The following is a 247,912-nucleotide window of genomic DNA, read 5'->3' as shown; positions in this document are numbered from 1 at the left end:
GGGCAAGCGGAGGGGCGCGCAAAGCAGCAGCAGGGGCAAGCGGAGGGCGCAAAGCAGCAGCAGGGGCAAGCGGAGGGCGCAAAGCAGCAGCAGGGGCGGGTGCGGGGCGCAAAGCAGCAGCAGGAACAGGGCGGCGGGCAGCAGTGCAAGCAGCAGCGGCGGGCAGACGGTGGCAAGCAGCAGCGGCAGGCATAGGGCAAGGAGTAGGAGAAGGCATTGTGGAAGCAGGAGTTAGTAATGTGTGTGTGTGTATGTTTGCGTGTGAGGACTTAGAGCGAGAGGCGGGGTCCTGTGCAGGACGTCTGGACGTCACCGGGCCAAGAACCACACGGATCTGTGAAGAGGAACAGAATGTGTCATAAACCAGTGCAACCAGAGCTCACATCTTAAGAGTCCAGCAAAACCAGAGCTGAGAAGAATAAAGAGTTCAATAAACACTCGGCATGGGGCCATATTCAGATTTGGTGTTGCAATTATTATGGCGAAAATAACTGTGATTAACGATTACGTCACAATAATTATTCAAGTTGCTGACAGTTAAAACAGCTTATATTTACATATTTAAACAACTGTACTTTGTTATAAATAAACTGTATAAATAACTGTATTCTTATAATGTATTAAAAGTAGTAGACTATATTATGATTAAAGTTAGGTAAATATGACTTTAAACTCCTCTTTGTTTGTTGTATAGACAACTTGTAAGACCCCCAACTAATTGGAAATCACTTAACCCAATCTAAGAACATACCTATTCCTTTTGGCACTAATCAAGAAACATCTTTAATTTAGCTCAACATATGCCTTCATTTGACATGTGGAACTTGTTACGTAAGTTATACCATTTATATTGTCACCCTGTGAAATGTAACAATGCTAAAAAGCACACGGAAATTCTCTTGAAAATTCAAGACTTGTCCGTATACTTAGTAGGATTTGGGATCTAAATTCTGGGTATGGGCAGATTTTAATGGAGCAGTACAGTGGACTGATTGCGAGGTGATGTGTCATCTTATTTTGTCAGAGTCCAAGAAAATCAGGTGCATCTTTTAAACAGAATTTTAGCCTGAACCATTTGGGAAAAGGCCTGCATGCTTAACTACAATGTTCCAATAAAAGCAGCAGGAGTCCTCCTCTAGTACCTCAATGCAGGTTTTAGTTGCTAAGGTTACTTTTCCACATGTATCGTCTCACTATAGTCACCCTATTATTAGACTCTAGTTGGAGTCAATGGTCAGTTAAGTGACCGCTGGAACCTAACTCATTCTAGGTGGAGTCATGGGGAAAAACATGACACCTGCAGCAGCTATTTAGGAGATTAGAAGCACAAAAGCCCACATTTCTTGGAATGTACCATAAACATGACCTAGACATTGATAAAGGGGCATCTGCTTAACTGATGATTGCTTTTTGAGTAACGTGATGAAAACCCATAAGGACTATGAAACAGAAAAGTGACAAACCTCAAGTTGTCCTCAGAAACGTCTCGTAGTTCGGTGTAGAAGGTTGTTAGACAAAGTCTAGGTGTAATTCTCTTGAAGTTGTGCCTCTTCTATTCAGAAATTGTCGATATAAGCTCTCAGATACAAGTTTCCGATGGCTACCAAAGTTTGCAAAGTTTGCAGTGAGCGCGCATCACTCAAAAGATGCACTTGACAACAGCAGCGCTGTAGTGCTGTGCGTGCGTGCGTGCGCGCCGCCGACCAGAACTTACGTCTGTGCAGTACTGCTTCATCTCGTCAATTACGAACTCAAAAGGTCTACTTATCAAATGTCCAGTGTTTCCAGGTTCCGAATGGGTCTGATGTAGTAAATCCACATGAAACATTTGAACTATGCACAAAGTACTAAATACACCACTAGACACTACTACTAGATAGATAAATACTAAATACGCTAGCTAGATGCTACTTTAGCAAAGCTAAGCTAATGGCGCTCTGCTCCCATTCCTCCTGTACCACTGTCACTGCGCTTGTCTCTGTGCAGAGCCGCTCTTCTGTCTGGATCATGTCAGGAGATCGCACCAATACTTCTGCCCCACTGAAAGTTTAAAACAGTAATTGAGCAGCAGAAAGAAAGTTTGGAGTGAGCGAGAAACTTGTGAGGGACTGGCAAAAGGCGGGGATGGAGAACACAGCTTCTCGGCATCCCGGAGGATGCACCGTGCAACTTTCCTGGAAGTCATTGGATAGATCGATAAAGCCTGAACTTCACTGACAACCGAAACCATCCTGTCGGGATTCAGAAAGGCTGGAATAATTCTAACTGGAACTGGTGCTGAGTCTGACGGCAGCTACACAGAAGAGGAAGCGGCGCCCCGTTTACCCATGGATCTATTAAAAATATTATTGATAGAAGAGGAGACACGTCCACGCAGCATGATTTAGTCCTGTTTTAGTGCTGGTTTAGTCCTGGTTTAGACCTGGTTTAGTCCTGTTAAATCCTGTTTTAGTCCTGGTTTAGCCCTAATTTAGCCCTGGCTTAGTGCTGGTTTAGACCTGGTTTAGCCCTGCTAAATCCTGGTTTATTCCTGGTTAAGCCCTAGTTTTGCCCTGGTTTAGTTCTGGTTTAGTCCAGATTTAGTCCTGGTTTAGATCTAGTTTAGATCTGGTTTTAGTCCTGGTTTAGTCATGGTTAAGATCTAGTTTGGACCTGGTTTATTTTCCGGCAATGAGTGGAATTACAGAAAAAAAAAAAAAAAAAAAAAAAAAAAAAGGGGGTATAGCTCAAAATGTGAAAACAGGAAAATACTGGCGTGTAATCCATTTATTTCAACAAAGTAACTGTAATCCAATTACCTCTCATTGAAACAGTAATTGTAACCAAATACAGTTACTCATAATTTGTACTCTGATTATGTAACTCCAGTACATGTAATCCGTTACTCCCCAACACTGACAATACACAAAAGCACGCCCAGGTCTCATATAAATACAGGAAGATGAACCAGAGCTACAAAAATGCAAATTATAATGTATGTGAAGAAGAGGACGCAGTTCGAATGAGCAAAATCGTTTTCTAGCCTGGCCAGCCAGACCCGTGCCTACAGCTCGTGTCTCCTGCAAAATCGTAAAGCTTTGTAAACTGTTTTCTCACGCTGTCTCGTCGTTTGCTACCTTGTGGTTTTCAAAATAAAAGCATAAAAGCAGATATGATTGAAAACATGCAAAAATCCTGGCAACAAGTGCAGTTTTTCCATTATGACTTGAAGTTGGGCTATGTGACTTTTCCCATGGAGGGTACGCCAAGTGCTTATCGCCATGGAGATGTAGTTGCTTATTGTTATTACCCAGAAAGTTTCACATTATATATTTGGCATTAAACATTTATATTGCATGTTTTTCAAGATACTTCTGACCAGCAATCTAATGAATATGAGATAGATATGTTTTTATGTGATACTATGGCACTTGTCTCCATAGAAACCAGAAAATGGCAGACCCCCCCATGAGAAAAGTTATAGAGCACCTTTAAATAACAAAGGTACTGATGTTGAATTAACAATCTATACATTTAAGCACAGTGGAAAGTGCACTGCCTGTCAAATAAATATGGTGCAATAACTTTAAATGTCAATATGTAAAAACACAGTAAATTGCTTCTACTTCTACTAAATTGTGAATTGTTCCAGTATCTTAAAGGTGCATTGTGTAACTTTTCAGCTGAGGGTTTGTGACCTGCTTGTTTCTACGGATATGTCATTGCTCTGCTTCGAATAATCCTCAAAATGACATAACACTTCTACTTTACATGTATTAAATTACAGTGGGTTTGTCTCAAATAATACAAAATACAGGTATTCTGACTGTGAGCGGGGTCGCCTCTCCACAGATCTGACCTGTAGCTTGGTCTGATTTGGTCTCCATGATGTTAGAAAGGTTTGATGTGTGCTGGGAAACATTTCAGATAAAGCAACAACATCTCCACGGAGAAAAGCGTTTGACGGACTTTCCACCAGAAAAGTTACATAGTGCACCTTTAAAGGACAGCACACTAAATGAGAGCATCTGGGCACACCTCATCCAAACAGTTTTTTATTTTATTTACCACAGTACTTAGCTAGAACAGAGATGAGTCCCTGCAGTGCTTCTCAAGGACAAATAAAAGCAATGATATTTCTGATGTAACCAGCTTCTCCAATGAGTCAACAAAAGTTAAAAAACACTAATTTCTGGGAAATCAAATATACAGGCTTCGAATTTTACAATACCACACAATACAGGACTGCACATGACAAAGCAAAGGGATATATATTTTTACACCTGATTTGAGATTTACAGGGAATTGAATGCAAAATTATTCTAATAAAGTTATAACTGATAGGATTTCTGTAAAGGTTACATTCCAAATTAAGTAACAGTAACATTTCACTTTTTTAAACATGTCTTGATATTGGCTCTTCATAAACAAACAAACAAACAGTATTCAGTATTACAGATAATTACTTTGTGGTACTGTTTTGACAAAATGCATGATACCCCTCTGCTTTAAAGATGCACTATGTAGCTTTTCTGGAACAGGCTCTGCCACCTGCTTATCTCCATGGAGATGTTTTCACTTTGCCTTGAAGTTCCACGGAATGGCATTATGTATCTTCATGGAAACAAGCAAGCAATGCCAAGTTACAGGTCCGATCTATGGAGAGGCGATCCTGCTCACTGTGAGAACGCATGTTTTTAAGGTATTTCTTTACAATGAACTCAATAAATACAAGACTAGTGTTTAAAGATCCTATACATGGAGTTGTGTTTAGTTTCATTTACACATTTGAGTTAACCTGGTTTACTACTATGTTTTTTAGTAGTTGTATTGTGTTTGTATTGTGCATTGTGTTGTTCTGCGATCAGCAGTGGAGTTAGCAATTTGGAGACCCTAGGTGAATTATAGTTTGGGGCCCTCACGATAATGCACCGTTTTTTTTGTTGTTGTTTTTTTATATATATTTATTGTTTGCTTTCACCCATTGTTCATGAAACATGCACATCTCTGTTTATTTGAATTACGGTGGACTGGAAACTTGCTTTATTAGTTCGATCGCCGACTAGATAACCATAACTGAAAGCAGTTAAATTTTTTTGATAGTACAATTACATTTTTGTTTACATCCATTACATATGATTATGATTATTTTTCTTATGGTTATTGTTTAAATGTAAACTACTCTCATTTAATGTTGAGAGAAAATCAAACTGCTCTGAGGCCTCGACCGTTAGCGGCAAAGAGGGCAGTTTTTGGGGGCTCCTCCAGGTTTGGCAGCCGCATACTTTTGCCTAATGGTAGCGCCGCTTCTGACTGCGATTGTCCTTGTCTATCCTGTGTTTGCGTACAACACTTTGGCCAGCTGTAAAGTTTTTAAAGTGTCTATATCTCCAAACCTCAAAACGCTGTGTTCCACCTTGTGATGTCACATAGTGGTCGTTTTCAACAGCTGTCTTTCACATTTATTTCAGTAGAGATTGGCAATTCCAGAACTGAAGTAATCCAAATGATTCTAGTGAAGGTGTGTGGAGTTTAAAAACACAGTGGAGCACTTCATGTATTACCACATGACATCACAAGGTGGAACAGAGTGTTTTGGGTTTTTTTTAAAGAGGAGAACACAGTATAAATATACAGGGTTTCTGTGTTTAATGTGTGAAACATGTGAGGAAACAACATTAAAACAGAGATCAGAAAAGAACGTAATAAACTGTAGATATTGGGGAAGTCAACAATTGAAATACTGTGATACTGTATCGCCAAAAGTCTCAAAATAATATCGAGAGCTGTCACAATATATCCAATTACAAGTTTCTTTGCTTAAATGTATAGTTTTATAGTAGCAGCGGCTAATAAACATAGAGAACTACATATCCCATGATTTATTTCAGTGCAAACAACATGAAGAGATATGTTTTACTTGAATTCTTGGGATTATGACGGTAATAATTCAGACTAAAATCTCGTCAAGGTATTTTAAAAGCAAAAAAAGTGTCCCATCTACAATTATATCAGCCTCTCAGTAAATATCGTACTGTGAGAAGCGTATCGTGATAATATCGTGGATTTTGTTACATTCCTAGTAGATATAGACCCTTTTCATACTGTAGAACATTCTAGGTAAAGCATTAACATCTCCATGGAAACAAGAAGGCCCCTCTGCTAGAAAAGTTACACACTGCACCTTTAAACAAACTACAAAATCAAAACAATTACATTCACACAATCCGGTCTGACACAGGAGACACATTAGACGCTTATATAACATTGTGCAGCCTATTCTACTGTATATACACAACTGAACAATGACGCAGGATTGCTTCGTCCACTACTACTTCCTCGTCTTTCCGTGGCACAAATATTTACAATAATAGACGTCTTCTTCTTCTTCTTCTTCTTGTTTGTGGCTCAACAACCTATAACGATAAAAAAAAAAAAGAAATTATAAAAAGGCATTAGCTCTGATTTGACGTTTCATGTTTGCTCGGGCTGTGTGTAGCGTACAAAAGCTCGGACGCCGCGGTGAAAGGCCCGGTGAGAGAGAGAGCAGGTGTTGAAGTACATAATGGCCCCGCGTTTTCAATGGACTCCCCGATCTGTTTTCCGATTAAGGGAATGAACCTCCCCTTTGTCCCCGGCGACCGACAATACCAATCCCGGCGACCACTTGAACGCGCCGTCACCCCTCGGCACATACGGACGCGCACTTAAGGTAGTATCCGCCGCGGTAACTTCTCACTCGCGGGCGCTCGTTAGCCGGGACCAATTTGGACGCAATTACCCGACGGTGACTTAACCTCCGCGCGTCGAAGCGGGGAGACCATCTGTTGTGTTCGCCGGCGCATTCAGGCTCACAAAAGGTGGGCTGATGCAGGTAACGTGGCTGACAATGGACGTCTATTGCAATCCTCTAATTCAAACCTTGTTCCATTTGTGTTTTCTTGCAGCGAATACCAAAGTAGCCTAAACATCAATACTGGCTCTTCTTATTTATATAAAACTTGTCAATGTAATATTTTGCGAAAAACAGCCACATCAAAATATTATTAAAAAGCGGAGAAATACAGTATGTGTGATGGCTTCGTTTTGGGCTCAAGGTCGTTAGCAAAATAAATTGTTAATACAGTCTTTAAATGGTGTTTGTATAAAGAGAAGAACATATGGGAAGCAGTGTTTGCCTGAGAAGGGTCCAGAACATTTTGAGAAATAAATTGATCTTGAATTAGGTTTCAGATGATAAGGGCTTGTGAGGAGGTTTTAGTGAATAATAAGCTAAGAATACAGTAATAGTACAGTAATTATAATTTTCAATAAGCCAAATATGTGTAAATGAAACTCCTAAAGGTGCACTGTGTACATTTGAGATGTTGTTGCTTTGTCTTGAATGTTTCACAGCCTTTCTATCTATATGGAGACCAAAGTTACCGGACCAAGTTACAGGTCAGATCTGTGGAGAGGCGACCCTGTTCACAGTCAGAATGCCTGTTCTTTTTGAGCAATAGAAACACCTGTAATTGAGTCGGTGTTAGAGAGCTGTTTAATGTCATACTGTGGGACATTCCAGACAGAGCTGTGACATCCATTGAAACAATAAAGTGATGGACTTCCAACCAGAAAATTACATGGGTAATTAGACGCTTACAAGAGTCATTTTGAGTAAAATAGGAGCTTTAAAATGGTTAAATGATAAACATTTGGATGGAACGCATTACATTACTACTGCTGTTGTGTATTTGAACATCTTGATCCCTGTGCCCTGATTTTTCATCTGTGGTTGTAACCCAGATCCAAAGTACTTGGTTGTTTTACCAAATGAAGGTCAGTGGATCATGAGAGGAGCATGACTCAGCCTGGCTCTGCTCTCTGTCTGTCTGAAGGTGCTTTCATACAATGGGACGAACCAAAGCAAAGTCTGCATCTTGGATACACATGCCTACAGTATATGTACCTCTGGGTTGGAGTGCGACTGTGGGATCATCAAAATTCCCCATTTTGAGCTCAAAAATAAAAACGTATGTTTTTTGTCACATAAAGTGAAATTGCAAGACAGATTTTAAACTCTGTATGGCTGATTACATTTTTTTGCTGATATTATCACATTGTATGTCAGTGCTGCTCTGTTTAATGCAGCTATAAATACACTTTTCTGTTCCTCTTATGGAGAAAATAAATAAATAACTTGCAAATTTTTCAAATGTATGATGTGTTTTTGGACATTAGTTACCGTACTACATTGGTTAGCCTTTGTCGTGAATTCAAACAAATGTTCATAAAGTGTTTGTCTGAAAGAATGAAAGTGGGCAGGACATTTGATTGAGTAACATGTGGCTCTAACCAATCACAATAGAGTGTACATTGTACATATTATCAAAGTTATATCATGTCATTAGAATGACAGCTAAACATGATGAAATACTGTTGTACCTGATGGTTTGAATCCTGTGAGCTGAACCACCTGTAAACACACAGATATTAGTCATGTGATTATTAAGTGCTGTTTCAGAATCTGAATGCTCTAATAATTACATTGTAATAAACTACTGAGTGTACTCACTTGATTTCCTGATGATGGTCTTATAGAGAAACTGACAAAACTCTCATTTCTGAAACTTTCTGCAAAACAACAATGGCAAATATTTATCAGTTTTTCAGGGATACAAGGCCAAAAGCAACAATGCACTGGCTCAGACAAAACCCTCATAGATGCCTAAATCAAATACAAAATACTAGTGAGAGACAGACTTTTGACTTTTTTTTTCTACATTTTGTGAATCTTTGCATACCATTTTTGATGACCAGAGATGTGGATGCAGAGCTGGGGGGACCAGAGGCCTCACTGGTTTCTGGGCTGGAGGGAATGGGGGGATAGCGCCCCCATGAGGTCACAGGTGCACGCTGAGAGGGCAAGAAGCTGCTAGGCTGGGAACAGTTCTGTAACAAGCATTGGATAACATTTCTTTACATTTTCATTTCATTTAATAAACATAGCCTCCACAAAATTGTAGTTCCACAATTTGTAACTGGCAAAATCTAAAATGAAGGGCAATGAAATCAATTAATTTTGAAATAATAATTAATAATTCAATTAGATACGTTTATGGCGGTTTTCTGAGACACAAAGACACTGCAAAATACAAGAGTGCAATTTAAAAAAACTGAAATCTATGAACAAAAACTTTGAATTGAAAATCCACAAATCTTCAACTTTATAATTTTAATGGTCAAGTTTAATGTCTATTCAACGGACATGTTGCTGCTGGCTCATTGTTCAACAGTGAAACAATCATTTCACCTTTGTTAATTTAAAGCCATAGTATGTAGCTTTTTTTTTTGCCAAAAATTACTCAAATAAAAACTGCTGAGGGTTGTGTTTATTGCACTGAAAAAAATAGTGTGTCTTGGGTTTGTGGGCTTGCATCTCCACAGACCTGACTCTTTGACCTCCTCCTGCCTGTTTCCATGGAAATGTTGTTTCTTTGGCTATAATATTTCACAGTATGCCAAAAAACGTATCCATCCCTATCAAGAATGTTCCAGAGTATGGTTTTAACTTTCTATTTCCATAGAATCATGCAGGTGACTTTCCACTTACAGGAAGTTACATATTTTCACTTTTATTTTATGTGGATTTATTTTATGTTGTGATTATATTATATCTTCTGAATAAAAAAAAGTCCTCAAAAATGCAGCATATAACATGAAACCTTTCTATGCTTCAAAATTCTGAAACCAGCATTAAAATTGCAATATTTTGAAATCCTAGCAGTCTTAATATAATATGCATTTAAAGAAAGACCTGGATGTGTACTTCGGATCCATAAATATTAACAAAGTTGCTTTTAAGGAACACATATTATGCATTCTTGTCGGTTTAATTTCACATTAACTTGTCACTGGAGCTCCCTCTGCTGTCAGCAATGGGAATAAACAATCAGAAAGTAAACAAATAAAGTCCTTATCCCCCATGAATGCTATACTAATCGAGCCATGCTTTCTTTGGGACCACAATTTGATAGAGATAGATTCCGGTGATGGCCTATAGGTGTAAAAATCGCATAGGAGAAGTCTGGATTTTTACCTATGATGCAACAAAACTGGCAAAATGCAAGCTTTTTTTTTTTTGAGTGCAGAAGATATCTTTGAATTAATAGCTTCATGAAACAAGCAAGAATGAAGCCAAATACAACACCAGGTATGCGTCTGATGAGGGGACAACAACATAACGCGATTAAAAGCTCTTAAAAGTCAATTTAGCATAATATGTGTGCTTTAAAAAAATGCTCATAGACTCACGGTGAAAGATAAGGCCTTCCTCTTTTCTTTGATCCTCTTGATGGCATTCCTCACCTAGAGCAGAAAAAGCAGTGACTGTTGTGTCCCAAATAGCACATACACACACATACACACACACACACGAACACGCACACAACCCTGACAATGGACTGAATGCTTTCTTACCTCACTGTTGTATACGGCATAGACCAGGAAAATATACAGGCCCTATGGAGAGAGACAGAGCAGAGGTACATTAGGGAACGCATAGGAACACACACAACAAAAAGCATTCATTCGTGGCTTCCATTTAGTGCACCGGGCTTTTCCTTCTTCTGCTAAATATCTCTTTATGCTGTTATCTGTGTGGCTTTCTACTCCCTCTGGCTGGGCTACGGCTCGCTTCACACCGCCGCGGTTCACTATGGCTCACCTCAGCTCCAAATTGAAAAAGTTAACTGTGGAAATATGAAATAAACTTTTGAATGCTAAATGTTGCATGTGCTTAAAGGTCCTATATTACGCAAAACTGACTCTTGTGAGATTTTAGTCATGTTATAATGTTGTTACCTCCTCAAAACATAGCTTTGTGTTTTGTTTCATTCACACATGTTTGAGTAATACTTTATTATTACTTATCAACAACTCCAAAGCTCAAAGTGCAAAGTTCCACCTTGTGATGTCATGAAGCAGTAGTTTTCAAATGAACAACTACCGTATTTTCCGCAGTATATATAGGGTACACTCAAAAGTCTCCAACCCCATCAAAAAACGACTGCACGCCCAAAATCCAGAGCTTCCTATACATGAATCCACTCGGGTGTCCCAACACGACTTCAGTAAACTACAAAGCCACACGACCTGCAGCACACTCAACCACGCACGGAGCAGACAGCGACCACGCAGCGAAGAACACCCGCAGCCACCCGCAGCCACACTCATCACGCCACGCGGACGAGGAATGGATCGAAAAAGCGAGTGCAGTGTGCCACTTCTAGACACAACTGAACAACTGAGTCACTGCGAACACGCCAACAATCCAGCGGTCCCAGACAGCACCCTCCCTACACGCCACAACTGAACAAAGCCCAGAGTCACCGTGAACGCGCCAAACAAAGTCTGACTGACCCATCGAACTGTTGTGTTTCGTTTAAAGTCCGGTGTGGTTTATTTGTGAAAAAAGTTATGACAGTGCATCTTATAATCCAGAGCGCCCAATAGTGCGGAAAATACGGTACTAGGAATGTAACAATAACCAAAATATTGTAATAGTGTATCGTCAGAAATCTCACAATAATGTCGGAGGCCATCACAATATATCAGGGTATCCCTGGGTTTGACTACCCCTGATTTAAGACTTTTTTTAAGACCTTTTTAAGACCACTTAAATGAAAATAAAGACCAACGTCGCACCCATTATGCGGGCAAAAAACACCGGGTCTTATTCTAATAATGACCAACCAACTATGGTACTATAAATAGAATCCAAGGCTACGTTTATATGATGACGGTCCTAACAGAAGATACAAAAGTGGAGTAGCGTCTTCACTTTTTATTCTGCGTTTAGACAAGCATTTTTGGGAGGAAATCTGTGTGCATATGGTGACGCAAAAGTGTGTGGAATTGGATTGGGTATGCATGCCAGGCGATGGTGATGTATGTGACGTAAACGCGTATGTGACGTGAGCAGATCTGACCAGAGTTTTGCGTCTTGGGGAGTGTAGATGGAACTGATTGTTTACTCATTGCTGCCGGTGCTAAAAACAAAGTATTGTTTGCGCATACTCCAAATTAGATGTTCATTCACGTTACGTTATTTCACGTTGTTGTTTTTTTTCCCCTCCCTCTATTTAACATTGCACTGCAGCCTGGTTGAGTAAACAGAAAAACAGGCTAATGAAATTTAAGAGCTTTGTGAAAAAAATAAGACTTGGACAACATAATTTAAGACTTTGTAATGCCTTAATTTAGGAACATGACATTTAGGCCTTTGTAAGACTTTTAAGACCTCGCAGCTACCCTGTATTTCGAAATACAAGTCTCTTTGCTTAAAATAATAGTTATCCAAATAAACTTGCCTTGCCATGGCAAAAAAATAAAAAAAGGAAACTACATAGACCATGATCCTTTGGTGATGTCAGTGCAGACTACGTGAAGAAAAAGCTTTTATTAAGTACTGTTAAATTTTAATTCTTCATATTATTACAGTACCAAAGGCTTTTAAAGGCTTTTAAAAAAGAAAAAAGTAGCATATTGACAGTTTTATAAGCCTCCACAAAATATCGCATTAAGTATCAAAACGGGGGATGCATATCATGAAAATATTGTATCGAGGGATTTTGATATTGTTACATCCCAAACAGCTACCCTTTACCTTTTGTTCAATAGAGATCAGCAATTCTAGGGCTGTAATTGTCCAAGTGATTCTAGTGAATTTGTATGGAGTTTAAAAATACAGTGGAGCACTTCCTGTATTATTACATGACATCACAAGGTACAGAGTGTTTTCTGTTTGAGAGGAGAGCTCGGCTTGAATTTACAGGTTTGTGTGTTAAACGTGTGAATGAAACAAAACACAACTCCAGGTTTTTGAAGAGAAAACAACATAGATGTGAAAATAGCATAATATGGACCCTTTAATAAGTTCAAAGATGCGACAAATTAAATGATTCAGGATCAGCTCAGAGGGTGAAAACAATAACACTAACTTCCATTTAAATGACACTGCTTTACTTCACACATGCCTACAGATTTGTCTCTTGTTTGGCACTGCAGACAGTAGAAAGCAGACAGTCCCGTTCACAGCCTCCTACCTCCAGCGGAAGAACTCCTCCAGCAGCCTTATCTGCCCTCAGCTGGACACTGGCTGTAAATCTAAATTAACTAGCAGCTCTGGGGTCACGCAGGGGCCAGCTCATTCTGATTAATTAAAGACCAAGGGGAGTGCTGAGAGGGCCACAACCACAGACGAGAACACAGTGAGGAGCTCAAGTTTCACGTTTTATGAGCAAATCATGTTCAAATGCAGTAAAAGTGTGTCAGAAGCGACCAGGTGTACTACTTTCACACAGGAGTAGTAATAGTTTTTAGATTTTACGGCACACTTAAGTAGCCAAGATGTGTAATTATTACTGCTACTGTTACTTCAAAATAGTGTAATAATACTACTCAATTTCAATACTAGATACACTTGATACACAATACTGATTCTGACACCACAGGGAAAGAAGTCCAAGATAGCCTAAATACTTCTGTTGTGTGTTTGGTAACAAAACATTTTAAGAGTAAAGTTACTTCAAATGCATACTCAAATGAAAATAAAGGTATGCCGTGTAAATAAATGAGTACTGAATTCAAAATCTTATTTAAATCACAAGCGACAAACCGGATTTTAAACTTTTCTTTATCTATGATCAAAACTGTCTTTAAAGTGACAGTTCAGAATTTTGGACATAGGGCCTTATTTCCTAGTGAGCCAGAGTGTTGGAGACGTGTGGAGAGACTTTTTAAAATATTCCATCCAGTCCTTGTATTTGCAGAGGTCGCTGGTGCTAGGCTAGTGCATGTCAGTGGCCATAATTAGCCTGCCACTAAAATCAGTCTTACCCACTCCACAAAACACCCGAAACAAATCTATTATTACACCAGACTGTCGATGTGAATGTCTGTGTTGATAGAATAATGTTTGAAATAAAACTAAACTAAACTTGCATCACCTGAATTGTTGCATGTTGAGGGACTATTTTCTCATATATCAGTCCGCCGCTGCCAACCTTTCTATCAGGAAGTACAACTCGCTGCTGTTGCTCAGACATAAATCCTTCAAATGCAAGGGTGATTTTACTTCTAAAATTATTCTATCAACGCAGACATTCACATTGACAGTCTGGGGTAATAACAGATTTGCTTCGGGTGTTTTGTGGAGTGGGTAAGACTGTTTTTAGCGGCAGGCTAACTATGGCCATTGATATGCACTAGCCTCGCCAAAGAAACAGAAAATGCACACCAAAATTCTTGTAGAGGTGCAAATGCAAGGAGCAGCAAGACAAAAGTGAAAAAATGCATAGCACATTAAGATGGCCGATGTCCAAAAGCTTTTTTTACTTTTAAAATAACGTTTTGGCAAAAAAATAAAGCCTTCATCAGATATTTTACTTCTGTGCTGTGGTCCTAATCAAGAAAAATATATGATGAATGTTTTTTTTGCCGAAACGTTATTTTAAAAATAATTAGTCAATCAAATCAAATATCGGCCATCTGAGTGTGCAATGCATTTTTCACTTGTGTACTAGCCTAGCACCAGCGACCTCTGCAAATACAAGGACTGGATGGAATATTTTTAAAAGTGTCTCCAACACTTTAGCTCACTAGAAAATGAGGCCCTACGTCCAAAATTCCGAACTGTCCCTTGAATGTAGTTCTTTAATATTATGTGACATTAAACAAAAACCTGGAAAGCATTGAGAGCGATGAAGACGTAAGCCACCACCACAGACAGGTGCACCAGGACCCCACAGAGCCAGGTGAGGCCTAGGACAGGGAGCAGGATGAGCACGGGGCGGGTCACTGCCCTGGGAATACACACAAACATGCAACATTTATGTATTGCCATAAGTAAAACAGATAAAGTTAACGCAAAACATGCACAATAGGTAGTCCTCCAGCTAAGGTAATAATAACGACGAAGCCTAGCCAAAGATCTAGAGATGGGTCCTCTGGTGATGATGATGAATTTCGCTCACAATGGATATACCTTAACCTCAGTGGACTGTCATCTAAAAATCTTAAAAGGTTTTGAATACTAAGATATGGTCAGTAGTCTTTTATATGGCTGATTATAAAAAAATAAAATAAAATTAAAAAATCTGATCTTTTCAAACCTTTCATGATCCAAGATAATATTTTATGTCAACATCATGTTTTGACATTTTCAATTGATCTGTTCTTTCATAATATAGTTGCTTTACATATGAATCGCTGAATAGCTTTGACCTGCACCTACAATGACCTCTGCTCCAAACACTTGAAAACGTTCTTCTTCTTATTATTTTTTTTTAAGATGAAGGACTGAAGGAATACGGACTTTTCAAGGTATTCCGATAATGCTCCTGTCTCTAACCCCCAGCGCACTCTCAGGTATAGATTTGATGGCGAACAACTGTGCCATTTCTTTTATTTTGGCGCTCACATTTGGAGAGATCCCGGTGCTTAGATGTCCAATGAGCTTTTCGTGGGTCAAGGCAGCCGAGGTTGTTTTTGTTCACGGGACCATTGTCGTGTAGCACCTGGGCAGAGTGATGAGTTTTAAGACTGTAGTGTATCGGCAAGGACAAAAGCTGCCTCTCAATTCACTTTCTTGCCTCTGTATTTCAGTTCAGAGTTGGTTTTCTGTTTGTCTGATCTTCTCAAATTGTCACAGAGTTTTTGAATGTCATTCTATGGTAAAGAAAAGATGAGGAAAGCACAAAATGTAGAGTGGGAGCTGATAAGAGGGTCAGATATGGTGGAGTAATATCGATTCATAGTAGAGCTGACAAAAGTATAGAAAATCTGATACAAATAGATGCTAAAACTAGTATCCCAACTAGATTTGAGCAGGTATCGATACTAAAAAGTCATTCAGAGCTGGACAGAAGTTAACTTTTCCTCTATAGCTTTATACTGATCTTGAGTTGTATCAGAACAAGTATAAGAGCACAGTAAGTAGTTACTTGTAAATCCTGCATATTTACAAGTACATGTTTTTTTTATTTCCATTATCTTGTCTTTTTATATGCATTGTCCTTTTAATAAATACAAATATAAATACATAGACTACTATACACCCATGGACCAAAATGAAGCCTACCTGGATGACTGAGGGATTGCATAGAAATAAAACATGGCAATATAAAAGAAGAGTTAGATTTAGATTACTCTAATGGACTTCTCATTGTGAGACAGCTACAGTACATTCAGAACTCTCCTGACTTGAACCGAGCACATGCATCCTGGTCTCAGAGAATAGACTTTAAAGCAGCTCTGTTTGTGTACAAGTCTCTCCATGACCTAGCATCAAAATACATCTGTGACAGGAGGTCAGGGACCAGCCTCCTGCTGGTGCCCAGAGTCGGGGCTAAACATGTGCAGTCAGTGTTTCAGTTTTATGCAGCTAAAACCTGGAACAGTCTTCCTTAACATGTGAGACAGGCCTCTACTTTGACTGTTCTTTAAATGTTTAAATTCAGGCTCATAACAGTTCTGTTTAGCTGTGCATACGACTGAAAGGGGTTTATACTGCACTTTTCACTCTTCTCTTTTAATGTTAATTTTACGATGATTATTTATGTTTTGATTTGTTTGTTTTGTAAGTTTAATGTATTTCGTATTCTGTAAAGTACTTTGATAAACTTTGAATTGGAGCCAGGCTGGCGCCACCTAGTGCCTCTGCTCAATTTCATTTCTCTCGAGAGACTAGGTCTGGAATCAAAATACAAAAACAAGCAAAAACACCGGAAGTTTGAGTTTGGGCACCAGCCAACCAGGGAAGAGAGGATTTAAAGCTGGAACAAAGAGAATGTTTGGTGAATTTTATCAAGGGAAAAGACGTTTTTGCCCTTCTTCCTACTGGATTTGGGAAAACCTTAATATACCAGTTAGCTCCGTTAGCGGCGCATTGCATACATCATGACCAAATAGCAGTGATTGGTTAAATGAAAAAAAAAAAAAAACACCTACCATCATGTGAACAAATCCTAATGCTGCAAGGTCAGATGGTTTCTACAAAGTGAAACCGGCTGATGAATCAGGCTATACGAATTGTACTACCCAAATAAACTTGCCTTGCCTTGATTTTGCTGTGTAAAGGTCATTTTAATCATCTTTAAGCTCCTAAAACTACTATAGTATATACTATACTGAGGGGAAAAATATTCATCTAAAAGAATAAGTTAAATGTTTTATAGAAAAGAAAAAAGTAAAAGTAGAAGTTCTATAAGTGAATTAGTCGATAAAAAGTTGAGAAGAAAAGACCAAAAACACAGTTTTTGGTCCAAAATGGAATACCTCTCCCTCTTTCATCAAAACCAAAAATTCCATCTAAAATGCAGGGACCACTTGTGCACAAGGAACATTTTTGAAGAGTTTAAACATTCACATCACAAAATAAAGGTGTTATCACACATTTTTATTAGTCTAATCGTAACTATTGTACAATTTATACACATTTTGGTCCAACTTAACATGGTTGGTAGGTAAGTTATGGAGTTAAATCTATGTAATATCCGCTGCCTGTGTCCATCCAGAAAGTCCAATTTAAATAAAATTATAAACCTCACAAAACACACACATTTACAGTAAGGATGTATGTTTTTTAAGGTACTTTTTGACCAATAAAAGACCTGTTTTTGATGAGTTGAATGCCCTACTGTACAGAACAATACTATCTCCATAGAGATATTACTGTAGACCACTCACCAGAAAATTCGCTTAGTGCACCTCTAAACCCAGATTATTGGATCTGTAAATGTTGAATGTTTCTTATCTATGTTATAATGTTGTTCCTCATCAAAAACATATTTGTGCTGCGTTTTTTTCATTCACACCTTGTGGTGTCAGGTGGTAATACCAGAAGCGCTCCCGTGTTTTTAAACTCCATACATCTTCACTAGAAATAGGCCTGGAATTCACAAAGTCTCCTGAACAAAAGGTAAAAGATGGAACAGAGCATTTTGAACTTTGGAGATGTAGACAGGCTAATAATACAGGGTTACTCAAACATGTGAATGAAACAAAGCGCAACTCCAAATATGTTTTTGATGAGGTAACAACATAATAACGTGACTTAAAGCTCACAAGAATCAATTTTGCATAATACAGGACCTAACAATAACTAACTAACTAACTATCTAATAATACTCCGCATAGTTCGTAGAGACATCAAGGGTTATAGTAAACTTCAGAATACTGCACTGACATCCGTAACCATGGCAACTTAAATTTAGCTCAGAATGAGAGGAAGAATTGTGTTTCAACCTTGCATGTGATTATGTGTACGTATGCAGGGAGGTTATCTTCTTTAGTACTGAGTAACAGAATGGAACATATTTAACTTGATTAGAAACCTCATTTTTACTTAGATAACAGACATAAGAGACATGTGTTGGAGGTTTGTTAGGGTGTCACAGTAGATTTCGAATGGTCTTGATGTATTTTGAAACTAGAATCCCACATGCTAATAATAAAAAAACACAACTCCAGGTATGTTTGTGATGAAGTAACAACATTATAACATGACCTAAAGCTCACAAGAGTCAATATCGCAAAATGTAGGACCTTTAAAATACGTCCTAGGATAATTTTTCGCAGAGTTACAATCGAAATCTCAAAAGTATCGGAAAATCAGGTACAAATCAAGACTAAAACTAATATTGAAACTAGATACTTACTAGATACTCAACTAGATACTCCTTTGTGAACAGTTTTAGTGTAAACAAATCTAAGACCTCATGCTAAGATAAAGAAGCACGATTATTTTGTCTCTGAAAATTACATTCTATTACTTAAAAATGGAGCATTTTTATTTTCATTGTTATATTTTTAGCTATATCGAGTGTCTGGTGAATTCCTTAATATCGAAATCGAGTTTGAACAAAGCATTTCGCCCTAATCATAACAGAAAAAGGACAAGTCAATACTCAAATCTAATACTCCTACTACTCTAATACTTTAGTCAGTTACAGCCCACAACTACAAGTACAAACAATACTAATTCATTTTATTTAAACAGTTTTGTCCTCCTATAATGTGAGAAATTGTTTTAAGGAACCAGTGTAATATCATGCTGAAACAATGGTTAAAAAAAATACTAAAATTCAAACTAAATAAAAGTGCAAAATGAAAAATAGTAAATCATTTGATGAAAATTACATTCAGAGCATCAAATTTCATATCACACATTAAAAGATAAAGATGTCTATTTGTCTGATGTTCTACGTTATAATGTTGTTTCCTCATCACAAACAGACCTGGAGTTGTGTTTTGTTTCATTCACATGTTTAACACACAAACCCTGCGTATTCAGGCTGGGTTCTTCTACTTTGTGATGTCATGGGGTGATACAGGAAATGTGTTTTTTAACTCCATGCATCTTCACAATAATCATTTGGATGATTTCAGCCGTGGAAATGTCGATCTCTACTGAACTAAAGATAAAAGGTAGCTGTTAACTTGAAAATTCCACAAAGTAACATCACAAGGTGGAAGAGAGCATTTTGAGCTTTGGAGATGTAGACAGATATATAATAAAGGGTCACTAAAACATGTGTGAATGTAACAAAACACAACTCCAAGTTCTAACATGGCTTAAAGCTTACAAAAGTTGATTTCGCATAATACAGAGCCTTTAAGTCTTTTCCATAGTGTAAAAATCAAGTTTGAAATTGTAGTATTGTAACATTTGTCTTCAACTCAAGGTCATATTTTACACATTTAAAAATCTACGTGTATAGACTTTTGTTTAGATTTGTATTACGTCTAGAATAACTTAGGCAGACCTATTATACAAATCGCCTTTTCAGAGTTTTTTTTTAACTATGGTAAAATTGTTTCCTCTCACCATTTACCCAAACAAAGTTGTATTTGGAGGGATTCAGTTTGGGAATCTTTATTCATTCAAGACCTTCAGTAATTTGTTGACACTAGTTCAGGCATCTAAAACTGGCAATACCTGTTTTAAATTTTACTGGAGAATTAATATTGTTCACTACAAAATTATTTTCATATTACAAGTACACAGTATGGTATGTAAAAAGTAAAAAAAAACCTGCTACGAACACTAGGGATGTAACGATATCCAAATCTCTCGGTACAATATTATCACGATATGCATCTCACGGCACGATATTTATTGCGAAATTTTGAAGAGGCTAATGTAATTGTAGATTATATCATTATACTGTAGAATGCTTTTTTGCTTTTAGAATACCCTGACAAGATTTTGATGTGAATTTTTAAAATCATAATCGCAAGAATTCAAATAAAAAACATATTACTTCATGTTGTCTGCACTGAAATGAATCATGGGATATGTAGTTGCCGATGTTTATTAGCTATTGGTACTATAAAAGAATGCATTTAAGCAAAGGATTTTGTAATTCGATATATTGTGACAGCTCATGGTATTATTGAGAGACTTCTGACGATACGATATGACGACATTTCGGTTACTGTTTCATCCAAATATTAAAGTTACTGAAGTAAATGTTGCGTTTTCAAGACGTCATATCGCAGATCAACTCTCGTTTTCACCTCTACCAGAATATGTCCACTGCTCTGTTGTTTCGTGTTTCATTTATTAAGTCATTTTTGATGAATATTGCCTGTGGATAACGTGGATCAATACCATAATAATCCACGGGTGTCAGATTTTATCTATATAGCAGCCACAAGCACAATAAGAAAGAACTGCACAGGTAAATGTATCAATTATGCAAGATTTCCAAAAACTAAATAACTCCAGGTATGTTTTTGATGAAGGAACAAAATCATAACAGTAAATAGCCTATATTAAATCACAAGTACACAAGTCCAAATTATGAGTATCACCAAACGTGCTACTGGTCTTCTTACTTCTTGTATGTACTTAAAACCAGGTATAATACAATAATGGTCTTTCACTTCACAGAGTGAGAGGTAAAAGTGAAATTAATTTGGCCAGAAATAATGAAAACAAAAACAGCTGTGTCCGTAGCAGGTGTGTAGCCGATAAGCCTGAGTACTCCCACAGCAAACTCCCAAATTAAACTCCTCCCCCCTCACATACTGCTGCTATTCAGCTCTTTTATTAAAGGTCCTACATTGTCCTACATTGTGTGAAATTGACTCTTGTGAGCTTTAAACCACGTTGGATGCTGTTACGTCATCAAAAATATACCTGGAGTTGTGTTTTGTTTCATTCACACATCTTTGAGTAACTGTTTATTATTAGTCTGTCTACATCTCCAAAGCTCAAAATGCTCTGTTCCACCTTGTGATGTCATGAAGCAGTAGTTTACTGATTAACAGTTTCCTGTATCACCAGATGACGTCACAAGGTGGAACAGAGTGTTTCCTGTCTGAGAAAAGAACTCAGCCTTAATATGCAAGATTTGTGAGTTATCCATGTGTGTATGAAACAAAATACAACTCCAGGTCTGTTTTAATGAGGAAGCGACATTATAACATAGATCTATAGTAGATTAATTCCATGCTGATTGTGTTGTGATAGCGCTCTGAAGGGGAGTGCTGGGAGCAAAAGGAGCATGGACTCAAAAACGCATGAAAAATGAAACTGAAACTAACAAAACATTTTAATACCATATTTTTCGGACTATAAGGTGCACCAGAGTATAAGGCGCAATATCAGTAATGTTGAATTCTCTCGTCTATTTTCACACCTACGGCGCACTGGATTATAAGGCACATTAAGCAAAACAAACGGACGACACTTGAGACTGATCCCTTAGCCCACGCGTCCACAATCCATTGGCATTGGCAGTGGCGAAGCTCACCTGGCGTTGCCTCCCTGTTTTGGTGAATGTGTATTATGAATGTGAATGTGGGTGGATAACTTAAGTAAAGTAGAGTAATAATGTGTTTAATGCAGTTTGCGCACATTTGTTTATGTTTTACAGAAATGAAACTTAAAACCACATGACTAATTTGCATAAACAATCAAACTGTGAGGCTCCTGACTACAGTAGCCGTAACGCACCGACATGCCATCAAGCTGTGTGGCTTCATAGTTTACCAAAGTCGTATTAAAACATTTTGACAGATTTTTGAGCGCGGTGTACCACATAAAATCGTTACGAGGTCAGTAAGCACAACCAGAATTAATACATAAGTGGCACCGGATTATAAGGCACACTGTTGATTTTTGAGAAAATTAAAGGATTTCAAGTGCACCTTATAGTCCGAAAAATAGGGTACACTATTTTCGGTGAATATAGCATTTTAGAATAACAATAAAAGGTAATATGTTCTCTCTAAATGTTACACATTTTCAGTTAATACCCCATAGAACTGTAATATTGCCTCTTTAATGGAAACTAAATAATAGTGCACTACTCTCACCACGTAAGGTCAAAGGTCTGCATCTTGGTCGCTGAACTCGGGCTCAACATCTTGGTCCGTCGGCGAGCGCTGGAGACCGTCACCATGACGACGCGACAGAGGACCACGGAGTTGACCTGGAGGCAAAAGACAAGGGTTTGAACAGGAGCAGAGAGTGCATTCACTATTGTACAACCTCTTAGAGTCTGGCAGCACTAAAATTCAACCACGTCTCTCCGGGCTCCTAAACCATCATGTATGTGAGTGAAGGACAGCCATTCAGAGTATAATAACAACAGAATACAATAGTGACTCAAACGCTTGTAGTGAGGGCCCATTTCATATGCAGAATAACAACCGAATAACAACCAACTTGAAAAAGCAGATTAAAGTGGCAATGATAGGTTAGACTACCCATTTTACTAAAACACAGTTAAGATCTTTAAATTAAAGATTTTGCAAAGAGATGTAGAATTTCTTTCCCAGTCTGGCCATTTTTAGGCTATTTTTTAGGTAATTTTTTAGGTCAGAGATCTTCAACAGGTGGGTTGCAGAGGTATTGCGGGGGGTGCGCTCCATCACATCTGTCTCTCTCTCGTCATCAAACCGCAAACACGTCAATGCTGTCGTTTCTTGTTTGGGTACATGTGAACAAGTTTGCACCGTTACAGCTTTACTTTTACGCACAGCAAAACTTAAGCTCTGCACGTACTACTACTCATTGGGAAGGGGTCAGGCATCTTCATTCCCAGAGTCGTGTCTTTCCTTTCACTCCTCAGATGGGAATGAGTGGAAAAGTTGCATGGCCCAAATCAAACTCTGAGGGTGCGCGTTGTGGATCATGACACCAAGTTAGGGAATTCCATAACTGTTACCCACATACACTACTGTTCAAAAGTTTGGGGTCACTTAGAAATGTCCTTATTTATTGAAAGAAAAGCACTGTTTTTTTCAATGAAGATAACTTTAAACTAATCAGAAATACACTCTATACATTGCTAATGTGGTAAATGACTATTCTAGCTGCAAATGTTTGATTTTTGGTGCAATATCTAGGTGTATAGAGGCCCATTTCCAGCAACTATCACTCCATTGTTCTTTCTAATGATACAGTGTCTTTCCTCATTGTGTCAGAAGGCTAATGGATGATTAGAAAACCCTTGTGCAGTCATGTTAGGACATCTTAAAACAGTTTAGCTGGTTAGAAAAGCTATAAAACTGACCTTCCTTTGAGCAGGTTGAGTATCTGGAGCATCACATTTGTGGGGTCAATTAAATGCTCAATATGGCCAGAAAAAGAGAACTTTCATGTGAAACATGACAGTGTATTCTTGTTCTTAAAAATGAAGGCTATTTCATGCGAGAAACTGCCAAAAAACTGAAGATTTCCTACAATGGTTTGTACTACTCCCTTCACAGAACAGCAAACAGGCTCTAACCAGAGTAAAAAGAGAAGTGGGAGGCCCCGCTGCACAACTGAGCAAGAAGATAAGTACATTAGAGTCTGTAGTTTGAGAAATAGACGCTTCACAGGTCCTCAACTGGCAGCTTCATTAAATAGTACCTGTAAAATGCCAGTGTCAACATTGACAGTGAAGAGGTGACTCCAGGATGCTGGCCTTCAGGGCAAAGTGGGAAAGATAAAGCCATATCTGAGACTGGCCAATAAAAGAAAAGATTAATATGGGCAAAAGAACAGACATTGGACAGAGGGAGATTGGAACAAAGTGTTATGGACGGATGAATTGAAGTTTGAGGTGTTTGGGTCACACAGAAGAACATTTGTGAGACGCAGAACAACTGAAAAGATGCTGAAAGAGTGTCAGACTCCATCTGTCAAGAATGGTGGGGGTAACGTGATGGTCTGGGGTTGCTTTGGTGCTGGTAAGGTGGGAGATTTGATCAGGGTAATAGGGATTTTGAATAAGGAAGGCTATCACTCCATTTTGCAATGCCATGCCAAACCCTGTGGACAGTGCTTGATTGGAGCCAATTTCATCTTACAAAAGGACAATGACCAAAACACACCTCCAAATTGTGCAAGAACTATTTAGTCGCAGTCACCAGATCTAAACCCCATTGAGCTGTTGTGGGAGCAGCTTGACCATATGGTACGCAAGAAGTGCCCATCCAGGTAATCCAAATTGTGGGAGGTGCTTCTAGAAGCGTGGGGTGAAATTTCTCCAGATTACCTCAACAAATTAACAGCTAGAATGCCAAAGGTCTGCAATGCTGTAATTGCTGCAAATGGAGAATTCTTTGACAAAAGCAAAGTTTGAAGGAAAAAAATATTATTTCAAATATAAATCATTATTTCTAACTTTGTCAATGTCTTGACTATATGTTCTATTAATTTTACAACTCCTGGTGGTAAATAAGTGTGACTTTTCATGGAAAACACAAAATTGTGTGGGTGACCCCAAACTTTTGAACGGTAGTGTATGCACAATACAAAAAAATAAATATTGCATTCTAATCATAGACTGTATAAAGGAGAAGACTGAGGAAGTGTGATGTCATCCATAGCGGTCTTCCCCAGTCAAAGGAAGCTCATGAGGCTAGCAGTTATAGGGGCGAATTTGAAGCCATGTCCATATTAGGAATAGGAATTTATTCATGGAGAAGACAGAAGAATCAAAACACCAGGATCATGTAGAGCGGGTTAATACGAACATTTTGAGACCAAAATGACAAAGCTCACTGCAGCAGTTAGAGCAGGGGTCAACCTTTTTTTCTCCAGTGAACTACCTTTACAAAACAAAAATGTCAAAGAGCTACTGATTTCACCAGTTGCAAAGAAACTGAGTAAATGTAAGAGCATGGCAAGCCTTAGATGTGGAACACTTAGATGCATATAAAATATAAACCATTATCCATTTATCAGTGCACCAAGTTAGGCATCGAAATTATACATTTACAATGGTAATTAATCAAATTTGACTTATTATCCACAATAGAAATCCTTTGGTTAGCTACTTAGAAGGGGGTGCTACAGGTTGGAGACCCCTGAGGTTGAGAGTAAAGTCAATTGGAAACAGAGTCAAAGAAGCCGATAGCGCCACCATGAGCACTTCGCATTTACAGTCTATGGTTATCCAGTCTGCCTACATCTCCAAAGCTCAAATGCTCTTTTCCACTTTGTGATTGGAAACTGCAGAGCTGAATTTAGCTGAATGATTCTAGTGATGGTGTATGGAGCTTAGACTTCCTGTATTGTCACATGACATCAGGAGCTGGAGTGTTTCTGAAGAACACAGCCTAAATATGCAGGATTTCTGAGTTAAACATGTGTGAATGAACCAAAACACAACTCCAAGTAAGTTTGTGATGAGGAAACAACATTATAACATAGATCAGAAAATAATGCAATAATGGCCCTCTAAGTACACAGCCTATTTTTAGTATCAAAATCAAGTTTGAAATGTTTGTATCATGATAACACTATAATGTAAAACTGTGTTTGTTTCTACAACTGGAGCAAAGGCATTCTACTTGTTTTTCCAGAACTTAAAACAGTGATAGGCCAATCAAATCTATATATAGTGGCCTACAACATGCCTATCTATTGACTTTAAGAGATGCAGAATTAGGACCATATGAATAAACAATGAAAGACTCTACTCTATCTTGTTTTGAAAAATAAAATGTTCCCAAATCTGTGTTCATAACAGATAAGAGTCATGTGATTGAAACTCAAACCCATTATAGTTTCTATGCATATACTATTTTGGATCTACACTATAATAGCTGTTTCCTCATCACAGGTCATCTTTTAACTTTAATATTGTACTTTATGTTTTGTGTATTTTTACTATTGTGCTATCTAATGTATACACTGGTCACCTTTGGTTGTTTTAAATGTGCTTTGTAAATACATTTGACATTGACACTGACACAAAACTCTCCATATTTAGGCTGAGGTCTTTTCTCAAACAGAAAACACTCCATCACCAACTTGTGATGTCATGTGGTATATACAGAAAGTGCTCCGTTGTTTTTTAAACTCCATACACTCCCACTAGAATCATTTGGATAATTTCAGCCCTGGAATTTCCAATCTCTACTGAACTAAAGAGACGGAGAGAGACAATTAATTAAGAATTACTCAAGCGTGTATGAAAGAAACAAAAAACAACTCTATGTCTGTATGTTTTTGATGAGGTAACATTATAACATGACTAAAAGCTCACAAGAATCCATTTAGTGTAATATAGGACCTTAAATAAACATTACAACACTTATCTGCTTTATCTTTTGAATGGTACATCATTCTCAAAATGGCCCTAACAGATGAGTATTAACTAATTGAAAACCTAGAATACAGTGGAAAAAAATAAATGTTGTTATCTCATATTACTCTGTGTCTCTACAAATGGTATCTCAAGGAGTTTCTAGAATTTTCTTTCATTGTAGTTTTGACACTTCTGCCTATCAGGGTCTAATAAGAATGGAACAATATGCAAATCTCATGGTACGATATTGTTAAGATATTAATTTCAAGATATGATTATTGCGATATTTTAGAGATGCTAACCAGATTGTGTAACGTTTTGGTTGTGGGTCCATCACCTGCTTGTTTCTATGGATATGTCTCTGCTCTGCCTGGAATGTTCCACAGTATGACATGAAACAGCTCTACTTTACATTTATTCAATTACAGGTGGTTATAGCTCAAAAATACCTAGAAAAACAGGCATTCTGACTGTGAGCGGGGTCGTCTCTTCACAGATCTGACCTGTAACTTGGTCTGGTTTGATCTCCATGAAGATAGAAAGGTTTAATGCCATACTGTGAAACATTCCAGACAAAGTAATAACATCTCCATGAAAAAATAAAAGTATTTGACGAATCCGTGTATCATTTGTTCATTAATTTTTCAATATAAAACCAAAAATAAGAAAATGAAAAAACAACTATTTTCTTCATTATTTGTCTCCAAAACCAAAATCCAAAAAATGGATAACGATTCGTTTTTTCAGTTTTTGATTCTGTGTTTAAATGAGTAATGGAAAAAACTGATAACAACTGTTTCCAGTTTCCATGACTTAAACTGAGATGCAGGACTTTTGAGCCGCATACAAACTGAACCAGGACTTAACCACGACTAAACCAAGTCTGGGACCAGACCAGAACCAAACCAGGACTAAGACCAAGACTTAGAGAGAGACCAGGACCAGAGCAGGACTATCTGGACCATCTTATCGTTTTTTTCCATTATTCATTTAAACACAAAATCGAAAACTGAAAAGACGAATCGTTATCTGTTTTTTCATTTCGGTTTTGGGGACAAATAATGAAGAAAATTGTTGTTTTTTTCTTCTTTTCTGATTTTTGGTTTTATATTGAAAACCGAATGAACGAATGATACATGGATTCTGATGGATCCTCCACCAGAAAACTTACACAATGCACCTTTAAAGAAATGCTACTTTTTCCTTTTAACCCCCTTGATGAGCTTTTGATACTATATTACTATAATATTCCACTGTCTGCATTAAAAAGGACCAAAGGATCATGGTCTATGTAGTTTAACTGTTTCTGCATTTTAACAATGAATTGAAGCAAAGAAACTTCTAATTTGATATATTGTGACATATTGAGACTTTTGACAATACAGTATCACAATATTTTGGTTATTGCTAGAGCTTTACCACCAACGTTTATACATTTCAATGCAGAAACCATTACTGAATTATCTCGTGATTTTCGGCTTGACCGTAGATTACATCTCAAATCACACAATTGTATGAAAACTAAAATTCCGATTTGCAGACTTTTGTTTAGGTGGATGAATGCAGCTATTTTTTCAGATAACCATTCAATTAACTGGACAGACTTCAGACAAAATACAGTATAACAAGAAATTAAAAATGAAGGGTCTGTCCATTTGTGAGTCTGCTCTTTCACTGGCGTTATTTTTCAGCCTGGCTTGATTAGATGTGGCTTGAATACCTGCACAAATTAGACATTGCAGTTCCTCTATTGAAAAACGTTGTCGGGGTGAAGCTCTCAGTCACCGCTGTGCCAAAACCAACGGAATAATAACCAAATTATCAGTTCAATTTAGTCTTCATATCCGTCCTTGAGAATTTTAGACGTTTTAAAAGCTAAATAACAATAACAAGCTAATACAATTCCACGTGAACAATTCCAAAGGTTACTGACGCACACACGTACCGCTAGGACAAAAACTACGGGTCCCACAAAGGCCCAAATGGTGTCGTTCTTCACATTGAGCCAGCAGTGTTCCTCTGCTTTGTACTCATCCACTGATACAGCCAGTGTGACGCCCACGATCAGAACAGGAAGGCCTGGAGAGGGAGAAAAAACGTCAGTAAAAGTAATTCTGAAACTGGGGTGTTTGACAAGTAGAGCTGGGTGATATAACAAAAAAAAAGCATTAACCCAAGATTTTTTTTTTCTTTTCAAAAAGAAGTCAACCTCTTGATTAAAAAGACCCAAGCTGACAATCAGACATGACTGAATCTCAGCTGATAAAAATGTATTAAAATGTCATTGTTTGCCTAGTCCTATAGGCTCTATTCACGTTTGCTTCACCAACCAGGAAGACGTTTGGAAACATTTGATGACAACTTCCGGCGGTCTCTGTTTGCAGTAGTAAGTCTGACAAAATATAGGAAAAACGAAAAGATGGCCCAGTTTTCTTCATCTACACATGTAGCGTTCCGTTATGTTTGGCTAATCAACAATTACAACCATACCTCAGTTTTGGCAAAAGGAGAAATTCAATTTGTCAACTGGACAAAAGTTTATTTGGTCGAACACATTTCGCAGCTCATCCAAGCTGCTTCTTCAGTTCTGGTCAGACGTTGTTGGACACTGCATTATATATGTCTGGAGTTGTAAATAGGAGATATTTGATAGATTAAAACTCTATCCTCAAACCTAAATCGAAACAAACAAACAAAAACAATAAGGGTAGCAAGGTCAGGCCCAAAGGTGTGAAAGCTCTATTATGGCCCTGAATGATTATGCTAATATGACCCCATACTCAGTGCAGCTCAGTAGGCCTAGCTAACATACAGAAACTGTAAACAAGTAGGTGTGTTAATTTCAGAGTAGTTTCAGTGAAGTTAGCTCCTCCCTTCAGGCAGATATAAGGCAGTGTCCACCAGCGTCTGACCAGAACTGAAGAAGCATCTTAGATGAGCTGTGAAATGTATTCAACTAAACTTTTGGCCAGTTGACAAATTGAATTTCACATAGCTCAGTTTTCATAATTTCCCCACTGACACACAACTCCAAGTGCACATGAGGGCACCAAATTCAAGATGATTCCAAACAGCACAAATACATATGCAGTCTTCATTTTACCACTGATCACATTTACTTCAGTGGGTTTTATCACAGGCGGTCGGTGAGCTCAGTGTCGGGAACTACACCGGAAGTCGTCATTGCATGTTTCCGAACGTTTTCCTGGTTTGTGACGTAAGCGTGCACAGAGTCTATTCATATGTTTTTAAAGATAATTCATTCACTCCATGCTCAATGATGCTAAGATATTGCTTTAGCCAGAGCTGCCCTGGGTTCGACTGACAAAAGTAAGGCAGAAGACAGAAGTATGCAAGGTTGGGGAAGTATTTCGTTTAAAGAGGGGGTATTACTTCTATAGGGTATTTGCTGCTAACACATAACATATTAAGGTCACCTTTTATTGTTTTGTTTCACTTTTCGTTTTTGATCGCTCTTGAGTTCCTGCTCCCCTTGCTCCCCCTTCAGAGCGCTATTGCCTTAGTATGAGTGTGCGCTCCACTAATGAAACTACTGCACAACGCATCGGATTTCTGAAGATGTTGTGTATTATTTTGTGTCATGCTTTTGTATACTTATGGAGAATTGTCATGGGGGAGCAAGGGTGAGGTAAACTGTGGGCTGAGCATTGGTAAGAATCGCAGCTAACCGTAAGGAGGGTTCAAATAGGGCTCGGGAGACATTGCTGAATTTCTGAAACATGCATGGGTGACATCTGAAACCTCTCCAGGCATGTTTTTGATGAGGGAACAATGTTATAACATATTAGAAAGCTCCAAAAAGTCGATTTCAGACAAAAAACACTATATGCACTAGGTCAGAGTGGGATTCAAAGCACCAGCCTTCTCATTAATGGAAGCAACTGCTGATCAATAACACAATCAGCTGCAGAAAGCAAAAATGTGCATACAAAAAAATATAAAGAGATAAAATTAACAACGTTTATTTAACTATAGACTTAAAATAAAAATGGAAATAATCAGTGCAATTGCAAGCTACCTTTTTAGACCCATTTTAATCCTGGTTTCCAACATATTCAACCTGATTAAGTAATTATTTAAACTTAATTTCGACTTAAATCTGATTTAAAAGCAGCTTGCTTCATGGACAATCATACCGTTCAGATTTAGACCCAAAGTCCTTATCTGGTTCATTAAAGATATTACATAAGACACCATAGCGCTGCAGGTGGTGTGAACAATTCAACACCAACTCCTGTTTGAAAGACATATTTATGGAACAAGGACTTCTCGGTTGTATATTTAGTCTCATTGGGGCGTATTTAGTCTGGGGACAGTTGGTGTGCCTGTCCTGGTTTGAACTGGAGCCACCTGAATACATGTATTTGTAAAGCTCGTCCCAAACAGTGCTCTATGCTTTCCTAACACGCAGAGCCCCAGCTGCAGTATGTTTTGGTAAAGGCTAAAGTGGGTTATGGTGTGAGATGTGGCGAGAAAACATCACATTGTTGCTAATATAAATAACATATAAGACATAGCTAAAGCATCAGATAGATAGATTATAAAGCGTACACCTGCAGGCAGTGTAAACTAAAACATGGTTGTGTAATAACTGGGAGAGGAAGCGCATGGTTTTGAGGTTAAGTTCATTCGCTCAAAGTTCATTTCAATTCGATAAAAAGCTGTTTGTATAACCGTCAAAGACACAATATCTGAATGATTGTCCCTGAATTGATTTTGAAACGATTAGCACTGATGTATGATCTGTATGAGGGAGTAACTAGAAGGCAGGCTTTTCATGAGAGTTTCAGTTTGCTTAAAGTTCTTATATTACACTAAATAGACTCTTTTGAGCTTTTGGCCATGTTATAATGTTGTTACCTCATCAAAAACATACCAGGAGTTGTGTTTTGTTTCATTCTCACATTTGATTAATCCTTTATAATTAGTCTGTTTACAGCTCCAAAGTTCAAAATGCTCTGTTCCAACTTGTGATGTAATTTTTAAATTTATTTATTTATTTATTTATTTGATTGGGACAGAGCATATTAATGAACAAACATAATACAACATGAATGTAAACACACCAGATTGTCACAGGGGGCCAAACAATAAAATATTGCACACCAGGGATGGGCATGATTAGTCGATTAATCGATAATTGATCATTAAGAATTTAATCGATTACGTTCATTTTAATCGACAAACCGACTGTAGGTTGCTGTGCGTAGCGTAGGGTGACCAAACGGGGTCCGTACATGTAGCTCTCTGCACTCAGAAGGAGCGAGACACAAACAGTGGGTCAGCCTGCAACGTGCCGAAGCGCAAATGCGTATTTAATGATGACTTGTACAAGAAATTCCGCGTTTTCCGTTGCGTTCGGGACAAGTGGGAGGTCATGTACACAGTGTACAAAGCAGCACATATGTTTCAGTGTCCAATGGGAAAAAGCTTTGCCAGGTGAGAGTCGCGCAATGTCAATGACGAGTCCCCACCTCCCACCCACCGTACGGCGTCCTGGTTTTGACAAACGCAAATATGGTCACACTAACCTGTATTCCACCGAGTCCTGTCACATCAGCGCACAAGAGCTGTTTTTTTTTTCTTCGCTTAGTTTATGCAAATTAGCCATGCGGTTTTAAGTTTCGATTCTGTGAGACTTGCACAAAGCTGCACTAAACATATTATAATCTCAAATGGGCTGATGTGGCTCTAGAGTGGTTACGGTTTATATGTCGTAAAGTTGAATTTATTTATACAGATTAGTAGTGCAGATAGTAATAATAATGATGATAAATTTTAATATAAAAAACTTTAATGATTAATCGATAGTTAATTCTCCCGACGATCAATTAAGAAAATTTAATCAAATGCCCATCCCTATTGCACACTCCACTCATTGCACAATTCGCATTATTGCACACTCAAAAATACTGCACAGTCCAGTCATTGCACAATTCCCATTATTTTGCAGTCAATTTGGCCACACTTTCAATACATGCAGATATGTGTCCATAGAAGATCAATTAAAAGCACAGTACAGGTATACATCAGGACATGTTCGGTTTGACAATAACCAATTTTTTATTTGAGCTTAAAAAAGACCTGTACGTAGGGCATTCTCTCAGTGTTAGTGGAAGACTGTTCCACAGATTCCCACCTTGGACAGGTACATTATAGCCAAATGTGGATGGTCTGTGGGGTATGACCAAGCCACCCCTGGTGACTGCTCACGTGGTCATTTCTGTCTTGAAGCAGTCGTTTTTGAGTTAACAGTTCCTTTTACCTTTAGTTTAGTAGAGATGGCCAATTCCAGAGCTGAAATGATCCAAATGATTCTAGTGAAGGTGCATGGAGTTTAAAAACAATGGGGAGCACATCATGTATTGCCACATGACATCATAAGGAGCAACAGAGTGTTTTCAGTTTGAGAGAAGAACTCACACTAAATATGCAGGAGTGTGAATGAAAAAAAACACAACTTTATACAACACACAATATTATAACATAGATCAGAAAATAGCGTAATATAGACCCTCTAAATCATTTGATATATTATACAAATAAACTAACTGAAGTCATGTGATCTCACCCCAGCCAATGACGTAGTACACCTTCATTCTTCTGTCCTCGCTGATGTTGACAGAGACCACTTTACTCCAGAGCAGCAGCCCCTCCACCAGCATCCACGAGAAAGAAGCCATGTAGAAGAGGTGGAGCAGGGCGGTAACCAGGAAGCATACCACCTGGACAGGACAGAAAATGGGTGTGATATCAAGAAAAACAATGCATATGATTATCCAAACAATATCCAAATCTCACGGTACGATATTATCACGATATGCATCTCACGGTATGATATTTAATGCGATATTTTGAAGAGGCTGATATAATTGTAGATGGAACTCATTTTTGCTTTTAAAATACCTTGACAAGATTTTGGTGTGAATTATTACTGTCATAATCTAAAGAATTCAAGTAAAAAACATATCTCTCCATGTTGTCAGCACTGAAATGAATCATGGGATATGTAGTTCCCTATGTTTTTAAGCTTTTGCTACTATAAAACCATGTATTTAAGCTAAGGAACCTGTGATTTGATATTGTGACAGCCCACGATATTATTGTAAGACTTTTGACGATACAATATCACGATATTTTGGTTATTGTTATGTCCCTATATACGATTTCACAGAGGTATGCATTGGGAGAAGGAGGACTAAAAGGATTAAACTGAGTCAAATATAATATAACAAAATGGAAAACTAGTGTAATCTTTGACTAAGCAACATCAATACAAAGAGGTGAGCTGGGAATGGAATGTAACAAAAAACATATGTTAAAACTGATTCTTGTTTTAGTTATATTAAAACTAAAATGTGATGTATTTTAGCAAATTAAAAGTTTTACTTTAAAGGTGCATTTTCTAGTATAGGGTCTGTCATATGACAACAAACAAACAACAAACATTGTTGCTGGATTAAAGAAGCAATCGAAATACGGAAACGTGCCCAAGGGACTATAAACCGCGATGGAGGAGCTTTTTTACTCTCACACACCTGGGATACTGTCCTGAGGAAGTCGGACTGCAGGTGGTGCTGTCTTCCTAAAGGTAGAGGCAGGATGGCAGCACCACCTGCAAAACCTATAAATTAGCTGAGTGGACACGTCACACCAAAATCACGTGACCACTCTGAGGAAGAGTGCTAGTGAGCAGGCCAGACTGTCAGGAATGAAAACAAACTCTTGGTCTGAAAAAAGATCCTAAAGACATACTTTTTAAATTATATAAAATAATCTAAATGCAGTAGTACTGTACAAATTATTACAGTCACTATGTACCATACAAAGCATGGCCATGAATAAGATGTAAAGACGGTAGCCTACAGCATCGCAAAACCAGCCCACAGCGCTGAACGAGAGATGACGTTTTCGTGGCCAAATGAAATAGCCAATTGGAGAAGAGCCATTCTAGGCAATCAGAGGTGGGGAAGGCGGTACCTTCCCCTACCATCCTACAACTCACAAATTCACTTCTAGGCAACCCAGTAACATCATGGAGAAGCACATGACACACCCACCATAAAAAAAAAAGAAAAAAAAAGTGACATAGTGTGCCTTTAACTCCTACCCCTCACCTCATTGGCTGAAGCCTTATCACTGCACATGAGCAGCAATTGTGCCACGGCCAGAGCCACGATCAGGTTTTTGTGGACGGTAGTTCGGTCGGACTTTGGGACTCTGCACAGATAAAAGCAGAAGAGCAACTCGTCATAAATAACACAGCAAGAACATGTGTAAATATAGTGAACACAAAGCTAGACATTAACATTACTGGCAGTCATGTTTAAGCTTGATATTTTACATATAGAAAAAAGACATTATGTGACTTCATGTGCGCGTTTGCTTGGATTTCTTGAATGTAAATGTATGCTACATGGATGGCTGCAACAGATAATTACTTTTAAATTATTTTGTGTCTATGTTTTCTTTTCCTCAAATACCAAAAACACCCTAAAGGCTTAATTTAGCACACTTCCAGAGCATTATGTATAAGCGCAATTAGCTTATTTTTTTAATTCTAAAATGTGTTGATTATTTTGGTTCAGTAATTTAATATGTTTTTGCTATGTTAATATCATGTTTGCTAATGTGTTAAGCCTAATTTGTTATTATTTACCTTATCACATTTTTTGTTTTTTTGGTTTAGTTCGTGGGGCACCTAGGAGGTAAAAGTGGGTGATGGACCTGTGGTTTTTGCCAGTCGGCAGGAGAGGCAGCAAGTGTACGCTTGATCGTGTATCCTTGTTGTTTACCTGCAAAACTTGAAACAAATCTTGGAAAATGCAGCTCTGGATCTGGACTTTGGGTTTGTTGTGTAAACCACATCCCCATGGTGCCCAAAGGCAATTATTTGAGTGATGTTTAGTTCTAAGTTTGCTCACCGCTTTTATTTGTTAGTTTTTGTTGGCAAATAGTCACTACACAATGGTTATTCCTGTTTTTTATTTTGACTAAAACAGGAATTTCAATGTCATGTGGTCAGCATGTTCAAACCAAATCTTACTTTTGCTGATAATACAGATTTATTCTTAATTACAAAAACATTGGACATTTATTCACTTATTTATGTTAAAATATGGTGTTTTCATTCTTAAAAGCAGAAAGCAGAATGAGCCTCACACAAAACACTCATTAGGTTTTAAAGCTGAAATCCAGTTATTTTAAACCTAAAAGACTCTAAACCCCTAAAGCCCAGCACATGGAGACAATCATGAATCTGTGGTAGTGCAGCTCAGTGAGTTAATTCTGGAGGTCCTGAGATTTCACATGAGGCATGGTCTTACATTATACTGAAAAAAACTGTATGTGTCTCCTATTAGTCTATTGATAAAGTAGTTACTTTTGTTTGTTCATCATGAATGGCAGGTCCTATATTATGCAGAATTGACTCTTGTGAGCTTTAAGCCATGTAATAATGTTACCTCATCACAAAATACTTGGAGTTCTGTTTTGTTTAATTCATACATATTTGAGTAATCCTGGATTAATAATGTATGTAGCTCCAAAGCTTAAAATGCTCTGTTCCACCTTGTGATGTCATGAAGAGGTAGTATTCAAGTTAACAACCACTTTTGCCTTTAGTTCAGTAAAGATTGACAACATTCAAACATGTGTGAAGTAAACAAAACACAGTTCCATGTTTGTGATGAAGAACATAGATAGAACATAGATCAGAAAACAGCATAATATGGACCCTTGTTACCAAATGATTAAATTTCAAATGTTAAGTTACTAAAGTGCACATTTCATTTTAAGCACAGACACTTTATTACTACTTTACTTTACTACTACTAAAGACTACTTTACAGACTTTGACAAAATATATGATAAAAGTTATGGAGAATATTAAATCTCCCTCTCCCACACAGCCTGTAAACAGTGCATGTGTGAGCTAGCCGAGTAGCCATGCTGTTCACATCTCCACAGTCTTTTTTGTACTTATTGATGCGAGCGTGGCCGGGCCTTCTAAAAGCTTTTCACCCCTGGCGCTTTGCGGAGTGCCCCCAGCAACGCTCCCAGACTCACCCCACAGCGATGAAGAGCACGAAGGTGAAGAGGAGGCCGCACAAAGACACTCCACAGCCGATGAACGTCAGCACCTCCAGGGCTCTCTGGTTCTCCGGGCTCCACTGGAAAATACACACACACAAAAAGAAAAACAGGACGTAAATAGAAATATGTGCAGGAAGGACCACAGAAAGCACAGCAAGGCTGAGAGGAGATAGATACATGAATGCAGAAAAAAGTACTAGGGAACCAGAAGCAGGTGATTATATTTTTGGATTATAAGGATACTAATCAATCAGTACTAAAACTATTATTGAAACAAGATGCTGATCTGAGCAGGATTCGATATTAAAAAGTCGCATTCACAGGACAGAAATGAACCTTTCCTGAATAGATTTAGATGATCTTGAGCTGTATCAGAACAAGTATAAGAGCACATAGACTAGTATATGTATACTAGTATACCATGGACCACTATTATTATAGTGATTATACAGATCTAGAACTGCTACTTATATATAAATGTACTATGAATTAATGTTGAAAACGTCATGCTATTATGAGTACTGAGTCTATTCCTTAGTACTGGAATTGAGTTAGAAATTTTTGTATTGTGACAACACTAATAGACCACAGTTTTGGGAATAACTTATTTTTTTACATATAAACAAAAAAGTGTGCAGTTGACAACGGTCCTATTAAATGAATAGATATAGCACTTGACAGTAAATAATGACTAGACATTAGGCCTGTATAATAGTAAAGTGGAAGATGCCATAGTGGTTTTATAACGTTTCACTATAACTGAATTGATGTTATTGTTATTATGCTATTAGTATGTGTGTATGTATGTATGTATGTATGTATGTATGTATGTATGTATGTATGTATGTATGTATGTATGTATGTATGTATTGTGCTGCCTGAACTGAATTTCCTTTGGGATAATGTTTTTGTTTAGTTTAGAAAACTTTATGTATCTCCAAAGGGCAATTCTGTTTGCCGTCACAGACTGCAGCATAAAAAAACACACACACAGGTCAGGTGCTCGTACAATTCTGGACATCAGAGCTGAGCTTTAGTGAAACATAACTGAGACATAAGCTGCAAATGTGGCACAAAGCGCAAAGGCCAGATACAGAACAGAACAACAACATCAGAGCAGTAAACAAAAGCCTATTTCACCTCTGTGTTTAGAAGCCGCATTGGCAGAGGGAATAAAGGAATTAGCAAATCTATTTGTTTTCCTGTTGGGGGCAAGGTAGCGCCTCCCAGAGGGCATCAACGAGAAGCTCTCTTTTAGAATGTCATCTGAGCAGCCAGTGATACATTTGACCTTCTGCAACACCTGCTGCTCCATAAAGAGTTGAGGTTGGGCATTTGCACACCTATTATCTTTGAGCATGTTTTTACAATGTTATTCAGGCTGTTATTGTCTTTAACTGACAAACCATAAAACCAACAGGTAAAAGAAAAGGTTAAAAGGCTCGCAATAAAAGAATGATAAAAAGTATTTCTAATCTTGATATAAAAAGATGGAGTGATAGAAACAAGGGTAGTTCCAATATCGATACTGGTGTTAGCAAAAGCTACGATACTGCACATTTTTCAAGCATCAAAGAAAACCCAAACCAGATTAAAGGCATTGAGGCTAATGCTAATGCTAATGCTAATGCTATCGCTATAGGCTTCTGTACTAATTTGGATAAATAAAAAGTATCGAAACAACCTCATTTCCATTAGAAGGATAGATAGATATATAGATAGTTTTATAACTGGTACCTGGACTTCATAAACTTGGAGGAGCAGAGCGAAGTTGGTGGTGTGGTTGCAGAAGCAGTCAGTGTAGCTGTAATGTTTGGAGACCACCTCACAGCCTTTGGTGTTCCACCAGCCTCCAGACTCAGGCCTAATGACAGACAAAGACCAGTACAAAGACAGCAAAAGATTCAAGGGAATTTATGGCTACCATAGCCACACTGCTATATAAAAACATATTAGTTTCTACTATGGACAATTCTTTTAGACTATTTCATAAATAAAGGTGATTTATATTGTGGCCCTCTATCACTCGTATGGACATTCAGATCACAACTATTCAAGGGTAGTATGCATTAGAAATTTGGCCAAGTAAAAGAAATACTTGAAAACAGGTCTGTGAGATGCATAGACTGATATAGAGCTTTCATTATGAGCAGGTTACAGAACAGTTCTATTGGGGTTTTCAGTTATTCTTGTGATACAGAGCAGAATTATGGTCAGCTGTGTGTGTGCATCCATCACATGCACATGTCTCCAGCTCACTACATGCACCATTGAGCTTTGTTTACTTTGTACTTTGCTTGATAAATATACAAAATAAAAATAAGGTGAACCAACCACAACTAAAAATTTATTTTTAAATAATGGTTTGAGGAGAAAAGAGTTTGGACTTTACTCTGGTTATAAGTGTGCTTATAATAGACTGGACATTTTTCTTATTTTTCATTATGTAATATCTTATATTGTGTAAGTTGTGCAATTGCAGAAACACAATCGCTGCCTGACATCTATGCTTTATAAATACAACTATTTCTTGCTGAAATGTAGTCCAGCATTTTCAGTCATAAATGTTACTTACGCAAGATCAAAATCCCAGAAGGCACAGACAGGATCATACACTGTGCCACTAGGACCCTTCAGAAAACACAAAGACAAACAAATACTTAAAATACTGATGAATACAACACAAAATAATAATGAAGATATATTTGTTGTTTTTGTACCTGGGTCCTGTGGTGTAGATGAAAGCGGACAGCAGTACTGACCGGCTGCTCGTCTCCCAACACTGTGGTGGATATGACCGATGACCCCAGCACTGTGCCCAGATACCTGCATGTACATCAGGTTTGTAAGGTTCATGTTTGTCTTTCATTTAGAATATTTTACATTCTTATGAGTAAATGTTGTTCATTCTCTAATCACTATATATGAAGTGTGCTGAACTGTAGTTAGGTCATTAGATACTGTGCTCAAAGACACAAGAAATAGCTTCAAATTATTCTGAGTGGGAAGTAATGCCTCACAATTTAAAGGCCCTATATATAACACAAAACTGACTGTGAGCTTTTAGCAGTGGTGGGACCAAGTCATCATTGTCCAAGTCTCAAGTAAGTTTCAAGTCTTTCACCTCAAATGCAAGTCAAGTCCCAAGTCAAATACAGGCAAGATCAAGTCGAGTCTCAAGTCACTGGCCTACGAGTCGAAGTCACGTCCAAGTCGTCTGCTTTGAGCTTCAAGTCATTTCGAGTCTTTTATACCACAGTACCAAATACAGCTTAGATTTTAGCAATTTATATAAATTGTACTTAAAAAGTCATGGTGTAATTATATAAGAGTATTTATAAGAGTTGTAGATTTTTTTTTCCTTTTTAAATGTCTTAGTGTGAATCATTATGTTCAGAACAGAAATAATTTAGATTTAAAAGTGCTTAATAACAGTTATTATTTTGTCATGTAGTTCTATGTAGTTCCCTCTGTTTTACTGCACTGTACTGTATATTACTCAATGTTACTGTAGTACATTTGAGGATACCATCTCACAGTACTTCAGTTACATCCAGAGTAAATAGAGCAGTGGGAGTGTCATGTTCCAGTTTGTTCCTGTAAAATTATAGCACCGCATTTATCAGCTGTAAAGAGAAAAGTATTTTCTAAAAACATACTTTTTTTTTTAGGAAAAGCATCAAGTCTTCTAAAGTCACAGGGCTCAAGTCTGAGTCAAGTTCTGAGTCACTGACCTTCAAGTCCAAGTCAGGTCCCAAGTCTTAATCTATTTTATCAAGTCTCAAGTCCTAAAAATAGTGACTCAAGTCTGACTCCATTCTAAGTTACGACTTGGAAGTCCCCACCTCTTGCTTTTAGTCTTTTTTATAACGCTGCTATCTCCTCAAAAACAGACCCGGAGTTGTGTTTTGTTTCATTCACACATGTTTAAACACACAAACCCTGTTCTTTTCTCAAACAGAAAACACTGTTCCACTCCATACACCTTCACTAGAATCACTGTCTCATTTCAGTCCTGGAATTGCCAATCTCTGCGGAACAAAAGTAAAAAAATAACTGTTTAACTTAATAACTACCACTTCATGACATCACAAGGTGGGATAGAGCATTTTGAGCTTTGGATATGTACACAGATTAATAATAAAGTGTTACTCAAACATGTGTGAATCAAACAAAACACAAGTCCAGGTCTGTTTTTGAGGATTATAACATTGTTAAAGCTCACAAGAGTCAACTTTATGTAATACAGGACCTTCAAATGAAACAAAAACATCAGGAGTACAACCATCACCCACCTCAACCTCTCCATCTCCTCCTCTTGATTGACATTTCTACCAGCATCTACACTCCATAGTCTTTTTGATACAATTTTAACCATCTTTATAATCTTGTCATCTAGAATTTCACACACGGCGGACTGCATTTGTTTACCGCTGACTGCCGTCGGTAACCGTGGGAACAATGGAGATGTTTTCCTCGGGAGGGAAGAGCGGACGCAGAGATCCATACCACGTATTGACCAGCGTGAGTGTTTGGAAACCTGAACATGAAAGTAAAGCATGAGTCTCTCCACATGACAGACCAATCACGCTCGCCATGGAAACACACGGGATGAGGTATTGTGTGAAAAAAATTGGCTGATCTTTACACAGAGGCCTTGGAACAGAGCTGAGGTGAGACAAAGAAGCACTCTTTGTAAAGTTTGTTATTCGCGTGTGATCAATCACTGAAGACGTCCTTTTTACATACTGAGCATATGTACTATTCAAAATGCTTAGACTTTTCTTAAACAAAAGACATTTGGTTTGTGTATTATGGATGTAACACTGAGTACATCTTTACACTTTAGAATACTGTATAGATAGTACACTATGCAACTTTTCCAGTGGGGGTCTGCTACTATGGAGAGGATAAAGGGCTGATTTATGTTATAATGTTGTTTTCTCATCAAAAACAGACCTGGAGTTTTGTTTTGTTTCATTCACATATATTTAACACAAAAAGCTTGCGTACTAGTGTCTTCTCTCAAACAGAAAACACACCATGATGTCATGTGGTAATACTGGAAGTGCTCCACTGTGATTTTAAATTCCATGCACCTTCACTAGAATCATTTGGATAATTTCAGTCCAAGAATTGTCAATATCTATGGAACAAAAGGTAAAAAGGTAGCAATTCACTTGAAAACTACGGCCACATTTTGAGCTTTGGAGCTGTAGACACACCAGGTTTAGTCAAACGTGGGAATGAAACAAAAGACAACACCATGTGCGTTTCTGATGAGGTAAAAACATTATAACATGGCTTAAAGCTCACAAGAGTCCATTTGTCTGTAATCTAGGACATGCATTCTGATATCACGGAGTTGGCCTGGTGCCTACTGCTAAATCAAATCTAACTCAAATATGCATGAATTATTGAAAATGCAATACTGAGGAAATATACATTATTATTAAGAGGGTCAAAAGCTCATAAAAATGTATTTTACATTAAATGGACACGACATAGTAGCTTCTGTTTTATGAATAATACTTGCACTAGCAGAAGTACTGAAATGGTTGAAAGTTTGTAGAAGTTTTAGTGTTAACAAAGTCTAGTTTTGTCAGTAAATAAATACTGAAAACATTGATAAAGCCCCAAATACATTCTAAGTTCTGTAATAGCATAGAGAAAAATCCTGCACATTGTCTTACTTGCAAATTGTGAGATTTATTAGGACAAACCATTTCAGCACTAGGCCTTCATCGGGCAAACCCTAGGTCTAATACCAAAACGTTTTTCCTAATAAATCTCACAATTTGCAAGTAAGACGGTGTGCAGGATTTTTTTCTATGCTATTACAGAACTTAGAATGTATATTATATGTTCTTGGGCTGCTCCCTCTCCTCCAACGCGCCCATCTCAAATAACTGATGTGCAAAGTTCTCATTCTTTTATAAGTTCTCTAATGGCAAAAGTGAAGTAGAACATAATGTAATTCCAAAGAAGAAATTGAGTTTAGTTTTAAAATATCACAAAATACATAAAAAGTGATTTACATAAAAACGATATAAAAGCCTGGTTAAAAACATTTACAACTGAAATTGACATTGTTTGATCATTTAGTGAGGGGAGGATGGAGTGTGAGATTGACAGGTGGATCGGTGCAGCGTCGGCAGTGATGCTTCACCATTGTGGTGAAGAGGGAGCTGAACCTCACCTATGGTCATGAGCACTGGGTAATGACCGAAAGGACGAGATCGCGGATACAAGCGGTTGGAATGAGTTTCCTCCGCAGAGTGGCTGGGCGTTCTCTTAGAGATAGGGTGAGGAGCTCAGTCACATGGGAGGAGCTCGGAGTAGAGCCGCTGCTCCTTCACGTCGAGAGGAGCCAGTTGAGGTGGCTCGGGCATCTGTTCCGGATGCCTCCTGGACGCCTCCATGGAGAGGTGTTCCGAGCACGTCCCACCGGGAGGAGGCCCCGGGGAAGACCCAGGACACACTGGAGGAACTATGTCTCTTGGCTGGACTGGGAACACCTTGGGATCCCCCCAGAGGAGCTGGAGGAAGTGTGTGTGGAGAGGGAAGTCTGGAAGTCCCTGCTCAGACTGCTGCCCCCGCAACCCGGCCCCAGATAAGCGGAAAATAATTGAATGGAACTTGTTTTATGTCAGTCAGTCACTAAAAATCTATTATGTCCATTTTACTTTTGCCTCCAGTCGCCTCCATTCTGGAATTTTCCACATCCTAACAACACAGAATTTTACATATATATCTACACACTGTCTTTGTTGCGTACATACCATTGTTGTGTAGATCTTGTATATTGTGTTGGGGCACAGAGATGCAGTCCAGAACAGCGTTTGGGTCTGAGTCCGGTCCACAGAAGTTTGGTCCGGTCCAGCCCTGATCCAGTATCTGCTGCTGCACCTCCAACTCTGCACAACCAGACCTCGTATTAGAACTCATCCTTGTGGAAATGAAACACAAGAGACAAACACTGAAGATTACTGCTAATAATGAGTGTTAAGTAATATTTCTGAAGCAGTAGGAATTATTTGGGACAGGCCCAAAATTAACTAAAGACATCTCAAAGCAGCACTGCAGAACATTCTGGAGGTGGAAATAAAAAGCTACGGAAACAAGCGGGCAAAAAATGCGTTAGGTTTACGGAGATGCAAGCCCGTTCATAGTGACTTTATCCAGTTTTTCAGCACAATAAAAACATCAAAACCAACCAACCAAACAAACAAACAAAAGTGAAAAGGTTACAGAGTGGGGCTTTAGGCAAATCAATAACATTTTCAGATCAAAAAGTACAGTTTTGCCATTTTTGTGTTTTGAATGTTGTTCCTCCTCACCAAGTTCAATAATGAGAAAAGCTTGTTCAACCTGCAGCGTAGACCTCTAGAAACATGTTCAGAAATGCACAGGATTCTTCTGTTCATTTCTCAGTTAATATTTCAGAAATGTTATTGACTTGTGAGTGAGTGACTTAGGTGAGGATTGTCAGTGTTTTGGTATTTGTATACCATAAAAGCAGGCTAAAAGATGTAAAAACGGTGTAGTCTTGAAGATTGGGTCTGACACAGAGATACATAATAGTTTTGACAGCTTTTGCCATGCTTTTAGTTGAATTTCTGTAATTTTTGGATGTCTTTACAATGTGCAGAATCCTACTTTTTCAACATAAAACGCAAAAGTAATCACAAAAATTGCTATTATTATTTTTTTGTCTGCAGCCCTAAAAGATTAGATCTAGACTTATTGATCCACAAGGGAAGTTACTTGGACACAGTAGCTCACACATCACAAAAAAATGTATAATACATTCTACATTACATAAATGTATATGTACAAGTCAAAATAAAATAGAAAATAAGAGGTCGCAGGGAAACAGTGCGAAGATGATATGACGGTTAAGAGAACATGGGGTTATCTGTTACATAAGGGTGAGTAGTTGTACAGTTGTAGGGAGTATTATCTGTTGCATAAAGGTGAGTTGTTGTACAGTTGTATGGAGTGTGGCATGACTGTAGTTCTGTATTGAATACCGGCTCGAGCGTCCCCCTGGCTTGAAGGTCCCAGCTCGATTGTCCCGTTCTCTAGCCGGCCTTTAGTCGGCCGTGTCACGCACTGTGAGGTATTGAGTCAGAAAATCAGCATTCTATATCATAATAAAATGGAATGTGAATGTAGCGAGACCAAATGTCGGGCTTTGTTTATGTCATTGTACCAATTTTTCTGAAGTGACACACGTTTTTTCAGTATATAATATCAATATAATTCTCATTTGCTCGCAGAAGTTTACTAGGAATTTGTATTTTAAATAATTTTGTCCTGTTAGCCTGATTCTTCAGCCGGTTTTACTTCGTTTCACTTCGTACAAACCGTCTGACCTCGCAGCCTTAGATTTCGTTCGCTCGACGGTAGGCGGGTACTTTTTATTATTTAATCAATCGTTGCTATTTGGTCGTGATGTATGTAATGCGCTGCTAACGGGGCTAACTGGTATATTAAGCTTTTCCCAAATCCCGTAGGAAGAAGGGCAATCACGTCTTTCCCCTCGATAAAATTCACCAAACATTCTCTTTGTTCCGGCTTTAAGTCCTCAATCTCAGGAATCGTTGACAACACAGAATATGTGACTCTTCGCTGATTTGCTGGTGCCTGAACTTGCACTTCCACATTTTTTGCAAACCGTCTATTGTATTTTGATTCCTGATCTAGTCGCTGGAGTGAAATTAAATTGAGTGGAGGCACTAGGTGGTGCCAGCCTGGCTAATGTCCTGTAGCACCTGTAACTGTTGATTTGGGAAGAAATATGAATTATTTCCTTACCTGCTGCCATGAACATAATCAACTCATGTCAGGTGTCACGTCATGCAACAGGGGATAAAAGCAGGGTGCTCATTCTTCCCAAATCAGAATACTTGCTTATGCTCAACATGAACAAATGTATTGAGATAAACTGTGACTTGCATGTGTAATTAATCCAATATATAGGTATATATAATGAACAAAATGATGTTTTGTTTTTTTTTTATTCAGATTTTTATTGACAGTCCATTAGAGATGACAGTTTCAAATGACAAATGTACATTCCCCCCCACTTTCGTCCTTCTTTCTTTTTTTTTTCCTTATTCCGTTGAGAATAGAAAGTAAAAAAATAAAATAAAAAAAATAAAAACAATGTTGGGCTGTTAATAAAGTCTTTCCATGGTTTCCAACTTTCCTCATACCTGTCATATTCGTATCTTTAGGTGTGAGTGTCAGTCTTTCTATTTGTAACAATGTTAATCCAGTCCGCCAGATTCGGTAGTCACTCATCCATTTTTTTTTTGGTTATTGCTTTCTTGCTTGCTTTCTTTGTTCCTTTAATGTCATCTGTCCGTTTGCCCAAAAACATAGTTTAAAAATTTTAAGGGATCTTTACTCTAAATCTTTCCTCAATGTTTTGTTTAATTTTCTCCCAATATAGATTCAATTTGGGGCAGCTCCAAAAAACATGATAATGCCCAGCCTTTTTATTCTTTGTGCTGGTGTTTTAAAGAAGCATACCATGCATTTCCACAGGTATTCTCGCCAGTAGGGAAAGGAAGTGGTCCTCCATATGTTTTTTCAAAAATTATGTTGTTTTTTTTATTTATATGTATATAGATTAACTAACATAGTTTCATAAAGGGAACAATTCAGGGGGACTTTCTAGCTGATTTCCACTGTATTTCTCACTGTTTGAGTGGAGATCTAGGGGAGCCTGTTGGAGATTTACGAACTAGAAAACACTGTGTAGCCTAATGACAACATAACATAGACTACTAGATTGACAGAAAAATGAAGTATAAAAGTGTCTTACAGCGCTGTCATAACTCTGAGTCAGTCCACAGTGTGAAAGACCAAATTCACGCTATTCTAATCTGTATGTTTTTGTGATGGAGAATTTGAAAACGCCTGCCGCACTGGAACGATTAGCTTGATTCTGACAGAAAAGCTCCGATCTTTTGTGCATTCAGCATTGGGCGATGAAAATAGCGAATATGTCCAAATGTGCATTCATAGTCAAAGATGAATTCAATCCATTTTGTATTCATGAAACAGAGGCGCCCGGGTCAACCTCCATCTCTCTCTCTTTCACTCTCTGGTTTCTCTCTCTCTCCCTACATCTCTCGCTCCCTCACTTTTCACCCTGTGTTTCAAAACAACAGCCGCGCAGTGAATTGCAATCAACTTTGATTAAAGCCGAGCTGGAATGCGGTTTCCATGGTAACTCCTATTTGTCGTATTTCTCGCGGATTGTAAGAAGTCTTTTATCTTAGGAATCTGATTTGAGAATGTTTTCACTGCATCTTTTTCAAGACAAAGTGGCAGTGAACATGTGAAGGACGGACATTTTGTTCAAATATGTTTTCCTAGTAACTACATACCGACGCAAGCAAATAAGTACAAAGATTTAAAGGCCGATGTTAAAACAGGTCAGACAGATGTAGAGATGGGTGAGAAATATAAAAGGTTGAACTGGATTTGAATCATGATATGGCTCAGTGACAATCTGCCAATAGTGGACCGTAACGAAGTAAAAGTAGTAAAGTATTGTACTAAAATATACATTTCCGGCATCTGTACTTTACTTAAAGGTGCACTATGTAACTTTTTGGTTGGAGGTCTGTCACCTGCTTGTTTCTATGCCACTACTCTGCCTGGAATGTTCCTCAGTATGACATTAAACATCTCTGCCTTACGTTTACTCAATTACAGGTGATTTTATATATTCCAAAACGCCTAGAAAAACAGGCATTTTGACTGTAAGCAGGGTTGCCTCTCCACAGATCTGACCTGTAACTTGGTCTGGTTTGGTCTCCATGAAAACAGAAAGGTATAACAGCATACCGTGAAACATTCCAGACAAGGAAATGAAAAAAAGCATGGGGAAAAAAAGCATTTGACAGTTACACAATGCACCTTTTAAAACTGACACTTTTTACTTTTACTTCACTACATTTGAGAGCAGGTATTTGTACTTTCTAATCCACATTTTTTTAACTGGACTGAAATTATTTTTTCTGAAAGTTTTAGACCTGCTGAAAAGGCTGAGGGTTTATTTTTAACACGTTTGTAGTTTGAGCAAACAAGAAAACGATCGATTCAATTGTTTCTTCCAGTTCAATTCAATTCAGCACAAATCTGTATCAAAAACACAACATTTGAAGTTTTACTAGATCTCAAAATGTGCACAGATTAGTTTTACTTTTTACTCTTTAAGTACATTTTTAAGTGGGTACTTTTACTTAAAGGTACATTGTGTAACTTCTGGGGGAGGGTCCTTCAAAGCTGATACTCCATGAAGATTTTATTGCTTTGGCTGGAATGTTTTACAGTAAGGCATTAAAGCTTTATCTCCATGGAGACCAAACCAGACCAAGTTACAGGTCAGATCTGTGGAAAGGCAACCCTAGGTATTTTTGAGCTATAAAGAACTATAAAACTAGCCAGGCCGGCGCCACCTAGTGCCTCAACTCAGTTTAATTTCTCTTCAGCAACTAGGTCAGGAATCGGAATACACTAGACGGTTTTCAAGAACTCCGGAAGTTGTAGACCGCGCACTGACCAATCAACGAAGAGCTGTGAAGCCATGACGTCAAACTCAAGTGCCTGTCTGGGTCCATTTTAGTGGTACAGCACAACAGTAAATGAAGCGGCCGAGATGGATGTAGACGAAGACAGACATTCTGTGTTGGCAACAATTTCTGAGATCGAGGATTTAAAGCTGGAACAAAGAGAATGTTTGGTGAATTTTATCAAGGGGAAAGATGTTATTGTCCTTCTTCCTACGGGATTTGGTGCATTACGTACGCCACGACCAAATAGCAGCGATTGGTTAAATAAAAAAATACCCGCCTACTGTCGAGCGAATGAATCCTAATACTGCGAGGTCAGACTGATGAATCGGGCTACTTTAAAACCACCTTTACCTGAATAAATGTAAAGTAGAGCTGTTTAATGTCATACTGTGGAACATTACAGGCAGCGCAATGACATATCCATAGCAATGACATATCCAAGCAAGCGACAAACCCCAAACTAAAAAATTACATAGTGCACCTTGAAGGCACAACAACTATATGTGCTCGGTCATTGTGGGACTCAAACTCCTGACCTACTGGCTGGAGGGCGAGCTCTTTCACCGCCTCAGTCACTTTCCTCCCTTAGCGGTGCAATAGTTGTTTTTTGTATCCGTCGTGAAGTGTTACCTAAAGTCAAAAGGTCCAAGCAGAAGAATCACAGGTCTTTAGGAAGACATTTTATTACATTTTGAAACTCTCCTAACAGCATTTAGAATCTTATGTATGCGACCTCTTTACTATGATATTCATACACCCCACCAAAATATTTCCATCCAAGTAGCTTTTTACAGTATTACTATGGAAACACAAAATATGAATAGATGGATGTACAATGTAGCTCTTAAAAAGTTCAGTTATATGTTTACAACGATTAGACACGTCTTTTAAAGGTCCCATATTACGCAAAATTAACTCAGTTTTCAGCCTAAATATGCAGGATTTGTGTATGAAACAAATGAAACAAAACACAACTCCGGGAATGTTTTTGATGAGAAAACAAAATTATAAAACAAATCTGAATATAACGTAATATGGGCCCTTTAAAATCAAATACCTGGGCACTTGAAAAACCAAAGAGAAAATGCGATTTAAGCTCTCCTGCGTCATTCAGAGAGTAAGAATAGCAGTGTTGTGATAGGATGACTTATGCATGATTCAATCACTATACAGATTGTGAAGGACGACTTTTCTCTCCTGTCTAAACCTTGATTCAGTCTTCACAGTTATTCGTCATCGCTGTGTTAAATTCTCCAGCACATTCGATTCAAGTCATAGTCTATGCACCAGAAGCGGGTGGCCAAATACTGTGATCAACTAAGAGTACTGCTACTTCAAAATAATAAAAGTGGAAGTAGAAAATAAAGGTCAGAGAAGGTCCGAGAAGTCTGATAATTGTACTGTTTGTTCGATATAAGTACTAAATCTTTAAAAAAGTAATGAAAGTGAATGTGTTTGAAAAAAAAATAGCCACCTGTGATGCTTTATGTGTTTTGTTTAATTGATATTGTTCATATTATTCTTATAGCCTATCTTTATATCTGGAAAAGTGAATGTGGATTGAATAAATAAACTGAATAAAACAAGTAAAACAAGTGCAATCAGAGGTAGCAACCTGGTCCCCCATGAGGCATCAGTGGGGGCAGTTCGTCACCACGGAAGCAGCTTATGAGGAGCCCAGCCCATATGACATGATCGTTCTATCCACAATGCAATGTGTGTATCTGTACAAGTGCCCATGAACATTTGTGTGATATTGGTCACACATGAGAATGTCTGTGTTTACTAGCGTGTAACAAATATGTCTTTTTTCATGAGTTCTGTATATGTTAGTTGTGTGACTGTAGATCAGTGTGTTGTGTATCACCAAAAAAAGTTCCAATTTGAATTTTAATGGCATACACTGAAAGACAAACGAACTGTTATAATTAGTGATTATCTCAAAAACTATTAATACTATACAAATGCATAGAATTATAAATAGGTAATAATTTTTATGAGATTTTGAGACCACTCCCGCTGCTCTAGCTCGATCCTTCGCGGCGTTATGACCAAAAACGCATATTTGACCTTGGTTACCTTGACCTTCACGTGATCTTGACCAGTTTCAACCTGTAACATCCAGTGTACCCCGGTTATGTGTGTGCCAACTTGTGTGATGACTGGGTGAATATTTTAGCCTGCAGATGGTTCAGAAATTGCAGAGATTGTCGATCCTTTATAATGGCGTGACCTTTCAATTAACCCGTGTGACCTCAAATGACCTCGGATCGTCACCAAACTTTTTTTTTTTGTTTGGCGGCATCGAGCACGAGGGCTTGAGCACACAGGGTGAATACAAAGCCTGGTCAATCTTTCGGGGACCAGGTAAAAAAAACAACAACACTCAAACAATAAAATGCGGGACTCACTGATATTAGGGCTTTGGATGGTCACATGTGGATTCTCAGCCATCAGGTGAGAGCTCAGACTGGTCACCAAACGGTCGATGCTCTTCACCACATCCATGGGGCCGTTCACCACCTGAAACACACACAGGAGAAGGCTCTGCTAAGTACGGTCGTTAAAGTGGATGCCCTTCCTAACACAACCACTATTATCCAGTCTGAAAGTAGAATGAGCGTCACATGAGTCGCTCGTTTGGGTTGCTGGTTTCAAAGCTGAAATCAAGTTGAAAGGACTATCTCTGATCTGAATCCTCACTACCCAAACCCCAGCAACTGCAGCCAATCCTTAAATCTCAGTGAGTGAATTCTGGAGGTTTTGAGCTTTCACATGAGGTAAAATACTGATACTTATATGTGTACTATATGTGAACTAGCGCAGGCTGCAGACAGTTCCTTTAATTGCTGGCCTTCCATGACTTTACAGCACCTTACCTGTGTAGAATGAAATGAGTGAAATGTTAACCCTTTACCTCACCTTACGGTTTGGGATTATAGTTTTTTAACATTCAAAATCCTGTCAGTGCATTTGTTGTCATCTCTTTTAAACAAAAAAAAGGCGCACAAGTTCAGAAATAATCATAATAGCAATAATAGCAATAATAATTTCATTGAATTTACGAATTTCCATGACTTCTCCAGGATTTCCATAACCGTGGGAACCATGTGGCATGTAAGTCAATAATATTTACTACAGATGGAGGACAGTCTAGTCATTAAAAGAAATATTCAGGTTCAGCTTTTGAGAATTTATCTTTTAGACATTTCATAACAAAGTAATCGAAAAGGAAAACTACAAATTTGATGGTTTTCAGATTCTAGAATGTGTTGTTATTATGTCATACTTCAGATAGGAGGCAAGAAACAGATTTCTCTATTGTTCAAATTGCTGCCATGAAATTTCCAAAAGGCTTATTCACATATCTTTAATGTAATCTTTTCTATCACTGACTAGATTAACCATTAACAAAAACAGTTTTTAACAGTTTATTTTAGGTGTTCCACATCTGTATTAAATACTATTGGCCTATAGAGTGTTGTGACGTCATCTGAAACCCAGCAACTGATTGGACTTTGCCATGAAATATAAAATCTGAAAATATTGTGAAGGACCTTAACTCAATTCTGCATAATATTAATTGTATTTCTTTATAAAAAGCAGTAAATAGTATAGTTTAGACAAGTTGGTAAGACTGGTAATGTGTATTATATGTTGTGTATGTTACAACTAAGCAATGAAAAAGTGAGGTTGCCTTACAAAAAATGTCATTTGAAAAACACCTCTAACATAAAAACAATGCAACTTCAGCTACAACTATAAAATATGATTATTTTGTAATTCCAAATTAGATTAGATGTGGCCAAGACCATGCTATACTGCAAAAATCTGCACCCAGAAAAATATTAATTTTAGCTTCTCCCATCTGTATCACATATTATTGCTCTATATAGAATGTAGTGATGTCATCTGGAAAATAGCTGTGTTTCAGATGGCATTTTACACTTCCACTGCCCAGGACTAATGCATTTAAAAGAACAGTTATGTAGAGAGCGATAGTGCATTGATACTGCAACATGCTTCCCAAATCCTTAACTATTCACAAGCATGAACCACGTTTGAAGAAAATATTAAAGAGATATATTGGAAATTGTACATAATTTTATTTAGTCACTAGTTATTCATTGTAATTTATTCAATATATTATAGTTAATGTTTATGATGTAGTATATAGCCACATATATTAACAGCCACATCAAATCATCATCTGCAGCCTTTTACCATCTAAAAAAAACATAGCAAACATCAAAGGTTTACTGTCTAAAGCAGACTTGGAGAAACTTATCCATGCGTTTGTCTCCAGTAGGTTAGACTACTGTAATGGTCTGCTCACTGGTCTCTCCAAACGAGCTGTGAGACGCTGCAGAACATCCAGAACGCTGCAGCTCGGGTCCTGACTCAAACTAGGAAATATGAGCACATAGATTCTGTGCTCAGGTCTCTGCACTGGCCCCTGTGGCTCAGAGACTTTAAAGCAGCTCTGCTTGTGTACAAGTCTGTCCATGGCCCAGCACCAAAGTCCGTCTCTGACATGTTAGTGCCATATGAACCACTTCGCACTCTGAGGGCCTCAGGGACCGGCTCCTGCTAGTGCACAGAGTCGGGACTAAACAAGGGGAGTCAGCGTTTCAGATTCACGCAGCTAAAACCTGGAACAGTCTTCCTGAAAATGTGAGACAGGCCTCTTCTTTGACGCTGCTTAAATCCAGGCTCAAAACGGTTCTGTTTAGCTGTGCATACGACTGAAAGGTTTTCATTCCACACTCTTCTCTCTATTTTATGTAATTAATGTCTCTCTCCCTTTTTTAAAATGTTAATCTTTAATTTTATGATGATTATTTATGTTTTTATTGCAATTTAATGTTTTTCTTATTCTGTAAAGCACTTTGAATTACTTTGTGTACGAACTGTGCTATACAAATAAACTTGCCTTGCATTGCCTATAGTAATGTGTGAAGAATCCCTCAGTCGTCCAGGCTGGTAGAACCTAACTTTTGTCCAGAATTTTCTCCTTGCCATTGCCTATAGTAGTATATGGAACAGGACTGTATGAACTTATATGTGAACTTTTTTTTTTTTATTATGGAACATTTTGTTGAAAATTATGCCAACTTGGACCCTAGGTAGAATAGTCTTTACCCCAGAAGACTAATGGAGATCCAATAAATAAATAAATGAATAAATAAATACATTCAGGCCAATAATATTTAATACAGGTGGGGGGTAGCTAAAATGAATATTGTTAAAATGCACATTTGTGTTGCAGCGAGTTCTCAGGTCTAGTCATTACTGGAAATGATCCGGTTGAATATTAGTGAATTTACCTTTTGGATATTTCACGGCAAATCAATAGTCATGTGGGCGTCTGACATCATCGCCTTCTAGAATCTGTAAAAGCGCCACTAGATAAGCTCATGCTGTGGACGCTGGACCATTGTAACATTTGAAACCCCCTCCCATTCAGAGCACAGGCGTGGAGCAGGCAGAGGAGGAGAGAGGGAGAGAGAGACGGGCTTCCCAAGTGCCACGCTTACATTCAGCCTTAGTGTCCTTGGGAGCGAAGCGACGGAGAGGGGGAAGGCACGCTCATACACAACATTTGTAATGCAATGAAGCGCTCTATACAGATCTATATATGCGCAAACAGTGGAGAGGCAAAGTGACAAAAATATAAAAACAGTAGTGATAGTTGCTACAGTTTTGTTCTTTCTGAAGTATGGAATTACTGAATTGCTATGTTTAAAATGGTGTTACGTGGGTTTGATAGAGATGGAGGAAAGGAATAATTACATTTTAAAAGGTCCTATATTGCACAAAATGGACTCTGTGAGCTTCAAGTCATGTTATAATGCAGTTAGCTCCTCATAAATATACCTGGAGTTGTGTTTTGTTTCATTCATTCATTCATGTTTCATTCTTTACTACAGTATTAGCATGTCCACATCTCCTTCTTTACTGAATTTTAGTAAAGGAGGACAATTCCAGGTCTGAAATGATCCAAGTGAGTGTAGGTTTGCATAGGGACGGTGGAGACATGTCACAACCAGTATTTGGGGAAGACAAAATAGTCCCTACCAATATTTGCCATTTTATTTTAATAAACATATACATTTATTGTGATATTTTCCCAAACTCAATAGTATTAATTTAACATGTTTTAATTGGGGTGTAACAATATCCAAGTCTCACGATATGATGTCATCACAGTATGAACCTCATGGTACGATATTTATTGCGATATCATAGGAAAGCTCACAATTGGGGAGGCTCACGTTTAGGGATGTAACAATATCCAAATCTCTTGGTACGATATTTTCACGATATACATCTCACGGTACGATATTTATTGCGATATTCTGTGGAGGTTAACAAAGCTTTTTCCTCTTAAAATGCCTTGACAAGACTTAATTGAACTAAAAGTGCTTAGAACTGTTATTTTTTCTTGTAGTCTAAACTGAAAAGGAGCAAAGGATCATGGTCTATGTAGTTCCCTCTGTCTCTTTTTAGCTATTGCTGCACCATAATTCTTAAGTAAAGAGACTTCGATTCGATATACTGTGATGGTCCACAATATTATTGTCAGAACTTTGACGATACGATATCACGATATTTCAGTTACTGTTACATCCCTACCTTTTAGTTCACATTTTGTATATTAGACGTTCGGAGATGTATTCAGTGATATGACGACAGGGTTACTCCTGCCACTATTTCATTGGCTGTAACAGAGTGATGTCATTAGTGGAGCCAGGAGCCTAAACTGGGGAAGCAGCAGGACAGGGCCGCACCTGAAGATGGCGGCTCGAGCAGGCATGAGTGAAGATGCTGCACCAAACTTTGAAAAACTTTTCAAAAAGAACTTACTTGGCTTCATCTTCAATTAAACTTTTGTCATAATGAGTCGCTGCAGAAAAAGAGCAACTAGCATCACAAATGCTATCACCTACTCGTGCGCCGTTAGCAGCCGGACTCTACTGACAATATTCCATGGAAAAAATTTTGTACATGACATCACAAATATCTCATCACCAACAAGCAAAGGGAAATCTGATACAAACTTCTACATCACTGGTATCCACTAAAGAATCATCTTAGAAGGACAATGGACTCAAACTGTACATTTTGTGAACTGAAAAATGAAACCACCTTCACTTATATTAGACCTGCCCCGACTCTGTGTATTTATGGAAAGAATTCATAAAGCAGAGAAGCAACTTCTTACTCCATTTTACCCTTTCTTATAAAGATGTGCTGTTTGGTTTTTGCAGTGTGCGTCATATGAAAAGTAAACAATATTATATAATTAATCTGTTAATCAAGTAACCTATCAGTTGGTTTTAACCTACACACTTGTGTGTAGTTTAAAAACACAGCTGAGCATTTCCTGTTTTACCACATGACATCACAAGGTGGAGCAGAGTGTTTTCTGTTTGAGAGAAGAACTTAGCCTAAATGAGCAGGATTTGTGTGTTAAAAGTGTGTGAATGTGAATGAAACACAACACAACTCCAGGTATGTTTCTGATGAGGAAAAATAATGTAATATGGGCCCTTTAAGTATAGATTTTTGGTTTGGTGTGAAAATAAATAGAGAATCCATGATACAATTTAGGACTGTGCAATTAATGACATTTTAATCAAGATTCACAAGTTTCTAATTGTCATTATTCAGCTTGGACCTTTTTAATTGTGAAGTCCACATCCAATTCTCTGTCAGTAACGGCGTTAGGTTTGGAGCGGAGACAATTTTTTGTTTTAAAATGAAATTATTAAAACAACACCTAGTTTATGTTCAGGAAATTAATACTGAAAGTCATTTTTATATTTTTTTAATAAGACAAAATAAAGTCGATCAGTATGAGGTTTGTTTTTTGTTTTTTTACTCATACCACGCACTGTTTTAAAAGTGATCTTTATCGTTTGCAGATTTTAAATTTTTTATTCACATGTAAACTGAAAATACAATCAACAACTGCTGGAGTAGTTGGAATAAAGTGTGTTTACAAAGTTGTTCACTAATATAAATTATTAAAGTCATTATATAAGTCTAGGCTTGAATTCTAAATTGAAGTTATAGTATTGTGCTCCATAACTACAAGTATATATGTATGCACACACTGCCCTCTAGTAGCCCTAAAGTGAACTGAACAATATCTGAAATTGCATCTACAGTCACAATAAATAAAAGAAAGTAAAGGAAGTTGCTTAGACATTAGTGTGGATGAAGACGAGGACATGAAGAGACTGAGGTGGCTAATGATTTTTCTGCTGCGGCGTAGGACAGAGGAGGAGTGGGTTTCAGCTTCCTGTTATAGACTAAATTTTTTTGAAAATTGTTAATTGCTAAGTAAAGAAATAAATTTGATAATATTACAATTGTAAAAAAATATATATATACACAATTAAAATTGAGCTCAAAAAAGACCAAAATGTCTAGTGTCATCTAAATTAATCTAAATGAATGAATGAATAAATAAATAAAGACAGATACATCAATTAATTAATTAAAATAAAATAAAACAAAATAAATATTATAATAGACCCTCAGCGCTGTATTGTACCTCTTTGATGGCCTGCCACTTGTGGGCGTTGTCCTGGCTGATCACGCTGTCGGCCACACTGATGAAGTCCTGGCTGAGCTTCTGGACCCGCCCCTCGCTGTGATTGGCCGGAGTGGGGTCCGTCTCTGGGGGGACGTCGGCGGTCTGGGACAGTAGCTGTATGAGGGACACCATGTCCACAGGCTGAAGTCCCTCCTCCTCGGTCTGCTCCAGGGCCTGCACGCACGAGTCCAGCTGCACCGAGGCTTCCACCAGGCTAGAGGGGGCGGAGACCTGAAACGATAAAAATAATTATAATAATGAAAAGACTAAGAGAAGTAGTTTGCAGAGACTAAAGGTGCACTATGTAACTTTTTGGATGGGAGTTAGTCACCTTCTTGTTTCTATGGATATGTCATTGCTCTGCCTGTAATGTTCCACAGCATGACATTCACTCAATTACAGATGGTTTTATAGTTCAGAAATAAATACAATTCTGATTGCCTCTTCACAGGTCTGACCTGTAACTTTGTCTGGTTTGGTCTCCATGAAGATAAAAACGTTTAATACCATACTGTGAAATATTCTGGACAAAGCAATAACATCTCTGTGAAGAAAAGCATGTGATGGACCCTCCACCCGAAAAGTTACACAACAGTGTCAATAGAGTCAAAATTTATAATAGGCAAAATGTTAGTTCTTCAAAATGCAATGCTAGTATTTACTTTACAAACCTATTTAGAGATGTTAAAGGGCTCATATTACACTATTCAGGTTATAAATTTGTTGTTTTTTCCAAGTTTTCAGGTTAACAGCCTTACTTTTTTTCAGTAGAGATTGGCAACTCCAGAGCTGAAATGATCCATATTACTCTAGTGAATGTGTATGGAGTTTAAAAACAAATTGGAGCACATCCTGTATTACCACATGACATAACAAAGTGTTTTGTGTTTGTGTTAAATGTGTGTGAATGAAACAAAACATGACTCCAGGTATGTTTGTGATGAAGAAACAACATTGTAATATCAGAAAATAGCATAATATGAGACATTTAAGGTGTCTTTTGTTAGTTTTTGAATATAGTAGCTGTACATTACCAGTGTTTTGTTGGAGTTTGTGAGTAAAGTAGTTGTACATTACCTGTGTTTTGTTGGAGTGTGTGAGGATGTGGCTCAGGAAGGCTGTCGGCTGACTGTCCCTCACATCAGTGATCTTCTTCAACTTCAGAAAACGCTCTAAGGCAAAAGCAACAAATGATTCAGATTTTGACACATTTTCACTATAAACACAACCTCAAAAGCATTCACTTAATAAGAGTAATTACATACATATTATATTTAAATATTATATTTTACATTTGCAAAACAGTTTAAGACCTACTCTGCAAAATTAACTTTTAAAGGTACATTATGTAACTTTTTGGTTGGAGGCCCGTCACCTGCTTGTTTCTACAGAGATGTCGTTGCTTTGCCTGGTATGTTCCACATTATGAAAATTAACAGATCTACCTTACATTTATTCAATTACAGGTGGTTTTATTGCTCAAAAATACCTAGAAAAACAGGTATTCTGACTGTGAGTGGGGTTGTCCCTCCCTACATCTGACCTGTAACTTGGACTGGTAACTAATAACAAAGTAAGACACTAACACCTCCATGAAGACAAGCATTTGATGGACCACCAGAAAAGTTATGCACTTTTAAAAATGTTATAGTTCTTTCCCCTTGTCATTTACCCTCTCCAAGTTGTATTTGGAGTGATTCGAGAATATTTGATCACTTATTTTCAAGACGCCGTTTTGCCGATTAATCCCTGTTTTCACCCCTACTGTTAGATGCCCTATGGTCTGAACTTACTTCATTCTTCAATTTAATTTTCTTAATCAGTGATACACATAGGATTTCAACAGCACTGCGTAGTCATGCTGGTGCAATTTTTATTTATTTATTTTTTATAAAATTGATTGCTTGATTTGCACCTATCCATAGGAGGGGTCAACAACTTCACATTTCTTTGTTGTGATGGCGTTTATGGTGATGTCAGCTCCAATGGGTACCACAGTTTTCTAATGCAAATATCAGCAGACATATTTCTTTTATTAAATCGTTGTAGATCAATATTGCGAGTTAAAAACACAATGATCCACGGGTATTGTACATTAAAACTATACAGCAGGCCAAGCACAACATGTCTTCTTTAAAGGTACATTGTGTAAGTTTTCTGGTGGAGGGTCCGTCAAATACTTTTCACAGTATGGCATTAAGCCTTCCTATCTTCATGGAAACCAAACCAGACCAAGTTACAGGTCAGATCTGTGGAGAGGCAACTCACAGTCAGAATGCCTGTTTTTCTAGGTATTTTTCAGCTATAAAACCACCTGTAATGTAATAAATGTAAGGTAGACCTGTTTAATGTCATACTGTGGAACATTCCGGGCAGAGCAATGACATTGAAACAAACAGGTGAAGGACCCCTCAACCAAAAAGTTACACAATGCACTTTTAAAGAAGAGGCATTACAATTCTTTGGAGTTTTAATTGCTAATACAAAACATATTTAGATCACCATGTTACCCTTTGTTAGATTGAAATTGTTATATTTACTGGAAACAACTTCTGACCGCAAGATCACTGGGGGTGAGGTGAGCTAAGTGTCTTGCCCAGGGACACAACAACAGCATTCAGCATTGGGAGCTGGAATCGCACTGCCAACACTTTCTGGAGGGTCCACCAGAAAGGTCTTTCTGCATGGAGATGTTATTGCTTTGTCTGGAATGTTTCACAGTATGGCATTACACATTTCTATCTTCATGGAGACCAAACCAGATGATGTTACAGGTCAGGTCTATGGAGAGGCAACCCTCTCACAGTCAGAATGCCTGTTTTTCTAGGTATTTTTGAGCTATAAAACCACCTGTAAGTGAATAAAAGTAAAGTAGATCTGGTTCTACCCACTACCGAAAACTTGAATAATTAACAACCATTTCGTTAGTACCAGTAATAGGGACATGCTCCTCAGGTTTTTACTGCATTGTTGTGAATAGTGCATCGGTGTGTAACAGATGCTGGAGTCTCACCTTTGTTGCTCCTGCAGATGAATAGCAGTGGCTCAGAGCAGTCCATGAGGCTGAACACTGGCTGCTGATTGGTCCAACCCTGCAGCGTCCTACAGCCCTGGAGCTCCATCTGCTGGTCCTTTGCTGTCAGTGCACACATACAAGACAAACAAGAAGACAAGTGTTGATTAGATAAAGAAATGTGTTAATGTGTTTGTATGTAAATGTTATTCTTTTCTTCTCTGTCTCTATGGAATTGCAAAAAAAAAAAAAAAAAACAGTAACAGAATCATGTCACCCTGTTCTATAGGCTGTACTTATTTTATATTGATCCAAAGTTAAGTTGACATGTTTATAAATATGTATTATCAAATGTAATGCAATTATTATTATTATTCAAATTATTTTTAGTTTCTTTCATGAAATTGTAATTTAAAATGTTGTACCATTAGCATACAAAAGGCATTTAAAATTCCATTAAATGCAAAATCAGCAGCTATTGTTTTTAACCTCATTCATTTCATGCCAGGCTGCCATTGTAGGGTTAATCCTGTTTGCTGGTAATTATGGTATTTTCTATTAGACAGTTACACACAATGCAAATGCAAAAATGTCCTGAAGTAGCCTCAAAATCCTGACTTATAAAACCTTTTCATAAAGAAATGTATTGTACAAATGTACCTCAGCCCACTTCTTGTTTAATTACAGTATTATGTGTGCCTATTGTTTGCCAAAGACAGCGCCGCTAACAGAGGTATAGCTCTTATGTTGATACAGACTCTATTGTGTTCCGTCTCTGTTGTTCCATTGGAGAATAATACAGTTTCTTTGAGCTAGAATGTAAGACAGCTCAAGTAAAAAAGAGAGAAAACCACATGTTTATGCTCAACTTTTTTACATTTGCAAGATGTACACTGTAACTGAATACACCGTGATCATATAGGCTGTGTTTAGTTCACAAAAGGTAGCGGAGTTTAGCAGTGAGAACATTTTTATGTGTATTTTTTATGTTTGATTAAATAATGATTGGTTCAAAAATGAATTGTAAAGCGCTTTGACTATCAGGGAGAGCACAATAACAGGCCATGTGGACAACCTGATACTACAACACCGTTAACATTTCCTAAAAACATGTTCATGAATTAAAATAATGACGTGTCATAAAATGAAATAAAACCGGAAAAGGTTTCTGATCAAACACTTTAGCACATTTAAAGGTTAAACTAGTTGTCACTTTTCTGATGGAAGGTCCGCCACTTTCTTGTCTTCTTAGGCCCCGTCCACACTCGTACGTATTTGAGTCGTTTTCGTTGTGGATGCAGTGTTCGTCCACACTAACCCAACTGAAAACAGCTCCAGAGACGGAACGATCTGGTGCCGCCAGGTCCCACGAATTCATCTGAGTACAGATCTGACTCAGGAACAAACACTGAAAACACTGATACTCTGAAATGCTGATGTAGGTCTATGCGTCGCGAAGTAGTTAATTCACCGTCAAAATGTTAAGAGACTAGCATATATTCAGTGTATGCGTATGACCTGTAGATGTATAATCTCTGAAAAGTTGAACATGAACCATCTCCAACGCGATAGAAGCACAGAACATACTCACCATCAGCAGAACACCCCTCTGTTACAGAAACAACAAATATATTGTACTGAGTCGTGTCCTTTAGTCTGACAGAAGCTGATCAGCGCACAATAGAGAGCTGTTTTGAGTGCTCAGTTTATACAAATTAATAATGCGGTTTTAAGTTTTGTTTCTGTAAAACGTAAACACATATGCTCAAAGCTGTGTGAATAAGGAAGGATTGCGGACACAGAAACGACGTGTCTGGACGCAAATAGTTTCTGATACGGTGATACGTAGATTCATTTCAGTGTAAACGGGGTCTTGGAGATGTTAGGCTATTTTCCTGGAATGTTCCACACTATGGCATTAAACTTGTCAATCTCCATGGAGACAACCTGGTGACGCAGGCAAACAAAGTTACAGGCCGAATCTGTGGGAGAGGCACCCGCTCAAAGTAAGAATGCTATACTGTGGAACATTTAACAAAAAGTTAACAAAGAAGTCCACCAGAAAAGTTACATAGTGCACCTTTAAACACACTGGAAATTTGATTTGTTTCTAATCTGTAATTTGTAGTAGTTCTAGTCTTTGACTTATTTTGGAGTGTTGTATTTTTTAGATAAGTGCAGGTGAAATATATACAAACCTGGACAGAAAAGCAGAGCGTCCATCTCTCTGACCACCTCATGCCTGCTCAAAAGCTCTAGATTCCAGCTGAAGAACACCTCATGTGACCCTGGCGAGCACCCGTAGAGCGCCCGCACGTGCCTCGCCTCCAGTGACGTATTCCACACATTCAAATCTGTGATATTCCCAAAGAACGGCTCCGTAAAATTCCCTCCGAACGAGTCCTGGTCCTGCCCCAAAATGAATATCCCATCTCCGTGTATATCCCTGGACGACTCTGCTCCACTGCCTGCGTCCTTTCTCTCCCCGTCCACGTAGATGGTCCACTGCTCGCCAGCTTGTGTCCAGGTAACGCAGATGTGGTGCCAGTTTCCGTCATTTGGGAAAGAGGCCTTGTAGGGCATGTGTTTTCCGTGAATGATGAGGGCTAGCAGGATTCGGCCCTGGCTGTCGACTTGGCTGCGAAGTTGGAATTCGTTGGTAAAGACGGGGGCCGCGTAGGAGAAGATGGTGGACACTTCGCTCCACTGGGGGTCCCACTGCACACGCACGCACACGCTGATGGAGGACAGGCCTGGGAAGGAGATGTTGATCCGGGCGAAACCATCACGAGTCTCCTTTGGGAAGTTGAGAGCGGAGAATTTTACATCTGGGAAGTAAAAGAAAGGGGTATTTAAGTGAGAAGTAGGTTATCTTTAGATCTAACTATAGCAAAAGAGGATTGGTGCAGGAAATTCAGGTCCAAAAAATAATATAAAGAGTTAAATAAACGTAACCTCCTTGTCTCCATGAAGATGTTATTGCCTTGTTACCTCAGTCACAGGGCAAAATGTTATTTATAGTCGTTCACATAACCAAATTAGGACTAAACTAAACTTTCACAGAACCAGGACAAAAACAGAACCAAGACAAGCGCAATCGGAAATAGCAACCTGGTCCCCCATGAGGCATCGGTGGGGGCAGTTCATCACCACGGAAGCAGCTTATGAGGAGCCCAACCCATATTACATGATCATTATATCCACATTGCAATGTGTGTATCTGTACAGGCCCATGAACATTTGTGTGATATTGGTCACACATAAGAATGTCTATGTTTACTAGTGTGTAATGAGTTTGTGTGTATGTTAGTTGTGTGACTGTAGATCAGTGTGTTGTGTATCACCAGAAAAAGAAAAAAATGGAAATTATTTTCGTTCCAATTACAATTTTGACAGCATACACAATTAATATTTTACCATACAAATGCATAGAATTATAAATAGATAATATTTTTTCTGAGATTTTGAGACCACTCCCGTTGCTCTAGCTCGATCCTTCACGGAGTTATGACCCAAAATGCATATTTGACCTTGGTTACATTGACCTTCAAGTGACCTTGAGTGGTTTCAACCTGTAACATCCAGTGTACCCCGGTTATGTGTATGTCAACTTGTGTGATGATTGGGTGAATATTTTAGGCCGCAGATGGTTCAGAAATTGGCGAAATTGCCGATCCTTTATAATGGCGTGACCTTTCAATCGACCCGTGTGACCTCAAATGACCTCGGATCATCACCAAACTTTTTTTATGGCATCGGGCACGGAGGCTTGCCCCACATACCAAATTTGGTGACAAAGAGTCCATAAATGGCAGAATTATCCTGGGTGCACAGACAGACACACACACACAGACAAACACACACACACACACACACACAGGGTGAATACAAAACCTGGTCAACCCTTTCAAGGACCAGGTAACAAGTCTCCATCTGGACTAAAGGGCATCCCAGACAGGTCTAAACCAGGACTACCTGTTTGTACATCCACTTAACAATTTCAATTCCATGGCTAGAATTATACTCAATTAAATCCATAGTCCCACCATAGACTGTATAAAGAAGTGGACTAAGGGAGTGTGACGTCACCCTTTTGGAACAGATGGCTCCAGTCAAATGAAGTTCACCAGGTTGGCGGTTTTAGGGGCGAATTTGGAGCCAAAGATCATATTAAAAAATTTGAATTTAGTAATGAACAAAATAGTGAAATAAAAACACCAGGATCATGTAGAGTGGGTTTTACAAACATTTTAAGACCAAATTGTCAAGGCTAACTGCAGCAGTTACAGAGAGAGGTGTGATAATATTCAAGTGTAAGTCATTTGGAGCCAGGGTCAGGATGTGCAAAAATATCAAAATATCGCTATATCGTTTCATTTAATGTGATGATACAGTATTGATAATGTAGGCAGCTATATCGATATATCACCAAGTATTAGTATTTTAGTATTTTTTGGTATATTTTACAAAATTATTTTGTGACAGTGCTAAAGTTTTGTGGCTTTTTTATAGGAAGAAAACTAGTTTATGCAACACATTTGACATTTTCACTGTTTTAATGATTAAAGTTGGTGTGTTTCAGATTTATTTTGCACAAGAAGTGGTTTAACAAAGACTTTTAGTATCACAGCCATGATTTAGCCTTTATTTTCTCTGAACATCTATATATTGTATCAAACTGAAAGTGCACTGTATCAAGATATGTATCACATAGTGGCCTGTGGATCGAGGTATCAAGGTATGCATTAGCTATGTCCATTTATATAGAGCTACTGAGCTTTTGAGATATAGACAGACTAATAATAAACCAAAACACAACAAAACACTATGATATAACAACATTCTCACATGGTTTAAAGTTTAAGGAGTCAATTTTATGTAACAGGACATTTATGAGTGTGTATTAGTGTACTTACATTGTTTGGACAGGGCCTGTGGTTTTGAAGGTGCTTTGGTTGAATCCTGAATCCAGACTGGTGAGATGACTCCGGTCTGTAGGAGCAGCTGGCGGAGGCCACGTAGTTCCTCCTCCTCCTGGTCAGAGGAGGGCAGTGTGCTGAAGTGTCCTCTGCACACGCTCTGGGCTCTGGAGAAGGGTAGGGACATGTTGATCAGCTGAAAAGCCCACTGTGACGTCAGGTGGACCAGAGAGGCTGGTTCTGTGCACAATACAACACCAAACATTCAACTGAGAATTTGAAACACAGGATAAGTCAATACAATACATCAATGCATATCATACGTCATACTTGGATCACAGAACAGGTAATCTCATGATATGGCAATACTTCAATAGCTGGTAAATAGACATGCACATCCAATAAAAGATGTGACTGTGTGCTGGGTCCAAAGACAAAAATTGCGAGATCCTCACTGCAGTTCTTTCAAGCATTTTAATGACACCACAATGTGATGGGGTCAAGCCCTTCTTCAGACATGTCTGAAGTAATAGATATTTTAGCAGTGATATATCAATATACATATCATGATAAATCCATGTATCACGATGTATCTAAATGGGAATGTTTTGTCACTGTCCTTTTTAAATGTGGACAACACAGCAAATGCAGTGGTCTAATTTGGGTATTTAATGTGTTGACTAAAACACAATAAAAGACAGCACAATGAGCAGCAGCAGTGGGCTGTAAAGGGGTTCTCAGGCTGATTTAGTGTCTTACCCTGACTCTCCCCGGCTCTGTCTGCTGTAGGCTCAGTCTCACACACCACCTGTAACACATAACACAACACTAGTATAGGCGAGTTTCAGCTGACGTCATTGTTATTAAAAGCCCGCGTTGCATGCTGGGAAATATTTTGGTCGGAGGCAAGAAACACGATAGCGGTCAAACACAGTGCGTAACCTCGCGTATTTATCCCCGATAATGGTAAATTCCTGCTGCATTATCGGCTGCACAAATAGAAGCACGTAAGAAAGAAAATGTCTTTTTCGTATTCTGAGTGAAAAGAACCGCTAACGGTGAATTAAATGACTTTCAAACATCCACAGAGCAAACGTAGAAGATCCTAACAAAGGTTCAACAACACATCGAGACTCTTGGAGGTTTTCATCTTTTCTGCTGTGAATGGCCCAGGAGTTTCCACCAAGTCATTGTGGATATCGCCGAAGTGAGTATTTAGCCAGGTAGTTGGCGATTCTGACCAGAAATCTGGTTTGGTCCACCTTTTGTCGGGGTTGAAAAGGGTGATTTGTCGTCCATCGATGCTTATGACCAATTTCTGGTCAAATGGTCTTGGGTCCTCTGCCGTTAGAGTGGATAAATAACCAGGATCAATACCCTTTACGTGCTTTCTCGCTCTGTCCGTCATGTTGAATTAGTGTTTCTTGCCGCCGACCAAAATAATTCCCAGCATGCAACGCGCGCTTTTGTCAACAATGAAACTCGCCTATACACACAAGACTATGTTCATTCTGTAAACTTTTACTTCTTCACTTTTTCTTGGCAAAATAAGTTTCGCAGCTCATTCAAGCTGAGCATGAGCTACAAGACCTATTCAATCAAAGAACTTTTGTCCAGTTGACAGAATTACATTTCTTCTTTGCTATGGATCCTACCTGGACAACTGAGGCATTTCACCGCTTGCAGTAGAAATTCTACATAAACACAGTGACTTTGTTTGATTTTGATTTGATGGAAAAGAATTTTGAAGTTCATTTGAATATTTTAATCTCACTTTTGCCCCACTAGTCCACATAGTGTACGGCTGTGTGGGCCGTGTATCAACAGGAGGAGGACAATACCAAGGTGAAGGTGCAGCATTGCCTCTTTGACCTTCTGACACAAACCACACAAACCAAACTCATTAAAGTTCCTACACCACTGGACACTGCACCCAGGAACACACCATTTATCTCAACTATCTCAACAATGGCTAAAAACTGACAGGATGAGAGGGAAAAGCTGGCACATGTTTGTGTGCTTCACTTTTCATGTGGACTATGCAGCACTGATCCAGCCTTTTCACTTCTGATACTCATACTCCATGGAGATGTTAGTTTACTGGAATGTTTCACTGTATGGTATTAAACCTTTCTATCTCCATGGAGACCAAACCAGACCATGTTATAAGTCAGATCTGTAGAAAGGCAGCCCTGCTCACAGTCAGAATGCTGTTTTTCTATGCATTATTGAGCTATAAAACCACATATAATTGAATAAATATAAGGCAGAGCTCTTTAATGTCATGCTGTGGAACATTCCAGGTAGAGAAATTACATATCCATAGAAACAAGCAGGTGATGGACCCCCAACTAAAAAGTTACATAGTGCACCCATAAGTATCTTTCCATAACCAATATCAACCAATACCAGAGCAGAGATAAAATAAGACAAAACGGATCCAAATGTGATATGTAGCTGGTGACTAAATAACACTAGTAACTACACAACAGCTTTGTGAAAAATAAAAGTTAAAATATTGTGAGACTTTTTGAGTCCTCTACAACCAGTAAACAGTCTTATTACATCATTGTATTTCCACTCAGGATATCGGCTGAAATAATATTTGGAAGTCGATATCGGATCTACGCATTTTTTCACTATTGGTGCTGATATCTGATGCCATTATGAGTGCATACGTAATGTGGACTGCAATATCAGATTTTCAAAGAGTAGAAGATGTAGTTGTTCAGACTAATAGGGTTTTCTTCAAAAAATCTTAAAACTGGTGATTCGTGCAAGCAAGATTATTTCTTCAGTGGTACTCCAATCTAATACTGGTATCAGATATTGGTACAGATACTTTGCTGGATCAAATATTGGCCTTCAAATATTGGTTCGGTTGATATTTTGGATATCATAAATTGATGTAATAAGACTATGTGCTGGTCATAGTCGGCCCAGAAAGTTAAATCATGTTTGAACATTTATTTATACACAGCTTTCGCATGGTTAACTGAAGGATAAACAAGCTGCATGCAGAATCACGCAAGTGGCATGCTACCTCTAGAAAGTTACACACTGTTGCTTTAATTACAACAAATTGTTTAGGCTAAGTCAAATTGATCATCCTCAACATTAGTAGTAGAACATGTATTCATTATTGTCTTACCACAATAGAGAAAAGCAGCAGTCCAGTTTGCAGAGCAGAGGTCATCTCTGGGTCAGTCTAAACTCGTGCAGACAAAACTATTTCTTCTTCCCCAATAAAACAGAACAGTTACAACACATGACAGGTTAGGCTCCTATGTCCTTCAGTAGTGTCCCATTGCAACATGTTTCTCGAGGTTCTCAATCTCTGATACATTCTCTATCACTCAAAGAGCCCCATATAACTTTGTCCGATCAAAATATAGTCCTCGAAAATAGTACAAAATCCAAACTTGGTTCAAAAATGAAAAAGAATCATCCAGTCTTCAATGCACAGTCCGGTAACCAACCAAGAGTCTATGTCCTAAGAGCCCCCTCTTCTCTGCAGACCCATCCCATCTCCTCCCTCTCTCCCTCTCTCGCACCAGCAGTCGTGGGGTATTGTCATGCTAATGTGGCTATTTTTTAAAAGAAGCCATTTACGCAAGCAGTGTCAGGCATTTGGCAAAAGGAGGTGGCGAGGAGCGGGAGGGCGGCGGACATTTTGACCACATATTCCTTGTTTATACACTTAAGAGTATGTGTTTTATAGGGAGGCCTCTGTTGTAATGTACTGTAAGCACAGCTCAAGCGCTGAATGTACAGTACATCACAGAGCACTTCATCTGGACCAAAACAGAGATACTAGTTAATGTCATGTTAAAGGCGTTTTTAGTGATTCTTGTTTAAAGGTGCACTATGTAACTTTTATGGTTAAGGGTCCGCCACCTGCTTGTCTCCATAGAGATGTGTCACATTACAGAACACATATATAGAGAGGTGAACCCCACTCACAGTAAGCCAAACCAAAATATTTTTGAGGTGCAAATACTCAAATAAAACAGAAATGTGCAGGTTTACCCTGGTCTCAGACTGCATGTGGTGTGGGAGTGGCGACACTCAGATGAGGCCCGGAGCTCTGCTGTCTGCACATTTGAGGGCTGCACAGAGACCACGTGTTCACACAATAAACATTTATGTATGAAGGGAAAAGCCTGCAGTCGCTCCAGTGTCCGGCAAAAAGAGAATCCAACTGAACTGATCTGGAGCGCCGCCGCAGCACCTCCACCAGCACCACTGGAGCTTCACATGTGTGCTCTGAGCTCCTCTCAGTACTTGTAAAGACAGTATAAAAATATGAGCGACCACTGGACCGGAGTTGGACTGTGTGCAGTTTGAGCTTGGGGTTAAAGCAAGCAGCTCTACTTGAGTTAATTCTTGCTATTGGACATTTCAGTGGTTCAGGAGTGTACCAACACCTTATAAACTCATTTAAGTCTTTTATTTATCGTTACGAAAGGCGCTACAACACAAAACAGGGAGTTGTAATTGGAACTAAATAAGTCTCCAATTAGTATTCTCAATGAGTCCAAGCCTAAGAGTGCATAGTTGGAGGAGAGCCAAGTGGAACGCAGCCTGCTCTGGTTTAGGCTTTTGGTCTCCTCTTAACAGTGATAGAATCCAGCTAAAACAAGTGAGTACGTCAGTCTCTCTCCAGGCTACTGCAGATAAAAAGAAAGCACTCAGTCATCAGTGTTTGCACCAAATAGAAGGAGCTAAAAACCTGACAGTCCAAATGGTACTTTTGAAATATGCCTCGTCTGGCCTTTTGGTGACTGCCAGAAACAAACCGGGAAACTAGTGAAAATACTTGCGCGTCTACAATGTTATGTTCAGTAAAGCTGCAAGATTAATCGTAATAAAATTGGCATTGCGATTTGAATGGTTGCAACTGCAAAGATCACAAATACTGCAGTTATTTAGGCAGCAGTGTCTTTATAAAAAAAAAAAACTTGCGAACCCTGTAGTACAAGCCTCAACAAACATTCGGGTATTAGTCCATATGTTCACCTTTGCCCCTGAAATGGAATGAAATGGCAAACCTAATCCCAATTGCAACTCATAAAAATAGAAGGAAAAAGGAAAAAAGGTTGGCGATCACTGGTTTGACAGCAACTGAAAAACTATGTCTCGTACTTGTGGCATATAGGGTTAACTGTGGGATAAAAGCCAGAAAATAAAGAACAGTGACGGCTCTGCTGATTCCATTGTGCACAGAGTAATTTTACAGTGTAGAGCTCCTATTGTCACTCATGTGTCACTGCTGTAAACACTCCTGGAGGTTAATGTATAAATGTAACAGCCATGTTAAATCCACAGGCTGCTCAACCGACTGACAGGATGAAATACAACATACAATGTCTTAAGGTAAGCTCGCCATCAAATTAAAAGTGTAATTTCAATGGACATAACAATTATCAAACTGGAAATGCTGCAATTTCCGAAGTACCATAATTTCCTTCACAAAAATGACCTATGCGTGAAAATGGCTAACAGTGTGATTTAGACCTGTACAAACAAAACATGACATTTTTGTTTTAGGTTCAGTTCAGTTCAGTTCATTCACCTATTGTATTTATTTATTTTTTGTCAATTCTCCTGGATGCATTTAAAATCTGAACTTTTTATCATGAAAAAGCTATATTCTCTAAACAGCCGAATGAATCGCATCAGGTTTGTGAAGTCGTAGTGTATCATTTTTTTATATCATGCTTTTGTGAGTGGAAAATTGATGTGCAGGAACATGGGCTTGTGGGCGGAGTCTTGGACCAAATCAAACTACAGCATTTTGCGTCAGAGCAGAGGGGCTCCCAAAGGTTGTTCACAAAACAAACAAAAGAAAATGAGCTTGAAATAAACTTAACAGAAGATATTTAAATGTACAGTACTACTTTATAACTGTATTAATCCTACAGACATGGTTATTGATTGAACATTTACAGGTCCTATATTGAGCAAAATTGACTCTTGTGAGCTTTAAGTCATGTTCGAATGTTTGAGTAATCCTCTGTTCCAACTTGTGATGTCACAAAGTGGTAGCTTTCATGTTAACAGCTTTATCTTTACCTGTTCAGAAGAGATATTGTCAATCCAGGGCCGAAATGATCCAAATGATTCTAGGTGAAGGTGTATGGAGTTTAAAAACACAGTGAAGCATTTCCTGTATTACCACATGACATCACAAGGTGGAAGAGAGTGTTTTTTGTTTGAGAAAAGAACTCAGCGTAAATATGCAGGGCTTGTGTGTTAAACATGGATGAAACAAAACACAACTCCAGGTCTGTTTGTGATGAGGAAACAACATTATAACAGATGAGAAAACAGTGTAATATGGAGCCTTTAATCAAAGGGGAGTGAAACATGACATATGCTATTAAATGTATAATAATCAATTATTATTGGGGGGCCCTGTGTGATTTTTGCATCGGTAGGGGGGTCACAACATTGCAGACTTTGGGAATGGCTGATCTATGTGAACAAGACTGGTTTTCTAATGCATTGTTTCCCAAAGACAGGGTCGTGACTCTTGGGTGGGTTGCATTTTTTAGAAGGTCGCCAGCCTGTCACGATCTGCACGTAGGTCTGCAATATACACTTCTGACACATGAGCGAGCGAGTGAATCAGCAAATATATTATTGTCACTCTGGATAAGCATTTCGTAATATCCTGTCCTGAGCAGGGCCAGTATTTCTATGCTTATTTCTTTCACAACTACATATATGTGTGAATTGGGATTTTCTGTGCTCACAAAAATGAAGACAAAGCTCAAAAACAGACTGAATACTGTGCCTGATCTGCTGCTGCACTCTGCTCCTGCACCCCGGACTGGAACACACTACAAAAACACAGACAGGCCCACCTATCTCATTAGAAATGTTGAACTGTTAAGACACTGCATAATTTCTAATCTTTTTGTAATTATTTTATTGACTATTTTGTTCCAATATTGCTGGTTCAATTGAATGTTGAAAAGAAAAAGAAACGGGCTACATTTATTGTCCAAATATGTGACTTATGGATCCTTTTATTGCTGCTTCAATGTTTTTCATTGTTTAAAACTTGAGTAATACTAATTGTTCAGAGAGACACGATCACTCAGTCAACAATAAAATATCCTCATTAATGTTCAATAATGGTCAAATCCACCTTTATTTTGCGATTTATGAATAATGTCTATTGACTTGGGTTGGGAAGGTTTGTGACTTTTAAAATATGAGTCCCCAGAAGCAAAGTTTGGGAAACACTGTACCAATGAATCTGGAGGTCCAACATAGTAAACTTACAACACACTAAAAGTCCTTGTTAAATCAACAGCTGGTGAAACGGGGAGGAGTAGGCCTCAGTCAAATACACTCCAGTAGTTTGGCCATAAACTGCTAAAGAACTTTAAGAACTGTGGCATATCCCAGCGTTACCGTGGCAACCCTTTACCACCACAGCACTGTAAAAAGAGCCTGACCTACTTCAGTCTTCAATCGCACTTACAGACCTCTACTAGTATCCTAAAAGAAGACATAATAGTAGCAGATGGTCTTGTTCATTCTTTGTTTTTGTCCTGGGTTCATAGTTGACTGCAGAGTTGCTGGTGGAAGAAGAACTTATTTTTCTTACTTAAAGGCCTTACTTCATGTTGTTTTTTTCCTGAAATGTTCTACAATATGGCTTGTAATTTAACTATCTCCATGCAGACAAACATGACCAGGCTAGGTCACAGGTCAGATCTATGGAGAAGTGGATGAGCTTGTAGAAATAATGCATGTTTTGTGGTAGTTCTGAGAAATAAAAACACCTGTAATTTAATAAATACAAGCTATATTTGCTTAATGCCATACTGTGGAACACCCCACACAAATCGATAACATCACCATGGAGACAAGCAGATGGCGGACCCTCCACCGGAGAAGTCACACATTGCACCTTTAAGTAAAAGTACAGATATTAGGGCAAAACAATACTCAAGTAAAAGTAACGGAAGTATAGCATGAAAAAAATCGACTAGAAGTATTAAAGTATGCATTTAAAAATGTACTTATAGAGTAAAAAGTAAAAGTATTTTGAGCAGATTTTGGGTTCTTATAATGTATATAAGAACTCAAATGTATTGGTTTTGATACATTTTGTTCAATCTCTTTTTATTTGTATACTTTTGTTTGCTGAAATTATGAATGTGTTAAAATAACCCCTCAGCCTTTTCAGAGGGTCTCAAACAATAATAAAAATATACTTTTGCTTTTCAGTCCATCTCACTAATGTAGTGAAGTAGAAAGTATAGATACCTCAAATGTAGTGAAGTAAAAGTAAAAAGAATCTACTTAAACATGTACTCAAGTAAAGTACAGATACCTAAACTGTATACAGCCAGTACTACTAGTGAATAGAACTAAACCATGTCTTTAGTTCTACATGGGGGCTAACACAAAAGATGGCAAGAATACGAAGAACTGAAATAAAAAGAAATCCTCTAATAAACCACTGGAACTGAGACCACAGTTTGAGAACCACTAATCTTTTCAACTATAAAAAATGGTTGTCATTAATTGTAAGAAAATGGCCAACCGGACAATAAAAAGTCGATAACAGAAATAACAGGAACTTTTATACTACTTCAAACAAGGGAAAGATTCTGCAAGTTTTACTGTCCATCAGAGGTGGGACCAAGTCATTGATTTGAATGTCTCAAGTAAGTCTCGAGTCTCTGGCCCATAAGTCCAAGTCAAGTCCAAGTCGCCTGCTCTGAGCTTCAAGTTATTTCAAGTCTTTAAACCAAAAAAGTGCCAAATATGGCTTAGATTTGTGCAGTTTATATGACTTTTAAACTACCTTGTTCTTAAAAAGTCATTGTATATTTATATAAGAATTGTAGAAATGTTTTTTTTTTTTTTTTTTCCTTTTTAAATGTCTTGAGAAGAGTGTGAATCATTATGATCAGAATAGAAAGAATTCAGATTTAAAAGTGCTTAATAACAGTTAGTTTGTCGTGTGTCTGCACTGAAATGGAAGGATCATGTTCTATGTAGTTCCCTGTTTTACTGTGTTGTACTGTATATTACTGTAGTACATTTGAGTGTACCATCTCACAGTACTTCAGTTACATCCAAAGTAACAATAAAGAAGCGTGACAGACATGTTCCAGCTTGTTCCTGTAAAATTAAGCACAGCATTTATCAACTGTGAAGAGAAAAGCATTTTCTAAAAACATATATTTTTTTAGGATTTTTTTAGGAGACGCATCAAGTCTAAAGTCTAAGTCTAAAGTCACAGGGCTCAAGTCTGAGTCAATTCATTGACCTTAAAGTCCAAGTTGAGTCCCAGATCTTTGTCTATTTTATCAAGTTAAGTCTCAAGTTCTAAAAATAGTGACTCAAGTCTGACTCGAGCCTAAGTCACGACCTGCAAGTCCCCACCTCTGCCGTCCAGACTGGAATGTTAATAAATATTACACATAGAAAAACATATACTGTAATTTGGACTTATTTTTCTCATATCTTATTTATTTATTTTTATTTCCATTGTTATTTGCTTTCAGACATTATTTTTGAGCTGCAATGTCCAAATATTAAAGGTGCACTTTGTAACTTTTAGGATGAAAGGTCAGTCACCATGGAGATGTTGCTTTGGAACGCCAATTTACAGGTTTGGTTTGTGGAGAAGTGGGCCGATTACAGTAGAATTTATATTTTTCAAGGTATTGTTTTATTGTTAAACATCAAGAGTTAAATAATAAGTAAGTTTAATGCCATACTGTGGTACATTCTAGCAAAAGCAATCTCCCCAGCATATCTCCATGGACACAACCAGGTCCCGGATTCTTACCAGAAAAGTTACATCATGCATCTTTAAAAAAAAATAAATAAATAAAAAAATCCAAGAGTTTTCCAGAGTCCAAAGTTTACAGGAACAATTTAAAAATGTGTAAATAATGAAAAGAAAAAATAAAATAAAATAAAAATCACTACATAAATTATATTTTTGGGGTGAAAATCTTCTCAACCCCTTTACTTCACTGTTCTTAACTTTACCCCCCTTTGAACGGGAAAAAACTTGGGCGGAGTTTAACTGGATGTCCATTCTCATCGCTTAAAGACACATAAATCTAACTCAAGCTGTGATCCTTAACAAGGCCTCTGTACCGCCAATACAGCTCGGGTTTTCCCCTCTTCTCAAACGCTTTTCACCCTCTGCTTTCTTTTAATCAACAGCTTTGGCCGTATACAATCTGACAAAAGACATAGGACCAAATGACCCCCCCACACCTCCTCTCTCTCTCCTCTCTCTCTTTCTTCCTGTTCTTCACTGTAACTTTGCTGCCTGGGCCGCCCCAAAGCGACGCCATGACAACGCTCGGGTTGTAAGAACGGTATGAAAACGTCAAACAGTGGCGGAGGTGGTGGAGGCAGTGTACAAAAGCCCCAGAACTTACATGTGATGGACTGAAGGAGGATTTCCCAGAAGAGCAGGTCTGCTTCAGGAAAGACAGGCACTATGGAAATACATGTAACACACAATATGGAAAAACATTACTATAAGCACAGAAGAGTTGGGATATATACATAAAGAAAATATTATTGTTTCTATTGGACCTAGGTCTTCTTGCCAATTACCACTGTAAATGTTTTATTCTGATGCCTTACGTTGTGCACTAATAAATTAATAATGGATTATGTTTTATAGGCATCAAACTGTACCCCATCTAAGGCTACACTCAGACTGCAGGCCTTAATGCTCAATTCGGATTTTTTTGTGAAATCCCTTTTTTTTTTTTTTTTTGCGAGGTCGTTCACGTTTCCAATTAAATGCGACTTGTATGTGATCTCCAGTGTGAAGTTTAAATGCCGCAAAAGTGTCCCACATGCACGTTGGAGGATACAATGATGTCACAGTGTTTACAGAAGTAGCCTAAACACTGGGTTTGTCTCCCAAAATACGGTTCAGTTCTTGGTAAAATGGACACGTTACACGTCCATGACCACTTTGTTTGTTTGAGTATTTAGCCTCCTTGTATTTGGCTCGCAGGCTCTTTATTTTTCATTGATATTAGTCCCAGGACCGCCTGTAGCCGCACTTGGCTATTTCTTTCGGCAATCATTTCAAAAAACCACCCGGTTATGATAAGGCCTCTCCAGTTTGGCCTGAATACAGCAATCTCTCCAAATGTCGATAAACTCACTAACCTCGCTTTCCCTCCATTGACTAGACTCTGAGCCTGACGTGTAGGTGGGATGAATGTGACCTGCCCGTTCAGACTGAAGTCACATGTCAAAAGATCATATCCAAGTGGCCTGGGTCACATTTGAAAAAAATTAAAAGATCAGATACAGGTCGTATAGGGGCAAAAAAATCGGTTTTGGGTCACTTCAGGCTGCAGTCTGAACCCAGCCTAAGGCTTACCATGGCACAGTCAGTTTCTTGTGACTGCTAAAGCAGCTCTCTGGCATTTTGTTTAGTAAAGGTAACTGATCAGAAGAAAAACGTTGGAGACCCATGCTATAGAATATTCAGCATACAAACTCAGGTTTAAAAAAGATTAATTAAAATTGACAATGGAAAAACAAAACAAAAACAAACTTCCAAGCAATGGTACTACAGTGTGATGATACACAAATTTCAATATAATTTGCAAAACAAAATCATAATATTTTGTTTTCAAATATTGCAATATAGTCTCATAGTTCTGCTAAAATCATTCTAAAACGTCAAAGAGGTACAATTTTGTTTTGTTTTTATGAATTATTACAAAAGCTTTACCCACATGACTACCTCTGAAACTTTTTCTACCATATTCCAAAAGAAGTACTTTTTCAAACGAGTATCTAGTCAGGATATTAGTTGCATTACTGATTAGGGATGTGCAAAAATATCGAAATATTGATATATCATACTGTTTAACGTGATGATACAGTATCGATATCGGGGATTGCTGTATCAATATATCACCAAGAATTTTTTATTTTTTTTTTTTGATTAGTGAAATGAAACTCATATATCTGACACATTTGAGATTTTCACTGTTTTGATGATTAAAATGTTTGTGTTTCATTTTAACTTTGCACAACTACTACTACTGCTACTACTACTACACTTGACATTTTCACTGTTTTGAGTAAAATTGATGTTTTTCATATGAAATTAGTGGTTTAATAAAGACTTTTAGTATCACAGCCATGATTTAGCCTTTGTTTTTTACTGAACCGTGTCAAATCGTTTTGAAATATATTGTGTCGTATTGAATCGAAAACTGTATTGTATCGTGGCCTATGTATCGAGGTATGTATCGTATCGGCAGCTTCTTAATGATAGTCCTACTCAGAACCCAGCCAACATATCCCTGACTCAACTAAGTATGAGTCTTGAAAGTATTCCCAAGAAGATTTGTCATTTCCAGCACGGGTTCCAAATGAAAGCCATCATACTTGTACAGCATCAACCCCGTCTTCCATTCCTTTGGTAGGCTACAGTGCATTTGTCTCTCTTGGGTAAACTGCACCGAGCGAAGTGAAGGAGTTGTAAAAAGACATTCCTGACTGGTCATCATCGGGGGCCATGTTTGACCGGCCTAATCTAGCTGTAGCAGATTGTCTTTACAGCCGCCCCCTCCACCATCAATCAGACCGGGGCTGAAGAGCCAGAGGACAGCGGCCAGCGTCACAGCGTTACCACGGAAACCGCCTTTTAAAGCTGCCATATAAACCGCATAAGGCCCAGGCATGGCACAAAGAGAATGGGACAGAAAAGACGGGGTGGTCTCACAAAGCTGACCGCAGTCAAACATGGACGCTCTCAGGGTTCATGTGAAATTAGACACAGTGAGCTGAATGTTAATATACGACTACTGACCTACTTTTCGCAAGTCACAAGCAAGAGAAGATTTACATGTAACAAGGACCATGCAGACAATCAAAAAAGCTTCCAAAAATAAAGACACCAACGTTTTATAATTGTTGCTTTTCCAGTGAGAACTCTTTAGATATAGGTTGAGGATTTTGAGGACATAGGATATAATGGTCTGTCAGTGGCTTTGTTTACATGCATAACAAAAATCAGATCATGTTGTGATTTCTGGAGTTATCAGATAATGGAAATGTCATGTAAACAGCTACATCTGATGTGAGTGACACGGTTTCCCTCTGATGTTCACACAGGGTTTGACAAGGGGAAATGATGCAAAAAAGTAACAATGCGTTCGTCCGATCCGATTGCAGTGTTGGAAGGTTAAAATGTATTCCCCTACAGATTACAGATTACATACCCCAGAATGTAGTTTGTAACATAATCCATTAAATTACTTAAAGTGAGTAACGTAATCTGAATACTTTGGATTACTTGATTTGCTGTAGAGACAAAGATATCTTCACATAAGATATTTTGTCTGCTAAAAGACAGAGCCCAAAAGCCCAGACTTTACTTAACCATATTAAAATATTATTGATAGAAGAGGAGGAGACACATCCGCACAGCATGGTTTAGTCCTGTTAAGTCCTGTTAACTTCTGTTAAACCCTGGTTTAGTCCTGGTTTAGCTCTAGTTTAGACCTGGTTTAGACCTGGTTTAGTCCTGGTTTAGTCCTGGTTTAGACCTGGTTTAGACCTGGTTTAGTCCTGGTTTAGACCTGGTTTAGTCCTGGTTTAGACCTGATTTAGTCTGGTTTAGACCTGGTTTAGCTCTAGTTTAGTCCTGGTTTAGGCCTGGTTTAGCTCTAGTTTAGACCTGGTTTAGACCTGGTTTAGTCCTGGTTTAGTCCTAGTTTAGACCTGGTTTAGCTCTTGTTTAGTCCTGGTTTAGTCCTGTTTTAGACCTGGTTTAGATCTAGTTTAGACCTGGTTTTAGTCCTAGTTTAGTCCTGGTTTAGACCTGGTTTTAGACCTGTTTTTGACCTGGTTTAGACCTGGTTTAGCTCTAGTTTAGTCCTAGTTTTGTCCTGGTTTAGACCTGGTTTAGATCTAGTTTAGACCTGGTTTTAGTCCTGGTTTGGTCCTGGTTTAGACCTGGTTTAGATCTAGTTTAGACATGGTTTTAGTCCTGGTTTAGACCTGGTTAAGATCTGGTTTAGACCTGGTTTAGTTTCCAGCAATGTGTGGAATTACCAAAAAAAAAAAAAAAATTAATTAAATACTGAAAATACCGTTTTGTTATCCATTTATTTCAACAAAGTAACTGTAATCCAATTACCACTCACTGAAACAGTAACTGTAACTGAATACAGTTACTCATAATTTGTACTCTGATTATGTAACTCCGGTACATGTAATTCGTTACTCCTCAACACTGCGAGCTTGAAGCATATTATTATGTTTTGTGTGTCTGACTCAGAAAGTAGAGTGTAGCCTCACCACAACACTGACTACCAGACCCATAGGCAGTGGTATAGTGGTAAGGTATTGCAGTAAAACGAATGAGTGAAATTGTCATTTAAACCACCAAAGTGTCCAAACACAATCAAAACAGTTCATATTTACATGTCACGTGGGCAGAGCGATCTTGGATTCTGACTCTGAATCCTTGCTCGGTCTACTTTTCGAGTCGTGCCCTCCCAGGAATAGGGGCGTGTCATGCATGTCACTAGGCAACTTCCTCGGAAAACCAATTCGAAAGGATAATCGAACGCAGGGTAAAGTGGCAAACATTAAAATTAAGGAGAACATGTTAAAGATTAAAAGGGTTATTTTAAAATCCATTGTTTTTGATTATTAAAGTTTAAAATCAGATCAAACTAGAAAAGCACTCAGAGAGCGCAGACCTCCGCCAAGGACTACCCCCATTTTTTATATAAATTGCGATAAAATCAGTCTTCTGGATCAGATCCGGATCAGCCTTTGGAATATGAAAGAGGATCCCATTGTCCATCCCTGAGTCAAATTTCATGGGGTTTGGTCAATAATTAACCGAGATATTGAGAAACAAAATTTTTGGCCCCATTTACCACAATGTTAACTAAAATTTCAAAGTGATCCAGAATCCAGGATTTCTTCCGGATCACCCCCAAAATGAAATCAGTTCTTCCTTTTCACATTTCCAACAAATCCTGAAAATTTCATCAAAATTGGTCCATAACTTTTTGAGTTATGTTGCTAACAGACAAACAAACAAACAAACAAACAAACAAACAAACAGACAAACGCCGGCAAAAACATAACCTCCTTGGCGGAGGTAATAATTGGGCTATCTGATTATGGGGGTCCGCCGCTTATTCCTACATCCCTTCATTACGTGTCTCTATTTAGACGTGCCCATTTTCCGACACGTTTCAGTAGCACCATTCCGACATGTCATATATGGTGTTCTCTGCAGACATGACGAGATGAATGAAGCACAAACAGCCCATGCAGCCTCTGTTTTAGATTAGATATTTGACTGTTTCCCACAGGTTTATTTAAAATAAAGAGAGGGCGAAATCTGTTTTTTTGTTTGACACTAAAACCTCCATTTCCCATTTTATTGTTTTTTGTTCTCAACTGAAATTCAAAAGAACGAACGATAAACAGACCCAACACATCATCATGTATCACCATCAGAACGGAGAAAAAACTAGAGAACTGTACAACATCCTTCATGAACTCACAAAAATCTCCCCCTGCTACGTTTGAACTTGAGTGGATTGGGTTAAAAAGGAAATCCCAAAAGAAAAGAAAAATGGCGACACTACTGGATGTACACGTTTGAACTGAAATACAGACGACTTTATAGCTTCTTTCCCAGTCGCTCACAACAAAAGCAATCCTGGAACTAGATTGAGTGAGACTCCAGACACTCCCACAACAGTCACTACGTTTACATGCACACATTACTCTAAGAAGACCACGCAGTGAAACAACATAAGCTACTCTGCAGTGGATCGACCATACTTTGCATCATCCCTAATATTTTCTGGATGTTTCTTACCCCGTGTAGTTGAAAGCCTCTCCTAGGTTACATTCAGACCGCAGCCTGAAGTGACCCAAATCTGATTTTTTGCCCCTATGCGACCTGTATCTGATCTTTTAATGACACAGATCTGTTTTTTTTTTCAAATGTGACCCAGGCCACTTGGATATGTACTCTTAAAACTGATACATATCCCATCTTTTGACATGTGACTTCTTAGTCTGAACGGACAGGTCGCATTCATCCCACCTACATGTCAGGCTCAGAGTCTAGTCAATGGAGGGAAAGTGAGGTTAGTGAGTTCATTAATATTTGGGGGGGATCGGTGTACAGTCATCCCTCACTATAACGTGGTTCACCTTTCATGGTCTTGCTGTTTCGCAGACTTTTTTGTGTGCAATTTTGCATGCTTTTGCACATTGGGTTCCTCCCTTGCGTCCTGATTGGCTAAGAGACTGTAGACCATTGTCAATCAATCTCCTTTGTGCCGTGTTTCCAGTACAGTACAAAATGTGTTCAGTTTGCCAAATTTACATAAATGTTTGATCTCTAGCTGTGTGATTCTGAAGTGCTGTATGTTTGCAAGTTTTCTCCCTGACAAAACCCACAATGTCGACGAAATGTTCTGCACCGACCGACTGTACGCAAAAGGCAGAGGAAGATGCTAACCATTGCACAAAAAGTTGGACTTCTGGACATGTGCTGAAGGAAAGTAAAAGTTACGCGGCTGTAGCGCGCCAAGTCTCAAACAAACAAAGCAGCCGTGGATGTGTAACCTGTCCATTTAACGAAGAACTGGACCGTATTTTGGGAGACAAGCCCAGCGTTTAGGCTACTTCCTTAAACACTGAGCACTCTGGCTGCATTTGACGCCGTCGTGTCCTCCAACGCTCATGCAGGACACTTTTGGGGCGTTTAAAGTTCACACTGGAGATCACATACAAGTCGCATTTAATTGGAAATGTGAACAACCTCGCAAAAATAATCAGATTTCACAAAAAAATCTGACTTGAGCATTAAGCCCTGCAGTCTGACAATAGCCCTAGTGTCACCAGAGGGCGCTGTATACACGCAGCAGTACTGTCAGTAATACCACATGCGATTTGGGAAGCTTTAATCAAAACTCCTCCAATCAAAGGCTACGTTCAGACTGCAGCCTGAAGTGACCCAAATCTGATTTTTTCACCCCTATGTGACCTGTATCTGATCTTTTAATGACAGTCTGAATGACACAGATCAGATTTTTTTCAAATGTGACCCAGGACTCTTGGATATGTGCTCCTAAAACCGATACGTATCTGATCTTTAGAACGGCCAGGTCATAATCACCCAACCTACACGTCACAAATGCACACAAACGTTCTTCTCATCATTCGAAAATTGTGTATCGTGTCAGTGAAGCAACGAAGCACAGAGCGATCCCACCGCTCTTGGCTGCGACTCGGCACCCACATGTTCCTTTCTACGGACGTTGCTGCCACTGTCCCAACAAAACGCCACGGCCTAAAACCCCGTCCTTCTCCTTCTCAATCTCCTCCTTAAAACAAATAAATTGTACATATTCTGGCTCCGGTACAACGACAACTTTAAAATCTCCAGGTGCTCAATGCTCACGTCCATGTTTCGGCAACTTCCGTAAACACTGAGCACGCTCGCAGGACACTTTTGGCGCGTTTAAAGTCCACACTGGAGATCACATACAAGTCGCATTTAATTGGAAATGTGAGTGACCTCGCAAAAAAATCTGATTTCACAAAAAAATCCGAATTGAGCGTTAAGACAAAATTACGCGTTCACATTACAGATTTCATTTTTTCAATCGCTCTATTTCAATTCAAGAATATTTTGACATTTCACGCGGGCCCTGGGATGAAGAGAGATTACGACCGGTGAGCATTAAGAAAAACGACCAAGATTGCGTTTTCGTCTCGTGTTTTGTGACCTCCCTGTTTAAGCGAGCACGGCCATTATAGCGCATGTCTGTGGATGTAATATGAGCCGGTGGAGGAGAGCCCTGTGGTGAATCCTCAGAGGGGAGCAGCACTAGACACATGTATGAGAACCCTGGAATACTGAGGCTTCTGTAAAGGGAATATGGGGCAGAGCAGAAGTATATGGGCCCTCAGAGACCTCACTGAATTCATGCTTTTATATGATGGCAGAAATAGCACCGTGCGTTTGCTTATCAAGATGAATGCGCTCTTTTCTTATTGGCGTTTTATCACTGAGATGTGGGTTTTCCTCCCATTGTGACCGTTTTAGATGTGTAATCTTTTTATTAATGCCAAGCGTGATAAGATTTGAGGTCAGGATGAATATTGTGTATTGACTGGTGGGTTAGTTGTAGCAGTTACACGTGAAACCGTAACGTAAAATCACCAGTTCTCGGATTACGCACATGAGGTCAGAATGTATATGGGTAAAAGTACAGATACTGAAGCACCGAATACTCAAGTAAAAGTAAAAACATAAAAAAATCCACTTAAGTAAACACATTAAAGTACCTGTTTAAAAATGTACTGTTATGTAAAATGTAAAGAGTAAAAACCAAAAGTATTTCATGCAGGATTTGAGATTTAATAAAGCATAAATTTAGTAAAGTTGGGGACAGATTTGTGCTGAATTTCAACCTTTGAGTTCAACATGCTCAAATTATAAAACATGTTAAAAAATAAACCCTTCAGACTTTTCAGCAGGTCTCAAAATACTTTACTTTTCAGTCCTGTTAAAACATGTAGTGGAGTAGAAAGTACAAATAATTGCTCTCAAATGTAGTGAAGTAAAAGAAAAAGGTATCCACTTTATAATGTATTTAAGTAAATTACAGATACCAAAAAAGTATACTTATGTACAGTACTTTACTACTTTTACTTTGATACAGTAATATTGACTCTATATATGTACAAAGGTTTATAAAAAAGTCTGGTTTTACACAGTGAACACAGTGTTGGTCTTTTGATTATGGGAAAATTAAGAAATAGGGTTTATAATTTTACTTTATTTGAATTGTGAATAAAAAATTGATTGATATTAGTGCTTTTGTGTCTCTCTTGAATGAATCACAAAATAAACCAAAAACCTCTATGGATAAACAACATACAACTGACAGTAGCCTACAGAAATAATAAAACATGTAGTTTAATAATGATTTCAATTTGGACCCAAACAGTGTTGGGAAGGTTACTTTTAAAATGTATTCCCCTACAGATTACAGATGACATATCCCAACATGTAGTTTGTAACAGAATCAATTAAGTTACTTAAGGTGAGTAATGTATTCTAAAATACTTTGGATTACTTGATTGATTGTTTTAGAGTTCATACATACTGTTACATATATATATATATATATATATATATATATATATATAAACTCACTTTCAGTACAAACATAAAGGTGCCAGCCCAGTAAAATTCAGTAATATTTGATGTTTTTTACTCAAAATGATGCAGAATCAGGTTAGTAAAAGAGCGGTGCATGGGAGGAGACACTGTCCACGCAGGTTTAGTCCCATTAAATCCTGTTAAATCCTGTTTTAGACCTGGTTTACACCTGGTTTAGTTTCCGGCAATGAATGGAATTACCAAAATAAATATATATTTATATTTTTTTTTAAATGCCTAAAATGTGAAAACAAGAACCGCCATGTAATCCATTTATTTCAACAAAGTAACTGTAATCCAATTACCTCTCATTGAAACAGTAACTGTAACTGAATACAGTTACTCATAATTTGAACTCTGATTAAGTAACGCTGGTACATGTAATCCATTACTCCCCAACTCTGGACCTATATCCTAATTGTGTAGTAGGTTATACAGTACAGCACACACTACAATAGTCTAAAAAATTGTGTGAACATGATTATGACTTAAGGCCACCACACATTACAGGATTTTTTTTTGTTTCGGTCTTAAACGTGAGAAAAAATTGCCTACCACACACACAGGGAGCATAGCGGCTTCAAAATCGGACACAGGTCACACCTCCCCGAACTTGAGGAGAAGCAAATCTCAGCCTAAATCGGGCAAATTCTCCTGTAGTGTGTGGCGGCCCATATGACACTATTTTCTGATCTGTGTTATAATGTTGTTTCCTCGTCACATACCTGGAGTTGTGTTTTTCTTTATTTACACACATTTAACACACACATCCTTGATATTTAGGCTCTCTGATGTCATGTGATAATACAGGAAGTGCTCCACTGTGTTTTAAACTCCAAACACTTTGACTAGAAACATGCGCATGATAGTAAAAAGTAGCTGTTAACTTGAAAACTACCACTTAATGACACATCACTTTCAGCTTTGGAGATGTACACAGACTAATAATAAGAGATTACTCAAACATGTGTGAATGAAACAAAACACAACTCCTGGTATGTTTTTGATGAGATAACATGGCTAAAAGCTCACAGGAGTCCAGTTTGTGTAATATAAGGACCTTTAAAAACATTCGATCCTGCAAAACAAAAAGATTACTCACAGTCTAAGTTCATCCCACGTGGTTGTGCTGCAGCTAGGAAGTAGAATCTGAAATAAACAAAGACACGTGACATAGCCTACTTAAGTTCCGCGCTTTTTTTTTTTTTTTTTTTGGTTACGATTGGCATTTAAAACTGCAAACCTTTTACGTGCAGTCCCCTTCTCCTCCGCTGGGTGGTGCTCTTGCGTAACACTTGACAGACCGCGCGCCGTGTGTGCAGCGTAGCCTTGTGTGTTTGTGAATGTGCGCCCGGACCGGAGGAGCTGTCAAAACATCGGTCCCAGTCGTCCTCCCGTGTCCCGCTGAAGGCACGGCGGCGCACACCGGCTTCTGCGCGCGTCGTACCTGCGCCGCGTCTCCCGTCCTCCGCGGAGAGATGACCGAGGAGGAGCCAATTACAGGAGCCCCACCAAACAGATGTGCAATTATGAGAACAGAGGTTTGCGTTTAGCCCGCTCATTGCCCGTGCGTCGCTCTCGTAATGCACAATGCAATCCAAATCCACAAACAGCTAATTAAGTCCTCATCACACCTAGCGAGGAACAAGTGCTGAGCATAGCAAACACGAGGCAGGTCCCATCCTTTAGCTCGTCATGCTGTGATTTAGAGGCCACACGTCACCCTTCATTACAACCAACTGTTTAGTGAGAGCTCAAATTCTCTTTATTTTTACAGCGCCAAATTACGCACGAGCCACTTGAGGAAGCATATGCCTGGAGGTATGACAACAGCAATAACAGGTAGGTCTATAATGTGGAGAGATACAATATGCATTGGACAGTACTGTTAATTGCTTATTCTGTTAGGCCTATGCATATGGGGTGGAACATAAATGCTACAACTGATCGTGTTCTTTAAGTTTATGCAGTAGTTTTTAAGATGCTTTATGAAACTTTTCTGGTGAAGGGTCCATGGGCCTGAAATCTTCCTCAGTATGGCATTAAACGTGTGTCGCCATGGGGATAAGCAGGCAAGTTATAGGCTAAGTTACAAGTTAAATCTGTGGAGAGGCTATCCTGCTTACAATTGAATACATGCAAAATACTGTAGAACATTCCAAGCAAAGCAATAACATCTCCTTGGAGCAGCTCTACATCTGCAATACACAATCTGACCGTTATACACGGAAAGTCAAAAGCTTCAATACCGTTTTCAAGCAGGAAGAATGACTGGCAATTTAGATACAAAAAAAGAAATAAAATCATGTGAAATCTTTTCTACCACTAGAAGAGCATATGTCTTCTATTTTGATGATTATTTCTTTACATCAGTGCATGAAACAAAAACTTATATTTGCTTGGATTGGACAACTAGATTAGAATAAGGGTAATTCCACGCCAAATTACCAAATGCCCCTGCCATTTCACGCCAAATCTCCGAATGCGGACACCACATTTTCAAAATGTAATTTTTCAAAAATAAGGCAGAACACCATCACAAATTTTGAACATGTTAAAAACAGACATCTAGTCTTTCTAAAATGGTCCATTTTATGTTGGTGGGTGCTATATTTTTTTGGTATAACATGGTAAAGATGGCACCAAATCATTATTATTTTTTTTTCCATTTTTAACACTTTGTATCTTCTAGAGTGTTCATCACAGAGGCTCAGTTTTAAAATACAAAGTACACAGCATGTGTGGGAAGGTGTATGTTCAATATCAAACCTGTCTTTGAAATTACACTTTGAACAGTCCTTCGAAGATGCCCTCATATTTGAAAAATAGAAAAGTAGAAATCTGTGATAAACCAAAAAAAGTGTAAAAGTCCATATTGTACAAGTACATTTACCAAATATTAAAACTTGAAAATTTGAAGGACCTACCTTAAATAGTTTTTTTTAGATACAGCAATCTGAAAGTGGCTCCTTGGAAAACTCTGCTCAAAACAGGTCAGGGCAGAGTTGACAAAATATCTTTTAATGACAAAACTATAAGGAGTTGGGAGGTAAAATTTGTGACTTCTCCTATTGGTAAGTGTGTGAACCTCCTAGAATTTTTTTCAGTCAAATCTGAGATGGTCGAGCGGGGGCATTCGGAGATTTGGCTTGGAATGACCCATAAGATCAGTTGACGCACATCAATAGAGTCACTACTTTGAAGAAAAGAGCTAGACTACCACATTCCACTAAACTAAGGGCCCATATTGCGCTGTTGTCTGTGTTTTGTTTCATTCTCACATGTTTAACACAGAAATCCTGGATATTTAGGCTGAGTTTGTCTCTAAAACTGAAAACACTCTGTCCCACCTTGTGATGTCATGTGTCTGAAGTGCTGAAAGTCCTTACACCTTTCCTAAAATCATTTGGACAATTTGAGTCATGCAACTGCCAATCTATGCTCAACTAAAAGTAAAAGGTTTGTGAATGAAGCAAAGCACAACTCCTCGTTTGTTTTCGATGAGGTAACATTCTAACATGGCTAAAAGCTAAAAGTTTTGACTCCCTCTAGTGGCGGACACCGTCATTACAGCTAACCCCTGACCACCATATGTCCAGTGCGTGCATCACAACACTTGCACGGCCTTCGTTGACAATTACCAGGTTTCGCGACTTGTAACCCATTCTAATTCTGCCGATCTGCAATTTCTAACTCCACGACCCTGTTGGCTATGCACGCGCTGACATTGTTGCACTCTCCCCTCTCCTCTTGACTTATGCATGGGAGATAAAACGCAGGGGCCAGCGGAGAGCGCGAGTGTGGCTGCCTGCTCTGACTGGGGAGCCATCGGAGGACCTGTGCGCGCTTCCTGTGTCTCTCCGGGCTTCTGAGGAGATGGGCTGCTTACTCAGGAGTGAAAGCCTCAAATTAAAGGAGTGTTGTGCTGACAAAGGACAAATGGGACTTTTCACATCAGGCAAGCGGTGCAGGATTGTGTTGGCTTGCACTGAAGTGTCGGAGAAGAGAAGAAGAAGGGAAAAAAAGTGTCTCCTCTTGGTTGACACCTAATGAAACATGCGCATGAAATTAAAGGTGATGTACCTGATTTTTGCTGCATTAAAGACCCTGTACTGATTTTTACATGTACACTATTTGAGCAAAATCTGTCTTGTCTCAATATAGATTTAAGTCTCAACATAAGTCTCCTGTGTACTGTCTGCATCGTTTATGTTCAGGAATCAGGAACTTCACTGTAAGCATACTAGTTGTTGTTAGCATTACTTCTCTGTCCGAAAAGAAAAAATGCACATGAAATGAAAGGCGCTGTACCTGATTTTTTTACATAGTTAAAGGCCCTATACTCATTTTTCAATGTATTTGAGCAAAAGAATCAGTCTTGACCCAGTACAGATATACTATATAAGCCAAGGGTCACCAAACTTTTTTCTCTGAGGGCCACATTATGGCTCCTGACTGTGATAGGGGCCGTGGTCGGGTCGGACGTATAACAGAATTGTAAGACCCTGACGACACAGATTATATTCTTTGAAAAACGCCACATTTTCTTTACATATCAGAGAAACTGCACGGTCCTTACACTGAACAAAAATATAATCGGTCGTCCACTGTTCTTTGAAAACTCGGCACTCCTTGTGAAGTTTTTGTACTTTAACACTGGCCAGTTTGCTGTCTTTAACTGCACTACAGTACAGTAGTCTCAGATGAAAATTCGGCAGCAAATGTAAATATGTCATACAATTATTTAAATATAAATACTTCATATAAATATAATTTTTTTAATTGAAAAAATGAACAAATACAAGATGCAGATGTGTTATTATTTGCCAAAAAGTAATTTAAAAAAATAGGCCATGACAACTTTTGAGGGGGCCAGTTCACAGGGTCAGAGGGGCTGGGTGGCTGGTCAAAGGGGCGTGGTGGGCCATTGATGACCTCTGGTATAAGCAGTTCTTGTGATCCAAACAAGTCCCCTGTGTACCGTCTGCATTGTTTTTGTTGTTGTTTGTTTTGTTCAGAAATTAGGAACTTCACTGCATTGCTACTACTACTACTATTACCAGAAAATGAAACAAAAGTGTCTCTGGTTGACACCTAATGAAACATGCACATGGAATTAAAGACGCTGTATCTGAAAAATTAGTATAGGGACTTAACTATGTAAAAATCAGTGTATTTGAACAAAAGAGTCAACCTTGACCCAGTACAGATACATTGTATAAGCAGTTCATGTGATCAAAATAAGTGCCTGTTTACACAGAAATGCTTGCGGGTAAAAACGACAAAATATTTGATCGGAAGTGCCTTTCATTTAGATGGTGACGGTGTTTATGGGGCTTAAAAACACAAAAATCTGAAACCACCCTCCAAAGTTGAAAAGTTGAAAATAGTGTGTTTCCGTCTACACCGCCCAAGACGCAAAACTCTGGTCAGATTTGCTCATGTCGCATACGTGTTTACGTCACATACATCCAGTACACAGAAACCTGGCATGCATACCCAATCGAATTCCACACACTTTTGCGTCACCATATGCACACAGATTTCCTCCCGAAAACACTCTAAACACAGAATAAAAAGTGAAGACGCGATGCCACTTTTGTGTCAGACCGTCATCATATAAACGTTGCCTGAGTCCCCTGTGTCTGCATCATTTTTTTGTTTGTTTTGTTCAGGAATCAGGAACTTCACTATTAGCATACTAGCTGTTGTTAGCATTACTACTCTGGCCAGAAAAGGAAAAAAAAAATTACACCTAATGAACTAGCAATCTTGCCCCAGTACAGCTACATTGTATAAGTAGTTCTTGTGGTCGAAATAAGTCCCCTGCGCATTCTCTGCATCTAATTATAAATGGTTTTATGTTTGGAAATCAGGAATTTCACTGTTAGCATGCTAGTTGTTGTTAGCATTACCACTCTGAACTGGAAAAATTGAAAGAACTTCACTATCTTAAAGGTGAACTACATGACGTTTCTAGTGGAGATTCTGCCACCTGCTTGTCGTCATGGAAACGTTTTTGCTTTGTCTAGAATGTTCCACAGTATAGACTAAATCTATCGATACAGTACGATTCAGATCTGTGGAGAGTCGCCACTATTCACAGAAGGAATTATTGTTTTTGAGGATTAGAAATGCAGAAAATGAATAAATGCTAAATAAATATGATTAATGTCATATCATGGAACATTCCAGGCAAGCAATAACATCTCCATGGAGACAAGTTAGCAGACTCTCCACCAGAAAAGTTGCATATTGCACCTTTAAACGCCCTGTACCAATTTGTCCATGTATTTGAGCAAACTCTATCTTATCCAATCCAATCCAACTTTATTTTTATTGCACATTTTATAAACAAAACAGTTTCCAAAGTGCAATGCAAAATATTTTACTTTAAAAAAAACAAAAAAAAAAACTGCAGAATTATGTTTCAACCATAAGGAAACTAATAGAATGAATAAATAAAATAATAATAAAATCCAGTGTTGTGCATGAACGCGTTCATTGAACACGTTCATTTTTCAGTGAACTTTGAACTGAACGCAACACTTTTGTAAATCAAGAACTTGGACGTGAATTTATTCAAATTATGTGTGATGAACGACGTACGTCACTGTTGGGGTTCAGTTAAACGTCGGAATTTGTTTTCACCTGACGAGTGACGATCTGCTCGCACTTCACCTCGCGAAACCACCACAGCCGCGTGTCAACGCGAAGGCGACTCCACCGGCAGCTTTAGCGGAACGTACGGGCTCTTGTGTCTCTCAATGAGAAGTCAATCAAACTTGACTGGGCGCGTTTAGCTGCTTGTATTTACCTTCTGTACAGGCTGACCACGGCAAACGCAAGGATTTCAAAAGTAAATTTCAAAGCACTAATTAACAGTCTATGTGGATCTGGGCTCTTTCACATGATACACAACTGCCCAGGGAGCACAATGTGCTGATGTAAATACACAAATACAACAATAGATACATGCTCTCTGTGTATTTTGACGGGGATATGCGCCTAAGATCGCGTAGAGCGTCAAAAAATAGGATGGATCCTATTTTCTGAAATCTACAGGCACAGGACGTGCTGCTCCTCGCGCGTATTATTTTACTTGGTACAAATGTCAGTAACGCGCGTCACAATGCTTTTTTAACCTGGATTGAAATGGTGGGTTTTTCGTTTTTCTTCATACAAATTTGCTAAAATCACCGCGATATCAGCAGCGGTGAAACGCCGGAGGTGCGCCCGCGTAGACCGTGATCCTGAGCGAAAGGACCGACGCAGAAGTCCGCGCTCCACCGAGATAAACGCAGCTGACGCCCGATCGCACTCGGGGTTCTCTCAGATTCCAAGTTCTAGTCCAGGATTAGTCCTGGTTTGGTCCTGATTTAGTCTTGGTTTAGACCTGGTTCAATTCTGGTTCAGTCCTGGTTTAGTCTTGGTTTATTCCTGGTTTAGACCTGGTTCAGTCCTGGTTCAGTTCTGGTTTAGTCCTGGTTTAGACCTGGTTTAGACCTGGTTTAGTCCTGGTTTAGACCTGGTTTAGTCCTGGTTCAGTCCTGGTTTAGACCTGGTTTGGACCTGGTTCAGTTCTGGTTCAGTCCTGGTTTTAGACCTGGTTCAGTCCTGGTTTAGTCCTGGTTTAGTCCTGGTTCAGTCCATATACGGCGCAAAAGTTCAGCATCTTAACAGTTCTTTTTGGTGAGAGTAAATTAAAAGTGCTGCAATAGTCATATAATGTTCTACATTTTAAATACAGTAATATTGTAATGTAACAAATGACTTTGAAATGACAGTAACAAGTCATAAATAACACATTACAGTTTTAAAGTCACTTGTCCAACAGTGTATCTTGTAAAGTTGTTGTAAACTAGAAGTCAGTTTGAAAAATAAATGCAGCCTTTCATTTACAGATCTCATCTAAATATAAAATGAACTGAACTTTGAACTAGTTCAAAATTAAAATTGTGAACTATGAACGTGAACTATTCACTTTGAACAAGTGTGAACTGAACTTTGAACTAGTTCATGAAAAGTGTGAACTTGCACAACACTGATAAAATCAGTGAACAAAAATAATAAAATCAATAGATAAAAGCAGTACTAAAAACATCTTATGTCTTATCTATCGTAAATAAGGCTATGTTCAGACTGCAGGGCTTAATGCTCAATTCGGATTCGGATTGTGTTTGTGAAATCCGATGTTTTTGCGAGGTTGTTCACATTTCCAATTAAATGCGACTTGTATGTGATCTCCAGTGTGAACATTAAACAGCCCGAAAGTGTCCCGCATGCACACTGGAGGACACGACGACGTCAGCGGAGCAAGCGTGCTCTGTGTTTACAGAAGTAGACCAAACATGGACGCGAGCATTGAGCACCTGGAGATTTTAAAGTTCCTCTTGTACCGGAGCCAAAACATGTACAACTTACTTGTTTTAAGGAGGAGTCTGAGAAGGAGAAGGACGAGGCTTTTGGCCGTGGTGTTTTGTGGGGCCGTGTGAATGCGCAGGCGTAGCCAAGAGTGGTGAGTGGTGATGTGCTTCGCTTCAGTGACACGGAGTTCATTAACAATTTTTGCCTACTTCAGTGCAGAATAGTGACGTTTGTGGCTTGTTGATATCATGAAGGTTGAATGAATGCGTTTTGGCCGTTCAGACTGACGTCGAATGTCAAAAGATCGGATGTATCGGGGTATTGAAGTGTCCTGGGTCGCATTTGAAAAACTGATCTGTGACGTTCAGACTGTCATTAAAAGCTCAGATACAGGTCACATAGGGGTGAAAAAATCGGATTTTGGTCACTTCAGGCTGCAGTCTGAACGTAGCCTAAGTCCCCTGTGTACTGTCTGCATCTAATTATAAAGCGTTTTATGTTCTGGAAGCAGGAACTTCTCTGTTAGCATGCTAGTTGTTGTTAGCGTTACCACTCTGAAACTTTTAAACTCATTGCGGCGAATAATTATGATAGAAGGTGTAAGGTAAGTTAATGACCTCCACCAAATCCTAATTATTCACTGTGAGAGTTTTGCCGTCATGGTTACGCCAACAGCAACCAGCATGCTAACAGCCCACTTCCTGATTCTCGGACGATAAAAACGCTTTATAATGAGATGCAGACGGTACACAACAGTCTCGTTTTGACCTCAACAGCTGCTTATACAAAATTTCTGTACTAGGGAAAGACAATTTTTGGTTAACTAGATGGAAATAAATCAGGTATAGCTATGCAAATGGAAGCGAGAGTTTAGGTTGCACATGCATAAGAAATGAGGTAGAAGAGGAGAGCACGGAGGAGGAAGGATGGAAGGATGCCGTTCCTGTCTCTCTCTCCGGTGTAAAGATATGTCTTCTTTGTACCCTTGAAGTGGGAGGAAATTGAATATTCATGAGCGTGCGTGAATAAGTGCTCTGTCAGCCGGCGGTGTCACTGACGGATGAGCGCTGGACCTGCTCCGAGCCCGGCCTGTACCCCCGAAGAGGAGAGACGGGGCCGGGGGCAAGAAGCTACGCAGCCTGGACAGAGGTTTAAGTGGAAGGGGGTCTGGTAAAAAGCAGCTCAGTTTTGTTATTTAAAGGAGAACGGTGCAACTTTTCTGGTGGAATGTCCGTCAAATGCTTTTCTTGATAGGGATGTTAATCTGTGTAGCATTCGTTTATTCGTTTTTCAAAATAAAACCAAAAATAAGAACATTAAAAAACAACTAGTTTCTTCATTATTTGTCTCCAAAACCAAAATGAAAAACAGATCTTAAACTTTTGCGCCGTGTATGGACTGAACCAGGACTAAAACAGGACTAAACCAAGACTAAACCAGGACTAAACCAGGTCTAAACCAGGAGTTTTGGGACGGACCCGAAGGTGCACCTGAATACACTGTTGGGTGATCAGGACTGAGACCAGGACCAGATTGGGACTGAGATCAGGACTGTGACCAGTTTAGTCCTGGTTTAGACTTGGTTTAGTCCTGGTTCAGTCCTGGTTTAGACCTGGTTTAGTCCTGGTTCAGTCCTGGTTTAGACCTAATTTAGTCCTGGTTCAGTCCATATGCGGCGCAAAAATTCATCGTGGTTTAAGTCACTGAAACAGGAAACGGTTGCTTTCCATTTTTTTCCATTATTCATTTAAACACAAAATCAAAAACTGAAAAAATGAATGATTATCTGTTTCATTTTGGTTTTGGAGACAAATAATGAAGAAAATAGTTGTTTTTTTGTTTTTATTTTGAAAAACGAATGAATGAATGATACATGGACTGATGTTATTGTTTTGTCTGAAATGTTTCACAGTATGACATGAAACCTTTCTAACGTCATGAAATCCAAACCAGACCAAGTTACAGGTCAGATCTGTGGAGAGGCGACTCTTCTCACAGTCAGAATACCTGTTTTTTTAAGCATTTCTGAGCTACAAAACCACCTGTAATTGAATAAATGTAAGGTAGATCTGTTTAATGTTACACTGGAACATTCTAAGCAGAGCAATGACACATTCATAGAAACAAGAAGGTGACAGACCCTCAATCAAAAAGTTATACAGCACACCTTTAATTCTAATTAAACTAAATAATGACATTTTTAACAGCATGAGTACAGCATGCAATACCATGTAACTCAAACCTGGACATTGTACATCTCCCGGTCCACATACAGCCCTTTGGCTTACACTGACCTTGCCAGGCAGGCGCCACCTAGTGCCTCAGCTCAGTTGAATTTCTCTCCAGCGACTAGGTCAGGAATCAGAATACAGTAGACGGTTTGCAAGAACCACGGAAGTTGTAAACTGTACTGCCCAGTCAGTGAAGAGCTGTGAAGCCATGACGTCAAACTCTAGGTCCCTTTTGTGGTACAGCACAACAGTAAACAAAGCACTGAGATGGATGTAGACGAAGCCAGACATTCTGTGTTGTTAACGGTTCTCGAGATCGAGGATTTAAAGCCGGAACAAAGAGAATGTTTGGTGAATTTTATCAAGGATAAAGACGTTATTGCCCTTCTTCCTACAGGATTTGGCGCATTACATATGTCACCACCAAATAGCAGCGATTGGTTAAATAAAAAAAGTATCCGCCTACCTGTCGAGCGAACAAATCCTAATGCTGCGAGGTCAGACGGTTTCCACGAAGTGAAACTAGCTGATGGATCAGGCTAACTCTGACTGACCCGTTTAAGCAAATTTGGAATTACAAAATAAACACATTTTATAATTTTACATCATGCACGGACTGAAGCTGCATTGCTTTTATTTTAGAGATGTTATTTTTATATGACATTTTTTGTAAGGCAACCTCACTTTTTCATGGTTAATCATAACATAAACTCTTACTAGTCTTACAGCTTGTCAAAACAGTGCTATTTACTGTTGTTGTTTTTTTTTTAAATAAAGAAATACAATTAATATTATGCAGAACTGAGTTAAACATTTTGGCCCTCAACAATATTTTCTGTTTCTCATGTGGCCCCGCTGAAAAAATAATTGCCCACCCCTGATGTAACTCAATATATGTGTAAAGATAATTTGATAATAACAATACCATTAATACTATTATCTGCTTACCAAAATCAAACCGAATCAAATGAAATGAATAAAAACTATACATTTTATTTGATTATTTTAGCTTTTAAATGTTTTTTGGCCAATCTGACAGTGGAGGCATAATTTTGATCGCAAACTGATCTTAAAACACTGAGGTTGGCACAGAGCCCATCTTGCTCATGTTAACTTTGATTACACACGCTGTCTGGATGTAAAAACTATAGCCAGAGCAGTAATTACGTGGTTAAAAGGTTCTATGGAAATGATTAAAACAGTGCAGTATGTATCAATGTACATTCACTATAATCCTAATGATCCTAATCTATGTTTTTGCTTTTTCTTTTGACAGACAGTGCACACAGTATGTATGTGGCACGAAGGGTCAACAAGCAAGAAATCCAAGTCATAGAGATCATCACATCACAGAAACATACTACCATTTAGAAACTTACAGTTTAACCTTATGATATTTCCAGTAACATAAAACTTCCTTTTACATTATAGGCTATAAACACTCACTTTAAGGTTATATATTACACAAAATTGACTCTTGTGAATGTTAAACCATGTCATAATGTTGTTACCTCATCAAAAATATGCCTGGAGTTGTGTTTTATTTCATTCACACGTTTGAGTAATTCTTTATTATTACTTTGTCTGCATCTCCAAAGCTCAAAATGCTCTGCTCCACTTTGTGATGTCACCTTTTAGCTTTAATTCTGTAGAGATTGGAAATTTGGGGGCTGAAATGATTCAAATGATTTTGCTGTAATGAAGGTGTATGGAGTTTAAAGGCACAGTACTACATGACATCACAAGGTGGTACTATGTGTTTTGTGTTTGAGAGGAGGACTCAGCCTAAATATGCAGGATTTGTGTGTTAAATGTGTGATTGAAACAGAACAGTGGTTCAATGGCCAAAAATGTCACCATGTTTAACCAAATTACATTTTTATATTGAGGGGTTGTTGGTTTAACTCTTTAACTCTTGACTTCAAACTTCAAATGACTGTTTGAAATGAATTGTACGTATAGTGAGTGTACAGTGAGTGTGTTGTGTGTATAGTGAGTGTACAGTGAGTGTGTTGTGTGTATAGTGAGTGTACAGTGAGTGTGTTGTGTGTATAGTGAGTGTACAGTGAGTGTGTTGTGTGTATAGTGAGTGTACAGTGAGTGTGTTGTGTGTATAGTGAGTGTACAGTGAGTGTGTTGTGTGTATAGTGAGTGTACAGTGAGTGTGTTGTGTGTATAGTGAGTGTACAGTGAGCCTGTTGTGTGTATAGTGAGTGTACAGTGAGTGTGTTGTGTGTATAGTGAGTGTACTGGTTTTGTACTTTTGTGTGATTGTTGCTGTACTTTTCCATGTCCTGTAGATTAGTGTTTCCCAAAGACTGGGTTGCGACCCTCAAGTGGATTTTTTTGGGGTCGCCTTGTCACAATCTGCATGTAGGTCTGCGATATACATACACCTACATCTCCGCACACCCGCCCGATACGCACGTTTTCAGCAGCACTGCCTTGCCTAACCATACCATAATTTACCTAATTATACCTAATTAAACCTAACCATAATTTGAGTACCGTATTTTTCAGACTATAAGGCGCACTTAAATATCCTTAAATTTTCTGAAAAATTGACAGTGCGCATTATAATCCAGTGTGCCTTATTTATTAATTCTGGTTGTGCTCAGTGACTTCGAATCAAGCGCAAGCTGTTTTATTTTATTTATTTATTTATTTTTATTGCTTATAGTTTATGCAAATGAGCCATGTGGTTTTAAGTTTGTTTCTGTAAAAGGTAAACAAATGTGGCAAAGCTGCATTAAACACATTATTACTCAATCTATATTTGAGTCCTCCTGTAGGAAATAAAAAAAGTCTCAAGTCTCAAGTGTTATTGTTCGTTTCGCTTAATGCGATTTATAATCCGGTCTGAAAAATACAGTAATACTAATTGTTCAGAGAGACACGATTACTCAGTCATCAATAAAATGGTTACAATTTATTTTGTGATTTACAAATAATGTCTATTGACTTAGGCTGAGAAGGTTTGTGACTTTTAGTTTGGGAAGTTTGGGAAACACTGCTGTAGATGATTTCACGTCAACCTGCTGAGGAACTAAAGATGGAAATTAGAAATAAGAAGTAAGAACACAACTCTATGTATGTTTGTAATGAGGAAACAACATTATACCACAGATCATAAAACTGTATAAGATGGACCTTTTAAACACATAAAAATATATAAATGTGAGTACATTTTAGTCATTTTCAAGAACAGACATGGTAAGAATAAGCCAATGACTCCAACTTCCAAAGAAAATACACATTCAAAGTGGACTACTACAATAACCAAGCCTGTCCTCTTGATGTTGAAATCTGCTTTTAAGATCTCATACCAGTTGCTCCATGGGGCCAAAGCCGATTCCACAGTTTGGGGGTGAGCTCGCTAATGGCCTGGTTGCCCCTGGTTTTAAAGCAGCCCTCCAGCCTTAATATAGGACCGTATAGGACTCCTTACATGCCACTAGAGCCAGGGGAATAACATGGGACTCGCATAGCTTGGAATGGGAGCAAAAGTGTAGAAACTGATGGAGGGGAGAGCGCCTTTTCTTTTCCACCCGGCTGGACTGCAGGCTGGGGGTCTCAACGTTTTTCCTGCTATAGTGAATCTATGGTCTACAAGCTCTTTCTAATTTCATCTGACAACTTCTCAGAGTTGCTTCTCAATCCCCAGCGTCTAACCCCCTCCTTCGCTATACGCTGCGAAAAGGGATAATTTCACCGCTGATATTTTGATATGATAATTTTATTCATGATGCCACTCCGCGACCGCTGCGTGCTTCGTCTGTACAAGTGTAAATGAGGAGTGCTCCAAATGTAAAATGCTCTATCTACCAAGCTTCCACGGCCAAAACAAGGCGGGGTACAAAGTGAGACGTGTTTGAGAGATAGTGCTTAGACATTGGGGCTTGGACCAGCGCATACCCAGGGAGCTTTCCCGGACCCGGCAGCCCAGACAGATGGCCCGGTCGACAGTCAGCGGAGGGGAGAGGAGAGGGGGCGCTGGTGGTTGACGGATCCCAGAGGTGCAGAGATCTATCCAGTCTTGGCTAAAAAGCAACTGAAGCTGGTCAAATGTAAGAACTAACTAACCAGAAAAGCTTAAGTCCCACGCTAGAGTACTACAGGCAGCCTTGTTCTTTCTCTGGTGCTGTTTGAGATCCAGCACAAGAGACAGTTTTAAAGCAGCTTTAGAATTACGAAGTCAGAGATTTTATCAAGAGACGAGCTGCAGATCAACCCAGAGAAGCCACCCTCTCAGCAGCCTGGTTCATTTGTGGTTTGGAATAGTTTTGATGGTTGAGATTGGGCTTCATGACATGTAATAAAATATGGACAAAATCCCACAGTGCTGGATCTGCAGTTGTGGATTCTAGTACTAAAATTCGCTCCAATAAACGCTATAATATAAAATTGTATTTGAGTCCAATGAGGTTCATTTGGTCTTTCGATATTTTATATTATTGGGTTCTAGAGTTTGTTTTCATACCTGACAGTTTGGACTCGTGGGCTTCCTCAGAGTGATCACGTGATGTTACTGTGACGTGTCCGCTCAGCTGATTTATACAGGTTTTGGCGCTGTCTTCCTGAAGGTGGAGGGAGGATGACAGCGCCATCTGCAGCCCAACTTTCTCAGGACAGTATCTCAGGTGTGTGAGAGTAAAAAAAAAGCCCCGTCGTCCCGGTTTATAGTCCAGTGAGCACGTTTCCGCATAGGTGAGTTTCAGCTGACGTCATTGTTATTAAAAGCCCGCGTTGCATGCTGGGAAATATTTTGGTCGGAGGCAAGAAACACGATAGCGGTCAAACACAGTACGTAACCTCGCATATTTATCCCCGATAATGGTAAATTCATGCTGCATTATCGGATGCACAAATAGAAGCACGTAAGAAAGAAAATGTCTTTTTCGTATTCTGAGTGAAAAGAACTGCTAACGGCGAATTAAACGGCTTTCAAACATTCACAGAGCAAACGTAGAAGATCCTAACAAACCGTGGACTCCAACAAGTTCAACAACGCATCGAGACTCTTGGAGGTTTTCATCTTTTCTGCTGTGAATGGCCCAGGAGTTTCCACCAAGTCATTGTGGATATCGCCGAAGTGAATATTTGGTCAGGTAGTTCGCGATTCTGACCAGAAATTTGGTCTCGTCCACCTTTTGTCGGGGTTGAAAAGGGTGATTTGGCTCCATCGATGCTTATGACCAATTTCTGGTCAAATGGTCTTGGGTCCTCTGCCGTTAGAGTGGATAAATATCCGGGATCAATACCCTTTACGTGCTTTCTCACTCTGTCCGTCATGTTGAATTAGTGTTTATTGCCGCCGACCAAAAATAATTCCCAGCATGCAACACACGCTTTTGTCAACAATGAAACTCGCCTATTTCGATTGCCTTTTTAATCCAGCAATGGTGTTTGTTTTCCTGGCTAGATTGACCATGGTCTACTAGTGCTAAACCTACAGTTGCTGGAATTGTCCTACTACTTCCAAACCCAAAGTAATATTGAGAAGAGATAGTTCAGACATTAAAGAGGGAATATTTTACTTCCATGGTGTATTAACTGCTAACACATAACATATTTAAATCACTATGTTACCTTTTATAGTTTTAAAAATGCTAAATTCGAAAAAGACAACATACATTACTAACATGTTTTATGAGATTTACTTTTGTTCACTCCCCCTCCCTTTTGCCTCTGTGCTAATACACTCCCCCTTCAGAGCACAATCAAATTACAACGGATGTGCATCCCACTAATGAAACTACAATTGTTTAGTATCCTGCTTTTGTATATTTGTGGAAAATGTCCATGTGGGAGCACGGGTGACGTAGGCTTGTGGACTGAGCATTGGAAAGAATCTTACAGCTAACTATAAGCAAGGGTTTGAATAGGGCCCAGGAGAGATGAGTTAAATTAACCATACATCCACATCAATAGATGACGTGTTTTTGATGAGGGAAAAACGTTATAAGATGGTAGAAGGCTAAAAAATGAAAAAAAAAAAAAAAAAAAAAGGATTTTGCACTAACAATGTGAAAAGGTGTTGCTCTATTTTTATGAAGCGGTGAAAAAGCAGTGTCACGCAGAGGGACATGGATATGGCTGGTTGGATGTGAAGCATGCAGAGCTGTTCCATACTGTAGCATATGGAAATCTACTGTATGTATGAGATTGAATGCAGTATTGTTCAGCCTGTTGGAGTTCTGGATGTCAGAATGCAACTAGTATCTGTAATAAGACATAGAATTTAGTATATATATGCGGTTTGTGATTGCAAAGATTGGATTGTCATAAATCTATATTATTTTAAATCAATGTTTTAACCCAAATGTTTCTTTATATATAGGATTTTTGTATATATAGAATTTCCTGATGTTTAGTCAGTATCTAATAATCTACACAGCAAAAAGTGGAGTGAAAAATTGACTCACACATAATCAATGTAAACATTTTCTTAGAGTTTATATAAGTCCAATCTGTTCTAGAGTTAATTTAACATTTTTAATTAAGTATCACTGGACCAAAGTTCCTGTTTAACCCCAAAATCCAGAGTTATATTCAGAGAGTATTTTGAGAGTAAACAGATAACACTTATCCTGATTTAGCTAAACAACACACAAAGGTGTTTTATTTTATTTTTTACTTTATTTTAGTTAATTTAAGATGAAATTATGTACAAAACTGGTTCAAACTGATCTTCTCTCACAAGAGTTTGAAGTGGTGAATGAATGCCAAATTAACACTAAGAGAAGTTGAATTAACACTAAGGGAAGTTGAATTAACACTAAGAGAAGTTGAATTAACACTAAGAGAAGTTGAATTAGCACTAAGGGAAGTTGAATTAACACTAGAGGAAGTTGAATTATCCTCAACCACATCAACTCTGGCAAATAACCCCAACTCGAACCCCCATTTAACTTTCAAATCGTTAAAATAACACTTTTGGTGTTAAAAACAACTCTGAAATATTTTACCCTAAAATTTTAACCCTCCAGTTTTTGCTGTGTATAGTTGTAATCTATATAATCAGTTTGTATAGATTGGAAAGTAAAATCTAAGTGCCAACAGGACCACAAAGTTCAGCTTGGGTAGAAATCTGAAAAAAACACAAAATCTGTTACATATTAAACAACGGAATACATTTATAGTGGGGAAACATTTGTGTGTTTGTCTTCTATAATTACTGTCAAAGTTCCATTTCATTCAAAAACTAGAATAAAAACAGAGCATTCAACAGTGTTAGCGTAGCAAAACGAATCATTAATTTCCCAGCTACAAATCATGAAAAGTAAAGTTGAAAACAGTTGAACGCATTCATATTTACAAAACCCATAAAAAGTGTCATTTTTGTGTTTGGGCCCATACCACAGTCTGACCCTGGCTCTGCTCCCTCCGCTCTTTGTTTTCCTGCCTCTCTTCTGGTGATAATGTATTGTCTGTGGGGTGTGTAATGATCTTGGAGAGCAGCCGTCCACCGCTAACAGGCACTTCTGTCAAACCCATCACCATCGCCGCGCTCATTGATTTGTGTTGCCTTTAAAATGGGCAGTTTCCTCCACGCAGGGCGCAGCCGTAATTGCGTCTTGCTAAAATGATTCAAATAAGGCGGTCTGTTGCTCTTACCTCCGCTCCCCCCTCCCCTCGCTGTCACTGTCACCCTCGCTTATTTCATTACCCATTCAGCAGACTTGATAAAACAGCAGGGGGGCCCCATTCCGCAGCGCTTAGCCGACACAAAGGAGTGGTCAAGCAGGGCAACAAATCACGCCAAATGGAGCGTTTGCTCTTTGTGCCGGCTAGTTATGGAAAACTGATAGCAGCATCCCGAATACTGAATAGGTGTAATAAATGCTGAAGAAGGGGGATTCTTCTCCTAATTGGGCCGTGGGAGGGGTCGGACACACCGGCATTCCCCTTTTTGTATCTGAAAATGAGTTGTGTGAAATCGTCTAATAGCTGGTACACAGTTAAAAGGGGCAGTGCGGTACCCCCCCCTTCCCCTTCTCCTCTTGGCTCTCCTCAAAGCTGTCCCGTCCTGTCTCTGGGCTGACAGATAAACATGTTCTTCGGCAGCTAATTGCGCTACCTGTTTCTCCACCGGTCTCAAGTGACAGGTTAGCGGTGTCGGCGTGAAGCCTCAGATCTCCCGGACTGCTCGGAAATTACGCTAAAATGCTCCAATATACAATCGGCGACGGACGGAGCTGCGCGGGAACTTCTTACGGAGGGAAGGGAGATTTGTGTACCTTGAAGTGCGCGGCGCAACTTTCCAAATGAGCGGCGAAGTTGGCTGCTCGAAGAGACAGCTGTCGGGCCGGGGTTTGACGGATAAACTAATATGACAAGAGCGACCAGGAAGTATGACGGCGTGTGTCTAATAGTATCAACATCAACAAACACCATTTAAAACCTAGTCTGCAATATTCATATCTTTACCAGAGCCTTGCCATGCCATCTTATCACGATGAAATAAAGATGTCCGGGATCAATATGCAGGCCTATACATTAATATACATGCGCTGTGGTCCCGTAAGTATTCCATGGAAGTACCTTTGTCTGAATGGACTGCAAGTGGTCATGAAAGATGCAAGCCCTCAGCTGGACACTGAGTCCCTCCAGTCAGATGAATAATAGTACAAAGGGGCTGCTAAATCATTGAGACAGCTGCTCAGCTCGCCTCTGTCCAGACTGCACTAGCTCGGGCGCTAACACAGCTAACGGATCAATGCGGCGGCGGACATAAGAGGCCCGCGCTTTTGCTCTCTGAAGGGAGAAGTCAGAACTCAGGAGGACTTTCAACTCCGGGTGTCAGAGGGGGGAAAAGGGAGTGATTAGTCCCTGGCATCAAAACGGATAATGCATTATAAAAGCCACTTCCACCAAATAAGGATCTGAGCAGTTCCTTGAAGTTGAAAGCGCAAGGTTCACAAGTCCGCAATCTTTTTTAGACCGCGAGAAAGCCGGACAAACCGATCTATTAATGTCGTAATGTTGGAAACGATAAAGAAAAGAGGGGTGAGGGGGTATCCTTGCCTGTCACTGTTGGGAAAATGACCTAAATATAAAGCAAGGTCACGACAAATGATTTGTATGTTAGCTAAGAAGGGGTGGCGAAAATGAGCGAGAGAGAGAGCATGTTGTTTAAGTAAAACCCTCAAGAACATTATGATTTATTTAAGTGAGGAGAAAATATGAATAATGTATCGGCTATACGGAGCATGAATCTCTTTTGTACTAATTGTCAGGAAAGGCATGCATCCAGAGCGCGTGAGGGGTAGTGCGGCTAGAGGACCCCAAGATCACAGGGGCGCAGTGGCTCAAAGTCCTACAGCCACAGCCACATTGACTTGCAAATGAGCTCAAGCAGGCTAATTAGTGGGGGGGTTAACGAAGCAGCGGTCGGCCACGGGTGTAGGAATAATCCAGGACCCCAATTCCCATTTTTTACTTTATATACAGTAGTTTCCTAAAATGCAAAAAAGGAAGAACCGATGTGAATAAAATGACTTGAATTTTAAGTTTTAATTACAGCTTTGGTTAGTTTAGATTTATTTACGTAGCAAGCCAGGTTGTTTGACTTTTAATATACCCATACTTGAGTTTTAGATAATTTAACCATTGTTTTTTATTGAATAATTTGGCAGGTTTGGGAGTGATTATATGAATGAAAAGCATAAAAAATATTGAAACCAGTAAGACAAGCCAAATAATTTTAACTTATAACAAAATACAATTACAATTACGATTAAGGCAGCAACGATTAATCAGCTAATCATGACTTTATGACTATAAAAAATAAACATAACAATAACAAACTCTTGGTCTGAAAAAGGAACCTAATAACATAAAATATCGGAAGACCAAATGAACCTCATTGGACTAATAAACATAGTTGTATTTTGATAATCATAATCATTATCTGGACACTAAAACACATATTAAAAGACTATTGATAACAAAGAAAGTGACATTATTAAATGTCACAATAATACACAATTTCTGATTTTGTTCATTAATCTTTTTTTTTATGTCACTTTAAGTCTTCATTTATAACATTTTCACCATTATTTTGTAGCTAATGTCTTTGAAACATCTTAAAGCACAACTCAATTAATCTGAACTAACAAACTATCCAAAAAACTCATCGCTGACTAGGCCTGTCATTATGATATCAACTTATTGTTCAAAATATGAAAGCTAGAACATATATATATGTATGTGTAATATATTTTGGGGCTCAATATTTATCATTGTGACCTTTGGAGTAGTACTGTTGTGATACAATAACATTTGAGCTGTAAAAGGTTGAACAAAAATCCCTTTATTATTTTTTTATTTGCTCATTTGTTTCATTTGAATAGTATAAAAGATATCAACAGTGTCACGACACCAAACATACAAGAAATGAATGAAAAGGAGCAGAAAGAAGAGAAATCTTATGTTATCTGCCCCCTTTTCCCTTTCCCACACAATACATCAACACTGATAGTTACTTTAAAACATTTCAAATCAGTTCAGGCACAATTATTAATCAATTGCAAACAAAAATCTTCACTATTATGCACAACAATTTAGTTTACTTTTTCATACATACACTTTGCATTTGATTTTATGTATTTTTTTAAATGCCATCATTGTTCTTGTTTCTTTTATATCTTTGTCAAGACTGTTCCATAAGTTAACTCCTTTCACAGCGACGCTTCGCTCCATAACCTTGGTTCTGAATCTGTGTTTTTTAACATGTAGGTTACTTTTAAATTGCAGTGGCTTGTTCTTATCTTTAACAGTCTCTGAATATTGACAGGTAATACATTGCACTTTACTTTCTACATGACTTTGAGGATACTTAAGTCAACAATATCCTGCATTTTCAACACTTTCAGTTGAACAAGTATTAGGTTGGCAGGCTCTCTACAATGACTGTTGGTGATCATTCTCAAGGCCCTTTTTTGTAAAATAAATTATGGCTGTAGGTAAGTTTTACTAGCCTGATTCATCAGCCGGTTTCACTTCATAGAAACCGTCTGACCTCGCAGCATTAGGATTCGTTCACTCGACGGTAGGCAGGTACTTTTTTTATTTAACCAATCACTGCTATTTGGTCGTGACGTATGTAATGCGTCGGTAATGGGGCTAACTGGTATATTAAGCTTTTCCCAAATCCCGTAGGAAGAAGGGCAATAACGTCTTTCCCCTTGATAAAAGTCACCAAACATTCTCTTTGTTTCAGCTTTAAATCCTCGATCTCGGGAATCGGTTACAACACAGAATGTATGTCTCTTCGCTGATTGGCTGGTGCCCGAACTCATATTTCCGGGGTTTTTGTGAACTGTCTAGTGTATTCCGATTCCTGACCTAGTCGCTGGAGAGAAAGGAAATTGAGCGGAGGCACTAGGTAGCACCAGCCTGGCTAAAGTTTTACAGGTTGAGCCGCAAATTTCTACATAGTACTTCTATAGCTAAATATAGATTCATTCTGTTATGTATTTGTTTCAGCTCAGGCTTTTTAATGATTCTGTTGATTTAAAATGTCTTACTGGGATTATCCTACTTTGTGTCAGTGGCCTAAAGTAGTTTCAATATTATCGTTTATCACAGTATTTCTATCTATGCCAACTACTAAAATAATATTGCAGCTCTACAACTGATGTAAACTAACTGTAAAATATTTACAACATTAAAAAAGTATTTCTAATTAAACTTTTTTTGTTATCTTTTGTAGCGTTGTCTCTTCACCCATCAGATCGCCGCTGTGGTACGCATCAATATGAACAAAGTTGTTGGTGATAGTGGGCTGAGGCGGCGCTGGTGAAAGGGGAGTTTTCAAAATTAGCATTCATTTGATGCGACCTCCCCCTCTTTCTCTCTCTCCCTTTCTTTCTTTTCTACCGCTGTCTTATTTATTCTGTAGCTTTTGGCACATTTTCTGGTTTATCAATCCCAGGAGGAACGGGGGAGAGACGGAGCGCGCAGTGTTTAAGATGTGTGACAAGCTGTAATGGTAACTTTTGCACCCGGCCTTTCTTGTTTGCACTGCGGAGAATTGTGATGGTGCAGTCAGATAGAAAAAGCCAGCCTCTGCTTGCACGGTTTTTGGACCCTTTTGTTGAAGATTTTTGGGGGAGAAGTAGTAAGGATCAGATGCTATGCCCTCCAGTAGTCCACTAGTCTTTTTTTTCCTCCTTTTGATGCGTATGGGCCTCCTTCAGTGCCACTGGAGCTCCTTGTGACTGTTAGCCCCAATGCTAGTGCCGTGGCTCTGACTACTATAGAAAACATGAAGCCTTAAAAATAACCCTGTCAAGCTGTGGGGTAGACTTATATTCAAAGTAATGACCACTGCGGGTTTTGGAGAATCTTTAGAATGTCCTTGCTCCCCCATGTGTAGTGAATTCTATATCGCTCATCCTGCTGATCGCTGAGGAACTACAGTTGCACTATGTAACTTTTCGAGCGGGAGGTATGTCATTGCCTGGCCCGAAATGTTGCACGATATTGCATTAAAATAAATATCATACATTTATTCAGTTATTTCTTTAGATGTTTTTATTGCTCAAAAATACCTTGTAAAACGAGCAGGGACACCTCTGCACGTATCTAAATAGTTACTGGGCTTTGTGGCGTCACCTGCCCGACTTCATAGAAATAATAATAAGTATTATGCCGTACTGTGGAACATTCCAAGTACAGATGCACAAATCCAGCTTTTTCAGTTCCGATATTGATTCCAATTCTGTCGCTTTAAGTATCTGCCAGTAGACGATATCAACCAATACTAATGTAGAGACTTAAAATAGCATTTATTTCCTTAAACAAAAATCTGATAAGACAAAAATGATCCAAATGTGTTATGTACATGTGATTTTTCTCTCAAGTAACTACAGAACTAGCTAGACTGGTGCCACCTAGTGCCTCCGCTCAATTTTATTTCTCTCCAGAGACTAGGTCAGGAATCAGAATACACTAGACGATTCACAAAAACCAGAGAAGTCAGTGAAAAGCCATATATTCTGTGTTGGCAACGATTCCCGAGATCGAGGATTTAAAGTTGGAACAAAGAGAATGTTTGGTTAATTTTATCAAGGGGAAAGATGTTATTGTCCTCCATCCTATAGGATTTGATGCATTACATATGTCACGACCAAATAGCAGAGATTTGTTAAATAAAAAAAGTACTCGCCTACCTTCGAGCGAATGAATTCTAATGCTGCGAGGTCAGACGGTTTCCATGAAGTGAAACTGGCAGATGAATCAGGCTACTACAGAAGAGCTTTATATAAAACAAAATGCAAATATTATTAAGACTTTCTAGACCAAGGACGGCCAGTAATTAGTCTTAACAATGTATATGTCTAATCAGGATATAGCCTAAACTGAAGCCAATATCTGATCTAGCACAACTACGCTAAAACCCAATACCAGTAAAGGGTCAGTGCATCCTAATTCCAAGTTACATAGTGCACATTTAAATAGCACTTCAAAGATATGGACATTTGTTAACATTATATTACACAAAGCAAACTAGTTACTACCCTCTGTGCAAATGACCTTTCTGAGCACAACTAATCACATGTTCAAGCTTGCACATTTCTACAGAAAAATTAGGTAAAGTATCTTGCCCAAAGACACAACAGCAGTTTGAACCAGTCATAGTGGGATTCAAACTTTCCAATTATGAACGACTGTACCTACAGTTGAGCTAGTCTTGTGCAATAACGCCCTTAACTCAAACTGAAAGACTGAAAAACATTGTGGCACTAAACTGATAAACTTGTTGGCAAACTGTTAATCTGAGGTGAGAGGAATGCAATTTTGTTTGTAAATGATGGTTGACCAATGAGCTCTTTAGCCCCATCCACACTAGTACATATTCAAGTCATTTTCATTGTGGATGCAATGTTCGTCCACACTAATCCGATGGAAAATGGCGCCAGCTCCCACAAATTCATCTGAGTACAGATCTGATCCGGCACTGTATGAAAACATTGTTACGCTGACGTAGGAGCTCTAGTTGCATCCTTATTGGACCACATTACTGTGACTTGTGCCTTCCTGATTCGCTGAGTTTGTGACATTGGTCATGTGACACTATTGCTGAAAACAGATTAAACAATCCAATCTTAACATCCAGTGTTACATTCAGTAACAACTGAACCTTGTCGTTGGTCCACAAAAAGACTGTTTTCACACTTGCCTTGCTCTTCCTTGACTCGAAATTGGCTGCTGCAACTTCGGACATGACGCTCCACTTCCTTGTTTTTACCACCCAACGTGATGTCGTGACATCATGATAACGTGACGCCAGCCTATTCATGTGACTAGCGTTTCAGGCCCTTTTGCGTTACTGTGTGGATAGGGAAGGCTTTGATTGCGGACACAGAAACGACATGTCTGGAAATTGTCTCCATTACGGTGATACGTTTAAGTGTAAACCTTTCGTTTCACATGCATCGCTGAAAAAAAAGAACAATCATGTTTAGTTCTGCTTGAGACACGATGGAGCGCCTCAAAACGGATTTAATATTTCACCACTACCTGCTCAGTGGTTAACTTACTACTGTTGTGTCTGTGAGCAAGACACTTCACCCTCTTTATCTACTCAAATGTGTAATAAGTACTATACTGTATGTGCATGAATTCTGAAGTGCTGAGCAAGACTAATGCGTTAAATGTACTTTGCTACAACACTTTTGCGGTTACAGAAACTCAACAAGAAAAGAACTCAGCGATGCATGTGAGGATTTTCTGAAACATAATGTCTCTTTTCAAGTCTGCTCTGTAGCTTTTGGCACATCGGGGGCCTGTAATGGTGTCTTCTTCACCTCGTGTCTGTTGTTTGCACCGGAGACACATCGCCAGGCGTCTTTCCCCCCCTCCTCTCTCTCCCCCCTCTCCTCCGCCCTGCTTTAGCTGGTTTTGGGGGGGTTGGCGGTGGAGGAGGAGGCGCGTGCTTGGATCAGATGCTGTGCCCTGCAGTTGTGTCTTGTGTCTTTGAAGCCGTGTGACTCCGCGGCGCCCCCCCCTGGCACTGCCACCGTCTGCGGGGTCCTGTGCATGTGAAAAACGCGCCGTCGTTTGAAGACGCCGAGCGAAAGCCTTCTCTCCTCGACCCCTGCCTCTGCCACGGGCGCACAGTGGATACATATACATGAATTCGCTCCATCACACAACACTCCCACTCGCACAATCAGAATCAGTTTCTTCTTGTTAGCCTTTGATATGTGCTCATGCTCTGACTCACAGCGCAGACCTCCGCCGCACAGGGTCTCGCTGGCTGTATCCGTGCCATGGTTTTAGCAATCGCGACATGTGATCTGCTGCTGCTGCTGTGGAGGAAGTCATTTTTCTAGGCCTTCTTTCGTAGCTGTACATGGTTATATGTTCTTTTAAAGCTCCTATATTACACAAAACTGACTCTTGTGAGCTTTTAGTATCATGTATAATAGTGTAATACTGTTACCTCCTCAAAAACAGACCTGGAGTTGTATTTTGTTTCATTCACACATGCTTGAGTAATCCGTTATTATTTGTCCGTCTACGTCTCCAAAACTCAAAATTCTCTGTTCCACCTTGTGACAACATCAAGTGGTAGTTTTCAAGTTACAGCTCCCTTTACCTTTAGTTCAGCAGAGATGAAAATTTTGGGCTGAAATCATCCAAATGATTCTAGTGAAAGTGCGTGGAGTTTGAATAACACAGTGGAGAATTTCCTGTATTACCACATAACATCACAAGGTGGAAGAGGTTAAATGTGTGAATGAAACAAAACACAACTACAGTATTGTTTTTTTTTGTGATCACATTTTTATTCAAGTGTTATTATTTGCAGTTATACATATTCAAGTTGGCACTGCATTTTTTAAAAGCCCACACCTCCCACTCTTAAACTCTCTACACACATTCACACACATGCAAAAAAATAAAAAATAAAAAATTGTACATTCTAAAAACTAGAATGCACTATAATAAAAGATCTCCAGTTTGGTCAGTAGACTGGACCAGCAAGAAATGTTTTTGGTTTTTGCTCCATGCATTCAAGGAGAATAAAGAACTCCAGGTATATTGATGTGATGAGGAAGTAACATTATAACAGAGTTCAGAAAATAGCGTAATATGGGCCCTTTAAATAAATTGTACTTTTTAAAGATTTGTTGGACCACGCATCTACCACGTTGCAAAAAAGCTTGGCCAGAATTTAAGGTATAAACTCTTAAATCTATCAGAAAATGACTTAAAAGTAGTGAAGTGATCTGTCCATGCAACAAGATAATTTAGCTTGACAAGTTATCTTAAAATAAACTACCTCTAGACTAGAATTAAGCATCTCAGAACTAGTAAGTAGAGAATAAATCTGAAAACAAAATGAATAACCTGATATAAGTTTTAAAATCTTGGTTAGATCAGAGAAATTTGCTATGTACATTATTTAAAACAGACCTATTGTGCAAAATTGGATTTTTAAACCTTTTTAACCATGTTATAGTTGTCTTCCCTTCACATTTACCCTCTCGAAGTTGTATTTAGCACAAATCATCATGCTTGTTTGAGTCATCTTTTATATACCTGTATTCAAGACATGATCAAGCCCTATTTTCACCACCACTGGGCTCAGTATTTCTTCACTCTTCAATTTTACTTTCTTAATTGATGATACGTATAGGAGTCGGCGCCATCGCGTAATCATTTTGGCACAAATGGGGGAAAAAAATCTGCTACTCACTAGTGTGTTTTGCAGCTATTCATAGGAGGTGCTGACAACTTCACAGCTCTTTGTTGTCATGACGTTTACGACGACGTCAGCTCCCCTTGGGCAGCACAATTTTCTAACAAGGAACTCAGCTGTCTTGTTTTTAGACCAATACTGAGATGTAAAATGCCAAATTAAAACACAATGGTCCATGGGTGTCATAGATTATAACACATAGCAGACACAAGCACAATAATATGACTTGTTTAAAGGTGCACTGTGTAACTTTTACGGTGGAGAGTCCGCTACTTGCTTGTCTTCATGGAGTGCGTATACATGCACATCAGTATTCCGGTTATGATCGGGTTTTTTGAGTATCCTGGTTTTATCATGGTGCATGTATATGCAGTACCCCAGTTTCAGTATCTCGGTTATGGCAGTATCCCGGATATTAGAAATCGGGATATTGTAGCTGGTATATTCCAATAGTAATCGGGATACTGTGACATGACATGACACTTTCCAGTCTTTTCACCGCAGCAGTAGTGACATAAATAAAGTGACCAACATAAATAAAGTGACCAAACATGAGTGAAATGACTGTAGAATAAAGAACTGCCCTAAACCTGCACATGTACAATCTGCACTCGTATCACCTGCATGCATATGATCACTGAAAAGCTAAAACATGAACTATCTCCAACACGATATACGCACAGAACAGACTCACCATCATCAGCACCTCTTCTGTCACAAAAAGAACACACATATTCCTCTGAGATGTGTCCTTTAGTCTGAAAGAAGCTGATCGCATCAGCAGCACAAGAAGCGAGCTGTTTTTATCAGCGCTAACTGTCTATGCTAATTAGCCATGCGGTCTTAGGTTTTGTTTCTGTAAAACGTAAACAAATGTGATCAAAGCTGAATTATATGATCAGACGGGCTGATGTGGATCTATAGTGGTTATGGTTTATATGTTGTAAAGAAGATTTAAATGAAATCTGTTGGGTTTGATCTGTGCAGTGGATTGTGGGATATCTCAGAGCTTACTTTACTGCTGGTTAAACCTCCCGAGCTTCCTCTGCTAAAGGAGCTCACAGTTTGTATTATTCTTGGTTTATTAATTTAGATTAAGTAAATTTTTGCACTTGTACATTTGTAAGATTGTGTCAAGAAACCGGGACACTCCATTTGATCATGTACACAGAGATATGAGTGTCCTGGTATACGCAGTATCCCGAATACTGCTATAACTGGGCTATGGCTAATAACCAGGATACTGATGTGTATGTATACGCACTAGGGATGGGCATTCGATGAAATTTTCTTAATCGATCGTCGGAAGAATTAACGATCGATTATCGATTAATCAATAATGTTTTTATATTATATATTATACACTAATTTGCATAAACTCAGTGAAGATAAAACTACAGCTCTTGTGTCACTGATGTGGTCAATTTCTGTCGGATAAAAAGACATGACTCAGTGGAATACAGGTTAGTGTGATCATATTTGCGTTTGTCAAAACCAGGACACCGTACGGGGGGGAGGGAGGTGGGGACTCGTCATCGACATTGAGCGACTCTCACCTGGCAAAACTTTTTCCCACTGGACACAGAAACATATGTGCTGCTTTGTACACTGTGCACATGGACTCACACTTGTCCCGAACGCAACGGAAAGTGTGGAATTTCTTGTACAAGTCATCGTTAAATACACATTTGTGCTTGACTGACTGTTTGTGTCTCGCTCCTTCTGAGTGCACAGAGCTACATGTACGGACCCCTGTTTGGTCACACTACGCACAGCAACCTACATTCGGTTTGTCGATTAAAATTAACATAATCGATGAAATTCTTAATGATCAATTATCGATTAATCATGCCCATCCCTAATACGCACTCATGGAGAGGTTATTTTTGCCTGTAATGTTCCACAGTAAGGCATTAAGCGTATCTCCCTTGCATTTGTTCAATTACATGGGTTTTATATCTTAAAAATACCTTTAAAAAATGTATTCTTACCATGTGCAGGCTTGCTTTTCCATAGATCTGACCATTGAACCATCTCCATTGTAATTACCAAGTTTATTTCCATTCTGTAGAACAATCAAGGCCAAACAGTAATATCTCCATGGAGACAAGCGTGTAACCCTCACCCATATATTTGAGTGTATTTGAGTATTTTTTTTGGTTACATTTTTACCGTGTCAGTATATTGGTCCATGAATGTAAATGTGGCTATTTTATTTGGACTCAGTGTACCTTGCACGTTTCCGTATGTATTTGCTTGACAGAGAACGTGATTATATTAGACTCACATTAACCACCTTTTTAAAAACCGCACCATAAATCTCCCTTAACCCGCCTGCGCTGTGGGAGCTTACTGTGGACTTTCAGGCAGCCCTTGACTCCTGGTGCGGTCTCCTCTCCTGGCCCCCGGGTCACTGGTTCACCTGCACGAAGCCGACCCCTACCCCCGCCCCCGCCTCTCTGCTGCTTCTCCTCCCCCAGGTCCCTTCTCTACACCTTTAACCCTCTCCCTTCCCTACCTCTCCACTCGTCCTTTGGGCTCTAGGTGGATAACGCAGCCCAACACTGCAAAAAGGAATATCTAGCTAAGTTAAAATGACTTAAAGGTACAGGGACAGTTCAGAATTTTGGACATAGGGCCTCATTTCCTAGTGAGCCAGAGTGTTGGAGACGTGTGGAGACACTTTTAAAAAAATATTCCACCTAGTCCTTGTATTTGTAGCCAGACTATCGATGTAAATGTCTGTGTCGATAGAATAATTTTAGAAGTAAAACCAACCTTGCATTTGAAGGATTTATGTCTGAGCAGCAGCAGTGAGTTGTACATCCGATAGAAAGCTTGGCAGCGGTGGACTGATATATGAGAAAATAGTCCCTCAACATGTGACGATTCATGTGATGCAAGGTTAGTTTTTATTTATTTATTTATTTGAAAAGGGACAATGCACATTAATCAACATCAAAACAATGTAAATGTGCCCGAGTTTGCTGATAAGAGCTAATTTGCATCGGTAGTCCCTTTGCCAGATGTCAAAAAGGCATCCTAAAAGAAAAAAACACTTAAAAGTTACACATCAAAAATTACACAAATGTACAATAAGATTACAAAAATACAATAAAAGTTTTTGTGTTCACACATTTGCGTTTCTAAAAGCCACTTTTTAGCATTCTTTTTAAAAGCAGAGAATGAGGGAGATGTTCTGATGGTTCCACTGATGGGAAGCTCTGACGGGAAAACAGACTGGCCAAATACTTTTTTTCTATGAGGAATAATTCTGAAATTAACAAAGTCATTCAGCGAAGGGGGAGCCGAGCCATGTTTAATCTTGTACATTAGACAGATATTTTTTCTTTCAAACATTATTCTATCAACACAGACATTTACATCGACAGTCTGGTGTAATAATAGATTTGCTTCAGGTGTTTTGTGGAGTGGGTAAGACTGTTTTTAGTGGCAGGATAACTATGGCCATTGACATGCACTAGTGTCTCCACACATCTCCAACACTCTGGTTCACTAAGAAATGAGGCCCTATGTCCAAAATTCCAGACTGTCCCTTTAAATTAAGAACATTTTACTTGGTTTGAGTGGATTCAGTTTGACAAGTAAAATTGTCAGATATCAAAAATGGCATTAGTGTGTTTTTCTTAAGCAACATTAGGTTTTGTTTCTTATTTTAAGTGCAAAGAGTTGTTGTTTTTCTCCTCTTATAGGTGCATTGTGGAACTTTTCTGATAGAGCGCCAGTCAAATACGTTTTTTCCATTCCGTTTTGTTATTGCTTTGTCTGGAATGTTTCACAGTATTAAACCTTTTTATCATCATGGAGACCAAACCAGACCAAGTTACAGGTCAGATCTACGGAGAAGCGACCCCACTCACGGTCAGTTTCAAGGTGTTTTTGAGCTGTAAAACCACCTGTTTATGTCATACTGTGGAACATTCCAGGTAACGCAATAACATATCCATAGAAACAAGCAAGAGACGGACCCCCAACCAAAAAGTTACAAAATGTTTAAGTGTATCAAGATGTATTTTCATATTTTAGTCTTGTTCCATTGATAGATAATTTAAAATGAATAAACTTTCCTAATTTTCTGTCTTCATCTAACTTTGCTAGATTAGAGTTTTTTGCAGTGAAAGCCCCCCAGACGGCCTGATTTATTGCCGCTCCTTTCCATCCAGGCAGGAGCGGGGGGTCTCCTGGGGGCCCCGGCTGCACAGCGCCAGGGACGGACCGCTGTCTCCACCCCCGACTCCTCCACTCCCGGTCCGCGCTGATGCCAAGTACCAAACGGCCACTCCAGAACGCTCACCATCCGTCATCGGTCGGCTCGGGGCGCACCTTAAAGAGAGAGGAACAATGAGAGACGGTCCCCTGCTCCCTCGCCTCCTCTCACCGACATTGATCCGCTCTGCTACTATTTATTACCTCACCTCTGCGGGGGATACTGTCAGGGGGAGCGGGGTGCGCCTCCATGCTTTGGTTTGGATTTAATGCGCGGAGAAATGACTGCAAATATAGAAACATCATGACAACATGCTGCTAGGTACTTTATTTAAACATAGCACGGACTCCACACGGTAGCGATCTGTCTCCTTACGTGACATTATACGAGGAAGAACTGCTCACATTTAAGTCGGTCAACACCATTAACCTACAAACCTTACCGCAAATATATCTTATGATTTATGAAAAAATTCCCAGGCTAAGTTGCATGTATGAAAGGAAAAAGAACATCGAAGCTTGGTTGTCGTGATGTTCTTTTATATGTTCTGCACGGAAGATTTTATCCAAGTGTACATCAAGTTACATTCAGTGCCATGACCTGCAAAAATGATTGACGTCACCTATAGGGCACAACGCATTAAAACAGCACAAAAGCTGTTGAAATGGACATGCTGGATTGAAGCTTGCAATGAGGCTCTTGTGTATGGATCAATAGGGCAGATGGTGTACAGCATGGATAATTGATACATGAAATGGTACATGGAACTTTTGTACTGCACTTTTAACTATACATTCATGCACTAGAGTGGCTGGTGGAGGACGGATTGAACAGCCAACCTTCAAGTTAGAAGCCAATTACTCAACCTACTGAGCAACCAACCTAAGAGATAAAGAAAGAGGAAATGAATCTTCTCATGAGAAAATTTCAAACTCAGCCTTTCAATATTAAGGAATAGACTCGATAAAATAATAAATAAATAATTTTCCACTTTAAATCATAGTACAGTTGTCTTTCGATATATCACGGTTCACCTTTCACGGTCTTGTTGTTGCGCAGATTTTTTTGTGTGCAATTTTGCATTTTATTTTATTTTTTTTACAGTGTATGAACGCGTATTGCGTATTACGGGCAGGTAGTAATTACAAACGGGCGGGTCAGGACTAAATCAGGACTAAACCAGGACTAAACCAGAACTAAACCAGGTCTAAACGAAGTCTAATCTTGAATTTAAGAGAGACAACCCCCGAGCAGGGTATCTGCAAAGCGCGATTGGGCAATTGCCTCACTTAACTCTGTGAGGTGCGAAGCTCTCCGTCAGTCCTTTCTCCTGCGGTCACCTCCGAGCCTGTCCCGACAGTGAGTCCTGTGTCAGTTCTGGTTTAGTCCTGGTTTACTCCTGTTTCAGTCCTAGTTCAGTCTGTGGTGTATGCAGCGCAAAAGTTTGATATAATCTCGGGTTAACAGGCGGGTGTGGTGTTGTACTGTGCACGTGCAGGTCTCCAAAAACATGCAGGACTCTGCACTGTAGGACTCCATTATGGAATAAATGAATCTTCGGTTTCGTTACATAAAGAAGGAGGAAAATAACATAAGGACGACAGCAACAAAAAGTTTTAAGAAGGATGCAAAAAGGGTTGTACCTGTCCTGTGTGAGACAAGTGTATAAAGTGTGTGGTGAGGGCTTTTACAGCCTTAAAACAGATATAATAATTATAAAATATAAAGCTGACTACTTCGCAAATTTCACCTATCGCAGGTTATTTTTAGAACATAACCCCCATGATAAACAAAGGACCAGTGTACTTTCTTATATTACCATGTGGTCTTATATCCCTCAGTGGTCGAGGTATACTCCATAGTGGTCCATGTGCGTATACTAGTCTATGTGGGCTTATACTTATTCTAATGCAGCTCAAGATCATTCTAAGGCTACGTTTATATGATGACAGTCTGAACAGAAGATGCAAAAGTGGCGTTGGGTCTTCACTTTTTACTCCACATTTTGACGAGCATTTTTGGGAGGACATCTGTGTGCATACGGTGACGCAAAGGTGTGTGGAATTGGATTGGGTATGCTTGTACTTAAAGCAACAAGGGCATCTTTGGACATATGAAAGTTTTCATGCCACGCATTTTCATCAGCTACTCCTTCCACAAAGTTGTCCCACCATCGACTGGTTCTCCAAGTCTCATCCACAGCCTTCTGACTCGTCTGCGACAAACTTGTGCACCCAGAATTTGACAGGGGTAATTGCCGATCCTTCTCTGTTCAATAATAGTGCATGTTTGTTTCTGTGTAATGTATGTATGTGATGTAAATGCAACATGAGCAGAGTTTTGCGTCTTGAGTAGTGTAGACGGAAACGCTACAGCAGAGCGTATTCAACTTTTCCACTCTGGAGGGTGGTTTCAGATTTTTGGATTTTAAACCCCCAAAAACGCCATCACCGTGTAAACGAAAGGCACTTCCTATAAAATATTCTGAAGTTTTTACCTGCAAGTGTTCATTTCTGTGCTGTGAATGTGACTTGTTTAGTATCAATACCTCCTTAAATGAAGATACTAGTTTTGATACTAGTTTTAGTATTGATTAGTATCTGATTTTCGACACTCTTGACAACCTTTGTGGAAATAAAAAGAAAGCAGCAAAGAACAATAACTTTTTTAAATGAAATAAACAATATTTGTGGTTAATTCAGTCTGAAATGGACCTAAATACAGTAAAATGTCACTAAACCATATCCATGCCTTGTGTCTGGTACATACTGTAGTCCATGTAGTGGCAGCTTGGAGGGCATGTGCAGTGCAGAGACACCATGCAGCCTACAGTGCACCTGCCAAGACTGGAGCTGTATCACACAGGAACACAGCCAGGCTCCTCATGTCCGGAGCAGTGGAACTCTCACAAGTGCAAGTACAAGACTACAAGTGCAGGGCCAAAGTACTGGACCACAGATACAAGACCATCAGTACAAGGCCAGAAGTACATAACCACAAATACAAGACCATAAGTACAAGGCCAGAAGTACAGGACCACAAATACAAGACCATAAGTACAGGGCTACAAGTACAGGGCTACTGGTACAGGGCCACAAGTACCAGGGCTCAAGTACAAAACCATCAGTACAGGACTGTAAGCACAGGACCACAGGTAAAGGACCACAAGTTCAGGACCACACGTAAAGAACCACAAGTTCAGGACCACAGGTAAAGGACCATGAGTAAAGTACAGTACAAGTACAAGTACAGGACCACAAGTTCAGGACCACAGATAAAGGACCACAATTAAATACAGTACAAGTACAGGACCACAGGTAAAGGACCACCAGTAAAGTACAGTACAAGTACAGGACCACAAGTTCAGGACCACAGGTAAAGGTCCACAAGTACAGGGCTACTGGTACCAAGTACAGGGCTACTGGTACAGGGTCACAAGTGTAAGACCAAAGTGTGGGAGCAAACTGCATGACTACAAGTACAGGACTTAAGTACTGCAACATAATTACAAGGACTACAAGTACAGGATCGCAAGTATATGGCCACAAGTACAAGATCACGAGTACAGGACCACAAGTACAAGACCTCAAGTATAGGACTGCAAATTCAGTAACATAAGTACAAAATTAAAAGTATAGTACCAAAAGTTCAAGACCACTGTGCGGGACCAAAGTGCAGTAACACAAGTACAGAAAACAAGTACAGGACTAATGAGTTTGTCTACCGGTCAAAAATGTGATGACTTCTGCAAACTGTCCAAAGTGAAAGTGGCAGTAGTGTGATAAAGTAGCAGTAGTGTGATGAAGTGGCAGTAGTGTAATGGTGTAAGTTGAAAACCCTTCTGTGCTGTCAGGGTGAGACTTGTCTTTATAATTGTATAGGTGCACTTTGCCCCAAAACAGCCCTGAGCCATTGAAGGACACCACTGCTCTTCAGACTACAAATGAATAAGAAGGGACGCGGATGCCAAACCCTGTCGGTGAGATTTTCGATAGACCAACGTTTGAATCCAGAAACGCCAGTCAACAAAAGAACATTTTGTTATATAATTGGAGAAACACTTTAGCCTTATGGGATATTTGCATATTGTGTGAAGATGAATAAACTAACGAGGATTCCACAATAGCAAACAGCAGACAAAGCGTGTGCATCAGGGAGGAGAGTCTCGGTGGAGCAGTCAGGCGGGTTTGTCTACACATTTGTGCTGTTCCTGGCTCTGAGTCTGATTCCCGTCACTGTTGTAAATTTGCCTGAATCTCAGCGGGCCATTACGGAGCGTACACATGAAATTGACAATAGAAAGACAATAGAGGAGGATCAGTGGCACTGTTCTTGTGTTATTGCTGTTTTTGAAAGTGTTATTTCAATTAAAAAGCGGATAAACTGCTGATTAATTCAGCACACTTCCCAATTACAGATCAAACGGGCCTCCTGGGGGCTGCAAAGCCCCAAAGATGGCAGATGCCGCGCACACACTCCGGCATATTTCATAGAGCTATGAAATATTGAGCTGGTGTGTGGCTGTGGCCGGGCGTGTGCGGTTGGGGCTCTATGTAAATCGGGCTGTGACACCCGTCGTCATCAGGAGACTGATATCTGGGACATGTGAGACACTACAGGGAGAATGATGCAATCTCAGGCTAAGACACGAGCTGCTCACTGTACACAGCAATGCCTGTGCAACTGTGCTTCAACATGAATGTCAGCGCCAGCATTTGTTCTCAATTAATGAGAGTCATGGTTTGGGGATATTGTCAGTGCAGATATGACACTAATCCGGGATGAAAAAACAAGGCAATAAACAAGGCAATATGTGCATCACATCAGGGTGCACTGATGGAACTGAAGAAGGCACCCACCACTGCTGTCTGCTCACTGCCCACAGGAGAGGCAGCCTCTGTCCCTGGGCCTGAGAAATAACAGCAAAACTGGCATTGTCTTAGTAGAGGTAAGACATGCAGACTATTGTATAGTCAGGTCCCCATATGACTCTGCTTTGGAAAAACACATTATTTTTACTCGCTCTAATCCAACACAATCTGTAAAGATGATTCATTCACACAAACTACTGTTGTTTCATTTCACAAATGAAATGTAAACTGCTAATGATGTGTTACATTTTGCAGTTCGCATCTTTGATGAAATAAGACATTTAGTGCTTGAATATTACTAGAACATAATTATAATGCGCATTTCTTTTCTCTGACCACTGAAACTTTGATGGCTTATATGGAAAGTACTAGTGTATTTCTTGTCCATTTTATTGTATGAAGACACATCCTCTACTCCCCGAGGTCCTGCAAAGCTCTCGTCAAACACATTTCCTCTCCCAGTTTGGTGCTTTGAAGTTTTCCACTATTTCCTGTAAGCGCTCACCTGAAATTTCTCTCTTGTAAGTTGAGCATTAGTAGCAGTTTTAACTTCCACCATGTGTCAACCTATCCGGGTGATAGCTTCTTACACTGCAACTTTGAGGCCGTGCATTGCCTCCCCGTGCGTGTCCATAACTCATTGGCGTGTAAGAGCAAACAAACTGCTATAACAGCTCTCTGGACAGGAGTTTGCCTGGTCCAGTTATATGATGCTGCCTCTGCCTCTCCCAAACGAGCCCCCGGCACTTTGTAACCAAGCGCCCGGTCTCCCAAAAGACGCCGGACCAATAGTTGCTGAAATCCGACGTGACCATAACACATAAATCATCTTTTAAGCACTGAGTAGAGCAGGTGCGGGCGTAAACAGTGTCGACGCTGCTTTCTCAATGATGTAAATAATTTATCAAACCGCGCGCACGCACGCACACACCCGCCGGGCCGCGCGCGCGTCAAGTCCTCAGACGGCATTTTAGCGGAGGACCTGTCAAAGCGCGCTCTGGCCCGTATACGGTCGGTGTATTCGGAGGCGGCCCTGTCTGTCGCGGTAATGAATCCCACTGTGATCTCCGTGGCAGTCGCGGTCATCACTCTCTGACCGCACGCACGCGCACGCACACACACGGACGCGCGCGCACACACACACCCGCGCGTAGGGGGAGCCGGCGAGCGCCCGCTGACTGCCTGCTCATTCATCATGCGACCCCGCGCGGAGTTGCCGGTGGGAGTCTGGGGATACGGGATGGAGATGGAGAGAGGACCGGGAGGGAGGGAGAGGAGGAGGAGGAGGAGGTGAGAGCGCAAAGAGAGGGAAAGACGAGGGTGGGGGTGGGGGGGTGGGGGTCTGAGAGGTGAGACGGTGAGAAAAGAAGTGATGTGCGGATATGGTTGAGAGAGAGAAGGAGGGAGGAAGAGGAGAGAGAGTAAGAAAGCTCACAGCTATGCCCCCGGGGAATGGCTCACAGGCAACGAGCTGTACTGTAAAAAAAAAAAAAAAAAAACTCTGCGAGTTGTGAGGTCAAATCCGGCATTTTCAATCATTTCAGTTTGAGTGGTACATAATTATTTGAATATTTTAAATGTTGGTCAAAAATTCTCACATTGTTTTTTGGGGTAAAATAATGTTAGTTATGAACGGACATGGATTTGCATAAAAATGATCAAAAGATGACCCAAATATGTCAAGGTAATACTCTTCCTAGATTTGTCTGCTATAGATTAACAACAAAAATTAATATATTAAGTAGTCTTGTAGTCAGGACCGCACTAACTGAGACCAAGACCAGTCCGAGACCACAGGGTCCCAAGACCAGGACAAGACCAAGACCTCTGAGAGTCAAGAATGAGACAAGACCAGGACCACGGCCCATCGAGACCAAAACAAGACCATCTTTGTCATTTCCTATGTTTATTTGTATTTTACAGATATTTTGGCACATTTATATCAATGTTTTTATACATCTATCTCCATTTTATCTGATTAATGTTCATTTAAGCTTAAAATAAGCAAACTGTACTGCACTGAAACACTCTGAGCCCCCTTTTGGATCTCACTAACCCAAACCCATAGTTTGAGAACCTCGTCTTTAATCCCGCTTCCACTGGCACTTTAGAAGAAAACAACTTCAAAGTGAATCAAGTGTTTTTTTTTTTCAAGTTTATAACATTTACAGTTACATTATCTTACTGGTTTTGCAGTGATATTTAGCCTCTGCACATTTACCAGCCTTAATGAAATATGATCTCAGTTGCTGAGTGTCAGACCTCAAGTCCGAGACAAGACCTAGACCACGGACGATCAAATCAAAGAAACATGACCGAGACCAAGACATGACCGAGACCAAATGCGCTTGAGACGAGACCGAGACCGTAAAAAAGTGGTACTACTACTACTACTACACTACTACACACTACTACACACTGCTACACACTACTATAAGAATACAATGTGTAAATGTTTGTCAAAAATGTTTTTTTTTTTTTTATTCAAACCAATAGTTAACACCCTTCATTATATTATTCATTTTTTCACCTGGACAGATATTCTTAGACTTAGACAAACTTTATTGATCCACAAGAGATTATTTGGACACGGCTGTCAGTGTGAAAATTTTAATATATGAGTTGCACCAGAGTATAAGTTGTGTGACTTATAGTCCGAAAAATACAGTATATAATGCACTGTCCCTGTCTTTATAAACTCACTAAAGGTGTTTGAAAGAAGTGGACAAAGAGTTGACACTTAGGCATTTGAGCAAAAGAAGAAAGAGCTGCAGTTCTTTGAAGCTCCCAAATCTTTACTTCAGTGACACCTTTGCATTTGAGGTGTGGTCACAAAAGATTTTTCTTTGGGTTGCCATGTAGGTCTACAATATAGAGTTCTACAGACTACAGATTTTCTTCCAATATTGCTGAATGTTGAAAAGAAAAAGAAATGGGCTACATTTAATGTTCAAATAGGCGACTTATGGATCCTTTTATTGCTGCGTCAATGACTGTTTTTCATTGTTTAAAACTTGAGTAATACTTATTGTTCAGAGAGACACGATCACTCAATCAACCATGAAATATCCTCATAAATGTTCAATAATGATCAAATCCACCTTTATTTTGTGATTTATGAATAATGTTGAAGACTTATGAGTCAACAGCTTCTTAGACAATACACCTGTACTGCAAGACGCATTTTGCTCTAATACATGAGGAAAAATCGGGTACAGACCCTTTAAATCTAATGTGAATAACTACCAATAGCTAAGGGAAATCACACTCCTAATGGTGTGTGAATTCATAGTCTACTAAGACGTAACACATTTTGGAGTGCAATTATTGCTGAAGTAAATATAGATCATAAATGATAATACTGAAACTAATTTATGACACTGACACAAAAACCGAGGAACAGATTCAAACCGCAAAAACTATTCTAAAAGATATTGTTAATAAACCATGAGCTACAAAAAATATACTTAACTACACAGTTTGCATCTGTAATGAGTCATATACCGTATTACCCGGACTATAAGTCGCTCCGGAGTATAAGTCGCACCAGCCAAAAAATGTGTAATGAGGAAAAAAAAAAAAAAAAACATATATAAGTCACACCGGACTATAAGTTGCACTTTTTGGGGGAAATGTATTTTATAAAATCAGAAACCAGGAACTGACATTTCATCTTGAAAGGCAAGTTCTAGTAATAACAATAGAACAGAGAACAACAGACTGTTAATGTCACATATGAACAGTTCTTCAGATAAATATAACATAAACAACAGAACAGAACAAGTTTACCAACCTCTCCATCTCACTCCAAATCACTAAATCCACTGAATTCTTCAACTGAGCAACTCCGTGATCTCCGGAGGTAAACCTAGCGCCGCTTCCTCTTCTGTGTAGCTGTCGTCAGACTCAGCATCAGTTCCAGTTAGAATTATTCTGGCCTTTCTGAATCCTGACAGGATGGTTTCTGTTGTCACTGAAGTTCAGGCTTTGTCGATCCATTCAGTGACTTCCAGGAAAGTTGCATGGTGCACCCTCCTAGCTGCCATGAAGCTGTGTTCTCCATCCCCACTTTCTACCAGTTCCTCACAAGTTTCTCACTCACTCCAAACTTTCTTTCTGCTGCTCGATTACCGTTTTCAGCTGAACATTTCACTACTTGCAGCAGGTCAGCAGCTCCTTTTTTTGCAGGAGGCATGTGCAGTAGAGTCAAGTGACAGTGGTATAGGAGTAATAGTAGTAGCAAATACTGGTACACCAAACTAGAGCGCCCTCTCACGACTGGCAGTGTGAAAATTTTAATATAGAAGTCGCACCGGAGTATAAGTCGCAGGAAATACCCAAACCATGAAAAAAGTGCGACTAGTATTGCATTGCTTAAAAATAACCCAACATACCCAGTAGTGCAAAGAAAAAGTACCCACAATAAATATTGACCACCAAAAAATATTCCATATTTCATATATAATTTGATATAGTAATTATGGAGACAGGCCCAGTTAGAAGTCCAGATGAATATTCCTGACCTAGGATGACATAATGTTGACGAGTTTGGTGTTCATATTCATTCAGATGCGTCACTTGACTACTTTTACAGTTTCCTGCGGCGTGCACCTGCCTGACCCTGCCACACCTGTCTCCCAGCTCAGCACAGATGTAGCACCTGACAACCCAAAGTCCTCTCTCCCTCGGTATTGTCTTTCCCTATATCTGCTGTTGGAAGTATCTCCTCCAGTTTTTGCCAGGAGTGTGAAGTGCATATTTAAAAAAAAACCCTGTGTGAACTTTTAGTCATGTTATAACGTTGTAATCTAAGTAAATATGCATGTGTGAATGAAACAAAACACAACTCCAGGTCTGTTTGTGATGAGGAACGTAGATAAAAAAAATCCGAAAATAGCATAAACTGAGCCCTTTGAGTCTCCAGAAGCCTTTGGTTTTGTGTTTTGAATTTGATTTATTGCACATTGGCATAGACAAGAAATGAAATATATGCATGCACTGAATGTGTTTGAAAAAGTGGAGGTAGATCTGACGTTGGTGTGGTGAAAACCCCTACTGTATTTATGCTAATGTAATGTAATGTAAACCTGAAAATACTGAGGATACAGCGGATGTTTTAGAAATTGAAAGACGCTGTTGATGTTAGCTATGAACTGACATGGGTTTGCAAAAAAAAAAAAAAAGATCTAAAGATGACCTAAGCAAGTGAAGGTAAATACATGTAGGGATGCACTGATCCAGCTTTTTCTGTTCTGATACAGACTCTGATACTATAGCTTTAAGTACAAGTGCAGAGACTGATAACAGCATTTATTTCCTTTAAACTAAGGGCCTGTTTACACGAGAACACTTGCGGGTAAATACGACAGAATGTTTTATCGGAAGTGCCTTTCATTTAGACGGTGACTGTGTTGTTGGGGCTTAAAAACGCAAAAATCTGAAACCACCCTCCAGAGTGGAAAAGTTGAATACGTCCTGCTGTAGCGTTTCTGTTTACACAGCCAAAGACACAAAACTCTGGTCAGATCTGCTCACGTCGTGTACGCGTTTACGTCACATACACACAGTACACAGAAACAAACACGTCGGATCATTTCCTTGTTGGACCTTCAAGCTGCTCTGGTAGCTCTAATAAACTTACAGGAGGCTCCCAACAAATGTACAGAATATGCATAGTATTGTTCAAGAAAGGGTGGAAGTAAAAGGCTGGAGACCAACTGGATGTCTTAAGCCGGAGAAGTTTATTTACATCAATAATACGGGCCCGGAGAGACTTGAAAAGTCAACATAGTATGATTTCAAAAGAGAACATAGTATGATCTTTGAGTGTTCAAGCCCCTTTGACTCTACTTCCACAGGAGGAGCTTTATAAAGTAAGTGTGGTCAGACTACAGACAGCAATATGACACTATTTAGATAATGGTATGCCAATGGTGTGCCAAGGGAAGATCATGGTGTAAATATACCTTTTGTGAGTCAATGTTAAACTGAGATGTATGTGGAAGATAAATTACTGAAATTCGCTTACACAGAGATACTATTAGTGAACAGAGAAGGATCTGCAATTACCTCTGTCAAATTCTGGATGCACCATTTTGTTGCAGGCGAGCCAGACGGCTATGGACGAGACCTACGAGAAACTGCCTGGCATGCACACCCAGTTGAATTCCACACACTTTTGCGTCATCATATGAGATTTCCTCCCCAAAACGCTAAAACGTGTAATAAAAAGTGAAGACGTGACGCCACTTTTGCGTCTTCTGTTCAGACCGTCATCATATAAACGTAGCCTAAAATTCTGGGACAAAAAGTCTGATTAGATCGATGAATATTTTCAACCAGGATATCAACTGTACCGATATTTGGAAGCCGATCCATCCCTAAATCACCCACATGCATAATCCTAACCTAACTTCCTTGTTACCTGATTGTGTAAGTATTATAACAAACTGAAGTCACTTTACCCGTGATTCATTCTTGTCCCTGCTGCAGTGTTCACGACCACAGCCAGAGCCGCTTATTGTGATACAGTTTTGTAGCCTTATAGCTTTATTCTGCTGACAAAGTGTCAATGTGAAACTTTATAAGTACTGTATCATTTATCTTTATTTTGCTCTTGATTGCATGTTCTTGTTCTCTTACTCTTTTTGAACACTGCAATTTCTCCATCATGGGATAAATAAAGGCTTATCTTAAAGGGACAGTTCAGAATTTTGGACATAGGACCTCATTTCCTAGTGAGCCAGAGTGTTGGAGACATGTGGAGACACTTTTTCCATCCAGTCCTTGTATTTGCAGAGGTCACTGGTGCTAGGCTAGTGCATGTCAATGGCCATAGTTAGCCTGCCACTAAAAACAGTCTTAACCACTCCACAAAACACCTGAAGTAAATCTATTGTTACACCAGACTGTTGATGGAAATCTCTGTGTTTGTAGAATAATTTTAGAAGAACCAACCTTGCATTTGAAGGATTTATGCCTGAGCAGCAGCAAGTTGTAATTCCTGTTAGAAAGCTTGGCAGCGACGGAATGATATATGAGAAAATAGTCCCTCAACATGTGACGATTCATGTGATTCAAGGTTAGTTTTATTTCAAACATTATTCTATGAACACAGACATTCACATGGACAGTCTGGTGTAATGATAGATTTGTTTCGGGTGTTTTGTGGAGTGGGTAAGACTGTTTTTAGTGGCAGGATAACTATGGCCACTGACATGTGCTAGCCTGTAGTCGGGGAGCCAAAGTCTCAAAAACTCAATAAAATGGGTTGAACCTGACATGGTCTGCCATACTTTAAAAAAAAATAAAAATTTTAACGTTGACCCTAAGGACCCATAACTGAAGGGTCTGCTGTGCCTGAAATATCGCAAAATGTTTTTTGGCCATATTAGTGTATGTACCATTCAGTTTTTGATAAAAAAAATTTGAAAAATTTCCTGAAATTCCCAGTGGGTTGGGTAAGGTGTCAATAAATGCATTCCAGATACAAAGAACAGGTGGTGACAACATTCAGTGACAAAATAATTTCTAAAACAGTGTTTTCTCACTTTTTTTGAATATTTTTATCTTTACCTCATTGGTAATCAACTATTCCCCAACTTATGACATCAGCCAATATGCCATTCAATGGATCTGTGATGATTTCACTACTAGTTGGTGATCAACAGGTCCAGAACCTCTAAATTTTAGGCTACTCTAAAAATTCAAAAATTTCGATTTCAGGAAATTTTTTATTTTTCAAAATTTTCTATCAAAAAATGAAGGGCACATACACATTTTTTTCCCCCCTGATATTACCAGCAGAACAGACTCTCCAATCATTGGTTCTTAGGATCAAAGTTAACAAAAAAAAACAAAACAAAACAAAGTATGGCAGACCATGTCAGGTTCAACCCATTTTTGGGACTTTGGCCCGACTACTAGCACCAGCGACCTCTGCAAATACAAGGACTAAATGGAATATTTTAAAAAGTGTCTCCACACGTCTCCAACACTCTGGCTCACTAGGAGATGAGGCCCTATGTTAAAAATTCCAAAGTGTCTCTTAAACTAATTTTTGTCGATTTTAAGGTGGTACATGATCTGCTGTTCAGATGAATTCAGTTACATTACCCATCGACGAACATCACTTGACTACCTTTTACAGTCTCCCGCGGTGTGCACCTGCCTGACCCTGCCACACCACACCTGTCTCTCAGCTCAAACCCACAGATGTAGCACCTGACAACGCAAAGTCCACTCTCTCTCTGTGTATTGTCTTCTCCATTGTTGTGCAGCCTCTCCTCCGGTGCTCGTGCCTCTCTTCCCGGGAGCGTTAAGTGCATATCTAAATAGTTGATGAGCACTAAGCTGTTGGGGGAAAGTGTCGCTGGCGGCGCTTCATTGAACAGTGGCTGTGAGGCGCCCAGTGGGACTGCTTTAAACAAGCCCGCTCCCCGCTGCTCGCCAACCTGGGAGCTGCAGCAGCGCCTTCACCTCCCCAATCTTTTAAGATAATTATCACAAGAGACAAGCGCGTTTTATTCCATTCAAACAATAGCTGCTAGTGCGTATGAATGAATGTATGCAGGGCCACAGCGAGGAGCTTAAGAGAGACTGCGTTAGCGTCCTGTGATGTGGGTTTACTCTACGAGCTTTCTTCTCTGTCAGGTGTCACTTCAATTCTACGTCTCCTCTCTCATCTTCAAGACTGTTGTTTAGGGAATACAGCATAGCAATTGGCTTTAACTTTAAACGCAAAATCTGTTTATGTATTAATCGATTTTTGTAAGCGCTCATTCATCAAAACTTGACATTTGGAGTCCTGTGTAGTTTGGCTCGTGCAAGATGTTTGTTTATAGAGTGGGAGCAGATATCTTTAAAGGTGCTGTAGCTGATTTTTTATGTCAGCAACAGAGCCACTTAATTTAAAACAATTTAAAGGGCATATTTTACGCTATTTTCTGTTCAAACTTATAATATTTCCTCATCAAATCTATATTCATTTTCACACACAAATCCTGCATGTTTAGGTTCTTGAGTTCTTTCTCAAACAGAAAACACTCGTGACGTCATGTAGCCATAAAGGAAGTGCCAAACTCAGGGCCTTTTTACACGAGAACACTTGCAGGTAAAAACAACAAAAACGTTTATACGGTGACGGCATTTTTGGGGCTTAAAAATGCAAAAATCTGAAACCACCCTGCAGAGTGGAAAAGTTGAATAAGCTCCACCGTAGCATTTCCGTCTACACTGCCCAAGACGCAAAACTCTGGTCAGATCTGCTCACGTCGCGTACATGTTTACATCACATACATCACCACCTAGCGTCACCGCCTAGCCAATTCCTCACACGTTTGCATCACCGTATGCACGCAGATTTCCTCCTGAAAACACTCATCTTAACGTGGAATAAAAAGTGGAGATGTGACACCACTTTTGCGTCTTCTGTTCAGACCGTCATCATCATATACACCTTCACTTGAATCATTTTCCAATTTCTACTGAATTAAAGGTAAAAATGTAGCTGTTAACTACCACAAATTGGAACAGAGCATTATGAGCTTTGAAGTAGACAGACTAATAATAAAGAGTTACTCAAAAGTATGTGAACAAACCACCACTTTGGGTATGTTTTTGATGAGGTAACCACATAATAGCATGGTTTAAACCTCAAAAGAATCAGCTTGGTGTAACACAGGACCTTTAAATCTAATATAACTACCAATAACATTCAATACTTCACTCACTGAAGTTAAACAAATTCTGACTTTTGTTGTGTTTTTGTGCGGTGTGTGATTGATGGAGATCAGAGTGGCCAGATCAGAGGCTCTCTCCAGGCTGTCCCAAGGCAGCTATGGCTATACATCTTCACAGCTGAGAGTGAGGAGTGAATGAATAATGAATGATGGGAATTTGAGTGTCTCAAAAGATCTATAAAACTGGTACAAAATCAGTAAAGTTAGTAAAGTTATAAAGTAAAGTTAATAAAGATAATAAAGTTAAAGCGTTGTCACCTTCTTGTCACCATGGAGATGGAAAACTTTCATGCTATATTGTGGAACAATTCAGGCAAATCCATAGTATACAACTGTGGGGATCGTGCACCTTTAAAGACAGCCTCCTTCCAAGTAGGAAACATATTGTCTAGATTATATTGAAAAATGACAAAAACTGCAAAAGAAAAAATAAGTGAAGACATGTTTTTTTTGTTTTGTCCCTTTTGTGTTTAATCTTACCGTCCATTCATTGTTTGTGCAATACTTCAACTTCTCCAGAGACATTTGCTAAAGTTTCCTTTAGTACAGTGTGTCCCAAACTTTTTTTCTGGGGACCCATATTTTAAAAGTCACAAACTTTCGTGATCCAAATGAACAGACATTATTCATAAATTACAAAATAAAGGTGGATTTGACCATTATTGAATATTAATGAGGATATTTGATTGTTGACTGAGTGATCATGTCTCTCTGAACAATTAGTATTACTCAAGTTTTAAACAATGAAAAACAGTAATTGAACCAGCGATAAAAGGATCCATAAGTCGTCTATTTGGACATTAAATGTAGACCATTTCTTCTTCTTCTTTTCAACATTCAATTGAAGCAGAAATATTGGAGCAAAACAGTCAATAAAATAATTACAAAAAGATTAGAAATTATACAAAACATTTCAACATTTGTACGTTTTTGTGTTATGTTCCAGTCCAGGGTGCAGGAGGAGAGCGCAACAGCAGATCAGGCGCAGCATTCAGTCAATGTTTCTGTGCTTTGGCTTGATTTTTGTGAGCACAGAAAATTGCATTTGTCAGAACTGTCAGACCTACATGCAAATCGTAACAAAGCGACCCAAAAAACTGTCTTTTGACACACCTCAGGGTCATGACCCAATCTTTTGCTTTAGTATATATATGATAAAAAGCAAATGCATAATGTTATTATCCTAATAAGGAAATAAAGAGATATGTTTTTTTGTTTTTTTTTAATCACACTTTTTTCAAAATTATGACTACCATAAAAACATAATACTTTTTATACTGCACAGAGCAGCTACATTCATTTTCTTTTCAAGTTCTGTTGTTGTGTCTTTAGGCAAAACACTTCACCCACCTTGCCTAGTATGAAAGTAGTGTGCTCGTGCATGTTGGTGGTTGGAGGATGGACGGTGCAGATTACCTCATCAAAAACATACCTGGAGTTGCGTTTTTGATGCCAACTTGAAAACTACCGCATTATGACGTAGACCTACAAATTAAAACGTGTGTGAATGAAACAAAACACAACTCCAGGTATGTTTTTTTGTAGAGGTCGCACTCTCACGTGACTTAAAACTCACGGGAGTCCATTTTGTGTAACGTAGAACCTCTGGGATCTATGTTGACAATAAACATACACAGAAAAATAAGCTGCAACCACAACTCCACACAGCACCGCTCAAACCGCTGAACATCCCCGCTCCGACGTTACAACTGATCCTACAAATGCAACCCATCAAACCCACCAGAACAGCTGACAGTGACTTTTACCAGAAGTGCTTTGGCTGTGTTTGCCTTCACCGTCCTGGTCCAATGATGCTGATAGGACAGTCCTCTCGTCTCCCCTCTCACTGCACTACACTTCCCAGCTGCCGCACGGGGGTCCCTGGTGTGCACAAGCCCGCTCCCGTGCCCAGATTGTGGCAGTGTTGTAGTCCCCCCGAATTGATGTCTCTTGAAGGCGTTTGGTTGTGTAGCTGCGCCCCTGCACCCATGGGACCATTAAGCTGAAAATAATTGGCTTGGAATCTCCTCCCTTCATCGATCCTTTTAGAGTCAGTGAACTCTCGGAGCAGCAGGGAAGAAATGTACACGCTGCCATTGTCGCCGAGCACACAAACACACACTCGCACACATACACGCACACACACGTTTAGAGTATATACAATGGACAAATAGAAAAGATAGGAACAGAGGAGGGGAGATGCAGCTCTGGGGTTTGAATCAGGAGTATTGCTTTAAAGCTCAAAAAGTACAAATATATGCTTTTATTTGCGGGAAGACGGCAAAGAAAGTGAAGCTCGGACCTCTGTTTAAGTGAGCGGTAGTGTCCTCGCCCTCTGCTCTGTGTGGTCTGGCTGGCCTAGGCGCAGTGTCCCGGCGTCGACCAACAGAGGGCGCCCATGCTTTTCCACAAGTAGAGCAGCGCCATGAGGTGATGTTTGATTTTGTGAGCAGATATTGTGGAAATTGGTCACTGAAGGAGTATTAAATGTGAGATTTTGATATTAAAAATGTAATTACCTATCATTTTTACAGTAAACTTTGTTTTTATTTTCCGCGTTTTGTTGACTTTTGTTCCACCTTGCAATCAAATCACCATCTTTCACTACATTTTATTAATTTTAAATACTAAATTCTGAATAAGTTGCTTTGTTATGAAGCTGTTTCACTCTGTAGTAAAAGCGTATTGAACAATATATCATCTAAAATAGCAAGAAGTACTACATTAGTCCACTGTAGTTGCATATGCGCTGTACGCTCAATTTAATCTTTATTAAGAACACATAATATCTGGTTCATAGTAAGTAAGTATATAAAAATACTCCCCACACGAGGATGGATAACATTTAAGGTTCTGTGCCCGAGTTTTACTGTCTTAAAAAACAGAACTAGTTCACTTGAAACTGTTTGCAGTGCTCCAAACTTATTCCTCATTTACCCTTTAATTTTCCTTTATAAGCCCTTTTCAAGCCTCGACTGGCATTCTAACATGCACTTCTTGTTCACAGGGATGTAAAATGCTTTAGAATTAAATGCAGAAAGCACAAAGCGAACATATTTTGATTTCAAGAGCTGCTCGTACAATAAATCTGTACTAGCGCGTGACAGATTTTGCTCAAATCCACGGGAACAAATCAGGTACATGTACTGTTATATGGCTTAGTGGTCAAGCTGCCACACGAGTCAGTTCTCCTGTCATGGGAGAAAAGGGGAAAAAAAAAAACTTGCATAGCTGTCAGTTACATTTCTGGGTGAATTAAAAAGCTTGTGCCACTTACTGTGTATATGACATTTGATTTGAAGAAAATGCTGAGGCTGGTGCAGTAAATCCTGTAATGGTGTTTAAATATACTTGGACATCACATACGATCTGCTCCTTTTATGGTCACCAATGTGAACAATTTGATTCAGACCGCATGCTGTAATAATTATTCTATAGGGTTCCATACCAAAGGCAAGCCATAATAATGTTAAAACTTTACAACTAACTTTTTTCTTGCAGTAGAGTGAAACATTTTTGTGTAGTTGTATTATATAGTAAATAAAAATAGGTTTTTAGATCAAAAATGGTACAGGCTCTTTAAGATTTTCTCAAGAAACAAGACAGAAAGAAGTTAATGAGTAGGGATGTCGATATATAGTATAGTTTACAGTATTGATATCAGGGATTGCTGTATCGATATATCGCCAAGAATATTTTTTGGTATATTTTACTAAATTATTTTGTTACAGTGCAACAGTTTTGTTGCTTATTTAGTGAAAGGAAACTCGTTTATGCGACACATTTGACATTTTCACTGTTTTGATGATTAAAATGTTTGTGTTTCATTTTAACTTTGCACAAGAAGTGGTTTAACAAAGACTTTTAGTATCAAAGCCGTGATTTAGCCTTTATATTTTACTGAACTGTATCAAATCGATTTGAAATATATCGTATCGGACCGAAAGTGCACTGTATCGAGATATGTAACGTATCGTGGCCTATGTATCGAGGTGGCCTATGTATCGTGATGATACCCAGCTCTATTAATGAGTGAGTGGTTTTAATTGTTTTAGTATTTATACTAGGGTGACCAAATGTCCGTTTTTCCCCGGACATGTCAGTTTTTTGTGTCCTGTCCTGGGTGTCCGTTTTTTGGTTTTTTTTTTAATAAAATGATGCAAAAGTCCGAGTTTTCATGATCTTTCATTGGGGCCATTAAATTGAGCGGCTCTCATATCTCTCTGTGCACTCAGAAGGAGCGAGCAGTCACAACCAGTCGGTCAGTCAGCAACATGCTGAAGTGCAAATGTGCATTTAACAATGACTTGAACAAGAAATTCGGTTTGAGACAAGTGTGAGGACATGTACACAGTTTGCGACGTGAGTGTAGCTCAATGTCGAGGCTCCACCCCCCACCCCCAGTACGGTGTCCGGGTTTTCACAAACGGAAATATGGTCATCCTAATTTATATGCAAAATGGCAGCTTAAACTGAAAATTCACAACTAAATACATGGTTTAAATAACTGTTTTCGCTTGAACTTCTACGCGGTTGTAGACTTGCGAGACGTAAGTTTTGAGAGCTTTTACCACGCCCTCTTTTCAGTCACCTAATCGGTCGGAAGGACATGCCTTAAGTCAAGTAAGTAAGAATCCCTAAATCATGAATGAATCGCATCCTTTTCATTTAAGACCCCTCTGCTTACCAATTTTCAACTATTTCTCTAGTTTTAATCCAGCTACTTGCCCATATTTCCCCTTTAATTCCTGCGCCCAAACAAGGCCCTTGATTATCCGCCCATAGACACGCATTCATCATCGGCCTCTCCCTCAATCTTCATATAGTCAAAGTGTGGATTTAATTAAACGCGCATCCATCCGTCTTCATCGTTTGCCAGAGGAGTCCACCGAGCCTCTGCTGCTGCCGCTGCTGCCGCTACCTCCTCTTCCTCTTCTTCCTTCTACCTTGCCATAGCCACGCACCCAACCCGCTCTCGGTGAAGAATTGATGGGTTAGCGAGGACGCGATGGGGGGTGCTCGTCTCCAGTACACAGCCCGCTCCCTCCCTGGCCTTTTACCATGCGCGGTACTTCATCACTTTGAATATATTTACATAGGCTGTCCATACATAACGTGACACGGAGGTAATTAGATGCTCTCATTTTCATACTTCACAGATGACATGAATAATAGGCCCAGCATTGGAAATAGGTCAGCGGTAATTGAATTTGTTTATCGTATTTCGGCCCATTAAGAGTAATCAGATAAGTAGTGGCGGAGTGACATAGGCGTCCGGCTCTGATGAAGCGTCATGTTAATTGAAGTTAATGGGCAGAGTGAAAGAGCGAAGGAGGGTACGTACGTGGCGAGGGACGAGGGACGATATCGAGGGCAGCCGGCCAATCAAAAGTGCACGGAAAAACTAGAAATTCGCATGAAATATTTAGGGAGATTAATTGGCTGGACTACAAGGCGTGGTAATGATGAAGAGTTATGTACGGGCAAGAAGAAGATTGTTCTAATTGAGAGGAGCAAATAGGCCAGCGGAGTCATAACAAAATGCAACTTTGAACATAATGTGGAGCAAATGGCACAACGAATGACCCCATGTGAGTTAATGTGAAGTGTAATTGCACTGATTGTGTGTTATGTAATCGTACAAGGACGTTGTAAAAGTCTTCTCAAAAGGATAGTCTCATATTATCAGTTTGAAAGTTCTGGGTTTTCTGAATGGACTTTGTTAGGTTTGAATAGCCACTCTAGCATGTCTGCTTGTGTAATTTTATTTTTAAAATTTATACTACAATTGTAGAAAACCTCTCTTACTACCATGTCTCTTCATCTGTGATTTTTTCTGTCTTAAAGTGAAGTCAGTAGTAGGGATTTTGACCAGTTGAAGACAATTAATCTTGGAGGAAGTTGTGGGTTCAATCCCTTCACGATTTGATAAGCAACCTCATAGAATGTAAGAAGAAAAATTGCAAGTCCATGCACTCGTTCCAATAAGCAAGTGAAATAAGTTCCTTGGTGATTTTAAGACATCGCAAATCAATTAGTGTCACGTTACCAGTTTCATATTACTTTAATGAAGCTGACCTTAACCAACCTGGGCTCTACGTCTCTGCTAACACAATATTGGAGTTGTCGGCAGGATTAACTAAAGTTGAACGTTAATATCATGGAAATTCTAATGTTCACAAGGGAACTTTTCCATGATTCAGGTGTCAATGTTTCCCGCAGCGCTTTATAGTTAGGGCAGCCACCTTGAGAACAATTGCCGCCCACCTTGACTACATTCCTCCGAATCACATGAATCCTTGAAAAACTACGGTTGTTGCGCCTTGGTCCTCACTCCTCCTTTTGCCCCACCAAGGACAAGTTGTTTTTTCTGGCCAAAAATATGCAGATTGTGTAAAGCTTTATGCTGGAATAGGGGAGACACTGAACAATTTGATTTGCTTCCTTGGTGATTTTAAGACATCGCATATCAATTAGTGTCACATTACTAGTTTCATATTACTTTAATGAAGCTGACCTTAAGCAATCTGAGCTCTACATTTCTGCTAACACAATATTGGAGTTGCCGGCAGGATTAACTGAAGTTGGACAAAAATGCATGATGATATCATGGAAATTCCAGTATTCATGAGGGAACTTGTCTGTGATTGGGGAGGCAGTTTTTCCTGGAGCACTTTATAGTTCAGGCAGCCACCTTGACAACAATTGCCCCCCACACTGACTACGTCCCTCTCAACGATATGAATCCTTGCAAAACTTCGGTTGTTGCGCCTTGGTCCTCATTCTTGCCCTTTCACCCCTTCCCCCCCAAGGACAAGTTGGTTTTTCTGGCAAGTTGTTTTTTCTGGCCAAAAATATGAAGATTGTGTAAAAACTTAAGCTGGAATAGGGGAGACACTGAACAATTTAATAAGCACCCTCATAGAATGTAAGAAGAAAAATTGCAACTCCGTGCACTTATTCCAATAAGCAACTGAAATATCCTCTTTGGTGATTTTAAGACATCGCATATCAATTAGTGTCACATTACCAGATTCATATTACTTTAATGAAGCTGACCTTAACCAATCTGCGCTCTACGTCTCTGCTAACACAATATTGGAGTTGCCGGCAGGATTAACTGCAGTTGGACAAAAATGCACATTAATGTCTTGGTGTTGATCTAAAGTCAAACTTGACTTTTCTCATCTAAAGTCTGTGATCTACTTGTTTCCATGGAGATACTGCATTGACATTATTGCTTTGGAGATGCCACCAGGCCAAGTTACAAGTCTGTGATCTGTGATGAGGCACAAATCCATCTCTTTGAATGTAATGTACGCTTAAATGGCAAATGACACTTTCACACTCAGCCATTCACACACACATTCATATACCAGCAGACGAGGGGCGAGGTGAGTTAAGTGTCTTGCCCAAAGACACAACGACAGCATTCATCTTTTTCAGCTAGAATCACACCGCCAACCTAATGATGTTTATGTCGGATTCGCCAACCTTTGGATCAGTTGAACACTCTTACCAACTTAGGCTACGTTCAAACTACAGCCTGAAGTGACCCAAATCTGTTTTTTTCACCCCTATGCGACCTGTATCTGATCTTTTAATGACAGTTTCAATGACACAAATCAGATTTTTTCAAATGCAACCCAGAACACTTGGATATGTGGTCCTAAAACCGATACATAGCCGATCTTTTAACATGCGACTTCAGTCTGAATGGCCAAGTCGCAGGGGACAGCGAGGTTATCGAGTTTATTAATATTTGGCGGGATCTCTATATTCAGGCCAAATTGGAGAGGTCTTATCGGAACCGGGCGTTTTTTGAAATGATTGTCAAAGAAATGACCGAGAGTGGCTTGCGGTCCTGGATCTAATATCAACAAAAAATAAAGAGCCTGTGGAGAAAAATACAAGGAGACTAAAGGCTCAAACAAACAAAGTGGCCGTGGATGTGTAACCTGTCCTATTATACGTAGAACTGGACAATATTTTGGGAGACAAACCCAACGTTTAGGCGACTTCCAAAAACACTGAGAACACTTGCTGAGTGTGACGTCGTCGTGTCCTCACATTTAATTGGAAATGTGAACGACCTCGCAAAAAAATCCGAATTGAGCATTAAGGTCTGCAGTCTGAACATAGCTTGCCATTCTTTGCAAACAATCCAGGAAAGGTACCATGGAGACAAGCAGCACCAGAAAAGTTACCTAGCGCACCTTTAAAAGCAGACAGAAAACAACACAGAGCTCTGAAATGCCTTTTATGAAGGTATGTAGCCCTGCACCGGTGTAGTGTAGTTACCTGCCAGAGCGCGGGACAGGGCAGCCCCACCGTAACAAGGCTTGACTGGGATCAGAGGAAACAGCAGAACACATAGCAATCGATAGACCAAGAGAGAGCCAGACTTCACAACCAATCTGCTCCAAGTGGATTAGACCGGGGCCCCCTTACACGGCTTCATCTACAGAGAGAGAGAGCTCACCCAGGCAGGTATGGCAGTGACAGGAGCAACGCTTTGTGGAGCAGATCTGGAGAGCTATCAGCGGGTTGTGCGTGGCTCCCTGGTGCACCTGTCACGTCCCCCCCAAGGCTGTGTCTGCTCCTCTACCTCTGAGGAAGCAGTTTTAGAACAGTTTCGCTCCTCTCCAAATGTTTAAAGGCGCACTATGTAACTTTTCCGGTGGGGGGTCTACCGTGTGCTTGTCACAACGAGAGATTTTACTGCTATGTCTGGACTCTTGTATGGTGCGATCTGTCCTTTCCATTAGGGCTGCAAACCTTAAGTCATTTAGTCCATTAATTATGCTAAAGTTTGTATTAGTTGACCACCCATTTTATTTAAATCGAACAACAAAAAGGAGAAGTTAGTGAGTGGGCGAGTTAGCTGAAGATGTGGGTATTTTTTGGTATTTATATGTTAAAAAATCCAAGAATTTATTGTGCTGATGACACCTCTACTTTCCATTGATCTATTAGAGGTGTTTCTAGACAGACATGCAATCTTACTAACTGGACTCACCTCTCCGCAGATCTAACCTGTAACTTGGCCTTGTGGCATCCCCAATTTGGGAGCTAACTCGGCGCCAGAAACGTTATGCATTAACTCTTTAAGGTTCAAAAGCTGTGTATCGGGTTTAATGTGGGAGTAGATCATCGTGTAAATAAGGCTTGAGCAAAACGTTCTAATCAATAAAATATTTAAGTTACAGCAATTATTTAACAGCCATATTCTGGTGGGATTAAAAAGTGAAGAGGAGGGATCATGTCAAAGTCAAAATTGATTTGCAGCAGTTCTAGATAGCACTGTATAAGTACACATCTCTGAGTGGTACAAACTTAGTGTAGTTTTCTGAATGTGATCCTTAAGCGAGCATTTCACATTATCTGGAAGGTTCTTCATCAAATCCCGTAGTAGTAGTACTGTAATAGTTTATTAGCCGGGCTAGTGCCTCCACTCAATTTCATTTCTCTCCCAGTGACAAAGTCAGGAATCGGAATAGACTAGAGGGTTTGCAAGAACCCCGGAAGTTATAGACAGTGCACTGACCAATCAGCGATGAGCTGCGAAGCCGTGATGTCAAACTCAAGCACCTGTCTGGGTCTCTTTTGTGGTGCAGCACAAGAGTAAACAAAGTGGTCGAGATGGATGTAGATGAAACCATACATTCTGTGTTGGCAACGAGATCGAGGATTTTCAATCTCTGCTTTGCATTACATACATCACAACCAAATAGCATTGATTGATTAAATAAAAAAGTACCTGCCTACCGTCAAGTGAACAAATCCTAATGTTGCGAGGTCAGACGGTTTCCACGACGTGAAACCAGCTAATGAATCAGGCTAGTAGTTTATATCCAGCATCTGAACATCTGAATTTCTAGGTTACTTTTCTAGGTTACTTTTAATCAGTGTCTATAATGAATGCATTTTTTTTTTGTCAGATTATGCCTTAATATGCCTTCAAGTATGGGTAATGGTCAGTGTCCAACTAGTGTCAAGCTATGATGTTACAAAAGCCTAAAGTGCACAGTATTTTCAAGTTTTGTTTAGTTTGTTTTATTAATTATTGCGTTGTTTGGTGAGGGGTTTATCATAGTTCTACATCAGTCACATGTGGAAATAGTGCCAAAATACAAGAAATCAATTATGTCGTCCAAATTTCATCCAACTTGAGCAGGACAGTTAAGGAAAAAGGCAGTTTAAACCATCATTTGACAAAAGAAAGGCATGGTTTCTCCCTTGTTAATGTTATGGTCTGCTTCCCATGTAAAATGATAAAATTATATAAAAAAATGTGTAAAATAAAAACTTTATTATATTTTAAATGGTCTTGTTTGTCATCAGAATAAACATATTACATTTCAAATTCATAGCAATTTAACTTTTCTCTGCCTACTTTTCGCTTATGGATAAACTATCTAATTTGAATATTAAGCCCCGCCCCATTGTTTAAGGTCACATGTTTAACTAGCAAACCAGACTGCTATGGCAACTCCGATATAGTTAGCGAACACACGTATACACTTGCTTACTCTGATACCACCTATGTTTTCTCTATGTGCTCGCCACTCCCCTGCTGTTGTACACTGACCTGCATGTATGCCGAAGTAGGGGGGGTTCAGAGGTCCCTGACAGCGGTCGCCTCACTTCCCCCTCCCACTATCACCCCTCCTCGCCCCCTTCACCCCACCCTGACCTCCCCGCAGTAATTACCCCTGTCACCGTCCCACCCAAACAACACCCATCGCCGTGACGATGGATAGGTTGATGCCACTAATCACCAGCCGCTACCCCGTGGACAACGACCCCACCGCCGCCGCCACCATCACCAACCCCCACCTCTCTCACTCTTAACCCCACCCCGATTCCCCTTCAGATCACCTCCCCGCCTTTAAGCGCCCTCCCGTGTTGCGCATCCGCACCGCTATTTGCATAATTCCACTGGCTAATTGTAGTTGGCGAGCTAGCAAGGGGAGGTGATTTTAATAGGGGAGACACTGGGATAATGCCAGCGCCCCCTTGCCCCCGATAGTGTCCGAGCCTCATTAGGGTGATCAGGGGGTGCCAGTCACAAAGGGGTGCGGGCGTGGGGTGATAGGGCACAGAACGGAACGCTTATTTATCTAAGAATAAATGTCCGGGAAATGTTCCACTATGTTCCCCGGTTATGTCCAAAAGCAGGCTGCAGCGCAAAGCAGTAATGATGCTAAGGAATTGGAAAATTTATACAGCTTCATCCATGCCATGTTGTCCTCTTACTAATGATGGTTTTATTCTAAATATCAGGATGTCGTTTATTTTTGCATGTCTGGACGTATGGGCTAATCATCACGAAATGATGGTTTAAATAATTGGGTATGCATTAGGGATACAGTTGTAAACTTCTATGTGCATATTTAGATGTTAACATTTTGGTCCAAATTGCGAGCTATTGGAGAGTGTTAAATTGATAGTAACAGATGAGTGAGATGTACTGAATTGCGAATTGAGTATTTTGGCACTTAGTAGGTACTTGGCAAGTTCCTTTATAGTATAATTGTTTTCAATTAGAGTGTTTTGGTATGTTGGATGAAATCTGTTTTTATTTTTACATTTCTCAGTTCAAAACAAGTGATTCCTTAATGACGGGGTAGTATGCAAAATGGATGTTGTTTTGTCATTAAAGACAAATTTTTTACCCTCACGACATGAAAATTGTCACTGCACACGCCCGTACGATTAGGATGACACCTTCAAAATTTGAGATCGGTCGGATGAGCGGTTTGAGAGTTACGCATGGAAAAGGCAAACAAACAAACAGACACACAGACAGACGTTCCTTGCATTAATACATAGATGTCTGAAGTGGTTTTAGATGTCATTGATGCTGGTTTCAGTAATTTAGCGATCTCTTCTGGGTCCTATTTGAACGGTTAGGGTTAGCTGCAAGATTCAGTCCAATGCTGAGCCCAAAATCCAACATTACAAGAGTTACGCGTGGAACAGACAAACAAAAAAACAGACACAGAGACAGACGTTCCTTGCATTAATACATAGATGTCTGAAGTGGTTTTAGATGTCATCGATGCAAGTTTCAGCTGCAAGATTCAGTCTAATGCTCAGCTCAAAACCCAACGTCACCCATGCTCTGGCACGACAATTCTCCAAAAGTATAGAAAATCATGAAACTCTACAAAACTGTACACTACAACTTGACACGGAGTTACATTTTGTTTTGTTCACACGTTTGAGTAATCGTTTATTAGTAGCCTATCTGGACATATGGGCTAATCATCACGAAATGATGGTTTAAATAATTGGGTATGCATTAGGGATACAGTTGTAAACTTCTTTGTGTATATTTAGATGTTAACATTTTGGTCCAAATTGCGAGCTATTGGAGAGTGTTAAATTGATAGTAACAGATGAGTGAGATGTACTGAATTGCGAATTGAGTATTTTGGCACTTAGTAGGTACTTGTTCCTTTATAGTATAATTATTTTCAGTTAGAGTGTTTTGGTATGTTGGATGAAATCTGTTTTTATTTTTACATTTCTCAGTCCAAACCAAGTGATTCCTTAAAGAGTGGGTAGTACGCAAAATGAAAATGGTTGTTTCGTCATCAAAGACACATTTTTTACCCTAACGACATGAAAATTGGCACTGCACACGCCCGTACGTTTAGGATGACACCTTCCAAATTTGAGATTGGTCGGATGAGCGGTTCAAGAATTACGCGTGGAGCAGACAAACAAAAAAACAGACACACAGACAGACGTTCCTTGCATTAATACATAGATGTCTGAAGTGGTTTTAGATGTCATCGATGCACTTTTCAGTAATTTAGCAATCTTTCTCGGGCTGGGTTTGAACCCTTTGTATGGTTAGCTGCGAGATTCAGTCCAATGGTCAGCCCAAAATCCAACGTCACCCATGCTCCGACACGACAGTTCAAAGTATAGTACAAAGTATAGAAAATCACAAAACTCTACAAAACTGTAGACTACAACTTGACATGGAGTTTTGTTTCATTCACAAATGTTTGAGTAACCGTTAATTAGTAGCCTGTCTACATCTCCAAAGCTCAAAACATTCTGCTCCACCTTGTGATGTCATGAAGTGGCAGTTTTCAAGTGAACAGCCACTTTTTACCTTTAGTACAGAAGAGATTGACAATTCCACAGCTGAAATCATCTGAATGATTCTAGTGAAGGCGTATGGAGTTTAAAAACACAGTGATTTTTAACTCCGTACGCCTGATTGTGTTGTGATATGGCTCTGAAAAAGGAGCTATGGGAAGGAAGACTCTTATGAAAATTATAAAACATGTCAACACGTCGTCAAATTATACCATTTGTTTTAAAAATACTCAAAGAATAAGTCAATTCTACAGTTTTCCTGACCAGATTATATTTGTCCCACAATGGAGAAATGTAGTCGTTCTCATCTGAAGCATGGTCTTCCTGTTATTCACATGCTGCAGTATTGATGGACAAGCCAAATGCAACCAACGAATATTCAAGGTAACTCCTCCTACGGCCCATAGTAGCTTAGCATAGCCTCGAGTCACCTGTGACCTCTTGTGGAAAAGAGCGGAAGGAGATAAATAAATAGTTAATGTGAAGTAGAATCCTTGAATTGAAAATCAATACTGTAAAATATTAAAGATCGACATATATTCACTACATTTTGATTTGTCCTCTTAACGGCAGCGGCTCGGTTCTTAGAGCGTTCGACCACTGATTTAAAGGTTGCCGGTTTGATCCCCTTCCCACGACAGCGTGCTGGTCCTTCGGCAAGACACTTAACCCTGCCAGGGGGTACGAATGCGCATCAGCGAGTGAGCAGATCCTTGTTTCTAAATTGAAGCAAGAAAGCACAAATTTCATGTGAGATGTTTAACAATTATATGATCAATTATGTATTTGCATTTTTCACTATTTTGGGAATAAGTGTTTATTTCTTTGCTACGTCAAGGTCTTCTTCGCCACCGTTTGGCAGACTGAGCTGTCAATCACGTTCATGGTCTTTTGTTGATTATTGAGAACAGCACATGTCTGAAGGTTGTAGATCCTGCCGAAACACCTAGGGATATGGATGTGAGACAGAGGAAGCATGCATTCGGATAGAACATAGCCAGAGGTAAGTTAGAATTTCTTTTATTTACATTTACTAGAGAGATTTTTTTTTTTTTTCCTTTGGCTTTTCTCTTCTTAAGGACAATTATTTTTTAGATCAAATTTCAAGGTGTTTCATATCACTGCACAATAACTTTTCCAGTGGGAGGTCTTCATGATAATGTTATTGCTTTGCCAAGAAAGCACCAGTGTATGGCATTAAATTTATGGTAGTAATGGTTAGATCTGTGGAGGGGTGAGAAAGAATGTATTTTTCAGGTTATGTGAGTGTTCTAAAACAGTGTTTCCCAAACTTTTTTCTGGGGACCCATATTTTAAAAGTCACAAACCTTCGCCACTCAAGTCATTAGACATTATTTGTAAATTATTGAACATTAATGAGGATATTTTATTGTTGACTGAGTGATTGTGAAGTTTTAAACAATGAAAAACATTGGACCGGCAATTAAAGGTCTCCATAAGTCACCTATTTGGACATTAAATGTAGCCCATTTCTTTTTCTTTTCAACATTCAATTTAACCAACAATACTGGAACAAAATTGTCAATAAAATAATTACAAAACATTACAAATGATACAAAACATGTCTTAACATTTCAGTATTTCTAATGAGATAGGTGGGTCTGTCTGCGTTTTTGTAGCGCGTTCCGGTTCCAGGGTGAGACCAAGGTGATCCAAAAGAATCTCTTGCGACCCACCTGAGGGTAAATGCAAAATAGAAAATGATAACTTTCTTCATTGAACTATATATCACGTTTATATAAGGCTTTCCTATACGTCCATTGGGCATCAAGGAACCACTCCCTCGCACATGCCTAGACCAGGGTTAAGTGTCTTGCCCAAGGACACAAGACAGTACAGTATCATTCATAATAAACTTTAAGCCAAAGATGTTCATTTTGTCTTCTTATGTACTTTAACTTCTTGGGTTCTTTTTTAAAGACAATGCAGTAAAGTGTATTTACCTTGTTGACATGTTTCATTTGCAAGCCATCTTCAGAACTGTCACTGGTGTTGGTGGTGACGTGCCGAAACATGTCAACATGGCAAATACACTTTACTGTAAAGAACCCAAGAAGTTAAACATAATAAACTTTGTTCATTATAAATCAATTATTTGTTAATGAGACTATGTGTTATGAGCATCTTCATCACTAACACTTGCACTTCAAACCTGTTTTAGAAATACAATTTAAAGTTTCGATATTACACAAAATTGACTCTTGTGAACTTTAAGCCATGTTAGAATGCTGTTCACAAATGTTTCAGTAACCCTTTATAATTAGTCTGTCAACATCTCTAAAGCTCAAAACACTATGTTCCACCTTGTGATGTCATGAAGCGGTAGTTTTCAAGTTAACACCTGCCTTTTACTTTTAGTTCAGAAGAGATTGGTAATTCTAGGGCTGAAATGAACCAAGTGATTCTAGTGAAGGCATGTGGAGTTTAAAAACACAGTAGAGCTCTTCATGTATTACCACAATATCAAAATATGGACCAAAGTGTGCTACATTTGAAAGAAGAACTCAGCCTAAATATGCAGGTTTTGTGCGTTAAACACATGTGAATGAAACTAAACACAGCTCCAGGTATGTCCGCGATGAGTAAACATTATAACACAGATCAGAAAATCGCATAATATGAGCCCTTTAAAGTAACAGTTCTCTCTCTTGACGACTCTCCCCACCTCTAACACTGTCTGAACTCTGGCAGTGTTTCATCTCCATTACCTGCCTGCGCCTGACACGAAGACGGACGCGGATGCCACACACACTGACGCGCACGCACAAAACTGATTTATTAAACGAGAGCGCGAGGTGATGGGTACGGGGCGGGCGGGCTAAAATCGATGTCCGCTCCCCCAGCCTCGGTCAGCGGAGAGTTAAAACGCTGTTAAACTCTCTCCCTAACCAAGCCGCCTCGCTCCCATTGATTTTTTATTTAGCTTCCAGCAGTGATGTGTCTTCCGCCGTGCACACCCAGCCTTCGCAGCCTGTCAGCACATAAATCAGGGCCCCATTGAGGTCCGGCGGAGAGGGGTCTGTTAACAGAATTAAACTTCCTGAGAGTCCGGCTATACTGAAGCGAGAGAGAGAGAAAGAGAGAGTGGGGAGATGAGAGGGGCCCTGTCAGCACAAGGCATTCCCAGCGGAGCGCGGAGAGTACGGCGTAAAAAGGGCTTTGCATTGTTTATCGGATTTTCGCCAGGTAACAAAAACAGGAAGCGCCGCCACCTTAATAAGAGCCATCCTTCATGAATATTTGGATAATGTTCGACAATGTTCAGATTGGCATTTTGCTGTTGTTAAGGAGATGCATTTTGATAGCAGATAGCGTTCGAATAGTGCTGCTACTGAGGTATTTTAATGAAGTAGGGAGTACACACTATAAATATACAGTAGCTTAATTTATACTTGAGGACGGCATATTGTGATTTGGTATTGATTAGGGATGTAACAAAACCAAAATATCGTGAAATTGTATCGTCAAAGTTCTCACAATAATATCGTGGACCCTCACAATATATCGAAGTACAAGTCTCTTTGCTTAAATTAAGAATTATGGTGCAGCAGCAGCTAAATAAAAGACAGAGGGAACTACATAGACCATGATCCTTTGCTCCATTTCAGTGTAGACTACAAGAAGAAATAACAGTTCTAAGCACTTTTAAGTCTTAGTTCTTTGGATGAAGTCTTGTCAAGGGATTTTACAAGGAAAAAGTAGTATATTCACAGTTGTGTTTGCCTCCACAAAATATCGCAATAAATATTGTACCGTGGGATGTATATCGTGAAAATACCGTACCGAGAGATCTGGATATTGTTACATCCCTAATCGTGAGCCTCCCCACCATATTGTGATCTTTCCCACGATATCGCAATAAATATCGCACTGTGAGGTTCATACCGTGATGATATCGTATTGTGAGATTTGGATATCGTTACATCCCTAGTATTGATACTTTGCAGCTGATGATGTGAACATTCTCTTGGGGTGTGATGCTAACTGTAAGCATCTGAAGCTTTGTTACTCAAATCCGACTTTAATCTAATCTTGTTTGAACACACCTAAACACTACTGTGAGAGTTTGTAATGTGTTGTTTAAATCCATTTTGTGTTTTTTCTGAAGTTTTCAAGTAATCTTAAAAACTTTTTTGTAGTACACATACATGTAAAACACCCCCACTGCAAAGTCTCTATAACATGCAGATCATTATCATTTCATTATAAACTGTAATACTGATCTAAAAGTGCTTAATAAAAATAATAAGCCTTTTCATAGTTGCATTTCACCATCCTGTCATTTTTATTTGTAGTAAGTACAGAACAGAGCTGTGGGTGGAGATAGGGGGTAGGAGAAAACAGAATTTTTCTGAGCACTCAAGCCTTGAATGCAGGACAATAGAAAATTAAATTACTGAAACATACAAGAATAACCTTGAGTAAGCTAATGTAACATAATAAAGGATTCAAGAATAGGACCAACCAAATTGACATCAGGACTGGGGCTCAAAATGAGTTAAACAAAACAGACCAACTAAGTATCAAGTCACCTTAAAGATTTTTGTCTTAATTTATTTATTAATTTATTTGAATGAGGGCAAAGCACATGAATACACAGTTCTGTAAATATGCCAGTAGTAGCTATACAGCTAGTATACAGCTGTATTCCCCAGGGAGGGTGTAAAATGCTAGCCAGGCTAGGTCAGGAATCGGAATACACTAGACGGTTTGCAAGAACCCTGGAAGTTGTAGACCGCGCACCAGCCAGTCAGCGAAGAGTTGTGAAGCCTGTGACGTCAAACTCAAGCGCCTGTCTGTGTCCCTTTTGTGGTACAGCACAACAGTAAAGCGGTCGAGATGGATGTAGACGAAGACAGACATTCTGTGTTGGCAATGATTCCCGAGATCAAGGATTTAAAGATGGAACAAAGAGAATGTTTGTTGAATTTTATCAAAGGATAAGATTTTATTGCCCTTCTTCTGACAGGATTTGGTGCATTACGATTGGCAGTTGGTTAAATAAAAAAGTACCCGCCTACCGTTGAGCTAATGAATCCTAATGCTGCGAGGTCTGACTGTTTCCACGAAGTGTAACCGGCTGATGACAGAATTTACTTTAAACAGGCTTTTTAAATTTTAGAAGTTACAGTTTTGGTCAGATAAGGAGGAGTCAACTTTAAGTAACCTTTATTTCTTGAGCAATGTTTGTGTTCCTGAAAGTCTTTTACACATTTGTAGTATTCCAATTCAGTTTCCAAATGCTGTCTTGCTGGGTTGAGTTACTTCATTAGACCACAGAAAGTTACAGGATTACAGCTTTGCTCCACTCTGCAGTAGAAGTTTTTCCACTGAACAATGGCACAATGTGAATTTAAAACCATCCACTTTACAGAGTCAGGAGCCTGTGCTGCTGTGGGTCGCCACGTTTCATTGTTTTGTTGGACAATAGAGTCCACAGAGTCAATACCACATGTTTAAAATCTGAAGTCTTTGGCCAAAAGTGGAAAAAGCACTTGGTATCCACCCTAGAGACCAATTTCCAGGCCAGTCCCCTGCAGCACTGCTTCTGGCTTGGCAACTCACTCCATCCATCATAATAAGCCGTGTTTGTGGGTGGGTAGCAATGAGGGAAGCACCAGCGCCTCCTACTGCACAGACAGTTTGTAGATACCTGATTATATCTAAAGTACTGCATGTAAAATACCTCAACAAGATATCCAGTTACAGTGGACGGGCTAATGTTCTTCCTGGTGGGTTTCAGCTGGGTACTCTGGTCACTCCCATTAACCTAAACATGCAAAGTAAGTCAGTCTTCCAGCTAGGTACTCCTGACCTGATATAGATCAAGGTAATAACTAGGCATGTCATGATAATTACTACATCTTTAAATATATATGAAAGCTGCAACAATGTTTTTTGGGAGTCAATATTTATTGTGGATACTTTTTCTTTGCACCACTTGGAAATTTTTGTTTATTTTTGGGCTGTATTTAAATGTGTCTTTGAAGGGTTTGAAATGCTTTTCTTCATGGAGATATTATTACGTTGTCTGGAATGTTTCACAGTATGGCATTAAACCTTTCTATCTTCATGGAAACCAAACCAGGCCAAGTTACAGGTCAGATCTGTGGAGAGGCACCCTCGCTCACAGTAGAATGCATGTTTTTCAAGGTATTTTTGAGCTTCAAAAAAACTGTAAAACCACCAGTAATTGAGTAAATGGAAGGTAGAGATGTTTAATGTCATACTGAAGAACATTCCAGGCAGAACAATGACATATTCACAAGCAGGCGATGGACGTCCAACCAAAAAGAGATGTAATAATAACCGAAATATCGTGATATCGTATCATCAAAAGTCTCCCAATATTACTGTGGGCTGTCACAATATATCGAATAACAAAATTTTTTGCTTAAATGCATGGTTTTATAGTAGCAGTAGCTAATAAACATCAGAAACTACACATCCCATGATTCATTCCAGCCGAGGCAACATGAATTTGCCCTGGTGAAGGGCGTTGAGCCAAAACACGTTGGTGTGATTTTAACTTTAACTGAACTGCATGTGGTATTAAAGACTTTTAATTATTTTGTACTTTTTTGAGTGCCTTTTTCAACTTTGTATTTGAGCCTGGTCCCTACACTGAAGAGCACCAAAAGGACAATTCTGCACAATTTTTGTATTTCCAAGTAGCACTCCTGCCCCCCAAAGTTATGAAGAAATATGTTTTTGCTTGAATTGTTGGGATTATGACAGTAATAATTCACATCAAAATCTTGTCAGGGTATATTAAAAGCAAATAGTGTCCTATCTACAATTATATCAGCATCTCCAAAATATCGCAAATATCATACAGAGAGATTTGGATATTGTTACATCCCTATAGAACACCTTCAAACCACAAAAAACTATTGTAAATGTACAACATTGCAATAAGAATAAGAATCAGGAGCTGCAATAAATAAAGAGTCGAAGGAAACACCTCAGTATTTAGTTTGCATCTGTAATGAGTCATAAAAATGATTAGTTCCACCTTTTATGGCTCAAATCTTGGTATTACCAAAAAACAACCAAAAATGTCCAAGTAGAGTAAAGAAAAAGTATGCAAGATGACCCCAAACAGACCCTAAAAATATAGTTCCAACTTTCATATATAGTCGATACAGTAAGTTATCGTGACAGGCCTATTCTCAACTCTTTGCAACTCAGACTTAACTACACAAGAAAGGTACATTCTCACAAATACATGCCTTAAAAGTGGGACACAGAGTTCAGAAATAAATCGAACTTAACCTTGGACTATTACCGACATGATTTTTTCTTATGTACGGTCTCTTGACGTCAATTAAAATACATTACTTTCTTTCAATTGTTTCCCTATTTATTCGCTCTATATTTATTTTGAGCTGCATAACCTGTTAAGCATGCATAAAGATGTTAATTATGAGTTCCTATACGAAGCGCGCGGCCCGGCTCCACCACACTGTACATTATTGCATATCATTAGTGCAGTATTTGTTTAGGATCACAGGCGTATTTGTAGGATCCAATTAAAAGTGGATTTTTGTTTTCTTGGTCATACAACTGTGCAGAGATGAAAGGGGAGAAGCAGATCAGATGCAGCTAATTGTAGTTCTTCTTGTTCATTGGCCTTGGATTCATGCACAATGCACCAAGCTACACTGCATTTTAATCCTTTTGCACTTCGCTAATCAAGTCCACTAGCAACATAAAAAGATACGAGCTAAGGAGAAAGTAAAGTTTACTTACTGTATTTGCTTATTTCTCAAAGTTGTGCGTGGCTACAGTCGTGAATGCGCTTTTCATGTTATTTTCGGGATAATTATTTTTAGTGGTCTGTGGTTAGAATAGGCGGGCAGCAGGAGCTCAGTTGGTTGAGCGTTTGTCCACTGATCTGAAGTTTGGTGGTTCGAATCTCGCTTTCGACATAAAACATCATTGGTTGAGCGGTCAGATCCACTGATCCAGAGGGTGGCAACGTGATTTCAGCTCCTACAAATGAATGCTGCTGACTTATATCCACTTATAATTCAATATACAAAAGCTGAAGGGGTCAGTATTTATTGTGTGTACAATTTATTTGCAACAATGTGGAGATTTTTGTTATTTTTGTTGTAATGCAAAAATATTTGAGCTGTAGTGGGTTGAAAACATCACTTATATGTTTAATTATTGCTTTATTCTGCTGTTTATCATTAAAAGACATGAGCTGCAACAAATAATGTATATCTTGCATTATTGTCAGTGTGTCTCATGCATTAAGTACTTTTAATATAATTTATTGCAATCTGTCATCAGAATTGGTTTTCGTGACAGGTCTGTTGACATGTTTAAAGGTGCATTGTGAGACTTTTCCGGTGGAGGGTCCGTCAAATGCTTTTCTCCATGGAGATGTTATAGCTTTGTGTGGAATGTTTCACAGTATGGCATTAAACGTTTGTATCTTTATGAAGACCAAACCAGACCAAGTTACAGGTCAGATCTAAGGAGAGGCAACCCACTCTGAGTCAGAATGCCTGTTTTTCTAGGGATTTTTGAGCATTAAAAACCATCTGTAATACATGCATCATGAATTTCGAACTTCTGGTCATCGCGCAATGCATACTGGGAAGGATTTTCCGAAAAAGTGAGCATCAAACCTCCATGTTTGTTTTCCCAGTGGGATGCGTCTATTGACGAAGCCAGGCTTTTCTAGTCTTTTGAACCATATCACTTTTGTTTCTGGTTCTGATATTGTCATATTTTAGTTTTGGGATTCGAACATCGTAATTTTGTGGTTGTTCGATGTCCTAACATTGGAAAACGGCTCGAGAAACGGGCTTCAGAAGTTTGCGAACTCCATAAATGCAAAAGGGATTCAGATCTGTGTGAATCTGTTTCAATTCCGTAGGGAAGGGAAACGGTTTGAACGGAGGTTTGCAGTCACACAGAACAGCAAAAAACTTCTACTCCATACCTGATTCCATTTGATACTGTGTGAACGCTACATAGGTACTAGTACACAGCAACAGTCTCCAAAGTGCTGTGCCTACTCCTCTCTTTTTATATCCAATAATGCACTGAACTGACTATTTTACGATGAAAAGAAAATGGACAGATTAATGTTTACTTTCCTACCTTAAAACACTCAAAGCACTTTACATCACAAAACCATTCACCTACACTGGGGGTAAGATGGTGTCTTGCCCAAAAACACAACATCTATGGGAGCAGAAATTGCACCCCGAACCTCTAACCTGACCGCTTTACCGACAATGTTTATGCCTGGAGCAGAATTCGAACTGCCAATCTCTGGATCAGAGGACTACCAGAAACCAAACCAGTCTGCCCCTCTCAAATGCACAGTAATTAAAGATTATTATAACTGTAGGAAGCATTGTACTATAGTAATAAAAGAAAACCAAACGCGAGTCTTCTTGAAAATGTTTTCAGCGAAGTGCCTCTCCTCTAATGCGCCTGTCGCCCAGTCAAATGTGCAGAGTCTAAACTATAAATCATGTAAAATATCATATTAGCTCTTCCATATTTTCATTTCTACAGATTGTCTACACTGAGGAAAAAAGTTTAGGCACCGTAACCTGATACTAACAAGAGAGAAATACAAGAGAGATACATTTAGATGTTTGCGAATATCATTAGAAAAAAATACCATATAACGCCGAGTGACCTCACAAAGTCAAAACTAATCTACGCATTTCACACTAGAGCAGTTTAACCAAGGACCTCTAACTTAGAAAAAGACCAGAAAAAGCTGTTCGTAGATCTCACTTTGTTTGCATAATTGCTCAGTGAGAGACTGCGTGACACTGAGATCAGAAGTCAAAAGAACACTGGTGTGAATGTTACGAGAGCGAATCCGGCATGACGGTTTAAACAGGCAAGACGCGGTTGCAGTTGCAGACCCCTGGTTTTAATGATGTACGCTGCTTGCACTGGGCTGTTGCGGGGGTTGAGGGTCAGACGCCGTGAGCGGGAGCCAAAGTCGGGCCACTGTCACCTCCAACAGAGGGGCCTAATGGACACACCCACCCCTCCCCATCCCCGAGTTAAAGGTAAACCTGCAGAATCAGAGGCTGCGCTTTCAGGACCGCACTGAGGTGACTGTTCCGCTTGGCACGCTCACTAGATGCTCATGTAAAACTATAAAACAGATGATAGGTGTGAACATGGACACAGGAGACTACAAAAGTGTGCTCAAGTAAGAATACTGCAAAAAATATGACTCAAGTAGGAGCGAAAAGTTTGTTGGTACACAATTACCGTATTTTCCGGACTATAAGTCGCTCCGGAGTACAAGTCACACCAGCCAAAAATGCGCAATGAAGAAGAAAAAAAACATATATAAGTCACACTTTTTGGGAAAATGTCTTTTATGAAATCAGGGACCAGAAACTGACATTTCATCTTGAAAGGCAAGTTATAGTAAAAACTACAGAACAGAGAACAACAGGCTGAATAGGCGTTAATATGTTAATGTAACATATGAACAGTTACTCAGATTATTTTTGCGTAAAGATCAGAACATAAATTTAGCAAACTCACAATCTCACTCCAAATCACTAAATCTATTGAATTCTTCATCCTCGGTGTCGATTCTGCGCGACCTCTGGAGATAAACCGTAGATCCATGATGTAAACAGACTGCTGCTTCCTCTTCTGCGTGTCTGTCGTCAGACTCAGCATCAGTTCCAGTTAGAATTATTCTGACCTTTCTGAATCCCAACAGGATGGTTTCGGTTGTCATTGAAGTTCAGGCTTTGTCGATTCATCCAGTGACTTCCAGGAAAGTCGCATGGTTGCCGTGAAGCTGTGTTCTCTATCCCCGCCTTTCGCCAGTCCCTCACAAGTTTCTCGCTCCCTCCAAACTTTCTTTCTGCTGCTTGATTACCATTTTTAGCTGCATATTTCACTATTTGCAGCAGGACAGTGGCTTTTTCTACAGGAGGCATGTGCAGTAGAGCGAAGTGACAGTGGTACAGGAGTAATAGTAGCAGCAGATACTGACACACAAGCCTATAGTGCCCTCTCGCAGCTGTTAATCTGAAAATTTTAATATATAAGTCGCACCAGAGTATAAATCGCAGAACCACCCAAACCATGAAAAAAAGTGCAACTTAAAGCCTGATGGTACATCTCAAACTCAATACATTTTACACTACATTTTATACCACAGAAGTATTTGGCGATTTGCTTGGGAAGGCGTGACCAACTTTGTGTCTTCATGTGCGATTTTGAAGCGACTGCGCTCCTCGTGTGTGTAGTGTCAGTGTGACTCTGAACTGCTCTATTATTTCGTAACCACCAAACATCAGCAACACTACGGTAACACACAATAAAACAGAATGTCAGGGGCAGAGGAGTGACGGACAGAGACTCGGGATATAGCAAAGATCGTGAGAAGACTTTATCATTGACCTCTCATAAAGCGGTAAATTTAAAGTGCAGCACCTCATCCAAATTATCCATAAAAATTGTTCCTCCTCAAATAATAACCCCAGTCCGTAAAACCACATTATTAATCCAGTTTAAGGCATTCTTTGAAAGTAAAAAGGCAAGAGTAGTTCCTCATGTGTGTTTGTTTACATCCACACAGCAAATGGATCAAGGTGAAGCTGCAGATTAGCGATCGTGACTCTACTTCCTGCATACTTAATCGACAATCTTTTAAGCTTTAAAAATCACGCATCTGAAGTATTGCACCACATTTTGATAATAATAATAACATCATTTTGACAGAGCTCTGATCTTTTGAACACTTAAGAGTCTCAAAGCGAATGGTTTTACTGCAGACAGGAAACAGCACATGCGATCGCACTCAAAACTTTATATCCTGTGGACCGCAAACATAGTCTTGGCAATCAGAGATTTTAAGTCTCATAAGATTCTTTCGTGTCTGTGGTGTGAAGCTTTTAGTCGCAAGTTTAAAAAATCGTTTAAGACTGAAAAATCCTGTAGTGTGTGCCGGCTGTTGCTGTTATCAAGTAAAGCTCAATGATACAGGAAAAATATCGTATATCAAATTTTCTTTTTTACAGAATGTGGTACAGTAACACATGTGTAAAAACTTGTAATGTTGTTGAAATGTTAGTGGGACAGTTTAGGCCAGTGGAACTCAACAGTGACCACCAGCCCCTGTTTTCATAAGGGCATTTTCCATTCATTTTCCCATTAAAAATGAGAAAGCTTGCCCTGGGCTAATAAGCTATGTGGTAACTAGTGACCCCAAGACCTATAATTTTATTTAAAATCTGCTTTTGAAACTTGATAAACCTCTAAGTTACCATGTGGCTGGTTAGTGATGCCTTTGAACTTTTGATATTTGAATTTTTTGAGAAATATAAATGGGAAATCAGAGTGAACTTTGAATTGGGCGGGACTGTTAGGCTCAGTTTGGTCAGCTTGATTATTATTTTGAAAGTTTCTGGAAAGTTCATGTTATGCTAAAATGGGGAAACCTGCTAACCTGTCTCAAAGCTCTAACCTTAATTAAATGAACTAAACCTAACATTAATCCTCACCTTAACCTGATTGTGATACATTTGCTACCACCACCACTAAATGAAAAAGAAAGATTAGCAGAGTAACAGACACATTTACCTTATTTTTTTAACTATAAGTTGTTTCGGAGTATAAGTCGCACCAGCCAAAAAATGCATAATGAAGAAGAAAAAAACATATATAAGTCGCACTTTCTGAGGGAAATTTATTTTACAAAATCAGGGACCAGGAACCCACATTTTATGTTGAAAGGCATTTCTAGTAATAACAATAGAATAAAGAACAACAGGCTGAATAGTCTGGTATGTTAACATACTAACATTTACTCAGATAACTATAGCATAAACAACAGAACCACAGTTTACTAAACTCTCCATCTCACTCCAAATCACTAAATCCATTGAATCCATTGAATTCTTTATCCTCAGTGTCACTTCTGAGCAACTCCGCGCAACTTCGGTTGTCAGGGGAGTCCATGCTTTGTCATCCAGTGACTTCCTGGAAAGTTGTACAGCAGACCCATCCTGGTTGCCGTGAAGCTGTGTTCTCCATCCCGCTTTCCACCAGTCCCTCACAAGTTTCTCATTCACTCCAAACTTTCTTTCTGCTGCTCGATTACTGTTTTCGCTGCATATTTCACTACTTGCAGCAGGACAGCGGCTTTTTCTGCAGGAGACATTCAGAAAACTGAGACACACCTAGAGCCTCTCGTGGCTGTCAGTGTGAAAATTTTAATATATAAGTCCAGGATATATAACCAGGACAGAACCAGAACTAAAACAGGACTAAACCAGGACTAAACCGTTTTCAGTCCTGGTCTGGTCCCAGTCTCAGTCCTTGTCTCAGTACCGATTTGGTTCCAGTCTGGTCACAGTCTGGTCCTGGTCTCAGTCCTGGTCCAGTCCCTCACAAGTCTCTCGCTCACTCCAAACTTTCTTTCTTTCTTGTGATGTCACATGGTGATACAGGAAGTGCTCCACTGTGTCTGCCGTCACTAGAATCATTTGGATGATTTCAGCCCTGGAATTGCAAATCTCTACTGAACGGAAGGTAAAGGTAGCTGTTAACCCTTCCAGCCCGATGTTTTACATAACCATGCATCACTTTCCAACCATGAAAGATAGAAATGTACCTTTTTTCCCCTTGAAAAACTGAGAGTTGTGACTTTCCGAACATATTTCCTGTATCGCATAAACGCACTGTGTGATGATTTAGGGAAAACGAGTGTCCAATAGGAACTTTGTTTTCCGCCAAACACATGCGCGCCATCCATTTCGATTGGCCCAAAGAGTGTAGTGAGTCAAACTAATCGACTGCTCTGAGCTTCTGCGTTCATAACAATTAAAAAAGACGCTCTAAGTGCAGTTACTTCTCATATAAATGCCAAATTACACATCTTGGTCTTGCGATTTTTATTTGAAAGGCTTATTTCAGTCAATATGTACAAATGTAATAAACCCCATGGAAATGCAGGATGTGATTTGGCTCTGTGCCCTGAACCTGACACCAGCTGTTTCCAAGACTGGCACCTGTGAAGTCATGGAGTCATGACACTTTTTTTCTTTTGTAGCAATAAGGATATTTTTAGTTTATTTACAGACTTGATATTCTGCACTTTTGTAGCTAAGACCCAAATTAAGCATTTTATTTTTATTTTTATGTATGTTTATACATGTTTGCTGTGTGTTTTGTATGAAAAAGTGTGAATTTTATTTTTTTTTTTGTACTTCTGGTTCTATAGCTTTTATTACAGCCATATGTTATACCTCCAGTGTGCAGATTGTGAAATAACAGATTGTACTGAAAAAAAAAGGATGGAAAACACTTCATTAGGGGGTAAAAGGAGAAGTTTTAATAGTAAAATTGAGAAAAAAAATCCAGGCGAGGACAAAGGTACTAAAATTGCTTTTAGGTCTGGAAGGGTTAACCTGAAAACTACCATTTCATGACATCACAAGGTGGAACAGAGCATTTTGAGCTTTGGAGATGCAGACAGACTAATAAGAAAAAGTTGAATGAAACAAAACACAACTCAAGGCATATTTTTGATGAGGTACCAATGTTCTAACATGGCTAAAAGCTTAAAAGAGTCCGTTTTGGGTAGTGCAGGACCTTTTAGAAAAGCAAAATGCAAGAGAACTGACATCTCACTGTGGTCCTCAGAGTGCAGGCTCCAGGTCTGCAGGTTTCTATACCGCTTTCACCGGCTCACCCTGCCCCTCACAGCAAGACCACTGTTAGTGCACATGTCAAACCCAGGACAGAACAAGAAGGACACAAGAGAAGAAGAAAGGGGGGAACGGAGCGCCGGAACATTTGCATACGCCTGTGATCCTAATATATACAGGTGGCCAACCTTCGGGGTCAGAGTTCGCCTCAGTTGCCCGGGCAACAGAGCCGTTCTCCCCATCACTAGCTCGTTAAAGAGGAGCGGGAATAGGAATAGGTGCGCCAACTGTCCTCGCTGTGCTGTGGCCGTGTCTGCGCGCGACCCCGCCAGGTAATGAGGACCTCCGCCATGACGACACACACACACACATGCACACATGCACACACACAAGAATACGACAACTCAAGATAGGGAAATACACTCACGGTTTAACAAAGCTGTGTGCAAAAAGTCCACACACAATGAATAATATTATCTTTCAGAAAGTAAAGAGAAGACATTTTTAGGCTGAATAGTTTTTTCTGACGGCCATTTTCAATCCGATTTTCTAGAACAGAGTTCACATCAACATTCAATCACTGTGTTGAGTTCATCTTTTTATGAATTCTATTGCTGTTTGTCAGTGTTGGGAAGGTGACTTTTAAAATGTATTCCCCTACAGATTACAGATTACATACCCCAAAATGTAGTCTGTAACAGAATCCATTAAATTACTTAAAGTGAGTAATGTAATCTGAATACTTTGGATTACTTGGTTTGCTGTAGAGAAGCAAAGACGAGGATATCGTAACATAAGATGTTTTGTCTGTTAAAAGACAATAAAAAAGCCCAGACTTTACTTAACCAAATTAAAAATATTATTGATAGAAGAGGAGGAAACATGGTCTGCACAGCATGATTTAGTCCTGTTAAATCCTGTTTTAGTCCTGGTTTAGACCTGGTTTAAACCTGGTTTTAATCCTGAATTAGTCCTGGTTTAGTCCCAGTTTAGACCTGGTTTTAGTCCTGGTTTGGACCTGGTTCAGATCTGGTTTAGTCCTGGTTTAGACCTGGTTTAGACCTGGTTTAGTCCTGGTTTAGACCTGGTTTAGTGTCCGGCAATGAGTGGAATTACCTGACAAAAAAAAAAAAAAAAGGGGATATAGCCCGAAATGTGAAAACAGGAAAATACCGCCCTGAAATCCATTTATTTCAACAAAGTAACTGTAATCCAATTACCACTCACTGAAACAGTAACTGTAACTGAATACAGTTACTCATAATTTGTACTCTGATTACGTAACTCCGGTACATGTAATCTGTTACTCCCCAACACTGCTGTTTGTAAGTGGACATCGCAACTTTCTCTAGGTGAATATTACTTAAAAGGGCCCATACTATGCTTCTCCACCGTGTTTTTAAACTCCATGCACCTTCACTAGAATCATTTGGAGGATTTCAACCTTCATCTGAAACTATGCTACATAAAACAAGCCCTCATGAAATCTAGGTCACTGAAGTTTTGTATATTAAAAAGCTGTTTCACTGTTTGATGGTACATTATTGGCTTGCACTGCACAGCTTTGTGATTTCTAGGGGTGTAACGATATCCAAGTCTCACGATACGATAACGTCACGGTACGATATTTATTGCGATATCATGGGAAAGCTCACGATATGGTGGGGAGGCTCACGAATAGGGATGTAACAATATCCAAATCTCTCATGATATTTACGCAATATTTTCACGATCTACATCTCACGGTACGATATTTATTGCGATATTTTGTGGAGGCTAACAAAACTGTTAATATGTTACTTTTTCCTCGTAAAATGCCTTGACAAGACTTAATCCCAAGAACTAAGACTTAAAAGTGTTAGAACTGTTATTTCTTCTTGTAGTCTGCACTGAAATGGAGCAAAGGATCCTGGATCTATGCAGTTCCCTCTGTCTTTTTTAGTCATTGCTGTACCATAACTCTTAATTTAAGCAAAGAGACTTGTAATTCGATATATTGTGATGGTCCACGATATGATATCACGATAGTTTGGTTATTGTTACATCCCTAGTGATTTCCATGAATTTTTTTTAACAATGAAGGTCCTTTATTATTCAAAACTGACTCATGAGTGTCTTTAGACATATTGCATCAAAAACATACCTGGAGTTTGTTTTATTCACACATGAATAATCCTTTGTTATTAGACTGCCTACATCTCCAAAGCTCAAAATGCTCTGATCCGCTTTGTGATGTCAAGAAGCAGCTACCTTTTACATTTTGGGCCTGTTTAGTCTTATTCCACTGACAGATTATTTTACTTGTCAAGTGAAATTGACTCAAATCATGATCAAACTTTTTTAATTCAAGTCATTTTTAACTTAGATTGTGTTTTTGCAGTGTAGTGAAGGTGTATGGAATTTAAAAACACACACACTTCCTGTATGAACACATGACAATTCAAAGTGTTTTCTGTTTGATAGAAGAACTCCTAAACATGCAGGTGTGAATAAAACATGACACAACTTTGAAATCCATGTATTGTATGTATGTATTCGTACATTCGTTTTTCAATATAAAACCAAAAATAAGAAAATGAAAAAAATAACTATTTTCTTCATTATTTGTCTCCAAAACCAAAATGAAAAAACTGATAATGATTTGTTTTTTCAGTTTTCGATTTTGTGTTTAAATGAATAATGGAAAAAACTGATAAAGGCCGTTTCCTGTTTATGTGACTTAAACTGCGATGCCAGACTGAACCAGGACTAAACCAGGACTAAATCGTTTTCAGTCCTGGTCTGGTCCAAGTGTCAGTCCCGGTCTGGTTACGGTCTGGTCCCAGTCTGGTCCCGGTCTGGTCCTGGTCTCAGTCCCAGTCTCAGTCCTGGTCCTGGACCTGGTTTAGTCCTGGTTCAGTCCGTATGCGGCACAAAAGTCCGACTTCGCAGTTTAATTAACGTAAACGGTAATTTTTTCCATTATTTGTTTAAACACAAAATCGGAAACTGAAAAAATGAATTGTTAGTTCATTTTGGTTTTGGAGACAAATAATGAAGGAAATAGTTGTTTTTTTGTTTTCTTATTTTTGGTTTTATATTGAAAAATGAATGAATAAATAATACACAGACTCTCTGGATATATATATTTGTGATGAGGAAATAAAATCATAACCTAGATCTGAAGATAGTGTAATGTAAGTCTTTTTGCTTATACGTTACACTCTTACTATAATTTATAACCTAAATCTTGCCATATGTTTCAACTAACCAGAGAACTCCTCTTTTAAACCTCTAACCCTCCGAAAAACAGGCGTATACGGTGCGCTGACTACACCTCCGTCCGCGTGGCTTTCTCAGCATCAATTAGCATGTTTTTGTGCAGCTGAGCGTTTCCTCTGGTGGGCCGCGGTAAATAAGGAGATGGAAATGAGGTCCAGCGCTGTAATCCAGCCGGGGTGCAGGTCTCGCGGTAATCCCCCCAAGAGCAGCCTGGCCTGGGGCATGCAGAGGGGTAATCCTGCCCCCTGGGACCTCATCCTCCAGCCCGCTCACACACACACACACACACACACACACACACGCACATACACCGAGGCTGGGTTTACGCACTTTTGGGGACGTTACATCGACTTGACTTTTCTTGGAGACTGATCTGTTCTCGCTTACCTTAAACATAGTCGCTACTTGCTTTAACCTAATCCTTAAAAGTGGACAACGTAACTTTTTGGCTGAGGGTTCGTCACTTGCACGTTTCCATGGATGTGTAATTTCTCTGCCTGGAATGTTCCACAGTATGACATTAAACAACTCCCCACTGTAAAAGACAAAATCTAGTCAAGTTAAGATGACTTGAATTATGAAAGTTTGACCATGATTTGAGTAAATTTCACTTGACAAGTAAAATGAGCTTAGCCTAGTGCCTCCGCTCAATTTCATTTCTGTCCAGCGACTAGGTCAGGAATTGGAATACACTAGACGGTTCGCGAAAACTCCGGAAGTGCAAGTTCGGGTACCGGCCAATCAGCAAAGAGCCAGACATTCTGTGTTGGCAACAATTCCCAAGATCGAGGATTTAAAGCCGGAACAAAGAGAATGTTTGGTAAATTTTATCAAGGGGAAAAATGTTATTGCCCTTCTTCCTACGGGATTTTGGAAAAGCTTAATATACCAGTTAGCCCCATGAGCGGCGCATTACATACGTCACGACCAAATAGCAGCCTACTGTGCAGCGAACGAATCCCAACGCTGCAAGGTCAGACGGTTTCTATGTAGTGAAACCGGCTGATGAATCAGGCTAAAATGATCTGCCAGTGGAAGATATTTTGTACTTAAAATATAAAAATGCATCTTGCTACACTTAAAATAAAAAAACAACAACGTTTTGCACTTAAAATAAGAAATAAAATTAAATGTTGCTTGAATTAAGAATTGAAATTGAATTATTCCACTGGCAGACAATTTTACTTGTGAAGTTGAGTCGACTCAAACAAAGTAAATATTCTTAATTTAAGTCATTTTAACTTACCTAGATATTGTTTTTTCCGTTGTACCTTACATTTATTCAATTACATGTGGTTTTATTGCTCAAAAATCCCTAGAAAAACAAGCATTCTAGGGTCACCTCTCTGCAGATCTGACCTGTAACTTGGTCTGGCTTATAGAAAGATTTAAAACCACACTGTGAAACAATCCAGACAAAGGAATAACATCTCCATAGAGACATAGAAAAAAGCATTTGATGGACCCTCCACCAGAAACGTTACAAAATGCACCTTTAACCTTACAGGATACACATGATGTATTCTTGTGGCTTTAATTCCTTTTTAAACATGAATTAGTGTTTTGCATTTTGTCATTTGAAATAATATCTTTGGAAAACACACATTATTAACTACACTTCAGTTTTATCGATGCATTTAGTAGTTGAAAACAAATAAACAAGTCCTTTTCTTTGTGAATGCTAAGCTGAAGAAGTCAGAATTTGTACCTATGAAGCAACAATACTGGCACAATTCATTGCAAAGCTCTTTTAAGCGCTCAAAGAAGACGACTTTGAATTACGGATGAGTAAAACTAATTTGGAGTAAAATACAAAAGCAATATAACATAATTTAAAGCTAAAAAAAAGAGTTGATTTTGCATATTATTTGTCCTTTAACCTATTTTAACTCCTGACTTTAAATCATGTTGCTGATCTGATAACGTATTTACATCATAGGGAACTGATTTCTGTCCCCATAAAGGAGGCAGGTCCCCGTGAAGTTAGTGTGAATGCAGATTTTAGTCCCCACAATGTGATAAATATCCAGCCCAAAGCAACAGGGACTGAAATACATGGAGCAGAGGAGAAAGAGGAGAGAGAGAGAGGAGCCAGAGAGGAAAGAGGGCAGACAAAGCACCCTCTGGCTCCAAATGCAAAACTTGGGTGACACATCCCGATAACAATGTTTAAAATTTCATTAGCAAAGCGACCTGGATTCATTCCTGTTTGAATAAGTGGAACTGAAATGGAAGCACATGACAGATTGTATTTCTTTTTTCTGTTGGTATGTTTCAATGGTGTGTGTTTTGTTTATATTTTTATGCTGACAAAACACAATAAAAACAGGAGAATTTCACTACGATATCAATACAGTTCTTGACTTTTCAAAATCAGCATCCTGTTTTGGATTGAAGAAAACAGATAGCTAAGTTATTTTACCTGTTTAAAAGTATACCAAAACAGGTGTATGTTCCAAGCAAATATATTATTATCTATTAATAACTGTACTGCCGACCTTTACGCTGGTCAGCAGTAACAGATGTCCTAATGAGGTCTTGGTATTGGGAATGTAACTAAAACCGAAAAAAGGAAGGGAAATTACATCATCAACTAAAGCATCTGAAATCCTCTCCTGATAATAGTCCTGTCACCTCATACCATTCCACTGTAATAATAAGTGCACCTTTAATAAAAAATAAAAATATGAAGCGTATGTTTGAGAGCTGGGCGATGGTGAGTGCAGTTTATCCTTCACACACTGGCCGTGCTCTGCTGTAATTGTGCTCCTTGCTCTCCTGCTGTTGATGTACAGTAGCTGGATATTTCATATTCATTGACGCACTTTCACCTTAGGCTGCTGACAGTTGGACGCATCTATTGTCCATGAGTCCAGAGGCGCAGTGGGCAGGCCTGCAGGGCAAAGCAAAGAGGGAGGTGGGTGATCCGCTGGCTTTACCTGTGTGCATTAGCCAACGTGCACCTCCCCACATCACCCTGCACTGTCTGCACCTGCCCGCACCTGCCTGCACCTGCCCACACCAGGCCACATGTGCTTCAAGGCAGCGTAAACAAACAGTGAGCCACATCTCCATATGCTCTCAAAGGGGTGCTGTGTTGTCTGTCTGCTCCAACAGCTCACAGCACAGGGCTGCATTACAACGCTGTGACACACATACACACACACACACGTGAGCACTGTCACACACACTCTGCACACATTAGCAAGCACCTTTTATTGACTTTTGCACTAGAGCCAGGATGCTGCTCAACATCAAAAGAATTATTCATTTTTTGCGGGGAGTTTAACCCGCTCTCTCGCACCTTTAGAGGCCAATTAGTACCTGCAGTGTAATGAGGCTCGACAGCATGTGAATGTTGCACATAATGAACACAAATGGCATTAGGCTCAGCCCCACACTGCAGCGCACTGATCATATGTCCGTCATGTTGGTGCGTCTCTGTTGTTTTACATGAGCCACACTCACTCACAGGCACGCAGCGACATGGAGCCCATCACTCTGACTTTACTCTGACAGGCTGCGGGTGACTGCGCTGTGCACATTTGTCAGTGCTCACGATGTGTGTGTGCTTTTGTTGTGTGCTCACCGTGCACTGTGTGCTCTGCCGTGTGCTCTGCTGTGCAAGTGTGTACTGTGTAGACTGAATGTATGTGTGTAGTGTGCATGTGTGTATCAGGAGGAGGTGCGATGGCTGCACTGACACATGTCCGACAGTGTGGCTTGCTCCTGGGCCTCTCTCCACACTCCACTGGCCAGGCTCCCCTGAGCTCCATGCATAATGCAGCAGGCCAGAGACACCGCCCGCATCATAATGCACGTGCACATGTGTGCATGCTGTGGGCCGCAGCACAAACTTGCAATGTTTCTTGCATAAGAGTGTGTACGTGTACGAGTGTGTACGTGTACAGTCTACATGTGGTTCACATGGACAGGCCATAATACACCATACTGTATATTCCTGAATACGGCTGCAGTAGAATACCAATGATCAGACTAACATACACAGTGGACGTGTCATTTTACATTTGGAACACCAGAGCATAACTGTGCTGGGTCTAGTTTACATGTCCTGCAGGTTCCTCATGTCCTCATGTGTGGGTCAGGTTGATCCTTCTTCATGGTCAGTGGCTCAAGACTAACCCTCCTTTTGACCATCAACACAATTTAGATGTACCCCTTCTGTATGAAGTACTTCACAAACAGCACAAAACTCCACTGGTGTCTTAACCACAATTGAGACACACTCATCTCTTTATATCCTAGACCTGCATGCGCCACACATTAGGATTTGAAGTATATAACTTGGAATAGTAATGAAAGATACAAGGGGCAAAGTTCACACAAACACAAAGAGTTTTGTGATTTTGGTCTCTGTGCTGCTGTTTCCATGTGCCAGTGAGACACCACTCAAACAAACACTAAGGCTACTTATTTGAAGTCATTCTTCTTATAAGATACGTGACATATAAAAAGAAGGGATGTGCACTTTTAAACTCTTTCCTGTAAAACTCATCTAGCACGTTGGCAAAGTCCCCAGTGTGCACTACTGCTGCCTGATCACCATGTTGCCATATTAGGCCTCCACCAATAGATCTATTGAAAAATGGTCCCTTCTCTGAGGAACAATTACCCGTGCAATAAAGACTACAGCTGGTGAGAAAACAACACAAATAAGAGTGGATCCTGGTGGCCCTGGTCATTACGGCTATATATAGTTGTGCTGCTTGTGGCCTTCATTAGGCCCTCATTTGGTGGTAGTAAAGGGCAGTGTGGCTCCTCCACGTTGCCCTTTAACTCAATGGCACCATGAAGCCCTATGCAAAGGAGGAGCCTCGCTAATAAAGCCAGAGGAGAGATGAGCTGCCAGGCCTTCTTCACACTGGTAATTGTTATGGCATCATTACGCTATGTCCTTTATGGAGCTGGGATCATTTTTGTCTTTGCAGAGGGGTCAGACACGCACAAGCCAAAAGAGTTGAAGGGTACTTTACCCCAATTGAGTTCATGTTTCAAGTCTGGCTGACATGTCCCCAGTGGAGGGTTTGACATCCGTGGTACTAAGTAGGCTGGCAAAGTGCCCCTGGCATCGGGGCACCCAGATGGACAGGGGCTGACCATGATCAAAGCTCAGACACTGTCCTCCATCACCCTGAAGGACACTACCGCGGGCGCACACTTGTCTCTGCTCATGCTACACTTTCATTCTGCTCCAAACACTACAGTAACACATACCAAAAGAAAAAAAAAAAAAAAAAAAAGAAACAAGCCTGCTGAAATTTCTGGAAATTTAAACCCAAACAACATCAAAAATCTGAAATAAAAGTGCGCGGCTAGACTGGTGTTTCACAGATATCAATAGTCTGGTATTGTCTCAGGCATGTGGAGGAGGAGGGGGCAGATCAGAGAGCCGTGCCCAGTGAGGGCTCAGTCTGCTGGGGGCAACGCTTCTGGCAAACCCCCTTACCCCTGCTCTGACCTGGAGGATGCCCCGGCCGCTGCACGCTCCAGACACAGCGGGCAGAGAGGCGCGCAGAATACCAACCAGCTGCCGGCGCCAGGAAGCAAGAAACAACAGCAAGACAACAATACAGCACGAGAGAGGCGAGTGAAGAGGGAAAACAGCACACTGACCAGGATGTAAGCATATGGAAATGTTACATGGAGGAAAGTTTGGGCTGGGCTGGCCAAGCATTCCTCTCTCTTCTATATTTGACTTTAATTGTGCATTCTAATTACAGGAGGTTCCATGCAGCTCTCCTTTGTTTGCCTGCAATCAAGAATACACACTTCTCCAATATTTTATGAAGATGTGAGTCTGGTCAACGTGGAATCTCCCCGAGTACAGATGAGCATGACTGACAGCTTGATTAGCCAATCAGGGACATGCATCATCTGTCAGTTTGAAAACAAATATGGCTGCTTATGAGGAACAAAGGAAGAAATAAATAAATAAAATAAAAAAGACAGGGGGACTAAAAACATTGCAGATTTCTGCAGAATCAAGGATCAACACTCTTGGGCCTGTTTACATGAGAACACTTTATGGGTAAAAATGACAAAATATTTTATCAGTGTGCCTTTCATGACAGTGATGGAGTTTTGGGGCCTAAAAACACCAAAATCTGAAACCACCCTCCAGAGTGGAAAAGTTGAATACACTCCACCGTAGCATTTCCATCTACACTGCCGAAGACGCAAAACTCTGGTCAGATCCTCTCACGTCATGTACGCATTTACGTCACATACATACAGTACACAGAAACAAACATGTCGCCTGGCATGCATACCCAATCGAATTCCTCACAATTTTGCATCACCGTATGCACGCAGTTTTCCTCCCGAAAATGCTCATCTTAACGGGAAATAAAGACTGAAGACGTGACACTACTTTTGCGTCTTCTGCTCAGACCGTCATCATATAAACGTAGCTCTGAGGTCAGTGGTGAGTTTGTTTAAGATGAAGGATCACCAATGAGCTCTTTTGTTTCACATTTGCCACTGAAATAAAGAAATCTGATTGCATGGTTCTGTTTAACTCTGATTCGAGCAGTAAGGGTTGGTTGCATTACTGTTCTCCATTATAAGTACAAGATATCCTTATACTAAATTATGGTGTGAATGCATATTTGGCTGAATGTCTTACACTCATTTAACATCTAACATAATGGACAGACATCCTCTGCAAAAAGTCATATCTAAGTAAATTCACATTACTCAAATTAAGCATGAAAGATTTAACTTCATTTGAGTAGAGTTCACTTGACAATTAAAATTATCTACCAATGGAATAAGTAGTTTTTCTTAATTTAAACAACATAAGTTTGTTTCTTATTTTGGGTATGTTTATATGATGATGGTCTGAACAGAAGACACAAAAATGGCATTGCATCTTCACTGTTTATTCCGCGTTTAGACGAGCGTTTTTGGGAGGAAATCTGCGTGCATACAGTTACGCAAAAGTGTGTGGAATCCGACTGGGTATGCATGCCAGGCGGCTCGGTGGCGACGTGAGCAGATCTGACCAGAGTTTTGCGTCTTGGGCAGTGTAGACGGAAACACTACGGTGGAACATATTCACCTTTTCCACTCTGGAGGGTGGTTTCAGATTTTTGTGTTTTTAGGTCCCAAAAACGCCGTCATCGTCTAAATGAGGCGCTTCCGATAAAATATTTTGTCATTTTTATCCGCAAGCGTTCTTGTGTAAACAGATTTTTTTTTCACTGGTGTATTTTCCAATTTCATCTACAAAAATACACTTTATTTGAAATGTACTCCAATCACTGTAATGATTCTTAATGTTCTTAATAGAGCCTACAAGGTTGTTAGCATCATGAAGATCAAAATCCATGAACAATGTGAGTTAGTATACTATAAAAATACTCGTTTTTGCAGATTGCACTAAAACATCCTGTCTTTGGCTTTGCTGGTGTGGATGTTATGAAACGCTAAGGTGAGCTGAAGGGACAAACCTAACAAGCATTCAGATTTCTCTCCATGAGGCAGGACTGTGGCAGGTCTGAGCCAGCCCACGGTGACTGAGTGATGGGCTCCGTGTACATGAGCAGCCCCTTACCCCTGACATGCAGCCCCCCCCCCCCTCCTGTCACCTGTCAGTCAGAGCACAGCAGAGGGAGAGACAGACAGGTGCCACCCGTGTCCTCTGCCTGCTCCAATCATGTTCCATACTTAGAGAAATGTACTTTTGAGAACATGCAACTGAAACTTCACTATTGTCTTAAACGTACAGTATATGTAAAAAATCCACTTTTAGAATCTTTTAATGGTGTTATGGGATTAGTCGTAGTTGCATTTTGATTGATTCATGCATGTTAGAGTAATCCTCCTGTCCTGAAATAAAGGCTCTATTTTCATCTCTATCCCCAAACCATGTCTACTTTTCTGTACTTACTTGCACTCATTTAAAATAAAACAGACTCCGGGTCTTATGTGTTAGATTCAAAAGCGCAAAGTTTACAGTGTAAATTGGGGTTAAAGAGGCCGTGTTGCACTTCTGTGGGGCAGTAATTGCTACCAAACAACATATTTAGCTCATCGTGTTACCTTTTATCATTTTTGACGCTCTAAGTCTCTAAGTTCAGAGCTCTAGCACAACACAATCAGCGTGCATACCCGTGAATGAAATGACTGCACATTGGATCACGTTTGAGAAGTTGTACTGTATTGTTTTGTGTCATGCTTTTGTATATTTATGGAGAATTGTCACGTGGGAGCGCGGGTGACGTAGATTGTGGGCTGAGCATTGGACTGACTCATACTGTTAACCGTAAAGAGGGTTTGAACAGGGCCTGGGAGAGATGACTAGATTACTAAAACATGCATGGATGACATACTAAAAAAGACACATTCGCCGGACAGAAATGAACCTTTCCAGAACAGCTTCAGAATGATTTTGAGCTGTATCAGAACAAGTACAAGACCACATCAACTAGTAAACTATGTCGACCACTATGTAAACTACCTGGGTAACTGAGGAATTACACAGATATAGTAAGGCTGCATATAATATAAAAGAAAGTACTACAATTTAGATTAGATTAGATAGATTAGATTCAACTTTATTGTCATTACACATGTATAAATACAAGGTAACGAAATGTGGTTTAGCATCTAATCAGAAGTGCAAGGAGCAGCAAGTGTGATGTTGTAGAAGTTTTCAGCTTGTCCAAGAAAGGGTGGAAGTAAAAGGCAGGAGACAAACTGGATGTCTTAAGCAGGAGAAGTTTATTTACCATCAGTAATATGGGCTTGGGGGCCCTGAAAAATCAACATAGTATGATTTCAAAAGAGAACATAGTATGATCTTTGAGTGTTCAAGCTCCTTTGACTCTGCTTTCAAAGGAGGAGCTTTATAAAGCAAGTGGTGAGACTATGAAGGCCAGAAGTCACTGGTTAGACAGCAATATGCCACAATTTAGATAATGGTATTTAGATAATGGTAAGTTAATAGTGGTATGCCAATGGGTGCCAAGAGAAGATCATGGTGTAAATATAGCTCTTGTGAGCCCCTGTTTAACTGAGAGATGTACGTGAAGGATAAATTACTTAAATTCTCTTACATGTGATATGTGACATCTATATATAGAATGTGGAGGATATACAATATAGACAATGTACAGTATATTACAGTGTATACTGTAGTGAATATATTCAAATAAATATGGCAGTATGAACAGGTGGGAATTAGGTATAATATACGTGGGCAATAAATAAGTAAATATTGTAAACAATATATACTACGAACAAATATACACTGTGTACTATAGAAAATATAAATGTGTATGTCATATATAAATGAGCAAATATATATATATATGTATGAGCAGGTGCCCTGTAAATAAATAAATATAAATTTATGTATCAGATATAATATGAACATGATATGCAGAGATATACATTGAAAATTTATTACTGAAAATGCCATTCTATTGTGTAAATAAATAGTGTTTTTTATTATTATCTTAGTATTGTAATCTGTATCAAGTATTAGTATTAGTATTAGTAAGTATTAGTATTAAAATCAAGTTTGAAATTTTAGCATCAGGACCACACTAGATGAGAACTTAAGCCTCATCCCGTCCCTACCATCTACGCCACCCATGCCCCTCCCTCTCTCACACCTCCACCCCCTCCCTCCCTCTCTCTTCTCCCCTCTCCCAGGATCCTCGGGGAGCAGGCCGAGAGACCCCTGACCCGCGGGCCCCACCACTCGCCGAAATGCCAGTCGCTCTGCTCCCGAGACCTTTGGACCTGGAACACTTGTATCAGGAATCAATCACTGCTCGCTGTCTAGGCCGCCTGGGTCAGCTCTGTGGCAGGGCTATTGATGGGGCTGAGTTACAGTACAGGCTTTAAACATCACATCGACCCACCATGTCACCACTGTCGATAGGACGGATGTGTCTCTGTAAATACAACAAGCTCCATTTGCTTCATTATACCGGTCACCTTTCAACTCGCTCCATGGATTTTTGTTATATCACCCTCCGATGGCTTCATAAGTTTGGAGATTTCCCTCTTAATGGCGACGAGCACAACAGTGTACAAATGTATTGATAATTCAGAAAGTTCAATGATCAGGTTAGAGTAGTAGAAGTTGGTGAAGAAGTAATGAAAGCACAGCAGTGCATAAATGAGTTATGTAAAATTTGATATTTATAGGAACAGTATATACAACTTTCTGGAGGAGACATGTCATGGCACATTTCTATAGAAATAAGCTCCATGGAAAGTTAAAGCCACGCTTCGGAACATTCTCTGTGGAGATGGATACTTTTTGTGCCATGTTTTGGAAAATGAAAGGGCCCATATTAATCTATTTTCTGATGCTGGAATCCTCATCAAATGTCGTGGTCATACAGGAAGAGCTCTACTGTGTTTTTAAATTCCATACCTAACTATACCTTCACTAAAATCATTTGGATGATTTCAGCCCTGAAATTGCCTAACAAAAGATAAAAGGTAGTTGTTAACAAAACTACCGCTTCCTGATATCTCAAGTTGGAACACCATTAGGAGCTTTAGAGATGTTGAGAGATAACTCAAACATTTGTGAATGAAACAAAACTCAATTTTAAGTATGTTTTGTTGTGGTAACAATTTTCCTTAATACAGGACCTCTAAAGCCGAAAGAAGATTTCCATAGAAACAAGCAGGAGGCGGTCCAAGTAAGGCTACATTCAAATTGCAGCCTGAAGTAACTCAAATCAGATTTTTTTTCACCCATATGCAACCTGCATGTGATCATTTAATGACAGTCTAAATGATGCAGATCCAATTTTTTCAAATGCGCCACAGGCCACTTGGGTATGTGCTTCTAAAACTGATACATATCTGACCTTTTGACATGTGACTTCAGTTTGAACGGTCAGGTCACATTCATCCCACCTACACGTCAGGCTCAGAGTCTAGTCAATGGAGGGAAAACAAGATTAGTGAGTTTATTAATATTTGGGGGATCTATTAGTTTACTTTTGGCTAAAAAGTTACATACTGTTGCTTTAAATAGATTTGAATTGCTGAGCCCAAGGACACAAAAAAAAAGTATAAAGAAATCAGACGTATAAAAACAACAATTTGCCCAAAGACTTATAGAAATTACTCAATGCGGGACTCAAACCCAGGATCTTCTCGCTGTGAGGCTGAAGCTCTAACTAGCTCTAACTGCTACCTGCGCCGCCCAAATTGTGTAACTGTAAACAACAAATAAACGTGCATATTGTTACTTGTCTCATCTGTTCCTAACATAAGGAACCACTAAATGATGCACTGATTAAAAGCTCTCATCCGAAAAACATACCAATTCCAGGAGCCTTATGTAGTCCTTAATATATGAAACTTACTATATCCAACTTTCTTTTCTTAATTGTGTAGGTGTAGATTTGTCAGCTGTCAATCATAATTAACCATGACTCAAATGATCGTTTTTTTATGTGACGCACGCACCACTGAGAACTCAAATGTGTTGGTAATATTGTTAGAGCTCGTTCGCTGAAGGCAGTTATCTATATCAAGCTCACCCACTACCATGGAGACAGTGAAGCATTAACCGGAGCAAAACTAATGGCCACAAGCAGGAACGCAGCATTTTGTAAAATCTATTTCAGCAGGTGAGGCTCAAGGTAGAGTCAATACAAGATTTCAAGACGTGGTTCTATCTTAATACAGGCAGGCAAATGTTTTCTATTCAACTTGGACTGTGCTGTAAATGTGAAGCGTTTTTCAGTCATACTACTATAGAGAAATGTGCACTGTAGAATCTAATAAGTAGACCTTACTTTTATGTTTGCCTTGAAAAATCTGACTAAAGTGGACTGTGACTCTAAAGCTGATCTTACATGTAATTCCTCAGTGTGGTGTACAGTAAATTCCTCTTTCATTTAAAGGTTGTATAGAGGATTTTTTAAGGAAAGAGAAATACAGCGACAGTCCTTTTTCAAATGTGCATGTGTGACACTACCTTCCTCCTCCACAGCTCCCTCAGTAGAAACACCTCCTCCCGCCTCCTTACTCTAGAAATCACACTTGTTTACAGCCAGTGCATGTTCAGAATTACTGTTGAAGTGACCTGTGTACAAATATTTTAGCGACCAACGCGTCAAGTTTTGAGACCCTTCGTCTGCCTCAGCCGCTCCATCGCTGGAAGAAATCTCCAAGAATCACCTCAGTTTGGCTTCACTCCTTTTCTCTTCTTCTTTCAGAGACCTCAAAAACAAACTTTCTTTCGCAACAAACTTGTCGTGGATTTTCGTCTGCAATCTCACCAAAGTTTGTTTGAATTGCAAGGAAGCTACAGTTTGAAAAAGCCTCTAAGAACCGCTGCATAAACCACGTAATCCCAGCGCATCGGTGAGTCAGTTACACTACAAATGTATGGGGTTTGATTGACGACCTAACAGCCAATAGAAAATGAGGGAGCCTTGTTTTCTATTGGCTGATGTTTATCTGGCCTCACGATGTCCACAATTGATAGATTTTCATTCTTTTTTTTTTTCATCATCATAATTACGAAGTTGCTGCATCTCTGTAACGGTATTTTAAGCTTTCATTGACAATTTGAAACTGAAAAAAAAAAAAAACTTCTCCATACAACCTTTAACTAGACACACTGTAAACCCAAACGTTCAAAGTAATTAAATAGATTAAGCTGTGTATACTACAAATTTTAGTAATAGTCCCACTAACTTAATTATGTCAAGTTGCTGTAACATTATGAGAAATTTTAACTTTTTTTTTTCTTAATTAAAGGGAATTATTATGGATATAAATGAGCATAACTTAAAAACATAGATGAGGTACAACTTAGTAGAATTAAGTCATTAAAAATAATATGTAATGTGTGTATAGTGTACTGTGAGTATATTATAATGTGTAATGTATGTAAGTATGTATTATTAAACTATATACATATTATATAATATTGATTAGACTAATAAATCTCCTGACTTTCACATGGGGAACCTGGTTGAAATTCCCCTCCTATGGTGTGTAATAATGTACTATATACTATGATGTGTGTATATGTATATAATAATGTGTGTAGATACAGCTGGATGTACTAGATTGTGTGTACAAAATCATGAACTACGTAAAAAACTGATTATTCCAGTGGTTTGAAAACACTAACTGCAGCCATTATCAAAAGGTACAAGTAGCAAGTCATCCAACCTTTTAAGTTCTGGAATATTGTGACTTTTAAATTCATCAATTTAAATCGATCCGAGTTCAAATGTGCTTGAATCCAAGACGAGACCAAGACCAAAAAAAAAAGGCCGGTCTCGAGATCAAGACCGCTCTTGAGTACTAGGGGTGTGCAAAAATATCGGAATATCAATATATCGTATCGTTTAATGTGATGATACAGTATCGATATCGTGGGCTACTGTATCGCTATATCACCAAGAGTATTTTTACGTGTGTTTTACTAAATTAGTTTGTTACAGTGCTACAGTTTTGTTGCTTGTGGAGTGAAAGGAAACTCATTTATGCAACACATTTTACATTTTGACTCTGTTTTGAGGATTAAAATGTTTGTGTTTCATATGAAATTTGCACAAGAAGTGGTTTAACAAACACTTTTTGTATCACTGCCATGATTTAGCCTTATTGAACTGTATCAAATCGATTTGAAATATATCATATCGAATGGAAAGTGCACTGTATCGAGATATGTATCGTATCGTGGCCTGCGTATCGAGGTATGTATCATATCGGCAACTTCTTAAAGATACTCAGCCCTATTGAGTACTACAACACTAGTGATTAGTCTGTATAAATCTCCAAAACTCAAAATGCTCTGTTCCACCTTGTGACATCATGTAGTGGTAGTTTTCAAGTTAACAGCTCTTTTTACCTTCAGTTCAGTAGAGATTGAAAATTCCAGGGCTGCAAATATCCAAATGATTCTGGTGAAGGTGTATGTAGATTCAAGTCACAGAGGAACACTTCCTTTATGAAACAAAGCACAACCCCAGGTATGTTTGGAATGAGGAAACAACATTATAACATAGATCCGAAAATGATGAAATATGGGCCCTTTAAGCGAACAGCCGAAGTTTACATGCGTGCAACCGTGTAAAGAGACATCACATCCGTTTCCCACTTTGTTAAGAACTTAATTCAACCTGCACCCGAGGGCTTGTTATTTTTTGACACGGAAACAAGCCAAATGATTAGTTTGTAGTGCAGCTTTAATCCTAAACTCCGCGTAGGTCTGGCCGTTCAAAACCCCCTGGTGGTCGGACTCCTGCGCACTCTTCTTTCTTACCCCTCTGTTCTCCACCTCCCACTAGGGGGCGACCTCCACTCCCCCGCGCAACCCGGCTCAGGAGGAGAGAGTCCCGCAACCACAGACTCCGATGAACTCCTATGCCCCATCTCTCCATCGCTACACCTCTCCTCCGCCTCTTCCTCCTTTCTCTCTCTCTCTCTAGCATCGATTTCATGTTTGGGCTGGCCTCATTGATTTTCAAGCAGGTTCACGGATCACACCGCTGTAGTTTCCACCATCTTGGCCGTGTAGAGCGGGAGGGGAGGAAAATGGGTTTGACAGTTGCGGTTGCGAGGCTTCGGCGTTCACTGTAGGACCTCCTGCGCCGAAGAGATGTTTCCTCTTATGGCCCTGACTGCAACCTTTAGCACCAAATCAGGACCAAGCCAAACCAAGAAACTGGGACTGGAGACAATGAGGAGGAAAATGAGAATGTTTGATAAGTATTATATCATGAAAAATTTGGCTACATATGATCTAGAAACGCATTTATCTATTTCAGCCATTTGCAGTCAGTAGAATAATTAGATGGATGCATAAGATACTTTATTGATCCAGAAGGGAATTCAAGTTTAGCTGCAGCAACATTTACACTGTGTCACCTTTGGGTTTCAGTCAAAGGTCTCGGTGAATTTTTAAATTGCACTTTTCTGGTGGAGGGTCCGTCAAATGCTTTTCTCCATAGAAATGTTATTGCTTTGTCAGGAATGTTTCATGGTATGGTATTAAACCTTTCTATCTTCATAGAGACCAACCCTAGCCAAGTTACATGTCAGATCTGCGGAGAGGCAACCCCGCTCACAGTCAGAATGCAGAATGTTTTTCTATGTATTTTTGAGCAATAAAACCACTGTAATTGAATAAATGTAAGGTAGAGCTGTTTAATGTCATACTGTGGAACAATCCAGGCGGAGCAATGACATCGCCATAGAAACAAGCACCTTTAACATAGCCAGATTCATCAGCAGGTTTCACTTTGTGGAGACCGTCTGACCTCGCAGCATTAGGATTTGTTCGCTCAATGGTAGATGGGTACTTTTTTAATTTAACCAATCTCTGCTATTTGGTCGTGACCTATGTAATGCACCAGTGGTGTCCAAGTAATTGTCGGCACAACAGTGAACATGTTTGTCAACGATCATTGTCGTTTCTGCAAGGTGAACTTGCGAATTAAAGGTGCAGTAAAAAATGTGAAGTTTGTCTCATCTACATCCATCTCGACCATTTTGTTTACTGTTGTGCTGCACCACAGACAGGCGCTTGAGTTTGACGTCATGGCTTCACAGCTCTTCGCTGATTGGCCGATGCGCGGTCTACAACTTCCGGGGTTCTTGCAAACTGTCTAGTGTATTCCGATTCCTGATCTAGTCGCTGAAGAGAAATGAAACTATGTGGCGCCAGCCTGGCTATTTTTAGCAGGAGGACTGGTCAGGTAGGATCAGCAGATCTTGTGTCAGAGCGTTTGAGGAGAGTAACAGCCCTCAGTACAAAAGTGTCCCTCTCCTATGTCCTGCAGCATAACAAATCATAATAGTTCAGGGATTCACAAACTTTTCGAGCTGGGACTTACAAAATAGCCTTACAATGAATTTGCGACTCCCATTGCAGAATAAAATTAAAAGTAGTGTGAGAATGTGTTGAAGAATCAGGAGAATGTTTATATCAATTGAATATTGTGTTGTTGTATTGTGGAACAAATTTAACTAAAAAATACAGTTAATATAAAATCATTTATGTATATGTATATATATATGATATATATATATTTAAAAATTATATGTCTGGCTTAGTGCCACATGATTATCAATTTTGGACCCACTGCAATAGTAATATTACATTAATCTACAATCATAATGTTTGGAGGTCAACCAGAGTGTGCAAAAAAAAAATAATAATATATATATATAAATTAAAGGTATTATAAAGCAAATATGTAACAATATGTTTATTATAAATTATATTTATTATATAATTTCATCTTTTATGGCCATGAACACTAAGAAATTTCTACCTGTAGAGCTTTTCCCTCATTGAAACCCTGGCTAACCTGGACTGAGTAATATTGCATGAACAGTAAACAAACATGTTTCAAGTGGTTCTAGTGTTTGCAGTAGCTCAGGTCTGGAGTGTTTCATACAAATTCTTGGCAGAGATGTAAAATCTCGAGTGGACTGCGTTGAATACCAAACACAGGATCTTTGTTCAGACAACGTGGTCTACAATCAGGCTGAACCAAGGTTAGACTTGCTCTTTTCAAACGGCTTACACAAGTACATGTAAACAATGTGAAAACAGAACAGTGTCCAATGATACAGACCTTAAGTTTGTGCATCACAATTGGGGAATTTTGTGTGCAAGAAGGATATTTGCTCACTTAGCCACTGAATTTGTAATCTCAGTTTGAAAATCTTGAAGAAAAAACAAAAAAAAGATTTGCAATAAAAGATTTCATTTCGCAATAAAAAGATGTCTACGAATGACTCAATTTTAAAACTATGGAACACAACAGTTATTTCTCTAAAATTCTTGCAAGATTTATTCATCTTTTTTGACATGTACTATGATAAGTCTGTTATCAAAGAGAACTCACTACAACATTTGAGTCAAGGCTGATTCTCAGTGTTTGTCTCTAGTTGGACTTTTACATAAAACATAAACTCAACACCATAAAAGACAGTGAGTGACAGTACAGTGTAATACAGTAATCCAGTAAGACAATATGCTTGGTTTAAAATAGGTCATAGGTTTACCCTTCAAATTTAAAAAGGACCCATTGTCTCTTCCTTCATGTCCATTCTTTGTGCTGTGTACAATGAAGGCTGATTCTAAGTTTCCAGTTAACAAGCATCCAAAATCATTATGAAGCGTACACAATTATATTCCAAAGTTTGAAGTATAAACATCAAAAGTAGAGCTACAACTAACAATTATTTTAAAAGTTACAGCCTTGTTGAAAAGCACTTCCTATAATGTGCTCTTCAATTGTCTCATAGATATATATTTTCATGTACCTTTATATACACAGGACGGCACATTAAAGAGCCCATAGTATACTCATTTGTGATTTGTTTTACTGGCAAAAGGAGAAATTCAATTTGTTACTTGCCCGAAAGTTTATTTGGTCGAATATGTTTCGCAGCTCTCCAAACTGCTTCTTCAGTCTTGGTCAGACACTGGTGGGCACTGCATTATATCTGTCTGAAGGGAGGAGCTAACTACACTGAAACTACTCTGAAACAAACACACCTACTTAGTTATGGGCCTATTGAACTTGCATAATCATTCAGAGCCATGATGGAGCTTTCACACCTCTGGGCCGTACCTGGCTATTCCTATTGTTCTCTTTGTTTTGATTTCGGTTTGAGGATGGAGTTGTAAATCAGACATAGATGGTGCCTGAGTCCTCCATTTCTGTTCAAAGATGGACTGTCTTTCTTAACAAAAATGGCTTCTTTAACTCCCCTCTCAAACCAGTATTTTTCTCTGTTATAATGTTGTGTTCTCATCAAAAACATATGTGGAGTTGTGTTTAGTTTAATTCACACATGTTTAACCCTGTATATTTAGGCTTTAATTCTTCTCTCAAACAGAAAACACTGTTCCAAAATATAATGTCATATGTTAATACTCTACTGCACGGGTGTCAAACATATGGCCCAGGGGCAGCTGATTTTCTACTAAAATATTTTAATTATATTTTCTATAAAAAATTGGTAATTTTCTGCGGTGCTTAGCATAGCAGCGTCTCCAGTGTCTCTGTACGTGGCCCCTCCCACCAGAGCAGCACAAATGAAGACTTGTCTCTTTCCAAACACTCTTAAAGAACGATCATTTTGACTGTTGACCGTGACACCCTCATCTGCAAAATCTCAAAAATGAGAAAAGTGGAGCCGAGTGCAGGATTTTCCAAGAAAAATGGACTTATTCCTATTTACATACAAGTTAATGTTAAAACATTGTGTTGAATTTGCATTTTTCTTAAAGTTTCAGGTTGTTCATAATATTATAATATTTTGTAAAAGAAAGATCAATTAAAAAAGATTTCTGTAACAGATTTGTATTTCTCTGCACAAATATTTGAACTTGCTATTTTGGGGGTTTATGTGCCATGAGTTTTCTAATCCGGTCCCTTTGGGATCAAAGTCAGTTGAATACGGCCCCGGGACCAAAATGAGTTTGACAGCCCTGCTCTACTGTGTTTTTACACTCCATACACCTTCAGTAGAATCATTTGGATAATTTCAGCCCTGGAATTGCCAATCTCAATAAAACAAAAGGTAAAAGATGAGAGCATTTTGAGCTTGGACAATGCAGACAGATTCATATTGCAGGATTACTGTGTGAATGAAAAAACACAACCCCAAGTCTGAGTTTTGATGAGATAACATTCTAACATGACTTAAAGCTCAAACGAGTCAATTTTACATAATATAGGACCTGTAAATTAGCAATGAACAAAAGCTGGTGTACGACTGAGTGGCTACGGGTGATCACTCCAAACATCTTTCCCATTTAAAATTTGAAATAGAATCTGCACACATTCTTGGGCTGCAGTATTCGTTCTGGAGAAGGAACTGTCTTACTCCAACATCTTGCCAAAATTGCTATTGCAGTAATGAATCCCTCTAATTTATCATCTGGTCAGGTTTAGAAAATGACAGCCCACTTCCTAAATTAGCCACAGTAGCGCTGGCTGAGTAAAACCAGCCACCTGCCAATACCATGCATTAAAAGTTGGAAAGTTTGACAGACGCTAGAGCTACAGAAACTTTTGCTACGGAAACAACAATCAACACAACTAGGCAATAACAATAACAACAGTGGACTGGAGTGGGGCTTGTTGGCCAGTGGTGGAGGTGTACAGTGTGCCTTTGACCGGGACAAGAATGTGAAATGCAGACCGGTAAATATGAATAATTGGTCAAAGAAATTTCTAAAAAAAATTGTTAAAACTTTTCTGGAGTAGGGTCTGTTAACTGCTTGTCTTCATGGAGAAATGTTTGCTTCTTTGCTTCTTCTGTCTATGTGGAGGCAAGCAGGTGATGCCTCAGGTGCCAGGTTACAGGTCAGATGTGAGCAACCAATGCATAGGTCCACAATTTCCATCTTTTATATCTGTGTTATAATGTTCTTTCCTCGTCTAGAACATACCTGCATACCTGGAGTTGAGGTTTTATTAAACGGACAGTTTGGAATTTTGGACATAGGACCTCATTTCCTAGTGAGCCAGAGTGTTGGAGACGTGTGGAGACACTTAAATATTCCCAAGTCATTATTTTGCGAGTCTCAAGTCTTTGACCTCAAGTCCGAATCAAGTCCCAAGTCAAAGACAGGTAAGTCCAAGTCGAGTCTTAAGTCACTGGCCCATAAGCCCAAGTTAAGTCCAAGTATTCTGTTTTGAGCTTCAAGTCATTTCAAGTCTTTAAACCAAAATACCAAATATAGCTTTGGTTTAGCAATTTCTGTTACTCTTAAACTTAATTGTACTTAAGAAATCATGCTATATTGCTATATGAGTATTTATTGTAGAAATGCATTTTTTTTCCTTTTTAAATGTGTTGCCAACAGTGTGAATCATTATGGTCAGAACAGAAAGAATTAAGATTTAAAAGTGCTTAATAACAGTTATTTTGTCATGTACTCTGCACTGAAATGAAAGGATCATGTTTTATGTAGTTCCTTCTGTTTTACTGTATTGTACTGTATATTACTGTAGTACATTTGATGACACCATATCACAGTACTTCAGTTACATCAAAGTAAATAGAGAAGTGGGACGGACATGTTCCAGTTTGTTCCTGTAAAATAAAACGTTGTATGTATCAACTGTAAAGAAAAAAGTATTTCCGTAAAACATATATATTTTTTAGCAGAAGCATCAAGTCTTCTCAAGTCACAGGCCTAAAGTCCAAGTCAAGTCCCAAGTCACTGACCTTCAAGCCCAAGTTGAGTCCCAAGTCTTTGTCTATTTTATCAAGTCAAGTCTCAAGTCCTAAAATTAGTGACTCAAGGCTGACTGAACATTCCATCCAGTACTTTTATTTGCAGAGGTCACTGGTGTTAGGCTAAAAAAAACAAAAACCCCACTCCACAAACACCCGAAGCAAATCTATTATTACACCAGACTGTTGATGTAAATGTCTGTGTTGATAGAATAATGTTTGAAATAAAACTAACCTTGCATTGCATGAATCGTTGCATGTTGAGGGACTGTTTTCTCAGCAGCAGCCGAATTTTACTGTGCTGTAAGATAGGTGCTATAGGTGATATCAGTCCAGAAGTGGTCCACTGTATCTTTAACCTCCATACACCTTCAGTAGAATCTGCTTGATCATTTCAGCTTCAGAATTGCCAATCTCTACTGAAACTAAAGGTAATATGTAGCTGCTAACCTGAAAACTAGTGCTTCATGACATCACAAGATAGAATGCAGCGTTTTGACCTTTGGAGATGCAAGAGCGTAATAATGCAGGACTACTCAAACATGTATGAATGAAACAAAACAAGTCCGGGTTTGTTTTTGAGGAGGTAACATGACTTCAATCTCACAAGAGTCCATTTTGTGTCATTTTGCATTACATAGGACCTTTAAATTCAATATTCTTTTGCAAAATGCATTATAACAGACCTATCTTGCACAATCAACATTTTAGATATTTTAACCGTGTTATAGTTGTTTCTGCTTCTCACTTATCCTCTCGATGTTATATTCAGAGTGATTCGTGCATGTTTGACTAATATTCATCTTTCATATCTGCCGTTTTCATCATCACCAGCGTACACACACTGCACTGCACATACTTCCTTCTCCAATTTTATTTTCCTAATCGGTGGTTGGTACAAATGTGGTTTGTTAGCATGATGTGCAGCTATCCATCAGAGGTCTCGAGAGCTTCATGGCTCTTTGTTGTGATGACGTTTACTGCCACGTCTGCTCCCACTGGACTCTGTAGATTTTGAAGATGAAAGTCAATGGACTTGTTTGTTTTATTAAGTTGTTTTAGATCAATATTGCAATTTAAAATGTGAAAATTATAACATGATGATCCATGGGTAAGTTAAATTAAGAACATTTTTCTTTGAGTAGATTTGAGTATTATCTGTTACATAAGCATGAGTTGTTATACACTTGTAGGGGAGTATTATCTGTTACATAAGGGTGAGTTGTTGTACAGTTGTAGGCAGTATTGTAGGGAGTATTATCTGTTAAAACTAAAGGTAAAATGGAGCTGTTAACTTGAAAACTACCACTTCATGACATCACAAGGTGGAACAGAACATTATGTGCCTTGAAGATGACTGATACTGGGCCACAAAAGCGCGAAACCCCCTCCCATACGGTGTGCAAACCGTGCCTCCCCCCGAGTTTCCTGCACCTCTAAACCAGAGATAACTAGAACTAAAACCAGGACTAAAATCAGGTCTAAACCAGGTCTAAATCAGAACTAAACCAGGACTAAAACAGGATTTAACCAGGACTGAACCAGGACTAAACCAGGACTAAACCAGGATTTAACTTGACAAGTAAAATGATCTATCGATGGAATAAATGTGTTTTTCTTAATTCAAGCAACATTCAATTTTGTTTCTTATTTTAAGTGCAAAAAGGCATTGTTGTTTTTTTTTATTTTAAGTGTAGCAAGTATTTTCATATTTTTTAAGTATCTTGACAAGTTACTTGTCAAGGGAGATTGACTCAAATCATGATAAAACTTTCTTAATTCAAGTCATCTTAACTTGGCTAGATTTTGTTTTTTGGCAGTGTGTCGTAGATTAAAACTCAAGCACAATATGTGTTCTTTAAAATACAAATACACAAAATAAAACATTTAGTAATTTGAGAATTGGCATCGGAACATAAATGTCATTTTATAGTGTCACTGTTGATTTGATCCAGAAGTCCAGGCTGTACTCTAATGAACATAATGAACCTGTTATGTGTGTAGTACCTCCATCATTCCCCAATAAAATGAGCTGTGTCCCTTGACGTTGCAGTTCCTCGGTGACCCCCCCTTTACCCAGGATGCACCCCAACCCCTCCAAGCCCCCAGCAGATGGGACCCCGAGCCGGCCGCACACACCAGAGCATGGAGTGACCCGAGGATGGGGCATAAATGTCATAGACTTCATTTGTGCGGCAGTAAGAAGCGCATGTGTCTGGGGAGCCATCGATCTGACAGTGATTACAGGGAGAGATTCAGAGGAAAGACAGAGAGAGAGCAGAAGGGAGATGGAGGGATAGAGAACGAGTGGAAGAGAGGTTGGTGAGGGGATCAGCAGCTGGGCGTGTCCACTCTGCACGTACTGTCCACTCAACCTTCTACAGGTTTCAATGGTCACTTTATGTTCCTACTTTTTTCTTTCAACTTGAAAATTTCGACTGTACCATTTTCTAAAAGTTGGAAATTCAAAAGGAATGGTGACGCTGTACAAAAGTCCATGCAAATATTGTGGCATGGCAGACACATCATCTCAAAAAAAAGAAAAAAGAGTTGTTGTACAGTTGTACGGAGTATTTTCTGTTACATAAAGGTGAGATGTACAGTTTTAGGGAGTATTATCTGTTCTATAAGCATGAGTTGTTGTACAGTTGTAGGTAGTATTGTAGGGAGTATTATCTGTTAATAGTCCTGGAATTGCCAATCTCTTCTGAACTAAAGGTAAAATGGAGCTGTTAACTTGAAAACTACTGCTTCATGACATCACAAGGTGGAACAGAACGTTATGAGCCTTGGAGATGAATGGTACGGCGTGTGAATCGTGCTTCCGCCCGTGTTTCCTGTGCTTCTAAACCAGAAATAACCAGAACTAAAACCAGGACAAAAATCAGACTTAAACCAGGTCTAAACCAGGACTAAAATATGATTTAACCAGGACTATACCATGCCACACGGACCTGCCTCCTTCCGTACACCCTGTGGACCGTGCCTCCTCCTGTGATTCCCGTGCCTCTAAACCAGAACTAAAACCAGGACTAAAACCAGGACCTAAACCAGGACTAAAACCAGGCCTAAACCAGGTCCAAGCCAGGATTTAACCAGGACTAAACCATGCCTCGCGGACAGTGCCTCCTCCTGTACGCCGTGTGGACTGGGCCTCCTCTTGTACACCATGTGGACCATGCCTCCTCCCATGTTTCCTGCGTCTCTAAACCAGAACTACACCAGAACTAAAACCAGGACTAAAATCAGGTCTAAACCAGGCCTAAAACAGGACTAAAACAGGATTTAACCAGGACTAAACCATGCTGCATGGACCTCGTCTCCTCCCGTATGCTGCATCTTTTCGTGTACTTCGCATGGACAGCGCCTCCTCCTGCACGGTCCATGAAAATATTGTCCCCATCCCCCGTCTGGCAATATTGTCAGACATAAAACCAGTCTGTGGCGCAAAAAAGGTTGGGGACCACTGATATAGAGCCTTTAAACTTGCCCCAATTTGATCTACACTAGGGTGACCAAATGTCCGTTTTTCCCCGGACATGTCCATTTTTTGCGTCCTGTCCTGGGCGTCCGGGTTTTGTTTTTGTTTTCAAAGTGATGAAAATGTCCAGGTTTTCATTACCTTTCAGTGGGGCAGCCTGCAACATGCCGAAGCGCAAATTTGCATTTAACAATAACTTGTACAAGAAATTCTCTGTTTTCCATCCCGGTCGGGACAAGGGGGGGCCATGTGCACAGGTTGCGAGGTGAGAGTAGCTCAATGTCGAGACCCAACTCCCCCACCCCCGGTAAGATGTCCGGGTTTTCACAAACGGAAATATGGTCACCCTAATCAACACAATAAATAAGAGAAGAACTTTAAAGCTGACAAGTCTTATTCAGAGGAACTCAAATGTCTTCTTCATTACAGGTGGCCAAACATTTCTCAAATGAGAGAACTTTGAATTTCAAAACAGGGACACACACCTGACTTCAAATATGTATCAGAAAACCACCTTTTATCCCACCTCCCAGATGCTTAACACAGACCAGATGTGCACAGTGTCTACATCACTCCAGACTGAGCCTCCTCCTTCATCTCAGGTTGCGGCGCAGTTGTCAGCTCCTCCAGTGCTCCTGACCCATCCACAGCTGTCAGCACAACAGGTAGAAAACAGCGGAGGCGCGGGGGTCAGTGCCCAGACACACGAATAGCCAGGTTGATTGACGCTGGCCTTTGGTGCACAAGTCGACCAAGCTGCTGTTCTGACACTAGTCCGTTGCTCGGTAATGCGTGATCACAAGGAAAAGGGCATATCATGATTCTACCCGACTTCAACCGCGCACGCATCCAGCCTCGGATCAGAGCTGACACGCCAGACAGGCAGTCCACTCCGTCACGCAGACAGACGGAGAGAAGAAGAGAGAGAAGAGAGGGGAGGAGGAGAGAAATTGCAGGTGACGCGGAGGGGTTGGAGTTAAAGATAGGACATGAGGTTCACCTGTTAGCTCGCTGTCAGATGAAGCGAGGCGGATAGAGTTATCAGCAGTCCGAGAGCTGCACTGTCTGACCTTTCTGACGCAAAAGCTCCGATGTGCTGATGCAATTAGACACCTTACACAATCGCCACGGTGTTTTTAAATCATGAAATGTGTTGGGTGGGTTCATGTTTTAGCACCGTGTATAGCTTTTTTTGGTAATATGGTTAGAAAATGAGGGGGGGGGAGAGACTGAATATGAACCAACAAACTAAAGAAGAATGTGCAGGGTTAGCAGTTTGTTTATGCAGAATAAAGACAGAAATTTGTGTTGTTTGTGAGGGAAGTTCATACAGCCTAATTGCAGCCTTTGCACTTTGCTGATTAGGTCCATTCAAATTGTGTTTTTGATTCGAATCTTGCCGCCTTCCCAGGTGAGCTACATTAAAACCGTCTGAAACCTTTTGATCACAAGATGCGTTTTCCTGCAGTTTCATTTACTCTTGACAATGAATGATGAATCTAACAAGTTTATGAAACACACACAGACTTTTACATAACCATAGGGAACCATGTCAGAGCCTTTCTGTGAGGAATTTCCATGTTCTCCTCGTGTCTACGTAACGTTCCTCCGAGTACTTCAGTGTCTTCTTTCTCCAAAACCACGCGGGTCATTGTAGGCATGTGCTGTCGCAATGGCACTGGACTAAACCTCCAACTGATCTGCAACTAATTGTTTCCAAACGCTAGAATAAGTTGTCAATCAAACTCAGTCCTTTGGAGGAGTTTGACACAAGGATCCCGTGCATTTGTGTGCGAGCTGAAAATAGAAGTAGTTTTTCCTTTTCCAGCAGCAGACGCTGTGGTAGAGCGCCGGCCGGGTAAAACACTTGAGGTAATTAGTGCTGCTTGGGCACAAAGCGCTGGGTCTGTACAATGCAGAGGAGTTCAGAGTGTCACAGGCCTGAGAGCTGAGAGCACACTGCCAGTGCTCTTCATCACGAGGAGAGGGAGAGGCAGCCCTCTCATTCTGCTCCACTCAGCCTCTGGACACAATCACTGCACTGCCCTCAAACCTATGCACCATGTCACAATATTATGGGGAAAAACAAGGTGACTTTATGTTTCCAACATTTGTGGAATTACATGTTTTCCTAAAGAAGGTACTATTTTAAGCACCTTTACAACATGTGAAGTCCTATTCTTTTGAATCAGTTACCAAGAGTTCAAGTTTTGGTTTTGCAGGTTTGTTACTAAGTCCACAACATGCTTAGTTTAGTGATTAATGAATATATCTTACTCTCGTATTGACACAGCTAGCTTTTCAAAGTGTTCCACTTTTTATTTTTAATTTACATTTACTCCATAGTAGATATAATCCCTTATTCATCCAAGAGTGTCTGTGTTACTGAGACGTTTCAGATGCCATACAGAAGCCATCATCAGTCTGGATTATCAGATTACTATGGCTTCCGGATGGCAGCCAAAACTTCTCAGTTTCAAAAACATTTTCCAGATGACTACCTTTGAAACCTTTCCATCTTCCACTACAATATCTTGTTGATAAGCTATTATAGTAGCACAGCTGGCAGTTAGACTGGCATACTGCACTGCCCTTCCATGCCAATGGCCATCTTGATCACTCCAGCCACTCACCATATTCATACATAAGCAATTACTGTCTCGCTAAGTCGACTGGATATCACTGGGGAATGTGAAAATAATGTTGTTTCATAGATTCATAGAATGTTTCAAAATGTTAGTACTTTAGTGTTTTGTTGATTTGATTGGTGGAATGTACGATATGTTTCCATTCCCTTCTTGCAGACTATACTTAGAGCGTGCTAAGAATGGGATGTTGGATCAGTGCTTGAGTCACTGCTGGTGATTAGAGTGAGTCTTGTGCCAGAGTCCAGGCCCCTCTCTGGGTTTGCCGAGCCCACGGAGGTGCAGCCTCAGAGGGGTGTGTGTCCACTCGCTGTCCTGGAGCTAATGACGGGTGACAGTCACACACAGGCCGATGAGCTTTGGCACTGCGAACATCCCAGCTGTGCATTTACATATGCAATGACCCAGATTACTATCCGCCCTCACACCCCATCAACACTGATTAGGCTGCCCCACAGACCAGCGCTGGTCCGGTCACCCCTGAGCGGGGATTGCCTCTGTGCACTGACCGTTGTTTGGACATTGACACTGATTGTTTATCGCCTCAGCAAATCATCTGCCTCCTGGCGCAGGCTCATTTGCATTTTTGATATGGGACCCCACGCGACGAAGTTCATTGTGACCGCTACCACAAACACAGTGATACATTCATGTGCTTACAAGCACAAGGGCAGAATTCAAAGGTTAAAATAATCCATCTTGACTTGGTAGGTCTAGAAAAAGATAAGATAAACTAACAGAATAGCTAATAACTAATTTCAACTACAATTTATGTGTGGTAGACACAAACAAATCTGTCCACAATAAAAAACATTTCATATTATTGTGAAAACTGACAAACTGACACAGAAACTTAGCAAGAAATGTGTGTGTAGTGGTCAAATGAAAGGTCCTATATTACACAAAATTGACTCTTGTGGTTTTTAAGACATGTTACACATCAAAAACATATCTGGAATTGTGTTTTGTCTCATTCACACATGCATGAGGAACCTTTTAATATTAGTCTGTTGTCATCTCCAAAGCTCAAAATGCTCTGATCCACCTTGTGATGTCAAGCAGTAGTTTTCAAATTAACAAGAACTATTTACCTTTTGTGCAGTACAGATGGGCAATTCCAGGTCTGAAATTACACAAATTATTCTAATAAGGTGTACGGAGATTAAAACCACAGAGGAGCTCTTCCTGTATTCTCACATGACATCACAAGGCGGATAAAGTGCTTCCGTTTGAGAGAAGAACTGAAGATTAATATGCAACAACTTACAACGCTCAAGGTGAACAAAGTGCTTCACATTAATATCAATACGGTATAAATTGATACTGTTATAAACACGCCAACATCTCAACATGAACTCTAACTCTGCAAAAACTAGCCTATACTTACTGACTTAACCAACAGAACAATCAATACCTATTCAACCGCATCTTACAACCCAATCCCACCCAAAAATCTGAGCGGTGCGGCGGTGTAGTCGGTGGGGGCCGCGACAGACTAAGGGGCCTACACCGGCTAGATTACGGCCTGTCATTAGCGGCATATGTTCCCATTCATTAACTAATTGCGCTTTATTATGATGTAATTACGACGTCGGCGACAGAAAGCGAGCGGCGTGCAGTGGCTCTCCAGCTTGAGCCACCCCTCGCTCTCCATGCAGTAATTGCCCTCTCGGCTTTGATGAATAAGGAGATGATTAACCTTAATTCCCAAACAGCATCGGGCATTAGCAGTGAATGAATTACAGGAAAGTGGTTGTGACTAAGCGACTTAATATGGTAAATTGCTTGAATTGGCTCCAGCGATGCTCTATTAGCTAAAGGCTTTATTCCACCCTTCTCCCCGCTGTTAGTGATTCCAGGTTTGAGCCTCTTCAATCAGACCCAAGCTGAGAGACGAGACAGGGCTGTCCCCTCTCTCCGCTAAACTAATCACCCACTTCATAAAAGGTAAAGATGCAGTCGCCTTCTCGCATAGGGGGAGCCCAATTATGTAATCTAGATAAATTCATTCCGAGCGCGCACACACCGCCAGCTTGGACCGCTATCCAGCTATTGTGACAAAAAATACTGGCCAATTGAGCCCCATCCAAGCAGTGCACCCCGCAGCTAATAGGCAAGGGACTTCACCTCCTATACCCAGGAAGCAAAACTCCGTGCCTAAGCAAAATGTAGATGGCGTGCACAAAAACTCCATCCGCGTGGCAGTAAATATGATGACATTGCAAGCTATAGTGGTCTTTTGCCGACAAAGTTGTGATCCTTGTTTTTTTGATGAAGCAGTGGAAAACAAGCCACTGTGAGGGCGCAGCCAGCAGAGTGTGGCTTAGGATACAAACATTTCATCCTCACCGTACACCCCCGTCCCCGCGCATGAACTCATCGCCAAGGGGGGTGCGTTTACACGGTTAGGATGGCTTTGTAAAGAAATAGTGCTTTTTAGATTACTTTTCTTGCAGCATACTTTTATTCTGATTTGAGTTTTTTTTTTTTTTTTTATTATTAAAGTAATTGTATTCTTGTGAGTAAATTTACAAGTGACAAAAGCTTGGGTATAACTCCTATTCCGACATACTGCCACTTCGACATGCCGTCATTCCGTCATTCCGACAACCCTCCATTCCGACATGCCCCCATTCTGACACTTTTTTTGATGCCGCCATTTATGTCGCCATTTTGACAACCTACTCATAGTTTGGAGCGTCACCTTTATTGCCTTGGATACGCTTCTAAACCAGAACTAAAACCAGGGCTAAAACCAGGTCTAAATCAGGACTAAATCAGGACTAAACCAGGGTTAAAATCAGGACTAAAACCAGGTCTAAATCAGGACTAAACTGGGACTAAAATCAAGACAAAAACCAGGTCTAAACCAGGAGTAAAATAAGGACTAAAACAAGGTCTAAACCAGGAATAAACCAGGGTTAAAATCAGGACTAAAACTAGGTCTAAACCGGGACCAAGACAGGATTAAAAGCAGGACTAAAATCTGGACTAAAGCCAGGTCTAAATCAGGTTTAAATGAAGACTAAAACAAGGTCTAAACCAGAACTAAAACCAGGTCTAAATCAGGATAAACCCAGGACTAAAATCAGGACTAAAACCATGTCTAAACCAGGACTAAAATCAGGACTAAAACCAGGTCTAAACCAGGACTAAAACCAGGTCTAAACCATGTCTAAACCAGAACTAAAACCAGGGCTAAAGCAGAACTAAAATCAGGACTAAAACCAGGTCTAAACCAGGTCTAAATCAGGACTAAATCAGGTCTAAATCAGGACTAAACCAGGGTTAAAATCAGGACTAAAACCAGGTCTAACTCAGGACTAAACTGGGACTAAATTCAAGACAAAAAGCAGGTCTAAACCAGGAATAAACCAGGAGTAAAATAAGGACTAAACCAGGTCTAAAGCAGGTTTAAACGAGGACTAAAACAAGGTCTAAACCAGGAATAAACCAGGTCTAAAACTAAACCAGGACTAAACCAGGTCTAAATCAGGATTAAACCAGGACTAAAATCAGGACTAAAACCAGGTCTAAACCAAGGCTAAACCAGGATTAAAACCAGGACTAAAACTAGGTCTAAATCAGGATTAAACCAGGACTAAAATCAGGACTAAAACCAGGTCTAAACCAGGACTAAAACCAGGTCTAAACCAGGTCTAAACCAAGGCTAAACCAGGATTAAAACCAGGACTAAAACTAGGTCTAAATCAGGATTAAACCAGGACTAAAATCAGGACTAAAACCAGGTCTAAACCAGGACTAAAACCAGGTTTAAACCAGAATTAACTAGGACTAAAGCATGAAAATATTGTCCCGAAAAGAGCGCCACCACAACTTAATAATTACCTTGTGTGTCGGAATGTTGTAAAAAAAAAAAAAAAAAAAAAAAAGTGCCGCCACTCCGACCAAGGAAAAACAAAAATGTCAGAGTGGAAGAATGTTTGATAAAAAATGGAATGGAAATACGGCCACTCTGACATTTAGACATCAGTGTTGGAGTGACGGCATACCGGAATGGCAGCATATAACCCAAAAGCTTCATGTTGAAAATATGAAATGATTTGAACGTTTGTGTTTCAAGCACTGCTCTTTATGGTATAATGCCATTTTTTTCTAATTTGTGCGTCTATGTTTTAAATATACCAGATTTTGTGCGTTACTCTTACGTGAGTATAATGCTTTTTACCCTTAAACGTGCACTATGTAACTTTTCGGTTGAGGTCAGCGTTACCTGCTTGTTTCTATGGATATTTTTGGATCGCTTTGCTTTGAATGTTCCACAGTATGACTTTAAACAGGTCTACTTTACATGTATTCAACTACAGGTGAATTCAAAGTTCAAAAAATACCTATAAAAACAGGAACTCACAGATCTGACCTGTAACTTGGCCTGGTTTGATTTCCACAATGACAGAAAGATTTAATGCTATACTGTGAAATATTCAGAGTTGGGGAGTAACGGATTACATGTACTAGGATTACGTAATCAGAGTACAAATTATGAGTAACTGTATTTGGTTACAGTTACTAGTTCAATGAGTGGTAACTAGATTACAGTTACTCTTCACATTTTGGGCTACATCCCATTTTTAAAACTATTATTATTTTGTTAATTCCACTCATTGCCGGAAACCCAAACAGAACGCGCACAATAAGAGCTACGTAAACGTCATGTTAACGTTGGTGGCGTCAGTCGCACAATGGACGAGGTGGAGGAGCCAGTAGAACAGAACCAGCAGTGCACGGGCAAAAACACATTTGTGTCTTCAAAATTCAGACATCACTTTGTATTTAAAGAAGAGAGGGGCCGCACTTCCTCCTGTGCACCTCTAAACCAGAACTAACATCAGGACTAAAACCAAGACTAAAACCAGGTCTAAACCAGGACTAAAAGGCAGCAGTGATCGATCTTATATAAAAAGCATTTCTCTATCAATCATCTTTTTAATATGTTTAAGGAAAGTCTGGGCTTTTTATTTTCTTTTATCAGACAAAACTTCTTATGTTCAGATATCCTAGTCTTTGTAAACGTGTTCATGGAGACTTGGGCTCAACAGCCAATTTGAAGAGAACAAACAAGAATTTTCAGGATGTGATTGCTACATTCATGTAGTTTTAAAAAGCACGACAATATCAAGTAATCCAAAGTTTTCAGATTACGTTACTCACCTTAAGTAACTTAATGGATTACGTTACAAACTACATTTTGGTGTATGTAATCTGTAATCTGTAGGGGAATACATTTTAAAAGTAACCTTCCCAACACTGGAAATATTTCAGACAAAACAATAACATCTCAGACCCTCCACCAGGAAAGTTACACGATACACCTTTGAGAATAATAATTTACTGGCGCACGACGTTGTACTTCTACTTAAGTAATATTATTTTGAAGTAACATTAGTCTTACTTGAATACAACTTGTGTCTATTCTACTCACTTCAGCAAACACTCAAACGGAAAAATGAAACTTGGAGAAAATGACAATACAAGCTCCGTCTGCGCAAATGAGGCTAGAGGGAAAAAAAAGTACTAATTGTATGCAAACGGGAACTGTCCTGGATCTCGCCTGCGAACACACGAGCTGTATTTTGTGCCTAAAGATGCGAGGGGGCTAATTTTGCTTACCAGAACCGTTTTTGCTTATCAACAGAAAAACTAGCAAAATATGGATCTTAGCTCATTATGGTGTTGTTTATGTTTACCCAAGTAAGCCATTAAACCTGGGAGAGCTGCGGCTTTAACTGTGGGCATGTTGGTAATGTGCTCTCAGTCATCGGAGGAGGCTACTCATTACTCTTTAATGTGCTGAATAAACATTTCACACATTCTATTGTTCATTTTGTTGTGAGTGCAGCACTTTCTTCATTGTTGGAGGATACCGACAGAGGGAGAGCCAGCCACACAACTACGGGGCGCCATGTTGAGAGGGTTAATGTATTCTAAAGCGTATATGCTCTGCTGAATGCTGATTGGCACAGAAGGCGGAGCGGGTGAAATGTCTTGCCCAAAGAGACAACGGCAGGGCGCACGGGAGGGAGCAGGGATCAGATACACGTCACTGCCTTTTTGTGCATGATCATATTGTATGGAGAGACGAAATCCAGATTGTACCTAGTGCTGTCAAGCGATTAAAAAAATTGAGATTAATTAATTATGATCTGTAATTAATTAATCTAATTAATCTCTTTTTAATCTCACCTAAATATTGCTGAGAAAAGCCTTCAACTTGAGGTATTTTCATTTAAATTCATTATTACATTATTGTGGCAGATCAAAAGACTGATATAGAACCAAAAAAAGTGACTTTATAAAGTCATTTATTGTTTAACAAAGTTTAACAGATGCAGTCACTTACATTCCACAGGATCATCATCATTATTACTATTACTAATCTGCATAAATAAACTCAACTTTACAACATAAAAACATAACGACTCTAGAGTCACATCAGCCCGTTTGAAATTATAATGTGTTTAATGCAGATTTGCGCAAGTCTCATAGAAACAAAACTTAAAACCTCATGGCTAATTTGCATAAACTAAGTGGAGAAAAGAAAAAAAAAAAGAAAAACGCTCTTGTGCGCTGATGCGGTTCAGCTTCTGTGGGACTAAAGGACACGACTCAGTGGAATATGAGTGTTCTTTCTGTGACAGAGGGATGTTGATGCTGAGGGTGAGTCTGTTCTGTGTGTGTCGCAATGTTTTCAAAGATCGCAGGTTTATCGCAGATGTGGGCGAGAACGGGAATGAAAATTACAATTCTTTGCGAGAGCGATGTGTCGATGTCCCAACAACACATAAAAACAGATTTTATAATAAGACAACTTGCATACAGAAACAATGAAGTTAGAAATTAAAAATGAGATTAACGCGATTAAAAAACATAACACGCTAAATATGACTGTAATTAATTAGTCACAACGCGATAATTTGACACCCCTATTTGTACCACTAAATGCTTTGTACTTTAGATCAGATACTTTCTTGTCTTGTCCTTCCATTTATAATTTAAAGGTCCTACAATACACAAAACTGATTCTGGTGATATTTAAGCCATGTTACCTTACGGAAAAAATAACAGTTCTCAGGTTTTTTCAAATATAACTTCAAGTGTGTCAAAGAGAAGCGAAATCTAAAGAGGTTGAGTTTGCATAAGATGTCTCCTTAAAGGTCCTAGATTACACAAAATTGACTCTTGGGAGCTTTAAGCCAGGTTCAAATCTCGGTACCTCATCCAAAACATACCCGGAGTTGTGTGTTATTGAGTTCTTTTTTCTGACCAAGTGTTTGTTTGTCCTTCTGCTGTCCGACTCCTCCAGGTGTGTGAGAGTAAAAAAGTCCCCTCGTCCCGGTTTATAGTCCTGTGGGCACGTTTCTGCCTTTCGATTGCCTCTTTAATCCAGCTACGCCGTTTTTTTTCCTCTGTCCCAATGATGTTTGCTCCATCCTAGTCCATAATGTGGTTCTCTCTTTTCCAGTGGTTACAGATGGCCGATTTAAGTTGTTTCTGTTCTGCTTTCTGGGATGGAGCAAACATCATTGGGACCGAGGAAAACAAACACTACTTCACTGCAGTAAACATATGGTGAGGTGACGTCAGTGAAAATGGAAATGTTTCAAGCAATGACATCTCGATTGCAGTAGAATAAAAATGACTCAAACATGCATGAATCACTCTGTTCTTGTTGACCTACTTGAAGTTGTATTCAAAGTTAGTTTGGGCTCAGACATTTCGCACTTCAAAAGATGTTCTGCTGCCGTACTGCCCTGCCTCCTCGCTCTGCCTCGCCTTTTGGCTTTCGCAAACTAGTCACAAAGATTGCGCCAGACTTTTCGACACAGATTTCTGTCCGATCCTAAAATGTCCACGATCTCCCTTCATGAATTTCTTCCCATTTGGCGTCTTTATAGTCATTGATGTATAGATATTTGGATTTTCTCACCATTTCCGCCAGCTGTGACTCAAAACTATCCATTTCTTTTTCTTGCTCTGCACCGGCAAGGAAGCAGATAAACTACGCCAGACCGAAGATGTCGTACAGCGCTGCCGAACTGCCAAACAAACGTCTGCTCAGCTGAATTGGTAAAAAACACAAAAAACCCAACTACACTAACAGATGGTTACTTTTAAAAGGATAAGGTTTTATTGATGTATTTTTCTGTGTGCCTTGGACATTATCAGTTTTTATCTGTAAAATTTTACTAATAGAACTACTGGTATTTTATTTTTGCCTCTTCCCAGATCATGGATACAAAATTGGGCATTTTTCAGAGTTGGCATAGTTTTGCTGGTCCAAAGCGCCGATTGATACAAGAAATGACTTCAAAGACACCCAGCACAACACAGAGGATTACAAGCTTTCTTTTGTCTACTCTTTTTAGTATAGTCGTTGGCTTACAAATGACAAGCAAGCTTCTTTTATGTCTTAACATGAGAATAATTCTACTTGAGACCCATATGAAACGTTCTACCACTAAAGAATTACATATATATGGTCCACACTGCAGTTTGGCCTTCAAAACTACAGAGTGATTAAATTGTAAAGTAAACCTGTGCTCCATCAAGGTTACAAGGGGGCAATAGGAAAACGCCGGTGCAATTCAGATGAGGGACAGTGATCAGATATGCAGAGGTGCAGCGGAGAAGAGTGAGGGACACGCTCATTGGTATTCTGGGGACAGTGCAGTCAGAGGTGGAGGGGCGCAGGGTGCACGGGGGACTCGGGATCAGCCCCAGACCCAGGCCAGCTTACTGGGATCGAGGCGCAGACCAGTGGCTGGGCTTAGACCGGCTCAAGGCACGGCTCAACTCATCACACGCCTGTCAGACACACACGCACCTGCCACCGCACCGCCACAGTACGCGGGGCACCTGCCGACTCCTCTGACTTTAACCCTGTCGTACCTCTGATGCAGGAGAGAGGAGTTATGCGGAGGTTAGGGCTGGGACAAGTTAATCTATTAATCTCAACTACTAATACTGACAGGAGGCTCTCTGACTGTTATCCATTTGCTTGTTTCCTATGTTGGTTAATCTGCTTGTCTGATATTGCCCAATGACAGTTTCACTCTTTGATTTTCTATGTTTCTCTTGGTTACATCAGTAATTTTTTAAAGTTCTGATTTTGGGCTATATTAACATAAACAGCAGCTAATAACTATTACTTATTATACTACATTACATTACATTACTATTACTTGTTGTACTACACCAAATATGCCTTTTGGAATCCAACCAACTAATCGATAAACTGGCCAATAAAATGAATTCTCACAATAATGGTGAATTCACAAACTCTGGAGAATCCATCTGGGTAAACTCCTGGTGTTGCAATTAGCCAGTGAACCAGTGGTTTAGACCAATCACAGGGCTGCATTGTGGTTTAGGCAGAAACAATAATGAAGTGCCAAACCGAGCAAAAGAAACATGCCAGCACCTGTTTGAACGTTTTTATTTGACAGGAACAGTACGACCTGAAGAGTCACATCCATAAACCAGAGTCCTGCCCGAAGGTACCCAACGAGCAGGTTTTAACGTTCTGGAATTTTTCGGGCGTGTATGCGGGTGGGTAGTGATTACACAGGGGTGGGTCAGGTGAATCAAATATATATATTAGACTATCATGAACTAATTGTTGTAATCACAGTGTGTTCAGTAGGTCTACAGGCGGGAACTAAAATATTTAAGCTATAGTCTACGTCACTTAACAGCGACCACAGCAATTTTCCCAAGCAGCTTTCATGGTTTGAGTAGCATCGGCATGATGGACGAGATAAAAGTTAAGTTGGCAAGTGGTGCTTATGAAATAGTTCACAGTGACTCTTCCAGGACAACCTTTGTGTGTTATTTATAACACTGTGGAATGTTAATGGGTCTGGGTGGGTGCAGAGTTAACTTTAATATAATCACAGGTTAATGGGCGGGTGTGGTGCTGTACTGTAGGACTGTAGGACAGGACTACGGACTATGGCATAGGCCGCACTTTGAGAACTGAAAGTATTTGAAACAAAAAGCTAAATACACTTCAGTTGCATTACACCAACGTTTTGAAGATCCCAACTTTTCTATGTTTTAGAAGGTAGTCCATTGTTGTCTCTGCATTTGATCAATCTCTCAATCAGCGCTGTCTCCATCGACACTGAAGTGCACTGGCTGACCACAGGGCACCTCCTGAGCACCCAGCCAGAGCTATGCATATTAACATTCATGGAGAAACCAAATTACTCAGAAGAATCTCACAAGACAACAACTCCAACTCACGGAAAGTCCCTAAACAGTCTGGGAATTGAACCTGGCACCTTGCTGTTGTGAGACATGAACACAGACTACAACGTGCTGCCAAGACGCTTTATCTCAATGAAACCGTCAGCTCAACAGCTCCATCCGAGTCTGACGAGACAGGTATGTTTACACACTCAAATCCCTCTTGATGCTCCTTTAATCACGTCTCCTGTAATTTGCTGGGCGGTTGATGTTGATGTTGTTGTTGCGTACACGTGGCGGCCGATCGCTGTCAGAGCCAGAGTTCTGACTGTGCCACTGCCAACTGCACACAGCTTGCTAGTGTCACATTCAATTACTCCTCTTCCCCTTTCCACCAGACAGTAATTGAGCCCGGGGCACTCCCTCTATTTAAAACCACAGGATCCGCGCGCTTCGCATCGTGTCCCCCAAAAGAGCCACCTCTGCCGATCCTCCAACCAGCAGCAGACTCCCAGTGGGATGTGGGGGAGCTGGGGTGCATGGCAAGGGTTGGGCCAGGGTGCTCCAGGCGTTGTTGGGGCAATATGACAACACCCTAGTGGTAAGTATACACCGAGCAGGCATCGTCCCACCATATGCACCAATTAGAGCCAGGGTTAATCAGGCCAGCCACCCTTCGAGTCCTGAGACACGCACAACACCAGGCGTACTTTACAGGAGAGAGACCAAAATATTTTCTCAACTCGGTTCCACATTCCTGCATATGCTTAAGGTGGAAAAATGGGCTGGGAGAACATGCAGATTGAGATGGAGGTAGTGCCGTTTTTAAATATTGGTAAGCTACTGGAAATCTGAACTTTTGCTCAAAGTTTTTCAAGTTGCCATTGGCGACAGGTGCTATGCTGTAACGTCAAGCTGCAGGAACTTCTGGGTCAAGCTCCATGTATGCAGATGTGAGCTCAATGGCTAATGCATTCCAATTATGACACTATCAGTAGCACTGCAAACCAAAATGTGGATGAAAGTATTTTGGATTTTTTATTTTAGTTAGTATTTCTTGGATGTGTGGAGTCTATATTGAATCCTATTTTCTTCTATGTTGTTCTTGAAATGTATGCATTTTAAGTATGGAGAGAATATCAATTCATTTGAGAGAGAATCAAATCAATGCTACAATTGAGCACAGTTCCATCATTACTATTAATAGCACTTTACACCACCCACTGTATGTTTATATCATTATATTACAGTGTAGGCCTGCCAAAAGTATTGAAAATTAGATACAAATCAATACTAAAACTAGAATTGGAACTAGATACTCATTTGAGCAAGTACTGATTCTAAAAAAGTCACATAAAAAGGACAGAATTTCATGAATCGCTTTAGAATAACCTTGAGCTGTATCAGAACTAGTATAAAACCACATATACATGGACGATAGAGGGATTACACAGACGCAAAGCCACATGGTTATACAAACCAAAGTAGTCCAATGAGGTTCATTTGGTCTTCTGATAATTTATGTTGTTAGGTTCTTTTTTCACACCAAGAGTTTGTTTTCATACCTGACAGTTTGGACTGCTCACTAGCACTCTTCCTCAGAGTGGTCACGTGATGTTGCTGTGACGTGTCCGCTCAGCTGATTTATACAGGTTTATAGTCCAGTGTGCACGTTTCTGCAGCCAGGCTGGCGCCACCTTGTGCCTCTGCTCAGTTTCATTTCTCTCCAGCTAGTAGGTCAGGAATTGGAATACACTAGATGGTTTACAAGAACCCCGGAAGTTGTAGACCACTAATGGCCAATTAGAGAAGAGCTGTGAAGCCATGATGTCAAACTCAAGCACCCGTCTGGGTCCCTTTTGTGGTACAGCACAACAGTAAACAAAGCGGTCAAGATGGATGTAGATGAAGCCAGACATTCTGACATCGAGGATTTAAAGCTGAGCTAAGAGAATGTTTGATGAATTTTATCAAGGGGAAAGACGTTATTGCCCTTCTTCCTACGGGATGCATTACATAACCAAATAGCAGCCAAATAAAAAATACCTGCCTACCATTGAGCAAAGGAATCCTAATGCTGCGAGGTCAGACGGTTTCCACGACATGAAACCATCTGATAAATCAGGCCAGCGTTTTTGTATTTCGATTGCCTCTTCCATCCAGCGACTGTGTTTGTTTTCCTCCGTCCCAGTCCATAATGTGGTTCTGGAAACATGCCCACGGGACTATAAACTCTCACACACCTGGGATACTGTCCTAAGGAAGTCGGACCGCAGATGGTGCTGTCACCCTGCCTCCACCGGTAGGAAGACAGTGCCAAAATCTGTATAAATCAGCTGACCAGATACATCACAGCAACATCACGTGAGCACTCTGAAGAAGACCGTGAGTAAGCAGTTGAAACGGTCAGGTACGAAAACAAACTCTTGGTCTGAAAAAAGAACCTAATAACATGCAAACTAAAGTACTTTTATATAATGTTGAAAGGGACATTCTACTAAAAACATGTTTCATTGTGGTATCTGAAACTGTACTGAATATAGAGTCTAATCATTAGTATCGAGTTTGAAACATTATTACAATGACATAATGCATTCTGATAGTATTCCTAGATATTTCATGGGAATTCACTGAGATAATCACAACAAGGAATATTAAAAGCAGATTAACTTCCAGATAAGGGAAGCATGAAATGGAGTTTGACATTAGACAAAGTTCTGTCTTAAGATTTGTTTTACAGAAGTTGCATGAAAAATCCCCTTCATATGTTCGACCTTTTTTGTGATTAAAAGTAAGGTGTTCAATTTGTTCTCCGATGGATCAAAAGTAAAAGGTGTGGTGATTTGCAAAACCTGTGGAGTTCTTTAGTGCTAAAATCAATAAAAAGTGAAGCTTCTTAAAAACTAATTGATATGTTGCACCAAAGCAAACATATTAGTGTGTCTCGAGATGGGCCCTCAGCAGTGTTTGAAATGGCAAGGGCCTCATCACCGCCAGTGCCTGTAATGACTCCCAGTCTTCTGACACTTAAGAGAGATGAAAAACCCAGATTCAAATCACATTAACAGCAGCTGACTTATTCATATTTAGTCTGATTTGAGTCCATAATCTCCATGCTCAGATGTTCCACTGGTCTTATTAATACATGAAAGAAAGGCCCTAAGTCTATAAATCCCACATCAAATTTTAAACACTCTTGCATATCTCGTCTTTCATCTGATTTAAGGGAACTAACCTTCGTCGGTCGGAGTAAAACATGGCGTCATGGCGTCTTGTTAAACGGACAGCACTAGTATGAAGGACCACCCTTAGTCCGACTCATAACCATGCCGACCGTGCTGCTCTTTATAGTGCAAATCCGCGGGAGCTCCCATAATTGAAATGATTTGCTTGACACTCTTCGCTTTTAGGAGAAAAGGATGGCGAGACATGATCAGTGCGCTCCCCATCACTGCTAATGGTACATACAAGCTCTACTTAACGCACGACTCCGAGAATACCAAGAAGGTGTTTTGCTGTGACTCCAGGGTGGATGGGATTGTAATAAAGGAATGTGTGATTGCACTTTTTAACATGGAACATGGAAATCGGCAAAGTTACCAACCTCCAAATGTACTATAATCTGAACTCCAAAATATTCAAGGACAGTGGGAGGTCCAATTACAAAGTTAGTCGCTAGTAGTTTTGCTAGTTGTACTAGAAAACTTTGTCTCAAACATGTCTGCAACAGTCATGATTTTAATGGGGGAAAACAGCCATGTCTTTTAAATAGTTAATAGGCCTGTACCTGATTCTTCTGTGTATTTGAATTAAATGTTTTCGTTCCAGTACCAATACATTGTGTAAGCAACTCTTGTGTTCAAAATAAGTCTGTTCTGTACTGTCTGCATCTAATTATCAGGAGTGTTACTGTCCGAGAACCAGGAAAATTATGCTTAGCATGCTAGTTCTTGTCAGTAAACTCCTCTCTAGGTTCTGAAAGTTACTTATGAACTCATCACAATGAATAATTAGGAAGTTAAGAATGCATAAGTTAAAAAAAAATAACTTTGGACTACTGTGGAGGAAGCACTATCGTGTATTTATTAAAGTACAACTGTTTTTACCTCATAATATATATATATATATATATATATATATATATATATATATATATATATATATATATATATATATATATATATATATATATTGAACATGTGCTTGAATATATATCTGGCCTGAAGAATCTTATTTGTCTCCACTGGACAGAGTTTAATGCCACTTGTGAGAGACAAGCAGGTGGTGGACCCCCCCAAAATTACATTGTGCACTTTTAAAAGTCTTGCCCAAGGACACAACAGAAAAAAATCAATACTGCTGTTGCACATTTTTTCTCAGTGCAGTATGTTTGTGTGTTATTCACATGTTTATTTCTCTACCAATTCTGCAGGTAGCAACCCCATAACATTCAAAAACAGTCTAATTCCCCAGGTAGGCACTTCTGAATAAAATCCTGGCTCGTGATATGGAGAAGAGGCCCCAGGTGCTGCACTGTGGTCGGCCACTGCATAAACATAAGATTGTTCATGCCTAATTAGAGGAGACAGTTTAATTGAGATCTCACTGACCAGTGGAGTCCACATCATTTCCAGTGTTTCTACATTAAAAGCTGAAACACTCCCAAATAAAGAGACCTCTTATAAAGCCATTGGAAACCGCCTATGTTTGTTATAATGTATTGTAATGCGTTGCTTGTACCACTAATGAACCTTGTTTTACTGTTACTGCAACACTTAAACGTGCTTTCTCTGGGGAATAAAATGTTATCTAATAGAAGCGCCTTCCACAATAGCATCTCTTCCAGGGAGCAATCACATGAGAAACAGTGCAAACAAAAGAGCAACTTGTGAATTTTAAATGTACAATATCGCATACCAACTAAATACAGCCATGCCACAGAGACGAGGAGGAACTGGAAACCTACAAATGACTATCATGATCGCGCGGCTGAATTTGCCTCCTGGACATCCTCGGCTTCGCACTTGTTTGGTAATCGATCATGACAGACGTTGTGAGGCGGGAGTGAGAACTGCGTGCTCTTTGAGATCTTTAACAGCTTGCCATCCAAAGTTAAAAGCTACATGTCCGGGGTTAAAAGTTGGACGAGATCTTGTTCGGCTAAAACCTGCACCGTGCCAAAAATGCGTCTTGGGTCAGGTCTCCCATCCAGAGTGTGGGCTGAGTTAGTGCGCTCAGTCAAGGTTTTCTGCGCTCATCAGGGCCTCGGGCTTTGGCACTCCTAATGGCTGCTGGCCCGCTCCAAGCCCTCCTCATCTGCTTCCTCTTTCTATTTTTTATAGTTTTGGACATGCATGGCAGTTTGTGAGCATCCACCCAGGCCTCAGCGAGTTTACTCCTTCCTCTTAATGTTTGCTCCATGCCCCCTCTCTCCCAACACTTCTCCATCTCCTCTGTTAAAATAATGCTAATGCAGAGGTCAGCGCACTCGCACACAGTTTTCGGAGGCCAAAGGCTCCCGAGGAGGTGCTTTTGATTTTCAACTCCATTGAGCTGCACTTATTCAATATTTACTCTCCAAGACCTCTGCATTAATTTTACAGTGTACTTCTAAGAGGCCCGTCTAACAAAACCCCCTGCACCGGGCCTTATGCAGCCCCCCTCTGCCCAACCCAGCGCCTCACAGCTCCCGCACTGCTCTGACTCTTCCCTTCCACCAGTGGGAAGGCCAGTCTTGGGCTAGTTATTGTTGGTACGGCGCACTATCATTACCGCTAACCTTGACTCCTGGCTGCTTGCTGTAATCACGTGGAGCCACTGGGGAGGAAGTCTGGCCTGGGGTGAATTATTAATTAGTAAGGCTGGTTCTCCCCCTCAGCGCTCCCTGGGAGAGGAGGGGGAGGAGTGCTCCATATATAGGGGCTACCCACCATGCAGATGGTATTAACACACCTATCAAGGTAAGAAGGATCAGCACTCTGGGCTAGTGGAATTGTTAAGCAACTGCGAATCAATAACCAACAGTGCATCGCTTCCTGCCATGCATGATGCGCCCTCCCACTCTCCGTCCAGAGCGTGGAGGAAGGGGTGCAGGACGTGAGTGGGAGGGGAGGGGGTGTGGGGCCTTCGTTAAGACGAGCTTCACAGGCCTCGTCACTGGGGACGAGCTGGAGGTTGATGAATTCCAGTTTGCAACTAATGATCAACTTCTATATGAAGCGGAAAACAAAGCAAAGCTGCCTAATACTTGTTATCCTTTCCTGACCTCTCTACACCTTGCCCCGAGCGCACAACTCCACACTGAGCTCGCACACAAGTGTAAATGATACGAAACTGACAACTTCCTCCGTTTAATACCCGCACATCCACGGGCAGATTATGACAAAAGACAGGACGCAGAGACGCCGTGTGTTTTCAGAGGCTGCACGGGCTCCATGTTTGTCAGCTTCCCTGGGGTCATCCATTTCCCAGCACCTCTGACTCTCCCTTAAACAGCAGCCACTACGGGGACTGCGACGCTGCCTTTGATCTTCACACAACTCCTTAAATCACGAGTCGGAAGCAGAGATTTTCCTCCAAAGGGTGTCTCTCGGTGCTCCCATTCCCCAGGAGGACGGGCCAAGTCATCTATGAAAGTGAGTGAAGAGCAGAGCAAAACAGTGGTCCCCAGGGTGCACCGGCTGCGTACTCCGACAGACACTTAGCTGCTTTGCCAAAGGAACAGTGGTAATGAAAAATTTATCACCAACTCAAGTACGATACCTGCAGCTACTTCACCTGATGTGCAAAGTCACATACAGTTAGCAATGTGATAATGACAAATCGCTCAGGTGCCCCGGCGAGTTCTCAAACTGTGGAGCCATCTATGTCATTTAATTATAACTTATTCATTTAGCAGTCAACTGTGATTGAGGTAGATTTTGGGAATTGCATGAAAATTATCAACTGTTCCTCATAAATTTGCACCCAAAGTTATTAAGGTTTGAATTCTGACAATCATCTTTCAGTTTTGAATGTGGTATAGTCGTTTGCAATCTCGCCCAGCTCTGATTCTTGGACTAATTTGTGTTTTTAATGGATGTGGACTATGTGATTAACTGTTTGTCTGGGTACAGGGGTCTGGGAACCTGCGAATAGTCTCTTTATTCCTTCAACCTTCTAGTATTTTTAGGGAAGCATCCTCGTCTTATTGACATGATGTAACTGTGTTTGAATTTGTGAAGCACTTTGTGATGATAAGTCTGTGAAAAATGCTAAATACTTTAAGTTTAATCACTTACAACAAGATATACATAAAGTTTATTCACTTACAACAAGTGCTAAATACATACAGTTTATTCACTTACGACCAGAACAGTCCCTAGACCAGGGTTATAGTCCACAAAAAAATATTATATTATATTATTTTATGAATAGGCCCTAGGTTATGTTACACTGAAAAAAATCAAAAAGGTTAAGAACCCATGCTCTAGGCAATGCTTTGATATTACCCATGACTATGACATTTAAGGATGGGTCAAATGCAGAGGGCACAGTTTAGTGCAATTGACATTTTAATCATAAGTAGTAGCATCAGTAGCACTAGTAGTAGCTGAAGTAGTCGTAGTAAAGCCTAATATTTACTTGAGTACAAATACTGCTTCCACCTCTACTTCAATTCCTCTGTGTGAACATTTTATTACTTCTCGTCCGGGCGATCGGACGGCACCTCTCCACATCCCATGGGCTTCCTCTTTATTTGAATCCTCACTGTAGATTTCCAGCTTGGGGTCTTTGATGAGAAAAAAACTGGCGTTATGAGGGTAATTCATCACCTTTAAATGCGTTCTTTCCGGCTCTACTGCTGAGTGTTTCTGAAAAGAATTATGCCGGAGAAATTAAGAGAGCGCGCTGGTTGGCGGGCAGAGGCAGGTCCACGGGGAGTCGTTTGTGCTCTGACTGTAACCGTGCACTGCTGCGGTGGCGCAATAAAACACGCGCGTTTTAAGGGTTTCAAAGTGGCTTTCCCGCTCTCGCTTCTGTCAGCCATAAATTGAGAATAAACACGGCTATATATGGAGCGGCCATAAATGCCTTCATAATTCATACCTTTGGGGAGAAGCTCAGGTAGATTAAGTCCTCTCTATGATGCAGTGCTTTGCTGTGAATAATATACCCGCGACTGTGTTCCCGGGCCCAGCTAATAGCCTGATCCGGACATTATTGGACAATAAAGGGACACATTATATATTGCAGATGATTGGACTCTGGGGTGTGCGGTAGCGGTGAAGTCCCCCAAGCCCTGTTCATGTCATCAACAAAGCAACACCATCATTTATAAATCGCTATTTTGATTACATTTTTCCAGCTCTCGATCTAACAGCACACATATAAATAGAGAGAGAAAGTATTGGTAATCAAAACAGAGGTTCCAAATAGTCTCCAGTGAATATGTCATTATATTTAACTAACCGATAAGATCCGTTCTGTGTACAGCGAGATCAATAGTTCGGGGGCTGTGTTATGTTTGATCATTCTTGATGGGTCTGACTGTTTTAATGCAAGGAATTTCTCAATGATATTTAAACTATGTCTTGTATGGTGTTTTTTATTCAATCCATTCAAAACTAATGCATTCATTCTTCCCTGGCTGTGTAGAAAAATAGATGAAAAGCAAATTCTCATGCCAGAACAGTGTAGCCAACGTTGTGTTCATAGATAATGATTTAATTTTATTTTCATACCCACGTGGTAGTGTTGTGCGCCCACTAAGAAAATACTATAGTTGTGTCCTTGGGCAAGGCACTGGACCCTCTGCCTGCCTCCAGTGTCAGTGATGACTGGTGTTTCGTTCATACATAGAAGATGCACAACAAAAATGACAGGCATGGAGATCTGACCTTGAGCGGCTGCACTGGACCAATTTGACCTACATATGTTTAGTACCAGAAACTTTAACAGAAATGTAAAAAAAAACAAAAAACATTCAAAATTCACTCAACTTTTTTTTTTTTTAAATGTTTGTATTCTCAGAGAGTCTTAAAAAATGCACACACAACAGTATTTGGTTGGGTGGGTTGAAATAAGGGGACTCAGATGCATTCATCTCTGCACCACCCTCTGTTTGTTCTGCTATGACGTACTGTTGCTCCAAATAAAGAAAGAAAAGAAGTATGCACTTCTTCTCAATCAGTAAACAAGATATATTATGTAAAAATTAAATTGTCACCATGTTCAATAGTTTCCCCTCACCATCAATTCAAAATTAAAGTTGTAGTTTTAGTAAGGCATGGAGATTTATTTAAGTAAATTGTTCTACAGTTGAGATGCCATGAAAAATGTATCACCAACTCAAGAACTGCAGCTCCTTCACCTGATGTGCACAGTCACATACAGTTAGCAACAGAGGTGGGGACTTACAAGTCGTGACTTGGACTCAGGTCAGACTTGAGTCAGTATTTTTAGGACTTGAGACTTGACTTGATAAAATGGACTAAGACTAGACTTGAAGGTCAGTGACTTGAGACTTGACACGGACGTGAGGCCTGTTGAGAAGACTTGAGAAGCACTTACAAATCTGGATTCTATTCTGACCGTAATGATTGAACCTAAGATCCTGTCAAGACATTTAATAAGGAAAAATGAACATTTCTGCAACTCTTACATACTCTATAAATACTCATATATAAATATACTATGATTTTTTAAAGTACAATTTATCTTAAAAGTCATATAAATTGCAAAAACCTAAGTTATATTTGGTTCTTTGGTTTAAAGACTTGAAATGACTTGAAGCTCATAGCAGACGACTTGGACTTGACTTAGTCCAATGACTTGACTTGGACTTATGGGCCAGTGACTCGAGACTCGACTTGGACTTGCCTGTATCTGACTTGTGACTTGACTCGGACTTGAGGTCAAAGACTTGAGACTTTCTTGAGACTTGCTATTTCAAGATGAAATGTCGTCTTCTGGTCTCTGATTTTTTTTTTTTAAAAGTGCGACTTACAGTGCAGTGCGACTTATATATGTTTTTTTTTTCTTCATTACACATTTTTTGGCTGGTGCATCTTAAACTCCAGAGCGACTTATAGTAAAAAAAAATACTGTAAGTTGTACTAAGGTAAGCTATTTAGGTCAATGGTAAAATTCAGGAACTAAACTACAAAAGTTACACATGTGAAAAGTAATATCAGTGGTTTCAGTTTGGTTGAATGACAATTTTCAGTCAAAGGGCTGAAGACTAAACAATATTTTGGTGGTGAGATAATACAAGAGCGACTATAGTGACTAATCGATGCATGACGTAGATTATAACTAAAGAAAGAAGCATATTTTCTCTAACAAACTCACCTTTTACCTCTTCTTGCCTTGGAGTGGCAGGTGACAGTCTGATTGTCAAACAGACAGTTGGCCTTCGCAGCTCTCCTCGATCAGAAAACGGGAGAAAAGAAGCCCGTAAAGAGACGCTACAGCCCTGAGAAGAAGAGAATCCACCAGCGCTGTGCAGGTTCTCATCAAAGCCCCTTTTGAAGTGAGCTCCGGAGCCTGGTGTGTGCGTATGTATCTACACACAACTGCCTGGGCGTCTGTCTCTGTCAGTGCAACAAAATACATAGAGAAAAACGCACAATACAGAGAATTACAACACGCGATAACAAAAGGCAGTTTAAGTGATTAAGTCTAGATGAATAGGGACCATTACTTATCAAGATACATACACAGGGTCAAGATTATAAATAGAAAATACTGCACGCTGGTTTCGTATACGTGTCTCTTTTATTCTGTATGTACTTGAAAGCATCACGTCTTAGCTGTCAACTTTTCAGGAGGTAAGGAGGTTTTTTTTTTTTTTTTTTACTTTTCTGACTGAGCTAATTCATTCAGCTTTGAAGACACAAAGAGCGGAAAATTTCTATAAGTCTAATAAAATATGAAAAAGAAACGCGCCCGTGCTGTCTTGCAATCGGTTTGCTTTTTGTTGGATGATCACAGGTTTGCATCACAACCAAAGCTGGCAAAAGAGGCAAAGTAACGTGAGGCTTCTTACGCTTATTCCACATTGACCAATATTTTCATTTTTGGATTTGGAATTTCACATAGGATTAGAATTTTTTTTAGGAGTTTAAAGATATTGTGATTGTGTAATTGTTAAGAGCAGTAATTGTTAAAATGCAGTTTTCTACAGGTTTGAGACAAGAACATTCTGGAGAGTCTGTGTGTTTTTTACTGATGCAGGTAAATAAAGATAATGTTAAACAGTTTTTCTTTAAAGAGGGGATATTGTTCTACCATGTTACAATGTTCTCTCATCAAAAACATGCCTGAAGTGATTTTATGTCCATGCAGTACAAACTCACACCTCTTGTACAAGGTTCAGCCCACAAGCCTATGTACATTTGCTATAGTTTCCCCTGATGCACTGAGTATGGCATGTGTTGTATGTATTTATTTTTATTTTATTTTATTATTTACAGATTGCGCACAACCAGAGATGTGTCAACTGAATTGCCTTTTGGGATTAATAAAGTTGTTGATTGATTGATATGTACTCCAGAACAGCCATTTTCTATAAATATACAAAAGAATGATACAAAACATTACACTACAACTCCACAAACCTGACACAATGTACAATAATTTCATTATTGGGACGCATGCTGATTCCGCTGATGATGATAGTGCTCTGATGGGGAAGTGACTCAAAAGTAGGGGTGTGCAAAAATATAAAAATATGAACATATCTTATCGTTTAATGTGATGATACAGTATCAATATCGTGGGGCTGCTGTATCGACATATCACCAAGAGTCTTTTTTGGTATATTTTGCTAAATTATTTTGTTACAGAGCTACAGATTTGTTGCTTGTTTGGAGGAAGGAAACTTTTTTATTTGACACATTTGACATTTTCACTGTTTGCAATGAAATACGGTGCAATTATAGCTTATATTGTACAGGAAATGAGGAGTCTGTATGTTCATTGTTAATTTGAGACAGTACAAAAAGGGGTGGGGTTAAATAAGTATTTACTTCCTCCCACTCCTTATTTGGACACAAGTAAAATCTGCGTGACATTTATTTTTGTTTATTATGATAGAAAAGTGATATTTACTTTATTGTATCTACATATTTACATTTTTTATGCATGTTCTGTTCATTACTGTCCGAAAAAACATTTATTCATTCATTCTTTCATGATTAAAATGGGTGTGTTTGATATTCACTTTGCAACAGAAGTGGTTTAACAAAGACTTTTAGTATCACAGCCATGTTTATTTTTTATTGAACCATATTGAATCGACTTGAAATATATCGCACTGAATCGTATGGAATCAAATGCTGTATCAAGATATATATCATATCATGGCCTGTGTATCGAGGTATGTATCATATCTGCAACTTCTTAATGATACCAAACCCTACTCAAGAGTATCAAAAAGGCATTTTAATGTTTTTTTTCTGCACATATAGTATATAATTAGGGATGGAACAATAACCGAAATATCGTGATATCGTATCATCGAAAGTCTCACAATATATCGAATTACAAGTTCCTTTGCTTAAATGGTTTTATAGTAACAACAGCTTATAAACATCGGAAACTACATATCCCATGATTCATTTCAGTGAAGACAACATGAAAAAATATGTTTTTTACTTGAATTCTTGGGATTATGGTGGAAATAATTCACACCAACATCTTGTCATGGTATTTTAAAAGCAAAACAAGTGTCCCATCTACAATTATATCAGCCTCTCTAAAATATCGCAATAAATATCGAACCGTGAGATGTGTATCGTGATAATATCGTACAGAGAGATTTGGATATTGTTACATCTCTATAGTATATAATGAATGTGTTAACAATTAATACCTAAAAGTTTAAAAAACACTCTTCAAATACAACATGTTTTAAGTCAAAATAAATTTAAGACTAGTTCAACTCATAATTTCCAATGAATTAATGCAAAATGTTGTCAGACTTAACTGCAAAAAAGTCAAATAGCAAAAAGTAGCCGTTGATTCCCCAGATTCCACAGTTCAAATCTGAGTCTGAATCATGAGTCAATCACAAGTCGGATCAAATGAACGTGAATAAATGTGTATATTATTGACAAGGCGCTGGACGTGGGCCAAGACCCTGGTCAGAAGCACTGAGCTGGATGACCTGGGCTGCATGCTTTACACTCAGGGGGGGAAACACAAGTGCTCTGAAAATCCTAGTCCAATTTATAAATGAATGCAAAATTTGAAATAATAAAATATGTACTCACTGAGGTACAATAGAGCAGAAAGGCCAGTTCTGGAGCCCAAACCAATTCCAGTCAATCAGAAAAATTTGAAAAAAAATGCAAAAACACAATTTAGGCCTTGAATTGTGTTTATTTTTATTATAATATTGTTCTTAAAGCAACAACATGTAACTTTCTACAGATGGCACATCACCTGTATTATTAATTATAAAAAGTTACATTCTAGGGCAGGGGTGTCAAACTCATTTTGGTCCGGGGGCCATATCCAACCTACTTTGATCCCAAAGGGGCCGGATCAGAAAACTCATGTCATATAAACCCCAAAAATAACAATAAGTTCAAATATTTGTGCAGAGAAACACAAATCTATTACAGAAATCTTTTTAAAGAACTTTGAAACTAAACATTTTTAAACTAAAAATCTTCGTAAATGAACTCTTTCTTTTACAAATTATTATGAAGAACCTGAAACTTTAAGAAAAATGCAATTTCAACACAATATTCACATGAACTTGTATGTAAATAGGAATAAGTAAATTTTTGTTGTAAAATCCTGCACTCGGCTCCACTTTTCTCATTTTTGACATTTTTCTGATGAGGGTGTCACGGTCAACAGTCAAAACGATCGTCCTTTAAGAGCGTTTGGAAAGAGACAAGTCTTCATTTGTGCTGCTCTGGTGGGAGGGGCCACGTACAGAGACGCTGGAGACGCTGCTGTGATAAACACCACAGAAAATTACCAATATTTTAATTAAAATATTTAAGTAGAAAATCAGCCAAGGGCCAGATTAAAGGTGTTGGAGGGCCGCATCTGGCCCCCGGGCCGCATGTTTGACACCTGTGTTCTAGGGCATTAATGAGGGACATGCATTGAATTAAAGGACCAATATTACACTATTTTCTGAGCTTATTATAATGTTTTTCCTTTGTCAAAAACAGACCTGGAGTGGTGTTTTGTTTCATTCACACATGTTTATCACACAAACACACTCTTCTCTCAAACAGAAAACACTCTTTTCCACCTTGTGATGTTATACGATAATACAGGAAGTTTTTCACACACCTTCACCATAATCATTTGGATGATTTCAGCCCTAGAATTGCCAGTCTTTACTAAAGTACACTTAAAAAGTAGATGTTAACTTGAAATTACCACTCCATGACATCACAAGATGAATCGGTCCATTTTGGAGACCCGCCCCGTCCGCACCCGTGCATTACAGCACCGCACCTGCCAGTTAACCTGTGATTTTATCAAAGTTAAACCCGCACCCGCGTGGATCCATTAACATTACACCTGTTACCACGCTCGAGATAAATCACACACAAATTACAAGCATTCTAACTGAAGCATCAATCAGAATACGAATTGAAAACTTATGACTTCAAGAATTACAATCACGAAATGAAATGGGTATGTTTTCTTCAGTACGAATACGAATTCACAGATGTGATTCGACTATCATCACTCCACAGACATTATTTACTGAGCAGAAGAAACATTGATTGAGATGCCAGACCATTGCGCCTAGGGGTGTGCAAAAATATTGGAATATCGATATATCGTATCTTTTAATGTGATGATGCAGTATCGATATCGTGGGCTACTTTATCGATATATGACCAAGAGTATTTTTTCGTGTGTTTTACTAAATTATTTTGTTACAGTGCTACAGTTTTGTTGCTTGTGGAGTGAAAGGAAACTCATTTATGCGACACATTTGACATTTTGACTTTTTTGAGGATTAAAATGTTTGTGTTTCATATGAACTTTGCACAAGAAGTGGTTTAACAAACACTTTGAGTATCACAGCCATGATTTGGCCTTTATTTTTTATTGAACTGTATCGAATCGATTTGAAATATATCATATCGAATCGAAAGTGCACCGTATCAAGATATGTATCGTATCGTGGCCTGTGTATCGAGGTATGTATCGTATCGGCAACTTCTTAATGATACCCAGCCCTAATTGCGCCACACATTGTGACTGAACCAGGACTGAACCAGGACAAACCTAGGACTGATTCCAGGACTGAACCAGGAGGATTAAAACAGGACGAAACCAGGAATAAACCATAACTGAACCAGGACTCACTGTCAGGACGGGCTCGGAGGTGCGCCTGCGTAGACTTTCGGGTGACCGCAGGTGAAAGGATCTCCGCATCGCACGAAGGTAAGAGCAGCTTTCGCCCGATCGCTCTTTGCGGACACCCTGCTCCGTGGACTCGGGGTTCTCTCTCTCTCTTAAGTCCAAGTCCCGGTGTAGTCCAGGTTTAGTCCTGATTTAGTCCTGACCTACCCATGTGTAATTACTACCTGCCCGTAAAATTCCACAACGTCTGTTTCAGCAACCATTTGCCTGTATCCATCAGGGACCCGCAAGTACCCGATCCAGTGCAGGACTCTGGTACATTTTAAGCTTCGGAGATGTAGACAGACTAATAATAAATGATTACTCAAACATGTGTGAATGAAACAAAACACAACTCCAGGTCTGTTTTTGATGAGGTAACAGCATTGGCACTTGAGTCAATTTTAGTGTAATATTGGAGCTTTAAGTAAAGTAAAATAAAGAGTCACAATTCGTTTTTTTTTTTTTTTACCGTGGTGGACATCCTTCTCTAAAATCAGAAACAGTGGACTGCAGTATTATCATTATAACAACCAAAAGCACCAGAACTCCTAAAATACCAGATAAAATGTCTGTGTGAACGAACCGGCGATCATTATAAAATCATGAGGGGAGCTGAGTGTGCCGTGTGCAGCTCCTTCAGCCCCGGACAAGTGGCTCTGTGGTGCTTGTGTTTAATAGTCCCAGAGGATAAACCCCCACCCCCCCACTGCACCCCACCACTCCTGCCCCACACTGGGAGAGCTCTCGTGAGTCAAGTGACTGCTGTACCCCCCTCTGTACCCCACCCTCTCCCAGCTCTCCTCCAGCACAGGCCTGAGAGAGGGGCTGAGCTGCCATTGTCCGCGCTCTCTCTTCCGGTCCACCTCAGACCCCCCCTTCATTACACCCCCCCGTGCCCCCTCTGTGTGTGTGGGACAGGGGACAATGGCAGAGCTATGTACCCCCAATGTCTGTGTGGGACAAAAGAGGTGTCCTTCCCTCCCCTGCAATCTGGGGCTATAGTCTGCTGATGTTTTAATCCTTCCTGGGTCACATGCTTAAAACTTACAAAGTATTGCTTTCATTTGAAATAAAACTCCTGTGTGCATGTGACAAAGAAAAGAACTTTATTAAATCATCTTGCTTGCTTGTGTTGTCTTAAAATTGGTGTTTTGGTTGAGAAGATAGAATTTATTAGCCTGGCTGGCGCCACCTAGTGCCTCCGCTCAGTTTCATTTCTCTTCAGCGACTAGGTCAGGAATCAGAATACACTAGACCAGGCATGTCCAAACTATGGCCCGGGGGCCAATTGCAGCCCTCAGACAAGTTTTTCTTGGCTCTCAGACGTCCAGGTGAATTGGCCCAAATTACCTTGCATCAATTAAAAAAATATGTTTTACTGCAAGTTTTTTGAAAATCTACCATGATAAAGCTTATATTTCATATTTAGTGTGTGGTTTTAAGGATCTTAGCATGAATAAAGACTGATGGTTCATTCTAACGTGTTAACCATGCACATATTTCAATTATTCCCTGTATTGAGCATCAGTCTGCAGCCTTCAATCGGCCCTCTGCTTTGTCTCTGTTTAGATATGTGGCCCTTGATAAAAAAAGTTTGGACACCCCTGCACTAGACGATTCGCAAAAACCCCGGAAGTGCGAGTCTGGGCACCAGCCAATCAGCGAAGAGCCATGCATTCTTTGTTTGCAATGAGTCCCGAGATCGAGGATTTAAAGCCAGAACAAAGAGAATGTTGAGTGGCGAATGGTAAATTTTATCTATTTTTTTTTTATTATTTGCAATTTATTCAGTGCTTTTTTCACACAAGTCACAGTATACATGTCCTATTTCTTTCCCCCCCCACACACATAAAATCAATATAAATGTAGAAAGTTGAAAAAATAAAAAATAATGATGATGATGATGACGATGATGATTTGGTGAATTTTATCAAGGGGAAAGATGTTATTGCCCTTCCTTCCTACAGGATTTGGGAAAAGCTTAATATACCAGTTAGCCCCGTTAGTAGTACATTACATACGTCACGACCAAATAGCAGTGATTGGTTAAATTTAAAAAAAGTACCCGTCTACCGTCGAGTGAACGAATCCTAATGCTGTGAAGTTAGACAGTTTCCACGGAATGAAACTGGCTGATGAATCAGACTAAGTATTTATAGCTTCAACAACAACAAAAAACGCTATGGAATATGATAACACTTTATAATAAGTACACCTTAATGTCCATATGACAGATTTGAATCATGATTGCAGTTGAAAATTACAGGAAGTAGAGAGTTCTAAACATGCTGATGACATCTCACTATAGGGGGAATTCTATCAAAAAGTTCAACACTATTTACACACAAGAAACACACTTTTTTGACTTCAGCAAAATAAAGGTGTTTTCTTATATTTGTATTTGACATTTGGATGATTTCAGCCCTGGAACTGCCAATCTCTACTGAACAAAAGGTAACGGGAGCTGTTCTCTTCATGACATCACATGGTGGAACAGAATAACAGCTCCTCAAAAGTCTGTGTTCAACTCTAATATAAATTCTAAAAGCTGACATTTTTAGTGTCTTATAAATAGTCCCTAATGTCCCAAAGATCACCTCTAAACTGTCTAAACTCATCCCTGTGATAATTGAGAGCAGGACTCCCTTTCTTACCCAAATAAAAGATGGGTTTTATGAATCAAACTCCTTTTTATCCTTGTTCGTGTTTTTATGGAGCGAGGAGACAATGCGCTCCAGCCCAGCCTGACCTCAGTAAACACGTGCATCATTATCCATTCACTGCGCAGTATTGTTTGTTTACCGTGGCCCCATTTCCAGAGCCCAAAAGCAGGCTGGTGGAGTGGGCTAGTGCCAAACAAAGGGCTTTCTTCAGCAGCGCTCCGGGCCTCTGAAATGCCCCGCACTCAGCCCGGACGCACCCCTTTCACCGCTCCCAGGACCAGCCGTGAGTGACAGCTGAATCACAGGCAACTCTCCCAAGTACAGGAGTGGGCGAGCTGCACTGCAAAAATGTGTGAAGAGGTTTAGAGAAAAGCAAGCTGACGTTTTATTGTGCGAAAACTAAAATTATCATGATGTTGTATAATAAGATATACGTTATTGTCACTAAAAGGGAATTTGGTACATTTGACCCATCTGTCAGAAATGGGTGATGGCAGCACTGCACTCCAGTGGATCCTACTCTAGATCCATTGTCAGGATTTGATTAACCTTGCACAGCAAGGTAGACTCTCACGATATTTATGAGTTCAAAAGGTCATGAGAATCCATCTTGTCAAGTCCCCTCTGGTGTGATAGGGCCAACAGGTGGTTGCTCCATTGAGGTTTGTGCGGAAGCCAAAGGTGAAGCACCCAAACAAACCAAAACAAACATGGTGAAGGTGACAGACGTACTTCAGACCATTTTAGCATCATACAAACTATTTAGTTCGTGAAAAAAATATTGAGGGAAACGCTTTGTGCACTTGTGGAGAGGGAAGATGTGTGTGCTTTTCTCTCAACTGGATGGAACAAAAGTTAGATTTTTCCACTTTGTGAAGCTTTGACCAATCAGATTTAAATAGTCATCATGATGTTCTGTGTTTTCTGATCACTGTCAGTGAAAGCTGTTAGATTGATAAAGTGTAGAACACATATCAGTCTGCCAGCTTATAGGTTAATGGGGAAAGGTGGCAAACCAAGAAAAACCCCACATGGAACTCCTTGGTACTTCAGACCAAACCTTGCTAAAGATCTGGAGATGGCTTCTCAAACTGCTCCTGACATGTTACCCAAGTGGCATTGAAGAATGAGTCAAATGCACAAGACGAATGTCACAATTGGGCATTTAAGTGTACCCTTACCCAGGAACGTCCGGATCAATACATTAACAATTAACCCCAGAAACATCTTGCAGTAAGATTTCTTCCTAATTACTTCTTACTTACTCTTACTTCTTATTAATCAAATACTCAATATACTTTTGTTATTTCCTTAAAAAGAAAGACAGAGAAAAAAGAAAATCACAAATTCATCAAATTCCTAAGTCCCCAATGTACTAGTCTGGGTTGAGTTTTAGAGTGTGTGGGTGAGCTGTGGAGAGGCCGGGCCCAGCTGCAGCACTGGGAGGTCCCACTATTGTGTAGGCCACATAAAGACACTGCAGCCCTCAGCGACATCACAGCCCATCACAAACCATCACAGCCCATCACAGCCCATAGGAGCCCTGTGCTCTTCATGTCAACTACAAACACACAATAACCACATGTGCATTCAGACACACTCTGCTTCAGTCCGGGCGCTCAGGTGGGCTTCTGCCCCCCCCCCCGACAGAGAGAGAGAGAGAGAGAGAGAGAGAGAGCAAGCCCACTGTCACTCGTCTACTGCAGGATTTACAAAAACAAGGAGCATCAAAATCCCACGTGCAACTGTAGTAAAACTACAGACATCTGAAGTGTTTAAAGTTTGGAACAAAAATGTGAAACTTAAAATTAGATATTTCATGAGCCCATTTTCAGCTTATTTACCTAAATCTGCATAGATCTGATTAGTAACTTGGGCCTGGTGGAGGTTATGTCATACCATGCCCCCAAATATTTATTTATTTATTTATTTTTTACCTTGTTTGCTGTTCCTAACATAATAAAGCCTAATATGGAATTACTGTTTTATTGTATCTCATTTTGAACACATGTGGATGCAATTTGAAAATTTTAACTGAGACTGAATGTCCTATGAAAGTGGGACAAAAATATATTTTTGGAGCTATGGGGGTGCACTGGCCATTATAGACAAAGCTAGTCCCACCTCAAGCCTCCTCCCTCCAGTCATTCCACTGTCTTAAAGGTTCTCCATAACCACAGATATCTCCTAAACAGAAGAGCAGAAAAAGCACCACATTCCCATATGTCTGAGTACATATTGTGTGTTGTGACCAGTGTCGGGGAGTAACAGAGTTACAGTTACTGTTTTAATGAGAGGTAATTGGATTACAGGTACTTTGTTGAAATAAATGGATTACACGGAGATATTTTCCTGTTTTCACATTTCAGGCTATATCCTTTTTTTTTCTCTCTCTCTCTCCAGTAATTCCACTCCAAACCACGTCTAAACCAAGACTAAACAAGTACTAAACCAGGTCTAAACCAGGACTAAACTAGGACAAAAATAGGTCTAAACCAAGACTAAACCAGGGCTAAACTAGGACTAAAACCAGGTCTAAACTAGGTCTAAACCAGTACTAAACCAGGTCTAAACCAGGTCTAAAACAGGATTAAATCATGATGTGTGGACCGTGTTTCCTCCTCTTCAATCAATAATATTTTTAATTTGGTTAAGTAAAGTCTGGGCTTTTTGTTTTCTTTTAGCAGACAAAACATCTTATGTGAAGATTTCCTCATCTTTGCTACTCTACAGCAAATCAAGTAATCCAAAGTATTCATTTTATGTTACTCACTTTAAATAATTTAATGGATTACGTTACAAACTACATTTTGGGGTATGTAATCTGTAATCTGTAGGGGAATACATTTTGAAAGTAACCTTCCCATCTCTGGTTGTGACTATACCACCATCTTGCTCCCGTTTTGCCCGTGCAGCTCTGACTCAGTGCTCCACAAACAGCCGTGGCAGCAGATTCCACGGCGGCGCCTCTCTCCTTGGTGGCACATGTTGTTTAGCGTCGTGTCTCGTGATTGTTTTGGTTCTCCATTTCACAGGTGATATATATATGTATATATATATATATATATATATATACATAGAAACATACGCGCCGGGTCTACCTCGCCCCTCTCCCTGACCTCGATGTACACACCAATGGATCAGCGCGCCGCTAATAACATGCTAGCACTACTGTGGCCTTTACGGCGGGCGCGGTATAAAGTTCAGGTGTCGTAGTTCAACTGATTTATAATGGCGAGCTGCCCGTGATTAAGTGTAGATGTCGCCGGATTCCTCAGCACTCATTTGGGGAATCAAGTAGTTTGTACCAAAACAAGACAAATGGGCCACTGACTGCTTGTAACCTTTCTAGTGTGCGTGCTAGCTCCGATCATATGCCAACGCTCTGGAGTCGGCGTAAAGGCCTTTATTTATAGCCACGCTCCTTCTGCGTTTGTGCATTTGTGTGTTTGCATGGAGGACATACGCTGTGCACTATGTTTCTGTTCATTTGCTAGCGCGCTCTAGAAGCACACAGCACATGCCAGTGAATTAAATTAGCTCGCGTGTTGCCAAGAGCTTTGATTTTCACACTTTTCACGCTTGTCGAGGATTTTTAATGATGATAGTGAAGCTGTGTTTAGATAGTAGAGTGAAATGTGGATTCATTGAGGTAGTGACGTTACAGTAAAGGATAATAAGGGCTGGTCTAGAGATTAGACGGTGTTATTTTTTGCCTTACTGATTAATGCAAGATTTGAGATAAATGAATGCATATATATATATATATATATATAATTTTTTTAATATATATATATATATATATTTCTCTCTCTCTCTCTCTCTCTCTCTATATATATATATATATATATATATATATATATTTTATATATATATTTGAAGTAGATATTAAGCACTGAAGCTGAGCTGAACTGTGCATTGAGTGAGCTTGCCTCTAAATAGACCTGACTCAGCAGAAATTTGGAGAGTTTCACGATCTTAGCTAATCTCTGTAGCTAAACAGGGTTGGGTGTGGTTAGTTCTTGGATGGGAGACTGTTTAATATCAGGTGACACAGTGGGGCAACAGTGGTGTTGGTGCAAGCTGCCGTTGTATTCTTAGGCATTTATTTTTCTGTTTGTTGACTGAGGTGCTACGCAGTGGTGCTTTAAATGAACCTGCAGCTTGAGAGCCATTGTAATATATTTACAAAACCATACTGAAATTATGAATCTATGAAATAATTTGTTATAAATAAACTAGTCCTAAATCTGTTACAAGAAATCACTGTCATAAATTATATAGGATGTAAGTTAGCACCTTCTTATGAATATTATCAACAACTTTCTGTGACTTTCTTTGGGCATGTCAGATCTTTGAAGAGCGCAGTGGCAGTTGTGGAGCATGTAGGACCTCCAGTGGCCCTCTGAGGAACCTTCTGATCACACAGTACTGAGGCAGCACAATGTGCACACACCAGGGTATTTAACAGGTCGGTGCACTTAAAAATAGTTGTTCTTGGATAGCAGTGATAACGTGTCCACTTTCACTCCATACTTCGGCCATGAAACAAGTCACTAATGGGGTCTGTGACCTTTGACCTTTTCATCGAGTGCTTTCTTCACCGGCTCGCACAGATCTCAGAGGAGCAACATAACACTTTACACTTTCTTATGTTGATCTACACGTACCAACCTCTCACCACTTTAATGCCACTTCTATGGGCAAGTCCCCAGAAAATAGATAGTCAATATAAATGTATTTAGTATGTTTCTTTTATTTATTTATTGTAGCTTTACTGTCACTGACTATATTGGATTTCAAATATATGTGCAGTGATGCACTCATGACTAAAATTAGTGTGGCTTATTCCATTTAGTGTTAATTTGTTGTGCACACTCACCCTGAAGATAATATAGATTCAATGTTTTTTGAAGTTGCAGTACAGGTCTGAGTGAAGGTGATGTCATATCTGAGTGTCTGCTGGCCATAGCTGAGCTAATTAAGGTATGTGATTCTATCTAATGTATTTTTATAGCACTAGAGTTGCCCCTGGGGGTAACAGTATCAGTGCTTCATGGTCGTGCTATTCCCCTGGTCTCACTTAGGCCTGACCACTGGCACAACACATGGATATATGTAGTCTATGTGTGAGATGAACTGCTGCTGACTTTAAGTCTATATTCTGCTTAGAAATGGAGGAAAACCCAAAGGGTTCCCACTCTATATTTAAATGTGCATTATTCTCATTGGCTGAGGTGATAATGCTGCGTGACACTGACAGGTGTTGAACAGGTCTGCGGAGCATGTGGCTGCTTTATTTTGGGAATGTGCTACGTTTATGAAATCGGTGGTTTTACACAGAAGATTTGGGTTTGCTCTCCATGTTTTTGAGGCAGAATCTGGGACAGATTTTACTCCCAATGTGTGGGTGGATCTCAGCGAGAAATGTGTTCCCTTTCCGTACATGGTGCACATGCACGCGGGCGAGTGTGCACGTTGCATATGTGCAAGTGTGCACATACACGTGTGCAAGAATTGCACATGTGCGCACGTTACATATGTGTGAGTGTGCACATGTGTGAGAGCGTGCACGTTACATATGTGTGAGTGTGCCCATGCATGTGTACGAGTGTGCATGAGAGGTGGTTTCATGCAGACTCGGCACACAGCCGGGCGGCAGCATGATGGGCCCACATGCGCTGAAATCCTCAATTATTGTGGTTATGTGTACTCTACAAAGACTTCATCACACAGTGTTTCAGGCAACTTTTCACACTGCAGGTGAATCAAAATGCCAGTGACACCCATCCCCGGCCCAGATGTCATCTGTGAATAAACAGCGTGTCAGTCTGCTGGTGCTCCCGCTGCCTGCAGACAGCCTCTGTCAGCGTCAGACCACAAAATGCCACCTCTTTGCTGACAGCTGCCTGTGCCGCGCACACGGTGACACCCGCGGGGAGAGCCCGCCCATCACCCCCGCCCCGCTCCGCGCCTGCACCCTCTGAGAGCACATTCCCAAACCTCCCCGCCTGTGCCCTGACAGCTCCTCACTGTATATCTAAATAGAGCTGGAGCCCAACGTGTCGGCGGAAACTTCCACATTGTGCTGCGTTCAGGGAGGATTTGTCACTGGGAAGAGCATAATGAAGCTGCTGCTGCACACTGCAATGCTTCTGTTGGATTAAATGAAGCAGAGCGTTCAGAGACACTGCTCACATTTAGGCAACATTTAGAGCTACAATCAAGGCCCAAGTCGAGGCAAAGCATCAGCACAAAGCTTCATGTAAAGGACTCATGTATCAAACTCACAAACAGAACCTTGCAACAAGCTTATACTACATAACATTTAATAATAATAATAATAATGTATGAATGTAATGTGTCATTATATGATGTTACTCTCTTAAGTCAACTAATATCACTGTGGAAACTAAAGCTTTTGTGTCTAGATTAGCATGTGCTCGGTCTTTGTTTCATGTTTCTATGACCCAAAATTCTTTCTTTTTTTAAAAGTCCAATTGTGAGGGTTTCATTGGTTGTGTTTGTCTCTGTCCTGCAAACACTTGAATAAACTGTCTTTGGCTCCTATATGTGAGAGTGATGCAAACAAAGTGTAATCTGAAAGTTGCAGTCTTAAAACAGCACAACAGCTCTGTGCTGCTGCACTGCAGCTTTCTCCATACTCACCAGAACTGGCCTGAGTTACGTCTTCTAGCTAATCAGCCAAAACTGATCATCTTTGAGATACAGGTTCAGAACGTATGAGTCAGTTTTGTGTGGCGTTGAAATGCCAGTTGAGCAGTAGTTAGCTTCATACACGTCATACGTTCAGGCAGGATTGCATTTGGATATTTCAGACCTGGCAACACTGGTGCCGCTGAGTTCACCACAGACTTTTCACCAGTGTGGTATGTGTTTGACCTTCTAATATTAGAAAACGGACTATATTCAAGCAAACCTGAACATGCTTTCAGAAGATCACTGCTTAATTTGGACAAAACCTTGGTGTCTGAGTGGCCACTTTATTACAAGTTTCCTGGGTGCCGTCATGTGTTTATATGAGTCTTTATGGAAGACTTGCTCTCACTAATTGGTCTTAATTGTTGGTAATACCCCCACGTCGTCCTGCTTTAGGTCGGCCCGGCGTGTGTCTGAGAAGATGCCTTTTTTATTGATGTGACAGCGCTAAATGGAGAACCTTTGGCGGAGTGTCAAAGCCTAATTAATCACTCTAATTTCATCTCTCCATGCGTCCTCTCCATTGAGTGGATGTGATCAGAGAGCGGCCCACCGCGCCGTTAGCAGAGCCTCCTCATGCTAATGAGCTGCAGCCCAGAGATGGAGAGGCCCTCAGGGCGATAGCGAGGGGCTAAAGCCAGCCTAAATGACCATATAATGACCAACAGGACTCACTCAGAGCCTCGTTTTCACTACACATTATATTCAAGACACCCCCCGCCAAAGTGAAGACATTTTATTCAAAGAAATGGGGCTGAAGTGTTCGCGAGACACAGTACTGTCACTCACAGCGTGACATTACTGAGATCTGATTTGACAGACGATGCTCATCTGTCAAAAGATTACGATTATGCAACTTAATTAACCTTATTCAAGTAAAATGAAACACATTTAGTGGTGATTATTAGATTAATGGATGCACGCAACTGGAATTTTGTAACAAATCAAGTCTTTAATGTTGCAGTAATTTATTTGATTTAGTTTTTCTCATCATAGAAATGTAGGTGTAAATGAGGTGTAATGAACTCTTACAAGCACTGAAGATGGACAAAATGCTTTTACAATGTGCAAGTTTGATTTACCAAGTTGCCTGATCTGCCAGACCTACAACCTGTAGAAGGAACTAGACCATAAAGAGCACAAGCAGCTCCCCAGTCTGAGCGAGTGACCAAATGGTCACTTAATACAGAGCAAAGGAAAAAGTCAGTTCTGTCAACAGGACAAAAGTGTTTTGATCGATTATGTTTCACAGCTCATCCAAGCTGTTTTTTCAGTTCTGAACTTCTTCTTCAGGAGCTTGGATGAGCTGCGAAAAGTATTCAATCAAAACACTTTTGTCCAGTTGACAGAGGTGAATTTCTCCTTCGCTCTGGATCCTCTCTGGATGACAGTTTCACAAACGCTTACTACAATCACAGCATTTAACTGCAAGTAAACCTGAACAAAAAAATCAGTGCAAAGAAACACTGAAGTTCACTGACAAGAGTCATGTGTTTGGTGATTACAACAAATATGCTAACTTTTTGGCACACTATTAAACTTAAGTGACTGATGAAATAAGGCTACAACTGAGAGATAACCTTTTCACTGTCTCTGGTGAACGAAATAAAGAAAATACAGTCAAGCTAAAAACTAGCATGATTGACACAAATTCAGCATCTGACTCAAATTGGGAAATGACACGACTGTCCTCACTTAGGACGTGCCAATCACAGCCACTAATTTTCAGTCTCTCAAATGTTGATGACATTAAAAATCCTTGTATCGTTCAGAAGAAAATGTATCATTTCTTTTACCATCTTTTACCTATTTTGCTTCTCTTATTGATTCTGCAGAAATATGAGTGGATTCTAAGTCCTTCTCTGTGGTAATTATCTTCCTTCTTTCTCTTTTACAGTGTTTTTTGTTTTGTTTTGTTTTTTTTCAAACGGATAATACATTTCTCTGATTGGTTAATCAGTCATTCACATAAGTCTGGAATGTGAAAGTTCTGTTTTGTTTTATTCACATGTTTAAGCCACAAATGCTGCATATTTAGGCTGACTTCTTCTCTCAAACTGAAAACTCTCTGCTCCACCTTGGGATGTCATATGGTAATACAGGAAGTGCTCCACTATGCTTTTAAACACCATACACCTTCACTAGAATCATTTGCACAATTTCAGCCATGGAATTTCCTATCTCTACTAAACAAAAGTTAAAAGGTAGCTGTTGAAAACTTGAAAATTCATGACATCACATAGCCAGGCAGATGCCACCTAGTGCCTCCGCTCAATTTGATTTCTCTCCAGCGACTAGGTCAGGAATCGGAATACACTAGACGGTTTGCAAGAACCCGGAATTTGTAGACCGCACACTGGCCAATCAGCGAAGAGCAGTGAAGCCATGACTGGGTCCCTGTTTATGGTACAGCACAACAACAAAGCGGTCGAGATGGATGTAGACAAAGCCATACATCCTGTGTTGGCAACGATTCCAAAGATCGAGGATTTAAAGGAGAAATAAAACATGGGCCACATGCTTAAAACTTACAAAGTATTGCTTTCATTTGAAATAAAACTGTGTGCATGTAATAAATAAAATAACTTTATTAAATCATCCTGCTTGCTTGTGGTGTCTTAGAATTGAGAATTAGAATTGGTGTTTTGGTTGAGAAGCTAGACTTTATTAGCCAGGCTGGTGCCACCAAGTGCCTCCACTCAATTTAATTTCTCTTCAGCGACGAGGTCAGGAAACGGAATACACTAGACGGTTCACAAAAACCCCAGAAGTGCGAGTCCGGGCACCAGCCAATCAGCGAAGAGCCATGCATTCTGTGTTGGCAATGATTCCGAAGATCGAGGACTTTTGTTTGGTGAATTTTACCAAGGGGAAAATATTATTGCCCTTCTTTCTATGGTATTTGGGAAAAGCTTAATATAACAGTTAGTTCCGTTAGCGGCACATTACATACATCATGACCGAATAGCAGCGATTGGTTAAATTAAAAAAGTACCCACCTACCGTCGAACGAAAGAATCCTAATGCTGTGAGGTCAGACGGTTTCCACGAAGTTAAACCGGCTAATGAATCAGGCTAGACATCAAAAGGTGAAACAGTTTTGAGCACTGAAAATAAGAACAGCCCACTAATGCAGGATTACTCAAATATGTGTGAATGAAACAACAACTCTGGGTGTGTATTTGATGAGGTAACAACATTATAACTGCTTAAAATAGTTCACAATAGTTCATTTTGTGTAATATAGGATCTTCTTTAAGTCTATCCAAAATCTTGTTTACCTCTGCCAGAATGGTATGCAGTTTGACAACATTTCACTGGATATCTTTAAAAAATGATTTTGTAGTTTGGCACTGAGAATTGAACCCACGACCTCCTCTCCTGATCACCAAACGGTAATTGCGTGTTAAAAGACTCACTTCCACACACAAATTTTTCTCCTTAAACTAACGCAGGATCGACGGGGGCGGCTGGTTGTGGTTTATCACATGTTTTAGCCGTGTCTGCCTTGTTCACATCCACCTCCCGGAGTTCAAAGCCAGCAAACCTTGTGCATTTAACAGGCTACTCTTACCATGAGATTTGGCACGGTTCCCGCATAATAAACTTTACAGGGCCCAGTGTTTCTATATAGCCTGTCATGTTGTTAAGACTGGCCTCTTTCTATTAAAGTCTTCATCGCACCGTTTTACAGGGCCGCGTGGGTACATCTGGCGGACGTATTTGGCAACCAACAAGACTTTTTTTCTGGCTCCGACACTTAACATGAGACCCCAGAGCCCTCGCTGTGAGCCTGCCCGCCTGGCACCATCTCCTCTGGGAATGCCGACCCAGGAGAGAGGGGAAGGAGAGGGGGAGACAGGGCTGGAGAGACTGGGTAAAATGTGTGTGCGGGTTGGCGTGAAGAGCTGACCCTTGCTCTACTTGCTGTGGCTAGCTTGTAATTCTGGCGATCCAGGAATTTAAGGCTCTCGGGCCGGTCTCTAAGTAGCTGTAAGTGGCTGTGCGTCATGGCGGAGAAGTGTGTCAGCTAAACGGCACGAATGCAAATGGGAATGTGCGGTGAGTTTTTATACCGGGGGAAAACAACATGCAGAGAGGGGAGGGATGGGGAAGTGAGCGTGAAGATTTGAGAGTAAACATTTGGTTTGAGATGGTAGCTTGACTAGGCTGAAGTGTAAAGAAAAACTCTTCAAGTGTTTTTGGGTCACCTTGGTGGCTTCTATCGTAGAGCACAGACCACGGAGACCAAGACTATGGAGTAACTGTCACTGATGGGAAGAATACTTTGAAAATATATTCTGTTAGTTACAGAATCCCAAATACCCCAATTAAAATGTATTTTGTAACTTATTCTGATACATGGTCTAATCAGAGTATATTCTAAATACTTGGGATACTTTTACTCCAACATGACCTAAAATCACAAACAACTTTATTTTTGTTATTATGCATTCATTTATGTCTAATTAGAGACAAAAAAAAAAATCACACATTCTCGCATTGCATTAACACATGTTTTCTCACTAATACTGTGCAGTTCAAAGCCTAAATTAGATGAAGTACTGCCATGTAGTCCTTTTAATTTAGGAAAGTATCTCTATTCTGAATTTGCCTGATTCATCAGATGGTTTCAATTCATGGAAACCGTCTGATCTCGCAGCATTAGGATTCGTTTGCTCAACGGTAGGCGGGTACTTTTTTATTTAAACAATTGCTGCTATTTGGTCGTGACATATGTAATGTGCCGCGAACGAGGCTAACTGGTATAGTAAACTTTTCCCAAATACTGTAGAAGGGCAATAACATCTTTCACCTTGATAAAATTCACCAAACATTCTCTTTGTTCTGGCTTTAAATCTTCGATCTCGGGAATCGTTGCCAACACAGAATGTATGTCTTCATCTACATCCATCTCGACCACTTTGTTTACTGTTGTGCTGTACCACAAACTGGACCCAGACAGGCGCTTGACTTTGACATCATGGCTTCACAACTCTTCGCTGATTGGTCGGTGTGTGGTCTACAACTTCCAGGGTTCTTGCAAACCGTCTAGTGTATTCTGATTCTTGACCTAGTCGCTGGAAAGAAATGAAATTGAGCGGAGGCACTAGGTGGCAACAGCCTGACTAATTCTGAGTACTGTCAAATGTAAAAGCAACTGTACTGGAATGAAAAATTTAGTATTCCGAATATGTACTAGTATTTTCAGTACAGTACATATATTCAGTTACTTCCCCGCACTGTCCTCAGTCACTCAAACCATCCAGTAAGTTGGACGATGTGGAAATATGAAGCTGACCGCACTTCAGCCTAAGCCATAGTTGCTCCATTAATGTTATTGATAATTACAAGCTTCATAAAAAAACTAAAACAATATCTTTATCAAGTCGATTACTACATTCTACAACATACTTACTGTATGTTAATGTTTTTTTCTCTTGTAAAATAAATCTTGGCCAACTTTAGTACAGCTTTACAGAGAAGAAACTGTTAAACTACTTTTAACTAGTGCCGTTTAACCAATGTAGTTTGAGGAACTGGTGTAGAAACAGTAGTAAAGTTTTTTGGACAAATGCTTGAGAGCTGACTGAATGTAGAAGGCGTTTTGACAGGTGAGAATGAAGCAAAACACAATTCCAGATGGTTTTGATGACGCAATAATAATATAAAATGGTAGAATTCTTAAAGAGTTTTTCTTTCTTTGAGTGTGGTTCCTCCCTATCACTAATGTCATAAAACTTTGCTTGAACTGCCCAGTTTCTCAGTGGTATTACTTCAACCATTTCATTGTGATTGCAGTACTATTCTATGAAAGATAGACAGCGTTAGAGCAGTTAGCTCTACAACTCTGAGGACTCCATTGAGGGTTTCATTCATGCGCAGATATTGTTTGCATATCGTTACTGCAGTCTTTTCAGTTTCCTTCCACTTTAGCAATGTATACGTGTTTATGAACTGATGAATGCCAAGTGGTTAAATCACAAGTCCAAAGGCAAATATGTGTAAGGTGAATTGGTACCTCTTAATTTTCTGTTTTGTTAATAATAATAATGCTTATGATTTATATATAGCACCTGTCAAGACACCCGTAGCAGTTTACATTGTATTATGATATTCAGTTGCTAGTGTAGCCAACACAGCTGCCCTCGGGGTAGACTGATAGAAGCAAGGCTGACAATTTGGTCCCTCCAACCTAGCCAGGCCTGCGCCACCTAGTGCCTCCACTCAATTTCATTTCTCTCCTGCGACTAGGTCAGGACTCAGAATATACTAAACGGTTCACAAAAACCCCAGAAGTGCGAGTTCAGGCACCAGTCAATCAGCAAAGAACCATACATTCTGTATCGGCAACGATTCCCGAGATCGAGGATTTAAAGCCGGAACAAAAAGAATATTTAGTGAATTTTATCAAGGGGAAAGACATTACTGCCCTTCTTCCTACGGGATTTGTGAAAAGCTTAATATACCAGTTAGCCCCGTTAGCTGTGCATTACATATGTCACGACCAAATAGCAGCGATTGGTTAAATAAAAAAGTACCCACCTACCATCCAGCGAACAAATCCTAATGCTGTGAGGTCAGACAGTTTCCACGAAGTGAAACCGGCTGATGAATCAGACTAAGAATTTATAGCTTCAACAACAACAAAAAATGCTATGGAATATGGTACCACTTTATAATAAGTACACCTTAATGTCCATATGACAGATTTGAATCATGATTGTAGTTGAAAATTACAGGAAGTAGAGAGTTCTAAACATGCTGATGACATCTCACTATAGAGGGAATTCTATTAAAAAGTTCAACACTATTTACACACAAGAAACACATTTTTTCTGAAGCCTGACTTCAACAAAATCAAGGTGTTTTCTAATATTTGTATTTGACATTTGGATGATTTCAGCCCTGGAACTGCCAATCTTGAAACTGATGTAGACGAAGCCATACATTCCGTTTTGGCAACGATTCCCAAGATCGAGGATTTAAAGAAGGAACAAAGAGAATGTTTGGTGAATTTTATCAAAGACATTATTACCCTTCTTCCTACAGGATTTGGTAAAAGCTTAAAATACCAGTTAGCCTCATTAGCAGCGCATTACATACGTCACGACCAAATAGCAGTGATTGGGTAAATAAAAAAAGTACCCGCCTACTGTCGAGCGAACGAATCCTAATGCTGTGAAACCAGCTAATGAATCAGGCTACCTCCAATCACTCATACACACATCATATTCGTACCAGACAATGTGGGTGAAGTGTTTTGCCTAAGGACACAAAACCAGCACGGTCTTCCATCCCAGTACTCACCAGCTCCTACCGTGCTTAAAGGGACCATATTACGTTATTTTCTGATCTGTTTTAATGTTGTTTTCTTATCACAAACAGACCTGGAGTTATTTTTTGTTTCTTTCACACATGTTAACACCCAAACGGCATATTTAGGCTGTTTTCCTCTCACAAACAGAAAACACTTCATACACCTTCACTAGAATCATTTGGATAATTTCAGACCTGGAATTGTCAACCTCTACTAAACACAAGATAAAATGTAGCTGTTAACTCTTTCCCCCTTGGAGGCCTACTAGGAACAACACTTACATATATTTCTAGGGCTGCCCTTAGAGCATAATTGCATAAAAGAAAACAGACTTCCACCAGTGATTATCAATGATTTTTACACTCATGAACTTAATTGACACACAGACATATTTGGTATCTCTGGAAACCTAAGACTCTGAACTATTTGTTTATGGATGTTTAAATATGATTCAACTCATTTATAGGTGTATAACAACTCACTGAAAATGAGAGTTTACCTGGTCAGGTGCAAAATCGAAAACAAAAAAATACATTCAGCCTTTGATATATGCATGTTCTGAGTACTATATTGATCAAAAAAAGTTTAAAAAATATATTTGTCAAAGTATTTAAACAGATTTCATACCACCAGATACAGTAGAGCCAAGTGTACACCTGTTTTTACCTGTTGTTCACCTGTGTGCACCTAATTCATTTTTTCCATTTAACTTATCCAACTTATTGAGCTTATTCAACTCAACACTTTTGAAATCTATAAAAGACACTTTCTCTAAACGCATCCATAAAATACGTCCGCTCCTCATTATTTCAAAAAACTGTGCGCCGCAGCACCGCAATCTCTCCAACATATGTGTGTCGTGTTGTGTTTTTTTCCGGAAGCTACAATCGTCACTACTTCGATTAACTTCAGAAAAAATCGGCGAAAACATATCCTGGAGTCCTATTGGTCAGCTTAGTGTGGGTTGTAGTGGCCCCCACCTATCGCAGCCTCTGTTTACATGTGAAAAACCGAGCCGTTTCTAATGGTCGTCAGATTACGTCTTTAGTGATACAGCGGAGGTGTCAAAACACGTCATTAAAGGTACGGGGAGGTCGTCAAATGTCGTCTTCATGGGGGAAAGAGGTAACTTGAAAACTATAGCTTCATGACATCACAAGGTGGAACAGAGCATTTTGAGCTTTGGAGCTGTTAATTAAACATGTGCGAATGAAACAAAATACAACTCGAGGTCTGTTTTTGAGGAAGTAACAACATTATAACATGATTTAAAGCTCACCAGAGTCACTTTTGGTAATATAGGAACTTTAATCTCAGAGAACAAGATTGGGAATTTTCACGGTGGTATGCCTAATGTGCACAAAGCCAGTCCACAATCTGAAATACTACTTTCACTGTACAGAAGATTTACTTAAAGCACATAAATATCTACAACAGTACCTTCATTTGATTCAGACCGGTATAAAACTGGTCAGCTGCCAGCTCCTCCGCGCAATCCTTAATCCGCGGTTTATTGTCTTTAGAAAAACAAAATTGTGAAAATAAAAACACGGGCCTCCATTAACACGCAGTAAACGTGAGGTTATGGGCCTGGAGTGTTGGCTGTGTGCTGTTTGCCAAGGCTCCTCTCTCCCTGTGATTACTGGATCCCTTTCACATCACACATTAACATGAAGTGCGCCGCCAAATATCTTCCTCCAGCAGTACAGGCAATTTATAGCCACAACAAGGCTTTGTCCGTTTAATACAGTGAGATTGTGAGATAGGGTACGCGCCAGGATTGTCCAACTGGTCCATATGTCTTTCTGACCCTGCGGTTTCCGACAGAGAGGAGTACAAACAAAAACACATTTCAGATTCATGCACACAATGAGACCTGCAAGAGACAAGATAATCTCCCGGAGATTTTACCGCTACCTTTTGCAAATCCCTGCAAGTAGGCAAGGAAAACAAGAAAATGCGTATGGAAAAATGTAAGAATATTGCTGATGTGTTCTATTGTTTAATGTGTGTGTGTCTAATGCTTGTGTATGCAAAACACCAAGAGAGAGAAAGCAGCTCCGGGTGCACTGAGGAGTGAAGTAGTGTAAACCAAGCTATTAACAGAGGATGTTATTATTGTTGGTTAGAAATAGAACAGTGAGTGCCCTTTTGGTGCTAAAATTGTCAAAAATAAATAAATAAATAAACATGAAGGATTAACTATAGATATGGGGGCATTTGTTTTGAGCTTTCAAAATAGCCTAAACATACGGCATTTAATGTACTGGTATCAGTACAGAATCAGTATTGTAATACTTGCCATAGTGTTACCTGGTATTAAATCAAAACAAAAGTCACTGATATCAGACATAAGTACAAAGCATTTTAAAGTAAATTTTGCATAATACAGGGGACCTTTTTCACTGACAAAATGTCAAAAATTTCCATGACTTTTTCTTGACCTAAAGTGAATTTTCCATGACTTTATGGCACATACATGTGTAGAATTGACCAGACTTTTAGGGCTAAATATGAAATGTTAACCCTTTCCACTCACCTTATGGTTTGGTATTATAATTTTTTAACATTCAAAGTCCTATCAGTGCATTTATTGTCGTCTCTTTTAAACAAAAGGCACATACTTTCTGAAATAATCATAACAGCCTGATGAACACTTAACAGAATTCTGTAGCTGCGTGAAAGAGATACTAAAATTCCATGACTGTTCCAGGTCTTGAAAATGGCATTTTCAGTTTCCATGACTTTTCCAGGATTTCCATGACAGTGGGAACCCTAATAATATTACAGTGAATAATAACAAATAGTACCACTTTGGAACTTCAACCCTGGCATGCAGAAGTGTCAGCAATGTGGTAAACTGAGGCTACGTTTATATTACGACGGTCTGAACAGAAAACGCAAAAGTGCCGTTGCGGCTTCACTTTTTAATCCATGTTTAGACGAGCATTTTCTGGAGGAAATCTTCATGCGTATGGTGACGCAAAAGTGTGTGCAATTTGATTGGGTATGCATGCCAGGCGGCTAGGTGGTGATGTATGTGACGTAAACGTGTACGTGACGTGAGCAGATCTGACCACAGTTTTGAGTCTTGGGCAGTGTAGACGGAAATGCTTCGGTGGATCATATTCAACTTTTCCACTCTGGAGGGTGGTTTCAGATGTTTGTGTTTTTAAGCCCCAAAACCACCGTCACCGTCTAAACGAAAGGCACTTCTGATCAAATATATTGTCATTTTTACCTGCAAGCGTTCTCATGTAAACACACCCGGAATGAATTTTAAATTTTACTTCAGTACTGTTTGTGAAGAAGAAATGAAGAAGCTGAGCTGGCTAATGATTCTGCTGCTGCGGAGGAGATGTTAACAATGTAAGTAATTGCAAGTGCAGTATTTTGGCAGCAACTGAAAAGCTAAAAGGTACTTCAGGAATAAAGTTCTACACACGTGATTTGTGAAAGTGGGTTGACAAAACAGCCCATCGCGGTGTGTACAAAAGCCGAGGTGTTGTGGCTGGAAGTCCGCTTTGTCCATGAAAACTTCTCCAAACTCCTCAAAGAAAGGGTAATTAACAAGTGTACGCTGCAAGGGGACTCTCTATCGCCTCAGCTTTTTATAAACTCAATTCTAATTATGCATTGCAGGGGAGGTCTGGGTCTGTTTTTCATAATTCATGTTTTGCTTACAAAGTGTAAAATCTACTATTCCACCGGACCCCTGCCTCCCCACCACGCCACCACCCTCTCACCACCAAACCCTTGTTAAACTTCTGTGCTGGAAAGCTCTATAAACTGATATTTTAAGTGGAAAATCGCTCTATACCTTTACTGTTGCAGCCCATGAGAAAATAGCAGAGTAGCCCATAAAACCGTTTTTTTTTTTTTCATAATGATCACGCTTTTGGGAACGTTGCCAGGTAAGATCACCCTCAGCTTTGGCACAGATGCTGATTTAAAACCATCCAAGAAGTTTGACAAATGTACTTTTTAGAATTCCTTGCGACACATTTTATGAAAGTAGTTGACGGTAATGTTGTAATTATAAAACCAGGAAATGAAGTATAAGACCACAGATTGTAGTGCCACACACAGACTGCTGGTTCCCCACTGTGAGTCATGGTAAAGTTATTTATTTTGTTCCTCACGGGCTACACTAGTGGAGGTACATATCAAAATTTGCCCCTGAAATCTGCTCTCAAGAATATACTGAGCAGAGATGACTAGATTAGACTTTTATCATCACTGCTACCACTGCTTTAAGTACTTCAATACTACTGATTATGTTGCCGTGGATACAAACATTACTATATACATTTTTTGCTATTGTTTACTAATTCTATTACTTGAAATCTGCGGATATTGGGATCGTTTGTTTGAATGTATTAAGAGGTTTGAGGTTTGAACTGCTGACCATCTGTTTAGGGTGAATGTTTAATCCACAGCTCTAGTACCAAAAAATGTAACACAAAATGGAGTTATAGATAGAGTATATTTGAAAATGTACGTTTATAAGATTATACCGCCGTGACCAAATGCAACTGTGTCATATAAAGCGAATTTGAATGTATTTAACTCAAACAATGCCAATGTGGTAATCAGTGTTGGAAGCAACGCATTATAAAAGTAACAAATTGCCGTACTGTTGCTTTTTGCTGTAACGCGGTAATGTGGCATTACAGGGAAAAAAATAGTAATATTTTACTCAGTACAAATGTCATTGACGTGCGTTACAATCCGTTTTTAACCTGGACTGAAGTGGTGGGTTTTTCTTCATTCAAATTCACTAAAAGCACCTCGATATCAGCAGCAGTGAAACGCCGGAAACGCACCCATGTAGACAGTCTGGTAACTGCCAGCGAAAGGACCGGCGCAGAACTTCATGCTCCAAGGGGCTAACCACAGCTGACGCCCGATCGCGCCTTGCAGACACCCTGTTCCACGGGCTCGGGGTTCTCTCAGGGGTGGTCACAGATTCCAAGTTCTAGTCCAAGATTAGTCCTGGTTTAGTCCTGCTTTAGACCTGGTTTAGTCCTTGTTTAGACCTGGTTTACACCTGGTTCCATTCTGGTTTAGTCCTAGTTTAGGTCTGGTTTAGACCTGGTTTAGACCTAGTTTAGTCCTGGTTTAGTCCTGGTTCAGCTCTGGTTCAGTTTTGGTTTAGGCCTGGTTTAGACCCGGTTTAGACCTAGTTTAGTCCTGGTTTATTCCTCAGTTCAGTCCTGGTTTAGACCTGGTTTAGTCCTGGTTCAGGTCTGATTTAGTCCTGGTTCCGTCCATATATGGCGCAAAAGTTCAGCATCTTTGCAGTTATTTTGGTGAGAGTAACTTAAAAGTGCTGCAATAGTCATGTAATGCCTTACATTTTAAACACATTAATATTGTAATGTAATGAATTACTCTGAAATAACAGTAACAAGTAATAAAATAACACATTACACTTTTAAAGTCACTTGCCCAACAGTGGTGGATTTCAACAGTGTTGAAATGTAGTAAAGTAAAAGTAGTCAAGTACTGTAAAATGAGAATGGTAAATGGTCACATTTGTCTATAGTGCTTTTCCACCTTCAGGGCACACAAAGTGCTTTACGACACAGAACCACTCACCCATTCACACATTCACACACACAGGTGGGTTAAATGTCTTGCCCAAGGACACAACGACGGCATTCTTTTGTGGAAGCTGGAATAACACCAGCCAAACTCTGTGGGTCTGTCCGCTCAACCCATGATGTTTATGTCGAGAGTGGGATTCAAACCGCCAACCTTCAGATTAGTGGACAAACACTCTACCAACTGAACTTAAGTAAAGTACAGATACTTAAAATTCATACTTAAGTACAACTACTTTTTTACTTTTACTTCATTACATCTGAGAATAGGTATCTGTACTTTCTACTTCACTACATTTTTTAACTGGACTGAAAAGTAAAAGTACTTTTTATCATTGTTTGAGACCTGCTCTGAAGACTGACGGTTCATTTTTAACATGTTCACAGCAAACAAAAATATTCAAACCAAATTTCCATCCTTTCTGCTGGATGAAATTCAGCACAAATCTTTATCTGTAAGACTTATTAGATAACAAAATTTGAGTGACTCACTTTTACTTCTTACTCTTTAAGCACATAATTAAACATACTATTTTTCAGGTGATACGTTACTTTAACATAAGTTTTTTGTTTGTTTTTTTTGTGCTCCATTTTGTGTACTTATACTTATGTAACAAAATGGAGTACTTCTTCCGCCGCTGGACTTCAATAGCCTTAGACTGTACCAGACATACTGTATACTGTATTATAAACATTTTAATTGGCTGGTGATGTATTGATTAGATGAAAGAAAAGCGTGTCTTGTGTCTGTCCCCTGTGAGCTCGAGCGTGATATTCATTTACAGGTGACTTTGTAGGTGCCGCATTTATTCATGTCATTAATGTGGATTTAGTGCTGGTCTTTGAAAGGCAACGCGACACAAAAGCAGAGGCGCCTGGACTCTCCAAATCAATACTGAAGACTTTGGTGTTTGCAGGAAATGTATTTGTTAACACTGTATCTGCAATGTTAGGTTCTTACATGTGCCATTTACGTATTAAATTATTTTGAATTTAGATTTTAAACCTAATAAGATCGTTTTAGTCCTTCCTGTTTGAAGACACTGAAATTGAAATTTGAACTGCACAGTTTGAAGTCTTTGGAGTACATTTTATGTTACTAATACACAGTGTTGGGAAGGTTACTTTTAAAATGTAATCCCCTACAGATTACAGATTACATACACCAAAATGTAGTTTGTAACATAATCCATTAAATTACTTAAAGTGAGTAACGTAATCTGAATATTTTGGATTACTTGGTTTGCTGTAGAGAAGCAAAGACTAGGATATTTTCACGTAAGATGTTTTGTCTGATAAAAGACAATGAAAAGCCCAGATTTTACTTAACCAAATTAAAAATAGTATTGATAGAAGAGGAGGAGACACGGTCCACACAGCCTGTTAAATCCTGTTTGACACCTGGTTTAGTCCTGGTTTTAGTTCTGGTTTAGACCTGGATTAGTCTTGGTTTAGTCCTGGTTTAGTCCTGCTTTATTCCTGGTTTGGACCTAGTTTTAGTCCTGGTTTAGTCCTGGTTTAGTCCTTGTTTAGTCCTGGTTTAGACCTGGTTTGGACCTGGTTTAGACCTGGTTTTAGTCCTGGTTTAGACCTGGTTTTAGTCCTGGTTTAGACCTGGTTTTAGTCCTCGTTTTAGACCTGGTTTGGACCTGGTTTAGACCTGGTTTTAGTCCTGGTTTAGTCCTAGTTTAGTCCTGGTTTAGTCCTGGTTTGGACCTGGTTTAGACCTGGTTTTAATCCTGGTTTAGTCCTGGTTTAGTCCTGGTTTAGTCCTGGTTTAGTGTCTGGCAATGAGTGGAAGTACTGGAAAAAAAAAAAAGGATATAGCCCAAAATGTGAAAACAAGAAAATACCTCTGTGTAATCCATTTATTTCAACCAAGTAACTGTAATCTAATTACCACTCACTTAAACAGTAACTGTAACTGAATACAGTTACTCATAATTTGTACTCTGATTACGTAACGTCAATACATGTAATCTGTTACTCCCCAACACTGCTAATAATCCATGAGAATGCTGGTTTCATCAAGTCATCAGATGGGACTCCTAAATTGAATCTTTATTTGCAAATTTGGTACGAGCTTCTCTGTGCACACTCGTACGCATCAACTTTTCCCTACCCACTTTTCTTGTTTGTTCAGCTTCTGTCATGCTCTGGGTGAGTGACAGCCTGTATCAACCCATAAAAATCAATAAGAACAAGTCTAAAAAGTAACAGATACTACATCTTAATTAGCTTGAATTAATTCTCAGTGAAAAGAGTCTATTCAAGGTGCACTGTGTAACGTTTCCATCCAATGCTTTTTTCCCGTGGAGATGATTTTTTCAGTTATTGCTTTGTCTGGAATGTTTCACAGTATGGCATTAAACTGTTCTATCTTCATGGAGACTAAACCAGACAAAGTTACAGGTCAGATCTGTGGAGAGGCAACCGTGCTCACAGTCAGAATGAAAGTTTTTCTAGGTATTTTTGAGCTATAAAACCACCTGTAAATGAATAAATGTAAAGTAGAGCTGTTTAATGTCACACTGTGGAACATTCCAGGCAGAGAAATGACATATCCTTTGAAACAAGCAGGTGACGGACCCTCAAACAGTGGCAATCTTGAGTTTGTATATATATAAGTATGTATATATTTTTATATTTATTGTCTGGTTTTTCCCATTGTTCATGAGACACGTACATCTTTATTTGAATTATGGGGGATTGGAAACTTGTCTTATTAGTTCAGTCGCTGACTGGATAACCAGAGCTGAAAGTAGTTTTATTTTTTTGCTAGTACAGTTACATTTTTGTTCACATTCATTACATATGATTATGATTATGTTCAAATCAGGGTCAAGCTCACTAGTCCATTCTAATGTGGGATGCTTTGACAGTTAAAATAGATTTGACAATCAGATACTATTTTGACGGTGTTTTCGTGTTTAAAAGTAAACTACTCTCATTTAAAGTCATATTGAGAGAAATCAAATTGCTCTGAGGCCTCAGCCATCAGTGTTGGGAGTATAAAAGTAACAAATTATTGTAATGCATTGCTTTTTGCTGTAATGCAGTAATGCAGCATTACAGGGAAAAAATTTTAATATTTTTTTCAGTACAAATGTCAGTAACGCACGTTACAATACTTTTTTTTAACCTGGATTGAAGTAGTGTTTTTTTTTTTCATACATTTGCTAAAATCACTGTGATATCAGCAGTGGTGAAATGCTGGAGATGCGAAAAACATTCAAAAGTTTTGCCAGGTGAGAGTAGCGCAACGTCACCTCCCACCCCCCCTACGGTGTCCTGGTTTTGACAAACGCAAATATGGTCACACTAGTCTAGACCTGGTTTAGATCTGGGTCAGTTCTGGTTAAGTCCTGGTTCAGTTCTGGTTCAGTCCATATATGGCGCTAAAGTTCAGCATCTTCACAGTTATTGTGGCAAGAGTAACTTAGAAGTAATGCAATAGTCATGTAATGTCTTACATTTTAAATGCAGTAATATTGTAATGTATCGAATTACTTTGAAATGACAGTAACAAGTTATAAATAACTCATTACAGTTTTAAAGTAACTTGCCTAACAATGTCGGCCATTAGTAGCACTGAGGGTAATTGGTTGGGCCCCTCCAAGTTCAGAAGCCCTACTACTTTTGCCTAACGGCAGCGCTGCCTCTGCCCCACCCAAAAAGTTACATAGTGCACCTGTAAAAACGATTCAAGCTTAACTCCTAATCCCCCTAACCCTAGCTCCTAACATGAACCCTTTAAGTCAGAATAGGTTCAATAAAATTCTCTACTAAGACTAATAAATGTGTAGTTATTATAAAGTAGTACTTAAGTATTTTGAGTAAAGCCAACAAAACAAACTAAAAGATAAAGAGATAGAATTATGATTTAAACTAAACTTGACATTTTTAAGTAGGTCTTTAACAGTTCTTTTGAAACTCGGTGATCCTCGATGAAGGCAGAGGAGTGTACACAAGTATATTTAGAGCAGTGTGGGCCTGCATCACTCCCATTCACAACATGTTTCTCAACTACAACACCAACCAACCCTGGTGAAACTCTAACATCATCATTACCTACGTTTGGAGCCTCCACTGAGTGTAAGAAATCAACAAATATGTGTTCTAAGTTTTATGTGAAAATGTTTTTTAATACAAAACTCGAACAGGCCTGAAGATTTTCCCTGGCCAGTATCTTAAAGTTGTGAAGGAGGGATGACTTCATTATAATTTTTTATTTATTTGAATTTTGAGTTTCAATAAATACTAATAAATACATTATATAAAAGAAACACAGCACCAGCTTGAGCCTAGAATCAAATTTACAAAAAAAAAAAAAAAAAAGAAGAAAAACGAAAAAAACATATAACAGTCTTGAGAATTTGTGATATTTTGTGTCAATATAAAAAATAAAATCTACGCAAAATAAAATAACTATAAGACACAGAACACCGGTGGGATTTAGTAACCTGTGTTTAATCTCGGTTTTCAAAAGAGAATTTTTTACAATCCTTCTAACAGTGACTCTTGTACAACAACATAAATACTGTGCTGGAAAAAAAAACAAATTTCCAAAAAAATTAAGCAGTTTTTTTTCTTTCTTTCTTCTTTTTCTTGTCTCTGGCTGCAGTCACTTTCTGTAAACATTGAAAAAATGTAAATCAAGTCTCCTCAGTTCTTGACAAGACAACATCAAAATATTGACCAGTGTTCCTCGAGCCGCACTATGCAAATGTTTGTGTGAAAAGCAGAAGTTTTCCAGAGGTTTTCCAGAGTCTCTCCGGAGTCCGCAGCAGTCAACAGTGCTCAGTGTTAGATCCACGATTAAGGGGGCGGGGCTATAGGGCCATTAAATATGACATCGCAAGTGACATCACAGCTACTTCGGGTCCAAACGGCTCCAGCTCCATAGACTTAAGTGTGTTTATTGATTTTTTTTTTTTAATGAATGTATTATTTGACATTTTTCTCAAACAGTGACAGTCAAAATATAAATGTAAAAACTACCAAAGTACGCAATATCCTGTTAAATATGATATATATGACAGTATTGCTTAGACTGAACTTTTACGACATTTTTAAAAGTCGACTTGTCGCATCAAATGACAAAAAAGAATAGGAAGAAAAGACAAAATAAAGAAAATTAATGGATTATGTATTATATAATTTGATGAAAAAAACTCTAGCTTGATTAACTGACGCATAATAACTGAGAAAGTAACGTAAGTAGTCGTCATTGTAATAGGACTGTCATAATATAGAAATGGCAGGAAAACTAAACGTGTTTTTGTGATAATCAAATAGTAATTACAGACACTACTACTTTATTTCATGGTGCAGTAAACAGAAAAATGTAATCCTGTGATGTTAGTGACACTGTAATTTGTGAACTATGGGGGTAATTTACATCTTAATCTTCAGGTGAATTCAAAACAAATCAAGGGTCAAACGTTTAAAAATAATTGTAGTAGTAGTAAGATTTTTAAGATTATTAAGATTTTTTTTTTCCCTCAAAGCTTTTTTTTTTTTTTCATGAAATTCCAGGTCTTGATTAGCCTGATTCATCAGCGGGTTTCACTTTGTGGAAACCGTCTGACCTCACAGCGTTAGGATCCGTTCGCTCGACGGAAAGCAGGTTCTGTTTTTATTTAACCAGTCGCTACTATTTGGTCGTGACATATGTAATGCGCCGCTTCTGCTACTACGATTTAAAAATAATCGTAGTAGTAGAAGTAGTAGTAGTAGTAGTAAGATATTAAGATTTTTTTCCCTCAAAGCTTTTTTTTTTCAGGAAATTCCAGGTCTTGATTAACCTGATTCATCAGACGGTTTCACTTTGTGGAAACCGTCTGACCTCGCAGCATTAAGATTTGTTCACTCAACGGTAGGTGGGTAGTTTTTTTATTTAACCAGTCTCTGCTATTTGGTGGGCTAACTGGTATATTAAGCTTTTCCCAAATCCCATAGGAAGAAGGGCAATAACGTCTTTCCCCTTGATAAAATTCACCAAACATTCTCTTTGTTCCGGCTTTAAATCCTCAATCTCGGGAATCGTTGCCAACACAGAATGTATGGCTCTTCGCTGATTGGCTGGAGCCTGAACACGCACTTCCGGGGTTTTTGCGGACCGTCTCTTGCATTCCGATTCCTGACCTAGTCACTGTAGAGCCTGGCTAGGTTTTGATAAATACAGTGCAAATAATATAATAATTCATGTGTAAAAATAAAAGTTGACCATAAGTGCATACCGTTGTGCCTTCAGGTTCACGTAACTGGTAACGCACCAAATTATACATTTTAAATAATATGAAATGATTTATATTTTCAAAAATATTAAAATATGAATATTACTGAAGGATTAAATCAGTTAAAATGTTATATTAGTCTATGGTGCTGTAAATGTGCTGGACCCAGAAGCCTTGACGTCATCACTTAAGTGCCCTATAGGGAGACGGGAGAGGCCATTTTTGGAACGGGAGAAAAACACTGCAAAAAAATGTAATCTTTAAGTTAAGATGACTTGAATTCAGAAGGTTTTATCATGATGTGAGTAGATTTCAGTTGACAAGTAAAATGATCTACCAATGGAACGAGACTTTTTGGATTTAAAATATGAAAATACATCTTGCTACACTTTGCACTTAAAACAAAAAATCTTGAATTGCTTGAATGAAAAAAAACATGCTTATTCCATTGGTAGATAAATTTACTTGTCAAGCTGAATCTGCTCAAATCAAGTCAAATGTTCTTAATTTAAGCCATTTTAACTTGCCTATCCATTTGTTTTTGCAGTGTAGGGGAGGGGTCGGGGGGAGTTCCATCAGAAGAGGCTGGTCAGAGTGGTCTGTGAGGGGCTCCGGCACTCGTGAACGTCCAGCCCGCCCGGCACAGAGCTGAGCACAGAGGTGACCGTGGGCATGGTGGGGTTGGTTAAGTCCGTGAGGGTGGTGGGGGTGCTGGAGGGGCTCATGGAGGCGTTGGAGATTTCGGAGGCGGGGCCGGAGGGGGTCCCGCCCGGCAGCGTCGACCCGTCCGACGCCTTGTCCACGCCGGTGCTCTCCTGGCGTAGCAGGTTTCGCCGGAACTTGGCCCGGGCATTCTGGAACCACACCTGGAAGAAACAAGAGTGGAACGGTAAATGATTGTAATTCAACAAGTTTGCATTTCCAACACCTAAAATGAAAATACTTCCTAATACTTCGAGCGTGTATTTTGTTTTAAAAAAAAAAGTGTAAATATATCAAAACACAAAAATATAAAACATACATTGTCAGTATTACAGAAACCAAAAGATTACATTGAGAACTGTCATAAAAACAAAGAAAAAGTAGTAGTAATAGTAGTAATAGTAGTAGTAGTAGTAGTAGTAGTAGTAGTAGTAGTAGTTGTAGTAGATTTAATGTGTGTAGTAGAAGCAAGAGAAGTAGTAATAGTAGTAGAAGTAGTGGTAGTAGCAGAAGTAGTAGTAGTAATAGTAGTAGCCACCATAGTAGTAGTAGTAGTAGATTTTATGTGTGTAGTACAAGTAGAGAAGTAGTAGTAGTAGTAGTAGTAGTGTGAATAGTAGTAGTAGTAGTAGTAGTAACAGCTATAGCAGTAGCAGTAGCAGTAGTAGTAGTAGTAGCAGAAGCAGCAGTAGCAGTAGCATTAGTAGTAGTAGCAGTAGTAATAGTAGTAATAGTAACAGCTATAGAAATAGCAGTAGCAGTAGTAGTAGTTGTCGTAGCAGCAGCAGCAGTAGCAGAAGCAGTAGCAGTAGTACTAGTAGTAGCAGTAGTAGTAGTAGTAATAGTAGTAGTGGTAGCAGTAGTAGTAGTAGCAGCAGTAGTAGTAGTAGTAGTAGTAGCAGAAGTAGTAAAAGTAGTAGTAGCAGTAGCAGCCATAACAGTAGCAGTAGTAGTAGTAGTAGTAGTAGTAAAAGTAGTAGTATTAGTAGCAGTAGCAGCCATAACAGTAGCAGTAGTAGTAGTAGTAGTAGTAGTAGTAAAAGTAGTAGTATTAGTAGTAGTAGTAGTAGCAGCCATAACAGTAGCAGTAGTAGTAGTAATAATAGTAGTAGTAAAAGTAGTAATGGTAGTAGTAGCAGCCATAACAGTAGCAGTAGTAGTAGTAGTAGTAGTAGTAGTAGTAAAAGTAGTAGTAGTCATAGTAATACTGACTGTAGGATTTTGTGTAATGTATTTATGATGAGAGACATATTTTAATATAATGGTGAACATGTCGTATAAACCCAAAAATTCATTCAGTAGTAGTAGCAGTAGTAGTAGTCGTCTTTGTAGTAATAATGGTAGTATAGTATAAGGTAAAAAAAATAAAAAATCCTCCTAGTGTAAATGAAATGTACCACTGTTTGAGATTTGTTACTATGTGAGAAACTCATTTGGAGTTGAATGATTCATTATAAACAGTGTGGTGAGTCTCCAACAAAATGAAAAACGGTCTCCCAAGATACTTCCTGTTAAAATGACTAGTTTGCATGACCATTTTTTATCATTGCGCTCTGACAGTAAAATAATACGTGAGAGTGGAGTGGGAGTCTTCTTTCAAAACTATTATTGTTGTCAGTTATGAGTCCAGGAAGAGCAGTGTTCATTCAGACACAGCCCACGAGCCAACACTACACAAGCTGGATAGCCAGATAGATAATAAACCGAATGTTAACGAAGGGCTAAGAACTGGATATAAACACAAAATATGAAGCTCTAATGTTGTAAAGTGTAATGTTATTCTTTGTATTTTGAACTTTGAATGGTCAACAAAATAATGAATTAACACTACTAAAATTTACAGTCATCTTGTCATCTTTTATATCCACAAACTTTGGTTCTTTTTAATGATAAAGTACCCTAAAATACCATAAAGGAGCACAATGTAACTTTTCTGATTGAGGGTTAGTTTAATTAGCTACTACCAAGTTGCTTCTCTCCAGCGACTAGGTTCAGGAATCTGAATACAATAAAAGGTTTGCGAGAACCCTGGAAGTTGTAGACTGTTCACCGGCCAATCAGGGAAGAGCTATGAAGCCATGACGTCAAACTCAAGTGCCTTTTGGGTCCCTTTTGTGGTACAGCGCAACAGTAAACAAAGCGGTCGAGGTGGATGTAGACGAAGACATACATTCTGTCCGAGATCGAGGATTTAAAGCCCCAACAAAGAGAATGTTTGGTGAATTGTATCAAGGGGAAAGATGTTATTGCCCTTCTTCCTACAGGATTTGCCGCATTACATACGTCACGACCAAATAGCAGTGATTGATTAAATAAAAAATGTACCCGTCTACCGTCGAACAAATGAATCCTAATGCTGCGAGGTCAGACGGTTTCCACAAAGTGAAACCAGCTGATGAATCAAGCTACACTTTAATGCCATACTGTGGAACATTCAAGGCAAGGCAATGGCATCTCCAAGGAGACAAGCAGATCCCCACCCTCAAGTAGCTGTCAGTCACCAAATACGTAGTCAGTGTTGGGGAGTAACGGATTACATGTACCGGCGTTACGTAATCAGAGTACAATGTATGAGTAACTGTATTCAGTTACAGTTATTGTTTCCATGAGTGGTAATTGGATTACAGTTACTTTGTTGAAATAAATGGATTACATGGCGGTATTTTCCCTGTTTTCACATTTTGGGCTAAACTAGGTCTAAACCAGGACTAAACAATATGACACCTCACAGTAGGGTGGACATAATTTAAAGCAACAGTGACCTCATATACAAATTATTTCTCTATAAATTATATTTTTTAATCTGGGTTAGGAAAGACTGGTCTTTTTTTTTTTTTTTTCTTCTCTTTTTTGTCATCTTTTATCAGATAAACATCTTCATCTTTGCTTCTCTACAGCAAACACGTGCCTGTTCACATCTTTAAAAAGCATGACAATATCAAGTAATCCAAAGTATTCAGATTATGTTACTCACTTTAAGCAATTTCATGGATTCCGTTACAAACTACATTTTTGGGATATGTAATCTGTAATCTGTAGGGGAATACATTTTAAAAGTAACCTTCCCAACACTGTACTTGTGTATAATGTGTAAAAACAATACCTGGAATATCTGGAGACTGGTAATAGAGAAACTAAAGAAAGGGGTTCAGAGTAGCAGAGTGGTTAGCCCGCTATAAGGTCTAAGTTAGAATCTTTGTCAGTCGACTTACTGCATTCGATATGTTAAAATTGTGTAACTAATGTTTCACTTGGCCAGTTGTCTAATACAGATTTTATTCACATTTGATGACTTGGTTTAGTCCAGTTCTAATCCTAGTTTAGTCCAGGTTTTATCCCAGGTTTAGTTTCACTTTTAGTTTCACTTTTATGTTTTGTGTTACTCCTGTCCAGCTCCTACAGATTGCTTAAAACATGAAGATGACCAGACAAAAATTGCATTTCTATGACAAAAAACCAAAACACATTTTTCCTTGTACTGTTCTATCATAATTTTCTATTTCTTTAAATTTTGTCTTAACTGAAACTTTATCTTGATTAAAATGTGATTCATTTCATTGCCCTGACTCATGGTTTCGATATTACATTTACAACAAATCTACACTATCTCTTATCAGCATTAGCGTTGTCACAATACTAAAATTTCAAACTCATTGAAAGCTATTCAGGTAAGGCTCATTTCTGTCCTTTGAATGTGACTTTTTTAGAATCACCGCTTTTGAAATCAGTATTTAGTTTCAATACTAGTTTCTTGGACCGTATCTTACTGTACTTTTCAACAAACCAACTTTCTAGTCCACAATCTTCAAAGAACCCTTATAGACGCCACCTATTGCCTCCTATCCGTATACGCTCCTATTAGTTTGGACTGAGCACACTCGCGAGCAGCAGCCAGTGTCTCTGTGTGTCCGTATGTGCGGAGTAAAAAAAAAAAAAAGAATAAAAGGCCACTTAAATACACAAAGCTGCCTTCTGCCGCGGACCAGAGTCACTTTCTAAAGCAGAGAACGCCACCGGTAGCTTCTGAGAGGTAGAGAATAGCTTTTATGTTTTGGTTTACAAAGCGGTGGCCTCCTGGTTATAATGGGGTTTCTTATCTCGGACGTGCATGGAGATATGGAGAGCTTGAAGATGCAGAAGGTAGAGGCAACGTAGAGGTGATGGCAACTATATATGGAGAAGTAACTTGGTGAACATATTGTGCTTCTCAGCAGATTCAAACTTTTTCCTTTTTTTATTTTTATTTTAAATGATACTGATGAAGGAAAGCAAAAATGGACAAAAAAAACCCCCCAAAACAACTCTCTCTACACACAAAACACAACTCAACAATACAAATGTTTATAATAAGTCAAGTCCAGTCATGTCAAAATGTCCAAAAAAGGTTTGCGTGATTCATCACTCGATTTCACTTTGTGGAAACCGTCTGACCTCGCAGCATTAGGATTTGTTCGCTCGACAGTAGACGGGTACTTTTTTTATTTAACCAATCGCTGCTATTTGGTCGTGACATATGTAACGCGCTACTAACGGGACTAACTGATATATTAAGCTTTTCCCAAATCCTTTAGGAAGAAGAACAATAACGTCTTTTCCCTTGATAAAATTCACCAAACATTCTCTTTGTTCCTTCTTTAAATCCTCGATCTCGGGAATCGTTGCCCACACAGAATGTCTGTCTTCGTCTACATCCATCTCGACCGTTTTGTTTACTGTTGTGCTGTTCCGCAAAAGGGACTCAGACAGGTGCTTGAGTTTTAGGTCATGGCTTCACAGCTCTTCTCTGATTGGCCGGTGCTCGGTCTACAACTTCTGGGGTTTTCGCAAACTGTCTAGTGTATTACGATTCCTGACCTAATCACTGGAGAGAAATGAAACTGAGCGGAGGCACTAGGTGGCACCGGTCCGACTAAAAAAAGGCATCCATGTCAGTTCATTATCGCAGATTCAAACTTGATACTAGTGTGCAAAAATATATGATTACTGATATATCGTGATACTATATTCGTGGGCTGCTGTATCGATATATTACCAAGAGTATTTTTTGGCAGTTGTTTGTGTGATTGGACTATAATTCTGTCGCTCTTGCTGTGGGAGATAATATGCTATATACTTGACATATTTTATCATGTCATTTCATGTCATTCTTTTACTATGGAACAGAGTATTATCCATATTTATATTAATGTACGCATAAAAGAAACAAAACAGCAACAACCACTACAACAACAAAAATGCCCAGAAATAAGTGGGAAAAAGAAAACTTGTGGTTTTAGAAAGAAATATTGTTGCTAAATGTGCTTGGTTCTTAAAAAGCAGCATTACATCAGAGTTATCATGTCCAGTATATATCGAGTATCGCCATATCGTGATAATATCGTATCGTGAGTCATGGGTCATGTATCATATGGACTCCTGAGGGATTCCTGGACCCACTGGTT

The 247,912-nt window shown here is 39.5% G+C and overlaps 2 protein-coding genes across 3 annotated transcripts in view; both read right to left on the bottom strand.

Annotated features, from left to right (window-relative positions):
• Positions 1–4,376: 4,376 nt before the first annotated feature.
• On the bottom strand, positions 4,377–165,091 carry adgrd2 (adhesion G protein-coupled receptor D2). Its single transcript, XM_055161493.1, has 27 exons — positions 164,986–165,091; positions 164,113–164,174; positions 75,236–75,295; positions 65,565–65,613; positions 64,803–65,045; positions 62,085–62,714; positions 59,887–60,009; positions 57,951–58,045; positions 56,832–57,104; positions 50,680–50,791; positions 43,454–43,588; positions 41,103–41,211; positions 39,392–39,497; positions 39,247–39,302; positions 38,409–38,535; positions 36,645–36,748; positions 34,694–34,796; positions 33,148–33,301; positions 28,501–28,634; positions 22,345–22,460; positions 14,702–14,822; positions 10,438–10,479; positions 10,273–10,326; positions 8,763–8,910; positions 8,534–8,592; positions 8,404–8,434; positions 4,377–6,395 (listed from the first exon to the last, which is right to left on the bottom strand). The coding sequence occupies exons 1-27, from the start codon at positions 165,089–165,091 to the stop codon at positions 6,388–6,390; spliced, it is 3,360 nt and encodes a 1,119-aa protein (XP_055017468.1). The 3' UTR covers positions 4,377–6,387.
• Positions 165,092–242,344: 77,253 nt separating this feature from the next.
• The window catches only part of lhx2b (LIM homeobox 2b), a 20,243-nt gene continuing 14,675 nt past the window's right edge, over positions 242,345–247,912 (bottom strand). For both annotated transcript variants that reach the window (XM_055161719.1, XM_055161718.1), the window contains exon 5: positions 242,345–242,635. In XM_055161719.1, coding sequence (XP_055017694.1) covers positions 242,345–242,635 — 291 coding nt within the window. The remainder of the gene's footprint in view (positions 242,636–247,912) is intronic.

This window comes from Boleophthalmus pectinirostris, unplaced genomic scaffold (assembly GCF_026225935.1).
Source record: "Boleophthalmus pectinirostris isolate CB_2022bp ecotype Guang Dong unplaced genomic scaffold, ASM2622593v1 HiC_scaffold_4, whole genome shotgun sequence".
NCBI classification, from domain to species: domain Eukaryota; kingdom Metazoa; phylum Chordata; class Actinopteri; order Gobiiformes; family Gobiidae; genus Boleophthalmus; species Boleophthalmus pectinirostris.
This window is presented reverse-complemented; position numbering and strand designations above follow the sequence as displayed.

Excerpts from the sequence above, each read along its gene's own strand:
- adgrd2 (XM_055161493.1), bottom strand. The coding sequence starts at position 165,091 with ATGCGGGCGGTGTCTCTGGCCTGCTGCATTATGCATGGAGCTCAGGGG. Across the intron at positions 58,046-59,886 it reads CATCTGCAGGAGCAACAAAG|AGCGTTTTCTGAAGTTGAAG; the intron begins GTGAGACTCCAG and ends CTTTTGCCTTAG. Across the intron at positions 39,303-39,391 it reads ATCTACACCACAGGACCCAG|GGTCCTAGTGGCACAGTGTA; the intron begins GTACAAAAACAA and ends TGTTTTCTGAAG.